At 28.7% G+C, this 288,358-nt stretch overlaps 2 protein-coding genes and 1 long non-coding RNA gene across 11 annotated transcripts; 2 read left to right on the top strand and 1 right to left on the bottom strand.

Moving 5' to 3' along the window:
* Window positions 1-78,090: 78,090 nt before the first annotated feature.
* Window positions 78,091-143,037, top strand: LOC129960111 (uncharacterized). Its single transcript, XR_008783533.1, has 4 exons — window positions 78,091-78,205; window positions 79,113-79,198; window positions 80,729-80,824; window positions 142,958-143,037. It is a non-coding gene; the product is annotated as an uncharacterized LOC129960111 (long non-coding RNA).
* LOC129960108 (poly(rC)-binding protein 3-like) lies at window positions 106,820-215,630 on the bottom strand. Of its 6 annotated transcripts, XM_056073238.1 has the most exons (14): window positions 179,127-179,524; window positions 178,839-178,944; window positions 157,513-157,536; window positions 157,197-157,229; window positions 146,815-146,931; window positions 138,642-138,770; window positions 138,437-138,565; window positions 136,211-136,327; window positions 136,093-136,122; window positions 134,887-134,965; window positions 132,313-132,484; window positions 131,648-131,767; window positions 111,011-111,118; window positions 106,820-110,932 (listed from the first exon to the last, which is right to left on the bottom strand). In XM_056073238.1, the coding sequence occupies exons 1-13, from the start codon at window positions 179,159-179,161 to the stop codon at window positions 111,058-111,060; spliced, it is 1,152 nt and encodes a 383-aa protein (XP_055929213.1). In that variant the 5' UTR covers window positions 179,162-179,524; the 3' UTR covers window positions 106,820-110,932; window positions 111,011-111,057. The 6 variants fall into 6 exon arrangements, with proteins under 6 accessions (XP_055929213.1, XP_055929212.1, XP_055929210.1 ...); XM_056073237.1 differs by lacking the exons at window positions 106,820-110,932; window positions 111,011-111,118; window positions 179,127-179,524 and adding exons at window positions 124,427-129,740; window positions 215,528-215,630; XM_056073235.1 differs by lacking the exons at window positions 106,820-110,932; window positions 111,011-111,118; window positions 179,127-179,524 and adding exons at window positions 124,427-129,740; window positions 194,603-194,721.
* Window positions 179,844-280,627, top strand: LOC129960109 (protein NCBP2AS2 homolog). Of its 4 annotated transcripts, none has more exons than XM_056073241.1 (6): window positions 179,844-180,158; window positions 259,328-259,427; window positions 265,106-265,139; window positions 269,359-269,431; window positions 277,127-277,239; window positions 280,481-280,627. In XM_056073241.1, the coding sequence occupies exons 2-6, from the start codon at window positions 259,405-259,407 to the stop codon at window positions 280,520-280,522; spliced, it is 285 nt and encodes a 94-aa protein (XP_055929216.1). In that variant the 5' UTR covers window positions 179,844-180,158; window positions 259,328-259,404; the 3' UTR covers window positions 280,523-280,627. The 4 variants fall into 4 exon arrangements, with proteins under 4 accessions (XP_055929216.1, XP_055929214.1, XP_055929215.1 ...); XM_056073239.1 differs by lacking the exon at window positions 179,844-180,158 and adding an exon at window positions 258,999-259,106; XM_056073240.1 differs by lacking the exon at window positions 179,844-180,158 and adding an exon at window positions 259,077-259,162.
* Window positions 280,628-288,358: the final 7,731 nt, after the last annotated feature.

Below are 288,358 nucleotides of genomic sequence, written 5' to 3'. Positions count from 1 at the left end.
CCTTCTCGTCATCTGACCAGGGTTCAAAATTACCAAGGTTCGTTCTTAAATAGCTCTAGTGATACTTTCTAATAGTACGTTGATATAACTACATTAAAGCCGGAATTTAAACCCTAGTACTAGCAAAAAGAAAATAGAACGCATCGATTTTTTTTCCTATGGTATGAAACCAAAATAATAAATTACTTCGTGAAATGATATAGTGGAGAATAAATTAATTTTCAATAACGTTTCTTAAAACATGTCCAATTAAGTTACAGGTAATTGTTAGAAATATATTAAGGTTCAAATATATCTGTGTTGCACATTAATATTCTAAATTATTTCAAAATAAATAAATGTTATTACGATTAATAATTTTTAATGGAATCGCACTCTAAATTCTAATTTTAAATTTACTCAATTGGCATAAAAATGAAGAAAACATATGGTGTTTGTTTCATTTTGTGGTTGAAAACTTCTAAAAAGCCTTCTATTTAATTCTAATATATTTTAATTTAGTGAATGTAGCACCATTTAAAATATGCGTATGTACCTGTTTTCATGTAAATGCCAGAGATCTTACCAACTTCAGGTGTGAGAATAGATTATGTATATAAAATATAATCATTCTCTTGTAAAATAGTTACAATTTATGTAAGTTACGAAATAGAAATACTAAAGTAAATTGTTGGTTGAATATTTTCTGATAGGTTTTTCTTTCAATCTTAATAACAACCTAGCATAACATATATACAGCATCTAAACCAAAATTAAATAGCCCAAAATATTATGCATAGTTTTATAAATATTAACACTTCATGAATACTATGGTACAAAATGTTTCGTTAACACAAATATTCAATTATTTTGAAAAACAAAAATATTCTTTGCTTGAAAGATTATAATTCAAGACATATAAAGTGTGTAACGCTTTTATACACTTTTATAAATAAGAAGATGCATGAACATTGCATAAATAAACCAATTTTGATTTTTTAGAAAGTTATCAGAGGGTGAAAATTTTACAATCTAGTGTATATATGCATATACAGAATTTTAGTTTTTAACATAATTTAAAAGCTTCGTTCAATATATGCAATTCATTTCTTTGAAAACTGTTTCAATTTTTTTTTACCAGTTGTAATAGTCTTTACTTTCTTGCATATGAAGTATATAAAAAGAAAGCATCATGATAGTCAAAAAATTGAAAATAGAGATTTATGACGAATCTCCACATTTCAGACCTCCCAAAGTTCGAAAAAAATATATATATGGAAATATGTCTCTCTGTAACGGGATAACCCAAAAGCTCTTTGAGCTAAATGGATGAAATTTGGTATATGTTGTATACTCAAAATATATAGATTTCTAACAAATTTTGAACAAAATCCACCACGAGAAAGTCTGTCTGTCTGACTGTATGAGTATAAATGAACGGGTTAACTATAAAACATAAATAGCTAGATAAATAAAATTTAGTACAAAGATTTAGCGTCCATAATATGTACTTACCAAATTTAGAACCAAATCCTTCGAGGAGTCTGTACTTTTACATGCACGCGAAAGCAATAATTCAAAAACGATACAGTTTAGATAAATAAAAATTTGGCTCGCATTTTTGAAGTCTAAAGTGTAGATTCTTATCAAAGTTTGAATCAAATCTTTCAAAATATTGACTGACTGTTGATCTGTTCACTCGCATGCATGTCAAATCATTAAATCAAAAACATAAAGACTTAAATAAATAAAATTTGATATGTGATCTTGTAAAAAGGCAGTTTTTATTCCAAATTTTGTTTTGAATCGGGTGGGGGGGGGAAATTGTCCAAAATCTATATTTGATTTTCCGATATTAATTTATTAACTGCATGCCAACGAGTAATCGACAAAAAACATTGTCAAAAATCGCATACCAGATTCTCACCAACGATCGATACTTTGTAACTATTGTTTGCCAATGCCATGCAATTAACAGACAAACGCTGGTTTTCTTTACTATATTAAGAAACACATTACTCTTAGGTATGGAATTTTAAAAATGAAAATCTGAGCATTCGTGACATTTACAGACTTGACCAAGGTTTACAATTTCATGCGGGGGGGGGATGGGATGACACATTTATAAGAGAGTATGCGAGAAAGTTTTGGGGAGACCATTCCCTCTGGTTTCAGTAGCGCATTTATTGATTTCAACAACATAAAATATAATAGGCACTCTGTGCATGGTGAATCTAATAATCAAGACATAATTATTTTTCATCATTTTTTGAAACTAAATAATTATATTTTATAAAGAAATCATGCAACAATTCTGTAACATCCTGTATATATTCCTGTTTAAAAAAATAACCGATTTGCTGTTGGTAGCCAATTGTAAGTCTATTTCGACATACTTTCCACCTTATCTATATCTATACTTATAAATAAAGCTCAATGTGTGTGTGTGTATGTGTGTGTGTGTGTGTGTGTGTGTGTGTGTGTGTGTGTGTGTGTGTGTGTGTGTGTGTGTGTGTGTGTGTGTGTGTGTGTGTGTGTGTGTGTGTGTGTGTGTGTGTGTGTGTGTGTGTGTGTGTGTGTGTGTGTGTGTTGGCGCTCTACAGGCCAGGTCATTTGACTTACAGCTACCAAATTTGGTACATGTATACCTTAGAGGTCGGGAATGTGCATCTGGGGTCCCTTTTTTGAATTTTTTAATTAGAATTTTAATTATTAATCAAAAACTAACTTTCCCGTCAAAAAAAATCTTCCATTTTCCCCACCGCCAAATGAGTAAGGCTTCAGTTTTTTTCCCCCCAACAGTAATGAGGCAAGGGTTAATATTTTTCAGCCGATTATTTCAAACGATTATGTTTATTTTCTTAATATTTTATGCATTTAAAATTAAACATTGTTAATTAATCGATCTTTCAGATTCCTTCTGAAGTACTTTTGAATTAAAATAACACAGAATAAAGGAAATTAAAAATGTCTAATCTGCATAGCGTTACCCCAACTAGCGTAGAAAAATTCACGCATTTGCGTTACCGTAACTGGCGTTGAAAATTCAAGCATGCGCATTGTGTACTGATTGTTGACAATATTATCAACGGATTATTCTTGATTTAAATTATTTTTAGGTCAGTTGCATGCTTTTGTAATTAAATTGTATTTATGTTATATTATATGTTATAATATATATATATATATATATATATATATATATATATATATATATATATATATATATATATAATATATATATATATATATATATATATTGTATATGCTTATAGTTTTAAGTACATATTTTTTTAAGTAGTTTTTTTAAACCTGTTTTTGACCGATTATTTTAAACGATTCATTTTATTTTCTTAGTGTTTGATGCATTTAAAACTAAACATTGTTAATTAATCGATCTGTTCATGATGAATCTGAGAAAATTTTGTTGACAATTTCTTGAGATATTACATAAATTAAGAAAGATATTCTTTAGTGCCCATAAAGTTTAAACGCTCAGTGACTCTGTTATCAGTAATCATATTATAAAAAAATGCTTTGTTTCAGTAAAAAATATTATATTAATTGCAGATTAATTCTTTCCACTTTAATTTAAAGCATAAATTCTACGAGAGGTAATAGAAAATTAGGGAGATACATATTACGTTATGACTGAAGGCCTTTATAATATTATGAGTGAATTATATGACTATCAAAATTTGAAGTTTTAAAATATTTTGATGAAGAATCTATTAAAGTAGGAATTGCGTAAAATATTTAATTATTAAAATTTAAACGAACATTAAGATTGGTGAACCGGCTGGTCGCCAAAGGCGGCTAGTTGAAAATAAAAATAAAAACTTAAAAATAAAACCTTGATGTTCTTTTTCAAAATTATCCGAAAATATCATTTTAATAACATTTATACGATGAAGAAGGAAAAAAACTTTCTGGGAAAAGGGAGATTAGGAATTATGAAACAAAAATTTAATTCTTTTCTTTCATATTTTCCACAATGCATTTCAACAAAGAGAAATTTTGCAATAATTCTATTTTTAAATCAATTCCCAGAAAGATTAGAAAATGAGTGATAGATAGATAAGTGAAGACTAGAAACAAGCGATGTAAAAACGCAAATATCTCATTCTATTTTAGAGCTCTTTTTCTAAATCTTCCGCTGTCGATAAGTAATTTGTAGCATTAAAAAGGAAACGCCCCTGCCCACACCACCACAACACGAAATCTACTTGAAATTTTATTTTTTGGTGCTTTCCTTTTCATAAAATTATTCTTCATGTTAAAAATAAAAAAAAATAAATAAATAAATAAAAAAAAACATTACAAATTAGAATAGTTTTAATGTTCCAAAAATGAAAACGTACAGCTTAAATTAATCCCATTCTTGATGGATTAATGTTCAAATTTTATTATAATTCTCATGAAAATAGTCTATTCATATTTAAAAAAAAACTTTTTATGGCATTAAAATGGGAAAATAGACGAAATATAGTTAATTTATGAGACTAAGTAAAACAAGAACAATATGCATGACTCGCTTATTTCATTAAATATGTTTAAAAAATTCTATTAAGAATGTTTTAAAATTTAAGACACGTAATGAACACACGGAAAAAAATCTCATCATCAATATCCCTGCTTTGCTTAAGGGACTATAAGACCTTTAAACCTTTTTTTTTAATTTTATTATTATTTCATTTGATAACTGAAATCCTTCTGAACACTTTTCGGTATTGCACATGTGTGTACGTTAATTATTTTAAAAGATATAGTTAAAAAATGTGAAGGTCACTGTTGACTTCTCACTCAAAAAAGATTAGTTTTAAAGTCATTTTTTTTTCAAATACTACATTTTCAGAGCTTGCTCTCTGAACTAAGCAAAAATGATTAATCGTATCAAAATGAACTTTTCCACGTATACTTATACACACATAATAAAGAAAATCATGCAAAATCAAAGGATTATTATGTATATTTTTTCAGTGCTTGCTAATATTATGAAAAAATTTTAAAGTGTTATCACGTTTTAACAATTTAAAAAGTAAAATAACTCCAGTAAATCTATTAAAATATTTATCACTTTGCCTAATTATGAAATTATGTTCTTTGGTAATAAATGGAGGTAACATTTGTTAATATAAATTGCTTATTTTCTGGAAAACTTTCCGAGCAACTAAATTCTGTCTCCAATAGTTTATATGGGACATGTTTTATAACATGTATTTTAATTAATGAAAATTATTTTTCTGACTTAAAAATTCATAATTCTAAGATTAAATGTCTAATAAAACTGTGATAAAAATTCTATTAAGTATTTTTTCTTAAGTTAGGGAAAGTCGCATTTGACCAACTTTTGGGGTCTGTTTTACCTGTTAAAGGTCCTATAGCCTCTTAAACACCCGCGATTTAATTGAATGACTGATCATCGAGGCAAAAAGAGGGGGAGGGGGTAGCTGCAGCTGGAGTACTAAAGGGAATGAAGAGACATGGTTCAACCTATCATGTAGGAAGTACGCCCTTAACCTGGAGTTAAGGTAATTTGAAATCTCAAAATTAAAATGTCAGCAAGGAAAACGAGATTAGCATCAACGAACACGCGACTTCTCATTAACGGACTCGTGGTGCCTCCAGTGGGGAATATGTGCACAGTAATCATGTCGGAATTTAAGTACCCGGGGTAGTTGAATGATCGTAATGGAGACAGTATTGAGGTAGGAGCTAAAGTTCAATCCATGTTGTTATCACAGACCATGATGCAATTTTTCCCATAGTAAGTATGCCCCATCTTCGAAATGGAATTTTCTCGACCACATACTATTATTATACCCCTGAGAGAAGCGAGAAACAACTATTATGCAGGAAACTTCTCCTTAAGTGAGCATTCGAAGAGTAAATGGAACTAGAGAGCCAAGTGAATTACTTTTTGCAAGCAAATAAATCTGTCAAAGCAGCATTAATAAACCAAAATATTCACTCATGTATGTAAAAAAAAAAGAAAAAAACTTTTGTCCATTGAGAAAATTAGGATTTACCTGGAAAAAGTATTCTTATGATTGTCACATTTCCTCAGAAATGTACCAGTAGAATATTCAAAGTAGAAGATTTGATAAATTTTCATCAAATTATCTATTTATGAGTTAGTAAAAGCCACATTAAATTACATCGGATAATCGAATTTGTGATATTGCTATATGATTCCGGAAAAGAACAAGAAGTTTAGTTTAATGGTATTACATTAAAATCCCGTTTTGAAGCAATACTAGGATTATTTTGGAAAAGACTTCACAATTCTGAATTATTGACAGTTGACTAGGACGTCTCCTGAGCTGACACTCTCTTCTGCAAGCTTCTGTAACATACCAGCGGAAAAAAATTTAGATCTTATAGATTTAGTAAGTACTGAGACCGCTTAAATAATGTTTCTTCGATGGATCGAGCCTGGAACCCTCCGACCACTTTCAACTCTCTAGGCCTTGTGGGGCCTGAGGTGCTCCTGTTCCACCCAACATCCGAAGAGATTGCAGACATTGAAACTGACTCCGAGAGTTTAACGTCCTGTAACTCGAATGGTCATGAGAGAATTGTTTGTTGTGTGGTTCATGAGTATTAGTTCCATTACCTGGCCAAGATGAAAATTTAAAAGTACATCCAGAAAGTACTCTCAAGTACTTTCATTTTACTTTAAAATAGAATATTTATATACAGAAATTAAAATAAATATGTAGGTTTAGTGGGGTGGGAAATCTGAAGATGAGTCTATCAATGAATCAATGGTATTTGCCTTTCATATATGAGACAAATATATTTTTATATTATATATCTTTAGAAATATCTCATAGATATGCAAGTCGCATCGAAATCATGTTGCTTGTTCTTGGATCTAAGGATTTTATGTCGAAATTAAAAAAATATGTATATAATCATATTTAAAAATTTGTTTTGGTTCGCATAATTTCATTCTAATTATATAAAATTTTGATCTGAAAATGAATTTAGATTTTAAGTTAAATACGTTTTGTTATTCACATGATTTTATTTATATTTTTAATATTAAATTCTCATACAGTTTCTTATACTGCATTTTTATTACTAAATATTTCCACATTTTCTAAAAAAATAACTTTTATATGCCACCTTTCCAATTTAATTTTTAAACAACTTTGACATAAATGCTTTTTATCTTTGAAATCCGTGGCTTTTATCTATCGCATGCTCATTCGGTGGCAGAATGAAAAACTATAAGCCACATGTACTCTCATCACATCTTCATATTTCAGAGTAATATGCGTTACATCTTTTCTTCCATTGTGTGTTCCCACATTCGTATCAACTCATAGAAGTTACCAACATTCAGCAATTTTTAAAATGTTATGAGTTCATATCATATAGTATGTATAATTAAAAGTCGCATTATTAAAATAATTATTGCGGATATAATATAAAATGTCAATATTATAGATTATATCTATTCATGTTCTAAATTGTGCTAAAATTACATAACTTACCAACATCGTATAAATTAATTTACGCATTACATAATTGTGTACAAGTACTACATAATTGTGGATATAATATAAAATGTCAATATTATAGATTACATCCATTCACGTTCTAAATTGGGCTAAAATTACATAACTCAAAAATTCTCTCAAATTTAGAGCCACAAGAATATACATACAATACACAAAAGAATATATATTATATTCCATATACAATAAAACAATTATTGTTAATGAAGTATTCAATGAATAAATTATTTAATTACTTTACAGACGAAGAATATTCTGGATCACACAAATCGATTGCGAAGAGTTGTACACATTTCATGATAAAATAAAATGGATAAATTACTCTTATTCCCAAGAGAAGAAAAAAGCTTCTTTACATCATTCTCAGATTATCGATTTTATCGTTACATCATCGAAAGAAAGCTCCCATGCTGATTATTAAGAAACCAACCAAATAAATTTGATACAGCAAAAAATCCCACTTAAAATAATTAACTGTATCTACTTCCTGAAGTTAATATTTAATATTAATAGTGTCTATATTTTTAAACACACCAATTTTGAGATTCAAACGTAATTTATAATTTTATTAAAGTTCGAGATGATAATATCACATATCCATAGAAACATTTTTCGAATTTTTATAGCCATCCGGCGAAATTCTGCTGTTATATTAAACACCCTTAATTTATACTGCAATACATTTTTGTAATGGTTGATAACAAATACAAAACCTTTTGCGTAACTTACTTATTTCGGATACCTGTTGTAAAAAAGTTTCTAAATATCTTGCTTATGTGAGTCAAGTAAACAATTTGGTAAGAAATATGGATTAGAAAATTGATATTTTTAATCAATAAGTAAATTGTTTACTAAATAGTAGTGAATTAAGGAGATTTTTTTTATACTCATCGGATCATATTTTCGCTATTTTTATGATCTTCCTCCATATATTCTATTAATGAAATAAAAAGTATTTAATAACTTTTTTCAACATTTACCTGACTTTCTCTTGTACCATTTTCGAGTACAATTAAATTGTATGTTATAATTAAACTTAAGAGTAATACCGATGAAATAGATAATAGCTTATATGTTTTCTTTATTTCTTTACCTTGTAAGGAAAACAGATAACGCCCACATTATGAGACAGATGACAGTGTTTTGTAATGAAAAATATAAAAAATGAATATGAAATTTGCATTTTTATATTTTATTCGTATGCAACAAAGGCATTTTCTTAGTCTGGTGCATTAAAATGTATCCAGGTCTTATTACTATTATTATTATTATTTTCTCCTTTTTGTTTCCTTTACTCTTGAAAATTCTTGGAATTACCAAGAATAAAAGATCTCTTTTCGGAGAATTCGTAAAAATGTGATAATAGCATGGTTTTTATACTATGTAAAATAAATCATTTATTTGATATAAAGCTATGATGTCTCGAATAATGAGATAGGATATGAAAACGTAAGCAAAGCAAATAAAACGCATTATGTTTCTTTGATCCCGAAAAGTATCAGTAGCCTAATCAGAATATAAAATCCTTCGAGTCTAGATGATTTTTTGTACCAAAAATGCTTTGCATATTCCCTATAGATCGAGATTTAAATCTTCATTCGCGGAATAGAAGAAAAATAGAAAGGAGAAAAAAAAAAAACGTTAACAGCAAAAAGAAGGAAAACGGAAGGGAAATTCTGTTTTCTTTTTTTGCATCTTTAATTCAAATCTGTCCAGCTGTCAGCTTCATCATTTGCATCGCTTTTTACATCGTCTGTTCTGACAACGATGGGAAGGATGCCTGAAAACTATCTTTTTCCTATTAGGGTGGTTTGGGCTATGAGTTACGCCACAAGCATCTCCTGCCTATTTTTCTCTCTCTTCCTCTTTCTTTCTCCTTCATTTTTTTTTTATCATTTCCTTGTTTGTTTTTCTCCTTTCCAGAGTGTTCGCAACGAAAACTGCAGCAGAAAGAATATTCAAGTTGAAGAACTATTTTCGAAGATGTAATAAAAATACCAAGAAACCTATCTCGGCACATATTTTCTGTCTCGCATTCGGAGTGATACATATTTTAACAAGGTTGAAGCAGATGCATAAAAAACAGCCGCAGTGGAATGCGTAAAAATTTGTGACGAAAACCATTTTCGATTTCCTTCTCATTTCAATGATTCTTCTCTAATTTCTGGACGCCGAAAGTTTGGAAATGGGTAGAATGAAGGATGTGGTTATTCGCATATTCTTCATTCTGTTTTTATTCGGTCTTTTCAGGCGAGATTACGTATTCTTTTAAATTACACATGAAAGGCTCATGTTAGGGTTTTGTAATTCATCTTCATCTGTAAACATATTCAGAAAAGAATCTTTGTTGCGATGTGACACGAGATAAATTACATAGAAACTAATGCAATATGTATAAGATTCCTAAAAATCTTGAAAAGAAATCGAATAATTTCTTATATTTTCAGTAAGAAAGGCAATAGCCCATTTCAGTCTGTTTTCCATATTTCCATAATTTCAGTTTTCCATAAAAATAGTCCATAGTTCCCTATTTTCTTAGCCGAAAATATTGATTTTTGTTTTAATTTCATGTTATATATTTCTGAACAGTTTGCTTTATTAAGCTGTTCCAATTTTGTTTCTACATTCATTGTTCGGAGACGTATATTTTTATATTTGCTTCATTTACGTTTTAATGCGATTTTACATCTTTAAATGTTATTTTTTCGAATTCTAGATTTTGGTAAAAGCTTCTTAGGAAGCATCGTATAAAGTAAAATTTAATATACAATTTTTTGTTCAAATTTGATACAATAATTTTTCAGCGTGTTTTACAAGTCATGAACTACAGAAAAAAAAATCTGTTAATTACAAAATATTTTATAGCCTTTTTAATACTTCAAAATGATAAAAAAAATTCAAAACGTTCTACTATTATTTATTTGAACGTCAGTATTTAAGAATGGAAAAGAAATATTAAATAATGAATTTCTAAAGTTGTCGGCAAAATATTGAACAAATCAAGCTTCTAATTTAAAAAATTCTTGAGTTACGTTTCTTCTTTCGCCACACAAAAAAAGAAATTATTTTTTTTTTCAATTTTATAAATATTTTTATATTTTAACAGATATATTTTGTTTCATAAGTTTTTTTTTCATGTTATCTTTTGCAGAAATTAAAAAATATGAGTATTTATAACTCTCTTCAAAAAATTCATCCCACACATACTATCATCCCACTATTCATCCCACACATACTATCATCCCACTATTCATCCCACATATAACTTCTATTTATGTATATCCTGCAAAACCCAATACAAACTTTTTATAAACACCCCACAAATATAAACAAAAAAGAAGAAAGCAAAAACTAAAGAAAGAAGTATCTATCCGTACATTTTGTTAAATGTACGATGTTATCGCCATTTGTTATATTTTTTTGTTGTTATTATGAAAATAACTTTTTATTTTATGCAATTATTTATAATTGTATGTACGTATTATGCGCGAGAGTATGAGTATGTATGTTCATGCGCGTACGTATGATAAAACTTCCGGTAAATCGAACAGAGAGGAGTTCTCTTTAGCTCACTCCAGTATTCTTTATAATTAATCTAAAAGTTCTTTCATTATGTGATCCTTATGTATTTAAATGAGATCGTTTCAAAAAGAAACGATCTCATTTAAATATATGAGGAATTGCAAAAAAAAAAGAATCTCCCAGATTTTCAATGATATTTTGCAAGATCTGAAGATTTCTGGAATTTGAAAAGCATAAAAATGTATAAAAATTAGAGACTTTTTTTCAAAGTGTTTATTTTTATTTCCTTAAAATTTTCCTTTAAATCAATTCGATTAATTTTCAAAGTAATCTATCAATTTGATTTAAATCAGATCCTCAATCAAATTTTTCATTAAAATTACTAATTTGCATTTTAAACATATTATGTTTTCCTTTCACGATATATAGATATAACATCAGATAAAATTACTAAAAGTTAATTTATTGCATATATATGTAAACATATATTTTTAAAGCAGAGTCGTGGCCGAAGACAGGGAGCACACTTTGAATTTTTAACTTTGTTTATTTTCCCCATCCCGGGAGGCATGATTTATGTACAAGCATAAGCATCAACACAGGATGACACAGAAGGAAAATGAGAAAAAGCTGATGAAAATTTTATCCCTGTAAATATATACTGTGAGATTTTGGTAGGGATTTACTACACGTGTCGAATTTAGGCATAGGGATCTTTTAAAAGAATTTGTTTAGGTTAGCAATTTTTTATGCCTTCACTCGGAGCGCGGGAACCACTTACTACAGTACTTTTACAGAGCTTTCTGTTGCGTTAATTAAATAGAAAAAGTGGAATGGGTTGAGAAAATAAGAGAATATTTTAGAATGAAGTTAATATGGGCTGAATTAAAACAAAACTGTTGGAAATTAATTAGAATTGAAATTATATTTTAAAATATCATTACATATACATATGATATAATATATAACAATGCAAATCCGTAATGAAATTCTACCTTTATTTGCTGCAAAAAATGGACCTATAAGTTTCAGAAAATTATTCATATATCATTACTTTATCAAGTGACTTATTTACTAATTGTTATTCTGTAAACCTTTCTACGATATAATATTAATCCAAACGAAATAAAACTTTTTCTGTTACACTATTTGAATTGATACAAAAATAAAGTCAGTCTGCATCAAAATTTTTTAAATATATTGGAATATATTCACATTTTCTTACTCTGCAATGTACAAAAAATAAATAAATAGGATAAAATAACATAAAAGTTTGATTTCCTGTAGAAATTCTTTTGCTTTGAAAACATTTAAATTTTTTTTACACATTTTACTCGAAGACAAAGATAGAGAAATAAAAAAATATATATTAAAGCTGAAATATATGTTTTAAGGTTAGTAATTTTTTTCTCGTGAATTTTGTTACTCTTTTTTTTCTTCTATTTATTAGAAATGCTGTATATGTGCTATTGCTATGATAATGATTAAAAAAAACTCAATATGTTAATAGATTTTTTATAAGAGTATAAAACACCATTAAGTCAAAGAAAAAAATGAAGGGCGAAATTAAGTGACTTTCCAATGTTAACTCATGAGTAGGAAAATGAATGTGCTAACATAAAATATTTCATCATTGCAAATTACAAAAGAACATCAAAATCATTGCGCAAAATGCATGCAAAAATAAATTAATTTGAACAAGACATGTTCCCGTGCGTGATAAACTTTTATGATTACTTGATGCTGGGAATTATTTTGCCGACATCAGAAAAAACTTTAAAAAATGCTGAAAAGAGTTTACATTCTACATTTATCCTTTCCCTTTTTAAAATTTCTAGACTGGCTATGGATTTAAAACAGAATGATTGAAAACTTACTTTGGGGAAATGCATTGTAGGAAATCCAAATAAAATATTTGGTATTGCAAAATTCTCATTCGTTAAAGAGAAGAAATAGCTTTTTCCTGGAAGTAACTTGAGATTTTCTGGAAATTTACATTTCATTTCACTTATTTCGAATTATATTTTGGAGGAAGTTATTAAAAAGTTATTTTCACATGATTTCAGAAAGCTCGGTTTTAATCTTTATTTCTAAACTGGCTTAAAAATTCGTTGAATTCAGAATAAAACAGGATCCGTGAATCATTTTTGTTTATTTATGGTATTATGTTATAACTTTTTATAAAAACAGTATTTCTTTTTTTAAAGCATAAATTAAAATGGGCAGTTCCTGAGTTTCCGAGAGTAACAGTGAAAGTGTGATAAAATGCACATTATAACATATAAGTGCAAAGTATGTTAAAAGAAGATAAAAATCTAAATCCCATCCTATATATTTATAACATATAAGTGCAAAGTATGTTAAAAGAAGATAAAAATCTAAATCCCATCCTATATATTTATAACATATAAGTGCAAAGTATGTTAAAAGAAGATAAAAATCTAAATCCCATCCTATATATTTAAAGAAAGAAAAGCTTCTTGACTTTCAATCCCTTTATAACGAGTAACAGGACAGTTTTAGAACATCGCTTAATTCTTGCATTCGCTGATACAAATTTTATTCAAAATTTTGTCTTTTAAGTTAGTCTCGTTAAAGTACTTGAAAAAAAAGTAACCTTCTTGTTTCCATTTGGAATCCATTAAGAGGATTTTTCTTCCAATCATTAGATTCTTTGAAGAGAGCATTAGCTTGTACTCTAATTTCTTGTTTTATGAGAAAATAAATTTGAGAATTATTTTTTAAAAATAAATACAAAATAGGAAATATTTTATTAATTGTATAAAACAATAAGATGTATTAGAAGTACATTTTTATTAAACTTGACCTATATCGTGCTTGTTAAGATAGAATTTTTTACACTTATTTCCTAAAATACTAGATTTTGAAATTTTATACACTTATGTGTTCTCTTACTGACAAAATATTATTTTAATATTTTCAGAACTTGATTATTAACTGATCGATAAATTTTATTAAACTTTTATTTCATATTAGTGGAGCTACTATCTTTCGAAATTCTATAATATTTATAATAAGGAATTATAAATTAAAGAATAAAGTAGAAAATATTTAATAATTTTAAAAATCTACTTTTTTATACATTTATAAAAGAGTGTTTTTAAAAACTATTTATTTATGATTTAAATATTAATATTAAAAAGAGCAGAGATTTTAATTCGAAGTTCTGAGTTTTAAAACTTCATCTATTGAAGATACCTGACCATTTTTCGAAATTATGCAGTCCGTATATTATAATTAGGGATTGATTGCTTCAAACCGAGAATTAATTTAGCAAATGAATTTTACAGTCCGGGAATATGTGATAATTTTTTAAGCAGAGTGTTGTAGGATATGCCTAAAGAAAAAAAAAATTTTTTTTTCGTATCGTTACACCAAGGAAAAGTTGCGAATTGGTGAGAAACAAAATTAGGGGGAAAAGTAATAAAATTGATTGATATCTCCCACTCCCGCGTAGGTCTTAACTGTCGTAAAAACTGATATTTTTTCATTCGTTTTTTTTTTAATTTCTTTTTACTGTTTATAAAAGCATTAGCTGTTAAGTAGTCAACTTCTTAAAAGTAAGTTTTAAATTAATGAGTATCATTCAATCAAGCATTTCTGTTAAATTTGTCAAAAAAATATTTGAAATTAAATCGGTAAGGAATTATTAGTTACTGATCATCATCATGAACTCTACAAATTATCTTATGAATGAATTGCAATAAGTTCATATATATGAATTGTAAAAGTCTTTCAAACTCAAAAATATATAAACTTCATTTATTGTTTATGATAAGAAATTGCAAAAATTTAACTCCAAAATTACAGTATTATTTTCAGTTTAGAGCGACAGGCTTTGGGGAGTATATGCGACCGGAAACTAAAAACCTATTTTGAATTTAAAAAACGTTACATTTAAGAATTTGAGAACTTGCTATATAAGATTATAATTAATATAGGAAGAAAATTTCAGTTTTATAAATTTACTGCAATTTTCTAATTTTTTTAAGACTTTCAAGGTCCACGCGGCAATGGAAGACATCAATCAATTCTTAATTTCTTGTTTGCTTCATTTCTCAAAGATATAATGACATGAAATTAAAATTTGGTCTTTTTCGGCCTTTTCTAATGCATTGGTGTAATATAAACACTAACACACAGTTACCATGAATGAAAAAATTACTTTATCAAAAAATTCATTTTATATTAGTCAGTTTACTGTATCTGAGGACTAAGCGACAATATTGCTTAATTATTAATATTGAAAAAATAAATATTCTTGCATAAACTTTTATTTCTAGACAACCAATCAAACATTGTCAATTTTTTATAATGTTAATTGGGTATAATAAGTTTAAGGACAAGTCTGTCATGTCAAGGTCTATACAGTCACAATCAATACCACTGTGAATCTATCAATGTAAATAAATACATTAAAATTTAAAAAAAACATTCAGTAATCTTGAGTCAGTTCTTATCCACGTAGTTATAGGGTTAATTCAAGTTTTAGCAACGTTGTGAAAGGATATTTAAGTAGAAATCATCTCATCCAACAAGAATTTAAAACACAACCTAAATAAAAAAGAAAATAAGAAATCCAAATTCCATCCAAAATAAGTTAATACCTGTAAACACATCACTTAACCTTCAGAAGCCACCCGTTGTTTCTTTTTTTTTTTCAGGTTAACTTCCTTTCAAGTCAATGTTATTGCGTTGATAGTTATCATTCGTTCAACAAAAAAGTAATTAATGCGCATCTATAGCATGTTCTGTCCTGCTTTCCTTTTTAAACGTTTCCTCAAATTCTTTAAAGGTATTTTAGGATGCCCATAGAATTGGGTATAATTAATTTAAAACAAAATTTTTACATTTTTATAAATTATCTTTCGTTACTCATTGTTTTGTAATGTGTACATTTATTGAAAGGGGTTTCAGGCTTTCATAAAACATATTAAAATTTTCTTCATTTTCATGTAAGACAACATCCAAGTATTAAAAAATACTCTTTATTGATGACTTAATGAAACGTAAACAGGTTTATGAGACACCTGGTCTACTGATCAAGGAAAAAATTTACTTATAAGCAAAATGAATTAATGTTAAGGTCATTAACTCTTAATTAAGCAAATATTTTCGAGAGTGATGCATATGCGAAGTCTTTCATTTTTCCCAACAAACTAGCTTATCATCAAGTTAACGAAGTTTCAGAAAATGGATGGAAATTATATGATAATATTTTGAGTTACTCAAAAAATTTCTTAAATAAAAAAAAAAAACTAAGAACTATTTTTCAATCAAAACTACAAAACATAATGCGTCCCTTTCACTTATTCATTACAGTAAAAAATTTTCCAAAATGCAAAGTAAACTAAGAGTTTTGTTAGAAGTAGGCCGTCATTATTATTACTTGCAAACATTCATTTTTCCATCAGTTTGTTTTTTTAACATAATTGTTTTAAAGTTAAGAGACAAGGTTCTTACTTTCTTTCCCTTTGTTAGAAGTAGTATATTGGAAGAAAATTCATATAATAAATTATATTTTATTTAATCAACTTTATATATTATCTAACAAAGTTCTTTAACCTTGATCAGAGAAGACATGTACTGGCGCATTAAGAAGAGAGCTAGTCATCTCAAAAGTAAAGGTCATTGGTTTTAGTCTGTCTGTACTTTTAACTAGCACCATCTGGCAGTGGCGTAACAAAGATAAAAAAAAAAAAAAACTGAACATAGAGTTTCTTTTTCCACCCTTTGTCGTATTCGGTTTTCAAGACATGAAATAAATTCTAAAATATTGTGCCGTCGCGACACCCAAAACTGGCAAACGAGGCCTTAATACCCTATTTGACCCTGGCTCTATTATACCAACTGGATATGACGAGTGATTGTTGCAAAAATTTAATTTCATAAAAAAGCAAAAAACCCTAAATCAGTATAAGTACGCTTACATAAAAAAAAGTTAAATTAGTAAGAAAATGACCCGAACAAAACAAAGTAAATCATTTAGGGATTTTTAAGGATTTCACTTTTATTTTTGAAAAAATAAATTAAGTGTGATCTTCTCTTGTCTTTAATAGTGTCTTTGAATAGATCCTTAAAAAACATTATTCACTAATTGTCATTTTTAACGCCAAAAAGCAAAAAAAATTTTATTAATGAATAAAAAAGATGGCTCCTAAAAAAGTCTAAAAGTACTCATTCCCAAGAACATGCCTATTATGGGTTTCATAATTTACTAAACTAGCTTATATTACTACGAAATTCGACTGTACATCGCGCCATTTCAAGCGCATTTTGCCCATATAATCCAATGCTCAGCTCACCCATAAAAGAGCCCAATGAAGCATGTCAACGAAACTGAAGCTTTTATCTCATTTTAGTTATTGAACCAGCTACTGCCAATCGCCAGACCAATGAAGATAAGGTGGAACTTCGTTCTTTATCAAACTTTATGCAAAATGAATAGTACGTGGATAAGAGGGGAAGTCCAAAATGAAGAGCAAAAATTATGACGCCGCTGGAATGGAATGATGATAACCTCGGCTTGGAATGGTTTCTCCTGTGACACCCCGAGAAACTCCAGCGATTACTTGTCAGATATGGAAAGTATAACAATTTCTGACGATTTCTGGTAGCAACAATAGTATTTTTCATCGTTCGCGAATATTTGTTAATTATGAATTCCATAAATTTTGTTAATAGCGAATTTATTGATGTTTGAAATTAATGGTATTTCATTTAACTTTATTATTTTTAAAAAAATGGGGAAAAGATTGCTTTGTTAAATAAAAAATATACTTCTGAATAATGTAATATTATACTTATAATAAATAAATGCCAACAACATTCTGGATTAATTAGCGTAGCATTTCAAAGTAAAGTATTTACTAAATTTGTTTTAAATCGATGAAATTATGTTCTTTTGCTAACATTCGTCCATTTGCTTTTCTTGCATAATTCGTTTTTAATATAATTTTACGTTTTCAGCTACTAATTATGTTTAGAATCTTCTTTTATTTGAATTCATTGTTTTGGTTTATACTTTTCTTCTTTTTCGTCACAAAACCATACATAAACTGGTAGTTAGAGAGAGCATAAAATTCGTTTTACATTAAAACAAACTTTCTTAATGTGCCAGTTCCATAGAAAATGTTGGAAGCAGTTAACTTCCACCAAGTCTTATTCTTTGAATTTCTTCACAATTTGTAAGCAAAACCGGTTAAGGAAATCATCTTGATTGTAAAATATTTAAATAGAATGTATTATAAAGCCGAATAATAATTTCTTAACTGTGATTAATGAATGCTTGTTTTTAATTAAATTTTTTCCCGATTTTTGAGTAGCAAAAAATTAGACGATAATAAGTTTCGCGAAAGTTTTTTTTTTTTCATACTATAAGAACTCTCAAGACATAAAATTTCAATAAAATCTATTTTAAATTACTAAATTCTTTCCTTGTGTTATTTTAGTAGATGCCATAAGTTTACCAAATAATCTACAATTAGTGTTTTATAAAAATTCCAGGAAATAGTAGATTAGTTGTTTGTCTCAATAACTTCCCATCACTTGAATTTACTATTCAGAAGTTTTTGTATTATGTCAAATTTTGGACAGTTTTAATTTAATTTTTCGCAAAATTAACGGCAAAACATGATGTAGTCATTAGAAAAAAAAAATGTTTTTCTTAAGGTAATCAAAATTATATTGCAACAGTAATCTACAAAGATACTTCAAAATCAATAAGTGTAACTTTTCTATCAATACTTTGCCTCCCATTTTGAATAGTTAGACAATAAAGAAAAGATGCCAAATAAATTGATGCCTTTTGTAAAAGAATGTTAACGAATTTAGTTTCAACATAAAACAGAATTTTTCATATTCGTTCTTTTTTGTTACTTAGCTGCAAATTCTAAAGTGTTTAATATGCTTTGCCCTCTAAGCATGAAACTCAGTGTATGAAAGTTTTCTTACCATAACCAGGCATTTACTAACTATGCAGGCAGTAACGGAAAGAACCATTCTTTAAACATCAAATTTATCAATTATTATTCTATTTATATTAAAAGTTGTACCTTTTGAAGATGCTAGTCTCTAAAGAAAAATACATTTTAAAATTACAATTATAACAAATAAATGCTCCAAAATATAAGACAACTTATATCTTGTTCTTAAAGGTGCATTAAGCTTATATAATTTTAATACGCTATAAAATTTATTTTAAATCTTCCTGTAAGCAATCAGAAATTAATTCCTGTATCAGAAATTAATTCTTGTATTAAAAATTAATTCCTGTATCAGAAATTAATTCTTGTATTAAAAATTAATTCCTGTAAGCAATCAAATTCGATAACGATGACAATGTGCCAATATTAAAATTTCTTAAAAGTTTTACGAATTGCTACACTTTAAATCGACATTTATATAAATTTAGTAAAGATATTCATATATATTAGTAAAATATATGTAATTGAATATTTTATAAATATTTAATTTAAACTTTTAATAATAATAAAATTCAAAACAAAACAAATGGTAATTAATTATTTAAACTAACAAAAATAAGCATAAAAGATATTTTTTAAATGGAACCTATGTCGTATAAGTTTATGTTAGTCTTAAATTAATTTTGCATTAATTAAGTTAGAAAAAAAATTCATCTGCATGATTTCCAAACATATATATTGCTCCTACAAATTGGATGAATAAACCAATTTATGCATCAAATTTTTTTGAAGCTGTTTGAAAGTTACCTGACGGATTCAAGCCATTATCAAATAACGAAAAGAACATCTGAACTGGCATCTCTCTCTCCATACTTCCTTCACCAGCAGACATTTGATCCTAACTAATTAATATACAAAAACTCACGTAACCATGATAAAATACGACATGAGCTCGTAACCCTCCATAACCGAAGTCTTATGTAACGAAATTTAAAAGAAATATGATTCATTAAGTAAGAGACTTTCACTAAAAATATCTTAAAAAAACAAAACTTTTTTTTTTTTTTTTTTTTTTTTTTGCAAAACCATTAGTTATTTTTGAAAAGTCTCGAATGTTAATTCACTTTTCTAAAAATAATTTCGTTTACTGTAAGTATAAAATAGAAACTTTTCCTCAAATATTCCAGCTAAGCATTTCTTTTTATATAAATATCTAGGACTGAAGAGTTATTATTTATCTAAACGCATATAAAATATAATTAATTAAAATTGAATTGTATTTAATTGATGGATTCAAATTTTGAAAAGTAAATTTCAAAATAAAAATATGTAAGTTAAAACATAAAATAAATAACTTCTTTCTTGAAATACTGACATCAAGTCAAATTAAGGTAGTCTAAATAAGTCAGAAGAGTTTGTAGCTATAAAGAGTCGGTAGTATTTCTAACTAAATAACTTAGTTTAGCTTAAGAGGCTGTAATATTTTAAATAACTTAGTTTAGCTTAAGATGCTATAATATTTTAAATAATTTAGTTTAGCTTAAGATGCTATAATATTTTAAATAATTTAGTTTAGCTTAAGATGCTATAATATTTTAAATAATTTAGTTTAGCTTAAGATGCTATAATATTTAAACAGCTGAATATGAAACAAATCTTATTTAGATAAATAAAAATGATTTTTCACAGCTAAATTGCATTTGTCTTCTTTATATGAATTTTAGTTCAGAATCTGAAAAAAACTAGACTTTCTTTTTATTATTATGACATTTATGAGGCATTTCTCTTTATCTCTTATTTCAAAAATGCTTTACTTTCAAGAAAAGGAAGTATTTATCGTTTTTTTTATAAGTTACAAACTTTGGATAATATTTGAATCAATGTTTCTTTAATTCTGCATCGAGTTTCTTTAGTCCTTTTCTTAATTCAGTTGTTCCATTAAATATTTTTTTAACATGTTATTCTTTTTTCCAATTTCTTATGAAATATTTTGGCTTCTGTCTTTATCTTTTTGTTTTCAACTGTAGTTTAAAATCGGGAAGATAAACCTACACAATATTTTCATGAAGATATGTTTTGTAAAAAGTACAGTTTTAGAAGTACAGAAAATGAAGATAAAATGCACTTCATTTCGACCTGTATTAAAATCTGTGTGTAAATTTTTACTTACTCATCTGTAATTATATACTTACAAAAGAGGAAATAAATAAATGATAGACTAAATGGGATAGGTAATTAAGTTTATTTTATTAATAAGTTTCACCATTGTTTAACTTTTATTTAAAAAGCGAAAATTCCATTCAGTGGTGGGAGCTAAAAGGATTTTTCAAATAATACTATTTTAATATAAAGCTATACTTAGGATGCATTAAATCAATTAAAGTATTTTCAATACATTATAAAAATTTTAATCTGATTAAAATATATGCTCAACTGTACTCCAAAAATAACTCTAAAGCACCTACTCGACATAAACGGCTTAGCTCTACGTCAAACATTCAAAAGCGCAGGCATCTGAAACTATTTATATAATTCTATTATATTTTTAAATTGGAAAAAATTCCGTTCTCCCGGAAATATCAAAATCAATTTTTCAAAAATCAAAAGCATTGCCCACATATTTATATACCTCTTTTGTACTTTTCACTTTGTGTTAGATTTCACAAAACGGATAAACAATTTTTTTCGTAAATCTTCACTGAACAAAGCACTCTTTCATGTTTGATAAATTCCGCCTGTAACAATAAGCAGATTATTATCGACAAAAGTCAAAAATCCATCTTAATTTTTCTAAATATGTAAATGAATTCTCGGTTTCTATAAATAAAAAGAGTTTTTGAATATTAATAGTAAAATAAACAGATAATAAATTTATGCTATAAGAGATATTTATTCGAAATTAATGCTGTATTAAAATCATATTGTAGTAAATTTCACAAATGTTTCGATCGATTATTTCATTCTAGGGAAATAAATCAGATTTTTCAGCTTTTTTCAATAAAAACTAAAAATTATCTAATATTTTTACTATCTAAAACTCAAAATATTCATTATCTTGGTCTTTTCCTAAACTGAGAATGGATTCAATGTCCCTGTGTTGTAGAAGAAAAACCAAAATATAACATTAATAAATATTGAAAACATACCGAGATTACTTTAAAAATATTTTTTTAAGATTTTATGCAATAAAATAATATTTTATTTAGTAGAACTAACAATTCGTATCAATCGGGCATTCCCTTTTTATCAAACGTTCACAATTTTTATTTTTATTACCATGACCTTAATTGAAATACTGCAATTCTTCCTCCTTGCTAAACTTTACCGAGGGATATTTTTAAAATCCTACAGCAACAACAAAATGATAAGTAAAATAATATTTTATTTATAAATCAAGGCGAATTTCATTTCAACTCGAAGACTGTATGAGGACAAGAATTACAGAGTTAATAAAACTTGTAACGTTGATTATTTAGGAGTAGCAGTGAAGTGGAAATACCCAGCTGTTTTCTTGTCAGAGACACATGTCACTCCTTTGCATTTCAGCTTCAACAAAGTCACCTGAAATGGACAACCACTCCTACCAGATACGAAAACTTATTAAAAGGATACATTTCCATTTATCCAATCGGTTGGCTGGAGTTTCCACTTGAGGAAACATTTACAACAAATTTAGCCAAGAATACGAATTCAGTATCCATTGAGTTTAATCTAAAAACACTACAAGTTGTCTTTTGATTTTAGAATTGTCATGGCAGGTGTTGGTTTCAAAGTTTCGTATTTTTCACCAGTCATAAAAGATGACACAGAGAAAGACTAAAATACCTTCCTTCCAGTTAATAATTTTTCTGGATATTAAATCAATATGAGGTGAATGAACTTAAACTGAATGTTTTTGAAATAACATTAATCAAAAGACTTTTTTAAAATCTTTTATGAATGCGAAATAAATAGACTTTTCTCAACAAACTCAGTATAATTCTTTCAGCCTTCAATAATTTTTACTTAAAAAGAATCTTTTATGAATGTGATATTATTAGATTTTTCTAAATGAACTCACTTTAATTCATTCATTAAATTTAATACTTTTTCAGTTATTTCTTTTTCATCGTTGTATTAAAATTTAATTGTATTCAAACTCATACGTTGTATTATAATTTCTAGGTATCATGTAAAACACTAAAAAAAAATGTTTTCTTCTTTTCTGAAATTTTTTTTTCTTAAGAAAACACATAACAATTTATCACTCAAATAGTTTCAGTTTAATTTATCTTTTCTGACAATTTGTTTTTCTTGCATAAATAAAAAGTAGCTCAGATCAATTTTTCCCTCTTATATCTCTAATTTATCACCAAAAATATAAATATTTGCATATAAATTATGTAACTGTTTTTCTTCTACTGAAGACTTATTGTTAAAATTTTACAATCATTTCAACACTTAGAGATTCGAATCTCATGATGCTTTTTCCTTTCATTTCTAACTTATAAATTGTTTCGATAATTCTGTTGAACTGTTTAGATTTCCTTAAACGACAGTGTTTTTAAAATTAAAATTTAACTTTAATAATAAATCAAAAACCACTTGATTAAACGTTACGAAACTTGGAAATATATATAAAAAAAAGGTTAGAATTTTTCCATGCCAAAAAAGTAATGGAAATTAGTTCGAAAAGTCATCACTTAATAGATAATGGTGCTGTGTGTTGTTTTCAGGATCAGGGATTTTGGCTTTCTGAATCCCCTTCCAACTATTTATGTAAATTCTCAAGGCCTTGTCAATGTCAAAAAAAGAAACTGACCATATTTATCATTGTTAAACCTAATATGTTTTTCTTGCTGTATAACTACGCATTTCATGCAAATCTTTCAGTTAATGAAAGCTGACAACGTCTTTATTTTAGAAAAAGCGTTCGTTTTCCTGAAATGCGATTTTTACTAGGATAACAATAGGTGTGCATTGAAACTATAGCAAAAAAATGACTGCTTCAGACGTGAAAAAAAATTAAGCCTTATAAACGTAATTAATTAGCGTCCTTTAATTAGATCCAAGTTAAGACCAGCTCAGCCAGTTAAAGACGTTTAAGTTAGCTGCTGCAAGTTTCCACAGAAGACGCTGAGTGCTTTATATGATGAATTCCACAGCGGGAAAAATATTCTATAAAATGGAATTCTTAAAGTGTATAAAGCATAAAATTATCCAAAAATGAGATTAAAAAATGCAAACGAACTTAAACTAACCAGCTCTTTTCCGGAAGAGAATTCGAAACAAAATTTTTTTGCTGGGAAATATGGAAATATACATTAGGAACAATGGGATGAAACCCGTAAAACAAAGGAAGGATTTCTTGCTAAGAAAACATAGAACTTTTGCAATGTAGCATCCATTGGGAGTATGGTAAAATATGTGATTGTTTCTAAAGCTGAAGGTAGTGTAACAAAATATCCGGCCATACTACGGACAAATGAATAAAAATCAGTTTGAGGCATGTATCCGTCATATTCAACCCTAGATCATCCGAACTTGACATTTATATATGGAACATCTGAGACAAATTAATAAATATTGATTTCGCAATGGCATTGACTTATTCAACAAATTATTATAAAAGTATGTAAATTCCCATCAATTCCATTAAAATATTTCCGATTTCAGTAACATTTGGTTCAAAAGCTTTCATTTCGCATCGATTTTAAAATGAACTTTAAATATGAGAACCTTATAATAAGACAGTTACATAAATATGTTAACTTTTGACTGCAATATGCAATTGTTTTCCACGCTTGGGTTAATAATTTTGAAAAAAATATTCACAAAACTTTTAGATGTAATAAACTCACATGTCCAATCTATACTTATAAATAAAGATCAATGTGTGTGTGTGTGTGTGTTGGCGCTCTACAGGCCAGGTCATTTGACCTACAGCTACCACATTTGGTACATGTATACCTTGGAGGTCGGGAATGTGCACCTGGGGTCCCTTTTTTTGAATTTTTAATTAGAATTTTAATTATTAATCAAAAACTAACTTTCCCGCCAAAAAAACTTCAATTTTCCCCATCGCCCAATGAGTAAGGATTCAGTTTTTTTTTCCAACAGTAATGAGGCTAGGGTTAACGTTTTTCGGCCGATTATTTCAAACGATTATGTTTATTTTCTTAATGTTTTATGCATTTAAAATTAAACATTGTTAATTAATCGATCTTTCAGATTCATTCTGAAGTACTTTTGAATTAAAATAACGCAGAATAAAGGAAATTAAAAATGTTTCATCTGCATAGCGTTACCCCAACTGGCGTAGAAAAATGCACGCATTTGCGTTACCGTACTGGCGTTGAAAATTCACGCATGCGCATTGTGTACTGATTGTTGACAATATTATCAATGGATGATTCTTGATTTAAATTATTTTTAGGTTAGTTGCATGCTTTTGTAATCAAATTGTATTTATGCTAGTTATATATTTTTTGTATATGCTTATAGTTTTAAGTAAATCGTTTTTTAAGTAGTTTTTTTAAACCTGTTTTCGATCGAATATTTTAAACGATTCATTTTATTTTCTTAGTGTTTGATGCATTTAAAACTAAACATTGTTAATTAATCGATCTGTTCATGATGAATCTGAGAAAATTTTGTTGACAATTTCTTGAGATATTACATAAATTAAGAAAGATATTCTTTAGTGCCCATAAAGTTTAAACGCTCAGTGACTCTGTTATCAGTAATCATATTATTAAAAAAATGCTTTGTTTCAGTAAAAAATATTATTATATTAATTGCGGATTAATTCTTTCCACTTTAATTTAAAGCATAAATTCTACGAGAGCTAACAGAAAATTAGAGAGATGCATATTACGTTATGACTGAAGGCCTCTATAATATTATGAGTGAATTATATGACTATCAAAATTTGAAGTTTTAAAATATTTTGATGAAGAATCTATTAAAGTAGGAATTGCGTAAAATATTTAATTATTAAAATTTAAACGAACATTAAGATTGGCAAACCAGCTGGTCGCCAAAGGCGGCTAGTATGTAATAAACTCACATGTCCAATTTAAAATATAATAAAGGACGTTGAAAATAAAAATTATATTCCGTTTTAATTTTAACATTTGTTATATTTAACGCGATTAGGAATTAGTTTTATAATATCTCATTCAATTCAGGTTCAAATTCCTTATATAGTTTTATATTAAACGTCATTATTAATTTATTCGCATTAAATTCGCACATAAGACGCTTCATTAATTATAAAACTACTTTAAACTCTTACGAATTCTCAAAAAGCAATATCTTTTTCCATAAAAAAATGAAAGACGTTAATACTTTGAAGCAAATTATTGTGCTTTCAATACTATCGTGAAATGATAATGGTTTTTGGAGAAATAAGAGTTGTTCCTGCTTTGATATTATCAAAACCACACGCAATCCACTGGATTGTCAGAAATACAATAGTTTATTCAGACAAACAAACAAATAAATCCAAGCGAAATCCCATCTGGCAAATAAAAAAAAGTTTCACATGATTTCTCCTTTCTTTCGTTTAGTGACAACGGTTTGCTTTTACTTATTGAAAATAACTTTATTGTGTAAATATTCCGTACTTGGATTGGAATTGGAATATTTCAGTTTCTTCTAATGCTAATAAATCAATGCAAAATATTTCTTTGAAAAATAATGGAACATTAATAATTTCCCAAATAAACATAGCATGATTATCACCTTAAGTCTACATGGTGTTCGAAATCATGCAATGTAATTGAATTAGGTGACGTGACATCACTATCACATGATGAAATTATTGCTCGTCTTTTCTTTGTACTTTATCTTATAGTATCTCTTATGCTTCTTATAAATTGCTCAAAGTATTCGAAAAATAAATTTGCGTGACAAATTTCTTGTGGATTAATTGCCTCCATGTGGCAATTAATTAATTATGAGACTAGCTCATAATTAATTATGTTTATCATGAAATAAATAATGTCTACATTTTAAGTAATTAAGTAAAGTTTATGCAAAGTTTTAAAATTTGAAAATAATTTACATAAAAAAATTTATTAAACTGCTTGTAAAAAATATTTTTTTTAAATGCACTACTTTTTCAAAATAAAGGTTTCATATGGCTCATAATTTTTCTAATCTGTAAATTAATAATTCCAATTTTAATATCGGGTATTATTCATTTCATCCGTATTTACTGGTGCTTTCTACAATTTTATTTAAGAATTTCAACAGGTGAAAGATTATACCATCATGTTTCCTGGACACTTCAATCCTTAAACATCATTTTCTATTCATCCATGTATTCTAATTATTAAATGAGAGAAATTGGAAGTATTATTTTGTTGAAGCAAAAAAGAAATATATTCATTGATTTCGTTAATGAAGAAATGAAAAATAAATTGCCATATCCGATAAAAATCTGATTTTATTCTTATTTTCATTATGTCCATTGCTATTGCAGCTTTAAATAAAAAATGTATGTAAAATTACCTTTAACAAAAGTTCAGTTTGATCACATAAATATCTTTTTGCATGATTCATTGATAAATGCATAGAAACAAAACTTTCTTTTCATACTGTCTTATATTCCTCAACAATACCAATTATTCTATAAGAACTGACATTTACGAAGTGATAGAGAGGGCCGCGGTGGCCTGGTGGTAAGGTCTAGGCTCGTGAGGCGTAGGGTTTCAGGCTCGAGAACTGATTCCACCGAGAACCGTCGTATAAGGGGGTCTGTTGTACGTTAAATCCGTCAAAGCCAAACGTCCTCCCGTTGGTGTGGTGTGTTGTGAAGAGGGAGGTGCCAGCTCAGGTGTCGTCATCGTCATCTGACCGCGGTTCAAAATCACGAGGTCCGTCCCAAAGAAGCCTTTGCAACGGGACGTTAATATAAATAAGTTTAGTTATATTAACGTCCCGTTTGAAGCAGCACTAGGGCTATTTTGGGACGGACTTCGTAATTTTGAACCCTGGTCAGATGACGAGGACGACACCTGAGCTGGCACCCCCCTCTCCACACCACACCTCACCAGCGGGAGGACGTTTGGTCATGACGGATTTAACGTGCAACAGACCCCCTTACACGACGGTTCTTCGTTGGAATCGGATCTCGAAACTGAAACCCTCCGGTTCCTAAGCCGAGACCTTCCCACCAGGCCACCACGGCCCTTAATATAAATAAATTAAACTAAAACGAAGTGATAGAGAAAGAACCTCAACTTCAAGTTAGTTAAGTTTTATTAACATCCCTTTTTGAAGCAATGCTAGGGTTATTATGGGACGGATCTAGTAATTTTGAACCGCGATCAGATAACGTGAATTATTACCTGAGCTGGTAGTGCCTTTCCAACTTACCGCACCACATTAACGGGAACACGATCTAAATTTCAAAATCAGAGAAGAATAATGAAATTGATAATACAGTAGGTTATACAGATTAATATTTCCAAAAACTTCAATGGACAATCAATTTGAATCTGTTTTTCATTAAATTGGAAAAAAACTGTTGTTATTTCGTTCCAATTTAGCAATACAGAAGTTCCTTGTATTATTATTTGTTCTTTTTCTGTCTTTATCAAAATTGTTAAAACATTACAGATTTTAACATTAAATTTTTAAAAGAAATTTGTCTCATTTTTTTAAATTTTATTGACTAACAATGAATGCTTTTCAAACCCTCCAGATCATAGTTTATACTGTTATTCTGTTTGATATTGATCTCATTTCTGAAAATAAAAACTCCATATATATATATATATATATATATATATATATATATATATATATTATTTTCAAGATTTTATAATTGAATCTTTTATTCCTTTATGCTTATCTTGATAAATCTAAATTAGCTCAAAAAATATAAAAAGATTTTATTTAACATTCGTCATTTTTTTCTTATTTGCTTCATTAAAAATATGCGACAGAAAACGAAAACAATTGGGGTAATTTTCTAATTATTTTCGAATGTTTTTGAATTGCCTTTGCGTCTGTTTACAGTTAAGACTCAAATATTTCTAAAAGAATATTTGGATTAATTGTTTAATTTTGATTTTTTCTCAAATCAAATACTCTTCTTAACACAAATTTTCAAAAGCAATTCCAATGAATATTTATCTTCCTATGATTAATTTTTTCCGTTTTTCAATCTAATTCTAACGCACCTAAGAATTAACTCCTTTCTTTGTCTTCATTTTGTTTTTCAGTTAGAGAATTCAACAGATCACAAAATAAATTTAGATTAAGAATTCATTCTGACAAATAGCATGCAGTGAGCGAAAGCTTTCTTGAATCAAATCTTTTTCAACTAATTGCAAAATTTCCTTCTTTGATAAATTAAACTCAACAAAACTTTATGCGTCATAATAAATAAGAATAATTGAATTTCAAACCAGTTGTTTACGGCGATAAAATCTTCTAATTTGAGTAAACAAAAAAAAGCATTTCCCCCATCTTTATGATTAACTTATGGATGTCAGCGTAACATAGATGATTATACAGTTTTAAAAAATTGTAATAAATGTAAAATCTTAGTTTCTCGCTTAAAAAATAATCACATAATCTTTATATAGGCATTCTTATATGCTGAGTATCAAAAAAAAAAGGATATGTGATTTGAATAACTTTAAAAAAATAAATCAAAATATCAAAAATTAAACAATATTATATTAATTTCGATCAGAATTAATATTTTAATTAATTTGAGCGCTTAATTTATAGCAGATATTTCCAGGAATAATTCTTGTGAAACAGGATCATGGCGAAAAGCCAACATGGTCCCCACCGCCATGAACATTCATTCTTAAGATCTTCCTTCCGATGGGTATAATTTTTGAGTAAAACTGAAAAATAATGTTTATTGTTCAAGACCAACCACAATCTCGATTTGAAAGCAGGCATTGAAAGCAATGAATGAACACATTATAAAAGCAGATATTTGTGAATTTAAATTTCAATTGATGTATTTATATCAATTGATATATTTAGTAACGTTTGCAATTCCACCATTCGGCGTCATCAGCAACATCTTTATTATATCAATCATTGGCGGTATCAGAGATTCTAAATTTATGCTAACTAAAATACATTCAGGAAACGTCGATTCAGGTTTTATTTTTAATTCCTCATGTATTTTACATGAGGAACTAAAAAACTAAAGGTCCCGGGTTTCGGCACCAAAATGTGTGGGTTTGCCGGTATCAAATTAGACTGAAAGTATCAAAACATATTACTTTATTCTTCTCAAACACAACTAACTATTTACAGCTGTTGCCAACTACGCAATAGAAATATCTGATATAATCTCGTTTCCTAAAGACATTTTGGGATACCTTGCATTAATAAAAATATTAAATTCCGAATCAAATCTGGGAATATTGATGTTTAGTCAGAGATTTCATAGCATAATGACAGTCTACCAAAATGTTAAATTTTCGTTCTAAAATTAAATGAAAAGACATAGAAATGCAAGAATGCGGAAAATTCTTTTTTAAATAGCGATGTCGATTTCAATTTTTTCGAAATCTTATCACTTTTGAATAAATCTAATATAATTTATGACATAAACATTCAGAAAATAAATTCATTTCTATAAAAACGTTGCTGATTTATTAATTAGTCTAGTATTTTCTTTCTGTGCAGATGAATTCCAGATCTTAAGGTAAATATTAATAGCTTATTGCTTCAATTAAATATTCTTAATGAAAACCATTTTATTTTACATTTTATTTGAAAAGCAAAAGTTACAAATCAGAAAATATTTTATTATCTGCTTGGACAAATAATGTCGTACTATATAATAACCAAAAAGAAGGATTTATTGATTCTTACTACATTGATAGCATAAAAAAAGGATTAAAACTTTTGTTACAAAACTTGCTAAACTATTGTGTATATAACACATAACAGAATTATCAGTATATGACAATTCTGAAAGTGGATTGACACTAAGAAATATGAAATATAGTGTCATACAATTTCCCATAGTTCTTACAGTGATGATTTGCATGTTAATAATAACATTGTTTCAGTTTTCTACACAAGACCTGGTTAAGTGTAGATAAAAAATATTTATCTCCCTAAAGACTTTTTGTGAAATTAAGATTTAAATCTAATTCGATATAAAATAAACACTTACTTCTGCAAATTCCAATTTATCTTGTTGACCTTCAAGAAGTGTTTTCTCGTCATGTAGTACTTAGGATTATATTTCGTATTTCCAAGTTCACAAGGTAAATTTCTAGTCAGACTAGCTATTCTATGAATTGCCAATACCCAGTTTCAATTCGTATGTAAGATTCAGCATCTAAAAGCGGTGCCGGTTCTTTCTCGAATATTAAGCAATTCTTCGAAAAATGAAATTTTTAGCATGATTTACTTATATTAAACCATCTTCGCATTTTACTAAAACTTGAATTGTTCTTTAAAATTTATATAATTTTAACATAAAATTAAATTCCAAATAACAATCTGAAACTCTGAATATGATATCAATAAAACAAGTCATTTTTCTTAAATTAAATTTCCAAACGTTACTTACTGAAATCAATGGAAGTGTTTATTTAACATATGTATTCGAATATTTCGACTACAGAATATCACGCTTGCCAAGCTCATTGAAGCTAACTAAGCTTTCACACTTATTTTTAATTTTTAAAAATATCAGTTTTGTATTTCAATATTTTTTATCTTTTCCAGTTGAAATAGATTAGTTTTTATATATTGTAACATTTATTGCTTTTAATGACTTCAAAAATGTATAGTTTCTTAATGTTGTATAGGAGGGAGGGCTCTAGAATTTTTCGAATCAGGATGATTTTATTAGAATTTTTTGCAGTAACTTTAAGAAAAAAAAATAAAGGAGCTTTGAATTAAATTTCTTTATCAAAGCTTTCTTGATCCCAATTCTTTTTTCTATGAGATTATCCTCAGGTTTTTAACCCTTTCTAGGGCCATGGGAAGTATGCTTCCTTCCAAATTCACCAATCTTTATATGAAGTTAAGTGGGTTGACATAAGTTCTGACAAATTTTTTAATGAGACAGAATCTGAGATGCTTCAGTTCCTTATATCATGCAAAATGTTGTTTCTTGATTTGTTACTTAATCATTAATTAAGCAAATTAAATTCACCTAATAAGCTAAATGAATCACTTTTCTTAAGCCAATATTAATCCTAAAAGTATTTTAATATACCATGATTAGAAAAAATTGGCCTTTTAAAGAGTTAACCTAATTTAAAAAAAAAAAAAAAATGCCTTAATTTATAGTAAATCACCACAATTATGTATCCGCGTTTAAAACTGTACTATTCAATTAAAATCATTCAAACTAATGAATTAGTTAATTTTTGCAAAACTTAAAAGTAATTTTCAATGAACGTACTATGAAACAAAAAAATCCTGAATTGATGAATCATATATAACTAACATCTTATTAGTTATAAACCCAGATTAGTTTTACGCTAAAAATGAAATCCCGAATAAAGATCTAAAATCCTTGCCAAGACATAACAAGCCAAACCATTTTCCCTAAATTAAATCGAAGTGACTGCCAATGTTCAACACTTGCAGTTGAACATTCCGACTGCACACCAAACTTGTCTAACTTGTCTAAAGATCGAGAGGTGCGGCGAAATATCTTGCGGGAGATTTGATTTCTTCGCATGTGACGTCGATACAACTTCGTGATGATCCCGAGTTGCACGAGCGCTGATGGCCCGCTTGTTGCATCTGGGCAACTCTCACGCAGACCCCAGAGGGAACTTAACTCCGGAAAACTGTCCCGAATCAATGACAAATGGAAAATTATTTGCTTAGCTTCACCCAGATTTGCGTGTCTGGAGCTGCATGCCTTCGAGGAGGAAGGTACAAATTTACAATGGAGTCTTGATATTTGTTTTTGTTATAAAGATGTTTTGGAAGAAAAGGATGGAGACATAGGATGTTTGAAGTTTAAGAGCGTGTTGGTTAAATTCGCTCTCCATGTTTGCGAGATGTTTTACCAGAAGTTTTGTGTGAAAGAGGATTTGTTTTCCCTTTTTCTATTGGTTCTTATATTCAAAGGATTTATTGATTTTAGTTTTTATAAAAGTAGACAGTTATCCAACTAAACTTTCGATTAAAAATTTAATAAGAAACACTGTAAACTAATAATTTCCCATTTTTTAATTTACTTTTTTCATTTTCCTATGTATAACAATAATATTTATATCCATCTGATTTTAACTTTTCTTGCTATTGGTTAAGACTTTGTACCAGTAGAATATTTTCTAATTTCAGATTAGAAGTTAATTCAATCCATTGCTTTTCAGTATATCGAAATTTAATCATCACAATAGACAATAAACTTCACAAAACTACGGTTTTCATTTCCCCATGTATTATTCTGCATTTATTTATTTTCTCTGTGTATAGTTGTGACTTATGGCACTTTACAAGCCCGCTGACAGCTATCTGTCTGCCAGTTAAGCCAAGTGAGCATATCTTGCTTTTAAGTAGCGCCAACTAGAGCCAAGAGTACGACTTAGCTACTTCATGTGTCACATTCGCTTACATAGCCCCTTTTTACAGGGGGGGGGGCACATTCACACACCTCACAGATAGAACACAGAAGAAAAACAACCATGCCTCAACCGCGACTCGAACCCGGGAAGCCCAGATGACGGGGAAGACGCGCTGCCCCTATGCAGGACGCCAGCATTTATTTTCTTCTTGTGCAAAGAATTTACACCGATAAAATTTGTTTCCTTTCCTTAAGTATTATAAGTTAATTCTATTTTAATATAATAATTACTGTCTAATACATTGGAATAATATTCAGGATTATTTAACTAGATATTATATCACATAACAGTCTCTGCACTGGCGACTTGGGTTTAACCATTAATGAACAGCTCTTTCCTGGAAGTGAAGTTTTATTAGCAACTAATTTTTATATCTCTGATCGTCTAAAACCGTTTTTCTTAATGTCATTTGTAGTGACTTTGAGATATTGACTACAGCCTTACCGAGACTAGTATCGCTTTGGATTGTGCGTTATTTCCTTAGATGTGATAATTGTATCGCCCATTCATCATTGATCATTTATTGTTGAGAGAAATATTGGAAATGACGGAGATCATTACTTTGTCATTTTTTTCTTAGTGTCATTAATTTTTAAAAAAGAGCACCTATTGATTTTATAAATAAATAAAAATGAAGAATTGTCTAAGCATAAATAGCAATTTAGAAAAATGTTTTTATTATTAATTCATTCAAAATGAATCTTAATGTATACGAAATAGTATTTCTATTTCCACTTTAGTATAAACATTTATATACTATATAGAATGTTTCCAAAATTAGTAGCCATTCTTTTAAAAAAAATCGATTCCCAAAAGGAAAGAATATAGAAAGATATTATTTGCACAGAAAGGATAATTTTCTTTATTTCGAAAACAAAATGCATAGCTTACAGTTTAAACTACCAAATGGCTCTGCAATTGCAGGTTGTTATTACTGGTTGTAATGGTTTTGAGAGTTCAAATTTGATAGTGCTGCTCGAAAATAGAGGAACTTACAACTATTTCTTTATAATATATAGAAAAGAAATAAATGAACAAACATTCAAATTTCAACTAAAATAAAACACTAAACATAAAGACTAAAAATATCTAAGATAGAATTATAAACTGGAGATAACAATTTAAAAACACTGACAATAATTTTTTCACAACTTTAAAATTAAACATGGTTTAATATTTAACAAAGCACTGTTTAAATCTAAACAAATGAGCAACAATTCCATCAACGTCTGTATTTGGATAGCAGGATAATGTGAAAAATGCTTATTCATTCTATTGGGCAATAATGTTCGGTTCATAGATGATTTATCGTGCCCGTGTTTGAAGTTTGGTGTGCATTTTTTAAATGATAATTTTCTTTTAGCACTACTTTTTGCAATTGTCGGAAGGATGCATTGAATAGGATGAGACAATGAATAGTTATACCAAGTTATAAATGTTCAGTGTATCGTCTTTCATTCAGGAGTACAATAATTTCACTAGAAACTACACTTTCTGCAGTATTAAGCAACATTTATGATAGTAGGGCAAGGCATGGGCAACAGAAAGTTGCTGCAAAAAAATCTATCTCTCTGCTGTCAAATGAAATTGGAAAGTAAAATAGCTTATTAAACATTTTTTAGTCATTACCAACCATTAGCTTATCCTAAGTAACACATGCTGTTTCAGACACATCGGGTGCTTTAAATTGCAATTTAAGCTATCAATTATTTATAGTTCCAAGTCAAAAAAGTACAATTTTATTTCCATTATTGCTGTTCAATTTATTTGTAAATTACCGATCTCTTTAAGTTTCTCTATATTTCTGAAACACCCTGCATATAAATATTTTATAAGTTTGTTCTAATCGTTACTCGTGTGTTCCAAATTCTCAAAAATTATATCTTACTCACGTTTTTATAAAACCTGCCAAGAAATCATTCATATTTCAGTTTTATTAAAACATAATTCTAAAGTCTTGTTATTATGATAAATAATAGTGCTACATAATGTAATTTGAGTCATTAAATATCTCTTAGTATGCGTAACATAATATATTTCGTTCATGAAATCTTATACTAAACCTACCCTCTGGTCCTGATATGAGATTCGTACAATAACCTCTTCCGAGGTCTTACAAAATTTAAATAGATTCATTCCCAAAGGTTCACTTACTGTGGCCCTAGTTACCATTCTAACTCTATCCTTATATGAGCCTATTATGCAAGAGCACAATTGGTCTTTAATTTATGCTGCTGAATACTAATACCCGACTTCATAGAATTAGATGGTTATATAATATCTCCAGCGAACAGTGGACAACTTTATTAATGGACTGTCTTACAAGTTCTCCAGACTTCTATCCTATTGTTTACCTTTGGAGAATTCTAAGATACAGGAATGCTCAAGCCTGTATAGTGTATTCATTTACATATATGTAACCATTATAAATTTCATACTAATGAGCATTAAGTATGATGATAAATATTCATTCATCGTTGCTTGTGACAGATTCATTTATTTATTGTTATTTTTTTTCAAGAATTTTATTTCTTAATGTTCCAAGATTTCTGGTCGCATTACTTCATTCTAAAAGCTGTATTTTATAAAATATTTTTAAATATATTTTAAAGATAAAGTAATTACCAACTTGAGGATGCATTTTAAATAATCATTTTATTCCAACTAAAATAGATAAACGTCTTTTATTATATCTCAGAGTATAATAAAAGTTTAAAAAATAACAACCTTTTAATGTATACATTTATTTTTTTCATAATATTTTTTTTACATATGTTGTTAATTTAAGCATTTATTCTAAATTTAAAAAGAGACATTTACTAACCATTTGCTTTTCAGTCACAGACCTAACTGTCTACAACGACGGTTTTACAAGCGAATGCCACAAAGTAGTGACTATTGCTTTCCTATTTTGGTGATCTGACAGGAGATCACCAAAACAATAATAATTTTCAAAAGCAAAAACAAATATAATTTTGTTTCATTTTCCATTTAGAATTTTGTTTGATTAAATTTACGTCAACATTTTATTTTATTTGAAGGGAAATGCATAGGAAATTGAAAAGTCGTGTATTCAAAATCACTTAGAATATACGACTTTAATCACAAAAGCAGTTGTATAATCTGATTTAAATTAATTTCAAGTTCTCTGAAATTACGTACACCTACATAGCAGCGCAATTCAAAATTGTTCTAGCATCCCCGATTTCATATATAAATTTCAGAAGCAACTAAAAATATTGTTTTCCCCCATTATTTTTAACAATTTATTTTTTTTAAATACCTTCATCTTTTCTTTGAAATAATATGCCTGTTCTTGTCAGCCAGGAATTAATTTTAGGCAAATGCTATAAAATTACATAAGCTTTATACAATATAATTATGAACTGTATTAAATATAAATTACAATTGTTATCCGATTTTTTGGGCCATATCTTACTTTATAAAAACCAGTATACAAATTTTAAGCATTTTCATTTTAAGCACTAAAAATGAATAATGTACATTTAATCCAATATCCATCGAGTTTCATAGATCTATTCTGTCCGTAATAGAATTTTCTTCAAAAATTCTAAAACTATTTAACATTTAAAGAGCTTTATTCCTATTACTTAAATATATTTCCTTAAGCACCAAATTTTTGCCAAAAATAAATAAAATAAAATTCAAATTTTGCTGCTCGACGGTTTTGTAATAAAGCAACGATTAATTTAAAACAATATATAAATAATTCTAATGCAATTTTTCAAAGAAAAAAATTCACATTTTTTAATGAAATTATTTTCAGAATTTCAAAGTTATTTTCGAAAAAAAATCGACACAAAATATTTGCTAAAATATTTTACATTGTGTTGCGGAATACCCTATTAAAGCGACGTCTAACATCAAAAGAAAGATGACAGGGACAGCTCAAAGACCATCCTTTTGATGACCCTCCTTTGAGAAAAGCTGCACAGTCCCTCTGATACGGAGATTTGATAATGGATTTGCGAAAGAAAAATATTTTATCCGACTTTAAGCCGCAAAACGGCATATTTTCGAAAATTTCCGAACCCAAAAATATTACTGGTTAGCTAATGCGCTCTGATACGATTATCGGCAGGAAACCCGCTGTTGGCTATGAAATACGCATTTGGAAAGTTTCGTTTGCATAATGTCCGCCACTGTTCTGGTTCCTTGGGCTGAAGGATAATGGATTCCTATCCCTCCTGAAGAACAGGTTGCTTTATGTATTCAGTTCGATCTTCCCCCCGGCCCATCGATTGATAAGCAGATGGAACAAAACATTCAAGAGAAAAGTGCAATTCACAAGCTCGGTATCCGAATCGCAGCGAGGATAACAACAGGATAGAAGTCAAAGGGACCTCTGAAGTTTTCCGTTGATGTTGAATTGAAGGAATGAAAGAAAGAAATTAAAAACTATTCTAGTTTTACTTCCTTCAATAAATCAATTACAGAAAAAAAATACAATTGTTAATACGAAACGAATATAGGTACAGAAAAAAAAGAGAGAGCTATTTAAAAAGAAATCTTATTTTCGAAAAGCATCGTATGTGGTCTATGTCTGAAAAATTATGTGTAATTAAATATTCTTTTTGGATCATTAAACTTTGTAATCAATTATAAATAAGTATATGTTTTTTTCTGTCTTTAATAAATGTTATCTTTCAAAATGTCCTTTTTTTAAATCGCTGTTTAGATACAATGCTTACAAGGAAGATTTTTTTAAACGAAGCTAACCGTTTCTTATATCATGCTCTATATTAGCTAAACCAAGGAAATCTAAGATACAGGTACGAGATCTTTCTAGTTTTAAATATGCTCTGTCGTTTGTAAAATAATAGTATTGTTGCTCTTTGGATAAATCACCGGTGACAGGCCGTCGTTCTGTATGAGGGTCAGCGCATATGCTACTCGTAATGAGGGCTAATATGTGTCGGTCACTGTGACCAATGTTATGTGTCGAAGTGATTCGGTCATTCATTTCATCCCCGATGCCAAGGCAGGACAAGGCTAGTTCTTTGTTGTACCTTATAATACCATAATACTATCAATACTGTAATAGTAAAAGATAAATGCATTAGTTCGCCAAAATCGAGAGATGCAGCAGAATATATTGAATTCCATTTCGTAAAAATAGCCGGATAAGCACTTGGAGGATTAAAACATTTCTGTTACGATTGCAGGCATTTAGGTTTTTAGTATTGTTAAAATAGATTAGCATCGCTTTTTAAAGCTATATGAAAGGTATTTTGATATAGTCCTTAAAATTTTGAACTACTTGAATCTCGAATTGGCATCCTCTTCTCCAAAGATTGGTTTGATAACCGTATGAAACAATGTATGCAAGAGATCCAAAATATATAACCGGGCAATAACAGATGAGAAATCAAATTATCGCTGAATTTTTCTGTTTTAAACCGCAAAATGAAACTATACTAAAACCCCGTTTTGAAGAAATGCCGTTTGTTTTAAAATGGACCTCATAATTTTGAATCCGGTCAAATGATGAAGAAACTTGAATTGGTACCCCTTCTACAAACTTCTGTACCACACAACAGAAAGACATTTTTACCCAACAGATTTAATGTACACCGGACCCGTTTACACACCGTTCCTACTGTCGAATCGGGTTGCGAACTTGAAACCCTCAAGCCTCAATAAAGTTGTGGAAATGTGAAAAGGAAATTTTAAAATATTATTTTGCTCCCTTCAATAAATACATTTGAGTGTTACCAAATAAGCCGATTTAAAAGAAATTTTTTAAAAAATTGTATATCTTGTTTTAAATAAATTTTATGAAGCACTTGTAAAATATAAGACCTAACAATTCATTCTTCTATTCATTTAGAGAAAGATGGAACAAAAATAACTTCAAATAGTAAATTAATGTTTTTTTTTACAAAAAAAATTTAAACACATCTATCAAAAGCAGAAATATGCAACATTTTTGCGTTTATAATATTATTGTATTACTTACAATGCTTTCTTCCGATAAACAAAATAAATTTATATTAAGTACATTTATTATACATGATATAATTAATGATGTTTTTAAGACAGGTTAAAAACTTCAATGTTTATAACAGTATAATTTGCGATGACTATTAATGATAGGTAATTACTGTACAACAACTTATAATCTTAATATATATAAATTACGTGTCACGTTGTTTGTCCGCGATGGACTCCTAAACTACTTAACTGATTTTAATCAAATTTGCACACCGTGTGCAGTTTGATCTAACTTAAAAGATAGGATAGCCCTTTTTTTGAATTTTTAATTAGAATTTTAATTATTAATTAAAAACTAACTTTCCCGCCATAAAAATCTTTTCATTTTCCCCACCGCCAAATGAGTACGGCTTCAGTTTTTTTTTCCAACAGTCATGAGGCTAGGCTTAAGATTTTTCGGCTGATTATTTGAAACGATTCTATTTATTTTCTTAATGTTTGATGCATTTAAAATTAAACATTGTTAATTAATCGATATTTCAGATTCATTCTTAAGTACTTTTGAATTAAAATAAAACAGAATAAAGGAAATTAAAAATTTCTAATCTGCATAGCGTTACCCCAACTGGCGTAGAAAAACTTACGCATTTGCGTTACCGTAACTGGCGTTGAAAATTCACGCATGCGCATTGTGTTCTGATTGTTGACATGACAACCATTATCAACGGCTGATTTAAATTATTTTTAGGTTAGTTGCATGTTTTTGTAATTAAATTGTATTTATGTTAGTTATATATTTTTTGTATACGCTTATAGTTTTAAGTACATCGTTTTTTTAACCTGTTTTCAACCGGTTATTTTAAACGATACGTTTTATTTTCTTAGTGTTTGATGCATTTAAAATCAAACATTGTTAATCAATTGGTCTGGTCATAATGAATCTGAGAATATTTTGTTGACAAATTCTGGAAATATTACATAAATTAGGATAGATATTCTTTAGTGCCCATAAAGTTTAAACGCTCAGTGATTGTTTTCAGTAATCATATTATAAAAAAATACTTTGTTTCAGTAAAAAATATTATTATATTAATTGCAGATTAATTCTTTTCCACTTTAATTTATAGTATAAATTCTACGGGAACTAACAGAAAATTAGAGAGATACATATTACGTTATGACTGAAGGCGTTTATAATATTATGAGAGAATTATATGACTATCAAAATTTGAAGTTTTAAAATATTTTGATGCAGAAGCTATTAAAGTAGGAATTGCATAAAAATATTTAATTATTAAAATTTTAACGAACATTAAGATTGGCGAACCGGCTGGTCGCCAAAGGCGGCTAGTAATATATATAATTTGATATAACATGCTTATAATTTCAGCTTAGTTTATAATTACAATCAATAATTGGTAAGTATTATACTTGCCACAGGCACTAGGATACAAGGATATAAGTAAGGAAGCAAGTGAGTTAACAATATCAAATAGTTGTCATTGAAATAGAGAAAGTATATTTTAATAAAAGTTTTATAACACTATTCAGAGAGTTGATTTCATATTGTAAATTCCTGCGTCATAATTAACAATATTGTTTATAATATTTGCAATTTTAAAATAAATACGCTGAATTTTTTTTTTTTTTTTTTTTTTTTTTTTTTTTTTTACACATTTTGGATAAAAATAGCTGTTAAAGCAGCTACGATTCTTTTTTTAAAGAAGAGTGTTGCATGTTACAAAAAAAAAATGAATAAACGAAACATAAAGTCTGAAACTACTAACGGACTAAATTCACTTTTCTGCATTAGGATCAGCAAAAAAACTGAATTTTGCTATTTATTTAGCTGTTGTTTAGAATCATTCCGAATTCTTATTTTTCAGTCTCCTAAAATAGAATGCGTAATTTCCTGTTCATTACTGGATAATTTATTCTTCGTTGCAGTAAAGTCACCGTTAGGAAAACGCTTATTTTGCAACGTCTATATCTGTTAATGATTTTTTTTTTCGCTTTATAAGTTGTTTTTCTTATCATCTTTGAATAAACTTCCTCTTTCTTTTGATTCATTTTCTTTGTTTTCCCTTTCACCCCAACGATGCAAATTCGAAACTTTCTCTTACACATCGCAGTTTTATCAACTGTATTATTGCTCCCTCAAATCAATGAACATTTCTAGTAATAAAAGATTTCCATTTGTATTATCTATTTTTTCATTTCAATAAACAAACACAAAAGACATCATCATTACTAATTAGCATTCTGCTTCTATTTTTCAATAACAGAATATTCTGTATATTCACATCATATTCACTCGTTTAAACTGTTTTGTTTTCAATTATGTATTATTATTATATATTATTTCAATTATGTATTATGTATTTGTATTAATTATATATTATGTATTTGTATTAATTATATATTATGTATTTGTATTAATTATGCATTTAATTATGCATTACGTATTAATTATCTTGTATCCATTAAAAGCTGCCCCATAAGTCATGTTACAAACTTTTAAAGTAAGGAGTAGGTGGAATTACTAACCAAATTGCTCAAAGCAAATGGAAGAGGTCTTGGTGGCTGGTGGAAATGTTTCGGATTTAACACCAGTGTTCTAAATTCGAAACTCGATTCCACCGAAGAACGTCCGCATATGAGAACCTGGTGCACGCCAAATCCTTCAATACCAAACATTCTCCCTCTCGTATACCATAGAATTTTGAAGAAGAGGACAGCAGGTGTCATCCCCGTCATCTGAGAATCATGAAATCTGTCCTAAACTAGTGACCGGCAGTGTTTTAAAAAATAAATTGGATCGAAATTTGTGAAACATAAAATAAATTAAAATAAAAGTTGAAAATTCCATCTCTTTAGCATGAAACAATACATATTTTGGATCCTTATTATATTGTTCCTTGGATTCAAGACCCGATTCAACGAATACATCTTGCGTATACTGATACAGTACTTGCGTACAGACTGTATATACATATTTTATGTACAATCTTGGTTCATATTAATGGCACCGCCATGTATCAAACATTCTCATGATGGTGCAGCAAGAAAATTTAGGTACTATGGGAATTATATATGCCGTTACTCTCATTACCCAGAACAAACAATATTTCGCTTTAGATAACAATGTTGATTCAGTAATATTTTGTGGAGTTGTTGTTTTTTAGTTGTTTGCATCAAAACTAAAAACTTTAATGGATTTTATTAAAAGTTATATGTATTATAATAATATAACAGCAACTCATAAATATTCTAGTAGCTGGAAGAAAATGTTTCCCGGTTGTCATTATCGAACGTGAAAACAGTTACTTTACCTTGTTTTTGCAAAACATTCCTTTACATTTTCCTGTCTATCTCATTTCGTCATTGTTATGTTTGAATAATTTTAGTTAGACAAAATAGAACCAAATTCTATGTATATTTTATTAGAATATGTATAATATTACTTATTTTTGCTTTATAGATAAATTATCATAAAACCAATGAATTCATTATTATTAAAGAATCGAGTACTAATATGCTAATTTTAGTACTAATCGAGTATCGAAACAGATATATTAGAAATGAATATGTATTAGAATCGAGTGATCGAAATATAGCATATTAGTACTAATCGAGTACTAATATGCTATATTTTGCTTTTGCACAAATATTAACTCATTTATTGCCATTTACAAGATATCTCGTAGTGAACTGCTGTGAAATTAAGCGTCTGCAAACTTCTCTGGTAGAGAATGGGTTAAATTCGCAATCAACGGAATCATTAAAATCATTTCAAATTAGTTTTATTAAGAAACTTATAATTGGTAAAACAAACTATATGGAAGAAGCTAAATGTCAATTTTTTTTTTCAGAAACTTGTATAGCATTAATGTTTTAAAAAAAGGAAATATTTTATTAGGAAATATTTTATTTCTTTTGAAAAGAATATTGATTTTAAATAAAGTATTCGGTTTTAAAGTAATTCAATAAATTTGGATAAAGTAAAATAAAATATTCAAATAATGTATTACCGAATCCATTATAGTCACAAAAAAATGTCTTGAGAATAGAAAAGTAAGAAGGACAAAGGCTTTTATGTTGGCCGAGGAGGGGGGGGGGCACACATTTTTCGCACATCATTTACCCCGCATTTACAAAGCCTGCTATGAACTGCAAAATTAATTCTGTAGCTACTAATCACTTACATCAAATTAATGCAAGATTTTAAAAAAATTTGTGCTGGGCAAAAGTTTCTTCTCATTATTAAATAGTTCTAAGCCTTTTTCATCAGATCCAGGCTGGTATGGTATTGAAATTTAGACAGGAAATGCCAGTCCAAGTGTCATCTTAATCATTTAACTTCTGTTCAAAATTATGAGCTTTACCCCAAAATAGCCCTTCGGTTGCTTCAAAATACGACATTAACTCAACTTCACTGCATCAAATCCAGATTAGGCTGATACTAGTTTATCCATAACAGGTCAAAGTGTTTGATTTTCTGGGGGGATCTGAAATAGGATGTTATGATTTATCTGTAGTAAATCTCATCAAGCAGGTGTCCTTAACAAAAACTAATTGTTGGCGAACGCAGATTTGTATTTAAATAATCCTGTTAATTTCCAACCATCTAAACAGCTGTATATCTCTGAATCTCCATTTAAATGGGAAGTACTATTTTTTTTTATCAAAAAAACTAGTGACGAAAGAATACGGTTTCATGAATATTTGATTGTTGATTCGACCAATAACAATGTCTTTTCGAAATCAAGAAACATTGGGAACCGTCCTTGCAAAGTTTGAATCCTGGTCAGCTGACCAGGAGACACCCTAGCCGCAACTCCATTCTCTAAATTTCTACAATGAACAAACCTGAAGACAATTCACCCAAAATAATATGTTTAGCAACATGCATTAGGAATTTTCGGTAGAAATGGATGTCGAACACATGATCGTTTGATAATCACATCTGGAACGAACCCACGAATGAAGGGGTTTTTTTATGTTACCTTGTTGTACTTTATTCGTTGTTTTTTTTTATTCATCTGTAAATGAAAATTGTGTCTCCGTCCCTTCACGAATCGCAATTGCCTAGTAGTAAGCCCTACAGCGTCGAGCTTGGAAGACTTCCGTCAAGTTAGAAACCTACTTCCATTAGAAACTCCACCATACATGCCAGCCTAGAACGAGCTAAATTTAACGTCCTGGGCTCTAGTCGTTGTTCTGGACGCCATCCCATTGATGTGGAGCGGAAATATGGTGTATTAGCTGGGGTTTCGTCCTCATCATCAGACTCGAGTTCGATTTCAGGCCCAAAATGGCCCTAATGATTTTTTCAAACGGAAGGTGATATAACTAAACTAAACTCCTTTTTTTCTACCGATTGATATCTCGTCCGTATTTTGATTCAATTTTGAATATAAATTGTTTAAACAATGCGGAATAGACAATGCTTTAACCCTTTCGTCTCTATTGACTCTTATGTATATTGTCAGCATTTCAAAATACTCCAGACGAAAATAATCCCGTGACAAAGCATTGTAAAATGCTGCACTGAAGGAATGGGTGGAGTAGTGTGTAAACCACAAAAATTTTTATATGATTTACAGTAAAATGATTTATTCTGTCCATAGTTCTCATGTGTCATTTTACACAAGTGCTAAAAATACGTGTTTCAAATGTTTTCGAATAAATTTAACAAAAATTAGTAAACGAGAAAAATTTTAACCAAATATCTTATAACCATCACCAAATTTAAAATCAAATATTGAATCGATAATCTATAATAGTTTTTTCAATTTTGACTACATCCGTCCGTTAATTTGAAATACTGAGAACTAGAATTAAAATTTATTAAGTAACAAGGATTTTTCCAAAAACTTTATCGATTTAGTGAGATATCCTTTTGCAGTTTACTTCTTAAAGCACAGAACTTCTTACCACACATAATACTTAAACCTATCGAGTCCCGTATTATAAATTTTATAGATTAATATATCATTAAAATATAGGGGACCGCTGTGGCCAGGTGGTAAGATCTCGACTTCGGAACCGGGGGGTTTCAGGTTCGAGACCCGATTCCATCGAAGAACCGTCGTGTAAGGAGGTCTATTGTACGTTAAATCCGTCCTGACCAAACGTCCTCGTCATCTGACCGCGGTTCAAAATTACGAGGTCCGTCCCAAAATAGCCCTAGTGTTGCTTCGAACGGGACGTTAATGTAACTCATTAAAAAATAATATCTGTAATATTTTAAAACTGAGTCTGAAATACTATCGTTGAAACTGGCTTCAAACATAAATATGAATCGAAGCACTAAAATAACACAGTCCTGAAAATCAGAAATTATAAGAATACAAATGGAAAAAAAAATCAAGTACTAAATGGATTATATTTCTTAAATTGAAAGTTAACATACTATTACATCTTTAATAAACAATAACCATAAAAAGTTATGAAATATTCTTGTATTATTCCTTTCCACCTGGAAAAGCAATTCGATGTACAATTTTTTCACACAAAGATTTTTTTTATTGCTCCAAAAAATGAATATAGATACAGTGGATGAAACAATTAAGGATATACTCCGTGCACAAATTAGACTTTATATGGTGAATAATGCTCAAAAAATCTCATAATACAACTCTTTATATAGGCATTAAATTATGAACATTTTACTTTGCACCGTCTCACAAAAAATAATTTCATTAAAAGTTATTCTTTATACAGCTTTAAAACTTTATTAGGGAACTTTTGCGATTAAAAAAAATTGAGAACATACTTATGAAAAATATGTTTAATTACCACTAAACATTTTCTGCTTGCCAACTATTTTAATCCAATTTTGCGTATCTTATCTTAAACCCTTTTAACCCATTTTTTTTCTAGTCATATTATGTTAAAATATTTTTAGGCTTGAAATTAGAATAAGAAAAGGGATTCATTTAGCTTATTAGATAAATTTAATATGATTAATTAATTAATTTGGTTAATTAATAATTTAATAACAAATCAAAACACATCATTTCGTCTGAGATAAAGAACTGAAGCTTCCAAGTTTCTGACTTACTAAAAAAATTTGTCAGAACTTATGCCAACCTACATAATTCCATACAAAGATTGATAAATTTGGTGGGAAGCATACTTCCCACGGCCCTAGAAAGGGTTAAACCCTTTTCATTTTCATTTTTGTGTGATGAAGTTTGTTAAGTTAAAGCCAAACTTTTAAATGGAAAAGGGCTTGAAGAGAAACCTTTATTAATATCAGGAAATTTGTATTAAGATTATTTTAAAAAGAACAATCATAACGAGAAATAGCTAGACTTGTTGTACAAGTCACACGTGCACCCAGAAAATCATTAACAGATTTAAAAGTGACGAATTGACTGGAAATAAAAATGGAAGAGAAAGAACTCTCAGTGATGCCGGAAAAAAAATTTTTTAAAAAATTCAAGACTAATCTTAAGTGAGTTAAACTTGCAGCTGAAACTTCTCAAATCATTGGCAGAAGTGCTGAAGCTGTAATTAAACAAGCTATATTTAAAAGTCGAAATGCTAAAAAGAAACTGTTTATCAGCTTCAGAAAAAACTTTAAAAATTTGTAAAACCTTATCCTTTGAAGACCAATAACTTTTGGAAGAGAGTAATATTTAAAAGGTTTAAACATACAGTTCCTTCTAATATTTTAAATTCTTACTCTTGTTCTTAACAAAAAACAGCTCCTACTATCTCATTTTTCCAAATTTTTGAAAAGAAATAAAAGATAATCCTCTCTGCAAGTTGGAAGGCAAAAATAGATTCCTTTACATCTGAGTTACTCTCTGGTAACCTAAATTGTTGATGTTAAAAACAGTCAAAATTAGGGAGTGAAAATCACTCTTCAGTCCCAAACTTCTAAGGTACTGCAGTTATTGGAAAACTTTAAATTCAAAAGTTGTTCGTCTTATTCCTCTGACTGCGTAATTTTTTAAATCACTATTTAGATGCGATATATGCAAATAACTTCAAATATTTTTCAAATAAAATGAACCGATACTATATGTTACACAGTAATAATATGATATAATGAAAATCTGTAATCGTAAAAATAAACACTCTAAACTGCGAAAATCGCTGGATTCAATAGAAAATGGACTGATTGCCAACCCGCGGAAATCTCGGGATAAGCAGCTGGAAGGTTAATGAGGCGCTAATTCGGGTAATTGGATTTATTTTTCTATCTTCAATATTAAGAAAATTATTGAGAATTGAAAATTTCAACCTCCATCATCCCCCCCCCCCTCTTTAAGCTAGATGGGCCCTTTACGAACTCGTCCGAAGTTTGTTTTTTTACATTTCTAACAACATATTCCAAGCCAATTGAAATCCAAACAAAATTTTACTCTTGTTATCTTATCCACAACCTAACACGGGCAAAGCCTTATACGCATATAAATGTTTGAATAAAGGGTGAATTTGGGCTCTAGGGACTATGGTAAAGAACTGAAGAAATTTTCGCGAAGTCTTGTCATGAGAACCATTCCAAATGTAGTCCTCCTATAGGAATCTTCCTAAAACACTGAAGTGTTCACTACCAAAAACAAATAATTCCGATTTCTTTTTCACCTTCGATATAAAGACGGTACTATATGTTCATATCAGGCTTGAAAAAAATATTTATAATCGGATGCAAAAAAATTCAATTATCTTCATGTTGTAAAAATTTGGAAAATCGAGATAAGTGATATTATTTGTTAAGTGACGATATATGTTATAGAATAGCAAAAAGTTTATCTAATACCTCTCAAAGAATATCTTCCTTTAAGGTCAGTCTTTATATTTACATAAATTCTCTGCCAGCGATACTCCTATTCGAAATAAATGGCTGTCCTCCTGTAGAGATGAAACAGCCGCCAAAGATCCACAACACGAAACTAAAAATAAAAAAGCCGAGTCGCACAAACAACACTTCATCACGTTTCAATGCAGAACAACATTTGGGAAAGGCAGCGGCAAGAATTCAGTAACGCGCAGACACAAAAGCACACTTAACGCCTTTCTTGACCCTACCAACACGAGGCGCTATTAATATTCGCAATTAATTTCCACTCAGTCGAAAAATGCAAATTAATTGCACTTCGAAAGAGTGGCTGCTTTAACGGTCTTCGAAAAGCGAGAAATTCCGACTACAGTACAACAAACGATCAAGAATAAAAAAGCAAGAAAACGAAAAACCCATCCGAAACGGAAAGTCTTAGTCGAGGGAGAAAGTCCCCCTTAATCAGGAAGTCCTCCGGGTTCGAACCTCATTGCATCCTTGAGTGCTCTTGACAGCATTTTGAAAAGAGTGCCCGAAATAACTCATAATTAAGTTGGAGTTATTCTGTCAGGAGACAACTTATTGCTGAATTGCACTTTAATTAGGATTCCGTATACTTGCTAATAAGGTGCAGAAAAGCCTGCTTCAAGTTCTATCCAGTGACAAATACTTCTGCTCGGGCAAAAATAAGTGACCAGTTCTTCATGCGCCGCGGGAAGGTATTACCCACACCCGAATACTTTCGTTAATATCTACTGATGGTTTTCTGATACGCTGTCATTTGGGGATGGATATTATTTGTTTATGGAGACAGATGGGATGTATCCAAATGTCGACAAGATTGTTTTGACTTTTTGAAACAGGTCGAATGATTTCTTTACACCCAACTCAGGAGAGATAGTAATTAAAGTAATTTACACGCATTTGCTTTTAAGGAAATAAGGAACTCTTCGTCATTTTTATATACTTTCTAGAATATGAAGTACTATATAAAAAGAATGTATTGCAATAGTCAAAAATTTCAACCTCGAGATTTTGCTGTATCTCCATGTTTTCGACATATCAGAATCGAAAAAGATTTTAGAAGAAATTTCTTATATCTATGAACGTAATAAATCAAAAACTCAAAAACTAAATGGATGAAATTTGTCATGCAGTCTCTTCATACATATTGTACGTATATATCATATTTTCAATCAAAGCCATCTAAATTTAATTCAGCTAAATTTATGCCCTATTTTGAAGTAACATTAAAGGAGTTTGAATTTTTAATGATGGTCAGATAACAAGGATGACTCCTGTGACAGCATCTCCTTCTCCCAGTTGTTACGCAAACGCAGATGGCAGGCGTTTGGTTTCTATGGATTTTGCGTGCACCAGATTGGTTTATACTTCTTCAATGGAATCGAATTTCGGGCTTGAAATCCACCGGTCCCGAAATCCGTTCTTCGGCGAGAATGATTTATATTAACATAAACATTCAAACTATGCAACAAATCAGGAAGAGGAAAATAGTCATATGGATTTATTGCTAGCAATGAAAATCAAGATTGTACTCAACATCATTCAACAATTAGGCAGTTTGTTGATTTCGGATTTCGAGCTTATGTAATCAAGGTAACTCAAAACACAGTGAGCTAGATGAGTGAATTTTATTAAAGTAAAAAAAAGCTTTATTAATGAATTTTCGATCATTGCACAAAAATTAATTCTAAATTATAACTTGATATAAATTTTACTAGAACATGTAGTAGAAAATGTAAATAAAGACATGGCTATACGCCGTGGTACAAAAAAAAATTTATAGCAAAATCACAGAGGAGATGAAAAAATCCAATATTAAATTGCAATTCCCATTGTTAAATTGAAATTAGATAAATCTATTTATTAGATTTAAATATCAGTTGAAAAATATATTCTGAATCTATTTGATTATTGAGAAATAAACGAATAAACCAGAAGTGAAATGTAATAATACAAATGACCTTAAATAATAAGTAAAGCCTAAATTATAATATATCGTAGAATTTACTGTAATTACCTTTTTCTTAATTTTGATTATTGATGATTTTATCTTACACTATTCGATTATTTATTTTTAAGCCAAAAGTAAAGGAGTGTGAGAAAAATATTTTTGCACAAGAAAAGTATCTTTTTTTTTAAAATTAACATCGAATTCATTTTTATGATTATAATTAACTAGTAAAAATATCTAAGCTTTATTTAAAATTGATTTATTAAAATTTGTCCCACTTCAAATCAAAATTACAATAAGTAAATTATTTTATCAGCTAGTTGCTGAATCCATCAAAGTTAATGTTTAACCCCTTAACTGTTTTATTTTCTTTATTATCTAATAAGATTACACCTTCTAATTTGGGAATATTTTCTTATTTTGATTCAAATGGAAACCCATTGAATACTTGACTTATTTATGTATTCGAAATAATTTTAATATTGGATTATAATTGTAATGAATGGTTTATTTTTTGCTTACACTATCAAAATTCGATATATTGATGCACGTATGGCACTCGGGCAAAACAGTTAAGCGGTTAAATATAAAAATATATAAATTATTTAAATATGCACTACTACGTAGTATAGGTGATTATGTACAGTGACCATGAGTATTAATAAATCGCACTGATGATATTAATATGTATTGCTTTAAAGAAAAATGTAAGGTGCTACACTATATCCATTCTAAATATGTTTACGATTTAAGATAAAAATTCACCGGGCGTAAGTAACGACACAACTAACTTCAGTTTCCAAAGAACAAGTTAATAATGTTCTTCTCTCTGGTGTGTCATGGCCATTATATTGTACAAAGCTACAGTCACGGGATTGGAATTGTTTGACAGATAGTAGGTTCCATTTCCTTTGAACTTATTGCGATTTGAATTAAATGTTTCGTCAAAAAGAAAGAAAGGAAGACTTCAGAATTATTCTCACATTGTAAATGCTCTGAGATTTGGGCACAAAAATGTGAACACCATCAGTTTGAGAGAGAAGATTCTATCATTGGGCTATCTCAAAAGAATTTGTTTTTACTCCACATAGTTCTTCAAATCACCATGAAAAAATATTTACACAGCACTTTTTATTAGCTCTATCAATTCACGGATATAATGACATGCACTTAACGAATTGTATTTGGCTTGTTGTAGATTTCGCTGAAGAAGAAATAAAAATAACTTCACTATTATTAACCCTTCTTAAAAGTAAAAAATAACATATTCATGTCTTTTCTAACTAACATTATTTAATTACAAACAAAACTGATTAAGATAATATTACTCTTGTTACAAAGCAAAAGCATCTTCCAACAGTATCTCCTTTTTGAATTCTAAGTAATCTTGCTTTCCTGTGCCTAGGAACACGACGTTTCTTTAGTGAGTGTTTCTTCAAACAATTTTTACCTTGTCATAAAACTATTTGGCATTATAGCACCCATTTTTCTTTTCCTTATAATTCCATAAAACATCATGGCTTTAGAAAGAAGAAGAAAAATTCTTAGAATGTTAAATTAAGGAGTTAAAAATTATTTAAGGCAAAACGCTCATTAAAAGAATCTTAGAAATATACAGTCTGTCAAAAATGTATTGGGACAGGCTACAAGTTCACAGATTTTTATCATAATATTTTACTTAAATGTAAAAATGAAACCAAAACAAAGAAATGAATATTTTTTATGTATGCTAATCATAATAATTCAAACAAAACTCTCATATCAATGTAATTATGGTTATAATTAAAAATAGAAAAAATGAAGTAAAAAACCATGTTCAAAAAAGTATTGGGACACTTCCCAGTAAAATAAGAAAAACAATGCAAACTGAAACGTTTATATCTTGTTGAGCCACCTTTGCTTATTATGATCTCTTATAATCTATTTGGCATGGATTCGACCAATGTTTTGTAAAATGATCCTCGATTTTGGCCCACTCTTCACCAAATGTTTTCTTAAATCCTGCTTGTTTCAAATTTGATATTCATACAATTTTTGCTGCAAATAATGTCACGCATGTTCAATGGGATTAAAGTCTGAGCTTTGTACAGGTGTCTTAATAACACTAGGGACCCATAACTTGCAAATATGAGCAGCAGGTTTCGGGTCATTACCTTGGTATGATTTAAATCTTGAAATTAATGTACAGTTTATGTCTCGAAATTCCCAGCTTGCTCACACTTTAATTTAAATTTTGCTTGATAATATCAAGATAAACACCTTTATTCATTGTATCCGCAATAAAATGCAAGTTCCCGACACCAGTGCTTACCATACAACCCCAAACTATTTGGTTGCCACCTCCATATTTGATAGTAGGACGTACATTTTTGACATGCATTGCTGCATTTGGTTTGCGCCAAACTTTTTGTTTGCCATCCGATCAGAAAATGTTGTATTTGCTTTCATCAATAAAAATTACACTTTTCTGAAATTCTTTTGGCTGTTTTACATACATTTGATTTTCTTAGCTTGTCAATTTACTTTGCTGATGTAGGGCTTTCTTTGAGATACTATACCATGATATTTATGTTTTCTTAGGTGTACGTACACACTAAAAGATTTTTTAAAGTTTTAACTTTAAAAATCCAGTTTTTTCATAGTAGGTCATTAATATATGTTTAAACTCATTTCAGTGAGAAAAAACCATATTACACTAATTATTAATTAATTAAATAATATTTAATGAGCAAATTAGTATATTTTTTGAAACATGCTATCTTAAATTCTAATTTGCATAGACACACAATTCTAGTTGGAAATTATGCCTAATATTAGTCTTCATGTTGTCTGTCTCAATCAAGTTATAAAAATGTATAGTTTTTTAACAATTTTTTCATCAACAATGAATAGAAAAAGCGAGATTTTTTCTTTAATTTTAACTTTTAAATAGCTATTAAAAATTTATTTCTAAAAATATAACTTTGATTGGAGCACAAAATATCCGCTGTTTTATACAGATTATTTTGATATATAAATAATTGTATTTGGTTAATTTCTTGTTGAGTTATGATTGTTTGAATGAAGCAACATAGTGGAAAAATATCATTCTTCATAAAATGAGTTTAAAAAAAAACAGTAACTAGAGTTTTCAATGAAAGTACCTCAAAAAAAAAATATAACTCGAGAAATATTTTGCATATTTACAACATCTTGGTATCGTTTGAAAGCTAAAGAATCAGAGAACATTAATAAGCAATTAAAAAATATTCGATATTTTGAACGATTTTCGTAGTTTCAAGTTTGTACGTACACCTTAAAACATTTCTAACAGTTTCAGGTTTTATAGATTTTCCGAACTTAATTTTACTTTGCAGAGTCAATTTTACTGCACTAATTTTTGAATTAAAGGAAACTTGTTTCACAATCCACCTCTCCTCACTTTCACTAAATGTCCTTGGACGCCCTGATCTTTGCCTCTTTTCAATACTATTTCTTTTCTTGAACGTGTGAGTAATGTTAATAACAGTAGACTTATTCAATTTCAAGATATATTCTATACAGCCTAACTGATTTTCCATTTTTCCAATGACTTATTACAATATTTTGTACATCAACCGATATATCTTTGTTTCTCGCTATTTTTTTCTGTAAAAAATCTTATCTATTGAAATTTTTATGTTTAAAATTATAGTATAAAAAAGTGGTAGTAAATTCAGTTCCATTGATGTGCTATATGTTTGTTGAATTTCTTATTTCAAAATTGTCCCAATATTTTTTTGACTCCCATTTGCCTTTGAATTATAGTTGAAAAGCTAGATCAAATTATAATTTTAAAATACCAATAACATTTTCCTTGCAAATTGTACACCAAATGTTAAAATATTTCTTCATTCATTTTGTTTTTATTTTAAAGTAATAAATAGTTTTCTAAATAGCTTTGTAGTTATTTATGCCAAGTATCCCAATACTTTCTTGAGTTACAATATTTGGATATTGTAGCAATAGAAAAGTAAAAAACAAATTTCCATTTCGCTGAGTTAAGGTACTAAAATTATTTTGAGGTGAAATGAGCTTTAAGTGAATCGTAGAAATAATTTTAAATACTGAAAAAACAAAAAAAAAAAAAAAATGTGAAATATAACTTCGATTTCGTTGCGTAATTGCCGTGTGTGTGTGTGTGTGTGTGTGTGTGTGTGTGTGTGTGTGTGTGTGTGTGTGTGTGTGTGTGTGTGTGTGTGTGTGTGTCATAATCTTAAACATAAGGATGAATTATTGCTAATTCTTTTAATCTATCCACTCACCTATTAAATCAAGAAAGGTCGGTAAATATGACAAAAGTTTTGATTTTTCGCCTCCAAATTGTTGTAGTTTTAATGCTATTTTTAATTATGCATGCTTTATGTGTATATGGGCTTTTGAATGTTTTCAGCCGTTTTTACTTATTTATTTCTAAAATTAATTATTTTTTGCACTTTTTTTATTTTTCGTGTTTCTCTTAATTGGTTTTTCCTTTAGCTTTTACATTATTTTATTTTTTAATTATCTTCTAACTATTTTAATTATTTTTGTCTTTGTTGTTAAAAATATTTCCGACGAATTCCTGAATACCTCTTTTGATAATGAATTAATCACTAATCAGACAAACCTTGTGATGGTTTAGGTAAGATAAAACGCCGTGTATAGTGAAAGTTTAAACGATTTGATTATGTAATTCTGTGAATACTTGATTCCCCTTTTTTTTTCTCCTTATTTTCTCTTTTTTTTTCCTCTCTCTCTCTCTTTATTTTTCCTCTCTTTTTATATTTATTTTATATTTCCTTTTGTAAACAGCATTTATCCTCATCTTACAACTTGCCCATTTTCTGTTTTTATTTTGTGATTGTTTTTTGTCATGCCCATTTCTGTTTTCATATTTCTTGCAACGAACATGCTTCTATCAAACTTAATTATTTCAGATATAAAAGCAAAGATACGAAGATATTTCTTATATTAAGCAATTGAATTTTGGCGTTGGTAAGCTTGTGAGAATCAAAAGAAATCATTTTCCTCAAAAGGCATCAAAAACTGACTATTCCGACCAGTCCGAAGGCATACGGATAAAACTGAATGACCGGAGCACCTCGACAGGAAGGCTGACGGGAACTGTGGTTGAATCCTATGGACCATCACCGGCCACGGTACAACACTTCCCTTGGGAAGTACGTCTCGTTATCGAGGGGAGGTAGCCAAACCTCATCTCTTTCAGTACCCATCAAGGCGGCGAGAACCAATCACCATACCGGAAGCTTCCCATCCTCATTTTTGAGATGCCTCCAGCGGAAGACCCTCAAAAGGTATGATTTGTCTTCCATTTCATGTCCCCGACACTACTTAAATAAATTTATAGTTGTAGGGCTTGGAGTGGTGTTATACTATGTGATATATATTACATATCAGCGTACAGTCATTTATTTTAGCAATGATGATATAGGTAACTTCTGAAATGCGTAGTTTAGGATTTTCTTTTTTATTGTATCTAATCGAATATTTTTTTAACTATATATGTATTATGTAAAGTTACAAAATCTATGGCTGTCTAGAAACCAATCTTTCTCATATGTTTTTATTTTTAAGACACTTAATATTATAATTAAATTATTTTTTTAAATTAAAATAAAATCTGTATATTAAAATCCAAGACACTGTTAAATCAGCGGAGAAGTCCGGCTACAGCTCATTTAATCCGCTGGAAAAGACGTTTCTGATAATTGTTTCATTTCACTCCTTATATGCCTGTTCCATATTTGTTCAATCTGAATTTAATGCATTTTAAAATCAGCAGGGATTGGTTTCACCAAATCTTTCTCGCTTATACTCTAATTAAGGTATTTACCTCCTTCTCTTCATAACATTGTGGAATTTGGTTAAGACTGTAAATACCTTGCATGATATTAGCGAACAGTAATTATGAAGCATTGATTTTTGGCTTGAATTTAGCATTTTTACTAAATCTATCGAGCAGTTATAGGCGATTTTTAGGCGGTAATTCCCTAATAATTATGGCATGCTGTTAATACCAGAAAATCGAATTTGCATTTTGGACGTCTTTTATTCCACCGATTGAAACCGAAATTTGTCATTAAACTCTAATTGTAGTCACAAGGTCATTGCGGTTTTGAGTTATTTCATTAGCACATTATTACTGCGAAAATACTGATGTTCAACTCTTTGATAGATTTGGATCCAAATTTGGAAAGAGTCTACATTTTAGATGTTTGCCCTGTATAATAAATTTCATTTATCTAGCTCTTTACGTTTTGTAATTATCGTCTTCATTTATACTCGGACAATCGGACAAACCAACTCCCTCAGAATGACTTTCGTTCAAAATTTGAAAGAAATCTACAAATGTGTAAAGTTCTATATACCAATTTTCCTTCATCTAGCTCAAAGCAGTTTTCAGCTATCGAGTTCGCAGACATACAGGCGTAATTCAAAAAATGTGTTTTACGAACTCAGTGAGGATTGAAACGTGGAAATTCGTCAAAATCGCGAATTCAAATTTTCCGAGAATTACAATTCTTTGATTACTTCATATACGAGAAAGTAAAAATTAATGGAAAACTTAAAGCAATGGTTTGTCTTATATTTAAATTACAGCCAGTGATTTTCAATTAATGCCAATCACATAAATTTCCCCTGCCAATTTTTTCCCGAAAAAAAGTGCGGGAAAAAAAGCTGAAAGAAGTTCGTTAGAATCCTCCCTATTCGAAAACGATCGGAGCTCGCGATCGTCCGTGACGTGAGTTCCGAAGGCCAGTTTCCTCAGCCTCTGGCATTTTTATTGCGGTTCATGAAAAAAAAAAAGCTCCCCCCTCCAATCTCTCACGTTTCAAAGTACTCAACTCAAGGAAATTAGATTGTCCATAACTCCCATTCCGAGAGACATTTACATGCGCACTTTACAGCGCTTTGCCCATTTCGCCGCGCCGAAGAACCTGATGAATAGATCGCACGTCGTTTGCGTAAAATTCCAGTGTCGTTATATACCCTTCCTATCGAGCCGGAGTGTTATCTATACCCTTTACCGGCTAGCATTACGGGTGCATAAATTTCGATATGGCAAAACACGAATGAAACTATTTTATCGTCTTTCGAATTTTCTACAGGATATAGATTTTGAGTACTTTTACGCGCTTACAGCCATCTGTCACTTCGTAGACGATACGTATTTTAATTTCGATTCACTGCCCCTAATAAGAGTTTTGGTTCGCGGCGCAATAAAATTATGGAGTTCGAGAAATGTGACTGCCTTGCTTGGCAAAGGTTGAAAATTTTAATGCTTTCCCCATTTTATGAGTTGAAGATTACGCATGCTGTTGGGCTAACAGCCACAAATGAGCTGTCCTCTCTTAATCTCTCTTTAGGTAGTATACAGGGCGAACGTCCAAGGGGGTGGAATGTCTGAGTTTCTTTGGCGGGCAACTGAAGACGCGATAGTTATGAATTAAATACTGCGCCTCTTGTTAAATTTATCTTGTAATTGGTGAATCACTTTTAATGGTCTTTGCATTAAGCAATACAAAAATATAGAAAAGGGAGCCACTTATATAAAAGTATAAATAATGTTTTTTTTTTCTTTTTATCATTATTTTTTTTTTCCTAGATTATTATCATCAATATTACTAGATTATTTCATAAACCTATTTCATTTTCTAAAACCACATAGTGTTTGTTTCTCATGCTACTAATGTCATAGCACCTGTTGATTTCATGGAAACAAAATAAGTGATATCGTTTTCTTTGTTCTCTCATTTTTTTCCATTTTCTTTCTTTCTTTTTTATTTTCTTTTTCTTTGAAAAATAGCCCTAGTGTTGCTTTCAAACGAAACATTAATATAAATAAACCAAACCTTTTCCTTTGAAACCTGCAGATAAACGTCATTTTTACCTTCTATGAAATTACATTTTATGTACTTAAGACATTAATTCATGTATTTCCGAATATCAGCCTGAAGTTCTTATATGAGTGAAAAAAAAATGATTATTTGTAATCTGTTAAGAAGCAGTTTCGTGCATTCAACCAAAGCAAGAAATGCAGTGTATTTTAAGCAATTTGTCCTTTCAGAAGCTGTCTGCTTATGTGTATTGTATAACCAGACAATTGTATTCCCGTTTTCTCAGCTGGCAAGCGGCAAAATGTGTTTCATATTGAACCACCCTCTCCTCAATATTTTTATCTTCCCAGCTGACCGTAGATGCTATGCAAAAAACGTTTTTGACAAAGTGTTCGTGCTTAGCCTAAGCAATTGGTCATATCCTTATCTATTTTATTAACTCATGTTCTTTCTCTATCTCATCGATCACGTGATTTTTCGAAGCGGCCCAGTATTCCTGGCTTTCCACTCCACCGTACATGCGATGTAACAAATGTTTGTTTAATGTGAGTAAGTGATTCATGTTTCATTTTGTCATCTCACAGAGGAGCAACGGCTGGAGGGAGAGACGGGAAAGTGGCATATATGCCCCAGAGGCTATTCTTGAGGGACACCACGTAGATAAAACGTTATTGCGTTTGTGTTATATTTAAACTCAAATGTGATTAAAGGGTTAAAAAATGATACTATAAATGATAACTACAATACATTTACATTTTTTTTAAGCTACTGGTGACTTTTGAGGATGAAAAACTAAATTATACTTCGAGCGCCACTGATCTCCGTTATGTCACTAATATACAGAGTGTTTATAAAGTCCCGGACCCATTTTGATGTTTAATAACTCATAAAATAATAAAGATATAAACACACTTATGACATTTATTGATGGAATAACTCATATATTTTCCTTTTCAGGTTTGAATATTTTTACTTTTGTAAATATCGTCTGCGCGTGTGGTTAATTTCAGATAATTTTATTTTCCAGTCTAAATATCTGTACTTTTCTAAATATTGTCTGCTTATTAATTGCATTTTTCTGTCTTTTGTTTTTGTCAACTATTGCAATGTTATGTTTACTTTTGATGTGTTTGTTCTATGTAGTACTTTTGTATGTGATGTTTTATTCGAGCGGATATTAAGGAGAATGCATACACCACAAGAGAAAGCACAGATTTTATGGTGGTTCATAGAAATGAAATCGATAGTGTAAGCACAGAGAAATTTCAGAAGAATTTACCAAAAAGATCCTCCATCCAAAAACAGCACCTTGCGGTGGAAAAAGAATTTTCTAGAAATTGGAAGTATCGAAGATAAGAAACGTTCCAGACGTCCTTGCACAAGTGATTTTGATGTTGAGCGTGTCAGAGAGACATTTTTACACAATCCTAGAATATCTGTGAGATCAGCGGCAACAGAATTGGATATGCCAATTTCGACGGTGTACAAGGTTATTAAGAAAAAATTAAGACTGCATGCATACAAAGTTCAAATTGTTCAAGTTTTGGAACCGAACGATAGACCTAGGAGGATGGCCTTTGCAACAGATATGCTAAGGAGGATAGAAGATGCTGCTGATTTTCTGAAGAGCATAATGTTCTCCGATGAAGCATCCTTTCATGTTTCTGGCATTGTTAATCGCCATAAAGTGCGCAAATGGCTCTGTGGATGCCGACATGCTTGTCGCTACCTGGCGTGAAATTGACTATCGACTTGATATTCTCCGTGCGACGAAGGGGGCACACGTGGAAGTTCATTGACAAGGGTCATGAAACTTTTTGAGTCTATTTAACCATTTATGTTATTAATTTAAATCTATCTTTATTATTTTATGAGTTATTAAACATCAAAATGGGTCCGGGACTTTATAAACACCCTGTATATATATATACTTACTAGATGTCTTTGTCGATCATCTGGTTCACCAGGATTAATGCTTGCTAAAATTTCCAATTAAATATTTCATTTAACTTGGTCGTCTAATTGATTCTCAAGTAAAATAATTTTAAGCTTTAAATGCTGATAATTATATAACCCATACTGTTATAGAAGCATTACGTCGTTCTGTTCATTGTAGTATGTCTAGTTCTGTTTTGTCAGCTCCCGTAAAATTTCAACTTAAGATTGAATCGGAACTGATAAGACTTCAATAAATACAAAAACCTGTTTGCTGAAACCAAATATTTTTTCAAAAATATGAGTACAGAAAAAATAATCGTTCAGCAATGAAATGCTATTTGCACAACAGAATATATTTTTATAAATTATGCAATTTGTCAAAGAATTTTTCAATAAAAAAATCTCTGATTTGTCACAAAATTTAATTTTTAGTTTTACTTTCAAATGGATTTAAATGGCGTAAGTAATATTTTATTTTATTTCAGTGTACTTCTGAAACAACTATGGGATCTTAATTTTAAGTCCTTCGAAAGTATGAATTATATTCAGTAAAATAATCTTTACAATCTTACGTTTCAATCCTCTGGAATCAAATATAACTGAGTTGCAAAGTTTTGAATAACGTTTATTTTGGTAAAGTTAGCAATATCATTATTTTAGGAAAAAAAACCTTGGAAAAGTCCGTGCACTGATTGGTGTATTTTCTGTTGTATTTCTACTCTAATTAATGTATCACCAATTAGTCAATGGGAAGGTCTAAAATCGAGCATTTATAGAATAATGATATTGAAATTTTCAAAACTCAAATCAATTTTAGTCGCAAAAGAGTGAAACCTTTTGATTTAAAATGTCAATAACTCAAAAATATATTATTAAATATACTCAGACAGAAGATCTGCATACAAATTTAAAATTCATAATTCATCAGAACATTTATTGACTCAAACTGTATAAAATTGGCGTTTTTTTACTATATTTATACCGTTTTTCCAATTAGATATAAATACCTTACACTAAATGTTTAAAAATTAGCTACTGGGTCCTGATTGGAGTGGGCATCCTCTGCATATTAAACTATTTTCGCATTAAATAAAACTGAATTGTTCAATTAATAGTGTAGATATTTTTAAAGGCCACAGAAAACTTTTTATTACATTTATATATTTTATGAAATATCATATTTCATATTTATTTCATTTCATACATACAGGTGCTGAAAATTTCACTTTTATAGGTTTAGTTACAGTCATATTTAACTTAATCTTTTAATTTACACTTTTATCAACGTGATGTCAATACGTAGATAAAAGCTAATTTTTCCGTTCAAGCGTAATGTGCCCGTGAAGATTAAATTTTCTTTTTGGGAAATAAATTGTTAGAAAATGTGGTTAAAATATTATTTTTAAATTCTTTAATAATAGAAACTTGCTATTAAAATATTGGTATCACTAAAAAGATAATTTTTTTGTAATTTAAAATGTTATATATAAATAATTTACGTGCTGTAATATCTTCGGCAATTATCCTGGAAAAACGCCAAAATTTCACCTAATTTTTAATTAATTAAAATTCTAACTAAAATTTCAAAACATCTCTCCTAGGCGCATATTTTTACTCTCTAAAATATATATGTGCCAAGTTTGGTAGCTCTATATCAAACAGTTTGACCTGTGGAGAGCCAACACACACATACAAGTAGACACAAACACGTATTCATCTTCATTATAAGTTTGGTAGCTCTAGATCAAACAGTTTGACCTCTAGAGAGCCAACACACACATACAAGTCATCTTCATTATAAGTAAAGATAAAGATTTTATTATAGGTTAAGAGCACTAATCTGCATAGAAGTGAATTTGAGCCTTCAATTATTTAAGCGTATGGTTTGTTTTCATTCTCTATTCAGTGGCATCTACGTAAAATATTTATTTCGAAACAATGTATGCATATGCCACTAGGGAACATTTCAAATACGGAAATGCCTTGAATGTTTACTCACAAGTCGTAACTAAAATAAAATATCATTTTAAAAGTTTTTATTTCTATGCTGCGCGTTTTCTTTCAAATCTAAGCTCCCGAAAAAAAATTTATCAGCACAATGCAAGAATCCTCATAATATAAACACAAAATTATGAATAGTAAACGCCAGTAAATGCAGTACTGAGATTTGAAATTCAACGGTATTTCCTTGAAACAAATTGTGATTTTTTTTCTTTTGAAGGCAAGTATTATACACACAACTAAAGATTTTATTTATTATGCTAAGCATAGTGTAAATATTCTTATCATTCACGCAGATTTTAAAATATAATCTGGGACGTAAAGTAGAACATACTTCTGCAAAAGAAGAGGATTTACTTAAATAATGCAGATTTATACTTTGTCCCAAAAGTATATAGACTCTAGTAAAATATGCATTTTAACAAAACAGAAGGGCATGCAAAAGCCAATTACAAATATATTTATTCAAAGTTTATAAAATATATGCTATTTCAACAAAAGCTGCCCCAACACAATGATCTTAATAGTTTAAAATCTTTCCACATTTAAGTATAACAACGTATACACGTCGATAAAAATAAGGTTTGTAAAATCGCCCTGACTCCAAGTTGTACCATGCATTTTCAATGGCTGCTTTCAAGGCATTCGTTAAATAAAAGTGTCCTCCATTCTCATATCTCTTCTGAGACATAACGTTTTACACATTCTCAACAGGTTTAGACCAGGGCTCATCGATAGCCATTTACTGATTTTTTTTTAATTTAAATAATTTTTCGTAACATTGGAAATATGTACTGGGAGCATTATCATGCTGATAATCCCTATTACGTCCTCTAATATTTTCTGCAAATGGCATGAAATGATTTTTCTATCGTTTCTATGAATTTAGCAGAATTCTGTCGGACATCCAAAAAGTTCAAACCCAAGATTGTTCAGATAGAAAGCCGCCCACACCATCACAGATCCACCACTACTTTGTTTACTAAAAAAACTACTGGCCTCTTTTCATAAATGATGCTTATATTTTATATTCCTGTCAAGTCCATGGAGGCACCCTTCGTTTTCATTAATCGAAAGACCATCCATCCATTAATCACCATTTGACATATCGTTACGAGTTCATTCTAATCTCTAATTAATAAGAAGCTTTAAAAGTAATAATCTACGAACCGTTTTTGTGTGGATCATAAAATCAGATTCTATAATTTGTCTATGAACGATTTTTTTAACATTTGCAACCAGGAAGCCCTAGTAATATTTTGAACCGACATTTTCTGATTCGAGGCTATTTTCTGTATCCGTCCATCACTGCGAATTTTCATCACACGAGGTCTTTCATTACGAGGATTTGGCTCATATGGTATCTTATGAATTAATACACGATAAATCATAATTTCAGAACGATTTAAATTTTTCGAAATTTCCTTAACAGCCTTACCGAGTAATTTCAAATTTACTCACTTCTTCATTAGAGATCTGTGAAGCTCTAGGGAACTTAAAATGCACTACAAATCACTGCTTTCCTTTTCTTACAACTTATTTATTCGGCTCCGAATAGACTTCATGATTAACCATACCATATTTGCATAAAAATGCATTTGCATATAAATATTTGGAACAGTTTATTTCTGCTTACTCTACGATTTAAAAATTACCATTAAATATATGGGTAACTGCTTTTTATTCAATATAATAAACATGTCCGTATAAAAGATATATAATTGCATCGAAATGCATTATATATAATAAAAAATATACAGGAGGTAAAAAATATACAGGAGCATTATATATAATAAAAAATATACTAGCAAAATAAAGGAGTCTCTAAACTTTTGGGACAGATTGTAGTATTTTTATTTGGTCTTCAAAATCGAAAACGCGTTCCTTTTACATTCCCCACAAGTAGCTGTTATGTGGTATAACAATGAGAGAAGAGAACGGCTATGAGAGTTCAATGAGAATAAAAATTATTGTTCCTGAACATTTCCTTGTAGTATCTAAAAATCAGAGAGTCCACAGTATACCACAAGACTGTTCTAAACTTGATATCAATAGAAAACATAAATTTGTTTCTCCGTGTTTTATTAAATATCTCCTGGAGCTGCTTTGTTGCCTTTTCCAAACTTAGCTCGCTAACTCGACAACTTTGATATGTGCAGAAATAAAACCGTTTAATTATTCTTGCTCTGGGAGTCTTATTTCCAAAAGCAATTACACAATGCAACCTTCTGTTGAACTGCTTGAATTATTGCAAAGTGTGTACCTTGTCGACAAGTGCACATGCACTTCTAGATGTGTTAATTTCAGTATTGTATATTTTTACAATGTATTTTTCGTTACGAAAGTTTTAATCTGAAACTGCAATTATAATAGAGTTCTTAAACTGTTTGAGAACAATGTTTTCATGTTTAGTTGCTGGTAATAATGTACGTGAGTCACAAATGAAAAAAATGAAGCTTTATATTATTAGATTTCTTATTCGAAAATATCCTTTAATCCAAACTTTTCTTTTTATTAAAATATCATTTAAGGTACTAATCCGAATTTCCAGTATTTTCAAATGAATATGTTCCTTAAAGTTATTTTTTCATGTTTTTGTGAGGGAGGTGGGGTTATCTCTCCACCTGGAAGAGAAGAATTTTAATGATTATGCGCTCGAAACTCTAAACAGATGATAAGAACAACTCTTGACACAACTCAACACAGTCGCCAAACATTCTTAACAAACCACCAGGAGAATATTCGGAACCTAATTCACTGACCTGAAATAGAGACTCATACTAATTGTGGAATTTTATTACCGTATAATTAAAATGATAAATGACTTCTTAAGTGTTGATGTTTTGCTTTTCTTTGAAATTGATTTATTACTAAAAAAGATTTTAAATCCTCCACGAACCCTTGTAAGTTATGAAATTTTTTTTTTTAATTATTCTCTTATAATTGCTAAGTTCACGAAATTTCGCCCTGTTCCATTCCTTAATAATAATTTTCAAAAGTTCAATTATACTTATATGTGGAGCCATCTGGTGAAATCCTTCCTCCCAACATAATCTTCCTCTCTACATAAACACATCACAATAATGATCTCTGTATAAATGCGCATAAAAAAAATCTTTTGATCACGCTCCGTTTAATTTTTTTTTAAATGATAATTTCTGAAGGGGGAAAAAAACCGGATGTCTTATCTTACTACTAGAGTTTTAAAAAAGAAAAGAAAGAATTTCTGATTGTAGTACACGTAACTACTTAAAATCCATAACGTGGCGCCATCTGGTAGGTGCAAATTAGACCATATTTGAAACACATTGAAAGGTCTCTCAACTAGGAGTACTTATCTTCCTTTTAGTGTATTCTCACAAACAGTTAATGAATGCACCCGTCACTTTCACTAGACTTCCAATATCTGGTTTATGTCGAATTTTTAAAATTTTCCTTATGGCACAATAAACACATTGCGATATTCAATAAATTCGGAACAGCAAGAGTCCCTGTTAATTGGATTCTGACTGATGTTGATTGTAGGATCAGAGCCGGATTATCAAATAGGCAAAGTAGGCAATTTCCTAGAGGTCTTGAACATAAACTGACTAGAATAAAATCAAGCATCTTTGAATTTTAAGTCATTAATGTAATATATTAATTAATTATCTTTTCAAAGTTTTGCATTCATTAAAAAAAAACTGCTAAAATGTTGTTTCATAACTTTAAATAATGCCTGGTTCCTATAATTAAATGGTATTTACATTGTGTTCAAAAGTTATGCTATTTTGTTTGGAATTGCTTTTAAGTTTGCATTTTGATAATTTTTTATATACGAAATATTGAACCCAACTCTCTCAAAGGGGAACCATAGTTAAATATTTGGTCAATTTATCAATTTACTACATAAAACTTCTTGTACAGAAAATTAAAATCTATTTTTAAAAAATTGGTGTACGAAGTTAAATAGAGAAAAGAGGGGAGAACGAAATTTGCAACGCCTAAAAGCACATAGAAGGCTTAATCTGCCCCTATGTGTGACACGAATACAGATGGTGTTTACTATTATTGAGAAATTTCCCTATAAAAAATGAATTTTCCTATAATAAATGGAATAAATATTTAAATGAATAGCATATTGAATCCCTGAAATGAACTAAGAATAAATGAGTTTGATCCTTAGGAAATAACTTTTGCATTACAACGAATATAATATATTTATTTTAATGTTGATGTGATTTTCTTTTCATAAATCATATACGTAATAATTCACTACCCTCTCATACGTACATGCATTTTATTTTTCGACTTACGTTGAAGAGAAAAATTGTTTCAGAATTATTTGTGTAGATGGCAGCAGGAGACAGATTTCCGTTCTTAAACTAGAGTTTTCAGACGACAGCGGCTCTTTGGCGCGACTTTAATGTCGCGATGGGTAAAACCGTTCATATTGAGATTCCGGAGCCTTGTTTCCAGCAGCGGTTCTGGAACCACTGACTGTTTACAAAGTCCGGAACATGAACTCAAATTGAATTATTGCTCAAAATTACTGTAATACTAAAGTTTTTAATATTAAACTATAATAAATTTCAAATGAATAATTTAATAAACTATTATTAATAACAATATAATTTTCATAAGGTTAATTTTAATAATATTTTTATTAATTAATTCCATTTGTTAAGTTAATTAAAATTGATAAAAAATATCAATTAAAAATTTTCTTAAAAATAATAATCCCGTATTTCTGATTATGAATATATCTTACTGGACACATTTTTCAGTACTTCGAAGAAGACACGCGATTCATATGAATTGCATGATTTAAAATGCAGTTTTTCTACAAATTTGTTTTTATTTTCAAAGACAATTTATTCACTATATTATTCAGTTATGAAATTGCATTTCAAATTTCTAATCAATTCAATTCATGAAATTTCTAATTTAATCTGCCTAATTTTGTACTTTACAAAGTATCTTATTCATCATCAAGAATCTTCTGCCAATATCCAAAAGTATAAATTTGTTAATAACCATATAAATAAAATTTCATTTTCATTGACTTACTTATCAATTTAACTATCACTAAAATTTAAACAATATGTAAAAGTAATTTTAATATGTCTTAACGTTGTGTCCTTTAAGCGCACACGACATGCTTGGGAGAGAGCAGGTATTCAAGTGTCACAGATACACCAAATTTCCAACCCTAGCGTTGCTGTTTCGAGCCTTGCTGCCTCATGCGATTTTATCATTTTACTTTTCTTCTTATTGATAGTATAATTAATGTTTATAAGAGTTTAAATTTCAAATAATCTTTTAAAGTTTACTCATAAAATACATTTTATTCAGTTTTACTCTTGTTTAGAAATTCAGAATATTATTAAAAAATATAACTTAATTCCTATACTAATTTAGATCTCCCACTCTTAAAAAAAATATTCTAAAACAAATAGTATAAATAATAGTTTTGTTACATCTAAATGAAGAAATATTAAATGGAACAGAATGTAGAATATATGCAAATAAAGTTTGGTAAAAATCTACATTACGAGCAAATAATGCTATCCTTTAATTACTTTTTGCCAATACCATTTTTTGTACTTCTTTCTATACAAATTAAAAAAATTAACTGATTTTCTGCATCTTTACAATATTTTTAGCTTATACGAAAAAATATTTTATTACTTAGAAAATGCGTACTCGCTATTTTACCTAAATACATTAATGTTAATTTTATTTCCTCAAATCTATGAATTTTATTTTTTCAAGATTCTAATGCATGAAAAAATTATGTTTGTAATTTTCAATTAAGAAAAAAATAACAACAAAACTATTATTTTGCTGCATATTTCCCTTTCACTCAAGCATGCTTCTAGTTTTCTAATTTTTAAGACAGAGAGACTGTACTTTTTTCTTTTTTCAACAAAGTGCTTTTCTTAACTGATTTTTCTCCCAAAAGAAGAAAATTAGTTTGAGTTTTAGACTATTCCATTTAATATGTTTGTTAAAAAAGAGAGAGAGAGAGAGAGAGAGAGAGAGAACGAAACAGGAGCAAACATTGTGATTTGAGGAATGAAACAAGAATTAACAGCAATCTTTAAATGAGAACCAACCTTTATTTGAACATTAATTAAATTTTAAATATAATTTGAAAAATTATTCAACCATTTAACATTTTATCAGATTTGCAGATGGTCAAGCAACATATAATATCTTGAAATGACGATATTTAATCAACTTTAAATGATAGGCAGAATTTTAAAGAAGTAGCAACAAGCTGTTTACGTAACTAATCAAAACCTTTCTCTTTAGATAGAAAATAATAAAAAAAAAAATTTCGAACAAATTACCAACTTGGAATTCTCATAATTTCAGTCGCAAGATAAAAATCTATTATGAGTAGTTTAAGAAACTAGCTTCTAATTGAGAGCTGCAAATGAGGAAAATTTCATAGCTGTGCATTATTAGGAATTCTTGCTATTTCCAAACAAGCAACGGCACAGAGGGGTATTATAGGCTTTTTACAACGATAGGTATGAAGGATATGTATGAGAAATTGCGATTTTTACATTTCCCAAGGAAAATGATGAGGTTGAGTACCAGAGGTGATCAACACACAAAATAACAACAATACATGCACAAAATAAAGCTCAAAGCAAATTCCAAAATTTCCTCGTTTCTCCTTCTCCCAAATATGGTGATCATTCTATAAACACAATTATATTACTTCTATTCAAATTTTCAGCAAAACCTATTTAGGTTTCTAAGAGTAATTCCAGAACTTGTCCGAACAAAAGTGGGTTCTGGACCTTGAAATGAATTTCTTATAACAAAATAATATTTTATAGAAAATTCTGCTATTTATTACATTGCACAAACTGTTTTAGTTAGGAGTTCGGGATACAGGAAGATGATAAATAAATTATTTTATCAAATTCACATTTTAGTCACAGATATTAATCAATTAAAAAATAAAATAGCAAAAGTAATTATTTTAGAAATTTATATTCATTCCCTTTGATATACGACTTATAGGAATAAAGTAACAACAGGGATGTTTGTTTTATTTTCTTACATGCTTTATTCATTTCAAATCTTTGATAATATCGTCATAATTTTTTTAGGAGGAGGTTAAAAAAATTTCGGATTGGTAGATAAAAGAAGTAAAGCTTTCTTGATTAATGTTGAATTTCAAGAGATTTTTCATTATCATTATCTTCAATTTGTGAAAGAGCCTTCTGAAAATGCGACGGTAATCGGCAAGGTTTATGGAATTATTAGAACAGTTACAAAATTTGGATAAAGCTAAAATAATTTTTTTCATAAATGTTATTATATTGTTATCCTAAATTGCAAAACTCAACAACAAATATTGATTTCATTGAATAAATCACCGCAATCAGTATCGTCTTGCAAAGTCTTATTTAAGTCTTTGAAGCATTAAAGAATATTTCTTTAGTCAATGTGCAAATATTTTTCTAGTTACATCAAAATTCGAAAACCACATAAAATCTCATGTTCGTGAGAAATTTCTAATCTTTTTTTAAAAGAAATAATGGGATTATTACTAGAAAATATTGAATTCTGAAATATTTTTTACTAAGAGAAATCGGCTTCGACTGGTCGTTTCTTTCAAAACGATTTTTTCCTCCACCCCTTAACCTGCTTTCCGTCTAATTCTTTTATTTTTAAATTCAAGTATCACTTGAGCTGTTTCCTTTGCAGTTATTAAAAGGGATGTACCTATTCATTATATTTTTCAAAAAAAATAATATTATTTCTAATCTTTCCTTGCAACATAAATTCATTCGATTTTTAGAATAAATAGGGTTAACTATAGCTTTTGATATTATAATTGTATTTCTGAGGCAGTAATAAATTATTGTTTGAATACTTCCTCTCATGTAAATTCACCATGTTCTCAGAATCAAAGTTTTAAATAAATCGTTAGACTTTTCTCTCAATCATGGACCTATCGCTCTCAATAATTAATATCAAATTCGTAAAAAAAATCAAGTTTTTTTTTTCGTGTTGTCAAAGTAGTAATAATACTTTGGATTTCTATTAAAAATTTTCTATCAAAAATAGTAAATCCATTTTCATACAGATTTAAAATAAAAATTCCTTTAACAGAATCATCTATTTGTGAAATAATGCAATACTCTGTGCAAAAATGTTTTCTTAATAAAATGCTTCTAATAAAGTTTTCTTGTAAGTGCAAAACTATTAAGCACTGCTTCTCATTCTACGTTATATATTCTGACATCCCATCTAGTATAATTTGGTATAATAATTAATTGCTTAAAAAAGGCACATTACCTTGTTATAACCAAAGACAAAAGTAAAGTTTTTAATAAATTGTTTTATGTTTAAATACAAATTATATCTGTTAGGGTCGGAATCCATATAACACAACAATTGCAAAATCTGATATTGGCAAATGCCTGGATAGTTTTGTTTTAATTTCGGATTGAACTATAGCTATTTTAAAATGGACCTCGTAATTTTAATCAGTGGTCAGATGGAAAGAAGGAAATTTGAGGCGGCACCCCTTTTTCAGATTTCCACGTTACACCACGGAAGACGTTTAATGACAAGTATTTTTCACAAAATTTGATGATTAATTTTATAAAAGTCATTTATCAATTTAAAAAAAATCATTTTTAATTGAAGAGCATATGCAGTTGAGTTTACAAATAAGCAATTTTTTTATATATAATTGATACATAATTAATATATAATTCCAAGATCTGAATATACAGATTAAAAATTTCACAAGGTAGAATTGGTGATATATTAAAACGGAGAAAAGTTTAATAGATATGTTCTGGTGAGTTAACTTAGTTTGATAAGCAATCAAGATTTTTCATGTTTTTTTTTTTTTTAAATTTATAAAATATGTGCCACATATTCATATTCCTGATATGTATAAAAATACCACTAAAACAAAATGAATATTTAATCAGAAAATTAAATATTCATTAAGAGGAGAATCCTTCCATATGAAATTCCTGCTACCCATCCTCCAAATTTGCTACCTGCTTCCCACTCTCCCGTGTTAGTGTCTGTAAAAACAAAGAATTTGTTTCTCCAGATATAGATATAACTCTTAGAGAAAGTAAACATGACAATGAACTATCTATGGAATCTTTCATTATTTATTAATACTCTTTCCAATTTTCAAAAAAAAAATTCTCTTGAAAATAAATAAAGACTATTTCTTCATTTACACAGAAAGAAAGAAAAATAATTGTGATGGAAATAAAATAATAAATAGTTAAATTACAATTTATATAAAAATAAATTCGGGGAAATTTTCTAAAAATAATTAGGTTAAACACATGAAAATAATATATCCTATATTGAAACGAAGATTATATTGAATATAATCTTCATTTTTTTAGAAGAACATTTAACATTTAAATTTTGCTTCACAATACGTAAAAAATAGCGATGGACTAAAACGAATATTATATTGACCATTTTACATAAGAAATGCCAGCTCCCCACTCTAAAATTCTTTAACACAATACTTTGAACATCATTAAATAATCAGTTGAATCTTTTACTAGCTGTTTTGTACGTTGAATCATGAGAATAAAATCATCATTCCCAATTGGCAACAATGGGGGAAGATGAAGAGTATAGAATTTTCGTAAGTCCAAACTGAGTAAGAAAGTAAAAAGCAAATATAAAGCTTTCCAACTTCTCATCATGCATTTAGAGCGAAAATGATTAGGATCTTCGAATATTTAAATGAATTAGATTTTAAATGGAGGTTAATCATAAAAATTCTAAATAAGTACCAAACAATTGAGAGGAAAAGAGGTTTTGTGAATAATTTTGTAAGATGCTATCAAATCAAATGGAATGAAGGGGTTACCTGTAAATGATTTAAAGTTCATATATGATTTAAAATGAGAAGCAATCAATAAGATATGTTGGAACAACTTTCAAACAAGAAATCATAGCCTGTTGTACAAAATCAGTTTATTTGTCACAGTTTAAATGCAAAATAAAAAAAGGCCAAAAGTAAATGCAGAAAATTAATAAATTGAAGAATATTCTAAAAAAAGGTACTTCTTTTTTTTTTTTAACATTTACAAAAAGTAGCCTGAATGAGAGATTTTAGGGATATAAAAATTAAATAAAATTAGGTTATAAATATTGTGTGGTTTCTGATTCATTAGTAGAAAAATGAAAGATATTGTCATTTGAATTAGCTTTTAACCTAGCAGAAATAAAAAAAATAAAAAAATCCATAAAAATTAAAATAGTACAAAAATAATAAATTCTTGTTATTATTTACTTCATATAATAACAATAATTTGCTTTTGAGGCTTTCTTAGTGCTTTTTTTTTTCTTGCGTAATATCAAAACCACACACGCGCGTGCACACACTCACACAGCCTTTAGTCCATTTAGAATAATTGGACAAAATCAATAGCTGCACTGATTTCTTTGATCTTTGAACAGGTGTTTGCCTGCATCAGAATTACTTTCATTCTAAAAGAACAAATGGTTAGCGAAACTCCTCCTCCAGAAGAAGCTTATCGGCAGCCTTTATAAAAAAAATATGACAGCCGATTCGACGAGACACGATGCCTATTCCCTTCCCTTCCTCCTCGAAGAACAACAGTGGGTCATGCAACAACACGTCTGATTCATCTTTTCTCTCGTCCAATACCAGTACTGCACCAGCAAAGACATTCCATTTTTTTTTCATTCATTCAATGGATCCGACTAATCGGACCCGCTCCGACTAGTTGATTCCGAAATCGATTAGTCGGTTCAGGAAAAACGATTCTTTTTTACGATGCCGGAATCGCACCCAGTGACCAAATCTCGCCAAATCTAACTACTGCTATTCTTCGCACGGCTCTCTCTGGTAAACCCTGCGTGTAGCTGTATGCGCAGTAACGAATTTTTAAGGCGTTCCGATACGTGTATTCGTAACGGGATGTATCACTACGCAGTACGAACAGATAGGCGATTTTTACCTTAGAAGTGCTTTTCGCTTCTGTTTCTAAAACTAACTGTCTACCTAAGTGGCAATAAAAATGGCTTGAAAAAATGTTTGGAACAAGAAATAATGTTTAGCAAATATAAATTAATAGATTGAAATAAATCAAGTTGGAAGAGCATTTCGCATGCCCGATTTACTTATAACATTAATGCTTTTTTTTACTTGCAATTTTGAGTGAAAGTATGAAATTATAAGATGAATAGTGAAAATAAATTGATAACTGAAAAATATAAAGAAACGGAAAAAGGTTATGTTCGAAATTGTATTAATAATTAATGAAAAATTTGATTAAAAATTATCAACAAAGAATGTAAGAGATTAAAAAAGCGTTACTATTCTAAAGCTTTAGTGTAGTAATTAATTAATTACAAGGTTTAAGAATATTAAAGGATCGAGTATAAAAATTCGAAAACTTTTAAACGAAGAATATATTTTTTGCTTTTTTTTACAAACAAACAGAACGAAGTAATGGAGATAGAGCCACGAGTACTGGAGCTAGTATAATGTAGTATTAAAATTATATTTAAATAAAATATTGTAATACACATAATTCTCTTACAGCCTGCAGCTTTATGTTTCTTAAAATGAAAACATCAGTTTTACTAAATAATTTTCAAATTTTGTAGCTGCTCAAAAAGTTACAGACTGGGCCAAATGATTTTTAAAAAAATGCATATTATTTTTTTAAAAAATATCAATGAAAAGATTTTCACCTATTATTTTCTAAACAAAATTAAATGAGTTTTGCTTGATTACATCTTATTCCATAAATTAACCTCCTAACCTTCACTTTACTCTCAATGAGAAGCAGATGTTTAGATTTTTAAAATTATGGTTTGAAATCAAGTCATCCATAGATGTTTAATTCGACGTTAAAAAACAGAATCCATAGACAACACAAGAAGACCAAACTATTCTAGGAAGACATTCTATTAATTTTGATTTCATTGAAAGCTGCAACAAATGTCCGAAGGAGAAGGTTTCATGTAATTAGACTATGAAGAAAACGTAATATCTTGTATCCGAGGTATTTCCATTTATCGAGTAAGTTTAATTAGATGAATATCCGATTTTGAAATTCGCCCAATATGATGACTGTTTTAAGATTGATCTTGTAATTTTCAATTGTAGTCAAATGATGAGGACGACAACTGAACCAGCACTCCTGTTCAAATTTCTACACCACACTAATGAAATAATTTAGCAAATCTAAATAAAAAGAAGCATCCTTAATGTGTATTCTACGATTTTTCTTAAGAGGAATGAAATGTTTATTTCAAAGCAGCAAAAATCATAAAAACAAATACGCTAAAATGTTGATGAGATCCTTTATTAATATTTTATGCCCACTGATTCAAACCTGAAAAATTTCATCTATATGTATTATTTTTTTCTCACAATATAGTTTCCTGCCATTTTCCAAACAATATTTTCTCCCTATTTATCCATTTTTTCCATTGAATAATCCAAAAAATTTAATTTTCTCGTATACCACAGACAGGAATAGCAGAGTAAAGCCTTTTACATTTATGGGATTTGATGTTTAAATTTTTTCTGTAAAAAAATTGAATATATTTTTATGATAAATTCTTTTTTAGTTTATTTATCATTTTTTTTTCATGAAGGATGAAACTTTATATGATATACCAAAACTCTTACAAAATTAACCTTTCAGAATTATAGATTTTTAAAAACAGTTCTGAATTAATTAGCTTTATTTGACATTCAGCACATATTGATGTACAATATTTACCTCTAAAATATGTTCACTTCGAGACTTAAAATTTTGATAATATTAATCAGTCGGTAACAATAAATGAATTCAGTAAAATCAATATATTTTTATCAGATCAAAAGAAAAGGGGCAATAATGCCTCAGGAATATTAAGAATTTATTTCAAAATTAACAGTTAAAGATTCATTAATTGTTACTTATTAACAATTATTCCTAAATAGTTCTCTCGTATAAAGTTCGCACTTGTATTGTTTTTTTAAAACTTATTGACTGATGTTGCACACATAATTTCAAAATATCAAATGCTTGACTAGTTTCATTTTTTGTTGGAGAGCTTTCTTCAATACTGTTATCTTCGTTGGAATCATTTACTTTTATTGCTTGGTCTTGCTCATAGGAAAAATCACGATTTTTCAAAATTTTAAAAAGAGGCTTTGAAAATTTCAACTGCACCATAAATTATTTCAGGTAAACTTTCATACCCGTTAGGGATTTCAATTTCATCTTTAACATTCAAATAAGTTATTTTAAATTCATTTTCTTTTGTAATTCAGTTGCAGTAAATAGTGTAGTCAGTAGGTTTTTGCAATCTAGAACGCTTTTGTCCAGACAAAGAAATGTGAATTCCCATTGAATATGGAAAATGATTCCAAATATTTCTTTACAAGAGGAGCAAAAAATTCCACAAATGTCAGTCTCTTGTTACAAATGACAGATCGTTAAACTTTTTACTTCAAAAAATTCAAAAACTTTTTACTTCACCCTAAATGGAAATTTTTGTCTACATTCTAATACATCATTTCATTGATTTTTATAACCCCAGTAACACACATATATTGTACAATATTGGATGATATTAAACAATATGCAAAATATTGTATAATATTGTTGAATATTAAATAATATAGTATAATTTAGCGCAATATTGTGTAGCATTTTGTGCTACTTGGGATTACAAAGTGAATGTTAAATTAGGCCGGATCACATTAAGAAACTTTCATTGCGTAATTTTTTGGGAAAAGAAATTAATCAAAAGGATTTATTTGAATTTTATTGTTAAATTAATGTTTTAAAAACACTAAAAAGTGCAAGAGAACTTCCTTTTATTCAGAAATTAACAATTGTGTGTCTAATCGTTTTTCTTCTTATTATTAGAGGAACTTCTTTTATGTATTATAAAAATTCTCTATCATTTACTTTTACTAATTTGGAATTTATAGATTTTCTGAAAAATTTTCAAACTGAAATAGCTTGTGGATCAACTGTGCCAATTCAACACAATCTAATACTTTACATTTCTTATGAGTTGAGATGGAATATTCTCTTATATAAGATTATTAAAAAGATACTCTGAAACAGGGGCAAAAGAAAGTACTTAAAACAACTATCGATGCAATGCCTGTAAATCACTTACAAAATTTGGAGAAATATTTTCAATCTGTTAAATTAAAAAAATATATATGTTAACCATTAACGAAAGTAAATTAACCTAACAATGGAGAAATAGGTAAAGCAATTAGACTTATTATTTACCCTTTTCGCTACATTCCTCGTCGTATAGTGGGACTAATTTTCTGGAACTTTCTCAGAAGAATATACCATTGTTACCTAGTTTGTTAGTTTCAGAATTTTATTTCAAAAAACTCTTTCAGTCAGAAATCTCCTTGCATCTTTTCAAAAACTTTAAAAATTGTAGAAAAGTTACTTTAATTCTACAAGACGAGTTTTTTAAAAAATTTTATTAATATAGAACTTAACACTTATAGGTTTGTTTTTCTTTCCTCCAACTTACTGTTGCATCTCACTCTTACACGAAATTACATAAAAAATGAGCTGTACCGCTTTGAAGCGGGCTTGATTTTATTTAAGTTTTTTGTAAGAAAACTTTTCATTTATTGATTACGTGACAGTAAAGAAGGGAATTTAAATGAAAACTATGAAATATCCATACTTTTTTAAGCTATACGAAGTTTATTTTTGGAGATTCACTGAATTTTTATAAACAACATGGAACAGAAACTGTTCAAATCCATTGATTTTAAAAATAGCTCTTGCTTATTAATAATAGTTACATATTTCACTATATAATAAAAGTATTTCTAATTTTGAATTTTTAAAAAATGTAATTTTTTACATTTTGAGTTAACAAGAATTATAAATGCTCTTGGATCCAATTTCTGGTAAAAAAAAAAAAATTGTATCACCAGATTTAATCAAACAAATATTTGTAGACGATCCTGTAAAAATGCCACACTTAATACTTCTTTTTAATTAGTATATAAACTCTAGCAATATGCATAAAATGTTAATGATACTGATAAAATTAAATTATAAATTTATTTAAATTCTAAATTTAAATTATAAAATTAAATTATTTTGACAAAAGAACTTCATCTAGGTTTTTTTTTTCATAACATAATCAAAAGATAAGAAAAAAAAAATGTTTCTGCTGATTCTATGCAAATTTTTGGCTGCCCCCATTTATGCAAGTATTTTAGCCTAACTTCCGAAAAAAAAAAAAAACACGCAAAAAATATTAATAAAATGAATAAAGGAAGCCAAAAGATTAAAATAGGTATAACTAAAACAGGGGTAATATAAGCACATTCATAAAATTTTGCATTTTCTTTTTGTTATTTTTACAGCATTTTATTCAGACAATAATTTTTTTAAACTGTTATTTATTTATAAACATTGACGTCAGTTTTATACCGAAACTCGAGTTGAAAGGAAGAGAAAATATTAATTTTTATGAAAGAAAGTTTGAAAATAATGCAGGGAATAATTATTCAATAGAACTTAAGGAATAGAAAGCGATGAAACTAACCGATACTAAATATTTAAAATAGAGTAAAAAAATTATTCATATCATTAAAAAATAATAAAATATATTTGAACAATATAATTATTACTGTAGGAGTAAGTTATTTTTTAAAAGGTATGTTTAATTACATAAGTAATTAATTTACTAATTAGCATATAATTGAACTTTATTATTCATTTTTATTAATAGTCTTTTTCAATAATATGATTACAAAATGGAACTTTATGCCAAAGCAGAAGAACAAAATCGCATTGCAGTGAGGGCAAATAAATAAATAAATTAAGAACTATTTGCTCAAGGAGATGCACCAGAACCGCTTCACAACTAACAGATGAACGAATCATAACTAACCCACACATATGAACCGATTTCGGCGAGCTATCGCTCGCTTTATTTACTACTTGGCGACCATCTACAGTAAGGGAAGAACCCCCGCCCAAGTTTCAGATGTTCGAGAATTTTAACAGCTGATGAATTTAGTAGAGGATTGGTAGTTCAAATATTTTATAATCGGATAATTTGTAATGTTATTATCACAATTGATGAATTCCATTTGAAAAGGAACAACAAGTAGTGTATTATGTGTAATTAATCTAGTATATATAGTGTGATTGCTCAAAAACAATTTTATGCTGTTTTATAAGATCGAAGCAAAATCCCCATTCTGGTTGTAGATGAAATATGGGGTGGGGTCACTTCCTGAGGAGATTGTTTGAAATTTCATTAAATGATCTTGTGAAAATTATGCATATTATCAGACCTCTCATTTTTTTGTTTTAAGATTTTATTTTATTAACTTAATCTCCTTGTATTGTGTATATTTTATACCTTTAAAAACTGGTATATTAAAAAATAACTCTCTTTTTAATTCTAATCTCTTAAGTTATGTTAATTATAATGATGATAAATAATTCAAATTCTATTTTTTGGGGGGTGGTTAGTTTCTACTATCAAAGAAAAGTTGCAAAAAGTTATATATGATTTTGGGAATCTATGCATTTTATTATTCATATTAGCCTTCCTGATTCAGTATGTGAGATAAATGAAGAATTATATGAATTATGTACTTAATTAGGTTTTGCATATTTTTTGTCTGAAAAAGAAATTATTGAAAAACATTATTTGTTGCCAACTGATTTATATATTTTGCATATTCATAAAATTCTGTCATGGTATAGCTGAATTCTCTAATAATGATAAAGATGAATGTATATAGAAAATCTGTAAAACAGACGTTTGAACTTAGAGTTACAAAATATGCTATAGATATATTTTGATGAATGGGATTGTGCATCTTGAAGCTGTTTTTCTTTGTTTGAAATTTTAACTCAAATTCTAATTAATTAAATTTTTTTTGATGAATTTCAGCCAGAAATATTGCATAGCAATTATTTTAAAGCCATTTTAAAATGCAAACATTTATCTTTCTAATAATACTAGTTCGAGTGTGATTCAATATTTTATCTTATTTTTATAGTTATCCTGATCTACAATTCAGGAGGAAAGCTTTACTTGCTTCCCATGCAAGACAAAAACTAGAGAAGTAATAGAGGAGTGCAGTAGGTATGTAGAGAGGAAGTCTTGTAGTTCACATATTTCATTTCCAGGAAATTTGTTTGCATTTTTCCTATGGAAATTAAATACTTTTTTTATGAATCTGTCTATTGATATTAAAATTCATAACATGGGGCTTTTTGCGATATTTTATATCCAATCTCTATTTTTGTTTCATTTTATAAGCTGAACCAATCCTTCAACAAATTTAATTAGGAATCCACAATTAGAGGGAAATAAATAACATTTATAGTGTCTACATCTGGCAGTAACATATTACCTTCAAAAATTTCAACTATTCTTCTAAACACAGGGCACAGGTTGTCTGATTTTGTTCAAGGCATTTCTATTTGTCTTCTGTAAAATGAATTGATAATTAAATGTAATATGTTGAACAGAATTAACTTAATATATCTTATGTGAATGATACAATCCAAAATTAATGAAATGAACAACAATAAAAATAAAAAATATCTGTATATGCTAGGAAGTACAACTATATCTGTAAGAAAGATCTAAGAAGGGTCACATTAAATTTCAAATGTATGCTTTCTCAGGCAATTTAATTTTAACCATTCAGGGTTTCAAATCAGAGCTAATATGATTTAAGAATGCATTTTTGTAAGCTTTATGAAAAATTATTAGATATAACACAATGTTGAAGTTATTTGGGCAGCCAAAAGTCTAAGTTCATATAGCTCTTTATATTATGAATAGGTTTTGTTTATGCGACTTTTCCATGAGTAAGTTTTTTAATATGATTTTGATTTTATTTTTCTCCTTGACCTTTCTGAGCATACTCACAAATGATTATATCAGTATTATCATCTCAGCAAGGCTTAGTTTTTTTTTTCCGAAAGCAAAGAATTTCTTCTTTTTTATATAAATTTTGTTCTACACACATCAGTTACAAATTTAACCTCGAAAATTCCTTATCCTGTTATATATAAAAGTACTGAACTTATTTTTCTCTATCCACTAGGAGTAAAACTTATTGAACTTCTGACTACTTTTTTCTGCTTAGTAACTAAAATAACTTTTGTTAAACTTTTCTTTTCTTTTTTTTTAATGTAAGAAACATATTTTAGTTTGGAATTAGCATTGTTGGATTTAGTATGCATTTATGTCATTTATTATGTTCGTCTAAAAAAATGTACTTTTGTTAGATTGATAAATCATTTCTTAAAATTTAGGAAACATATCTTGAGATTAGTATTTATTTGAAAATGTTTGTAGCAATATTGACTTTTTGTTCCATGAAGTATTCAACAGCAAAATAGCGTAAAAAGAAAGAACAAATTCCAATTATTATAATTGTCTTGTGTAAAATATTTTTGATTATTTTTTTAGCAAAATGTCTTTTTAAAAATAATTATAAATGCCTAATTTTTTTATTCAAAATGCTCTATTTAATATTATTTTTGCACTTTAAAAATTTCTTTTCTAAATGTTATTGTAAATTCACTATGCCTTTTTGTAGAATGTTTATTTTAATATTATTTCATTAGATAACATTAATGTCATTTCTGTCTTTCTTAGATTGTCTTCCAAACATATTTATGCTTTTGAATTTCCTGACTCTGTTTTATCACGAAAATATTGTCAACTTGTTCGTGAAAATTTGAGAGCCATCAGGTAAATCAATTCTTTAAAATATTGTCAACTTGTTTGTGAAAACTTGAGAGCCATCAGGTAAATCAATTCTTTAAAAATGTAATTGTAATATTTTGTTACTAAAAGAATGCATTTCTTTATTTTTCTCAGTTCTGAGAAGTCCTTCATATAAAGTGAAAAATTTTATGAGAAATAAGATAATATTTGTGTAAGTTTTTTCCAGATCCTTCAATTTTTATCATAGATATGCTTAGAATGTGTTGTAAAGCTTGGAGTGCAGTACATCTCAGGCTCTCATACAAGAAATATGCTTGTTCTTTTAGAAGTACAGTTGAACTTTTATATATCAAACTTTAAGATTCCTGGAAACATTTCTACATATAGAAATTTCCATGCACAGAAATATATATTGCAATTTTTTTAAAAATTATTTTCTAAATAGTTTCTATAGTTAAAGAGGGCTTTAAAACATTAAACTATAATTTACATATAAAAGCCTGAGAATTTTTTTTATAAATAAAAAGTTTTTTAAAGTTCTCTGTACTTATAGATTTTTTTTTTTTTTGCTATGTCCTTGCTTTTTATCTAACTTTTAACATCCTTTATGAAACTGGACTTCTTTTTCACATTTAGAAATTTATTTAGAGTTTTACATTAAAATAAGGTAAGGCAAGAATCAATGGACAAGAATTAATAGAAGGACAAGAATAGGTAGGTAGGATAAGAATTAATAGAACAGAAACAAAGAATAACATATAACTCACCAAGAAATCAAGCTTTTCATAAATAACATCTGCTCATTTCAGTCTTTTTGTTACAGTAAGAATCAGTGCAAAGTTTTTCCACTATTATTCATTTTTCTTTCTTCTTATAAATGAAATCAATGGTCACTTCTTGAGTGTAATAGGTGTACATATTTTTTTTATGGAAAAGCTTGTATATAGTGTTTGTATTCTATATGCATAAATTCTTTTTTATTGAAAATCCAAAATTATAAAACATAAAAACAAGTATAATAAAATATAAATGTTGGAATTAAGGGATTAGATTCTCATTTTACTGATATATTTTATTAACTTCAGGACATGCTCACACATTCATAAATATATTATAAACAGCAATAACTCATAAGAAAATGCATATTATTGAGCATTTAACCTGTTATTTAATAAGTTAAAACAGTGTTATGAACTCTTAGTTATTATAAACGTAGCCATACTTAGTATAAACTTGATATAAAAATGATAAAGGCCAATAAAAATAACCAATTACTATTTCCACATCTCATAAAATGCCTGTGTGTAAACAGTACAGACAAAAGTTGTGTTACTAATTCAAGTAAGTAGTGTAAGTAAGAAATTGAAATAGCCAAACCAACAATTGGAATTTTAATAACTTGAATGACTCTTGAGGCTGAGGATTCTTATATTCTAATATATTACATGAAAACTCATTTATTTTTCTTTCAGAAATTTGTATTTTTAATGATTCTAAGATATTTAGTTTGAAATAGTTTTTCTTTCTTTTGTTTCCTAAATCTTAATATAATAAAATCTATATGCACAGTTCTTTATTCTTGATGAAAAGAGCTTGTAAAGTTACATGTACATCAGTTTTGCAAAAATATATTAATATTTTCTGTTGTATACTATAAGATCTATGGATATACTTATTAATATTGTCAGTGTATAGAAATAATTTTCCATGTAGTCTAGACTTGTAGGAATTTTTTAAAAAAGAGCACCACATACTACTATTAAAACTTTAATGATTTTATTTATTTCCAGTAGTATCCGATAGATCTTTAATTGAGTCAAAGTCACATTCCTTGTTAAGCCTTTGAAATCTGCTGCATTTTAAACCAAGATCTTTTTTGGAAAAAAACCAAGATCTTTTTTTCAAAGAAGTTATTGAATAAGAAATTCAATAACTTTTAATCAATTATAAAGAGAAGAGCAACCTTAAAAAATGTGTATCTGTTACTATTATTTTAATCAAAAGTTATGTAATTTTTTTGCATTCATCGATCATTTGAAGATTTAATAACAATTGAAAGGTTTTATAAAAAATAACTTTTGAAGTAGCAACTGCTTATTGCCATACTTTTGTGTTAAGAATGTCTTGAAAGATTTAAATACTATATTTTCGTTTATTACAATAATGAAAGTTTACATATTAAGTGTGTGGATGCTCATTTTGTTGACGGGTATATTTGGTGAGTATTATTTTAATTTTAATCTTGTATGTGAAGGGTCACTACATTAAAATACTAACTGAAATGCATTCTATCATATTGAGGGGCATGTATGGAATTTTTGTAATTACCTCTTTATTCATTTCCCATCATCTATTCCTCCTTTACAGCTAATTAGTATTAAAACAAATCATCTCCATCAATGCATGCAATAAATTCATTTCTTATATTTACTTGAAAATTTTAGAAAAATGTTTATTAATATTGTTTTAGAAAATGCTTTTACGGCTGTCATAATTTTGTCTGAAAAATTCTCTGTCAGCAATGAAATTAAATATCTTTTAACTGTATGTTTATTTAATCTGTGTTTGTGTTATCTCATCAGTGTTTATATTTTAAAAGCTGTTGCCTCTTATGTGTTATGAGGCAGCTAAATTTGCCTGTAGTAACATTTAACAATTTAAGTTAGCAAAATATATTTTGAAAAATGTTAAAAATTCAATTTTTAAGACATGTTTTTACTTTCAAGTTTGCAGAGTATTATTATCGTCAAAAAATTATAATTTCAGATTTTTACGAATCTCACATTTTAAATATCGACCAACAGATTTTTAGCATTATATTTGTCTATCAGTAAACTAGATAACTGAAAAATGCTTTTAGTTGAACTAATAAAGTTTGAATAGGGTTCTATCAAATTTTAAATGAAATCTATTTACAGGAAAAGTTGCTAGACTTATTGTTCTATTACAAATGAACTCGATAATTACAAAATGCAAAGAGCTAGGTTTTATAAAATTTCATATACAGGCTTAGCATCTAAAATATAGATTCTAATAAAAGTTTTAATCAAATCTGTTAAAGGGTTGACCTTCTGTTGATTTGTATTTTCCCATGCATCTAAGCACAATAACTCAGAAACTGATTGAGTTGAATCAGTTAAATTCTGTATATTATCTTGTGGCTACAACTGTAGTTCCACATCAAATTTTAGTTTCATTCGGTCAGCTATAAGACCGTCAAAATGCATATTCACACAATATATTTAGAAGAAAAAAAAAAATGTTACATTCACGCCAAAGATCTATAGTGTGGAACTATTTGCTGTTGCCTTTCAAGATATTTGTGACTTTACCACTTTACCTATGGTCCATAATTTTATGCAGATGGGAGGGGGGGGGGGAGAAGACCTTAATTGGAGAGTATGCGAAAAATTTTTGGGAGACCACTCTTGCTGCATCAATTCCGTTTACATAGTTTCTGATAGGATTTTGTTATGTGATATTTAATAAAGTTTTAATGTTGGATAAAGTTTCTTATTTTTATAGCTTCCTAATTATTTGAATTGGCTTTTTTTAAAGTTAGGAGTATATAAAGTCAAAGAACATACAAAACGACTCAAAACTTGTTTCTAATTACCTGATTTTATTATAGATAGTCAAGTCCACTCAGATTTAAATAGTTAAATTTGTGTTTACTTAGAGTTTCAAATCAAACCTCATCAGTTTTTTGTTATTGACTGTAAAGCATTGATTCAAAATCAAAAGTATAATAGGCTTTTAATGATATTTTCATTGATAAATAATATTTCATTTAATTATGATTTCTAATAAAGTTTCTACCTCAAAATATTAGGTTGTCTTCTGTTAGTAGGAAGTGGGTTTCACACCTTTCATTTAAGATTTGTGTGTTATCAGAAAAAAATTCTCATTCTTATCCAACTTTTTGAATCATTTTGCCTTATATTTTAATGAAATATTTACCTTTTATACTAGGGTTTAATTTTGAATTTTTTTCCTATGTTATATTATCTATGTTCCTTAGTTCCCTATGTTATGTTATCTATGTTCCTTAGTTCCCTATGTTATGTTATCTATGTTTCTTAGTTCCCTATGTTATGTTATCTATGTTCCTTAGTTCCCTATGTTAGCAATCTTAGAAAGCATCACTTTTAATACTATTTATTAATTTAGAGAAATTACTAAAGTGATTATTAGATCCTTGTGTTTTTAAACACTGGGCAACTCTCAGTATTAATTAATTTGTTGCTATGTCTCCATTTTTAAAATCAAACATATAAATCTTCGTAAAAAGTTTATTGCTAGGTGTATATAATATCTTGTTATTACAACTGATGTCATATCTATTAAATGAAAATTTTAATTCAATATATATTTTTTTTACGCCATTTATAATATATGGTGGGGATATTCTTAAAGCTCCAAAAATTACACTTATTGAATGAATGCTGTTGTTTTTATTAAAATTAAATAAATGATATGAGAATTAATCGTCGTTGAATCTCCAGTATCAACCAAAACATATAAGCATATTATTCGTACTTATTTGTGTTAAACTGCTATGTACAAATTATAAAGCCTTAAAAAAAATCTAAAATTTTTCGAATATCATTCACTTTGATGGGATTTAAGATAAATGTTGCTATTGATTGTGATTGCTTCAATCCATTTTGTCCTTTTTACTCTGATTTTTCGTCTTTATTGTCACTTTCAAATTAGCATTGATCGATTTTTCTTTATAAAAAAAAAAATGAGAATCTTTTTTTTTCTTTTTTTGTGGCAATTTTTATTGAAGATGATGATACTATATTCAGCTAATTCTATTTGATATTTTATAAAGAGTTTCTGTCTCTATGTATTGGAGCTTCCAGTGAAGGCAACTATATTTTAATTGAATAAAATTCATCTTATGCAATTCATTCCAAGTTCCATCTCGGAGCAATGTAGGACAAGCAACGGTTATTTCATATAGTAAACAGATCTGGTCACTTTTCAGTCATTTTTATTTTAAGGTATTTCTTAGAAATTCAAAAAACATTTTTTTTTTAAGTTGTAATTTAGACTTTTGTAAACATTATCATTGTGGAGATTGGAATACATTTTAAAAAGACTGGTTTGATTTATTTTAAAGTTTAAAAATTCGTCGTCATTAACAAAACTGCAATTTCTACTTCATGTGAAGAAGTTATGGAAACGGCATAAACTATAATTTATAATAATAAATATGTTAAAAAATGTGAAAGTCAATTTAACATATTTTAATATATATATCTACCAATGAAACCGATATTATCTCGTCCGTTTTGTTTAGCAGAATCTTCTTTTTTCGGAGAAAATATTTAGATACGTATCACTTACTGAATATGAATATATACTTAAATATGAATATTTTACAATCTTTCTTACATATGAACTGGTCATTTTAATTTTTAAAAAATCATGATGCAATTAGTTTAACATGTAATTCGGAACAATCTGCCATATTACAGTATTCATTTTACAATTTATCTGTGATTGCTTATATTTCTGAACTTACACACAGTTTTACCATGGTGAAATTGGGTCCGAGATAACGCTATCTGACATTGTCAGCATGCGATCTGATAAAAAAAAGGCTCCAATAGTTATAAGAAAATGTTATAGCCGTTTCCGACATACAAGAAATAAATAAATTTATATATATACAAGAATTGTTCGTTTAAAGTTATAAGATTTTTACTGAAGCTCGGAACTTCGGTATGTTTAGATTTTGCTTTGATTGGTGGCGCCATCTCTTGGATTCTAATAGTTATAATTTTTTTTATTGTGTGTGTGTGTGTATGCAAATTCGTGTTTTTTCAGGAAAGACAGCTATATAGATAAACTTAAAATGCAAAACCTTATCTAAATATGAAATTTGATCCAAATCGTTAGAGCCGTTTCCGAGATACACGAATTAAATATATATGCAAGAACTGCTCGTTTAAAGATATTAGATATATTAATTCGTGTATATTTCCTAAATAAAATTATATTCTTTATTTTTTAGCTTCTGTGTTATTCAGAAATCGTGAGTTATATATGTTTATTATACTAAGGTAGGTGTAGATATTTGGTTATTCAGGTGTATTTATCTTAATTAGTAAAAGAAACAAGTAAGTGGCATTTATTTCTAATTTAACTCTTTGGCCACAATTATATTAAAAGTGTCCTGGTTACTTCATACGCCGATACATATAGTGGAACATTTTTTTTATCGGCTTCCAAATATTGTTGTAGCTGCATACACATAGGTTTATATTTATTCTTACCTACATGAAGAAGCTGGTAATACCAACAACAAATGTTAAAAATGTGTTCGCTTGTGTTGGTAAGTTTCAGTATGTCAGTTCATGTTCATCAACTGTTGCAAGAGGAGGTTTTTATTGAAACAGCCTCCTTTTCTCTCTCTCTCTCCTGGCTTTGCGGGAAAAATCATAAAAGTAAGTTTATTTTTAGAATAAATTAGTTTTATATAAGCAGGCGAAGAGTTTTATAAAAAAATTAATGGTTTTACTTTATATATATATATATAAAGTATTTTGGGATTTTATTTGTCCCATAACGCAACTTGTGGAGTAATACAAAAAAAATATTTATTGTTTATGTTTTAATGTTCTTAAAGCTGTAATTGTACTTGATACTTCCTGATTTGTGATCCTTCAGATTCAAAATGAGCAAAAAACATCCATCAAGTTCTTGTTATAAAATTTCTAACCTCAAATTACTTAGAGACGAAAACTAATATGACCTGGATTTTGAAGAATTACCTTCAAATGAAAATTCTTGCCTTGATTCTGAAAGTGACGACGATGAATCAATTATTCGTTTCACGAAAAAAGGAAGTACGCCTACTTTTTTTTCTAAAAATTACATATGACGCGTCTGAAAGTCTGAATATGAAAGTGTCTAAAAATGATATTCCGTAGAAGAAATTACATATATACCAGTTCAACATAAAAAAAGGTAGTTAAGAAGATTATAAAATGTACGCGTAACGGAAGCATAATTCCAGTTGAAGTATTTTCTTCACATTTTGGTCCGACTCGTTATATCACAGATCTGACAAATTCAATTCCATATGACGCGTGCTGTAAATTGTAAAAATCATTATTGATTCCATCGTTTTTAAAACGAATTTGTATTCAGAAATGGCAAAGTAATAGATACATTGCAGTTAATGAGCTAGAAATTCGAGTACTCATAGGTATAAATTCTGTAATTGGAATCAAATTTATAGAGATGCCTGGTGCATTATCCCTTTTAGTTATGAATATATCTTTCAATTAATATTTGTAAATATTTTAGGTGTTCCTAATTCATATTAGTTAAATGATAATATTTTAACCCTTTACATTCTGAAAAGTAATTCTATGCATAATTATTCACTTAATATAAGGGTTTGTTTATTGCTCCAAAAATATATATATAATTGTTTTAAGTTGAATTTCCCCGAAAAATTAATCAACGTCTTTTTGCCATTTTGTAAGTATTTTTAACATTTAAAATTAAAAAATAAATAAATGAAACTTCCAAATGATGCACCGTCTTCAATGGTGAGTAAGAGGCAATATTCGTGTGCAAAGAGTTAAATCCAGAAAAAGAAAGTACCAGTTATAACAAGCTTTATAAAATTAGTCCATTCAAGGGCAAGATACAAGAAAATTTCGAGAAAAATTTTAGTCCTTGTTCTCAGTGTAGCAATCGATGATAAAATTTAAAGGGTATTCAATGAAGTAATAACTTCCGATAAAATCAATGAAAAGAAGAATGAGTATTAGCAGATAAATCGGGATACTGCTATAAATTTGATATATATACTTGAAAAACTTGCCATTCTAGTGACAAAAAATGTTCTTGAGAAAGTTGTGCATCCTCTTGATTCAGAGTGAGATGAAATTAAATTTATTTTCACAGTTATTTTACCAGCCTAAATTTATTGAAAAACTTGAAATCTAAACATTTTAATTTTTCTGGTGCCTGTTCGTTTTAATAAAACGAGCAGGCTTACTCGTTTACTTGCTCGTTAAAAATACTTGCTCGTTTTAATAAAACGAGCAAGTATTTACCAGTTTTCAGTAAAGATATCAAAAATTGAGGAGGACATGAATAATTTGTAAGTGATGCGAAATTTTTACAACGACGTGGGTGGACAATAAGGGAGTCCTCATTCTTTTACATTTTTATAATCAATATCAGTATTCCATAGTACACAGAAAAAAAATTATAAGGGAGTTAGAATGCCAATTACTTGCCCTTTGATTGCGGATTATAATGATAACATGAATACAATGGATGAGAAATTAATGTTTAGTTATAGCCTTGCTCGTCGCAGTAGGAAATGGAGGCGCTGCATGCTGTTTTATTTTCTTGACTCCATTGCTGTTAGTGCCTATATATGCAGTTTATAGAAACAGTTGGGTAAAGAAATAGCATTTAAATTATTCGAAGCTCAATGGATTTATTTCTCAAACGCTGATGAATGAAAACGTACCAATTCTATATAAGTCACTAAGTTCGAAGAAAGCAAATTCGAAACTAGCATTTTATCTATAATTTTAATATAGATGAATGTGTGTGTTGGCGCTCTACAGACCAGAGCGTCTTACAGCTACCAAATTTTATATATATAATATTGGAGGGCGAGAATGTGCTCTTCGGGGCGATTTTTTTTAATTTTTAATCAGAATTTTAATTAATTAAAAATTAAGAGAAATGTTGGCGATTTTCCGCTATAACTTCCGAAAATATTGCAGCACAAAACTGATTTTTTTCTTCATATTAAAGTTCAACAAATAATATTTTTAATGATACTAATGTTTTAGCCTATAAATTGAATTTCTATTTTTAATGAATTTTTAAAAAAATATTTTAATTATGTTTTTTAACAATTTATTTCGCACAAAATGAATACAAAATTTAACTCGCACGAGCATGTTATGAGAGCGTGGGAAGAATTTATTATCTTAGAGCATTACTCCTGGCTAACCATCTGGTCGCCCAAGGCGACTAGTTAGAAATATAAGAAAGCGATGTTTAAAGCATCAATCGGAGCATTCGTTTCGTTTACGATGTCCACTTTTGTATTGCCACAAAAATGAAGTTCGGACATTGTGGTCTTGTATTATATGCAAAACGCTTTTGTACCTTAGGAAAATAATGTGTTTTTTAGTAAGTACCATTTATGAACCCATTTGAGTCCCTTCCTTTACAAGAATTTAAAAATTTATTATAATTTTTTATTATGTGATTTTTTTATTTAAAAATTTAACCAATATTATTTAATCTAAAAAGAAATAAAATTTCTTTGCAACACGAGTTTATTTTATTTTCTAAAATAGCGTATCTCAAAGAGTTAAATAATTGAAAATAATTTTTTTTTATAGTAATATTTTTCTTTTTCAGTTTATATAATTTTTAACTTCTGAACAAACTTCGCCTTTAAAATACAGTCGTTCCTTTTCGCTCTTTAAATAATGAATACTTTTCAGATTTTTTTTTTTTTTTATATTTCTCATGTCATATGTATTTGAATAGTTTTTTTTTCCAGAGAATTATTCAAGCAAACGCTAAATCGTCTGATTCAAAGGTTGACTAATTTTTTGACTTCCAGTTTAATGAGATTTTTTAGTATGTGTGTGTTATCTATAACAGATTTAGCGAACAGGAATAAAAGAACTCAGTGTGCTTGCTGTTAAGCGTAGAAATACTCTAAAGGTAATCCTGACTTTGTGATGAACATGTCAGGCTTATAAAAGAAAGGTAAGTATGGTGTAAATATAGGTGATTTAAAAGGAATATGTAAGTGTATGAAATTGAAATACACAACCACGAGATGAAATTTAGATTCAATTAATTTAGAATAATAAGGTGTTTTAAATAAAAATTAAATGTGTTAAAATTAAATTCTGAATTTTTTAAAAATGTTTCTTGATAAATTCTCACCAGTTGTAGCTCTTGCTTTCTGTAAACGCTGGATCAAGTATTTTTGAAAACATGCAACAAAAGAAACAAACTCTGAGTTCAGTATGAGTTCCAATCTAAAAGTATATAGTTCAAATGTGTAATATCAGCTGTATCTACAGGACGTCCTGCATGAATGGAACAAGCGTTTATTTCCTTAAATATACAAATAGACATATATTTTTTAATTGTAAATCTATGTTATTTTTAAATTGTGTAAAGATGAATTTTTAGTTCATTTTTATTTGTTTTAACTTTGTAGATATATTGAATAAGTAATTATTTACAACTCCTAAGTACGAAGTCGAATTAATTTGTTAAAACCAAATGTAAGATACGTTTTCAGAATTCAATTCATCTTCGATTTTCAAAATTTAGCTTAGAGTCAAAATTCCTCTATATGATTGAAGCAATTTAAAATAAGTGCTGCTGATTTATTTAGATGCCTGTTTCTTATTTTAACAATAATGCATTGCGTGTCTGAACATAAAGGAACTCAATAAAAGTTTTTAAGTAAATTTTCAGAATCAGAATGCTTTAATGTTATTTTTAATTTTTAAAAGCTCCAGAATGCTTTTGACTAGTTGCTCAGTAAAAGAATGAAAATTTGCACTCTTTTTTAGGAGGTTATTCAAAAGAAAAATACCTGAAATCCAACGTGCCTTTGTTATTCTAATTATTTTTATTCTTATTATTATTTTCTTTAGTGTGAATTGTAGGAACTATGAATAATAGCTACAATAGTAGTAATTAATTGCTATAAGTAATTATTCTAGACAATTTCTACATTCCTTTTATATATTTCTTTTCTTAGTCTGGAGAATTCAGATTTTTTTGGTTGTTTTTATTCTTGCTAAGAAATATTTTTTTTTTTAAATTAAATATCGTATGCTAAAAAGCGTTACTTTCCTTCAGTTTTTGACGGTTGACCCAGTTTTCATTAGCAATTACGTCTTTTTAATTCAAGATATGTTGAATATATGCATAAATGAAGTCGTCTAAGTGATTTCATTTTATTATAATGTATTTTGAAATGACATGTGTGCTCAAATGCGGTTGTTTATTATTAAAATTATTTTTCACGTATGAATTTTCGCTATTTGTTTTTATTATCAAAATTTTCTGTTTGTCCACTTCCATTACTTTTTTTCTAGAGATTTACGAGGAAGTGGAGTGTCTATGTGACAGCTTCTGAACCAGTAAATTGCGAGCAAATATACGATGTGTACGCGGGCCTAGCTCTGGTTAAATTCTTCGGGAATCAAACTTCCTCACGCGGGTGTAGTCTTTAAGTTTAAAAAAAGGAATGTCGGTTCATATATCTTCCTCATCATCTAAACACAGCTCAGAATAAAAGAAGCTCTCCTTGTAACTGCAGATAAAACTAAAACTGAAAATCATTGTTTCATAAAACTTTTGTTTCGTGAAACCGTTAATAGAATCAGGCTTTGGCAGAAGGATATAAAACAAAACTTTTATTTTCCCACTTACCGCTTTAATTAAAAAACCCCGTTTCATTCTTTTTTTTTTTTTAAGTATCATCACTTTTCATCTTAGATTAGGTATCTTTTTAGAACTTTGTAAATCTCAAAGATTTATATTTGATTTTTAGTAACATTCTTGTTAAAACATTGTTGAATGACTTTTCTCCAATTTATTTGCCATTCTGAGTTGAAATATTTTTGGGAATTATATAAGCAATAAGATTCTCAATTTTTATAATTATAAACTGACAACAGATTTTTAGGAAGAGATCCGCGCCAAGCTTAATCGGTGTCAGCGTGCAAATGTTCCAATGAGCGCTTTTACGCTTATGTTTAACATTTGAAATGAAATTTTAATGACATAAAAAAATAAGAAAAATAAAGGCGTTTTTGATTCGGCATCGTCACGTGGCACACAACCTTGCTCATATTTATGGCGCGGGCTTGTATAGGATTTAATGCGAATGAGTACAATATTGATATGCCTCAATCGTAGTTCGAAACTGCGAGAAATGTATGCATTCTTGAAGCAGTATACCCAGTAATTGTTATTTTTCGGGGGGGGGGTAACCTATTCTTCGGAATCTTTCATAAGAGGTCATTGATTACTTGTGGTGAAACTTCCACTTTTCATATCATAACTATTAAAATAAAATATGAAGCAAAATTTATTAAAAATCAGGCTGGAAAAACTACTTTTGTGATTTTGTCTATAATGAGTGATTTATTGGTTTTCCACTTGTTGATTTTTCATTTATTTCTGAGAGTTTTAATTCTTTAAGATCATTCAAATTAAAAAGGTCGTTTATTTAATGAGAAATTTCGCAAAAAAGATAAATAATAATCTGTATACTAAGGTGACAAAAGTCATGGGATACCTCTTAATAACATGTCGAACTTAATTTTGCTCTTCGAAATGCAGCGGCTCGACGTGGTATGGACTCAATAAGTTGTTGGAAGTCCCCTACAGAAATATTGTACCCTTCTGCGTCTATAGGTGTCCATAATTGTGAAAATGTTACCGGTGCCGGATTTTGTGCACGAACTAACCTCTCGATTATGTCATATAAATGTTCAAACGGATTTATGTAGGGCGATCTAGGTGACCTCATCTGTCGTTGGAATTGTCCAAATTGTTCTTCCTTCAAAGCAGTTGCGAACAGTTGTGGCTTGGTGACATAGCGCATGATCATTCATAAAAATTCCATTGATGTTTGGTACATGAAATCCATGAATGGCTGCAAGTGATTTCCAGCATAATCGTTCACAGTCAGATTAACCGTTTACAATTTTTCAATGGATCAGAGGAACCTAATCCGTTCCATGTATATTATGGTGCCATCACCAGCTTGCACGGTGCCTTGTTGACAACTTCAGGTTTTTGTGGAGTCTGCGCCACTCTGGAATCCTACCATCAGCTCTTACCAACTGAAATCGTGACTCATCTGACCAAACCACGGTTATCCACCGGTATGGCCTTGAGTCCATGAGATTCAATGTCGTGCTGTTAGTAAAGGCATTCGAGTCGGTCTTCTATTACCGTAGCCCCTTAAAGCCAAATTTCATCGCACTGCACGAACAGACTCGTTCGTCGTACGTCCCATATTGATTCCTGCGATTATTTCACGTAGTGTTGCTTCTCTATTAACATTGACAATTCTACACACATGTTGGTCATTAAGTGCTGGCGGTTGGCTACTGCGTTTTCCATGGTGGGAGGTTATTACTGGAAATCAGGTATTCTTATCATACTTTCGACTCTATGGATCTCAGAGTGATGAATTCCCTAATGATTTCCTAGATGGAATGTCCCATGTATCTAGCTCCAATTTCCATTCCGCGTTCAATGTCTGTTAATTTCCGTCGTGCGGCCATAATCACGTCAGAAATCTATTCGCATGAATACAAATGAAAGCCCTACCAATACACTGCTTATTTATATATTTTGTACGCGGTATTACTGCTACCTGTGTACTTGCATATTGTTGTCCTATGACTTCTGTCACCTCAGTGTATATCATTGTTGTTAACTTAGAAAACCAAATAAATTGTGGTTAAGAAGATATTTTTTTAAAAATCCCAGAAACATTCGTATTTTTTAGCATAGAAAGTATGACCTTCAGACTAGGTTTCAGTAAGACCGTCCTTGTCTTAAAACGGTTAAATGCATCAGTCTGCTTCTGCTAAAGTTTATATCTAAGCTTTTATTTCTTCACATTTTCTCAGTAGGGATTCTGCACTGCTACTTTTGGAGGAGAATGGACTGTTAACTAGTTTTTCTTGTGAAAGAGATAACATTCTGTGAATTTATTTATCTAGTTTCTTTCTCCTTGCGATTTTTATGTGTCTGGCGTTTTTTTAATTAAAAAGAACGGTAGATTTTTACATTATTTGTCTTAGTATTGTATTACTTTCTTGTGTAGCAGCAGTATATATTTGAAATGGAAGTATTTCGAATGAAACAATGTCACGAAAGTCGCATTTTCCTGAAGTTAATACTTCTATTCAATGCACTTCTTTTTTATGAGTTGAAAGTAGTTCTTTTATGATGGTAGTAAATGCAAGACTATAGCCTTTAAGAGCGGAAAGAATTGAATACCGGATAAATGTAAAAATATGTAGGATAGAAAAAAAAAAAAAAAAAAAAACCTGCTTATCTTCAAATGCAAATCATATGTGTGAATATAGGCACATATATTCATACACATGTCATCTCTTATAAATGCTGTTAACATACAACTTCTGTGTTTTTTTTCAGGAAGATTTATGTTATATTTTAAAGTTTGAATGTTTAAAAGGACTTTCTTTTTTCATGATTTCTTTTTCTGAAATCGTGTGGAATTATGGCGTTTATTTTATATCTTGCATGAATCCTTTGTGATATCTGAATGCAGTCTCCAACATAAATAAAGAATGGCATTAAAAGCGCTAGTTGTATTCATGGAAATGAAATTAAAAAAAAAAAAAAAAAACCTAGCGTGCATGCAAAAGTAATGCTGTTTACGTAAAAAAAAAAAAAAAAAAAAAAAATCAAAATGAAGTTTGAGTAAACTGCTTTTCTTCTATTACTTCAGATGTATACTTACTTTAAACTCATGTGTCATTTTAAAACAGAAAAACAGTTACTGAAAGAAAAAAAAATCATTTTTTTTTTCTTTCGAGTTGTTTTAAAAATAACAGTTTACCACTTTTCATTCTTTATTCAAGAGCAGACATTTGACATATTCGTCAAACATTTATATTTCTTAAAATAACAGATAATATAAATATTTATAGTCCAGAAAGTCAACTTTTTTACGGATGAGATGTTTAAATATCTGTCAATGAGTTTCTTGTTATAAGTGTTATCATTCAAATGGAGAGACCGGGTTTGGTATAGAAATTTTTGGAAAAATGCTTATATTTTTAAATGTATTTATGATTTTTTTATTATTACTATTTTTTATAGCTTTAATATTCATTCGCCACTTGCATTAAAAATATTTCAATGCTTTTGTTAAATTTAACACCAGAAATATTTTTTCAAACCTTGTCGGTTGTTACAATTTCCACCGAATAATGAGACAAACGTAACGATAAAAAAAAATTCTTTTTATCATCATTTTATTGATTAAAATGCACGAGACATTTGGTAATTATTTTCAATTGAGGTATTGATAATAAATGGTATCGCGCGATTTATAGTGACATAAAGATAAAAATTATTTAACCTATCAGCGTAAAAGTCAGCCTGTATTAGAATTGCAGTTAACTCAAACAAATAAAAGACTGCTTCTTACCACTCGTATTTTGTACCCACATTTTGCAAATAAAGCGTTGAATCCATTTTCCTTCATGAATTTGAATGTCGAAGTGGATTATTTTTAATGTCTTGACTCTTGTCCTCTATGTAAGTGGGTTTAGTGTGTGCTAAATCTTTCGGGTACATAGGTACCTCTGGTCTGGCGCGGAAGATTAGGGAAGGAGTGCCAGCTAAGGTGCTATCCTCATCCTCTGAATGCTGCTCAAATTTACGTGGTCTGTCCAAAAATAACTCTAGCTTTGCTTCAAAAAGGGATGTTAGTTTAATATACTATAACACAATATATCGTGAGATTTGCTGTAAGCTAAAGCAGAACCATGTTTCCCCCCCACATCTGTATGCTAGCTCAAAATCCTCATCTTTACCCCTTTTTTTCTTTTATTTTATCTTTTGAAATTTTTTTCTTAAACTTTTTATTTTCCCTTATCCCTTTTTTTTTTTCATTTATTATTAATTATGTCGCCATATTCTCTTTCAGATGGGTAGGTTTGGCAGATTATTATTATTAAGTTTGTTTGACACTTTCCGGAGCGAATTCTTAAGGAAAGATCTGATCTTTTAAGCGTACACTAATATTTAAAGCAGAAAATCGAACTACGTGAGTCAAACACAAATCAAGATAAATGTCGCAAGTTGTAATATGTTACATCTTGCCTCGTCGAATAGTTTCCAATATTTTTGTTGGTTAATTAAAACATATACTGCGAGTGGAAAAAAATGAAAGCTGCTTCGTAAAATTTAAAACTTAGGCAAAATAAATTAGTAAACATATTTTTGAAAAGAGCAACTTACTTATTTTAAATGAAAGTTTATGAAATACTTTTTTCCCATGAAATTGTTAAAACTGTGTAACAACCTCTTACTCGGTCGGGTACTAATTGTACTTATGTAATAGAGCCTGTCATAAGAATCATATTTAGCGAAAATTATGATTAAAAAATTTAAAAACCTCTGCTTTAAATACGTTCTACAACTTGACAATGTTATAACTACTTTACAATCAGAATGAAATAAGTCTTTACTGTCATATCAATAGATACATTAAATTATTTGACAGTAAAGTTATTTCATGGATCACAGCAATTTTTGTTCTTTTCTTTTTGAAATATGCTTGCATTTTAAGAAGAAATATTTGAAGAGTGGTATTGAATTTCGAGAAAAACAGTTAAAGAAATTATTATAATAAATAGAAAAAAAGTTAACTATCTATCCTACAGCATTTAATAGTACACAAAGAAATGGTTTTTTTTGCATTTTATGTGAAATAGGAGAAATGGGTATGTTATCAAGATTTTGTAAATTTTTCACTTCATATATAATTTTTTGATAGAGTAAATGATTTACTACGAATCTTTACGGAAATCATATATTTCTCGTTCTATTTTTGTTTGATATTTTAATCCATGGTTATTTGAGGGAAACATTATTTATTTTATTTTTCTGCAGGAACCCTTGAAAAGTACTCGATTCAAATCTGGATTTGATTTCAGATAATTCAGGTTATTAATATATATATATATATATATATATATATATATATATATATATATATATATATATATATAATATGCATACGCTCATATTTTCAAACAATTTTTTAATGAAGTACGCAGAAAATAAAATGAAAAAATATATTTTATGATTCACTACATCATTTCATGGACTTCATAATTGCTTACCTAATTGGTTTTCATCATTTAAAAATAATAATTGCTAGGTTTTTATTCAGAGGGAGAGATATTTAAGTTTATTCTTTCACATTTTTCTTTGCAAATAATTGAAAAACCAGTAAAATATTTTGTTTTAGACAATCTTACTCTTTAAGAGTTAGCTTTCGGCCTGAAGTATGCGTATTAGTATAAATGTTGAAGTTTAGAACTTCTGATAGAGAAACAGTGATTCATGAAATGTAAAATATTTAGATAAGCTGCCTAGTCATGCAGTAAATAATCCCTAAAATCTTTACCAACCAGTAGCGTATTCCAAGGATTTTCTGATAATCTTCTACAAGAAGTTTGCTCTCTCAGTGTTTCTCTATAGTGTTATTCAGTCTAATAAAAATTTCAAATATAATTCTGAATTCAAATAAAATTTCTGAATAGTATATTCGCCCCAAAGCAAATTTTTAAAGAAAAATAAAAAGAATAGAATATAACGAATCTAGAGTTTGTGAATATGAAAATTTCGGATTCAAAAAAGTAAAAACTTCGTATTTGAGGCTATATCTGTAGTAGAATCGTCTGCATTCAGTAATTCATCTTTCAAAAACCTAATAGTTAAGAAATCCATTCAGAGTGCTTAGGTAAGGCTTTTAAGTTTTTCTAAGTAAAGGTTATTTTACTTTAAAGCTGATTCATACTTTTTCTCAGAAATCAATGATGCCAGTCTATCGAACCAAAAAGTTAATGAGATGTCCAATACTGAATTTGAATAGGTTGATCGTTACAATAAATCAAAAATCACTGACGTTAAATGTTGCCGAATTGAAATGCTAATGAAATGCATTTTATCGAATTTGAATTGGATCGATTATTGCTATTAAGAATCCTATTTAATAAGGTGGAGGAAATTTTAGTGCTGGCTTGCATTTTAGAATGAAATATCAATAACTATTTTCAATTTCCTAACTAGATTTGATCTTTTATCTTAGAATTTTTCATTTATTGTAATATCATAATGGTTTTATCGATTAATTTGGCTTGTATAATTTTAAAATAGATCTATCGTAGGAAATTAAAAGCAACCTTTTGTATTTATATGAATTTATAATTTTTATTTAAAAATCAATAGACCATCCTTTTTTTTTTTTTTTGCGCTTTTTCTTTTAAAGTTATTGACTTTTGCTGAATGATTAAATTATTTATCTCGGGAAACTAAATTTTTATATTTTTATTTTTAAAATTTCACTCAATGTTTTTTTAATGTGTATTTTAAAAAAATCATATTATTTATTTATTTAAACATGTGGAATAAAATCAATTGAAAAATCTTATAATTAGATATTGTTTTAAAAACAGATACAAAATGAATTTTACATCCTTCGATATTTTTTTCACTTAAAATGTAGTTCTGTCATTATTTCTAGAGCATCATTGCGATTAGGTATATTGCTTTTAGGGAGTCTGTTCATTGCAAAGACTTTTATGACCTAACTTTCAGAAGAGTTGTGTATATCTTTTGCGATTGAATCCTTGAACTGGCAAGGATTTTAGAGAGGGGGTAAAAGTCATGCACAAGTTCGTAGATTTATCCTCCAACTCAAAGAGAGGAAATGGTAGGAGCTGTAATTTAAAATTAATCAGAAAATAATTGACTCATTATTAGGAACAACTTTTGCACTAACCCGTTCCAGACGAATTTCACGCAACGTATGTAATAAATATCATTGCAATTCAATATCTCAAAAAAAAAAAAAAAAAAAAGGCTCCGTCTCGAATAGGTCAAAAGTTTTTTTTTTTTTTCAATTTTATTTGTTTTTGTATGTGTGTGTAACTGCCATGTTTTAGATATTAAGAACCCTTCTCGTGCATAAATATATCACAATATGCACTTACGTTTGGTTTTACTTAGCCGAAGATGTGGTGACCTCATTGTAAAATATCAGCATCGTAATTAAAGAATTACACGTTCGAAATTCTATTCTACCATCTTGTATACGGATAGTATTTTCTGCACTTAATCTAGACAAAAATCTTTATCGTTTCCTCTTAAAAATTGATTTGTAAACAACTTAAATTTAACACTGCGATTGTACTTTGTTTTATTTATCTGTACAAATGCTCTTTCAATTTGCTTTAGCATTTTTATAATGAATATATTGTTTTGCAAATATTTCAAGGGGCAAGGGAGCATTGACGTTTTAAAATCCAGTCTTTGAAGGTGCTTTAGAAATAAAGCATTAATTTGTTATTTTTTCAAAGCTAAATGTGATAAATAGGCGAAAAATTAATATAATGCTCCAGGTTCCATGTATACTTTTTCAGTCAGAAATAACAATTTTAGGGAAGGGGATTACATTATGCTCTGAGTACCATTTACCCTTGCATCATCTTTGGCTAGGTTTCCTCAGAATTTGAAATTCATATACATCCCAGTTCATCCAGAACTTTTCATTCTTCAATGCGATTAAAGAAAAACGCGTTGAGAACTTAAATCAAATTGCTGTCACTAATGCACTGTCTTTTAGTGCTGTTAGTTCAAAATTTCTTCTAAAGTTCAATTACTGGCATTTTCTATTAGTTTGCTATTTTAAATAAATGCATTTCTGACTCAAATTTTCTTGTTCGTGCTGGAATTTTACATTCTACTTGTAATATCCAGCCTGACTTTGTTGTATAGTAGTGATGAAAGAATTCGACTCAAACTGAAATACTGTAATATAATTTTGCTTTATTAAATCGATGTTTTGATATCAATATCAATTTGTGTCTAAAGTCTGTCGATATCGAATTCGCAAATATTTCAGAATGAACTGATTCTTATCTAATCATAAATGACTTGCAATTGATGGATTCAGGGTAATGTCATTCTATCGAACACTATATCAAAACAACAAATATAAGGTTATTTTTTATACTACAGAATTTTTTTTGATTTGCAGCTGTGGAGAATATTTCTGAACTGCCGCCAAGGTTTAATTTTTTTAAATGGTTGACGCCACTTTAACTTTTGGCATCAAATATGATGACATTTTCAAGCTGGAACTACTTCAGAAACGATAAGAACCAATTTGATGGAAAACTGATTCATCATTATCAGCCAAACAAACGGAAATGTCTCTGTTTACTCACTCTGAGGTTGGCACGTTATGTAAAAATTCTAGTCTTACTATTGGAACCGCTTCCGCCTAGAAGATAACTGTTCTTATCTCAGTTGCTGGGAATTTAATATATGAGAGTGTATGCTAATCATGGACTTTGGTATTTACGTGACTAGGATTATTTAATTCTAGCACATATTTTATGATGCAATGCTCTTTAAGCAAGAAGCAAACAGTATTATCCACGAACAATTAATGATATGACTAGTTGAACTTGTAGCCTGTGAAATAGTCATGTAACTATATTAAATAATTGCTGAATTCAAGCGGGGGAAAATCATTTGAAAGAATGGCATCCGATGAAAAAATTATCTTTTTAGATTTGAAATTATCTTTTTAGAATGAAAAAAAAAGCAAAATGTCTAGGAAAAGGCGAGAACAACATATATTTGCTTCATGACTAACTAGATTGTTTTATACATTCTTTGCCAATTTAAGTGCAGACGATAAGACTTTCGACCTTCAAAATCAAATCGGTAATAATAATTGCATTTTCAAACAAATTTATCTCTTTCATTTGCTGTTTTTAATTCTTTCCAGATTAAACGTTCATTAAAAAATGAAATCTCAAAATAACAAGTAAACTAAACACAGCTTGCAATTCAACGAAGAATTGTGGAGTTGAGAGTAAGTATTCGTGTTAGGTTTCTCATATGCGTGAACATCTGCATGCGGCGATTAGTAACGCCACTAAAGTGTCCTCGGCCAATAGCTTACATTTACATTACACATTGATATACATTTTCTACAATGTCCTGCGCTTTTTGGGCAACAAAAAGTTACCCGTGAAGTTACTTCTTCAGATGACGGATGACAACTGGTTACTCAATTGCACTACTAATCATTATCGACTAAAAGTTTTCATTGAATTTAATGCCCCACGAAACACCGAAACGAATGATTGTACAGCTAATTGCATACAATTAATTGCGGTTTTATGTCCTTTGTAAAATACTACATGCAGTGACAACTCAAGTTGAAAGTATTAAGACAGCCTTGAACGACTGCATTACATATGGATACTATAAGTAATGCAAACTTTTATCATTCATGGTGAGGTAGAAAGAAACATGACATGAAGCTATGCAAAACAGAACTTCATTAAGTTGTACAGTAAAGCTTCATAAAGCTATACATTTTTTTTTAAATTTTAGATATGGAACTTCAGTAATAGTTGGGAAAAAGTATATACTTAATTCAGTTAAAATATACAGAGTTGCTACTGGGAAAATCGGAAAGACTCGGGTAATTTATAAGTCATCTATAAAACAGAGAAAATTTTGAAATTTCTCTGTTTTATGTACCTTCCTTTCCGGAAAAGTACATAAAATTTAAATTTTTAATCTTAAAAATGTCGATGTTTTTAAACATTGCGAGAATGGGGAATCTCTCAGAAACACACAAAAGTTCTTTATAAGACAGCTGAGAGAATGCTTGCTCGTAGTTCCTCAGAGTGGTGTATAAACTTAACATACAGAATGAAGAGGAAATTCTCTTCCATTCTGAGATCATTTCTTCTAAACTATACTCTTTTAAACTATCATAAACTATACTCGGCATTCCATCCCTGCACATGCAGTTACAGTTCGAAGCCAAACTTCAATATATCGTCTAAGAATTCCTCTTGCGCATAACCTAACAATGATTCAACCATAAGAGCTAGAAAAGAAAGCATCTGCCTGGTCTACTCACCCTTTACAAAATCTTAAGCCCAATCAAATCTCATTGGAAGATGAAGGAGTAAATATATCTCAAATGAACACCGCCAATATCTTCACAGGTGGCTCAAAAACAGAACAAGTAGTAGGAGCTGCGTTCTGTGTCCTGCTCAATGACACCTGGTCCTATTACGGGTCTGCCAAATTAAATGACAAAAATATTGTTTTTCAAGCTGAATTCACCGCACTTCATGAAGCAGTTAAATATTTATTTCAGTTTCCAAATATCAGCACTTTTAAAATACATGTCGACAATATAGCAAGTATCATGGTATCCTCTCATTTAAAGAGTACAAACCAAGTAGCAAGAAAAATTCTTAGCATCCTCCTTCCAAATCCAACAGTAAAAGTCTCATGGGTAAAAGTGCATGCAGGCAACATATGTAATGAAAAAGCAGACCAACTGGCAAAGGACGCAACGCGAAATGGACAATATTATATGCAAACAAATCTTGAACCGCATATAAAAGCCCTCCTCCTGAAAAAAATGCTAGTGGAGTGGCAAAGATATTGGAGCAATGGTGATACAGGCAGAAAATTTTTTAATATCATGCCCTCAGTTAACCTTCATCCCACTAATTGAATCAGAGAGGATATTATTTCCTTCTCAAGACACAGCCTTTTCCCTACGTACCTTCAAAGGTTCAATATATCAGAGAGTGATCGGTGCATTTGTGGTGGAATTGGCACGGCACTTCATTATGCTGCAGAATGCATCCTCACAATCTCTCGGCATATGAAAAGAAAATCATCATCAAGCCTTGAACAAGAATGGCTGAAAAGACTTGCCAGAAACTTCCTCTTCTGGCAAAAAAATCCATAGAACAATTAAATTTATCGGTGAAAATAAAGATATTTTTTTGCCTCCCTAGCCTTCAACATTAAGTGTGATACACACAAGGACTTAGGGAAAAAAGAAGAAAAGGGAGAAAAAAGCACCACAGTGTCTTCACGTAGATATGCATTCAAAAATATTTTTCAAATAGAGATTTTGTTTGTTACCATTAACCAAATTATTTTATATTGGATTTTGTTTAACTGCATCCTCATATGTTATGATAACGTGTAATAATCACAGAATTCATGTGTTTTTTTCATACATATCTTTCTGCATATTATTATTCCAAATAATTTTTCTATAATATTTCAAAATAAAATACCATTCTAAACGTTTTCATATTATTATCATTTATTATATGTTTGTAAATTCTGTACATAGTTATTTTTGTTTTTTCTTCTGTAAATATTCTGATATTTAATAAAATTTCTGTAATATGCCCATCAAATCGTTAAATGACCATAACGTTTACGGATACGGGGGTATGAGACGGCGTTCTGTTCTGTCACTATAGTTCTTAAAAACTAAACAATACCGTTCTTGGAATCTCATCCCTTTTCTTCTGTACAGATCATTCCAAGACCGAGAAAAAATACTGACATTGGAATAATGACTACAGCTACTTGAATATTAGTGGAACTACTGAAAGTGAACAAGGATACTTTTTAACAGTGTTTTATATACGTGTAGAATACTACAAAAAAGTATTTTTAATGCATGTCCAAAAAAATTTGCTATTTAAAAAGCTGTATTTGAAATTTTCCTGAAAAAACTGATAAGTGAATACAAAGGACAACTTCATTCAATGAAGAAATTCATTTAGGTGATTTCTATTCTACTGTTTGAAGTCCAAAGAATTTTCTGACTTTTGGGAAGTCCTAAAAATAATTCTTGTATTGTCACATGGCACTGCAACTGTAGGAAGGAAATTAAGTATCGACAAGATTATGCTTAATGAAACTGAAAGAGAATTCTTTAATTGGTCTAAGAACTATATAGGATGCCATAAATTTTTATGAAGGTGTCTTAAATATTCCGATCTCAAGAGAATTCCTACAGTTTGCAAAATTAGTGCATATGAGATATTATGAAGCTTTAAAAAAAGCAGAAAAAAGTTCAGATAAAAAAAAAAGAATTCAACAAAAGCAAAATGGCTTTGCAAATTGAATTGTTGCAAAAGAAGAAAAATGAAATCGATGACTGAAAAATTTGCAGAAGTTGCAGACATTGATGTTCACATGTATGAATTGGCCAAAAATAAATTAATTAAAAAAAAGAAAATCTTAGTAATGTTTTTTGTTAGATAATCATTAAATGGTTTGTATCGTGATCGCAAGAATGTTATTTTGTATTTTATTTCTCCCGAATCCTTAATTTTGCATTACTTTAAATTATAGAGCATGAAGTAAATGATCAATATCTTTTGTTTTTCTCCTTAACATGTGAGTTTTTCTTCAAAATTCTAGACAACAGTAACGAAAAATTGTTTTTTTTAATCTATATGTAAATATAAACATTCATTTAATATACTATTATTTTAGGTAAATGTTTAATTTCTGCTTACTTTCCTTTTCTTTTCCCGCTGATGGAAACTAGGAGGTTATTATTATTTTTATTGTAACATGTGAGGGTTATTCGCGCGCTACCTATAATAATGCAGGAAAAATATATGAAATTTTTTTTCTAGATTTGAGTAGAAAACCTGAACTATCAATTACTTTGAATAAATTCTATTCATATTGATAGCGATTGAATCATGCATAGTTATACATCATGTAGCTTTTCTCTTTTTAATTTTAAGATAATTATATTTTGTACTCCCGAACATTCTTCTGAGCTTCTAATTGCCAAAATTTGTCTGCCTTCGAAAACAGATCAAATTGATAAGGGAAATAATTGAAGATTTTTTTTTCAAAAGAATGAGACTGAAATATTTCATTGATAAAAATAATTACTTAATAAATAAAAACTTTGTCAGTATTTTCCTCGTTTTTGCCGATTTGTTGTTTTACCACATTCTTAATTGCATTTTGAAAGATATATGGTTTTTCGAATGGAAATAGTACATTATATTTTCCAGCAAATTGCTGTGTGTTACATGTTCCATCGACATATTTCATAATGTAATTTAATCTCTTTAAAATTTGAAGTAGCTTTGCCTGAATCTGATCACGAATTATTGATTTAAATCCCAATTTTTTTCTTTGTAATTTCCTAAGAAGATTAATTATTTTATGCTAATTTATAAGAAATAATGTGTTATACCTTTTCTCTAATATTATTTATCTTGATACTTTGTTTTTTTGGGTAGTCTTCGCGAATGTCCTTTATGGTTTTGTTTAGTTGACGTTCATTTTTCTTTTGTCCATATGGACTGAAACTTAGCATTATTCCTATTTTTTAATATTAAAAGTAATTTTATACTCCAATATTTAAATTTTGGTGTTATCGTTTTGCAGAAATCATTCTTTCTGAAAATAAATCAATTTTTTGAATGCTGTTTGCATAGAAAACTGAGCAAAGTTATAGTGGCCATCTTGATTCACAGTGCAGAGTTTTTTTCTTATAAGTAGATGCCTAATTTGTAAAGGATAAAACGAGTTATAAATCGTCATCAAGTGATCTAAAAATCAGATTTTAATACATAATAAAACTTAGCTTTAATCATGTTTTGCATTTTTGGGGAATACTGCAGTTTTTCTGAAATGTGTTTATCCGAAAGGTAAGACAACACGTGTTTTATGTTCTATGTAATACTTTCATTATCACCGTAGAATTCCATATATACGCTCGCTTAATACGTATCTGTTAATGTACTTATGCTAAAAATAAAGTAAAAATACGTCAGATAATTTTTATATCTAAAGATTTATTTTTTTGTAAATTAGAGAATTTTCAAATGAAAGCTTATACACTAAATATTAAAATTTTCTTTCATTTAAAAAGTTTGTTGCTGTGATATATTTGATTGCTTAATAGCTTATCAGGCATTATTATGTCTTCGGCAACTAAAATATTGAGAATTATTTTTGATTTCTTTTTCACTTCACTGAAATGTCTTTTTACTTATTCGAGATACAAGCATTGCATTGAGGTTTATTTTAAATGATCCTCTTTCGCCCAATATTTACTATTAATTACAATTTGTATTACAAATGTTTTCATGTTTTTAAATTTTAAGAATTCTTATTGTTTGCCTTATGTTAAGGTCCATTATGTAATATTTGTATTAATTTCTGATATAATTTTAATTATTATGATTTCTATGTAAATTCTACACAGATAGCAAATTTTTAAATTAATGTTGTCGGTGTTGCATGTTATTGAGGTTTGATTATATAGTGAATATGTTTGGAGTGTCAAAGTAAAGATAAACTGTCAAAACTTCACAACAGTTTTATTATTAGTCACCATACAGAATACGGGGCATTCCTGTACAGTCATCGAAAAAAATTAGCAATACTGTTTAGGTTACACGTAGAATAGTTGTGCTCATTATATCGCCATAGAATAATTGTGCTAACCAGAAAACAATTTGACTCGAAGCATCTTATCTCCTCCGCTTCACAAGACATACAAGTGTCGAAATGGAATACTGTGAGAAACACAAAATCTCAACACATTTTACAGTCACTTCTAAACATTTCACGAGAGTGTTGAGTAAAAAATGTCAAAGTGGAATATGATACGGTTTCATGACTAAAGAATGACGATCTCATGACTTTTCGCCTCAATAAGAAGTTGCCTTTTAAATTTTTTTTTATATATTTTTTTACATTTTTATATTTTTTATTTTATTTTATTTTTTTATTATTTGAGGAGGAACACAATTCTATTCACAGTCTTACTTTTACTATTTCAAGAAGAACGAAGCGGTTTTGAAGAGGTTTCTCCCATACAATACTTTATTTGCGTAGTCATGATATGAAGAGAGATCAACCTTTCATTGATATGCCTTTACTGGATGGAAAATTAATTTTAAAATCATATTTGATATGTGGCCACATAACTAGGAAATTTCTTTGGTTGTTCTTTTAAAACACAATTAAAAAAAAAGTGTATTTGCATAGGTTTTATACGGCGTGTTGAAAATAAGTATCAAATATCTCCTACACACAGACACAATCAAAGACAGTTAAACTTGCATAGAATATATTAGGAGTGGTGAAAATAAGTATTAAATGTCTCTTCCTCAACTGATATAAACAGTTTATGGGAACGTTTCTTTGGTCATGCCTTTAAAACACACTCCGAGAAAGAGTAACTTGCATAGTATTTGTAAGGCATGATGAAAATAGAGTTAAAATATCTCCTACACCTAGACACAATCAAAGAAGGTGTAATTTGCATATAACTTATTAGGCGTGGTGAAAATAGATATAAAATATCATCATCTCAACTGATACAAACTGTTTATGGGATATATCTTCTTTCTTTAAGACACAATCAAAGAAAGAGTTATTTGCATAGGGTATATAAGGCATGGTGAAAATAGAGATAAAATATCCTTTACAACCAGATACAGTAAAGAAAAAAATGTTTAATTTGCATAGAACTTATTAAGCTTGGTGAAAATAGATATTAAAAATCTCTTCCTCACCTGATGTAAACAGTTCATGGGATCGTTTCTTTGATCGTGCCTTTAAAACACACTCGTAAAAAGTGTAACTTACATAGAACTTATTAAATATGGTGAAAATAGATATGAAATATCTCCTCCTCAACTGATATAAACAGCTTATGGGAACATATAATTGCGTAGAAAATTCAGTTATTTTCATTGTTTAACTTTTTTCACTTCATTAACACTCATATATATTATTTTACAAATTGTGTAAATAATTCCTTTGTCGCAATAACAAACTTGCTGACAAAACTGAGCAGTCAATTTTTGTCTCGCTGCCGCAGTCAAATACTACAAAATCAACGACATGTAATACAACAAACAACTTTAAAATGAAAGCCACATCAATTTCAAAGCATTGCATATTGCTTTTGTAAAACCACACTAGTAAAATTTAAAACGCAGGAAGAACTTTCTCCGTCAGTTAACAGAACAAACTATACTCGTGAGCCCTGAAAATATTGACACTCATAAGCTCGTTGATTTTTGAGTCATCAATCGAGGAAATTGTGAAAGAAGTGCTCGAGATTGAAAAGATTGTCCGGTGTTACACAGAATAATGGTGACTAGAACTACAAAGCGTTAAACACAGGTGCTGTAAAGATCGGAAAGCAACGATTGGGCGCCAAAAACTCTTCATGTCTAATTGAGCTCTATGAAGGGACCATTGCATTACTTCTTGATGGCAGTTCTTCCATTGGAGGTGAAAAAACGGGTAACAATTTTCCATTTGAGCACTATTTAGGGACTACTGTGTAACTTCTTGATGACACATTTTTTTCTTTCTTTACTCATTTTTTCTTTTTTTTTTGTTTTGTTGTCAAAGGTGAAAATTTAGGAAACAATTTTCTTTTGAGCACTATTAAGGAACTCTTGAATTTCCGTCTCTTAACAGTAGTCTCTTCCGGTTGGAGATAAAAAGATTGGAAACAAATTTTTGGTAAGAAAAGAATTTCGAGAAGATCGCTTCGAGGCTACTTCTACCAGTTTGAAAATCGAGCTTTTTTAGAAAATGAGTACGAAAAGATGAGTTGGTCCCGTTTCTGTACATTCGTACAATTTCTTGGTAAAAAATACCCTTTTCAGAACCAGTGCTTAGCAGAGCTGATGGCACCCGCCCGTTTTCTGGTTTTTTACCAAAACTTTCGGAATCTAAGTGCATTAAAGAGAAAATTCTCAATAAATAGACACGAGCGGAAAAATCATTCGGTGATATGTTTCGTCTTTTTTTCGTTTTGGCATTCAAGTATCTGGAATTTAGTCCTTTTTGTTTGGAAGACTATTTTGATCAAAATTAAAAAGAACAAATTTAAAGAAATTGTGAGCTGCAAACTGCTCTCTGGTTTTAGAAGAACAGTTCAAAAAGAGACTAGCTTTCTGACGCACGGACTTTCCCACTCTTTCTCTCTTTGTTTTTCTTTTGGCACATGAATTTGGGCAGTGACTTTCCCTAACTAAGAAATAAAGTCAAATGACAATCTTTCTTCGAAAATAAAATTATGGAAATTTCATCTCGGCTCATCACACAAGAAAACGCGCAGCGTGCAGCTCACCCGAATAATGCTGACGCAGCCCAAAAAGTTGAGTGCTATCACTGTTTTGGCCGTAATTTCTCCTTCATCTGATTTTAAAAAGTTGGCGGCACAAAATTATTTTTTTCCTTTAATCAATCAGAATTTGATAACAAGATTGGTTATCGATGCAGTATGACAACACTACGGAGGCCTAATGCCCGGCTGATGCATTTGTATAATATACAATAACAACTACATCTAGAAATAGTGCATATACAATGTCTCAAAAAATGTGATATGTAATGGAGAACTCCGGTTCTCCTTCCACCTGTCTGTTTTTGTACTTGGATCTTTTACTTTTTTCATCAGCTTGGGCGTAAGCAACTCTTTCCTTCATGTTACGGCTATGGGGACCTGTTTCTCAATCAAAAGTTGCATCTCGGGCGTCAACTAACGGTACAGTTCAAGAGTGTTTGGCATGCAACGATGGTGGAAAGGGATTCATCGTGAGAATGAACTGAGTTTAAAAAAGAAAACACATATGTACAGCATCACGTCACCACAGAAAAAATAATAATAGAAACAGAGATCCTTTCAGAGATCAACCGTTACAACATCGAGAACTAATTACAATCCGACTCTTTTTCCGTCCACACATAAAGCAAAATCTACTTCGTATACTATTTATATATTAAACATACCAGTACTCTATTGTGTGTTTGAAAATTTAGCATCCGCTCTTTATGGGTTTGAGTTAAAGAATAATGCCTTTCTGCTGGAGAGGGGTTATCCAAATGCCTTCCACGACTTAGTCAAAGGGTTGCTTTGGCACGTTCAGAATAGATTTATAGGGAGAGAGAGGTTATTTCGATCTTAAAAATTTTCAATTCAATCCAATAATAGGGAATAGGATATGTTGCTGAAAATGGGATCGAGTTGCCTACACTGACTTCCACCTTCGGCAGCAGGCACTTAGTTCCTAGCAACTTTGTAAAACTCTGTTTAACAGATACAATTTTTTTTTTTTTTAGCTTTTTACAATTTTACCCTGAAAACAGGCTTGATATGTTTCCGTTAGGCTTCAATAGCTTTTGGTTCTTTGTATATATATATAAGTATATATATGTATGTATATATAAGCGTAAATAGTAAATAAAAGTTTCGATTGTCCAAAGGTCCGTTAGTCGATAAAGAAAGGATTTCCTGTCAGGAGCCTAGGGATGAATTCTTATTGCCAGATACAGGTAGCGGGATCGACATCAGGAGATTCGAGTAATCAGGTGCTGGACTCTTTACCAAGGAGGGAGAATAGGAGGTCTTCCAGGAGTCAAGGAAATACTAGTCTAAAAGAGAAGCTGCAAAGATAGTAAATGAGCAGAAATTTGAAGAAGAAAGACAGAAGACAGGTCAGCGTGACAGGAAGAAAAACTCACCAGAAACCGACAAGACTAAGGTGCAGTAAATGGAGAAAGAGAGCGGATTACTTGAGTGGGGCAGTTGGCACGTTCTTCCACAGCAGTGGTAACTGAGCACTATGAATACTGCAAGAAAGCAAAAACAGCACTCAAAATAACTCATAAGCATACAGAGGAGAGGGTTATTCTGCACTAAAGATATACTGCTGATGGGTTAAAGAAAACACGATTGGCTATAAAATATTCGCACTAGATGGTTGTCAGCAAAACCATCAGAGGAAAAAAAATGTAGGGTTAAAAATACACCATATATCCAAATATTGCAATTTAAACTTCAGTTTAACGGAATCTATTTCAATAATTTATATTCCCATATTTTTTTACCTGACTTTTTTTTCTCCTTGATGTATATTTCAGTAGGTTAAATAATTATCTAATAATTTAAAAAAAAGTTAAATGCATTTATTTTTAAAATGAAAAATCAGATCGTTTTAAATCTTTTTGACGCGCTTTCGAAATTAAAAACATGTTTTTTATTATATTGTAAATAACACAATTTTTTCTTTCTTTGGAAATTGTCTGATTTGGTTTTCTTTTTTGGATATCCTTTGGAGTGAAACATTTTTTTAGAAATATGTACTTTCCTTACTCTTCTGTCTTTGAACCTTAGTTTTTTTTTTTCTTTGTAACTACTTGTCATTTATATCGATAGTTTATATTATATATCATTATTGAATTATAAAAGATCTTTTTAGTTCGTGTTTCCTTAAACAAATCATAAATACAAAATTGTGAATTTTATTTTAGCACTAGATGATATCTTCTTCTACTTCTTTTTCGTATATTCTGGGAAATCAGATAACTGAACAGAATCTTATATTTAGAAGTTTTTATTCAGTAGAAAAGTTTACTCTCTTCACTAATCTAAAGCGATGAATGATCCTCAGAGATGTTCATTAAATATATTGAAGAAAATCCTATTTTTGTAAATAAATTCTTTACACCTTTATCATTCAACATTTCAAAGGAGAATATCTCCTTTCAGATCTAAAACGATGAATGTCTCTCTCAGATACTTATTAAATGTATCATAAAAAATTATATTTTTGTAAAGTAAATTCTTCTCATCATTCACGTCTTTTAGCATTTCAATAAAGGAAATATCTTCAATTATTTTATAAATTGTGGAAGGTGCATGTTGCTTATTTTACTATACATTCTTCCGCAGTTGGAAGAAAAGAAAAAAAAAAATAAGTCGAGAACTTGAGGTGAAATGAATGCATGTCATTCGCTCCACATCAGTTTTAAATTTTAATGCGCTTTTTACAGAAAAAGAAAGATGTTACTGCTACACATAAGACAACGTACAGTGAGATGGCATGCATGCGGACTTGTATCACATGACTGTAACTTAATTGAAATCGATTTTATTATACTAATAATATAAGTATCAACATTAAATTATAATTCTTCAATGTTTTCTTTATTATAAAATGCAAAAATTAATGTCGGTTTCACTGCAATTTAGCATATTATGACAGAGTAATTATTTATATGCTTTCCAGTTAAATAGTATGTTTTGTGACTATGGCATCATTTGAGTTGACTCTATTACTCTCAAAATGTATAATTAGTTAAGTCCAGAATAAAATAAAAATGTTTCAAAATTTGGGTAACTTTTAAATCTAAAACATTTATATTATTCTCATATCGAAATTTGGCGTATGCTTAAATATTAATTAGAAACTAAGACTTAGCCTCCTTTATAAACTAAGCCTTTTCTTTTTTTCTATTTGCTCTGAAGCCCATTATTCTCTTTACTTTATTTCAGCGGTAGCAAGTTTAGAAAAATTCTATCCCTTAAATTAACGCATAACAAATGCTTTCTTGATGGAATTAAAAAAAAAAGCAAAGGGATTTAAAATATATCACTATAATTCCGAATCCTGCGTATTGGTTAATGGGACTGAATATTCTGATATTCTGAGACATTATTCTAGAATAATCTTAAATCTAATGTAGTTTAACGGAAGGTGATTTATTCCACACATAAAATTTATCGCCAAATGCAGTTTATCCGTTCAGATCTTTACTAAATTTCCCCGTTTACCATAATTTTATGGAAATAGCTCCATTTTGGTTTTACGAAATGTCATAAATATGTCATAAAGAGCAGTTGGCGTTTTATCTGAGAGGCACGCGATCAAGATAAAGTATTTCAGCTTTTAACTTTTCTTTTGTTCTGGCTGTAACTTCGCTACGTATGTCACTTATATATAATTGACTGGAATTATCAGATCCATATTAAGATCATAATGATAAGGATTTGAAATAATTTCAGAAAATAATAATAATAATATTTTTATTTTTTTATTTTTTTGGTTTTGAATCTTTGACTGGGAATTTGCCTTCGATTCAAAAGTCTTTAGTTTATTTATATTCTTTTTATTCTTGCTAATAAAAGAAGCGTGATAAAGCTGCTTATTATAGTTAAACATGAATAAAATGTTATTGACAAATTAGAGATACTTACCAAATGCTGATCTTATTTTTCACTTTTAAGATAGTTATATCTTGTATAACAAAAATTATATTCTAATAGTGAAAATAATAATTTCATGAATGTTCACAATTCTTTCAATAACGAATTGATTTTTGTATTCAATTTTAGATTCTAATTTTTGTCTTTGATTTCATATATTTTTGAGGAGAGAATTTGACTTTTAACGTATCTGAAGATTGTTAATAATCAGAAGTTAAAATAGGATATTAGATTTTATGTTATTCAAATTTTATTTCCGCATTACTAAAATCTTTACTATTGGATTCTGAAGAAATTGGAAAGTAGAATTAGTAGATATAATAAGTAGAATGTGAAAGATATATAAATAAAGTAAATTATATAAAATAAAGTAGAATGTAATACGGAAGGTAGATTAACTGCTTTTGTGAATTAAGAGAACTAGGAACATTTGTACCTTCAAAAGAATCGAAATTTGAATTTTAGTGTCATAAAATATGGTGCATTTCAATGATTATAGAAATGTAGAATGTATATAGGTTTAAAAAAATTGGAAGCACCTAAATTAATTTTTTAAAAAGCTAATAGGATCCCTTATGAGGGAAAGATGAAATTTTTTTGCTTTTTTCAAGAAGCATTTTTTTTTTTCAAATTTAAAAAAGCTAATAGGATCTCCTATGAGGGTAAAGACGAAATTTTTTTGCTTTTTTCGAGAAGCATTTTTTTTTTTTTCAAATTTAAAAAAGCTAATAGGATCCCCTATGAGGGAAAGATGATTTTTTTTTTGCTTTTTTCGAGAAGCATTTTTTTTTAATTTAAAAAAGCTAATAGGATTCCCTATGAGGGAAAGATGAAATTTTTTTGCCTTTTTCGAGAAGCATTTTTTTTTTTCAAATTTCGGTACACATAAAAGCATTCATTCAATTGAAACCATATAAAATTTCATACTACAATATTTACAAATCTTGTATGTCTGTTAAACCTATTTTTATTTATTAATGTGAATAATAACGGTAAGAAGCTATTTATAATGAAAAATATCAGATATTTTTTAAATTTTCGCATTACATGTTATTCTATATTTAATTTTTTTTATTGTGTGTATATTAAAAGGAAAATATTTTAATTATAATTAATTAACCTATATCTACATATTATATTAATTTTGGAATGATTTCATTCAAAAATATTTTTGCTGCGCTTGCCGAATTGAGGTTATCGCATCATGACAATTATTCATTTTGCTTGTACAAAACGGATACTTTATGAAGCAAATATTCTTCTAAAGTTTTATAATAAAAACTGATAATTCTTTTTATTTATTCTAAATTTTAAATCAGATATAAGATTTACTTACAAAAAAATCTATATTTACAAATGAAAATTCGGCAGTTTATTTTGTTATTTATTTATTTGTGCCGAGAACAACCCAATTCCTTTAAATGAGGATAAAATTCTAATTCTGAATCGCAAGCACCGAGTCAACTGCGTGTGTTTTGTTATGTAACCTGTAGAAATTTTTCATTATATTTTTTTTCTTTCTTGATAATGAACTTTTTATGAATTGGAAGGTATGTTTAAACTTTAATGAATTGAAAGGTATGTTTAAACTTTAGTTTTAATAAATATTCTGGGAAATTGTATTTAAAATTAGGTAACTTTTTTTCATTGCTCGTGAAAAAGTTTTTTTTTTTTTTTTTTTTTCTGTTGTCGTTTTAAGTTCTCCTGCCAATAGTACACAGGGTGCTTACGCTTCACCCAGTGAAGTTTAACAAATAATTTCTTCGTGTGGCTCAGTGCCATGTGTCTGGCATATAACCAACGATTTCTTTGTGGCTGTAGGATTGAGAAAGAAATTCGAAAATAATGCTCTTTTTTTACAGTTCTTTCACCTGTAATAGACCAACAACCAAAACTAACACGCACTTACATCAATCACTTCTATGCTACTTTTTTTTTTTTAAAGAGAAAGATTAACATAAATCTTCAGGATTTCAAGGTCAATGCTGAATGCAATTTGACATCTTCCTATCCCCCTATAAAAACTATTCTAATAAAAATAAGCTTTAAGTGATACTGAAAAGTTCTGTTAGTGTACTTCTCCAATACCTCTCTGCAATTTATTATATATATTGCCTTCAATGTATGAAAACAGTCATTCCATAGAAGACGATGGCATTTTATAGAATGCCGAAAACTGACTGGTAATGTATGAAACGACTAAAAATTTCATACATTTCCTAGACATTCTATAGAAGGCCAAATGTCAAATTGGCAAAGTATGAAAGCCATCTCAAATGCAAAAAAAAAAAAAAAAGAGCCTGTTTTAAAAACAAACAAACGATGAGATTATATTCTATGGTAGATTAAACCAACATGATGATGAAATAATTACCGAAGAAATTTCCGTTTCTGCTACTGTTCTGCCTGTTTAAAGGAAACCAGTAATGTACTAAGTGTGCTCAAAAAATTGTGCTTTCTGCGGTCATGTTTGTAATGATGATGAAAATTATATTTTTTTCATTCTTTGTTTCTAAACTAATAAACTGTTTAAATAATAGCGTTCTCATGGTCCTTTTTTTCATACTTCACCTAAATAGCATTTATCATTCCATAGAATGCCTAGGGAAAGTTTATAATAATTCGCATATTTCATACTTTACCTACATATGCTCGATATTCTAAAAAGTGCCGAGGTAATCTATAGAATACAGTAGTTGTATAAATTGCCGGTATCATAAAACTTGATGAGCTGTTATTGTTAATAACTAATAGATACTGTAAGTTAATGTCTATAAGATTGTTTCTGCTTTTAGCTGTTAACGATATCATAAATCATGGAACTCTAAAAATTCATTCCTAGTTTCTTTAAATATTTTAAATTCTGACATTTGAAGAGAAATAATTAACTATTGGGATGAAAACATCCAGAGAACGAGGGGTGGAGCGGATGAGTAACGAGAGCCAGATTTGGCCATCTTTTTTCAATCACGTGGGTGGAGAGCAAGGTTTGAAGGTTATGACATTAAATACTAGGGTTTTCAGTCATGTAACCCCATTGATGCAAATGAATCAATGTTATTCAATGACCAAACGAATTTGCTCCTTTTATAGCAAATTTGTTATATAAAACGTTATAATGGAATTCACTGAACAACGAGTTAATTCCAGTATTCCTTAATAGCTTATATTACATAGTTCCTTATCTTGGTGTAAAAACAAGTAAGAATTTATTCACTCTTTTCTCGATGTGGGCAATTGAAGACTCCAGTTTTAATGCCAAGTAACATAAGATGATTCGGGAATTACAACTTCAAATGTTGTGCAAGTTCATCAAATTTAACGAAACTTTTGGAATTCCAGATCACTGTGGAATTCGCAGTGCCTTATTTTGTAATTGCTCAATCTAATGTAATTTTTAAAACATATACAAATCTCAAAGACTTTAAACATATGTATCGAATTAATAATTAATTTTTGATTACTTTTCCGTTGGAAGTTTGGGTCTAATTTAAGTGTGTTAAGTGGATTTAATTGTAATTAATCTTGAATGTCGTTTTTAGTCGCTTTTTATTAAATGATTCTTCTGCTTATATATCGTTTGACTTATTTTAATCTTAAAAAATTTAACTGCCTCCCATCTTTATACAAGCAATCATGGTAATAGTAAATTTATTGTATTTATTTCTCCATTCATAAATGACACCGCAAATTTAACTATTGCATTAATATATATATATTAAAATCTAATTTAAACGCAATTAATTTTCTAATTTTAATCTTTATTTAGCCCATATTAACTTCATTCTAAAATGTTTTTTTATTTCCTGATCCCATTGCGCCTTTTTCATTTCATTAATGCGCCAGAAGCTCTGTAAAAATGCTTAAATCAGCGGTTCTCACGCTCCGAGTGAAGGGATAAAAATCTGCAAACCTAAACCTAAACCTAACCTATTTAAAATATACCTATTTTCCCCTTACCTAAAACGACACGTGTAAAGAAATCCCTATCAGAATCTCGTGGTGTATAATGACCGGGGGAAAATATTTCGTTTCTCTTTTACGCTGTTCTGTTTTTGTATCGCCAGTGCACCGACGTCAGTTTTGTTCACGCTTCATTTACATAAATTATATCTCCTGGGATGGAATAAAAGTTTTAAACTTTTCTAAGTATCTTCTTTCTGTTCAAAAATGTGTGTTTTTACATTATATATATATATATATATATATATATATATATATATATATATATATATATATATAACGGATTTACTATGGTGAGGATTTAATACTCCATCCAGAAATTACTACTTTCTTTAATACGTAAAGGTTTTTCCCATCCAATGATCCGTCCAATTCATTTAGAGCAAATTTATAATAAATACCTCGTCTAATATCAAACGTGATCATTTTTTATGCCCCTGGGTAGTAGCGTAGAGAGAACAAATTATATCTAGGTCTCCTTGCCCCATACTTAACGCATTTGTTTGATGTACCCGCAATAAAGAAAAATTATTTTGACTTCGAATCACGTCTCATGCCAACTTTTCCCACCTCCCCAGAGAACATTGATACCTCTTTATCTTCTTTTTATACGCATCTGCCTTATTGTGCTTTGCTAAATTATGATTGTCATCAACAGCAAAGCTCCCCATTTCGAAGAAAACTATCACACATTAAAAAAAATTCTTTTCTCGATAGTATTCTTTACAGATTCCTTCTCTCAATGATAGCTAATATTTAGTATTTGAAATTAGTTTGGGAAGACGTACGCAATTCCTTAAAGTACAGGATATTTATAGAGGAATACCCCGGCTTTGCAAAAGTACAAAGAAAAGTACTGTTAAAAGAAAACAAAGTACAGCCTTGTTCATCGAAAAAAAAAACATTTGAAAGTTTGAATTCAACACAGATATAAGTGTTCAATATAAGCCCCTTCAGAGATATGAAGGATATCCAAGCAATATGATAACTCATTCCATTATTTTTTCTGCATACGTGGTGTAAAACTTTGAAAATATACAGATATACGAATTAGTCGATAATATATATTTTTTTTCTGGGGATACAGCAAACAGCAGGTGTTAGTTACATCGCTAACAACTGACATTGACGAACTTTGGACATGATTATCTGCAGGCTTTCAAAGCATCACGTCAGAGAAGCTGAAAAAGAAAGAGATGACTTATCGTATCGCTTGGATATCGTTTGTATTTTTGGAGGGAATCACAACGAATTCTTATAACTGTGTAGAATTTGTTATTTGTGATTTCCGGCACGCAACAAGCTTGTATTTAGTTTTCCTTTCTGAAAAGTTGGAATATTCATGTATAAACATCCTGTACTTTTGCGAAAATGACAGCCATTATAAAACCTGTATATTTAAAAGATTTAATGAAATTTTGCGATTCTTAAACCTCAAAAACTACAACAAATTATTTCAAAATTTTTATCGTTTGCCTGAGTATCACCGAAAATTGTGATGTGAACTTTTCTAGAATCTACAGAAACCCAATGAGCTACTTTAGCAAAAAAAAAAAAAAAAAAAAAAAAAAAACGAATAGGGTCTTTCAAACAAGTTTGGTTTAAATTTTTCGATCCGAGAGTACATTTTTTAATGGAATTCATCTAATTTTTAAATAATAATTCCCTATCTTTCTCACAATAAAAATTCAATATTTAAAAGTTTTCATTTCGCTTTTCTTTTGATCAGGCATTTAAATGCTACTTCTTTTCAGATGCTTCTTTCTTTAATAATAAATAATTAAATATTAAATAGAAAATTTTTTTTCCGCATATTAGGAATTTTTTATTTGAATTTTATTAAGTAAATATTACAAAATAAATTCCTTCTACTTCTTGAAATCCTTTTTTATAGTTTCAAAGCATAAAATCTTCTCAGAAAAATGTGCAGATTTTTAATTGAAGTAATTTTTTTTTTAATTTTGTTTTCGGCATGCCTAATTTGCTGGTTCATATTAGAGCAAAATGCTAATTTTTTTCATTTTAAACAGCAAACGTATATTTATAGTGTTCACGGATCTCAAAAGGAACAGTAACCATTACAGTACAATACCATCGAAATTTAAAAGTCATTTATTAACCAGATTTTAATTCTTTTCTTACAATTCATGTACTTCATATTGCATTTTTTCTTTTATTTGATTGGTTGAGCTTCACTGATGCTCTATAGTTGGAATTACTTTTTAGATATTGGTCATGTATCCGTAACAAAACAATTCACTTGTTACTTATATAACTGTTGGAAGCCTCTCGAAAAGTGAATATAAAATTTGTTAAAGGAGTTTATAGGAAAAGCGCCATTTGATTTTATCTTCAGTTTTTCTCCTAAACATGATGCTCTTTAAAATGAGTTGAAGAATTGCTGACATATGTCTTTTGTTAATATGGTTTCAATAATTGCATATTTTTTAAAAGTTTTATCTCCCTTGTATTTCTCCTTTTTTTCATTTTTTTAATAATAAAATTATGAAACGAGACAATAATTGTTCATTTCCTTGTTAAGAATCTACTTCGAAAAAATAGAAAATGACCAAACCATTCCAAAAATCCTTTTTCATGTATAGAAATCTAAGCACTTAAAGAAAATAATCATATCCTCAAATGTACGTATATATTTTACTAATACTCAGCACAGTGCAAGTGACCTGCCTTAATACATGTAGAAAGTCTGTTTAACGTATATTGTTTTGATGGCATTTTGTGATCATATGGAAGCATTTTACTAAAACCATCAAATAACTTTCTGAAACAATTTATGTTTGAATATTTAAATCTTAAAGAATAAGAGATCGAACAGACATGAATTCGTCAGAGGCATAGCTACTGATAAATGTAATAATAAAAAAATCTTAGTTTTTAGTTTAAATTTTAAAAAAATTATAAACAGTGTAAATAAACAAATTTATAAAATAGATATCATTATAATAAAACAGAATTAGAAAATTAAGTTACCTTTTACGTGACTGCGACATCATATTGCCTTTTGAGATTTTCTGTAATTTTCGGTGCTATGTAGTGATTCCACTTCACAGCACACTATTCATGTAGATATATGAATGTCCGTGTTCTGACAAAAAGGACAATAACAGCGACACCACAACTACCAGTTAAGCCCATCACTTACATGAATTTAAGTCGATGCATCATTAACAATAATAGGATATGACTTTCTAGTATACGCCCAGTTAGCTCGAAATTTAAACTGGAGATAAATCTTTAAAACCATAGATCTTAAATATATACGCAAATATGCAATTCATGCATATTTGCGTTTTTAGATAGGTTTCATTAACTCCTGAAAGACAGCATTCAAAGCACTGAGTTACAAAAGTCATTTTTAAAAAACATTTTCTTATTTAATTGTCGTTTTCTGTTGCATAAAAACAAACAGAAGAGTTTTCCTTTTGATTTTCTCGTGTACTTGTTCAGTATGGCTTACTGGGTGTTTAGTTTCGTCATATTGAGAAAAGAAAGGTGTTTTATGTTACAGCACCTCTTTCCGTTTGCCTATTCGGTGTAATACCAAATTTAATGCGCTTAACTTGTTGGAATTTTGCAATCACCATGTCTATATATACTCGAAAAATCTTCCTTTTGACGAATTTCTCTCAAAATTATAAAAAGAAAAAAAAACATAAATCTAATGTTTTGACTACAACTCAAATTTAATTAACTATCTCCTTCAGTATTTTCCCAAAGGGATTGAAATTTAGACAGATAACATTCCAAAACAGAATTTTTTAAATAAAAAAATCCCGAGAGCAAACTTTCTGTTATAAAACTTCAAGAAAGTATTAATTAAAAATGTATTGTATAGTAGCTTTCTTGCAAATTTGTATTTGTTCTGCCGCTTAATATGCTAAACGACGTTTCTGTAATTAAAAATAATCTTTTAACAATTCATTTTGGGTTGAAATCGTTTTTAAAGATATTTTTCAATGTATATTCTTTTGATATTTAGATAAAGTTTTATGGACTAAAAATTTCAATAAAATGTTGGAACGCAGGGCGAGAGTTATGCCAGAACTTTGTTTTAACTAACGAAAACGAATACAGATCAGCATCGACGTCGTATTCAGTTTTATTTCTAAGTGGCGACAGAAAAGAGTTCTTTCTTAATTATCGCATTAGTGAAGAAAGGCAGAATACGTCTAATGATAAGGTCTTAGCTTCAGGATCTGAGATCTGATGTCTGTGTTGGCTTGGCGCATGTTAAATCTGATATTGAAGATCAAACGTCATCCTGCTGATACAGCATGGGAGGTGCAATTTCAGATGTCATTTTCTTCATCTGACTATTGGTCAAAATGATGCAATTCGTTCTCAATTCGGTTCTCATATTGTTTCATAATGGGGCATTAATGATAACTAAATGAAATGAAATTTATCGTTAAATCTGACGAAATTTTTTTTACCCAAATTGCTTCGTCTTACATCAGTGAATGGCTATAATTTATTACATTGATCAAAATATTAAGGTCATAGTTTCGATTTAACCTTAAAATTTTGACAATCCTTTTCTAAATGGCTGGTATAAATTAGCTTTGAAAGCAAACGAGAAGACTAAAATTGATTACCACACAAGAAATTATTTGCAATTTTGCTAGCGTCAGTGTGATTTCGGCTCATTAGATTATATATATATATATATATATATATATATATATATATATATATATATATATATATATATATATATATATATATATATATATATATATATATATATATATACACACTAGTGCTCAAAAAATAAGCAACAAACACGAAAAGACGAGGTACACATACAAAAGGTGAATCGGTGAATTAAAACACAATTAACATGTGAGATAGAGGTTGCATCGCCGAATGCAAATGGGTTATTTAATTTAGCATAAATCGCAGTCACGCCGTGACAACTTAAAAAGGGCTTACTGGACGTATGCTTCAGTTCCCACACAGCGATAATTCCGCGAAATCCGAGATAGCCAACGCGGGAATCATGAGTATAAGAAACCATTTGCACGATCAGATGTGTTGGAGGGCTGTCGGTATGTTGCAAGCTAGTCAAGACAATCTGCTGTTGCCAGAGTGCTGAATATGCCTTGTAGTACCATCCATAGACTGAAACCACTATCAGATGCATCAAAATGCCAGTATAAGACTTGGGTCTGGATGCCTGAGAATCACCATATCGTCAGACGATCGTGAGCTGCTGCTATGTGCCAAACGCCGGAGGACACTAACAGCTCGACAGCTGGCATTGCAGCTCTCAGATGCTGCCGGTAGGCCCATATCTCGCCAAATTGTGTCGCACAGACTGCATAAAGTCGGAATCTCTTTGTCCCCAACGCATGTCAGAGAGCGATTGAATTGGGCCCGTGAATATCGCAATTGGATACTAGAGGAGTTAAGGGAACGCACTTTTTCTCCATTGTCGAAAGGGACCATTAGAGAGATAGTGGTTTACTTGTCTGGGCAGGCATAGCAATAAACGCCCGACCACGTGTTCGCTGGGATTCAGTCACAGTTGTCCAATACCGCGAGGAATTCCTACACTCTCTTGTGCGCCCTTTTATCTCTGCAATTGGTACTGACGCAATATTTATATATGATATCGCCCACCCGCAGAGAGCACGATTGCTGTGATCTGGACAGTGAAACCATTCCACAGATAGCGTGGCCTTCTAGATCACCGGATCTGAATCCCATAGATCATTTGTGGGACATGCTGGGAAGACAGATTGGAGGTCGCATTATGCATTAAGGTACCGTCCACGAGACCCAACAAGCCTTATTACAGGAATGGGCATAACTGCCACAACAAGCAATCAACGGCATTATTGCCAACATGCCTCGCCGTTGTCAAGGGTGCATTTCAGTTAGCTGTTATTAGCGTGGAGTTCCTATTTCACATTCTGCCTACCAGTTTAGGCTGTCGCGCCGCGACGACCATAAAATATGTATTTTTGTTTCTCTTTACTTTATTGTTTGATATGTGGTCTAGTAATGCTACACCTACCTCGCGTACAACTTCCACACTTATCCATTAAATAGTTTTTGTTTTATTGCGAGTTTTGCATTTGTTGCTTATTTTTTGAGCAGGAGTGTATTTTCATTAACAAAGAAACCCAACTGCCAGTTGTAAATGAGTACTGTTTTCATATTAAAGTTCAAGGACATTCAGAAGTTTGGAGCAACTTTAAAAATTAATAATTCGCAATGAAAAATAGAAGTATGCTGTTTTCACAAAAACGATGGAAATTAAATCGTTTTCCCCCCACGAAATTGAAATTCACTACGTCATTATGCAGTTTTTAACAATTAGATGGGTTTGCGATCGGTGGTTATATATGAAAGACAATGAAAAGAGTAATGGCTGGCAAATGATCACTAAGTTACCTTCTAATTACAAACGCATTTGTTAAGCAAGGAACCGTATTCATCGCAACAGTAAGCACCATTTGTGATGTTATCACAGAACAGGAACTGCAGCAGTATGCAACATATCTGTTGCATACTGCAGCAGGAAGTCTGAATAGAATGTGACACATTGGACATTTATAACATTTGACATTTGTTATTTTTGGTCATCTGACTCTTATCCATATATAACACACTGTTCCTTTAGTTAGAGAATCACTCAGCAGTTTAAATATAAACTATTCTACCAAGTAATTCATGTTCCATGGTTTAAAAAAAGTCCAGTTTTATGTCCTTTTTTTCCATTCAATTATAACCTTCCTTCTTCACAGAATTATTATTTTTTTAAAATTGCTCCATATTTCTGAAACATCCTGTAGATAGTTTTTGTCCATTCATATCAGTATTTCAAGGTACATATTTAAGAATGATAAATGTTTTGTGAATCAAGTGAATAAAACACTTAAACTGTAAATAAATTTGAAGTATTACATTAGAGGAAGAAAATTTAATTTCATTTTAATAAATTGTACATAAAAGATTATATTACAATAGCACATACGTGAACATTGAAGGAAAATATATTTTAAGAAATAAATATATTGCGCGATCACATAGTATATCATTTAATACTGCATCGAGCTGATATTTATTGCATAGTCACCATCCTATTAGGGCAGTTCAGACACAGTATTCAAGTTTTCTGAATTATTGCATAAGTATTTATCATCATTCTCATATTTTACACACTATATGGGGATAGTTTTCAGTTAGGAAAAACAAATAAATTGAAATGTAATTGATTATAAATCGGTAAAATATTTCTCCGTTTTTCGAAAGGGAAATTTTAAAACATTTGGAAGTGAATTTTAACTATGAAACAGTTACAACAAATAAAGTAATATATGTTTTGAATTAAATGAAAGATGAATATTATTTTATTTAATAAAATTCTAAGACATTTTGATAAATATTGAACTAGTCTGAAGTTTCAATTTCACAGTAATTGTGTTTATGGACGAGTTTTCAAACCACGATTTTCAAACACCGTCGCTACTTCCAATGCTGTTACCTACCGATTTCAGCAATCGCCTAATACAGATGGCTAGTGCTTCGGCTCCAAGCTTAAATTAAATATACGACTCAAAGCGCAGAAATTGTCTTTCTTTTGCCTACTTGTTTTCGTCTAGCTGAATGAATAATATCAAAGTGACTAAAAAGATAATCAATACTTCTTAGCTTAGGTTTATATATCGTCAAAAAGAGCTATAATAAAGTAATTATGGCAGCCATTCTGTAAAAACAGGCTCAAAGTTATAAGGTACTCCGGATAAATATCCACAGTTACAGAAATACAGACATCACATTTAGTACTTTCAAAGCATACTTGAGACATAACAATCTATGAAAAATTTAAATATTCATTGAATATATATATATATATATAATTATTCGTTATATAATGGATATTTAAATATAATGAATAGTTAAATATTCTTTTTAAATACAGTGCTGAAAATGTAAATATCATTAAAGCATTGCAAAGAAGTCGACCTGGTATGCCACTGCTTGTTCAATAATGAAACAAAAAAAAACAACAACAAAAAAAAAAAAAAAACTCGTCCACAACTTCGAAAGTATTTAAATCTTATTACCATTAAATACATATTTAAGTGAAGTAGCGACTATTTGCTGATTGCTACTTCATAAGTGGTTTAACGTTCTGTCAAAAGGACAAACGTCTCCAACTTGTAGGTGATTATAAATATATAAAATGTACTTTGTCAGCTTTATATGCAAAATCTATTCTATATATTTTTGTTCTTTCTTATATATTGAACAAATAATTTGATTAAAAGTTTATTGGGAACGCATAATGTGCGTAAATTATTTTTGAAAAAAATTGTTTGAGCACTCAGCAATATTACTAGATGACACAGACGCACTCTAATAAAAACAATTTGAAAAACCAAAAAAACAAAAAATGATTATTCTCAATTTTTACGCACTAAAATCTAAAATTCCGTATTTACAAATGAAATTTCCTTCAGAAATGTAATAATTTTTTGCTGAAAATTTTCTTATTACAAACAGAAATTTTACTTCTATAATTTCTCACATTTTTGCTGCTGTATAAATATTATTACTAGATGTATTGTAAATTTGAAAGCCTGTATTGCTTTAGATTTGCGTCGGGTACTTCAACACCTAATGTTTGCGAAGCATTTGCTACTAATACCAAAAGTAAAATCATAATTAAAATGTTTTTCTTTTATTCTTTTTCATCGAAATATTATTGAATAAAATATATATTGAACATCTACCTTCTGATACGACGGTGATATCTTCTTTTATTATAGAAAAATTTCCAAAAGCTTTAGAATAAATTTTAAAAAAATTAATGCCTCTAAAATGAAATATTGTTATTTACTTTATTATGAAAATGTTATTAGCTTTTCTAACCTTCAAACCGAGGCGCTCTAAATATTGAAAATAGAAAATGAAGTCATGGTATAGGAAAGAACTATAAATGCACTGAGTAAGAATTACTTCTCAACATAAATTTCTGCTTTTTTTTATTCTGCTGTTTATTTTATTAGTAGATAAGTAACAATTTAGTCAATAGTAGTTTTTAAACGGCGTTTTAATTCTAAAAAAAAGCGTCTTTATTTTTGAAAGTTATAGATTATCCTATTAAAAAATAAAGATTTGAATAGGAATTTATATATTCAATGAATGTAAAGAAAAAACAGAACTTTAAACAACCATGGGATTCATAAATTTATATTATCGATTGCTTTAAAAAGATAATACACCACATATTTTACACATTTTTTAAAATAAGATTGTGCGTTATATGTTTCAATAGTTTTTTTTCAAACTATGCATTCTTAGTAGATTCAAGATATAAGAAATAAACACATAATTTTCAAAATTTTCTAAAATATTCCATTTATTCGTTCGGCAAATCACAAAGATATATGTTTATAAAAATAACTTTCTCTCGCATTTCGCGTTAAAAGATATGCTTTGTTTATGCTAAATGAATAAAATGTAAAAATAGAGAAAGTAACAAAAGTTCGGTTCGCAGTTAAAATATCATTTTGATCATAAAAAAATATTTAAACAAAAATAAAACAGAGGTTTATTGAGTGCTCATATTTAACAAGTGCAATAGGTTTTATACGGAAAGACTTTCTTTTTCAATCTATTAAAAAGAGTGTGTCTGTGTCATCTTAATAAGACAATAATACCTTTTACAAATAGCCTTGCGAAAAGTAAATTTATTTTAATTTGCTATAAAAGAATGGGAAATTTTAAAAGCCTATTTTAAACGAATAGATTAGTAGAGTATTTGCTTTGCATTGCCCTAAGCTATGGAAACTTTTATTCACATCCAACTCTTAAGGAAACTAGTATCGAAGACTTGACACATTGGCTGCCACGTGACTCGCTTGTGATTCACACAAGCTATTTAATTAGTTCACATCTATTATCTAATTAAATTCCCCTTTCTCTACTACAGTTATGATCAAAGAAGTCATTTAATTAGATAGATGGTCCAAATTGCAAGCGTAAATCATGGCAGCGAACGTGTTAAAAATAAAAGAAGGGGGAAATAAAGAGAAAAGCACAATCTTTCTTTACTTTATGAGATATCTGAAGGTAGAAGATCAGTTATAAATGCTTGAAATGCTTCCTATAATCGGTCACATATATTTTAAACTATGGTACAACTACTTCACCCTGTTTATCCTTTCATCCAACATTTAATTTCATCAGCAAGTTTTTCTATGCAGAAGTTATTTTTTTCAAATATATTCTTTTTTTTAATCAATGAAAAAAAAGCTTGGAAATAACTTATTTAGAGATAATGTCACATACAAGAAGATATTATGCTATATAATATGGAAAAAGTCTTCACATAAAAATAGCATCACAATTTTATGAAACTTCACTTATGTTAACACATAAAACTGTGGTCCATCATCAATACTTATAGGCAAATGTAGCTTTTGTTATTCAGTTTTTTCTTAATAGATGCATAAACCATCTCTTTATTTCAAATGCCATAACGAAACAAACTCGTTTGTGATGGTTTATTTTTTTATGAATACAGTTCTTATCTTTATTTAAAATATAAAAGGAACTATGAAAATTGCATAGCTGCTATTTTTCAGTTCTTATCTTTGTTTATATTATAAAAGGAACTATGAAGATTGCATAGGTGTTATTTTTCAGTTCTTATCTTCATTTGAAATCTAAAAGGAACTATGAAATTTGCATAGCTATTATTTTTCAGTTCTTATCTTTATTTAAAATATAAAAAGAACTATAAAACTTGCATAGCTGTTATTTCTGAGTTTTTATCTTCATTTAAAATATAAAAGGAACTATGAAATTTTCATTATTATTTTTTTACTCACCTTTTGAGTAATATGTGTATTTTTTGCATACCATAAAAATAATAAATGTTTTAAGTGCATAGAATGTGTATGCTGATACTAGCCCTCTGATTCCAGTCTTTGGGACAACAAACTTATTTTTCTCTAAAAAGTTTTAACCAAAAGACATTTCTTTAGAAAACTGGTTTACTACACCAATCCTCACCACATCTCTACGGGGAAAATGTATTAAGGTATCTCTGGTGAGAAATGGTATAGATAATAGCGATCGAAATAAGAAATGCAAAAACATTCTTTCTTTTTACTACAGATCTATTAGTTGGAGAAAATGATCTTGGTCCCAGGGTAAATCTTCTGATTGGCGTCAATACATGTAAAAAACTGTTACGGTGGGAAACAAAGAGAAGCTAGATTTTCAGTTCATGAAATTGTTCTTGATATGACATATTTCAACTCAGACATCTGTACTCTTCATATTGCTCCAACAACAGTGTCCGATGCTTCAGAGCAGGAAGATTCAATCCGATATCAGAAGTTAATAAATATTTACTGACACACATAAACACTTTGACTGGAAGGTGTTTTTTGAAAGAGAGAAATAAATGCCTAAGTGTATATTGCATTCCTTCGAAAGGCGGACTAGAAGACACGAAATCCTAATCATGATAAGGCATCCTTAGAAATTCTAGCTGCTATGTAAAAAAGCTATCCCTGGTGTGGTTGCAAAAAATCTCTTGACTGACTAGGAAGGCTATATCAGGAAAACAATATAAGTCTATTTACATCGATAGAAGCATCACATGAATCCACCTTCTGAGTTCCTTTGTTCTGACTAGCTACTTTGTTTTACAGTCAGGAACATTTCCTGTTACATCATTGGTGGAAAATTCCTAACCATTCTCTTTTACAAGAGCTCACAAATATAATACTGGTTCTATATAAAGTTAAACTGGAACACTCCTTTGGCGCCACATTCCTTTGATAGGGACTGAACGTAGAACTTTTGGCGCTGTTTTTCGTTTAAAAAGGAACAAACGAATTCCTCTGTCTTTGCCATCCCATACTTTTATTAGATCGTTTGGCTGTTTGTTTTTAGTAAGGGCTGAATTTATTGCGTTCCGTTTTCTTATTGCCGTTGTGTGTTGCCGTGGCCCTCAATTTGGTAGTGAGGGATTTTCTATTTGAGATCGTAGTTTGTAGATCAAAGATTGTGGTTTGGTTGGCAGCAGCGGCAGCAGCAGCGGCGGCAGCGGCTGAACTGAGGCCGAGGGTGAGAGGACTGGCCTTCACCAGTTGGTTGATGGGAATAGCCAAGGGGGTGTTGGTGATCGACATGGTGTTGGCAGAGGTCGAGGAAGGGTTGGAGGTCAGGTCAAGGTTCTTATGCAAATCCATGCTGCATCGGTGATTGGTGGAAACATGGGGAGAGAAGAAAAACAAGACAAACGATATAGATTAGAATGAGTTGGGTAAGGAAAGGGAGTATCAAACAAAAAAACCATTGATTTATTGGATAAAGCTAACAGCTTTCGATGGGTTCTGAACAAAAGAGGATAAAGCTGTCGAATCAAAGGGTTCAAAGGGGAAACAAACAAAGCTAAGCAATCAAAAGGCTTTTGTGACAGAGAAAGATTCATTACCATTTGGCAAAATAAACTTCCACAAGGAAAACATGCCGAACCCTGTATTTTCAGACTTCAAGTTGGTTCAGGGATTCATGAATGGTACTTTACATCATTACAAAAATATGTTTTTGATACTGATGTGGAGTTAGGGCTTGAGCAAAAGCTCATTTCCTGACCTGTAGTTGGAGTATGTAGATACTACAGGGCAGAAGTCTACAAAAGCTGTTAGCTTCCAAATAATTCTCCGTCGAGACGGATGTTAAAATAAATAAATAAAAATGAATATAATAATCTAAAGCAAGGTTCACACTGCAAAGACAAGTGTGCGTTACAAACACAGGGACAAAACAAGTAGGTAGTTACCTGTAGTGCTATAAAACTCTTTCTCAAGGCAATTCAAGTTTGATAAAATTAAAAAAAGCATTGGCATGCATTGATTTTTAATAGCTCTATACTGCAATCTTTTATCAACACGCTGTACAGTTCATTTTGTGCTAATGAAGTAGTCAAAAAGATATTTTAATTGACAGCAGTGCATTTAGCTTTAAAATCAAAACCAAGTACTGCAAGCCTAATTAAACGTGCTTGTAAACTACTAATTTGTTTTGTCTTTATTAAAAAGTAATGCAATAATATAGAATAATTAGTAGGCATGTGATTGCTTCAAAATGATATAAAAAGTGTATAGGATTCTCATATGAAAAAAGATTTACAAAACTGTAAAAAAGCGCATGATTAATATTTTTCTTTACGTTATGAAGCTTTTCACAACGTGCATAGGTTTCGTGTGTTGGGAAGTAAATAAATAGAAGGGGGAGATATAGGTATAGGTGATTGGGAATAAGGGAAAAGGATAATTTGGCAAATAGCCGAAGCAAGATGTCCTTTTCTTTATCTGTTGAATAATGTGAGACCTTTTCTTTCGTTGATAGGATTTCTTTATATGAATCATCCTAAAATTCCTGATTCTATAAAAAGTACATAAAAGCTTCTCTTAGTTGTTTCTTCTGAATTAAACTTGTGAAAATGAGCGCTCCTTATCTGGAATCAAAATCTCTGAAGCTACTGTAGACATGCTGAAAATATAGTGATAGCATACAAAACATATATATTTTTTTTTCTCTTTTGGTTGCCTTGAGCTTCAATTTTAACTGATGTTAATCTGCAGGTGATCTCAAAGTAATCACATTTTTTCCTGAATATAAATTTTATTTACTGTTGGGCATTCTATCACAATAAATTTTGTCACTAAAATCCATGAATTCCATTTTTATTTCTGTGCATATAACAATGAGATCTTGTGTTTATCGTCTTTGCAAATATTCAGTGTATCTATGTGTCTTTAGCCATTTTGTGAATTTGTTTTTGTCTATCATTTACACTATATATATATTAAGGAATGGTTTATACTGAATATGCAATTTAATTTTCATAGCTTCACAAATTCCCTTTATAATTATGGCCATGAAAATTATGTAAATTATTGCATTTCCTACTTCAGATATATGAAATTCCTATGTATTGAAATAACAGAAAGTATTCAATCTTATCTTACTAACGTTTGTAACAGAACATACTTTAAAAAATAAGTTTATAAATAAATTGATTAATTTTTCCTTACAGATGTTCTGTAATTTAAAATGAAAAGGTGTGTTTCTTGAAATAGAAAATATTGTACCTGGTATTAATGAGGTACTGGGCAAGATTGATAGCCTCTGGAGTTCCCGAAATCGCAACGGTTCTGTCTTTGGATCCTTCTTCAGAATTGGAAATTTTAATGGTTGCCCCTGAGAGTTGCCTGAAAAATAAAATGATAAAAATATAATATGGATTAAATAAAATTTTAAATTTTCAAATTAAATTTGTGATAAAAAATTATCTATATCTGTATAAAGTAAGACACGGTTTCTTACATGATCTATAAGCAATTTGCTATTAAAAAAACTCAATAACCATAGTAAATTGTTCAGATTTCTCAGTCTTAAGTGCTACTTGTACGTGCAATTTTAAACACTTCAAGTCCTGAAGACTGAGATTTTGGAATAAAGAAAAGTAACTGATATATTGTATATTTGAAAGTGTACCCAACCAAAAATATTAGTGCCGATTTTGAAGTTCAAACAATGTGTGTGCTTCAAGATCCTTTACAAAAACTGATAATTTTTGATGAATGGCGTTACTGTAATTATTGTATAAATATCTTCTATTAATTGTCTTTTGTCATATCATTTTCGAAGTAAATTTCAAACTAGCACCATATATATGTATCTCCTTGAAGAGAGATCATAGATAAGCTTCTGGTGTTAGGAAGGTTAAATTATAAATACATGTGTTAAAGCATACCTAATTTCATTTATCTTGGCCCCTCCTTTGCCGATAACGCACCCAATCAGATCATTGGGGATATTCATTTCGGTTGTAGTAGTTGTGACACTTGCCAAAGCCGTGGCCGCAGTTCCAGGCCTTAAACTGTTGGTGGCTGCCAAAGTCGCCAAAGCGGGAATGCACAAAGATCCTATTTAAAATAATAATTAGTTATTAAACCATCAAAAGATTTGCTAACAGTAAGAAATGTTTAGAAAGAAATAATGAAACTTAATATGTTTAGTCAAAAGCATAGTAAAAGTATTACTTATGAATTAGTAATTACTTTGCACTATTTAAAATTGGAATAAGTTGTAATATACGAAGATGGATCCGAAAAAAAAATTACAAGGATAATAACAAATGTTTATTGAAAATACATAGAAAATGCATATTAGAATTAAGAGGCATACTTGCAGATCATTTCCCCACATAATCATAAAACTTATTCAAAGATTTATCGAAATGCAAGACCAGCTTGTTGAACCATCATAGCAGAAATCACGTTCCTGTCTATTGAGTCAATTCTCGGCACTTGTTTTCACTTCACTGCCTGAAGAGAACCTTGTTCCAGATAAGCTTTCTTTCAATTTTGGAAACAGCTAAATCTGGATTATATGAAGGAGGTGCCTTCAGATTTCCCACTTGACGTTTTGCAACAATGCTTGAATTTTGCGAACACTATGGGACATGGCATAATTATGGAGCGTATTGCAAGAGGATAACATCCTCACTTAGCTTTAGCGTGACATCTCACGTTCATGTCAGATGGCTTCACGTAACTTTGTCATTGTGGCACAATAGCGATCGACTTCTCTCGTATAACCAGGCTTGATATACTTGATCAGGATAACATTGCATTCATTCCAAATATGATTGTCATAACTTTACAGCGGAAGGTATATCCTTAAACTTCTTCTTCGTTGGTGATCCTGGGTGTCTCCACTATATAGTGCCTCTTTTGGTTGTGGGAATGAAATAATGAAGCCAAGTATCGTCCTCAATAATGATATGATCGATGTAGAGTTGTCCCTCAGAATGATAACGCCTTAAAGACGCGAGATTGCACAATATTCGTGTGGCTTTCTGCTCCTTAGGTAACAAAGTGGTACCCAGTGGGCACAAACTTTGGATATTGCAGCACATCAGAAACAATGTAATGCACGGTACCATTGCTGAGACCCAGCTCTGCCCCGATTGAACGTACTTGTCGGTCATTCTGAATCATTTTTTTTTCAGCTGGTACCGCTGGTATCTGTCATTTACGAACATGGACAGTTCCTAGCTGTCCTATTATAGTTTTCCAAATTCTCTTTTCCCGACTAAAAACAACGTCTCCGTTTCGCTACATGCTGTCTACTCATTGTTTCTTCACCATAAAATCCCTCAATTTAACTGTGAATTTCAAGAAAATAACTACTGCTCGTACTTCCACGCTATACTACTTTGAATTCTACATTCTTCTCAATGAATCTGATACATCTTCGAAATAATACTAGCAACTAGAGCCATCTGTCTCCACCCGGAGGAAATACATTTGTTCCACAATAATTATTTTTAAACGCTGTTGTTTTCAATTTTTTTCTATTTCTTTTTTGGATCCATTCTCGTATGTATTTTTTCATTTTATATGATTTTTAAAATCAATCTTCCTTAATACACATGATATTTACTATAATCACAGGCCAAGTTTCTTAATCGTTAGATACAGGCATATACTTCTAGTTGAAAAACTGTTCTTAATGGCATAAATAATTATAATTTATACATTTAAGTCAATAGATGTACCGCGAAAAAATTACAAAACCTAAATTGTTATATAGGCCTTATTTTATTAGACATATTTATTAAAATTATTCTTGACTCACTAACTTTTTGTAATCCCATTTTTTAGGATTTAAGTTGAACGTCTTACGAAACTTTGGATATCACTCTATTGTAAAGTATTTTGAACCATTCCATCAGTTACCTCAAGGGAAATAGGCTAATTAACGGTGCCACTTAACTAAATGGCCTTTTGAATAGTTTAAAACAAAAAAATTCAAAGACTAAATTTGACTTATAGGACAGGGGGACTGTCTAAAAGTTTAGATTTCGTAATTTATTCGGAAACATATTTATCGACTGGAACAAATATATAATTTTTTATATAATTTAAAGCGATTTTCCACTCGGAAATGTATTCCTGTCTCTAATGGCTAAGAAATTAACTCGTGGCCCATGATTGAAGTTGATATCTATATATTTTCAACACTTTTGTAATATATTTGCTGTTTTAATATGTTATTGCACATTGTTGTTTAGTATAATCCCGTTTAGAAACTTCATCTCAGTTTTTAAAATAATCTTTTCTTTTTAATAATACATTTATAATTACCTTAATACACATCTGTTGTCATTATCTGTTACATATCATGCAACCTTTTAAAAACATATTTTGGTCTAAAATGTATTATCTTATTGCAATAATATTTTCTATAATCAAGGTTTAAAAATAATATTAAAAAAAAACCAAAAGAAAAAAAAAGGAAATGAGAAAAAGCATCTAATTACCTTGTGGGCTAAGTGTTCCTACGCTGTGACCCGGTAGCAACGGAGCATGCTGTAAAGCCAATTGATGAAGCTTGGTCAGCTTAGACGAGAAAATTGAAAATTAAATTTTAAAAATTTTTAAACAGTTTCTACGTGCAAAGAAGTTGAAACTGCTACTGCTATTGGCTGCTATTGGAGGTGCTGTTAGTCAGGACAGGCAGGCAGTGGAAAAATAATTTGGGTATTAAAGGAGAAAGCACATCATTCCAACATGCACATTGAAAGTAATTTTTGTGCACCAGTTTCTTTGAATCACGTAGCTTACGAGATTACTTATAAATTACTCGTATGAGATAGACACGAAAGCGTTTCTTTACTGCCTGGAGAATTCAGTTCTCAAACTTCCTTATATGCATGATAAAACTCGGTGAATATTAAGTTAACTGTATAGACAAAGAGGTGAGCGACCGGATAGAGTTATAATACATTTAATAACGATTGATAGCTTTTAAAACTCTTATTTTCGAAAATAACTGTTGCTTTCAAAGATACGTGCTTTCTTTTTGAGTTGTGATAGATAATTATCGGAAATCATTCTAAAAAGAATGTTTATCTACTAAGAGGTTTTGAAAGGAAAATACAAACGACAATAATTGAAAACAACTTTAAAACTAGCAATGTGGGAGCATTCAATTATCGGAATTACGCGTATTCTTATTCATTTTTTAACTTAATAATTGCTGCTATTAATTTTGATTTCTACTTAAAGCACATTGCTTGAAGATGATTTTTATAAAAAAAGAATTTATTTAGAAATAATCTAAGTATTTTGTTTATTTAATTGCATTTATTCGTATAAGAAATATAATAAGTTCAATTGCAAATGAATAATGAACGGCCAAAATGAGTAAGATTATTTGCGACGTAGAAGTAATAAGGAAAAGCCATTTGCTCATAGACTTGTGCGCTCAAACTAAGCTTTTTCTTTCACCATCCTTTTATTTCAAATTGAAAAAAGTCGGATCTTAGAATGCAGTAACAGTCTATTAAGATGGCAATGGTGCAAACTAAGAATTTTGTTTTTTCATTTGTCCATTTTAAATAGTAACTTTGAAGTACGATATTAAATTATAAAAAAGAAATAATAATTATTTAATTCCATAATTACCATGAGGTTAGTCGTAAGGGTGCTACTGTTAGTATTTGAATCATATACGACTTACGTACCTGTGGGTTCATAAGTTCCACCCCTTGGCACTGTAAAAGAAAGAATAAAAATTAAACTTTATCGAAATTTGAAAAGAATGAAACTCTAATGCAGACACCAATACTAGACAATACTTACATCTGGATGTGGAATTGCATACTGCCCTTGAACTGTGTACGCTTGTCCTCCGGCAAAGATGACAGGGGGCATGGCTGGCTTTGGACGGTAAGGTATTGTCGCTCCTTTCGGCGGGGACTAGAAGAAAATAAATACTTAATTAATCATCAGTATGAGAAAAAACAAGAAAATACATATCATCATCATTATTATTCATCCATTGCGAATAGTGAATATTTTCAGAATTCACTATTTTCAATGGATCATTTTATGTATCGATAAGACAATCTCCAAAATCGCCTTTCTTGGGATTTCCATCAGTCAAAAATCACCATATCTTTTTCAACCTACGAGAAGTAGTAGAGATGGTAAGCAGCGGGAGGGGTTAGAAGAGAAAGCGATATATGTTTTATACTGAACTGTTATGCTAAGTAGTGAACTTATCATACCATATATTAATAAGCACAAAATGAATTATTTCTTTCTTTTTCATCGTTTTGCTTCCTTAGCACAAAATATTCATCTTCATTAAATTGCAATACTAACTGATTTTTTACTATTCAGTCTAAGTATATTGCAATCTTAGGTAATTGAAGGATTACCAATATTCTGTTTTCTATTATTAGAATTATTCATTTTTAATGTGACATCTAAGCATGATTTTTCAAAATATAGGTATCATATTTTTGTTTATGAAACGTAATAGAGAATTTACATTTACAGAAATATTATGTAGAATATTTGTAGAAATATTATGTAGACTGTAGGTTTCATTATAACATTAACTTTTAACTCTGATAAATTAATTTTGAAATTAGAAATTAAGAGTTAAATAATTTCAAATTCTTAATGTGCACGTCATAATAGTAAGACATTGTTATTATTCTTACGTTGTTGAAAGAACAGTAGCAATGTATCGAGTATTCTTGCAATAAATAATACGTAATAATTCAAATTTTTTTTTTTTCAAATGAAGTAATATAAGCCAGTTTCAAATTTATTGCATCACAGAAATGACGACGAAAGTGTATTTGTTGAAAATAGGAATTTCAGTATTTTTCAAAAATTTCAATATATTGGAGTATTATAACGATCAAGATCCAATAATTTAATTATCGGCAGCTCGAATTATAAAATAAAAAACGTCAGAAGAATGCTTGGAATATTCAACTGGGGGAGGGAAGCAAATAAAAAAAGGAGCAAGAAAATGTTCCCCTAAAATCTGATGTATATTTTTTTACGTTATTTCTAAAATTTTACGTTACCTTTTTATGCATATTAGTCTTATTATTGTTTGATAAAAAAGTTGTTGTTGAGTTTAATAAAAACCAGCGGGAATGATCTCCTCCAAACTTTCTCGCATACTTTCTAATATCCCTCTCCCCCCCCCCTCTATAAAACGGTGAATCTTGGGAGGGTACCTTGTATGATACTGTTGAACGATAATTGCAAAATATAGATCTTTGGCATGAATGTAGCATATTTACTAAATCTATCTTGAGAATATATATTTTGGACACTGTTTTGCCGACCGGATGACACAAAATTTGACACGGAATTACGGTTATGATCACAAGCCATATTTCATTGATTTAAGTCATTGCATTTATGAATTATTCCGTTTAAATGCATGCGAAAGTTTTGACCAACAGACTGTGAACCATTTGACAGATTTTGTTCAAAATTTGATATCTATATTTTAAAAGCTAAATCTGCATATCAAATTTTATATACCTTTCCCTTTCCAGTTTATAGTTCTCGAGTTCACTTGCACTGAAATAGCCAGACAGACTTACTAAGGGATTTCGTTTTAAAATTGACAGAAATCTACAAATTTGGTCACAAGTCCATATACCAAATTTCAACCGTCTAACTCAAAGCGCTTTTGAGTTATCTTGTTCATATACAGACATAATGCCAAAAATGTTTTTATCGGACTATGAAGTCTAAAACGGGGACATGAGTTAAAATCTCGAGTTCGACTTTTTTGACTTCCTGTATTCTTTATGTACGGGAAAGCTATTCCGCGTAGAGAGCTTCCTTCATTTCTTGAATAAAATAATACTTAAACTCAAGTGTAACGAGGTCGATTTTCACGTTGGGAATTATAATTTAATAAATATGAAATCCCGAATTTTAACTGTTTCGTTATTGCTTATTGGTATTTCTTTCTTCTTTCGAAATATCATAAATTATTTCAAACACTATACGTTTTTGAAAGAAAATTGAATGAAGCTTTGTTATTACCTCCATCATAACGCAGCATATCTGATATATGCATTTGCTGATAGCATCCGCCGTACCCGAAAGTGTGACAGCTCGTTCCGTCGAATTAGGCAGCATCTCGCTGGCTACTTGGATTGAAGCTCCGGTGACCTGAAAAACAAGCAGAACAATTTGTATAGAGGAAACTTAACAGAGAAACTCAAGAAACTTATTGACCAGATTTTACCTCTCTTATTTCCTTTATTTTGGAGCCTCCTTTTCCGATAAGGGAACCACACTGACTAGCAGGGACGATGAGTCGTAAAGTGACTGGAGGTTTTGGAACATTGATTCCAGCTGTAGTATTCTGTAAATCCTGAAATCAAATAATTAGAATGACCTTAAATCGAACATGAAAAATAATTTCAATAAAATTAAAATATCACACAGCTCTTGATTTTAAACGTCATTTAACTTCTGAAGAAGAAAAGATTCAAAATCAAGTAGCAGAAGATATAAAAATGTTTAAAGATTGTGTGCAATTGAAGCATGTTATTATTTCTTTTATAAAATTTAAAAAACTATAAACAGTCAATCCAAATTTATGTTTCACAGTATAAAACAAAATATTTTCGTTACTTTTCATTATATTTTTAGTTGGAAATTTATTGGTTAGTCGACAAGTTATGGCTGATTTGTAATTGATAAATCCTTGATAATCTTGACAAATTTTTTTCTACATACCCATTGATCATTCTTTTTAATTCTGAGTACCCCTTAATGTTATGTAGCCCCCCCCGCCTCTTCCCAATTATCCCTCTGAATCAAGAACTTATTACTAATAATGTTAAAAGGTTTGATTAAGGTCCAAACGATTTGAACTAACTTATTAGCATTTGACGGATATTTGTTTGATGGAATTTTGGTTTTAAATATTATTGCATTCTTATAATAGTATTAAAAAATGAAAACAGTATTGAAATAATTTCTCATTAACTTATGATAAAATCTAACAATTATTTCTTATTATAATCTACTATAAAAATGGAAGACAATTTCATTGTGATCCTTGAAATTATTTCATGGAGTTAAATTCCAGAAATTTTTATTCAGTGGAGCTAAATACAATCTCATATCTGTAGCTGCCTTAAACTCATTGCGATGTTTCTTTCTGGTTTTCCATTCCTCTTTACTCACGAAGTCGGAGAAACAATATGTTATAACTTTTCTTTTCATTTTAATTTCTTATGCTTCATTTTTTCATTATTACCAATATTAATTATGCGCACCCTCCCAGGGTACATGCACCACAATTTGGATTATCTAAGTCCTCTGATTCAAACTATAACAAGGGTGAATCATAGATTTCCGATTCAACGTGAGTTTTTGCGTGATACGACTAATTTCAAAATTCATTTACCTACTGTGTTCAAAATTTGAAGAGAATTTACAATTTTGATGTTTTGAACACATTAACTTTTCATGAATCAAAACTCGTTTTCCTTTGTTGAGTTTTTATTTATTGCTTTCACATGCACACGAATACATAGAACGACGGAATAGGCAGTGTTTGGGCAGATTGCTGTCTAATTAATGCAGATATGTATTTTTAGTATAAAATTACATATCAAATTTCATTCGTCTAGCTCTGTCAATATTTGAGCCATCTAAATTCAAAAATGTTTCTTTTTTGGTCTCAAGTAGATCTAAAATGCGGGGTGCCAAGAGGTTTCAAAGTCAAATCCTGTCACGATTAAAATATTTTGTATATCTCGTATACGAGCCAGTTAAAAAAATGAATAGCCTGTAACATAATGCAACATATGTTGTTAAATAGTATTTGCATTCTGAAATATGGGCCGAATTCTGAATAAAATACAGCTTCTTTAAGAATCGGGAATTGTTTTGATACAAATAATTTATGGTAATATTTGAGAATGTAAGCGAAAAGATAATGGCCATTTTCATTCACATGATATATCTTCACCGTATCTGCATAATGTGTAGGAAATCCCTACGCAAATAATATGATTAATTAATTGCTGTGACATACTAAGCTATATACATTTTTCTGTACCAGCCAAAATGTTTAGAATCAACCGGTTATTTGAGAATGTGTTTAACTAATTTAATTATGTAGATATATTCTCATTATATAAATTTTATAAAATATCCCATAGATCTTCTGAAAAATGTGATATTTTTAATATGTCATTAGATGTTTCTAAATCAAATGTTTACAACTTTTAGATTCTTAATAATATCTTAAAGCATTTTTTTTATTTTATACATTTTTTAATAGCTTAAAAAATCTTTTTATGATTCACTACCTACAGCCGTTTTCGAGGGTTTTTTTATGTTCATTTTGTAATGTAATCTGTAAATGGATTTTTTTCTATAGTATGATTTTCCTTAAAAAAAATATAATTAATTAATTTAAGGGTATGTAAAAATTGCGTTGCTTGAATATTGATACTGTGAATGTAAAAATAAAATATTATTTCCTAAATAGTGCCAAATATGTAAATATATATAACTGCTATTTTGTGCTTTATTGGTAGCTTTGTTCCATTTATTCTAAACTTTTTATAAAAATTCGTGGGTTAATGCTAATATACTCATGCACTTCTTAATTTTTAAAAATATTTAATTACTTGCAAATAAAATTTTAATTATATGCAAACGTCTTGATTTAGAATAATATTTTATCACTGATTGTAGTGCAAAGCAGTCAACATAAAAACATATGAAAAAAGTAACACAATAAAAATACTAAATTAACTCTTGCATCATTTAAGAAAGAAAAACTATCTTGCCAGATAAATGTACCTTAAAATACGATGTAGCAAGGAAATTAAATCACGGGGAAATGTTAAATTGCACAGTTCTTCAAAAATTAATGAGACGACATTAAAACGTTAATTGAAGAGATGGCACAATGTCAAAACTGATAAGAATCAAAAGCCTTTCACGGAGATAATTTAAGTTACACTTTTGAGATTTTCTATACGTTGCGAAACATTTCAGCGTAATCTTACTAGAACTCTTACTTCTTATTATAATAATATTTAAGAAAGAAACATGGGCAAGAATTAAATTGTTCTCTTCATAAATATTTTTTAAAGCTATGTGATTTCTATAAAAAAATTGGAAAATAATACATGAAAATAATTAAACAATACTGTATTCTTTTTAATCGGGGAGATTTTTTTTTTGTGTGTGTGTGTGTGTATTTTACTAGCGCAAGAGCCATATTTGGCCATACTGTGCCATCGGGGAGAAAAAGTACAGAAGGTCATCATTATTGTTGTATTTAAATGTTGTAGGTGAAATAAGCCCGGACATTTTATTCTAGTAAGCATTTTGCATTGGTAAATTGCATCTGCTCTCATGTTAAATTGCATGCTCTCATGTGATATGCAATTGCTGGGTATTATTACAAAGTGTATTATGTCGCTAGTGGTTCCAGTTTTTACATTAAACTACGTTAAGTTTTATTGTGTGTGGTTTTTGACATACGACATTTTGATATAACAGAGAAGGCATATATTTGCTATTAGAAACTGGGTTTAATAAGAACAGAAAATAATATTCTCAGAAAGGATTAATTATATAACTGGGTTTAATAAGAACAGAAAACAATATTCTCAGAAAAGATTAATTATATAATTTTGATTAGAATGAAAACGAAGAGGTGTTCATTACCATCTATTACTATCTATTATTGAACTTAAAAATAATGATGTGTATAATTTTTTGAATAATTATTTATTTAGTCGAAAAATTGTGAAATATTTTATATGTGATAATGAATTATAAATCATCTATTTTGAAAAAAGATATCATAATAATAGAGTGCTCTTTTACCCATGTTTTCTCCTTAATTCTTAAGGTAAGGTGTAAGGTAATGTAGGTTTCGCTTCTATAGTGCCTTATTCTTTTATCCCCTAAACGTCATACAATTTTCAGCCGTTTTTTACATGCAAGATTGTGAATAAATTCTTATACATTTGCAACGAAATAAATCTATCTTTATATTTCTTGCTATAAAAAGATAAAGGGTTTAAATAGTATAACATAATATATTCCTGAATTTACCTTTAAATTTACATATCCGAAAATAGTTCACCTTAAAAATGATTAGACTTAGTTCTTTAAAAGATTAATTAAAAATTACTTTTAATTTCTTAATTTTTTTTCAATACCTGTAAAGAAACAATACATCCCAAAATTCGCCGGAAATGTTCCAATTCTCGCCTTTTTGTTTCAGAATGAGAAATCCTGAAACAAATTTAAACATTCCGGATTGTTCCAATTTTTACTTATCAAATAGTAGGCGGGTTTTATTGAAATAAGTTTTTTTAATTTAAAATTTAAAATATAAGTTTCTATCTTTCGTAACTTTATATGATCAGCTTCATATAATCAATATAGATGAATCAATCCCAAGTAAAAATAGAAAAATTAATATCAAAATGTATTATTCATGATTCTGTAATTCTTCTTGTTTTTCTCAACTGGTGAACTAATTTACTGCTTTGATTTTATATTCCATATTTTTAGATTTTGTTCTACATCTTCTTTTTGGCAGCATCCCGGATTGCGAGCTCATGTTCTAGAGTGTTCCAGATTGAAGTTCTGAAAATCTAGTTCTTTTAGTATAATCTGAAAATAATCTCTACAGATTGGAATCAACTTATATTTTACTTTAAAAGAATTGTATAAGTATTTTCCTGTCACAAAAAAATAGAAATTGAATCAGCAGTATGGATAATTGTTATTTTATATTGATTGTTTACCTTATGTTCATTGTTAATTATTTTCTTTTCTATATCATTAATAAGATGATTTAAATAATTGATTTATTTGGATGTTTTCGTTTCTTTTCTATATGCAACAGTGAGCAACTATAAATAAACCTAATTCTTTCATTATAACCTGAAAATAATCTCTACGGATTGGAATTAACTTTAGGTTTTTTTTGACAAGACACAAACGCGATAGAAGTCTCAGAACTTTACTTTTAGTGCATAAAGTTATATGAAGTTGAGAACCATAGGTTGCCTTATCAAAACTGAATTGAAATTTGTATACTTGTCGAACTGTGATCTTTATATTTTACTTTACAAGAATTGTATAACCTTTTTCCTGTCACAAAAAAAAATTAGAAATTGAATCAGCAGTATGGATAATTGTTATTTTATATTGATTGTTTACCTTATGTTCATTGTTAATTATTTTCTTTTCTATATTATTAATAAGATGATTTAAATAATTGATTTATTTGGATTTTTTCGTTTTTTTCTATATGCAACAGTGAGCAACTATAAATAAACCTAATTCTTTCATTATAACCTGAAAATAATCTCTACGGATTGGAATTAACTTTTGATTTCTTTTGACAAGAAACAAACGTGATAGAAGTCTCTGAACTTAACTTTTAATTCATAAAGTTATACGAAGTTGAGAACCATAGATTGCCTTATCAAAACTGATTTGAAATTTGTATACTTTTCGAACTGTGATCTTTATATTTTACTTTAGAAGAATTTTATAAGAATTTTCCTATCAGGAAAAATAGAAATTGAATCTGCAGTATGGATAATTGTTATTTTGCATTTATTGTTTTCCTTATGTTCTTTGTTAATTATTTTATTTTCTATATTATTTATAAGATGATTTAAATAATTGGTTTATTTGGATGTTTTTGTTTCTTTTCTATATGCAACAGTGAGCAAACTAAAAATAAACCTAGTTCTTTCAGTATAATCTGAAAATAATCTCTCCAGATTGGAATTAACTTTTGATCGTAAAACACATTGACAAGAAACAAACACGATAGAAGTCTCTGAATTTTTTTTTTTTGTGTGTGTGTGTATGAAGTTTTGCGAAGTGCAGAACTATAGGTTGCCTTATAAACACTGAATTGAAATTCTATATTCTGTATACTTGTCGAAGTGTAATATTTATATTTTACTTTAGACGAATTGTATAAGCATTTTCCTGTTGGAAAAAGTAGAAATTAAATCAGCAGTATGGAGAATTGGTATTTTATATGTATTATTATGTTTATGTTCATTGTTATTTTTTTCTTTACCAAATTTTAAATAATATGATTTAAATAATTAGTTTATTTAGAGGTTTTCATGTTTATTAGATGTTTTTATGTTTATTAGATGTTTTCAGCCGTATGAAGAATTATTGTTTTATATTTACTATTATATTTAACAGGGTTGCCACGCCACCGGGAGAACCGGGAAAACACAGGAAATTTTAAAATCGTCTTTGAAAATTGGGGAAATGTAGGGTAATTAAAAAAATTTCATAAAAGCATGGAAAACAGGGAATTTTAAGTTTTTCTGAGATATTTTTTCCCACCTATAAAATGCCGATCTCTAAAGACTGCAAAAATAAAAGATCGTAGTCATAGCTTCTAAAATGAAACAATACCATTCGTGGTTGTGTAATACGGAAACTCACCCCTTTTCTCTCTCCCCCTTTTTTTCTGTATAAACATTCCAGTTTCGATTTGCGATGTAGTTGTTCTTTTTTCATAAGATTCCCGAATTACATCTAATGAGCATGGGCGAAATTTCTGTAACTGTGTGGAGGAATATAATACATTTCTCAAGTGGTTAACAATATTTAATCTGCGGAAGCAGCGCGGTGGTGCTTAGTCAACCATACTTGAGCTTACTGAATAGTTTGTTTATTATTTGTGAAACTGTGAGCTCATTCCAAGTAGATTAGATAATTTTTGTAAAACAATGATCTGCTGAAAATCTATATTTAATATGAATTGGACGGATAAAAAATTCAATCCTGATTTTGCTGAATGGGTTCGAGAAGTTCCACAAAATTCATTTATTGGGTACTGCTTGATTTGTAAGAAAATAAATCTAAGTGATATGGGAAAACAGGCACTTACTAGTCATGCCAAAGAGGAAAACATACAAGACTACCTGTCAGTTCAAAAAAGTCATAATTGATGTCGGACTTGGTATCTAAAAGTAATACAGGAAACAACGACATGTCAAATTCGAAAACGTCAAATTTAATGTTCGAAAATAAACCGATTTTGAACTTTTTACTGTGAAATAGCTAAAAAATGTATGTTAGGCCGTACAGAAATGTCGTACTTTATTTGTTACGGATTAGGTCCATTAGCTCCATGAAACTGATGGCTGAAATATCTGCAGAAACTGATGCTCAGATATTTGAATTGAAAAAATTGAATAAATAAAAAAGTCATCTTGCTTTGTAATATTTTTTTGTTAAATAATCATTAAATGATTTGTATTATGATAACAAAAATGTTTTATTTTATTTCTTCCGGGTCTTTAATTTTGTGTGACTTACAGTTAAAGACCATGAGAGACAATATATCCACCCCCCCCCTTAATTTATAAATTTTGTCTTGCTAAATTCTAGATAACTAAATATAATTATTTTTACGTATGCTAATATAAAACTTCTTTCATTATGTTATTCCGAATAACGTTAAATTATTGCTTCCTTTCCTGGCTTTTTCCACTCCTTAAAACCACATTTGATTAAAACTAGTACATCAGTACCTTTTGCGCATTTCCTCATATCTTGAATATTCGTACAATGAAAACATAGGGAATATGTTTTTTTTTCTAAATTTGAGTGGCAACCCTGATTTATATTCATGGTTATTTTTTTCTCTTTATCAAATTTTAAATAATATGTTATAAATAATTATTTAGATGTTTACATTCCTTTTTCATATCTAACTATGAGCAACTATGTATAACTTAAATTGGGTGCAAAATAAAAAGGGAAAAAAGCTTTTGGTGTTTGTTCCTTTCATGAAACTCCCGTGTCAATTGCAAATATCACTGTTTTACGTAATTTACGCTCATCACAAAAAAAATAATTATATATCTTACATTTTATATCTTTATCTCTAAGTTAATGAGTCGAATTCGAAACATACAAATACTTAGTTAATATAAATAAAAAACAAGTGAATAATGATTAGTGAGTCGATCAAGTGCTAAAAATTTGGCTGAACATGCATAATCAAATAATGCATTGTTCGTGTGGCTGTATTTTTTTTATGGCCCTTAAACACATTCTTCCATTTGTAATACAATACCATAAAAAAAAACAACCCTGAATTGATGCTGCCTAGTTTATTCCGCGAATAGATTTGTTCCGACTTTCACAAGAGGGAAGAATAGAGCCCTGAAGTCATTTTTATGATTGTACAAGCATATTACACATCAATTGCTAAACAGAACACATCATTTGAAACTTGAAGGCAAGCATCATTCTGGCTCATAAATGCTTGGATACGTGGGCAGCGTAGCAGGGACTCGTCGAGTGGTCAAATAAAACGCTGTTCTGATGTCACGCTATACCAGAACAAAGAAACAGTAATGATGTTTGCTTACCTCTTCAAATTTCCTCGCTATGAGGGAGAAAGCCTTGAGGATGGCATCGGTACACCCGGTTACTGTAACTATACGCTCAGGACAGGATCCGTCGGATATATTGATTTTTGCACCACTCTGAAATGAAGTTATATATTCATAAGAAACAGCCATTTTGAAATCGGGGTGCATTTGTTAGTGGAGGATGACATACAACTGTTATATTGTATCGTAGGGTGCTTTGTAACTTAGATAAAAAATATGATGAAGAGAATCCATCAATTATGAAAGAAATGATATTACATGATCTGAGTGTTTGAATTATAAAATAATACATTTAAGAATACAACTATCCTTTTATTATTATATAATCTGGGAATTTAATTTGTTCTGAAAACGACTCGCTTTAGTTGTTTATTACGATGTGTTGTAATTTAGATTTTAAAAAATTGATAAAGAGAACCATGAATTATGAAAAAATGATGCTGCATGATCTGAGTGTTCTAATAATAAAAGAATACATTTAAAAATACAATTATCCTTTAATTATTATATATTCTATGTACTTATTTTGTTTTGAAAACGACTAGCTTTGGTTGTGTAATATGATACGATGCAACTTAGATAAGAAGTGAGAATCCACTAATTCTGAGGAATTGTTAAATTACACTTATATCCAACAGTTGCCTTCTTTTGCGAATCGAATATTAGCATTATACTTTATATATCGAAGAATATAAGCATTATGAAAAATCATTTTTTCTAAATAACTGGCTCTTTTTAAATAAAAATACTAATGGCCTGAAAAGAAATAAAATAAATTGCTATTTAACATGGAATTGACAGATGTAATAGGAAAAAAAACAGCAACGAAATAATGATTTATTATATGCATTTTCATGTGACTTAGAATCACCTTTAATTTCCTGTAAAAATTCCCTCCATTGATGATGAATTTTACGAAAAAAGGATAAATTAAATATCAGAAAATGCCGGTTACACTTTACAACATTTTTCATGGTACTTTTTACACTTGTAGACATCTGTAGTTATTCAGACAAATTTTAATTGTGAAAATGAGTTACCGCATGTGCTACGTGAAGAATGACTGAAACTGTTGTAATGGGAAACTAATAATTAAAATCATAGTGCTATTTGCACAGGCATGCGTTAAATGGTTCAGATTCCATAGAAAAAGAAAGTTTTTATTATTTCGAATGGATGAAAAGCTTACATTATAGTTTTTATGATTTCGAATGGATGAAAAGCTTACATTATAGTTTTTATGATTTCGAATGGATGAAAAGCTTACATTATAGTTTTTATGATTTCGAATGGATGAAAAGCTTACATTATAGTTTTTATGATTTCGAAGGGATGAAAAGTTTACATTATAGCAAATCATGCATTTTCAAAGCTAATTTATATGATTAAGAAAGATTCATGAAACTATTATTTAATCATTCGTTTATTGTTCTGTTACAGACAATGCTTTCTGAATTTCGAACATCTTTATGAAAAATCGAATTGTATTATGTTTAATTTATCATTTTATGGCATAATTAACTGGCATAACTGACAAATTTTAGTTTTATTTTACTGAAAAGAGTACCTTTTTTTATTCTAAATATATGGAAAAATTTAAGGAATTACCACATCGTTTCTACATCGAATAACATTTTTTTGGTTTATAAATGTAAGTATTAAAATATTTGGACTTTTAAATAATTATGTCATCTAGATAGATTTGTAACTTCTGTCATATTTGAGATATCACAACCTTTCTACTTTATACACAGGATACAGAGCTCTCATATTTTATTTTTCAATACCCTTTTCAACAATACCCAATATAATTCGTGCGGGTTCATAGGCCGTCTTATAAAAATTGAATTGAAATTCTCATATTTTGCAATATATTGAATTGCAATATTTATATCTTTTTTTAGAAGAGATGTATAAACATTTTCCTGCCCATAAGAATGGAAATTTAATCGATTTCTATTCAAACTTAAAATGTTTGTTTCGCATTTTTATTGCCTTGATCAGACGTGTAGAAAGTATAAATGGTGCTCGAAGTTTGAGATGTCTTTTTCCCCTTCGCCACAATTAAATTTTAAAAAAAAGTTAGCTTACTAATGTTTTGCCTGCGCTTCACCTCATAAGATTGCCACATATATAATACGTTTGATGTTGCTTAGCCAATATTGGCTTTTTCATGAATAAATTCATCAATCAATCATTAAATGAATCAGTCAAGGCAAACTGAATGGCATGAATGCTATCTTTAACTCCTACCTCGCCAGTGCACAAAGAAACGCGTCTCTAAGCGTAGAAAAATATTGGAGGATACAAGTCTTCCTGAGTTTCATTTTCCCAGTCCATTATTGTTTCTCAATTTCATTATTTATTAAAAATTGAAGAAAAAAAGAAAGCCTGTTTCACCAGAAAACATTTCTAATATCTTATTTTACCAAAAGAAATTCAAAAACTTTTTCATTGGTTAAATATGCTGTTAAGTCAAATAGTAAATCATTTATTTATACCCTAATTGAATTTTTTTTAAATTATTAAAAAATTATGCAATATATTAAACATATGATTACAAATTTTTTAAAAAATGTAAGAAAAATATACTTATTTAAATAAACTAATTACGGCTCGAGATAGGAATTTTCTTTCTTAATTAACTATTCGTTTGCTATTTTGACATTAAAATCAATTTTAGGCAATATTAACTCAAAGTTCTTTTGAATGCTTTTGTACAATATATACAGTGTCTCTGCTGGCATTCTATTAGCAAGTGATTGGTCCTTCTCAGTATGATATGCAGTAAGTGTAAGGTCTTTTTTATAGAAATTCAACAAAACGCGCTTTGTCAAAAAGATAATGTAACAATTTCCTGGTTAGTTAATATTTAAAATGACAAAGTGGTGGTGAATTGTGTATGCGAAATAAAGCCATATCTTAAGCTAAGCTAAAGCTAAGAGTAACAGTTTTTTTTCCTCCCTAAGTCAGTTTGATTAATAAATACAATAAGTAAGTAACAATACAATAAGTAATCATTAAGTACAATATTTTTAATGATAAATCAACTTTCAATCTTAAAGTCTATACGTTTCAATTTCCTTCGTTTAATGAATTTCAGAGCTTTACAGATCTTCTTGAGAATCTTGTATTAAGTCGTAGATGAAATCCAATATCTTCCGCTCTTGGCACTGATACTGCTAGAGGGCTAGCTTACATGAATCATTGCTGTATTGTCTTATGTTATACGTTTTATCTCCATGATTTTTTGTACTTTATTTTTGGAGCGTGGTTAACCGCAGATGATTATTTCATTGCAAACACGCATTGTTATTTTTCAACATTTCCTTTAGATCAAGATAAGAATATGAATATGTGGCAGTAAATTTAGTTGACGAAGCTGTGTGACTTGGTACCTAATTATTTGCTAATGGCTGTTCACTTCTTAACTTGTAGGGAGTGCTAAATTTATTGTTTGAAAACTAATTTTCTAGAAGCTGCAATCACTTATTAGAAAACTTAAAAAATATGAAACGCAAAGAAATGCAAACCATTAAAATATACGCAAAAATTTCCGATGAAATTGTCATTTAATGAAAAACTTATGATTAAAATTTTCATTTAGCTTTCATGTACATATATATCTATCTATGCAAAATGCGTGATTTTTACGATTTTTTTTTCTGAATTGACTTTTTAGTTATATTTTATTTTTCTTTTATATTGTATAAATAACTAAAGAAAAATATTTTTATACAACTGCCTGCTTCTTCACCCACTTATTCCATATGCTTATTATTACCCACTAGACTCTTGAAAACCTATTTATATGGAGCATACTATTGTCTGCGTGTTAATATTAGATAATCTAAGTATTAATTTAACTTCCTAATTAGATGACACATCCTATTTGGGAAATTTATTCTTGTTTCAATCCATATAAGAGCATAAAGAGCACCTAAGATACTTAAAAGCTTCTAAATGACTTTTATCTTTTAAGGTAATTGCTTCTTTGGTTTTATTAGATTTAAATATTACAAATTCTGTAACTTGACTCACCAGTCAGACACATCTCTTCAAGTAAAGGGATCAAATTTGGAAAACGAGGAAAAAACGTCCTCCATACTTGTTAAATGAAACATGAGGAATTTATAAAGTTAGACAAACAAATGTTTGGTTTCAAAATCTTTTAAAACATTAAGCGTGGAGGGATATACAATTAATACTTCACCAGCTAAATGACAGAATTAAAATTAATTCAGTATTCAAAGTGCTAAACATTAATTAAAATGTCCCAAAGAAATAGTTGTATTAATGATTTTTATAAAAAAGCATACTATTTTATTCGTGATTTTTTTATATCAGTATGTACTTAAGATCTCAAATAAACATACTATTTTTAAAAATCAAATTAATCACGCACTTTTAATCATTTGGAAAAAAATCAAAACATATACCAAATTTGGTCCGATATCAAACCTCAAAAAATAATTTTAGGCTAACATCTGAAATTATAGAATTTATTGCTTTAAGAAGGCAAATCGAATTTAAAATTATTGTATTTATTCATTCAGTCTTAAAGTTTTGACATAACTGAGATAGTAATAAGAAATAAGGCAAATAGAATTTAATAATCAAACATAGATGATTATCATTGATGCTGATTCGCTACTCCCAAATATATAAATTAAGTGGAAAAAAATTTCAGAGTCATTTTGCTATTAAGTTGAGAAGAAATATATAATTTAATCAGCAGGTCGGGTAGGCTGGATACGGGAAATCTATTTTATGTATGAACTTGATTCGCAAATTTTCTTTTGGAAATCTAGATTATAAGTATATATGAGAGAGAAAGAAAGAAATAGTGAGTTAGTTTATCACACACTTTTATTTAACTTGACTTATTTCATTTTCGTATACTTAATTTTATAATTTTTCACTCGCCTCCTAATGTATTAAAATGCTAGAATTTTATACATTTAAGTATTTTCGATTTTTTTTTTGGATTTTTTTGGATTTTATTGGCACAAGAGCCATGGTATTGACTAAGCTGCGCCAATTTTAATTAAGTATTTTCGAAGAGAATTTCAATATTTTTAGAGACTATTTTAATAATTTAAAAGCTTGATTATAAACTAATACGTTTTTTTTCTAAACAAGTGGCGCCCCCTGGTAATTTAGTTTGAGAAAAGAATGTTTTGAAGATTTTATAACTCCTGAATATAAATTAAAAATAAAAAAGTAGAGAATAATTAAATATTTAAAAATCTTTTTAGTGTAGAAATATAAATAAATACTTATGTAAAAATTGTTTTTATTTCTTTTAATAACTTTTTATGTTAATATAAATCAGTATTCGCAGTGAATAGCACATGCCTCGAGCAAATTTAGATGTCCGTAGTTTTTTATTTAATAGATGTATCTGTAATTTTTAACTCTCTAAGAATTCACAAACATCTTTTTATATGTGGACATAAATATAAAAGTGCTTAAAATTAGAATTCTAAATATAAACATGAACAATAGATAATTTATTGTTTCCAAGCATCAGTCTTGTTACATGTTATTGAATATCTTTTAAGAATGAAAGCCAAAATTTCAATTAAATTCGAAGAATTCTCTTGTCAAGTTAGAAGTTCAATCGTACGCGCCTAAGGGAATACAAATCAGTCCAAACTTGAAAATGTTAAAAGACCGCAAGTGTGAAATAAGCCGGAAAGTTATAAGAAGTTGAAAGAAAGTGTCAATGAAAAGTCAAGAACAGAATTAGCGCCTAAGGAAAAATTGTGAGCTACTGACAACAGCTGAAACGTGTTACCATCACAACTGTTACACTGAAACAGAAATGAAAAGCGAATGGAACTGTAGAATAGTTATCTATCTCCTTTGTACTTTTTCACTCATCGTAACTTTGAAGCAGAAGTGAAAACTGCCCGCGGTAACTACATTTGTCTACTTCGAAATGAAAAGCAGAATTCCCTTTTTAAAATTTTCAAGCAAAAGAAACTTAACTTAAGAAAAGTTTAACTTATAATAGCGTAAGTCATTATTATTATTTTTTCTTTTTGAAATAATGTTAAGCTTAAAATTGTAACCAAAGCGCAATTTCAATTCAGTTCTATCCAGTCCAATCTTTATATTAAATTTAAGTTCCATATACCCTAAATTTATAGCATTACAACATTTTTATTCCCAAGTAATCCGTTAATGATAAATTTGTTTTTGAAAAACAAAGAAAATCGGTCTTAGACCACTTTAACGCTAATACGTTCAATTAAGAAAATTAACCATTTAGATGTTCTTGTAATTAATAAAAATATTAATTTTCTTATGAAAGGTATTTTCGAAAATACTTGTTTTTATTTTCACATAAAAAAGCATTTTCGAAAGCAAAACAATTCTTTTTTCCACCAAATACTTGTTGTTAATACCATTTAATGCCAAACACCAATTGTTAACATACTTAGTTTTTATTGAACGTTCTAATTTTTTTAATTGCTATTATTTTGGGCGAGAGAAAAATTCTTGTATTTTTTATCATATTTTTTTCTGCATTTTTTTTTTTTTTTTTTTTTTTGTATTACTGAGATTAATTTCTTGAACAAAAATATTATCGTACACTTTTCTATGAAATTCTAGTGATTTTCTCCATTATCTTTATGATTTCCAGATTTTCAATATTCTTTTTCAATTGAATTTTTTCAGTACATTACATCGTTGATAAAACACTAATTTATGCGCCAAATATACTATGAATTCTTATAAATTTAGAAAAAGGAATAAATATAAAAAGTAGTGAAGTTCAATAGATAAGTTTTTAATTTCTTACTATTTATCAAAATACAACGCAACTAAGTATTTATACTGTTTGAAATTTTACACTTTTAAATTTATTATTAAGTTATGCATTTGCATTCAAATGCTTAGCATACATCATTTGAATCCGAAACTGATATCACTGTCATTATTGGTGATTGACATATTTCTTTGTTGAATTTTTTAAACTAGCATTATGATTCGTAATGGAGGCGGTAAATGGCAATCGCTAAAACTTTACTGTGGTTGCGATTCAGTTAAGTGATTCATAATGTTATATTGGCTGGTTGTATGATGAATCTGTTATACATCATTGATTTAGGATCTTACTTATTTTCAAATAAAAAATAAAACAATATTTCTAAGAATAAGGTTATTATAGAAATTGGACTGAATCTCATTTGAGTAAGAATAGTGTCCAGTTTTCGGATATGCAAACTAAATAAACAAGCAGCAATACCTGTAAGTTTAATAGAAATGAAACATGGTTGCAGTCCTTAAAATCCTATTGAATTGGCTTTTTAGAATAACGAATTACTGTGACATACTCTTTAAAATTAGCTAAAAAATTAGACATTTACAAACAACATAAAAGAAACAACTAGCTGCGGACTTCGAACTTGTCATCTAGCTCATTTCTAGTTCACTATTTGTGATAGGCCAAAGTTTAAAGCGAGGACGTTGCTTTTTAAGGTGTTCGTATGATCTCGTTCTTACATTACTAAGTTCTTATTATAAATTCACATATTCCTACTGATTCCTAAACATAAAATTCACATATTCCTACTGATTCCTAAACACAAAATTCACATATTCCTACTGATTCCTAAACACAAAATTCACACATTCCTACTTTAAATTCATATATTCATTATTCATATAAAGAACTCCTACGCTCTTTATGAGGTATAAATTTTTGAAATATTTCTGAGATATCCTCAGATATTATTCGTAATTTCAACATAAAATCAATTTCTCATTGTCATGCATTACATTCGTTTGGTAAAAGTGTTTTTATCTTACATTATATATTTCCAAATCTGCTACGGGTAATTTTTTCGGACCTTTTTAAATTTGAACAAACTGAAAATATGCTTGTTCATTACAAATCGATAAGAATAGTGATTACTTGAATTATTATGGTATGTTATTGCATTGTTAGAACGATTTATTATTGTCATGCATAATGAAATGCAGGACATTACGTTAAAGACTCATCAGAAAATTTTTAATATCAAACTATAAAGTGAATGTTGAAGGAATTAAAACTCATTCCTTGAGTTGGTCAAGCGATAGAGCTATCAGAACATTCATTTTGAAATAATAAACTATGTAAGAAGGTTAATTTTATACTGAAATTCATAAATAAAATTAACTGTAAATTCAAGATTCACTTTCTTTCTTTCAAGGCATCTGAAGCTAACAATGAAAGAAATTAAATGCCATATGCTTATTGTGGAAGGCAGGTGGAAGAAAATCCTCCCCAAAATTTGAAGATGAAATACCGTATATATCGATTATCGTAAGATAAACACATTCAAAATATAATCCAAATGCCGATAAAACGAAAACAAAAAATGTCTGTGAATATCATACGACACGTGATTCATTATGGTAAGTGCATTTTTGATCGCTCGAGTATAAATGGAAAAAAAAAATCCACTTTCCTTACATTGGTTGTAATTATTGATTTGAATGTTTTCGTTCCACCATCGTCCCTAAGGGTGACTTTTTTTTGCTGAAGTTTTTTTCCCCATTTCGTTCAATCCATTCATTAATTCTAGAGATGTCTCCAAGCATTGAAAGTTACTTTATGACCACCCTGTATCTAGGCGGGAAATGGATCTTATACTGATATTCAGTTTCACTTATCTCTGAGATTTACGCCTAGTCCTGAAACTATACGAGGGTCATTGAAAACTCATATCATAAGTTTAAACCATTGTTTGTGACTTCTACACTGCATTAACATTAAAAGTTAGTATCACAAGCACTTATTCCGAATCCAAGATCGGTTTTAGACGAAATTCACTTTCAAAACTGATATCATCTGATCCAGAAACCTATGATCAATCTTCACGCTTCTCTGGCATTTTTAATGAAGTTAGGAGTTTATCTACAATATCAAGCATTATAGGTTAACATTATTCAAGTATTCTATGCTTTATTGACATTATTTTTTCATATAACAGTGGATTATTCTCGTTTTGCAAATTTACAGTTTTGATATTTGCTTTTTAAGAATTTTTTTACTGAATATAATTTCAATTTAATTTTGGTTTCATACATAATTTTACTGTATTAATGCATATAAAAGCATAATTGAAATGTCATCTTCCGTATACAGCAGATAGGATAAAAAAGAGGCACAGATTATGAATGTATAGTTAAAATTTTCTTTCAAATTGTGGGTCATGGCATCTGATGGCTAGTTCTGACTTCATAGTTGGATGATCATAGACTTGACACCCGATTCCACCAAAAGAACCATCATATATATATACCTATTTCACGAATAAACCTGTCGTTGTACATCCAGCTTCTTCCACTCGTGTGACATGGAAGTTTGGAAAGTAGCATGCTGGTTCAGAGTCGTTCTCAGTACTTGACAGTTCGAAATTACGATATCCGCCCTAAAATAGCCCTCGTCTAATTTTAAAAAAGTGCCTCATAGTAACTAAATTGTAAATTAATTAAATATATCCATTTGTGTCAGTTGAAATTTCGAATTCATTGTAACCTCTTAAAGATTTCAATATAATATGGGTGACGGGATATAATATAGGGGATATCAAATTCTATTTTTAGAAGATTTATTTGAGTAGATTTATTGAGAGATTTCGTCAAATAATTCATTCTAATAATTAGTTTGGTTGATGTCTGATATAAAAAAAATCCCTAAAATTTAGAACTTTATTTATAGAAATCATTATCTTCCGAACTTACCTATTACTTAAGTGTTCAACTTTTTAGTTTAATAAGGTTGTAATAGTTCAGTTTCTGTCAGTAAAAACTTTACTCATCAAACAAGTAATTTTTCTAAATTTTGGTACTATTGAAATTATTCTTTCTTTATTCCAGTTTATTTTTCGTTTCTGGATAACCATTATTTTTTCATTTCTCTCTTACTTAAAAAAATGTTTTCTAGAATAATTGTCCAGCAATATTTTTAATTTACGTAATGTTATAAAATATTCTTTAAAAACTACATAACATTTGTCTAAGGCTTCATGAAGTTTTTAACTTGATTTCAAATAGATTGTTTGAAACAATTGTATCATTACTTATATCCTTTTACATCAATATTTTACAGCATTAAAGGATATTTTTCTTTAAAAGAATGCTTTGCAACAAAGTTAGTAGTTGTAGTTGTTTACGGAATATTTAATGACGTCTCTAAATTTATATGAAGGATTACATTCTCCCTCTTATGAAAGGATAATTGTATTTTCACTAGTATTCCTAGTATTCTTTTACATCAACTATGTTATTGCTAGAAATATTATTTAAAATGGTGAATTATGAACAAAAGAAGACAAATAAAATTTGATTTCTCTCACCTCTTCTCGGAATTTTTTGATATTATCGCCTTTCTGCAATGGAAAAAAAATATGTATATTAAAAAAAAATTCTTAATTATATTTTATATATAAAATTCAAATCTTATTAACAAATTTTAAAATATCATTATAAAATTTATATCACTCCTTTAATTTTGTTATTATGATGAATAAACAATAAAAAAAATTGAATTCACATATACTGATTTTCAAGTACATTTTTTTTAAATTATCAATTTCTTATATTTAAAAGAATTTATCTAAGCGCATAAGAATATATTTATTAAATAAAGGAATTTTATATAATGAAACTTACTTTTCCAATGATACTCCCAACTTCCTGAAAAAGAAAGAAAAAAAGGAGATATTATTTTCTGAAACACGACAAAGGATAATATGATAATGATTACATTCTAAAGAATTCTAGATTAATTGCATTAGTACAAAAATAGTGAAAAATATAGTTAACTATCACAGTTTTCAAGATATTTGTAATTTGTTTACTATAATTTATATTTATTAACATAAATTTATAGTTATTTAATAATATTTATTATTTATTGTAAAAATCAAACATTTATCATTTCATTATAATCTTAATACTTATAACAAAAAAGATAAAAATAATATTTTGATATATAGAGTGACAGAGAAAATAAAAGTAAAAATTTATGAAATAAAAAATAAAAGTCTGAAAAAGGATTCATAATACGTTCGAGATCTAAAATTCAAAAAATTGCATTTTAAAAATTTTATTACGTTTTTTCGCAATTTCAAAATTTAAGAATTTCAAAATTTCAAAATTAAGAATGAATCTACTTCCTTCCTGGATTTTATTTGAGATCATATCGTTTTTAAAAATAAGGCAGCATCTAATGTATTAAATTGCAAACAAATTTTTTTAAAATACATTTGCACCTGGAAATAAAATAAAATAACTTGTCTAAAAATTTTTCATTTTTGAAAACCTTTTGTTGGGAATTTTTTTTAGAAGAATAATAATAAAAAAAAAAAAAAAAAAAAAAAATTGAAACTAAATCTCATTTTTTTTTTGGAAAGTAAAGTAAAGTAAAGTAACTTTGTCATTTTTCAATACCGAATTGTGGATATTTTGTTTAAAATAATCTCACGAAGTTTCGTTTCTTACATAGTTCGTATGCTATTTAATTAACTTACAGTAATATCCTAAATAATATATGAGATATATAAAGCAATATTTTGGATGAAAAGCTGATAATCGAATTTAAAATAAAATTTACCTGAGATATTTTCCATAAAATTTAATAATAATGACAATAATAGAAAAGTAATAATGTATTTAATATTACAATATTGGTTGTATTATAACAGAGATGATAATGGAAGTAATGACTCAATTATAAAAAAATGCCCTGGTTCATGAGAGGCATTTTATTTTGTTTTGCTATTTAATATGTCATTTACTATAAATCGATTCCCTAATTGGCAGTTACTGAACCAACCAATGAATAACGGCGAAAGCCCATCCGGATGTTAAAGTAATGAGCGGCATGCTGGCCTCTCATATAAACTAACCCACCCACGTTCCGGCCGACGGTTTCTCCCCAAGGACCAAACCCCATGGATATTGCTTCCTTTGTTTCGATCCCCGGTCTCGACAATCATCTCTCAAAAGTGGAGGAAAAAACCCGACAAAAATGGCACTGAAACACAACATTTATAATATACGAGAGTATGATTACGCTGAAATATTTTACACGTTTGTATTTTAAAAGGCATAATGCAAGCAGGTGATTTGAAATCTACTTTTCTAGCTATCGTCTTATGAGATGCAAAATGAATAGATAGATTAATAAAAATAAATAAATAAATAAAGTAGACTCGAGATTCTAGTTCGAAACATTGTAGATCTGTAATGTTTAGGTCTTAAATCGTCTATTTTCATTTTATTTTTAAAACTTATTTTTATAGCAAAGATAATGTATTCACAAAAGTGTGTTTTTATATCACCACAGCAAGCGTTTGCATAAATTTAGTAACTAAAGCAACGAAAAATATTATTATAAAATACACTAAATATGTGTTTAAAACTTAATTAAAATTAAAGAATAAAATTGGTATAACTAAAAAGCCTATTTTTTTAATTTTAAATTGATGTAAAAACGGTCTTACCTAAGTTATTGAGGCATACATCTAAGTTATTGAAGAAAGACTTTGGAAATATGATAGATTTTTAATTGAAGAAGAAACCATTTCTTAATTTCCATCAACAACCCAAGAAGTAGCTACTTCCTAAATTTAGTTGTTCTATATTTAGGGGCCTGCCCTAAAGCATTTTGAAAGATTTTTGCATCATGCATGCAGCATGACGCAATTTGCGCATACATGCCGTTCTATAAGCATTATTATGTCATAATTTTTGTTCCCTATTAAATGATAAATGGTGTACTTAAACACTTTAAAGTAAACATAATATAGCGATTTCCTGGAAGCTTAAAAGCATTCACGATTCATAAAATTTAAAAATTCATAAGAAAAAATCATGGATATCTTCCAGGAGATTTATATTCATAATTCCACACTGTCAATAATTATCTTTAACATCATTCTTTAAAAGAATAAAGGTCAAACATATCTAGTATTTTAAGTCGATATATCGCTAATCTGAATTTTAATAACTAGGAACTCAAGACTTTAATACAGGACAAAATCAGGATCGCCGCGTTTTTTTATTCACAGAATAATTTCTACTAAAAAACCAATAGCATTGCAGTAGAAAATTAATACTAAGAAGTGGAATACTTCATGTTCCTTTTCTTGATGTAATTGAAAATAGCTTAATACTTGTATTTTCTTCTGGATTGGCCTGATTAATATTTTTTCATCAGACGGGACTGATGATTTCATTTTTTGTTTCATTTAATGTACTGTGTGTTTTTATGATTTTTTTTATTGCTTAACATAATTAATCAATATTAACTATATATTGGTTTCCATTATGATCCAATCATTTTGATGTTATCAAGTTGTGTTTCAAGTAATGGGAAATGGTTTTAGATCAGGAGTTTGGTAATTGAATTTTATCAAGAGGTATAACTTTGTTTTTTACTAAAAATTTAAAATGATTTCATTCCCTTATTTCATTTGAAAATCACAACTATAATGTTTTATTAATTTGAGCGTATTCCATAATATAAGCATTTTATTTATAGATTTTACAGAAAAGTGTAAGCTAAGAAATCCTTTTATTATTAAAACGAAATAACAATAATAATAATTATTATAATATTTCAAATAAAAGTAAACAACAAATATATCAATACAATTATCTGAACAAAAACAATAGGAATAATAAATTAAATTAAATTTTCCCCATTGTTCTCCTTTAGACTAAATTAAGAATTTTAAGTTAGATAATTTCATAAGGTTGATTTTCGTATTTTTATTAATAATTCATTTATAGTCTTTAACTCTTAAATTCATTGAATAGATGGATAATGTTGTGTGGAAGAGTAAATCAAGAAATAATGCGCATTTCTTAATTAAAATTGTAAATTAATAACACTGAAACAAATATATTTGGAATTTATAGAGTTCATAATGTTAATAAGAATTATTTATCTTTCAGTTTAAATTGTTTGATATTTTGGGATACCAAATGGCTGAAATTTTTCAATATAAAATTGTTTCTTCAAACATCAGAATATGAGATAAAATACATTTTATAAATTCAAAGAGCAGCATTCAACATTATTTAAATATCCTGTTGGTAAGAATTTTTATCCTAGTTAGAAATTTTTAATGCAAATTTTTTAAAGAAAATTATTCTTTTTTTCAAGCAACATTCGTTTTAGATAAAATATAAATCGTGATAAATTCATTGCGATTTTAAAACCGTTGTTATCTTTACTAAATACTTCTCATTATTCGCAAGAAGTTTTGTTGCAGTATGTTTACTTGCAGCTTATGCGATTCCTATCATAGGATTATACTACAGGTCATACATAGGATCCATATATGTTATTCTGATTTTTAATATTTATTAACAAAAATACAATATTTTTACAAAAGATCTGGGAGGAATTTTCTATATTTCTCATAAAAACTAAAAAAGATTCTTCAAAACTAATGAGAAGTTTTAAATTTCTATTCTCCCGGACTAGTGTATAATTTTATCCGTTTCATAATAAATTATGGTATATAATATATGGTATATGGTATATAAAGTAATATGGTAATATAAAGTATATAAAGTAATATGGTATATAAAGTATGGTATATCAAAAAATAATAACCTCCAAATCAGATCGCATCTGATTATTCATATGCATATATGAAAGTATATGTAAATAACATAACATATAAGAAAGCAATATATATAATTAATTTCATATCCAATCCAATCAATTATAGTGACTTAATTTTGTTTCTTTAGATAACGTAGAAGGCGTATCTTCATAATTCCCTACAATTTGATATTTTAATATACTGTCAAATGTAAATTACGATAAAAAGAACACATGTTTTGATACAGAAAAAATAAAAAATGACTTGTGTTTAGAGGAATCTGATTTGCTGGGCTAATTTCATATTTCTAGAAACCTCATAGTTTTAGTAAAAGGCATTTTTTTTTTTTAAATCGTAGCCAAGCGGAGAACTTCAGTTGGAAAGTTAATTGATATATGATCGTATTGGGTACTCTGTGCTTTTAAATCCGGCCATTTAAAAAAGCTGCTCTTAAAATATGCCGCAGATCATGCCGGTTCAGGTGTCGTCCTCATTATCTGTCTGCTCCCAAAGTAACCCAAAAGGTATTTCAAAATGGGATCCTCCAGCCAAATGCGCAGTGAATTCCAAAATGAAATCGTTGTAACGTATTTCACTTGTGTTACACGTTATTAGTTGACTCTATCATTAACAATTCCTTAAACAAATAAATAAAACTTGGTCCCTGGATTGGGTTTCTTGGCATTAATTGAGATTGGCAATATATTAACACAGATGAAAAAAAAATAATTGCATGTCGTAAATAATTTGGAAAAATATAAAACATAGGGTGTCAATAAAGTGACAGGATCTGGTAAGATCTTTTAAATGTTGTTTTTCCTGAATATTAATTCAGTCTTTAACTGAGTAAATTATTTAAAACTGCGCGTCTATCAATTATACTCATTAAATAATCATAAATTTACTTTCACACAAGAATTACTTAGAGCCGTTTAAAAAAATTCTACTATTTTCAAAAGATTTCCAGTAAAAATAATTTTAATACTTATTGAATTTGAAATAGGGCCGACTGAAAATGAAATTTTTAATTTTCTTTTTCGAAGAAATTGGTTAATGGAGCAATTAGTAATTTTATGAAAACCATAAATTACTTTGATGAATTATAAGGGAATAATTAATTGTCAGAACATCGAAACAAGTGTTGTGAGACATATTTCAATTTCACCTTTTGAATGTATCGCATTTTCGCGAGATAAAAATGCCTTTTGATGCTTAGCCAGTTTGGGTAGAAGCCAAACGCATACTGATAAAAAAAAATATATATTTATATATTCAGCGAGCGTGGAGTACAATGCGCTTCAAACTAAACAAAAGGCTGAGTGATATTAAGGGGGTCGTGTTCTGACCTAAATAATCTTCTGGGAAAGGTGCGACTAGCACTTGATTAAAATTATCTACTCTCAAGCACCACAGGACGATTATTCTAGTATTTAAGTAACAAAATGCTTTTAACTCAAACATTTTTCTTGTTGCCGGTTTACCGGAAACACTGATACGAAAAGCTTGCAAGTTTTTTACTGAAAAATCAGGAAAAGTTGTAAGTCATGTTGTAAGAAGTAAAATGTTTTGCAATCTGAAGAGTATATCTGATATGAAACTTAAATAATGCTTTGCAACGTATTAACTTATTTTCTTTAATTACCAATAAATAACTATTAAAAATCATTCTTGTATCGTAGGATTAATTGAAAATAAGAAAATAAGAGATACATAAATTAAACGATCTATTATTGTGTATTTTATTTATATACGATGGAACAAATTATCGGAGTAGGTTATATTAAAACATAATTTTTTAAATCAACTTTCTTCTTTCACATTGTTTAATGTTTAAAGTAAGCATTACGGCTTTTTAGAAATTCCTTTTAATTTAATTTAGTTAATGATTAATTGAAGTAAATTAGAAACGATTCAGGAGTACGCGAATGTCTGGTATTTGAATAAAGTGATTTACCGTGCCTTTGTAATCATATATTTTAACATTCTGAACAAATAACGTATCTGAACAAATAACGCATAGTTCTACACAGGGTATTTAAATATTTTAATAAATCACCTTCGATGCTTGGAAAAAAATTATCCTTTGTACATTCCTTTTCATTATACTTTTTTAAAAGATAAAATATTAATAGTAAAAATGGTTACTTTTAATAAAACTGTATAGCAAAAACCTCAAGAATATATTTTTCAAATTGCACTAAAAAACTTACAATTATTCAGGATATTTTGAAATAACAAGAATGTATAAAATTGCTATGTTATGTTAGGAATTAAATCTTATCTGTTTCCCCAAATATTCAGATTTAGTTGAACAGAGAGCCTATAGCAAAAATAAAATAAATATAATAATAAATAATTGGTTATATTTTACCACGAAATAACAGACATGAAGTCTTGTTTCATATCATATGTGCGTATAAGTGCGAGACAAAAAAAAATTATACATTGTAAATAATAACAGATGTTTGTTTAATTAGTTAACTTAAAAAAAGTTAACATTTTATCACAAAATTCTTGAGTTCTATTGGAAAAAAAAACTGTAGAATGTTCAAGAAAGATGCAAAGATTTCCAAGTTACTCATTAGTTAAAATGTAGTTTCTGCAAGAGAAATATTTCAAGAAAGATAGATAAAAAATAAATTAAAAGATAATTAAGTTTAACGAAAAATAAATCATTGATTAAAATTAGAAATTTTTCAACTGATTTATTGCATTTCATGCAAAGTATTACTAATAAAAGAAAATGTTGATTAATTTAGAAAATTGTTGAAATAATCCACTAATAGTAAAAGAATAGTATTTCGAATTTAAGAATTGTGTATCATTGCTTACAATTTCACCGTTTTCATTAGATGAAATAAAATAACTCAAGAGCAAAAAAGGAAAAAAAAAAAAAAAAAAAAATCGCGTCTTCACTATAGAGCATCTGCTTCGGCCATCCCTAAACTCACTGGCAGAGTGCCAAAAATTATTGATTTGTCTTTCAAGATGTCTGGTTAATAGTGCTATGTTAAAAAAAAATGCGCGAATTTATAGTTCCATAAGAATTTTTTACTGTTAATTCTTCTATTATAGTTAAAAAATTATTTAGAGCAAATTTAATAAGAATTCTTGTGTCGTAAAGTTTTTAAAAAAAATTGCATACATTTCTTCTTATTATTAGTAATTATTTAAAATTACAAAGCGAAATGCCGAAAAATAATGCTATTTATCTTAAATATATTGTTTTAAATGACTTATATGTTATTAAGCAAAGCATGATTTTTGTACACATTTAAAATTTCATAAATGTTTCTTCGGCGTTTATTTTCGAATTTTTTTAAAGGGGCGATGCATTTTAATCGAAATCCTTTCTAATAGTTATTGCTACAAATTTTACTAATATCCGCCGATTTTTAATTTTAAATGTGAGTTAGTACTTATAATCATTAATGAAAACCAAACTGTTTTTAGAAGCACTATAATGCGCATTTGGATTTGGCGTCTGAATGTTCTGGTTTTGCATAAATACTATAAAACAATTTAATAAGTAACAATTAAGAAATATATTTAAAATCTCCTTTGAATCAGTCATTATATTTTAAAATACATACTAAGCTACATTGTAATTTTTTTTTGAAATTACAAATATGCAAAGTATTTCTGTATTTTATTTGTGAAAAAAAGCAAAGGATATTGCTATTAAATAAAAAAAGAATAGTTAGGAAGAAGTTTCAAAAGATGTCATGCACTTTGTAAATTATAATGTCATATCCTGTTCAGACATTTAAATAGTCTTTTGTTCCCTTTCTGAAACCCCAAAACTCTGCCTCCATAAATCAAAAAACATTTGTCTTATAAACTCAGGCGCAGAAGTTTAGGTGTCTTAAAGGTTCCTAACATAGCGAAACTAGAATTGGTAATTTATAAGCAAATTCTGATGTCTAAAAATGTCTACAATAAAATCATACCATTGTGTTGCTCAGATTATCAAACTTTCATGATTCTATAAATTTACTTTGAATTTCATATCCGTTTTGTGATGTGAAAAATTATTTGTTTTATGTGTGATATGATTGTGATAAAATTTAAGAAACTACATGAGTTGTTCCCAAAGAGTGAGCACACATTCATGAAGAATCTTATTTCCAGTTGTATGAATGAAGGCACTTTTAAATATAGAGATGACACATTCCATTGAAAGTTTCACGGCTCTTCCTATACGATTTGAAAGTTTATTTTTTGGAATTATGTAACTCTGTATAGGAATTAATGCAGCTTGAATTGAATGCGACTGCTGAAATTATTTCTATGAAATGTTTGATGATGTTCTTGATGATGGTTATGAATTATGATGATTTTTATGAGAGATAAGTTTAAATGATGATGACAGACAGAGCTCTGCTGTGAAAAGGAAGGAAAGGGTGACTGAGATCAAAATTATAACTGTACCATCAAACGGAAGAGGAAAAATTGGAACCGTTTGAAAAAAGCAAGAAATATTCTTGGCTAGATTCTCTTTCACACGTCCACATAAACAAGAAAAAAAATGAAGGTAAAAAAAAATAAGCAGTGGTTACTGGCACTTAATGTTCCTGAAATGTATTCTGAATATATTAAAGCAGAGCTGTTTTATGATAATCCTTCTTGTGGATAAAATGCTTAAACAATATACCGCATAGTCAGAATTTATCAGTCTACTAGTATTTTGTGCATTAATATTTACATGATAAAAGAATTTAGATAGAAATATTCTTGCATAGATTCTCTTTCACACGTACATATAAACAGAAAAAAAAGTAAGACAACAGAAAATAAGCAACGGATATTGGCACCTAAGCAAAGGTTAAATGCTTATGTTTTGAATATATTAAAGCAGAGTTGTTTCATGCTAAACCTCCTATCGGATAAAGTCGTTAAAAGCATTCTGCCTAGACAGAATTTATCAATCTATTAATAATTGGTATTTCCAATAATACTGCTATTTAATTCATTACTATTTATGTATAGGTACTAGTATTTAGCACATTACTGTTCATAAATATGTATTAATATTTGGTACATTATTATTTATCTATATGTATTAACATAAATATATTCCGTTTTTAAAATATAGACGATAGCTAGGATTTATTTATTTTTTAATTTTAAGAAAATATACCATTTTTATATAATTATAGAGAATAAATATAAGGAAATATTTTTAAAATTAATTTTAAATTTCAATTATTAATCGTTCAATTATAATTTAAAATTAATAATATTTCAGTTCAATTTTAAAATTAATTTTAATAATTTAAAGATTACTTAACGCTTTTGAGTAATCTTTGATTCCGGTGCAAAAAATCTAAAAAACAAATATTTATTTTAAAAAAATAACTTTTGCTATTTAAAATAAGCTTACAAGAACTCAAATGTAATTCATGTTAATAGGTATTACTACAGAATATATGTTTAAGTTTAAAGTTTGAAATTATATTTAATAGCATTTCTTAATTTTATTTTATCATAATTTTGCCTTTCTGAATTAAATGAATGATTATTACTGATATTTAATTGTCTTAAAACAGCATTTCACAGCTTGGTAGAATATTTCCGTATGCTATAATTACTAATTTAAATTTACAGTACAAAACAGCAGTTGAAAATAATAATGATTCAAGGATTTTTATTTCGAAATCTTTCGGAGTAGTTTAATATTTTATTTTTCAAATAAATATTTTGGTACTGGCATCTTTTGAAGATTTACGTGGTAACACAGATGCTTACAAATAATGGGGGAAAGTGAGATGGAAGAAACCAAGTTTCTAAAATAAATTATCTTTCCTTAAAATGGAAAAAAAGAGATTTTATTACTCTTTTCGAATAAAGTGTATTTCAATTCATTATAAAACAATTTTATGCATTGATAATAAATTATTTACTTCTGGGAGACCTTTGGATTATATTAAACTTTTAACGTTAAACAATAATTACAAATTTGACTAAATTTTCGTAGTCGTTTTGATAAAGTAGACTATCTTGATTCCATTGCTAAACAGAGGTGCATTAACAAACACTTCCTATGCCAAAATGAATATAAAATGCCTTTAAAATGTATTCAAGATTGTTGACATTCTTATCTCGTACTTTAACACTTGAAAATGAAATAACTGTTCACAGTTCTGGCACATGAGAACTAATCACATTTTTTTTTTTTAATGAGATGTAAGAAATTTTACATTTAGATAATTTTCAACAAGAAATAAATTTAGATTAAGCTTTAAATGAAAGACAAAGATAAATAAATAAGAATAAAATGTATCTTATTCCACCAGAAATTTGTAGTCTTTAAATTCTGAATATCTGGAAGAAATATCTCAGATAAAATTGCACGTAATTTTCCTAATTTGTGACGAATTTTAAACTTTTTATTCAAAAAAATATATGTATATTTGGTGTAGTAAATAATTTATCGAAACATAAAGAGCTAATGCTCAAAAAAATAAAATACAAAATTTTTCTAACGAATGTACTATTTTTTCCCTAACATTCTTTTCCAAATAACCACTTAACTAGTTTATTTCATCTGCTTCTAATTAAAGGACACCTTCTGTTTTAAGACGGCTTTATTAATGTGATTCAAATGAGAATCCTTAAAATATTTGAGTTATTTAAGTATCCTATATAATTTTTGCATTGAATTATAACGATTATAAATTGCTTATTTATTTCTTAAGAATGCAAAAACAGTTAAAAAGTTTAAATTAAAAAATACAGGTTGAACGGCCAAGCTTTTTAAGGTGTAAAGTATAAAATAAAACAAAATGCCTTCTTCATATATAATAATAGTATATCAGATTAGAAAATTTATGTTGCATTCTCTTCCAAATACTCAGATTACTAGGTGCGTTACAGAACTATGTTACGTTACAGGAAAATGTTTAAAATTATTCAAAGATTAATAAGAAATTGACTTATTACGCACAAGGTCTGTCATAAAGAAAAAAATCTTCATGAAAATATTCTTTAAATGATAAAATTCGCTGGAATAATAACAGAAAATAATTATGATAATGATGACATAGAATCCATAACGTTGTGACGGTTCTTTAAGGCATTCATAAAGAATTAATTATTTATGTATTATGAGAGAATAAATAAAAGAACTGAATGATGAAAATAATTTTTATCTTTAAAACAATATTCATTTTTTCCCGTTATGTTAGGAATATACAGTGAGAAAAGGAATAAGATAAAAGAGTAAATGAACAAAAGTTAAGCTGAAAAAAATATTTTCAAATATGAATATTTCTTACTCATAAAAACTTTTAAATCCTAACTTTTTAAAAATTTAGTTTATATTCCATTACATTCAAATTTTCTTTTTTTGTTTGAAATTGGGCATAAATAATGTATTGTAGCTTTTAATTGTTTTACGAAAAGGCAAGCAGTTCATTTTTTCAAACAAAAATCTATTGAAATCTGTGTCTTCATAATGTCTATAAAAGGCTGGTATAAAAATCTGATAAAATAGTTTAAGATCGATTTTACTTGACAGTAAATGCGATATTAAATTATTTTATCAGATTTATTTATGTAGAACTAACATCAGATTTTATTTATGCGCAGGTGCGCATATTTTAAATAACTGCACAAAATTTATATACGTATATAATTTATCGCACCCATATTTTCATTTCTAATTGATATTATTTAAAAGTATTGTATTTTTTAAAAGTACAAAAAAAAAATCTTTTTTCGACTAAATACGTATTAAAATTTAGCACCATATGTTTCCATAAAACTCAGGCACAAATCTGTAATAGTATAATTTTCTACCAATACTCCAATTTTACTGCATACAGATTTCAGACACTGGCCTTAAACCTATCTACCATCAAACTAAATATAAAATCTAGCGTGAAAAATTCTCCCCCAGCAAATTCAAACTTATTTATACATCAATGTGAAGAAAAGAATTTAATTCAATGCGAATTTTCCAGCGATGAATAGTAACCTAAACAAAACAACCCATTACTACCATCCGGGCTGAAAGCTAGCCGCGAGTCGTAACGCATTAAGGGAGAAATATGGGGCAGACAAATCGGCCCGTGACAGACATGACTGCATTTTTATTGAAATGATCTCAGTTTAAATAAATTGAAGCTATCGATTTTTCTGTTGGCGAGTAGGATTCCTTTGGTAGTAGAATGTGTCTAGAGGCAGAATGTGAGAGTTATTTCCAGACTGTTTGGGCGTCCAGCCAAGAAATCTACAATGAGCAACACAAAAGCCCAGCTATAAAAACCATTCCGATATATTTAGACAGCTAGGGTAAGCCTTCTATTGCCAGATTTCAAAAGTTTTTTTTCTCAAAACAATATAACATCTTTTTCTTTTTTTTTTCATTTGGTAAGGGAAAATTAAAATTGTTGCTTGGAGTTTATCTGCCTTAGGGTCTTATCTGCAGAAGAGTTTTAGAATTGTTGGCAATCTGTGTTCCTTTCAAAATTTTATTTGACCCGAGGAAGTTACTTGGATGAACAGAGACTGAAATTCTTCCTTTTTTTTATTTCGTAATGTGCCGGTAGCAATGTTATTCTTCTCCGGGGAAGTTTTCTTATGTAGCTTTTAGTTGCTCGTTGGCGAAATGAGTTCTTTTAATAAGAAAAAAAAATAGTTGTGTCATTAGAACCATATTAGTATGTATTTTACTAATTTTTTTATAGCGCTTTAATATTAACTCAAGGATATCTCAAAATTTTGCATAAGAAATAAAGACTCAACAATTTTTTTTAACAATCAATCCGAACTTATTTGAGTTATTAAAGTCATAGAAAATATTTACTTAAATATTGATAAAATAATTGAAAATGAAAGGCATATTTTTTATTACTGATTCAAACAATCTTTTCTTTGTTCCTGAAATAAAAGAAAATTGAAAGCCTCTAAAATAGGTCTTAGTTTTCAGAGGATACTCTTCGCAAAATAAAAATGTTTCATCAAATACTACATCATTAATATTATATATATATATATATATATTACACATTTAAACTCGTTTTTCTTATTAAAATTTTTTACTTTTTTGAATCAAGTTATAAGTTGTTCAAGTTATAAGAATCAAATTTGAAGTGAAGTTATTATTCTATATATTTTTATTTATGTTGTTTTTATGTTAAGCTCCCAGAAAATAGTATATAATTGAAAACAGGAATTTAGAAGTATAGTTTGTGTCTGAAAAGCGTTAGTTATGGTGTCATAATTTCAGTCATCACAATCTTGGTATTGTCTATCCGAATATACTAGAATCGTCGTCGATCCAGAAAGAGGGAGATAAAGTTGTATCTCGCATTCCGAAAATCGTGATATTTGTCACACGTTGATCATGGAAACTCGTGCCTTGTAAGCACTAAAATTGGTCGAAGTGTGGAATTTTCGAGAAAAAAAATATTTTGAAGAAAAAAGGGCAAATGTACCGATAATCAACTTTACTGGAATGATAAACACAAGGTAAAAAATAAACATTGATTACCAGTCTTAATTTCTTGCATTGAATTTTATCTCAGTAAATTTCTTTTATCTCAAGATTACCAAGCAGGGCCAATATTAAAAAAAAAACTAAATTAAACACGTTCATTTGTTTTTAAAGAATAATATTAATCTTGCGACACTTATTTTTCTGCTTAAAAAATGGAAGAATAGATTGAATTTTTAGAATTTTTGCAAATGTTATATTGTCCTTGGTATACCGACAGCATTTGTTGAGCTAAAACATAAAAAGGTCATTCTAATTTAAAACTAAAGGTTTACTTCCATTATACTTATAACTTAACCTTTGGCTCCAAATTTGCTTAATCTTCTAATAAGCTGACACATATATTTCGAAGATTTAATGTTATTTTAATCCATTTAAAAGGATGAATGGTATTTGAAAAACTTAAGCAAGACTAATGATTTTTTTTTCTGTTAAATTAATCGCTATTTTGACTTGATTACATATTTAACTATTAGAAATTCTGAAATTCAATCCACGAATTGGACAAATATTTCCTTTTACGTGAATAGATTAATTACAAAATATTTTTAAAACTTTCGAATGCTTTAAATCTAAATTTTAGTTAAATTAATTAAAAATTATTCATTATGTTCCCTGATTATAGAATGTTTTTCCCTTCATAGATCTTTTTTATATAGAATTTTATGTTAATTGCGCAAGCTGAAGGCAAAATTTTTATGTTTACTGATTATTTTTTTCCTTTCATAGATCTTTTTTATGTGACATATTTTGTTAATTATAAAAGCTGAAGACAAAATATTTATTCTATGCATTGCTACAAAAATTTTCTTAATGGAACCTATGAATACCAGATTAATACAATAGCATATTGTACTCTGAAAGTTGCAAAACAGATATTCTAGGTGCATCCTGATACAGAAGTGTAATATCATGAATGTAGAAGGTAATTATTAAGTGGCATCTTATTATATATTTGACTGAACATACGGAACTTCCAACTTCATGCTTGAGTTCACTCATCGACGAGTGAAAGCGAAACAGATCCACATAAAGTTATAATTTTTTGGTGAAGAACCTTCTGATGCATTTGCTAAGTTCCAAACTTTGGAATAAAGGTAATATTACTTTTATTCGAGAACTGTATTTCACATAATGTTATCACTATGAAAAATATACTATTTCATTTAACTAAATTTTGAAAGATTCTGTTTCTATAAATCAAAGCTTGATAGTTTTTCCTGTCGTATTTACGAGCAATTTATCATCTCAGTCAGAAATATTTAGAGTTTTCAAGAATGTTCCTAAAGGAATATCAACTAGTCGAAGTTATCCCATTTAAAAATGTGCTTCTTACAATATATGGCGATATAAAAATAAAATTATTAAAAAATTACTAATCATTGCTTCTAATTTCTAAATAGTTCTATTAAATCCCTTAAATTTAAATCCAAAGCTATTATAGAGTATAATTATAATGTGTCAAAATTGCAATTGAAATAAACAACTTTCACAAATTTGCAACTAGCAATAATTCACGAACACGCACAGAATGAAATCGATTTCGAACCGATCAATAACGTAATAGAGAAAAGTGGAAATTTTGTTCTCCTTTAGTATTTTTGGATCCCGTTATTGTTAACACTTTGTATCATTTAAGAATCTTGCTTGTTAATGGAGAGAGAAATTAAAGAGGAAGTTTTCTAAATATTACCGAGACATTGTAAATTTAAACAGCTTAAAAACTTTGAATGATGTATGTTATTAAAAATAAACTTTTAAATATTTAAGAATTTACTGTTACTTTTTAAAGGCTTTATTCTGATAATTAAAAAAATCCTTTATTCGGAGAGTAAATATGAATGATGAATGTTGAAGACAGCATTGTTTACGTTTTACAGTTTTTCTGATTCTTTGATAAGTACTATTTGCATCGTCTTAACGAAGAAAGTACAAATATTCATGTACTAATAACAAATAAACAACACTATATGCCGGTATATATAAAAATTAAATTTTTAGTTTGAGAATAACAATGTTGTAACGAATTTATAAAACTGTAATTTTCAGCTATAATTCATATATTATATTTCTTACTAATATAATATATGAATTATAGCTGAAAATTACAGTATTGAATCTTGCAATACGTAATTATTATCATTCGCTTGTTGGATTATTATTTATTTATCGATGTTAGGTTATTTAACTAAGAAGCCATTTTCTTTGGTGAGGAAATCCTTTTTAATCTGTTCCTTTTTAAAAAATACATTTTTATGACCGAATTAAAAAGAGAGGGATTTATTTTAATTCTCTTCAGTTTTTTAGTCTCTAATTTATAATATATTTTTATAAACATTGTGGAATATTTAACACAACGTTTCTTAAATTTAACGAAAGATGACGCCACTGATATGGAACAAAAAATTAATTCAGTTAATCGATTAACTGATAATTAAATTTATAAAACTTTAAAATAGCATATTGATATCGAGAACGCACAAGTCTACAAAATGTCAAAACCAAAGGACATAAGGAAGTGAATGAAAGATTGATTTAAAAATTCAACCAATTTTTTCAAGTATGAAACATGCTAAATGAAACAAAAGTACTTAAAAAGCCATAAGTTAAATCTCACATATATTTATTTATAAAAGAGATTTGCTATTTTTCTTTCAAATAAGCCAACTACATATACTGATATGATAAATTTTGCAAAAATGGGAAAGAAGTAAATATCTTATACGGCTATTTTATCTGGAAATATTTTTTCTTCATTACTGATTTGAATTCTGTACATAGAAAAAAAGACTGATTTAGGCAGAATTACTTCAACTCCGATGCTTGCAATCGCATGAAAGTTATGCATGGAACGACTTAAAAATAATATTGATGATGATGTCAGTGTGTTCCTATGAGAATTTAAATAATCAATATGATTTTTTTTTTTGAAAATTCTATTTGCAATAAATGTCATTTCGTGAACAAATGTCAGTGATTTTGAAATTAGGAATCATTTCATGTAGGCTTATCTTGTTGAGTTAAAATATTTTATCGCAAACTTTCGAAATATTTATATCATTCGGAAATGATATCAAGATTGAAGCAACTAAGCAAAAGTAAGAAATTGATACACATTATATTTTTCTTTTAATAACACATACCAAATATAAATCTGGCTTTATTATTTGAATAATTAATTTTCTTTCATAACCAACTTCATTTGCAGAATCGTATAGTTATGAATTAAGTCGGAGAAAAATTATAACTTTTTAATATAAATGAATTCCAATTTGTGGAAGCATTTATGCCAGCTTTTTTAGAAAAATTCATATCAATATTATTAATTATTAGCATTGATATACTATTTAAGAAGAATCAAGTTTCACGTTTTTTTCTCCTGTACTTTCAAGATTTAGCCACTCTTTCAATAATGACTTGATATTTAAGAAATTAAATCACTATATCATTCTTACATCTTCTTCGTAATTAAAAATTTGGAACTTAAATGTCCACACTTCAGTATAAATATTATTTCATGAATTTAAATATTATTTCATGAACTTTTGGTATCAAAACATCATCGATAAAATATTTTAGAAAAATACATTAATTTTTTTGAAATTTATTGCAAGTAATATTAGATCCTAAATTGAAAAAAAAATACTTTCATCATTATTTATTAATAAGAAAACATTTATTTTCGTTTGAATGTTTATTTTTATTCAAATTGAAAAGACAAATACGAAGCGTAATTAAATACAATTCCTTTAGCTAAAAATAAAGCAGCTACGAGTCTAACACGCATTGTATCAATATAAAATTATCACTTAATATATTAACGAATATCATATTTCCGGTTAAATTAAATATTTTCGAATATTCTCAAAAATATTTCCAAGGGCAATAATTTCGGCAGAAAGCTAAAGGAGAGAAACGGAATAAATTTTATTACTCCTTTCAGGGGCTCCAATTACCAAGTGGCAATTCCCGAAAGGTAATTAGATTTTGTTTCTAATTACTGCCTCGTAATAGCTAATTAAAACCCTTTTATAATTAGGAATTATGACAAAATAAAATACATTTAGTATTTCATGCTTGTTAAGAGATTTATTTTATTCTAAAGATAAACTGAAAAGCGATTATTTGAACTGAATTCCTGACAAAACATTTCTTTAAAAGGAAACGCGGCTTCTATTTTCATTAGACCTTTTCTAATTAGACGAAATTTGAAATTAATAATTCTAATTGTTATTGCACTTAAACTTCAAAGCTCTCACAAATGTTTGTAAAACACTCTCAGCTTCAAATATGCTGTTAGTTTATATTTCTGAGAATATATTTTACGAATAAAAGTCATCATATAATTTTAAAATGTTTTTAAATCAGGTCTTCTTAAATTATGATAAAGGTGCCACTAGAGAAATATTATACTGTTTTTGATCGCGGCGTAAATTTTGCACAAAAGACTTAAATGAAGATAAATGGCGACCTTTAAAGCGCTTTTTATTATTAATTATTATTCATATTTTATATATATATATATATATATATATATATATATATATATATATATGAAGAATGTTTGACGTAGTGAAGTTTATTTCTATAAAATAGGTTGATTCATCACATTATTATCTGCTATTGTATATTATAATATACTATTTATCACGATATAATTTTATTCTAATGAAATTTCATAGACAAACATATTTGAATTATGTAAATTTAAACTATTTTATTCTTTGACTGCAAAATCTTCATTTGAAGTGCATTAGTGTATAGTCGAGAAACTTTTTTATGATGGTACTTACATTTTTCATTCCTATTTGTGTTATACAACATTTTTTTTTTAAATTTAGAAAACCCCTGCTTAAATATTTACATATCAAAGCAGAAGAGTTAGCTCAATTCCATAAAGTTTGTAGCGTCATATTTACAATCAGTTATTCTCTTGGAATATTGACGTCGTTCTCGAAACAGAATTTTTAAAAAAATAAGTACAAAACTCCATTCTAAACTTGCTTGTGTAAAAGTAGTTTCCTTTCTGTTTACATTTAGTCTCACTTTCCGGTGCAATTTTTGAAGTTCGTGTTAGAGTTAAAACAGCACTGAAAAGGAGATATCATCAATTACGAAGTTTACCGGAAGTTAAATTGCATCTGCTTTTGCTGCTCGTTTTACTGGGAACAATCAATAGGTGCCGGAAACTATTATTAATTTTTCGTTTAGTGCCTTAAAAATTAAATCTCTTTTTATTTCATGGATATTATTTAGGTCTTAAAGTAATGTTAATACTCTTCTGTGTTAAATATTTTTTGACATTTGAACAATTTTGCATTTCGAATGAAATTATCTGTGATAAATCTTTTCAAGTTTATTTGAACAAATATCTAAAGCTAGTCATCTTAAAACACTGAGAATGCTTTAAATTATCATTTATAAAGTATTTAAACTTTTTGCTTTGATATTCCGTTTTTCGTTATAAACATTCATTAATTTTCTTATTAATTCTGGATCATGTTTTAGTGATGATAAGATTCAAATGAGACTTGAAAAAAAATCTTACTTTTTTGTAAATTTCAACGAGCTTAAAGTGAACGTTATCACATGTCTTTTTCAGTTGGGAAGGCAGCTTTGAATAAATTTCAAAATTAAATTTTCATAAAAGAAAGATAATAGTCTCTCAACTCATTTCTATTTGTCTTTTAAATCTGATTAAGTAGTATTTCTTAATACAGTGTCTAAGATCATATCTCAGATTTCATCATGTTTCCTCACTGTAGACCCATTAAACAGATTTTACGGATCTAAAAATGCAACTCAACATATCGAAATCCATAGTTTCCTAATGATTTTAGGTAACCTGCACTTAGATCCTCTTACAAATATCAACTATCAGTAATTAAGATCAAAGTATAATTGACTCCTTATTTCTAAATCTAATAATTATTCCTAAATATAATGATTAAACGAATTACATAAGAGGCCTGTTGTTTAAAATAATATTTTTTCAAAAAATTGTCTTGAAATAAAAAAATAAAAAAAATCTGTCGAGATTTCGAACATAAAATATCCTCCTATAATATTTTTACAAAGTGTCTTTATTTTATTTAAAATATTTATATATCTGTAAATTATAATGAAACAGAATGTGCTGAAATGAATTTCAAGATTCCATCAAGATTTCTTGCTATATCCAAGACTATCAAGATTTTTAAACTAACATTAATAAACTCCTTTTAAAAACATGATTTTTTAAATTTCAGATTAACCGTGTTTAATGAGTTAGGAAGACATTTTGTTCTAAGCGTGTTTATAAATAGAAAGTACATCGCATTAACCTAAATTTACGCGTATTCGTAGGGTTTGAAGGAATAGCATTCTTTCATTTTTACTTCGTATTATTATAAAATATCTCAAGAATCAAGTATTTTAATGATCATTTTCTAAACTGACATGCACTTATGAGAAACAAATTTTATTGTATTTAACAGCGTAGAAAAATTCTTATCAAAATATATTTATTTATTTGCAGATTTTATGCTTTCTAAGGTTTTAATAATGAAGCATGATTTAAAATATTTTTTTTAATTTTATAGTAATTAAATATTTCTATAATCTTGAAGTTTAATGATATTTTAAAAATATATATATAAATTTCTCAGTAACAACCTTTGTTGAATTAAAAAAGATCGTCATAAAACTATCGTTTTAATAAATAAATCAACTAACAGAAAATCTTAAACAGCATACTTCAGCTTTTATCTTTTTTTAAAAATTGAAGGAAATATAGAATTCTTTCACATGCTCATAAAAAATATAAATGTGTAATAAATATCACTATAACTAAAATTATATTATAAAACTTTTTAATTTAAATTATAAAACTCCTGTAATTTAAAATATAATCATTTATTTAATTTCAGAAAATGACTGGAAATTAATTTTTTAGTTTTAATTTTAAATCAGAGAAAAAATTTTGTTTCTGTATTTAACTGCAATATCATTTTTACAAAAAACTCTAATTCTGACATTTTGGAAATTTTTCTCCTAAACTCTATCTGTATGTATTAGCCACGTTCAATTAATAAAAGCGAATTTGTTAATTTTATTTAGATTTACATGTTAATAAATCTAGCTGATAATCTGGTCAATTGTTAATTTTTTTTCATAATTCTTGATACGAAAATACGGACAGTTAATTTGTTACCGAAAAAGTAAAGCCGACGTAACGTATACATGTTTTATTTTATTTGCTTGAGAATCTACTACAATAGAGAATTTTTTCGCTTTTAAAGTATTAAAATCAGGTGCGATTATTGGATATAAAAGTTAGATGGAACATGGAATCTGATAGTAGTTAAGTTTCATTTCTAAATATCCAATAACAATTTTTAAAAATTAAAAATATATAAATTATATGTTTGAATTCTGATCAAATAAAAAATATTTGTCGACTGAAAAGAAATCGAATCTGATTAGCAGTTTAAAAAACAATTAGAATTTCCGGAAATTGCTTCTTCGGAAGCTGTGCAAGTGATTATTTAAAATAATTTAAGCATTTGTCGGAAATGCCAGAATAATACGTAAAAAACCTTTTTATGAATCCTTATCACAATTTAATAAATAGTTTTTAAAAAATACTAGATAGCACAATAAAAGGGATGAATTTCTAAAAAAATATATAAAAAGATTTTTAAAAAATGGAGAAATTTTAAGAATAAAATTTTAAAAACGAATTATAAAGATGAGGAGCAAAAGAAGAATCTTAAATAAATGCATAAAAAGTTAATGAAGATAAAAAAATTTATAAAGTACATATAAAGGCGAGTAATAAAGAAATACATTTTTAACAAATGTATAAAAACAGATTGAATAAAGAAATTTTTTCTTACCTTTCCCTGCATGATGAGTCGGATGGTAAGGGTGACGGATGGGCCATCTGCAGGCAAGGGATCTACAGCAGCCATGGTTGGGGGTGGTCGAGGGAGGACCTGGGGGCTAGAAGAGGATCTCAATCAGTCGTTTGTCTTTTGTAAAAAAAATGTTGTCTTAAGACTACACAAAAATACTTGAAAGTTGCGATCGTGATTAGGTGATATAGTCGATCTTACTTCACAAAATAATATTAATACAATTGACCCGCCACGTGGTCAGAATGTAATTAATAGAAAGAACCTTACTGATAACCGGGGTATTCCAGAAGAAATGGAAACATTTTTTCCAAGTGATTAATTTTTCCAGCAAACGTTGTTATAATCCTTTATGATAAGAATATTCCATTAAAGGCCTTTTAAAAAATGCACTCGTTTTCACAGGTATCCTGCAGATGGGAAAGATTATTTCTTAACTTTTATCCATCACATATTTAAATACACTATCACAATTATCACAAGTATTTTAAATTTCTCATCCAGTTTTCCGCTTCGTTTTCGTATGTTAAGAAATTTCCATATACTTCTTTAAATTACAGCGGCACTTTTCCAAAATTAAGCGCGAAGTTGGAAAATGCTATCTCCTGACAAAGCTTTGAATATTCCTCTTAAAAGTAATTCCTGATCAAATCCAAAATGAAAACTCAACTCACACTTGCAAGAGAGTCCCAAGTCGTTTGAAAAAAGTACGACTCCAAGCAAAAAGATGTGGGCAGGTAAACAGAGTGGAGGGAGTAGAATGTGGGGCTTCTTAATCCAATTATAGAGGCTCTGACGTAGAGCAATCAACAATAGCGACAGTTTCTTTTCTCTTGTTTCTTGGCTTCATTGTCTTGGCTGCAATTGCTTAGGAACATGACCAATCAATGAGGCGAATGATTATCTCGCGGGAAAAAAGTTTCGGCTAAAAATGGTCCCACATTAATCTTAAAAGTAATCGCTTACCTCGAAGTTTTTCTTATGAAAAGTTACCTGTTGAATACACTTGTTACATTTGTTATTGATTAAAAATCTTCAAATGAAATATCAACATTTTCTTTAACGGTTGAAAACGAAATACGATTGTTACAATTCTCTAAAAGACCAGTTTAGACATAACTTTAATCCTCAGAAATCAGATTTAGAATTATATAATTTGTGTTTCTTTAAAGTTAAAGGATCTCTATAACAGAAAAAATTTTTTAACACAGTGATTTTTAAGAAAATATGGGAATAAATATGAAACAGACACTTTGGAATTGAACAAGAAGAATGAAGATAGCTAGTTTGGCCCTTTGTTGGGTAAGTTATTAAATCTAAAAGGATAGATTTATAATCATAATTCATTTAATAAGTTGATATTTAATATTTGCAGGGAAATATTCTCTAGAAATTAATTATGTAACAAGAAATTATGTCTTTAGAATACGAATAATTTATAATATCTTGCTTCTATTTAACCATGAATTAATTCTTCTTAAAAAATTACAACTCAAAAGAATAAAAATATTCTAAAAACTTTTATAAAAGGTTAAGTTCAAATTGAGGTATTTTTTTTCTGGCTCTAGAATATATACATAGATGTATAATGTTACTCGCCTCAAACCAACTGACTGAAAATTCATTAAGTTTTTGCTGTACAACAAATAAGGAAACTAAATTCTTCTTCTGAGATTAATTTAATTATTTTTATTTTGTCTAACATTTGTACATGATTGTATGGACGAAATTAAATCTTTCTGAAATTAGTTATATTTATCATAGTTTGAGGCCAGATACATATTCAAGTTACCAAATTACATTAGAAATATCTTTAAAGTAATATATTATTAACAATTACTATAAATAAAAATAATTATCATTAATACAATACGGTTACAATGCTTTAATTTGACATTGAAAGTAGTTTATGAGATAACCATAATCGCACTTATCAATTTCTGGCGACTCTTAATCTGTTTTCTAATTTTTACTAGATACAGAATTCTATTTTTGTTACTTATATTTTGTTCTATATTTTTTAATGGCTACTCCTCTTGGGAGTTATGTATTATTATTATATAATCTTGAATATTTGAATCCTACAAGTATTAAACATACTACAACAAGTAATGGGTTCTATAAACAGATAATTGTCCTAACAGCTAATAAATTCTATAAGAAATAACGCTCCACTGACATCGCATGCAGTTCAGTTTCAAGGCTATAAAAGAACTCACTCCATCACTCCATCCATCACTCACCACAATGTACATCATATAGTGATTTAAACACTTTCCCAGGGCAATCATTTTGCTATTTTATATGCTTATCATCAGCTCGCTAGAACTGATAAGCAATGAGTCAGTTTGCTGTCCTGATAATTGATTACTGTTAATTAAGTAAATGAATTTTTAACTTTAATTAACTAGTGAAAACATTTGGAAATCATATTGAATTATTTCAAGGATCACTCAATATTAATTCAAATCAAATTTAAAATGAAGTGCAATGAAAAACTCCATAAAATGCAAATTAGACTCAAATTAGACATAAATGCTCACATAGACTCCATAAAATGCAAATTCATTCAAATTTTTGAAATGAACCTGCTAATATTAAGGTTTTATCCCTGATTTTGAATGTCTTTTGCTGATTCACATAAGTTTTGGCATTGTTATATAATTTAATAACTTTACGGATTTTTAAGATGCTTAAGCAATTAAAAACTTTGGTAATATCTTCAAAAGAAATTGTTTAAAAATTGAAAAACTGTGCATTAGTGCAATACGAATTAACATTAAAGAAGAATAGTTAATACACAAAACCATAAGTTACAGAACGCAGAAATATATAAATGCTTTCTATTAAGAAACTGTTTGAATATCGGTAACTAATTTAGCTTTCGAATCGAAAGATGTACAATTTTCATTTTGATTTTGGAATGAAACAATGCAAAACACATTTCTTATATTATCAAAATAAAGTTGAGATTATATTGTTTAAAAATAAGTTTATAAGTTAAATTAAATCATATTTATCATAAATTACCTATACAAGGGAACTTTCAATTTTTGCCTATACAAATGTATTTCTTTCATTCTGTTTAACCTTACTGCAAATTATAGTTATTACAACCCAATAACTTTAAGATTTAAAGTTCTGATAGAAAACATAATTTGCTTCTATCAACTTGATTCGCAGTGGCCTGACAGTCTCGATTTCGTGACCAATGGACTATGGATTTTATCGACCAATTGATTATCAATTCCACCGAATTTCCGCACTGTGTACGGCACTAGTGCTTATCTCAGCTGTGAAAGTGTGTTATCTCTAAATATGCTGGAAAATTACAATATTAAATACCATTCTATTTATAGGAACACTATTCCTTACTACAAGGGTTGTCCTTAACAAATCATAGTGAAGTTTATATAAGGGATATTAATTTGATATATCGAATTTTATTAGAAGCATTTTAGTTTTTAGAGAATTCAAGCTTCAGATTAAGAATATTACCTGAACAAAATGACATAATCTGATTTGAATTCCACCATCCCGTCTTTCAACGTTATTTGCAGGCGCAAAATATTTCAGTAAGATAGTTTTTTAATTAAATGAAAAATTGTTTAAAATAACTTTACATAAAAGGAGTTTAAAATATGTGGTTGCTTAAAATACACTGCAATGAATTTTTTTTTAAAATTTTTAAACCTTATGTTCCATAATTTTATAAAATTATTGATGTAAGTTAAATGGTCTTTGAAATATTATCTAAAATGGAATAAATAATTAAACCTTAAACCTAATTTTTTAGTGGCAGAATTCTTAATTTTTGGTTAACTATCCCTCATATTTTGTGCATTGTTTAACCAAAAAATGTGTAACTCTTAACTCCACAACCAATAACAAACCCTATATTCGGTTCAAGCAAAAACAACAACTCTTAATATATACTACAGTAAATAAAACTGAATAAATAGCATGTATACAGTTATTTTTTTATAAATAAATTGATAATAGGAAGAAATGAATGGTATTTATTATCCTCTAAACCATAAAAGAATTGAAAAAAATAGAAAGCTTTATAAAAGAGTCTACTAACAAAAAATAAGCTCAATTAAACACTTGGTAGAGTATTTTCTTAGCAAAGTGACAGAAAAATTAAAATACTTTGGCAGTGAACATCGTAAGTTTGTGCAGTAACTGTCATTTCTCTCATACTTGAAAATTAAAAGATCTTTCAGCTACGATTTGCGACTTTTCAAGATATTACGCCAGGAAAACGAGTATTTATTTAAAAGCAGTTCATGGGTACAACTGGTTGTTGAAAGAAGTTACGGCGCAAAATTGGTTTATCTCTAAAACAGTTTGCTTTTAAGAAGATAAATTAATTTTAGAATGACTTGACTTTAAAATCTTTTAATATGACTGACTATATATCATGTAAGACATTTACATGATATATATGTATTTCACAAAAGACAAAATATCCAGTTAAGCGAATAATATAGGTAGTTTTGATACGTTTGATTTTGATAAGATAATCACTAAAATTACAATTTAATTTTTTAAATGCGTACATTTCTGCACCGTTTCAGTTTGATTCTGCTAATTTATTGCAAAAAGTGCAATTAGATTTCTGGAATGGCAGCAATATTTTCTAATGTTTATATTTTCTTCAAATTTATCAAAAACAGTTGTAAAACGAATTGTTTATTTTTATTTGATAATAAAATATGACGATTCTCACAATAAAGTATGCTTGAAATTAACAATAAGTTCTGAAGAGCTTTAAAATGTCAGTCTCCCAACTGATTTTTATAATATTCAAAGCATCTGCATGAGGATAACTTAACAAGAATATTTTAATTTATTAATGTATAATAAATAAAATTAACTTATTAATTTTAAAGAAACTTTGTCAAATGCACAACTTTGCACATAGCTCTTGCTCATAGAATTTATTATCTGTTATATCTGATGACAACAAATTTAAAGTATTTCGAAAGCATTATTTATCGTTAACTGTTAAAATAACATAGAATTCATTGTTTTTTATTTTATTATGAACAAAAAGGGCAGGTTTTCATATACATCAAATTTCCATTTTCTAAAGATTATTTATTCAATTTTAATCTTGGAAGAATGGTAAATAAAATAAATGAAAGCGTCTGTCTTGGAAAACATAATGATTACAAGTTATTAAAGCAATTGAGTTTCTCGTTATAAATATAGAAGCTTATGATTTATTAGAATGATATTCTTTTATTTTTTGAGATAACTTCTATCTTCCTCCTTGATTTTTAACGATTGATGATTCTTGATTTTTCATACTGATAGAAGATTAGATTGATTTTATATCATGCTCCATTTTATATTTCGTAAAAGTATTAATTCCCGGTTCTTATAAGGTACATAAAAAATGCAATTTTACATTTTACTTTTTTTCGGAGACAAGTGTTTGTAATTCATATAAATAATCAATAGATTATAAAGGACCTTAAAAACAATACAACAGGTAAATAAATATATATTTTTTAATCTTTTAAAATCTTTGTGCGGGTTAAAAAAAAGATAGCGAATAAATAGGAAAGAATTATCGTAAACAAACTTCTTGAGTTTTATAATAGAAAGCAAATTGGAATGAAATTTAATTATCAGAAGAAACCAACGAAAGTATTATTCAAATTTAAAAGGCAATTATCAAATTATCATTTTTCTCGCTTTCTTAAATTTGAAAAGCATAGCTTTTCGTTTATTTAAATTGGCTCACAGCGTTTCTCTGAATTTTGACTTATATCTTTAATGAATTCTTTTTATACTTTTATGAGCAAAGTCTATCATTTTATTAGCAGAACGCAATTTCATCTAATTTACTACTAAATTGTGAGCTAGCTTTAATCACTTAAAAAACCCACTGTCTCTCTTATTTATCCTTTATTTAGCATTAGATGAATAAAGCTGGACAGTTAGTTACCAAATAATAAACGTTCCCACTTGTTGTCAGCGAAGTGCATTATCATAATTGCTTCCACCGTCGCTGTTTCAACTTACCTTCATTATGATTCTGTGCTTATGAATTCGTTATATTATTCACAGGTCTGATTTCAGAGGTGGACATTTGACATGTCTAAAAGCCAATCACCGGCATTTTTTGCATAAAAATAATACTGAGCTTTCAGTTATACATGTCAACGAATAATCGTGCACTGCAACAAAGATTGTTAAGTGCTAGTATTCTACAAGTGAAAACAATTGCTTTAAAAAAATCAACAAGATAACCTTCAAAGTGATGTTTTTCTGCACATGAAACTTTATATGGATTTTTTTTTTAAGTTTTGATTTCATAAACATTATTTCATGTGCCGTTGCTATTAATATTTAGTGGGAAATTTGAAAGATTTAAAATATGGCATGCATTCTTTATATTTTAAATCTTTATTCTTTTTTATTTAAAAAAGAAGGATGTATCATTTTGAGATAAATTACTTCCATAGCTATAATTTTCAATCATATTTTATACGCATGCTGTTATTTTTGTTAAACTATTTCTGTACAATTTGTCTGCATTAACATATTTCATAGTTTAAATCTTTTCTGCATTTTTATGAATCGGATAATCGTTTAACTGTTAATATTAAATTTTCAAAAAATGAATAATTAATTATTTTTTTATGTATTCTTTATTTAAATTCAAACGGGTTCAATAACCATTTATAAATTTTGCAACCATTTTTTGAAAGTTGATGATTAGATTACCACTTCTGCCAAGTATACACTGTTAAGTTTTTGTGCCCTTTTTTATTTCTCATGTGAATTGGTTGATTATTTAAGTTCATTTTCCTTACAAAAGGTTTGATTATTTTAAGAAAAAGTCTCGCAAATCCTTTTTATAACTAAACACGACAAATTTATTATGAAATTCAAAATACCAAACCTTTTATTGAAAAAAGAGGAATTTTCTCAGATTTCTTCTTTTACTCTGATGATTATAAATCAGAAACAAATCTGTTGTCTCAATAATCTCTTTCGAAAAGTATATCTCCACTTATAAATATGTGATTTCTTAAGGATCTAAATAACGTAGAATTTTTAGTTTAATAAATAGAACACATGAAATATAAATTTGTATGAAAGTCGAAACAAATTTACAGAATTTATAAGTTTTTTTTTTTGTTCGAAAAACGATAGAAAATAAATATTACACACGATAGAAAAAAATAAAGGCATTATAATGCATAGAAATGTACACATCTTTCTAAGAATAAACACGAATTTTTTTCCGATTCAAAAAGAGAATCATAAATCTCGCCAAAGCCTAGAATTTTTTTTATTTGAAGTGTTCTCATATTTGGTCAAGTAAATGCAAAAAGCTTATTAGAAAACTTGAATAACACCTCATCCAAAATTGAAAATATTTAAAAATTCAAAATTGCCTTGATCAGCTAAACTCATATTTGAATAAATTTTATGCACTGATAGTTTGAATAAAATAAAAAGCATAATGCAACTTTAATAACAAAGAACAAAAACCTTCATTGAAATTATTCATTGAATGTTTGTAAAAATGTGCGAAATAGACGTAATCATCTTGATTTTAAGGTTGTACTTCTTGTAAGGTGCTTCATTCCTTACTAGTCTCTAACTTCTGTTGAAACCAAAATTTTAGAATCACGTAAAAATGTTTAAGATGAAGTAGTAATACATTAAATCTTTATTGCTATCTGCGCTTTTTAAAAAAAAGAAAAAAAACTAAAAGTGATAGTAAAGTCATTGTTCGCTTTCCGAAAGTTATTCTTTCATGGTTGCACTCATAAATGCGATGTATGAAACGAATATGAAATTTTTTATTTTAAGGTTGCAATATTTTATAAATATATATTCCTTTTTGATTTCATTTAAAATTATCAAAATCCTTGAAAATCAGATTTTTAAATGAAGAAGTAAGGAACAGCTCTTATTTCTATCTGTGAAACTTACTATTAAAAGATAAAAACGCTTAAGAGATTTATATCTTTATATAGCACGCTTTCTAAAACATGCAGCAATTATCGCACATTTATTTATTTCTGAAATTGCTAAGAACTATGAAGGAAATAACTTTTACAATTGCCATAAATTCAGTTGTATTTAAAAAGTAGCTTCATTTCGAACCGTCGTAAATGGGAAAAAAATGGCTACTGGTGAGGGTAAGATCTCTGTATAACATTCTTTTTGAAAGACGGTATCACTGTGCGTTATATCTATCATTGAATGCATCGCTTACTTTCTGTTTGCAGCTGAAATTACTGAAACTCGGTGGAAAGAAGTGTTAAAAATAAGCAAATAGCGAGCAATATCCATTTCCATCTGCGCTGCTGTAAAGGGAAAAAAAAACAAAAAACTGCAGGTGGAAGTAAGAAGATCTTTGTGTAACGCGCTTTCGAAAACGCCGTATTTGAAATTGTTGCGCATCCGCGCAGCTGCAAAGCATCTCATCGATCGGGCCCCATCTTTGCCTCACCTAGAATTTCTCGTCGCAGTTTATGCTCCTTTTATCCGTATTAAAATGCACAGCTCCTTGCAAAATTTGCGACCATAAATGTGAAACGTGGTAATATAGTTTTCAAGGCTATGCATTTTATTAAAATCCTTGCGTTTCAGAATTGGTTTTAGTATTAGGCTCTCGGTTTAATATAAGGGATCTGCTTTCACTCGAATTTTTATAGCTTTCGTTGATGGCTTTTAAAGTAGATATAATATTTATAAGGACATCAAATTCTTTCATCCAGTAGGCAAAATATGATTTTTTTTCTTTAATTTTATTCAAAGCTTCCGACGTTAGTGAAGGTAAAAAATGAAAGCTCTGTGTTGTATCGGTTGTATTTAAGGATACTTATCCTGGAATCATGAAATGCAAATGGAATTTTAATTGCATTTTTTCACATATTTAGTAACTAATAATTACATTTTCGTTTTTATTTCCTTTAAAAAACTTCATTTAAAACATTGAAAGGGGTTAAAAACGGAAAAGAACGATATTTTATCTATGTAGTTCTTTATATGCGCAAAAACTGCATTATTTCGTTTAAGAGGAAGCTTGAATTATTTTTCAAATATAAATTTTATTTGTAGATAGAGTGAAGAATTATTTGTTTTGAAGTTGTTTATACTCTTGAACAAATAAATATATGACATTTAATATATCCCCGAAAATTGCCATGCTAACTTTAAAATTGTTGAAAAGTTCTAAATTATCTTGATCATCCAAATGCATTTAAATAAATTCTTCGCAATACATTTAATACTTTTAAGTATAGCAAAAAGATTAATTAAAACTCAAGTTACAGACAGAAATTCTCTTTTTTTCTAGCAATGAAAATTTATAAAGCTATACAAATATAAAGATCTACTATTTTTAACACTTTTTATCAATATATTAAATATTTATTTAAATGAGAAATGCAAACTTCATGCAGTTTTTCTGATAAACCTACGTAAACTTCATGTCTGGTTGTTTACTTTCAATAATTTAAACGTTGGGGTTTTAATTTATTATTTAAAATAGTTTGGCATGTTACACTATAGAAAGATGCGTCAAATGCTTAATATATGGTGAAAAGAAAATTGAACTTTACAGTTGTTTTTTTAAAGTAAATTCAGATTTTTTTTTGTTAGCAAGAAATTAGAATTGATTCGAATAATACTTTAATAATGGAGACTTTTTTCTTGACGTTTTAAGAAATTTCATTTGCATGATATACTGATCTAAATGTGGTCATAATAGTTTCCCAGATAAGAACTACGTCATTAAATTTGTTTTTCTAATTTAATTGTTTTCAAGTGTAAAATTACAAAATAAACCCTTCCAAAAATCAGGCTGGAAACAATTATCCAAAAATAAAGCCAATCATTGATTATATAAATTTTTATGGATTATCAATATTGGGCTCAAAGTTGCATGTAATTTGTCAAAGTCCTTTCTGAAATTGCAAACCAAACATTCATCACTTCTCCCTTGGTATAAAGATATTCGTAATAAGTCTTTGATTTCAAATTAATGCTACTGAAGAAGGATAAATACATATTTAAACTTCTGAAGGAAAAACAATCTGTTTCTAATTTCACTTCAATTGCATATTGCATGTCACCATTTTAGCAATCTTTTCTGACAATGTCAATCCAATATTCATCACCACGCTCTAAACCTGATGAAATGTGAAATAAGCTAGCAAAACTGAAACTATTGTTCCAGGAACGATGGCCATGTGCTTACACTAAGAATTCGATTCTCTGCACATAGAGCTTATTGTTTGAAGGGTACATAAAAAGAGAAATCATTCGTCGAATATTGAGTGAAAAGATTAATTTGGTCAAGGCGGTTCTATAGCACGAGGCGAATAATGATCAATGAAAACACACTTCTTCACATGCTATCCCCAGGGCTCGATCAATGATCAATTGCACAGAAATCAAGCTCTGGAACTTCATGCTATATTTTCCCCTAGAAGCAATTGGATCAATTGCATTATGTTTTTCGAGGTAACAGCTGAATTCAGAGAATGACTTATTGGTAACCTGAAATATTCTACAGAATTACTTGGCTTAGCTAAGCAAAATATATTTGTCATATTTTGAAAAGAAAAATGTTTTAATATCCAATTAAAATTTTTAATATCTTTTTTTAATTAAAAATTATTGACCAAAAAATGCTTCAAAATAGTTTAACAAGCAATTCAATTGAACTTGAAAATAAATCGGATGAGTTTTGCGAAAATAACTTGCTTCGAAATTTCCATTTTTTAAAAATTTATTATCCTGTTTGCTGCAAACTTAGGGAATATGTTAAATCAACGAGTGTAAGTTGTGTCTAATGAAATTTCAAAAACTGTTTCACAACAGGGAATTTTGAAACTGGAAATAGCGTGATTTAATAATTATCATGATAAAATAAGCATCTTGATGAATCCATCTTTTTTTATTTTTTAGGATTATAGATTTAAGAAATATTCATTATTTTCTAATGAAAGGATTCTCAATAATTGTTTTCAAAGAGAATATTTGTATTTGTATGGAAACATGAAACATTTTCATAATAAGAGTGTTTTGAACTGCAAAGACTGTAATTCTATATTTCTGGTAATATAGATTGCTTACAAAAGATGACTTTTAGAGCTTGTAAGGAATCACGGAAGCTAAGAGAGATCAGGATATTTCCCCCTTAAACACCAGTAATACAAAAAAAAAATAACTGATGCTGTGGAAACTTTTTGTTATAAAACAATACAGAACCTCGCAAAGGCAGTTACTCAGCCCACTGGCAAAGATTCAAGCCTTTTTCCATTGCAAAGAATGCTGAGTTGGGTTTTTTGAAAAAAAGAAAAAAAGACCGCAATTGTTTCTATCTTTAGATCTACTTCCCCGTCTTTAATTGGGGTGCTTGAAATGCCAAATGAAACAAAAAAAAATATCTTAGTCCATTCTGTTGAATAGTGTTTACGGACATAGGAACAAAAGATCGGAATCTTCAAGAAACGGATTAGAGAAATCTCATCAAGAAGAAGCAGCTGCGACATGAAAATAAAAATTAAAAACAAAATCTCTAAAGGAAGTAAATAGAATGTCGCCCGGTTTTATTTTAGTCACAGTCTGAAGTAGGGGAGGAGGGGGGTTTCCCTTCAGGTAAACTTTTTTCTTCTTCTTCCGATGTTTTGTGAGGAATAGTCGTCATAATAGTGCTGATGCTCACCTAAGTAATTAATGAACGGCAATTGCGTATCACTGTAAGCTCCTCTTGTGCATATTACATGAGAGAGTTTCATACAGGAGTTTTTTGGGTTATGTATTGCTATGTTTCTCTTGTTGGCGTCATAATTCGTAATAGCCTCGAAATGAAAGAAAAAGAATACTTGAAAATTGGCTGACTAAATAATTAACAGCCTCATCATTATCATTTATCAGTTTATTAATTTTTTGAATAAATAATTCGAATATTTTTCCAAAGTTTCAAATTCTATTCTGCTGCTATATTTTTGGTTATTTATCACTATGTTTCTCTTTCTGGAATCATTCGTAATAGCCTAAAAGTTACAGAAAAGGAATAATTCGAAGCTCAAAAATAACTAGATTATCTATATCATTAGTATTCTTATTATTACCAATAATCACTTAATTAAAATTGCTTTATTTTAAAAAGAATCCTTTTTGCCTTTTCTCATAAAGCTCGAATGCTTTGCTGTTAACTATATTTTCTGGTTATTCAACGGCATGTTTCTTTTGTTGCTGTCATTATTAATAGCTTCGAAATGAGAGAAAAGGAATATTTCAATATTCAAAAGCAAAGTAAATTGAATGTCTAGATCATTAGCAGCCTCATATTTTCAATTTATTAAAAGTTTTGAACCAGTCATTTGATTTCTTTTGTTGTTGTTTTTTCATAAATTCTCGATGTCTTTGTTATCAGTTGATTTTATATTTCATTATTGCGATATTTTTTGGTGTCTCAGAAATTGAGCGCAGTATTGTTGCGAGTTTCTTCATCTGTTTTATCAAGCAATTTATAAAATGTAATGATAATTTTTCATTTAATATTCTCGTGTTAAATTTTTAATATTTTATAAGACTTTGTATTTTTAAATTCGTATTTATTTAATAAGCGATCTAATTCTCATATAATTGTTCATATAATTCATAACATAAGTTCAACATAATATTCATATAATGTTCAAATGCATTTCAAACTGAATTTCTGAAGCTGAAAACATTCGATATATTTAGTTTTAAAAGAAATGGAATTGTTATTCAGTTTTAATTTGACTATGATATGGGAAATTATTAGACAACTAGCTTCATCTAAAAATTGTTAATTACTTTCTGATGCCAAAGTTAAGGTCTAATAATATACAAACATGACTTCATTCGTACTGAATGCAGATAAGATGTAGATAAAATAAGAGCTTTTGTATTTAGCCACAAGTTATTGTTTTCTTTCTTGTAGACTAATTTAAATTCATCCTACTTTATTAAAGAGTTTAATATAGAAATCATGAAGAATTCAAAAGCATATATAACGTCTCTTAAGATGAATTACTGAATTACCCTGGCATTTTAAAACCGAAGTACATTGTTTTTCCATATGAAGATGTTTTTGAAATAAAAGATTTTCGAAATAAAGAACGTTTTCTTTTTCTCGTCGTGACAGAAGCTTGGGTTGTAGAGTTCGTAACGATTTTACAGAAAAGAATCAACTTATTAATTGAAATGATTCTAAGTATTTTGGAAGGTAAGCATAAATTTGGTCTCCAAACAATGGACCGTTGAGCAGGTAGTGTTTATAACTCTTAAAAGCAACCAAGCGCAGTGATGAAGCGCCCTATTGTTTTGGACAACTTTTGTTCGTAATCTGCATTCATTTATGCACGTAAACGTTTTCAACATTTCTCAGAAATTAAATTCTACTAAAAAAATGTCTCAAAATAATTCTTGCTTAAATGGAGTTTTCTAGGTATACTCCAGTTTGAAATCGAATCTTATTTCTTTGTTGAAGTTTGTCTTTTATAAATGGATAACATTTTTCATAAGGCAAAAGCTGAATAAATAATAATTCAAAATAAGAAAAATGCAACGTTGAGAGTTGTCTGATCTTTCTCCTTTATTGAAATCATTTAAATGCCGTTATTCAAAATATTATTTGTCATCGTTTTGAATGTAGAAAGTAGACAAAACATCTCGAGTTAAATTTACAACATTGGACGGATATGTTTGGAGTTCAGGGTCACATATTTGCTGATCGTTAACATTTTTATTATTAATATAATGACCCTTTTATTTCGAATAAATTCAACTAAAACTCAATAGATATTTACATTCGAACAGTAAAAGAATACGAGTCTAGATAAAGTGCTTTCAAACAGCCTCTGAAAAATGGGGGAACAAAAAAAAGCAGAACTAATATCTGGATTTGTAAAAATTATGCTATCATATACAACATTTGTTTGTTTTTTCTGCATTATGACGTGTTTGCATCCCTCAAATTTTATTAAAAGGCATTGTTTTTACATTTAAATAAAAAATCAAAATAATTTCAAATCCGACAAATAAAGTATTTAAAAAAAGTTTGGAATGTAAAATATTCAACTATCAGATCTGGAAATAATTATCTCAAAACTGAAGGAAAAATTATTGAAAAATAAAACATTTCATTGCCTTTTAAATATCTTAAAATTTGAAATAACTTTAAAAATAATTATAAATGATAATCTTTCGGTAGGATTATTTTTAAAAAAATTTAATCTCACATGACAGAATGAATGGCCAACTTTCTGGACAGTTCATCCTCAATAAGAAGAAAAATAAAAATTGAAATTTATTGAAGTAAAGCTTCCGCCTCTCATGGCGATATAACTTTTTGGAAATAATTAGCCAACTTTATTTATAATTTTAGGGAATAACTTTTTAATCAGATAGATATGGTAATATATAAAATAATTTATGTCTTAAGAAAGAACATTCACATTTCTTGATACAACATTCTTCATTCTTCCTTCAAAAAATTTAGCAAACATAAAAATAAAAAGGGATTCAAGCTTTCTAATAAAAAATGATTATACAACAAACATGATTCAGGATGCAAGTTGCAAAAATAGTAATACACATCATTAAAATATATTTTAAATTTTTTTATAATTATATATATATATATATATTATATATATAGGAAATCAGTTTTGCTTAAAATGAGTCAAGAATATAAATTACAATTGAGTTTGCCATAACTTTCACAGAAAATAATTGATGAATGAATTTATCAGTTTAATGATAATTGATGAATGGATTTATCACTGAATCAACTATATTTCCACCTGTCATTTTGCCAAAAGCAGATAACGCTCTTATCATGCCTCGGTGCAAGAAAAAAAAAGCATTCGCATTTTTTTTATCTATCAGAAAATAAAACGTACGGGATTCAGATGCACTTTGCAGAAAATACGAGATGTTACACCTATTTTATTAATATATTTTTAATTTTTATCATATTTATGGTGAAATCAATTTTACTTAGAAGGGTTTCATGAAATAAATTAATGCCATTAATTTTTATTTCCAATTTGACACAAAATTAGCTGATAAACATACTTTCCAATTTCAACTAAGGGAAATTTCTTTCTGTCTGTCATTTTGCCAAAAGTAACGAACACAGTTATCATTCCCATCTACTAAAAGGAAAATATACTCTTTTTTTATTTCATCAGATATTCGTTTTCAGGCATAACAATATTTAAAGCTAAAAGAATTAATATTAATTATTATTACTAAACCTATACTTTTATCATACGTTATAAATTTTAACTATTCACTTTATATTAACATTTTATAATTCCTGTCAAATGCACAAAAGAAGTCTCCTTGTCATTAAAAATTTTTTTTTAATTATCAAAATTAAAATTTTTGATTGATTAACAATCGAATATGCCGTTATCTAACAGATTACAAAACCGACATTCTTTGACATCTTGAACCCCTTCTAATCCTGAAGAGAGGCGCGCAGCTCTCTGTTTATCTTCTTTCCTATCGATTATTCGCGAGAAGATTTAATTGTTCCTTACTTCCTTATCGATTTTCAGTTGCAGTTTCCGAACGAGCGTGAAAAGAAAGAAAGCAAGCGAAGAACAGAAAGTTCTGCAGAAAAATGCCATCCAAAGCAGTCAAGTGCGAGTATTGAGGGGAAGGGGGAATAAAAGAAAGCAACGAATCAATACGGTGAAAAGAGATGATGAGATCCGTACCTGCTATCTATCGCATCCGGGTCACCGAATCGGAGATTATCCAGAGGAAGACGAGGGAGCCCAGGGACTCCGCTATGAAACCTTCGCGTTCCGAGATCAGACCGATACTGACGCTGGGATGCTGGTCGCTCCTGCTGCCATCTGCCGGCTGACACCACAGCGCCCTTACCTACTTATTGATTAGCTTGAATGTCGCGCTGTCGGATGCCGCAGCATAGGCCACTGACCAGGACAGGTAGGGCAGAGGGGCCTGAACAGACAACCCCCCATGCAGATGTTAGATTCTCATGGTAGGAGTGGGGAGATTTATAAAGAAGCTAAAATTGCGCCTCATGAAATTATTTGGGATGAACAGGAATTATTGGTGCTTTGATTGCTCAGATAATATAAGGTAATTTAAAACAATTGCAAATGGCTATAACTTCATTGTAAGTAATGATAGAAAGAAAAATTTTAACATAAGACGAAAGGAAGCTTAATATTTTACTTGCTTGCATAGTTTTTTCCCTGCATAACTTCCCTTGGTCATACGGGCAACATTTATGGGATGACGCATTTCACTACAATGTGCAGCATTTCTGTTGCATCTTCATTTCTGTTGCATCACCGTTTTGCACTCAAAGGAGATGCTGAGATGCAGTTTTTGACATATCCCCATAAAATGAAGATCCATTAGTCAATTCAGAATATTTGTATTGCTATATGCAGAACAATGCAGGTGACTATCAACATGCTTTACAAAGTCTAATAAGAAATAGGCTATCGCTTGGATGTTTAATGTCCGAGCAAGGGAACGCTCAAAGGTCAATTATTATATTTCCAAACAAAATCCCTCTATCATTGTTTACAAGACAGTCAATTGAATCTGTGCAAATCTTTCGAATAACTCGATATTTTTATGCAACGAAATTTGAAGGCAAATAAGATGCAAAACTGAATCATATTTGGGATAGAAAAGTCATATCATCTTAAGACAAAATGTGATTTCAAAATAGATTGTATAATCTTATGCTTGTTTTAATTTCGAATTTCATTAATAAAAATGCCTGACAAGCTTTTTTCTAAAATTCAATCTGAAAAAAAAATGTCTGCAAAAATAGTAAGATATCAATAAATATGCGATAATATGATTAAACAAAAAATACTAAATGTGGACTTTGAAATTGCAATCCTTAATTTTGATTCTCAGTTTCTACAATTTCTATATGCTTATTGTTATCAGAAAAGATTTCTATTTAAAATCAAATGCTGACTTTTTTTTCATAATCTTTGAACAAAATATTAAAATTTCCCAAAATAGAATGGAACGAAATAAAAGCATTTAAGTCATTACTTTAGGAAGCTATTTATGATAGATTTGAATAAAAATCTTTTAAAACTTCTTTATATGCATACATTTAAACAGATGTTATTTCAGTGCATTACTAACTTGCAAGCAGAAAATGGAAGAAAAATCTTATCTTAATTTTTACTCGTACTCATCAGTACCGTCAAATTTTAAAAATCGCACTTTCTTATCATTTCTCTTTAAAATTCAGAATTTAAAAATTTGCAATCATTCATAAGCTGCTTGCAATATTTCAATTTATCATGATTGAGCATTATCAATAAATACAGCAGATTTGTCTTTTGTTTGAAAAAACTTTTAGTTTTATTTCAATTAGTTATCATAAATAATGATTTCAACATTTAATACAAAGTAATGGAATACTTTTTTCAAATTAACACATATAGATTCGTTTTCTTAGATGCGTGATGAAATCAGGAAAATATGCTCCAATTTCCAAAATATTTCCATCCATTTGAAAGCAAATGTAGTGATTGCAATGATGCATCTATAACTGGGAACCTAACTTTCTAAATCAGTTTTAATTCGTTTATTTGTTTGGAGTTCATTGGACAAGGGCTGTTTGGACTATGCTATGCTAAACATAGACCAATATAACTCTAAATTGATACCATAAAATTACGCCGGTAACAAGAATGCGGAAAACTTAATGCTAAATTTTAACGCTCTGAAATTACTTGTTGTGATAGAGTGAAATTGAACTAAATGCAAGGAAAAAAATCTAACCATATGGTCTAAATTTTAAAGTAAATTAAAATTTCTTTCAGTTTAATCGGAAGTTGTTACTAAATATGGTCAATGCAGGCGAAGTCAGGTTTAAAACAATCATAAACGCAGGACTTTAAGGCATTGGCATTTAATAAATATGGCATTAAAGGATATTACGGGTTACACTGTAAAAGATTAGAAGATGGTACTTTGAGAAAAAGATAACAGTAAGTGAATCTGATATATTCCAAATTAAATTTTGTTGGAATTGTCTCATGCCATTGGTTCAAATTTTTTGTCTATTTGTTTTCCATTTTAACAGATGTTAAGCTATTTTTCTTAAATTAAAAACTAGGAAAGAAGTCAAATAAATTTTCAAAATAAATAATTAGAGATAGAATAAATTTTCAGAATTTGTAAATAGAATGATTCAGACACTTTCAAATAGAAATAATAAAAATGCATATCCTTCGGAAGATTATAGAATTTCTGAATGTTCAATGTAACTGAACATTTTGAAGTAAATGGATCCAATTGCATTAGAAAGCATTGTAGTAAGAAAAAAAAATGCATGGCCTTTGAAGTACTTGAAAAAAATCAAAGCTTGAGCAGTAACCCATAAAACAGCTGCATAGCATAAAAAACTTCCAAATATTTGCTTTGATCATTATTTGACTGAATATTTATCAATGGACCGATATAAACAGGAAAATATAAATTTCTTTAACTATTTTTTGATATATAGATATCTTCAGAAAGCCTTTTCTGAAATTTTCGCAGGTTTTGAAATACTTTTCTGAGGTATTATTCTTGCGCAAGATCCTTTTGCATTATTATTATTTTATTTTTGGAATCTTCATATCCAATGGTACGTAGCATCTGAAAACTTTCAGTACCTTTCAAATACAAATCTGATTGGTGAACGTCTGAAATCAGTTTATACCCTTTTTGCGTCCTGGTGGAAATGGAATTGTCTCGCAGGGTATCTGTTTTTTCCCAGATTCCAAAAAAAATTTATTTTTTCCTAGAAATATTTTTTGAATTTATCTTAACGGATTTTCTATCCAGAAAAATCTGAGCTGATCTTATCGAGTATTTTTAGAATAAATTAAAAGAAACACAGAAATGCCTTATCCATCACTGGCTGTTGTAACTAAAATATCTGTGGCTTTAAAAACTGTTTGGCAAACCGTATCTGAGAAATATTAATAATAATGCATCCATAAATTTAATAAAAAATAGACTCATAAGATTAAAAAGAAAAATTAATTTTTATTGTGTTTTTTTTTTTAATATTACGATTTTACTGTTGTCAATATTGTATTTCTTATATAGTTCACAAACATATTTTTACTATATGCAAAGCACTGCAGACATCGTTTTCTGTTGAGTTGGGTGTTTTTCATCATCTCCAGTAATCACGATTCGCCTTACTGTTTCATGAATCTGTCTTGTCAGCTATTTTTCATGTAGGTGACTAAATTCCCTGAGTGCCGGGTGTTGTTAACTAGGTCATCTTCCGAAGGTCGATAAGAAATTCGACAACATCGGCATAATGGAAACTTCAAATCTTTACCAATTCCATATCAAGGGACTTAAGAGTTTGTACTTATGAGCTTTTAATAATTAATTTTTTGAAGCAGTATATCTTCGATTTAATGGATAAATTGGGATGAAAAGATTTTTCGTGAAACTGAATCTATTATATCATGAATGGTACTGTGAACATTATTTAATCTTGGATATTACTTTTGAAATTGTGGTGTATAATGTAAATGAAAACATTTCATGTAAATATCATATTGTTTATAACTGCATATTAGAAAAATAAGAAAGATGTCTCAAACTCCATTTTTTTTCCTGTTGAATATTGTTATTCATTAACCTAAGATCATAATAGCATTTCTTAAATTAGTCAAATTTTATACCGTTTAATACCAAACTATCCATCCGTTAATTCAAAATCCCTCAAAATGAGAGTTTTATGCATTTAAGTAAATACTTATAGAAGTTTTGATTGGTTTAAATTGTATTGACAAGTAAATTTTTAGTTCAAACATTCACTTACTTCTAATTTCAAACATAACCATTTAACAAAATTAAGCAGTTTATTATAATTCAATAACTTACTTGTTCAGTTCAAATAAGGTTTAATCAAAAGAACTGATGTAGTTTCTTTCAGTATTATTTTGATCAGATTCCTTATTTAATTTATACCAAAATAAATTGAAATTCAAAATAAATTGAAAGCTATTAAAATTCTGTTCTGCCTTTCGTAATAATATCGAGTGCTTCTACAGTTTTAAGATTACCTCATGACTAAGTCGGTTCATTTCTTTTTCCTTTATAAGCCTCCAATGCTCTTATCCGAGTTTGATACAACCGATTAAAATCAAATGCGAATAAAAAAGATAAGCCTGACTCATTGGAATTAAAAATATAAGATTATTTTCAGTAATGTCAAATGATAGCCATGGGCCAGTCTTTCGATGTTTCAACAAAGTATTCTTATATCTGCAATATATATATTCAAAGTATTTTTATACATTTTTCTTTATTTATTACACTCAATTATTCTTATTTTTACTATTTAATATACGAAAAAGCAATTAGACAACGAATTTTTCATGCATATAGATTCCTCAATAATTTGTTTTGATTAATATAAAGTTTTTATTTTTGAATAAGTTCCTATATAAATGTATTTTCGAATCTTAACGATTTAAGTCATAGAAAAAAATGTTAAAAAAAAAGAGTAAATGTTTTTAAGTAAATATTTTATTCTTTTAATTTTAAAGGACAATTTCCTCCTCCAAATATTAACATAACAAAGATTTTAAACAGGAAATAAGTTATAATTTGAGGAAATTTGAGACCAAGATTAAAGTTGGAATTTAATTTTGAAAATGTCATTTTTTATTTGAAAGAACGATTTTATGAAGAATTCTATTTCTTTATAAACTGACATATAAAAATTAATTTTGTTTTTATTTCCAGTTTGTATCCTGAATTAGTTTCACTGTTCATTAAACAGTTTGTGATATCACTCCGACACATTTTCAAATGATTATGCACAGTTGAAATTTAAGAGCTTTTACACAATGCATAACAAAAATGATTATGTTGCTGCAATTTTCAAGCTATAAGTCTCTGTTCATTAGTAAATAATTAGTGAGTTCTTAATTCAACTACGAAATTATAAAGATTCAGTATTGCGTAGAAATTAATGCCCACTTAGTTTAGGAAGATTAAAAATGTCTGTAGTTTAAAAAGTCTTCTGATGTTTCTTGATTTTATAATTGCATCAAATTATAAAATATTTAAATTCCATTAATGTTATGATAAAATCGTTTGACTTTAAAATAAAATGGGGTATTGCGGCAATAATACATGAGTTATTATTTTTTTTCCTACTTATGTATAACCATTTTTATTACTTTAAATAAGCAATCATTGTTTCTTTCCAATTATTAGGAATATTTTGACAATTCAGTTGTGATTATTAAACTCAAAGGTAAGTTTAAGGGAATTTGAGTTGTTGAATAATTTGGCAAATTCTATAACTGCATGTATGTAAATAACTGCAATCTATTTGTCCAAGTTCAAATTTTGGAAACATACAGGAAAATACTGATTAGAATTAAACTGTTAGTTTCTCTTGCAAAACTGCACAATAGGAACCAGAAACTGTCCATATGCTTTGAAGACTGTTAAGTTGATAGTTACGTTTGGCATGAGAGTGCGACATGGATTCATTTTATCCCATTACACATTATGAAATCCCATCTTCTTGTAGGCTTTATGAATCCAATAATTGGATTACTAATTCAAAAATTTAAATGCATTCTTTACATATTTTGAATTTTTTCAGGGTTAATTTTTTATTTATTTGCAAAGAGAAAGTGGACAAATTATTGCTTTTTTAATGCTATTTTTTTAAATTTTGCTAACATTTCTTTCAAAGGAATACACTTATTAAATTGAAGTTAATATATGTCTGTCTTTTGTGTATTTGCTTAATTTTCAAGTCGGTACATGAGAAATTAAAAAACCATCAGCAGACGTAAATATTTTTTCCTTGGTTATCTTATTTTTTTTTTTTTTTTTGTATTTTTAATTACTTACGACTCAACTATAGCCAGTAAAATGAAAGTCAGAAGTACAACTTTTATCGAAGGAAGGCTTTAGGCTTTTGATAAATTTTAGATTCGCTTTTAAACAGAAAGATGCAGAGCAAATTTTAAATAATGAAACATATACGGTTGAAATGAAACACTAAAAATAATACAAGAAAAGGTATGGCAAATATAAATTGAATTTTTATAAATAATTATACCTCATTAAAATATATTTAAATGTACCCTTCTGTAACACGGCATTCTGACATTAATTTAAATTGCAAAAATTACAACAGCTCTTTTACAAAGAATTCTGATAACACAATTGCATATGACAAGAACAAATGTTGGAGAGGTCTCCTAATGCAAAAATTGTACATTCTGAAATAGCACCGGCTTTACATAGCACTTCTAACAAACTTACACCTTCCTCTTGCGACAAGAATTCTACCATCACTCTGTTTAATTGGTATTGAATATTGAATAATGTAACCGACATAACATAAAAAGAAATAACATAGTAATCTGAGAATTAAATGTAAATTAGTACTTAAATTCAAGCTCTATATTTTTCCTTATATCATTTAACAATTATAAAGAGAATCCGACTGTCATAGTCTCATTCTTTTCAAATCTATGTATGATTTCTTTTTCTCAAAACATTGACAGAAATTTAATTTAACTTTATACATAAATCATATAAAAATCAGTATTAAATTATAAAATAAATAAACCAAAAGAATCTTTTTATTATATATCGATGAAGAAGAATTTGAAATAAAAGATCAGAAGCAAAAAAAGTTAATGAATATAAATTTAAAAAGTAATTCACTATGCATAAAATATTTCCATTTTACTTATATAAAAGAAGCAAAATTCAAAAATTTTCAGTAAAAAAATGTAAATGTTTTCATTAATTAAACTCACTCACTCGTTGAATCCATTGTGTAGAGATATGGATGCTAAAATAATTTTCATCTTCATAACAATTATTTTCACTTGCAAATAGATTGAAAATTAAATTTCTAGAAGAATCTGAGATTCTTCTGATGTGTTTGAATTCAACAGAAACTAATAAAAATCTCTGAAAATCTGGATAACATGCTTCATGGCTTCTTTCCATAGTCATAAAATTTTTATTTTCTTCTTTTTCATCTAAGCTAAAATCACGAACTCTTCAAATATCACATTCGAGCTCATTTTCAGTACCTACTACATTCGGATTACCTAACCAGCTCAAAGAATAACAGTAAAAAGTCTTTAAGCCATCGTTAAATCGCAATGACAGTGTCATTTGCAACCTAACATAACATATCAAGCCCTACATAAATCGCCTTCATGGTGCATTTCCGTTTTAGCGAAGCGGTATTTTTGTTTATGTTACGCAACGGCTTAAAAGCCCGTGACTATCTGTAAAATGTTGACAACATCCTATCATTTAAATCGTACGTATCTTTCTATATGTTTATCGTAAAAGCTAAGATAAAAACTTATTTTATTTATTTTATTTTAAATATGAGCGATGAGGTGTCGAAATTTCAAATGGATATTTTTAGCCAAATATTTTTATCGCTCAGATTTTATAAAGAAGAATTGTTTACATCTGACAGCTTATTTGAAATATCTGCCTATTAAATGATTTAATGTAAAACCTCTGTTGAATATTAATTGCATTAAAAAATAATATATTGGAAGCTATTGCTTTAAAAAAGTTATTTAACTTTTCAAATTTTAACTGTTGATTAAATGTACATTCACTTTAAACATAGACATCTGCTTTTAATGAATTTTAAAGATAAATTCAAGTTCGTTAATAACCAAATTAATATAAATCAGTAATCAAATGAGTAATTTATAAAAATTCGTAAATTTACTTTAAATTATTCATGAATGATGATTTTAATAGCATGCTTCTGATTTTATTATGGTGTGTATGCAAATGAAAGAATTAAAAAAATTTCTATTTTCATAAAAATGGTAAGAATGTTTAATAAAGAATAACTTCCAATTTGATATGATTAAAGAATTATCTGCAGAATTATAAATGTTTAAGACTGTTATTTGATCGTAGTCAAAATAAAATGTTAATAGAAACTCCATCTCAAATATATACTATATTGAAAGCAAATTATTAAATCATTACAAAGCTGTAACGAGTTTATGTTGCATAAAATATCAAATCAAAGATAATTCTGTACAAGTATATATTTTCAATGATTATAGACGATTATTGAGCATTTGTAAAGAAATATTTTTTGACTCATATAGCATAAATTATTATGGTAAATACTAATAGAGTTTCAATAAATATTTTTCAGTTTCACGATGCACATACTGAAAATTTTCAAAATAATGAATATAAATGTCAATATAAGGAAATGAAAAAAAAAGTAAGATTTTATGCACTTTAAAAAAATTAATATAAAATTTTATATAAAGTAAAAAATCCTCAAATCCATATTAAAAGTACATTTGAAATTACAATTAACATAGAACTATATTTTCAAATAATCATGCAAAGGCATATCCGGCGCATCATGCTTAGTACTGGAATCATTTGAAAATTTTGTAGGATAAAAGGAGGACGTAGTATTTATTACAGCACAAAGTTAAATAGAACATGCATAGAGTGTATGTACAACATGCAGTTAAATATTAGATCTAATGAGCAGTTAAGTCCGCCATGTGACACAGATTGAATTATTTTCATCTTAATCTCCCCCTCCCTTAAGTCCTTTCGGCAGTCAGGTTACTAATTTGGTAATACTGTTTCTGATTTCATCGACTAAATTATAACAGTGATCATTATTAAAACGCTTTGTTTCGCAAAAATATTGCAAAATTGAACTATATTGATATACCAAAGATATGTATAAGAAAAGAAAAAATGCAAAGGTATATATAAAAAAAGAAAGATGCATTTGGTATAAACGTCCTTTTCATTTTCTTTATTTAGAAATCCATATATTTTTTTTCCTTTTGAAAAGTTCGAATAATTACAGTTAGAATAAGTCATTTCGTCGTGCAAGAGATTCATTAGCGAAGTCTGATCTTTCAAATTTAAAAGGGGACAATTCATCCAGGAAAATAAGAGAGACGTCTTTTTAAACGACTTCCGCACACGCTTCAATTAAGACTTGCTGCCGCTGTTACGAATCATAAGTTGAAAGAGAAGAAGCAACAAAAGATAGAAAAATCTTTGAAGTACGCAACATTAAGCTTTCTTGATGCAAGACTTAAAAGCTGATTGCTACCTCAAAAACTTAATTTTCAGTTTTTATTTGAAGCATTTATCATTTAAATAGGAACAAAGAGGGGAGCTACCATAAGTCAATCTGATGAATGAGATATTTAAAAGACAATTAGAAACAAAAGATAGCAAAATTATAAGTTATTATGAATATCTGCAATAATAAGCTTCTCTTATGGAATAAATGTAGATTCAAAATAAATTTAACTTATCGATTTAATTTGCTATTTAACTGAATTTTTAATAGCAGTTATTATATAAATAATCCATCTAGAACAAGCAGATGAACTAAAATTTAAAGTCAAAAATTTCTTAATGAATTTTATTTCAAAGATAACAAGAGACAAAGTTTTCAGGAGTATGCAATGTCTAAATTTTAGTTACTGATTTGTTTAATTTAAAAGCTATATATTAATTAAATATAATTTACTGTTATAGTTCATGAATCAATTTATTTTTATGATGGAAGATTCAGAGCGATTATTCAATAATTTGTATGTAAATCAGATATAGAAAATGAAGCAATGATAATACAGGAACATGGAGACACAAACATGACGTATGAAGGACACTGAGGTTTCTATGACAGTGAAATAACAAAGAGAATGAGATACCATACTACAGCGAATATATTTCAGTAGATACTTCTGGCAAAATCTTCTTCAAGAATATACGATAGGTTTACCCTATCGAGCTATTTGAGCAATATGTGTGGACCTGTAGAATAATACCTCATGTCATCAGTCGAAGCATCGATACTTAAGTATTTTGCATAGAGTTACCTCATTATTCGTGGTTTCATTTTTCTCTTCGAGCAAGTTTTAAGAACTCAGATTGGAAAATCACTTTGCAATATGTCTTCTTGCTTCTTTGTCACCATGATCCTCCTATCAATCGTACATTGCATTTGAGGGGTATTTTATTGTAGTTTGGTTCTGAATTCCCGATCTTTTCATATTATTGAACAATTGCTCAAAATCAACTTTTATGCATTTGTTACTTGAAAGATTCATATAGCTCAAGGTGAAATTTTTTAATAATCATGTATCTGAAAGAATGGAAGCGACAAAAAGTAAGAAAACAACAGAAGTTTAAAAATAAGATTCCCAAATCCTTGATATAAATGCTGGATGATAGGCAAAAATAAATTTTATTTATTGTTATCTTAGGTAGTATTTATTTTACTAATTATCCTCCTTAAATAAAGAAGAAACCCCGAAAATTCGTTAGTAAAAATTTTCATTAAGATTTCCTAAGATTAATTTCCGTCTATTTTCAAAATAGTAAAATAAATGTAGATTCCAAAAATATCTACCCCAATTTAATACCATTTTGAAAAAGGCTGGGTCCAATTAGAATATGAGCATAGCATGCAAATGAAAACAATCTTCAGAGTATTTGCTTTTCATTGTACCGAAATATTGATTATGAAATGGGTGGAACTAATAGCAACGGAATTTATAACAATTATTTTTAGAACTAATTACCGATTTCGTGATCCTAATGCTAAGTAGTCACAAAATGGCTCGCTACAAATCACTCAAGCTATTCTGAGTTTGGTAATACAATTGCGCATCATGAAAAAGAAATGCTACAGCATTACGAAGATATATATATTTAAAAATATTTAAAAAAATCTTTTCTGGATAAATTTTAGATATCCTCAGTATTTAGTAATTATATCTATTTCAACTTGGGGATATTATCGAAAAGTAATTTTTAATGGAAGACATTTTCTAGTTAAAGGGGTGAAAATAATGTATTTGGGATTTTAGCTTTGAGTCATATCTTATTATCTGTCAGTTTTCTTCAAATGTGTTCGGTGGCAATTTTAAGGTCGAAATTCGGGCAATATATTAGAAAAGACTTTATAATAAATCACTTTTACATAATTTCTTTACTCTTTGTTTAAGGCAGCAGCATAATTTTAGTATTTCTTTTTTTTTCTCGAATTTTATTTACTGAAGATGACATAATTTATTAACAAAATTTTTAATAACAAAAAAAAAATTAAGGAAAAAAACTCTTTATTAACTTTGTTTTCTTACTGAAACCTACTTCTTTCCATTATGTTAACCAAACTAGTGTGTTTTTAATCTTTAAGATGTGTAATGAAAACTAATTTATGAATTTTTATGCATAAATATCGAAATATAATAAATAATAAACATGATTTTATTATTTTTGTGTATTATATTGCATTAGAATTATTTATTGCAATAAATCATTATTTTTAACCTTTTAATGTTTTCAGTGTTACGGAAAAATACTATCATTATTAACTTTAAAAATTGCTTTTGTTCAACTAAATTTTAGAAGTTTACATTCTATTTTATATTTTACAGAAGATGCTGGATATAGCGGCTATTGGTGACCTGGAGTTTTTTCATTAACGAAAAAAGTCGTGAAATGACAAAAAGAGCTTTCAATAAATAAATCGAAATTCACTATGATGAAATTCATATTTGAGTTTATTTCAATGATTTAGCAGTTCTATAGATTTTAGAAATCCCTGGACCTTTGTTATATTTTGAAATTTATCATATTAAAAAATAATATACTTTTGTTAAACCGCGTATTTTTGGTGAACTGGCAGTTAAAAATTGTTTGCAAATTAGACCAAAAAATAAATATGGAAAAATGAATTAATGTATGAGAACATTTACATCAAAATAAATATCATCCACCTTATTTACGAAGGCTTTAATAAAATGATTGCAGCTGTATGTCAGTCATTTAGTCAAAACATTTTCAGTTTAAAATTATACTTTGATTTGTGTATATATATCAGCTAATGAACAGCTGCCAGTTTCAGTGAAGCGTCCTTTGTTGTGGATAATCTTACATCAAACAAACCAAATCCCATTGCGAAAGAAAAATGTTGACCATTTCGTCATTTCCTAGAAGACAAAACATAAATAGCATCTTTGCTATCCCCAAAAATTAGACCAGACAGTTTTGCAAATACTAGCTGAGAAAAGACAGGTGATAATGTGCTGGAAAACAATGGCAGCCTTAATACTTTAAGTACTATCTCAGACAGATTACCTACGAAATACACAAAATTCCTTTTAAAAGCAATTCTCACCACAAAAGCTGTCTAGAATTTTGTTCTGTTCAAAGAATTTTGACGCCCTAGATAAAAAACATTTTCTAAAATGGGAATCAAAATGTTTTCAGAAAAGTTTATACTCAAAAATCCAGTAATTTCTGTGAAAATCTGAAATCTTTTTTTGTGAAATCTTTCTTTGCGTCTAAATTCCATGTAAAGCAAAACGAGGAGAATGGTTTATTTCCTTTCGTCAGAAATTTCTGTTTAGATATATTAAAAATTGTTTCTGAGTTGTTAATTTTTCTAATAAGAATGTATTTTAATTTAAAAGGATTATTATTTTATTGAGAAAAGTAAATATTAAAGTATTGATGCAAATTATTTTTTCGGACTTTTTTCAAAAATGCGGCAAAGATATCTTTGTTAAAGTAACGTTCTTACTAAGAAAATATTTAAGGAGTTATTTTTTAATTCTTTTTTTTTTATTTGAAAAATTTTTATATACATTTTTTAAAAAAAAATTATTTAATTAAAATTTTTTTTTTAATTTTATAAAAAAGGAATAATAAACTATATATATTTAATCAATAAATATGATTAAATATTAATTTGAATTAGAGCTCTTCATAAATGAGATAATGATAAATAATTACATAACTCACAAAAAAATAATAGATTGATTTTAAAATTTTAAATCAAATCGAGATACACTGTTCTAACATTTTAAATCTAAAAAATGTGTTATTATTTAATAGTTACTTTTTAATGATTGCATGAAAATATTATTCATCTAAATTTATAGAAAATATAAAATTTAGATGCTTCCTTATTTGAAAACTACACGCATTACCAAATATTTAGTTTAGCAAAAACTAAGTCTTTTTTTTTTTTTTTTTTGAAAAATATAAGCGAATAAGAAGTTGAATTTAATGGTAGCCAATTTTTATATTTATATTATTGCATACAAGAAAATATATTCAAGACTAAAATCCTTAAAAATTTTCAGATAAACGCTATTCATACTATTATGAGACTTCAACTGGTTTAAGTCGGGGAACTTGGATAACTTCCTATCTAACCAGAAAAATGCACATTACTTTTACGAAGAAATCACATGTTTAAAAATTCCAGAATACATCTTTGGCCAATTTATTTTTCATATATTAATCTCTCTGAGTCACGCGACATCCGTAATAGTTCCAAACATTGCAATAGCATCGAAAACGAGATTAACCTTTGGCATTATGTGCTTCATTTAGGTTTGTTCCCTTTTCTTATCGGATGCATAACCACATACTTAAATATTTATTTTTTCTCTTTTTGCCAAAAGATGAGAATGGCGAATCTCCATAAATCTCAAGAAAAAGATGTCTGAGAGAATTGGAAAGCTGCCAAGTGCTCAGATATCGATAAAATAAATCTGATCTTGGCATCACAACGTTTAATCCAAACTTCACATCATTGAGGTAAGGAATGTATTTTTAAAAGAGCGTTCGTTCGTTTTGATAAAATGATCTATCATTTCTTTGAATTTTATTCATATCTTTCAAACGCAGCTCTCAAATCATTTTCATCTCTCAAATGAAAAGTATAAATGATCGACTTCATGACAAATAGGGATGCTTCAGAGAATTTTTTTTTTCATGACTTTTTTTCAAAAGGAGGATTCTGCTAAGATAAGATCAGTTTAAAAGCAGTTTTTCATCAATTGTAGAGATATATTTTGGAAATGTCTGACGTCTTAAAGGAGACTTTTGAAAAAAAAAATCAATTTATCAATGTTTTCATAGTCAATGACTACAGACGTAATTTAAAATTTATTCTCTTAACAATAGCTTTGTTTTTCCCGATTAATATAGAAGAAGTTTCGAAATATTTATTAAATTATTGAAGTGTTTTTAGTGCTAAGTTAAAATTTGTGCTACTTTAATATTTAAAAATTTTCATGGCAAAATTAATAAATAATTTTATTTTAAAATAAAGTATCAGTAAAAATAATTTCGTATTAATTGGAAATGTCGTTAAAATGAACAAATGAGCACTGAATAGCTTGTTGGATATAGTGAATTAGTTATGAATAATTTTACACTCATAAATTTAAATATTTTCAAAGAAATTTTAAAATCAATAAGATTTTCTTCTACTTTATACTTTTATATCTGCTACCACTTTTTATTCATTTACATTTTATACATACATGGGGGTACAGTAGTCTATAGAAATGGAATACCTCTCAGTTATCATGAAACAACTGAGAAAAATTGAGTAAGCAGATACATTTAAAGAATAATAAATATTTTTTTACATATTTTTATTCAGCAGTTAGAAAATTTGATCATATAGTTTGAATTGTTTTATATTTCCAACAAGTTCACAATCACACAAATGTAAGAAGAAACTTTCAGAAAGAAGAAAATATTCATGAGAAATTTTAAAACTATCGATAAAAATGCTAAGGCGCTGGAGAAAAATGTACTTTATCTGGCGGAAAAAAATATATCTTCTGTATGTTCATCACAAATCACAAAAGAAACTTCATCGAATTAAGAGAATATCTTCTTTAGTTTGTGTCATTTCAATTTTTATTACTGATGATTTCATAGATTAATAGATTTCTCCAGTAGGACATTTTAGAGTAATTTTTCTGTTTGCCAATTCCTCTTCAAATAAGCTTTCCTTAGTCGCAAAATTCGGACAGTTGATTAGTTGAAAGTTTAAATGAAGTAAGAATTAAATTTGGCTATATGACGCCAAATACGTAATGAAAATTTGAAACAGTCACCAATGAATAAACTATGGAGATTCACTAAAGTCTGAGTTAAAAATTTTCACCTGGATAATTTAAATCCATAAAGAAATAAGAAATTTTGGATTAAGCTTTAAAATGATCCAATGCAGAGAAAATGAATCACAGATTTCACAATATTCAAGGAGAGGCAAAATTGCCGAAAAAGAAATATTGAGAAATTTACAAAAACCCTGAAAGTATGTTGTGTACAAAATTGATAGTTCTTGAAGTTAAAGAAAATCTTACAAAATAACTTTGATTTTAAAAGCCATTTGAATAAACATGTGAAAGAAAATGGCCATAAATTAATGATTTTTGTTTGAAAATAATTTCTTTAGTCTATTATTTTTCTCAGAAACTCATATATTTGAAGTGATAATGAATTAATTCTTACAAAAAACTTCGTAGCAAAAGATTCAACTAATCCCGAAACACATTTAATTTTTCTACTATCTAATTCGATAACACCATATGTTATATGAATGCGTTGTCGTACTGATTCAACTAAGCGTCTCCACCGTCATATTATTATTCCATATAAGTTTTATGATAAAATTATAACGCTTACGGATGAATTAATTTTATTTTATAAGTTTAATTATATAATAATTTAATGCACTTTCGACATACGAGTAGCGTAGTTAAAAAAAGACTATTTAGGAAATTTTGCGCTGTAGTCTTCGTTATTCTGTTCAGTAATTTAGAGGCAGTAAGAAGTAATAAATACTCCAAATGGCAAACTTTCAATGAAAGTATATGGAAGAGAGTATTGTTATCAATATTCGCGATGGTTTACTGCATAAATTATGAGTTATAAAATTTCTGCTGCTTCTTTTATTACGAAAGAGCTGTTGAAAATTTTGTAATTTCTTTTATAAAAAGAGTATATTTTTACCTATATAACTATTTGAAAAGTAGCTAATTAAACGGAGACTATTCAGTTCACGTAACAATTACATGACAAACATATCTGAGCATGGCGTCTATCACCATATTGCATGCTGCATTGCCATGTGCTGTAATGCTATTTCCTCTTTCTTGCCATGTGCTGTAATGCTATCTCCTCTTTCTTGCCATGTGCTGTAATGCTATCTCCTCTTTCATCGGCATTTGCCGTAATGTCATCCTCTCTTCGCCACGTGCTGTAATGTTATCTCATCTTTCCTTGGCACGTGATGCGATGACCTCTTCTTTCCTTATTTTACATCATTATATATTCTTTATTTGATATTCTTTATTAATTGGAATATGCAAGTAAATTCTTCTTTCTTTATTTTACATCATTATATATTCTTTATTTGATATTCTTTATTAATTGGAATATGCAAGTAAATATGAAATTAAAAGATAATCTTGAAAGTGATTATATTCTATTAACAAGCTACAAGATTTCTCATTTTAATGAAAGTACTACAACAAATGTTTGTTGAAAGACCGAAAGAATTAATAAAGAAATAATTTATCATAAAATTGAAAAATCAAAAATAGAGATCTCACAACTTCTTTGAAAATCTCAAATGATTAAATCACTCACTGAGTTTAAACAGACATTGAAATCTAATCTTAAAATTCTTTACAGTGAATGAAAACCAAAATTTTATTTATTAATAAAAGGAAACATGGAATGATGCTTTATCAATAAAGATAGTAATATTTCATGGTAAATGGAAAGGAAATCATCAGTTCAATATATATATATATATATATATATAGATAGATAGATAGATATATATTTGAATGCAAGTCTTATACATTTTCCCAACTAATTTAACAAACCTTTCTTCAAAGCAGTTTTTATTTAACATAAATTACATATTTCATTTCTCATACTTCAAATTCAAATTTATATTAGCATCTCACATTATAACAAAGAGTTTACTTGAAAATAAACGTTGAAAAAAGAAATTCACTCAAATGTTTTACATAAAAGATCTCAAGAGTCTTACTTTTGTATTCTAAAATAATAACAAATTAAAAGAAGAGGTCAATTTTAATACTTTTTATTTCCAAGGAGTATTTAATTACTTTTTATAGAAATTTCAAAACTGTCTTTGTTTGATAGTTTTCATTTCATTCTATTTCATTATTTACTTTTTATAGAAATTTCAAAACTATCTTTGTTTGATATTTTTTATTTTATTCTAGTTTTGGAGGAAAATGCACTGGTTAAAAGCTAACTATGTATAATTTTTTTAGGAATGACCACATTCAGTAATACCTATGATAATGTAAAATCCCAGAAGTTTTACAATAATATAATTAAATAGTATCAAAATAACTGGAGATACCATAATATGAATTAATACAATCTGATTTTAGAATATTTTATGCTATATGCTTTCATAAAAATATCCGTTTCATTTTTAATGTATAATTTATTATTAAAACAAATTATTTACACATTGTGCTGAACTGGAAGTTACTCTAAATGATTTAAGAAAGAAATGATCTAAAATGATTTAAGAAAGAAATTGAAAACACATTTGAAAAATCGTAAAAGATACCCAAAAATAATTTTTGACATTTGTGCTTAACCAGAATAACTGTATTAAGTTTGACAATGATTTATTGTATTTTTCTATATATGGATTTAGGTTTAAAATTTTTATCAAATACATTCAAAACTTTTAATAATGCAAATAATATTTTTCGCAATTGCTTCAATCTCAATTTATATATGAAAGCCAGGACAACGAACATGACAGTAAAAATACAGAAACGCTTAAATTCACATCAATCCATTAGGCAATTACATCATTTAACGATATTGTATATAAACAGAATTTTTAATAGTTCAAATAAATTTTTCTTTAATTATTTCACACTCATTTTATTTAAGAAAAATTGTAAAAGTGCAATTAATAGAAAAAAATAAAGACAATGAACAAAAACAAAAAATAGAGAAGTATAAATCACACCAATCATGCAATTACATGCAGGATATTATTTATGTAAAAAAGGGATGCAGTATCACTTTTATCCAAAGGAATCGTGTTTCCCAATTTTAATTTCACAAAATAATTCTTAGTATGATTCAAGTGAATTACTGTTATGAGAAATTGATTTGACGATTTTTAAATATCTATCAAAACTTTCTCTAAAACAATACACAAACTATTTACTTTAAAACTACAACGTCGAAATAAAAACTTTGTTATTATTATTCAAAAGTTATTATTCAAAATTAACTGAAGTCAGTTATTATTATTCAAAATTAACTGAAATTGTTTTAACTAGCATTTCATTCTTGACATTCAAATGGAGACTTTGTGTCTCATTGCACTATTTGGATGAATTTAGAGAAAATTATTGAGATTCATTACTGATTTGAATTTATGATTTTTGAAAAAAACGGGTTTATAAGATTGTCAAAGATTTCAATAATTTCTTTTGTTAAAGCAATCTGTAGTAATCTTTAAAATAGATGAATTTATTATTTTTTTAAATTTCAGTTCCCTTTCTGTTAAACGGAATATCTCCTGAAATTAAATTAATTCTATTGCTTTTTTTTTAGATTAAAAAACCTGGAAACAACTGAAGTTAAATCATTGCTTACTTAAGTTGCAAATCTCATATTATGACATTTTTTTATATCTATGATTTCAAATTATGGCTACTGATTTTTTAATTTAATTTTGAAGTGATTGATATTTTTAGTGACATTTAAAAATGTTATTTTTTCATATGAATTAAAAAATCTATTGTTAAAGTCTTTAAAAATAAATAATTAAAATAAATCACTTGAAGAAATGATGTAATCTTAATTTGTTACAGAATGTTACAGAATTTACAAGAACGTTAAAAAAAAAAACCCTGATTCTGTAGATAACAATTTAAAAATTTTGAAAAGACAACGATCAAATCAATTGGAATACGTTTTCAAAAATTTTGAATTTTTTTTATTTTTATATTCCGTTTTTAATTCCTTCAAGATAATTTCAAGAGTTCTAATTTTGTTTGTAAATTTTATTCAATAAATTTGAAATCTGTATTGCAGGATTGACTATAAAATGCTCCTGCCATAAATAATACCACAGAACACATTCATTACTTATTCTTTCAACGCATTACTTATTGAGGAAGAAGTTCTTTATTAATTCCAATTAGAAGTTATTTTACTAATCGTTACTATTATTAATTGTTATCTATTAGAGCTAAAAGTTGTTAATAGGAATTTCGCATGTATACTGCAAAGCATATATATGTGAAATTCCTAGTGAACATAATGAATGACTTCATCAAACAGATTCTAATCGTTCTAAATTTAAATTATTTATTGGAATGCATTAACCTTATACATTAACATATAGAGGAATTAACAGTAAAGATCAATAAAGAAAGGATTTGTTAGGTACAATGATTATGTTACTTCTCTCTTTTGAAAAGAGATTCCTACAATAAAATTTTAATTCACATGTTACATAATCTGAGTTTTACCACTTATTTATTTATTAAATGTTACAGAATTTACAATAACGTTAAAAAAAATTCTGAACAATAGAAAGAAAGAAATATATAAAGCATTTAAAATTTTCCTTTAAAGTAGTTGAGTAAAATCGTTAAAATTATGCTTTTAGATCTGATTGCAAATCTGAAGAATTCAAACCTTCACCTCAATCGTGAGTAATATAGAAATATTACATTTTTGAAATTTATTAATAGATTCTTTTTATTTGAAAGGTTTTTTCACTGATCATCTCGCATTAAAACGTAGTGTGCTTAGAGTTTAAGAAAAAATCAAATACCCATCAATACCGAAATACTTCACTCTTATCCGTGGCACCTACGTTGCGAGTATCTTTCCTCACCTTTAAACCTACAAAATTACTTGGACTCGTCTCAACTACTCCAACAGGTGAAAACAGGTGGCATTCAAGCAATATGCAGTTAATTCCTGAGGAGCTGTCATCCTCGACAAACTAAATGCAGTATTCAAATCATATAATACAGTTAAAAAGTCGCATTTAAATTCTTTTAAAAATATGAAGTTAGTGAATTTCCTAATTTTTATCTTATGAAAATGCATTGTTTGATTTTTAATAAGCATGAAGACAAAAACTGAAAGATGTGAAAAAGCATCGCAAGGAAAAAAAATGCTCATAACGGCATCTTTCCCACTTTTTTTTTCTCATTTAATTCCCATCCCCCTCAGGCAATTTATTATCTTCCCCTTTAAACGAGAGACGCGATCATAGTAACATGAGCATACGGAGCAAGAATTCATCAACAGCGAAAGCACGCAGGCTTTTTTTTTCTTTCCAAAATGAACCCGCTGGTGCAGCCCGGCGTATCGAAACCCATTAAATCTGACAGCAACAAAAGAGCTGCAGAAGCATTTGTCTCTAATAAGGCCTGCTTTCATCCAGGAGTAGGTGAAAGATTCGAGCGACATTCAGCTCTTGCGTCCTTCTCCCTTCCCATCTCCATCCCCCACCACCTCCCCATCCTCAACGGACTTCAGAAGACCCAGTGGCATTTAAAGATGTGATGGATCAAAGAGATGCGAGTGTTAGTTTGAGATGTAAACACTAGAGCTGTCTCCGTTACATGGGGTTGTAAAAAAAAAAGAGTGTGGGAAATACCGGGAACGAAAAGTAGAAACGAAGAAAGACGAGTTGAGAAAGAGAGAGAGAGAGGAAAAATGGGAAGTGGGACACATACCTCACTGTCGGATCTCAAGATAGGACTAGCAGCAGCAAGGATAGGCTTCAGAGAGTAGTGCAAGATGGCTAGCAGGCGCGAGGGTTGCCCTGTGTTACTAACCACACAGCGCAGGCGCGTCAGCTTTGGCGTTCCTCACCTCTTACAGCGTCTTTCTCCTCTCGGGATGAATATTAATTTAACTACAATTAAAATCCCGCAATCCACACTTGTCACTTTCGCGTAGATATCTTGATAGAGAGAGAAAAGTAACCTTCAGTTATGTTACTAATTAATGTTAATGCAGAATCTTTATCGGCGATTTTTTCTTGTTTGCTAACAGGACCGAACCGGCATATGAGGGGAAGAGAAGATCGAAGGATGAGGAAGAGAAATGATTCAGAGGTTCATTGTAGGTTACTGTTCTGGAATTCGCCAAGAACGCAAGGATCGCCAATCCCGGCAAACGCGGTAGATATTCGATCGTCTTCAGAGCACTGCATTTCATTGATCAATCACTAAGCCCCAGAATTTGAACCTCGGAACAAACAGGGTAAATATGGAGGAGAAACTCCACCTGTGGGGTCCATTATTGAAGTATCGTGGAGAGGCAGCGTTTTTCCTCTTTGCATCTCTTTCTCCCTCTCTCGTTGAGATGATGCGTAGGGAGATAGTGCACGCATTCGTTTTATCAGCTTTCAACAGGAAGACTTTGATTTTATTAGCTCCAGTTTCGTTATTACTCACTGAATTCATTTGCATTTCGTTAAATGAGTTGATTTTTATGAGGTAGTTTCAGTCTTCACGAAAATTTTTATTTTTTTGGGTCAATTCATTAAGATAAAGGCAACAACAAAAATTTAAAATGATTATAATGCTCAATATTAGCTGAAAGTTGCATAATAATTGTAAATTTATATATCAGACAGATAAATTAAAACATTTATTTGAGATTGTCAAAACATTTACAACTATGACGGACGAGATTAAAATTCCTTTTCAAAATTTTTTCATAGAAATCACATTAAAGTTCGACCACAAATTTTGTATGATGTAATTACCTCTCTAAGTATTTCTTATCCATTTATTTTCCGATTTGCCAATCAAACCAGATTTTAGCCGTAAGCTTAAACTTCCTATAATTTATATGTGTTTAATGATCTTGAAATTCTTTCTGTGTTTGGAAAAAGCGAATTTAAAATACATTTATAAGGATAATTTAATTTAACATTTCATCCATATGAAAAGTTTACATTGAGAAAATAATATCATTTTGTCATTCTTTACTCAACAGCTTTTAAATAAAACTTAGCTTGAATTTCATTTGGTATAGTTCAGGAAGCATTCACGAATTATTCCATTGTTACTTTTCAAATATATAAGAACCTTATGCATATATAATCAATAATCACATTTCTTCCTCTTTTTCAAACTGATGAATATTAGAAAAAATGAAAGCTGGCCCAAGAAATTTAGAATTAAACATAACAAATTCTTAACCAATTAACTGTTTCGACCTCTTCGGACGTATCTAAATTGCGTCCCAAAAATTTAGCGATTATGAGCATACTCGTCAAACACAGAGTATGCTTTGTATGAAATTATGTTGTAATGAAATGACTTTTATATTTTTATTTCAATAATCACATTTATTTATTTACTTAAACTAACATACATTTTTTGCATATGAAAAAAAAGAACATGCAAATAATGCTACTTATTACTCCTAACAGCATAATACAAAAGGTTGTACTTTTTTCCATGACCAGTATATTCGTCAAAACCAGTTAACTGGTTAATAACTCCACGTATAAAATTCTTTAAACAAAAATAATTGATGAAATTTCATCCAAAACGAAGATAAATGTTGAATTAAGAAGAGTTAGTCAAAAAGAAAGAGCGTTCTGTTTCATACGTAGCATGACTGATTTCAAAATGCATGGCACAATTTTCATGACAAGCAGTTAATTATCTCCGGGAAAACTGCAAGCTTAGAAAAATGTGACGTAATAAATGTTACATTATCGCAATACATCTTCTCCCCTTACTCCGTCATAAATCTTTGGAACTGTCAATGTTGCAGGAGTGTCATGACTTACAACAGCTTTCTCCCCTTTCATTTAACATTTCCCTTTGCTTATATGAAAAAAGTCTTTAAGCATTAGCATTTGAATTAAAATTTGACCAATGCAATTCATATTGCTTAGTCAATGTGGCTCATAAGTGATGAAAAATCATCAATATTATTCTTTGTAAACCAATTGGAAAGCTATAAGCTTTACAGTCCTCTGTATTGTGAATAAGCTCATAACAACAACAAAAAAAAAAAAAAATCACTGCAATTATTTCTTGTAGTATAATTGGGCTAAAAGGAAAATAAAGAAAAATCTGAACATGAAAATTTGAAAAACCATGAAATATATAATAACCTGATAATTATCGATACATGACATTATTATCTTAAAAGAAGTCGGATTAAAAGCAGTCGAACGAAACTTCAGCTTTTTCCATTTATCAATATATTAAAAAAAATTCTCATAATATGAGTTTATTTTGTAGAATCAGTTTAATTTTTTCCCTTGTAGTATAACTGGGCTCAAAGGATAATGAAAAAAAAATTTGAAAAACTATTAAATATGTAATAACCTGATAATTATCGATATATGACATTTTTATCTTAAAAAAGAAAGCAGTCCAAAGAAATTTCAGATTTCACCATTTATCAATATACTTACAAAAAATTCTCATAATCTGAGTATATTTTGCAGTATCATTTTAAGTTAATTTTTTAATAAGATTGATTATTACATCCATAAATCAATCAATTATTTATTAATTTGGCAATAATAATTTACTTATAAAAATATCAATAACTGGAGACTGCAAATTCTAATATTAGTTACACAAATAATCTGAATAAAATTTACAAAAAAAAATTTAATATAAAAAAGCAAAGATACAAATTCAACACAGGAGTTAACAAATAATGAAACTTACCACAAAAATAAACTTTGAAAAAAGGAATAAGTATTATATTAACACTTGAATTGCCAAGCACGCGTGATCATGTGATAGATATTTAAAGTACATAAATCCTATGTACATAATAATAAAAGTATATAAATAATATATCAACTTGTTTTGAACACAATGAAAACTAAATAAAAATATACAAAAAATTTGATCATCACACGAAATTACAATTTTCAACTTAGCAATTAACATGTTAATTTCTGTTACAAATCATCCAATAACTCAGAAGATTCTACATTTGCATTACCCTATTATACCAATAACTATCTTATTATTTGTTCATTTATTAATACCGAATAATATTTCACGAAATTTCATTTTCAGACAACTAGCGCATTTTAAAATTTATCTGCAATTACGATTTGCTCTCTCTCGTCATAAATCCTAGATTCCTCCATACTACGCATTTTGGTTATTTAAATAATAAAAAGCAACTAGTGTGAGCCGGTTACATTAGAAACTCCAGTTTCTAAAAGCCAATTAATCTCAATAGTTCCCGGAATCAAAGGAAGCCTTCTTCAGTGCCAAATAGCTGTCACTCCTAGCAACTTGGGACATTTCGCTTTCTTGAGTCACTTTGAATGTTTTGATGAACAAAGCTCTTCCCATTTTCCCTTCGTCTTAAATCCGTGCATTCGTAAAAACAATCTGTAAATGAGTGGACAAGTGCGTATATAATATAACTTAGAAAAATGGTTGCAATGTTTAAGAAAAGAAACTTCTTTTAATACTTATGCTCAAGTTTTTAATAGTAGTTATTGCAGAAATTGAATTAAAAATATCGAACAGGTTTACTAGACTATATCAGAATCAAAAATTCATCCCATGAAAAAAGTTTTGAAAACTCAAATGTGAAATCTACACGTGGTCATTATATGCAATTATCGTTGAAGAACTAATGAATTCGTCACAAAAATTTAAAGAAATCGAATATAAGTAGAAATATCCAATTTCTTTTTAGATACATTGTGACACATTCTCGTTCAATTCAACTAACTGCTCAGACACTGAAGTAAAAATGTTTCAGTTTTCTGTTCTACCGAATGCAATTGCTGAATTGTTTCTATTTCTTACCTGAATCTCTAGTCGAAATTCGATTTAGTCTTTTTCTTTAGGTAGAAACATTAAGTGATATTTGAAGCTTTTCTTTAGGTAGAAACATTAGTAGATCATTGAATACGTGGCTATCAGACGAAAAAGAAGAGTATAAGTTTGCTAATTTCAAAATTCTTGTGTTACATTCTTTTTTTTAATAGAAATTAATTCTTTGAACATTTTACCAAATTTTTGAAGAACCTTGAATAATGTCAACATACTAGTTTCGATTTAATTCATTTGTTAACCGTCTTAATACCTGGGAAAACTTTATTAGAAATCAAAGAATGAATTAAATTACAAGCGTCCAACTATGCTCAAGTGTCTCTTAAATATTTGAAGCAACATTTTGCTTATTTAAACTAATATGTAATATAGTAAATTACATTTATGCTAAAACCTAATAAATGACACAACAAACTTCATGACTTAAATATATTTGATGGAACTTGCAATTTGTGTTTAAGTGGCAGATGTTTCAATCGTAGCTGAAAGCTGTTCCCAAGAGTTAATCCCTTTGAGAAGCTTGCATCGTTGCACGAATTAAGAATTCATCTATATGCTACCTAGAGCTATTTTCCATTAATGTTTAAGCTGCACTGTGCGCAACATCTTAATAGGACCATAAATTCTATTTATTTGCTGAACGACCACATATACTGCAACTTCCAACAAGATATCTTGCTGGAATTTTTTTTTAGATGCTTCTCCAGTGCGATGGAACCTCAATTCATTTCAGCAGGAAAGTCAAGATTTATCTGGATGCTACGTACTACCTACATTGATTGCACAGAGTGAACAGTTTTTTTTTTCTTTTTGCCATCACAATTATCAAATTTGAGACGTATGAATTTCTCCGAGGAGCATATTAATAATATGATTTAAGATAGTCCCCCCGAGGTCGATGAAACTCTTGTGAAACTATTTTTTGCTTCTAGGAATCCCTGTAACATGCCAGACATGTTTATTTGTATACTGCAATCCTTGCTCTGACGTTTTGAATCTTGTAATACTATTGGTTGTTGCTCTTTTAAGCACCTCTTATTGAAAATTTGATAATTAAACGTTTTTTCTTTGAACTTACCAGTCATTTTTACTTATCTATAGTTTACATCTTCCTTACGAGTTGGCACTTATAAGTGTTATTTCCGCACACAATATCCATAACAAAATCTGCTTATTTCGTTCTCTATTAATTTCCTTTTCATTTTCCCAAAATATTTTAAAGACACCTTGTGTAATCATCTAATCATGGCAGGAGGTTGAACCAAAAGGTTTGTCAAATCTCAAAATACATGCAAATCATATAATTTTATTGTATTTTGATTCGTTCAGTTTTCAGCATTATGAATAAAATATCTCTTGAAGAATTTTAGTTATAGATTTTTAAAAAATTTCTTTGAAAGATCCATTTCCAAAAAAATGATTTCTAAATTTATGCTTTTAGCATATCCTAAGAAAAAACACTCTTCTTCAGCACGTTCCAAACTTAATGGTTGTCCTACGTTCTTTGCTAATTTAATTTATATTGAATATTTTCATTTCTTGCGAATTTTGTCCTTCGTGCTTTCTTAACCTAATGACTCTTTATTATGATCTGCTATTCAATTGTCATAGGCAGATTCGAATATTTCTTCAGTCATCTAACTTAAGGATGTCTGTTAGCTGATCAGGAGATTAAAGTTTTCCCTAAGGGCCATTTAAATTCTTTCCAGGTATTTTGTGAATCAAAAAATACAGCAAAAAGTTCTGAACAGAACTGCTTTATTGAAAGAATTGTTAAGAATTCAGTTAACCACGTGGTCTTCCTGGGCGGAGCTAGCTGCCAATCATGTAAATATCACATGGTCTCACTGTTGAAGTAAGTATATATTTTTTTTCCAGTAGAAGGGAACTTGACTCCTGTACTTTTTGTTGCGTACAGCCGACCACCCCACCTCACTGAACGTATAGGATCACTTGATTCCTGTACTAGGGGGAGTGTGATCTCGTCTCTCTCTCCTGAGAAATTTTATGTGCATTTCCCTAGGCCTACTACACTATGGCGTAATCATGTGCCTTTTGTTGTTGATGTTACCAATAAACCACATAAAACACAACATGTGTCTTCAAGTCATTTCACCCATGCAAAAATCTTTACTATCAAATAAATTATTGTGTAATCATGAAATGCAATAGTTTTTAGAATCTTATGACTTTTGCAAATAATATTAAATGCGATTTGTTATTACACTGATGAGATATAAAATAATCTTTAAACAAATATATTTCATATTTTTTTATAATTTCCTGTTATTTTTTTTTCATTACTCGTGGCAAAAGTCAGATATTTTAAAATTAATGTTAATTTCAATTCCTACATTCATTTCTGCAATATTCATTCAAAAATATCTGTAATTATAAACTGTAATTTAAAATGAAAATTTTAAAATCTGATATGATTTTGCTAACATGTCTTCGACAAATTTTGCAAAAGAACCGTAAATGGATTTGTGATAATTATGATAAAATATAAAACAATCTTTAAATAAATTTATTTAATGCTTGCATACACCTGCGCATTGCATTGAATAAATGATGCATATATATTTTGGTGAATTGTTCAGTAAAATTATACATAATATCTTCCTGATCTGAAATAGTTTGATTCAGATATGAAACTGCGGAAAATGTTTCAATTATTTCTAAAACTTGGTCGATATTAAAGTATTAAGAAAATAAGTATGTCATTAGTGAATTTATACTACTACTCCAAACAGATTAAATATTCCTTTCTTATTTTAGAAATCTTTGTAGCATTTAAGGAAAAAAATTTGCTTGAAAATCCATAACAATACTGAAAAACCTTTTGAACATTTACCGAAAAACTATACAAAAATTGACATCTAAGTTCAAAATCTTTCCAGATTCTTTAATAATACTTATTTATTGAAACAAGATCTTACCATCGATACTTCCAGTTGAAACTTGCGATACATACGTAATTTTTAAGATATTTAAATTATGTTAAGGCCAGTTCACGTAACATCATAGTCAAAACACAAGCGAAATGGGTCGTTTCATATAATATCTAATTGTTTGTTGTGCTACGCTATGCTATGCCATTTTAATCTATTTCTTATATAGGATGGGCACAGGATTCTTAAATTATATTAATGTAACGCAATTATTAAACATGACGTAAATCTGAATGAACTACTTTAAATTTATAGAAACATTTTATCTGCATTTTCAATTTTGCATATGATTAAATGTTCAAATCAAAACATTGCTTTCACTATGTTGTCTATCACTTGTAAAACAAGGCACACATGATGACGTAGATTCCTCGTATTAAAGAAATTTAATTTACAGCGAAAAGTAAAAATTTAAATAAGTGTACTTATATAATTCAAGAACAGCACGGATTTTAACTATATAATAGCTCGAAACTCGTAGAGCTCATTGGGCATCGCCGCGTTGAATTAAATCTACTCTGCAATTGAACTCCAGAACTCTTGTCCATTATTTTATAGTCTGGTGAGACGAGGGGTCGAACTTTCAGGAAATCGCCACGAATCCCCTGGGCTGTGTTTCACTAAGTCTCGAAACTTTGCATTTTTAAAGACGAGATCTCTCAAACAAGCATTTGACGCGAAATTTGGTCGCCAACTCGCCAAATCAAAAAACCGCCGCCGCAGTATATTTTAATGTCTATATTTAAAAATATATAAAAAAATTTAAATTATCTAGAAAACAGTTATCAACTGATTAAATTAACAAAACAGGTTTAATATCACAGTTACGCATCTGAATGAAATCAGATCTCATCTGACTGTTATAATTTCAAAGATTTTCTTCCTTTAAAGAATTACTTAAGGAAATAAAGCTTTTCATAGAAAGAACATTTTTAAGCAACTATTATATCCAAAAAAAATCAAACTGAATGCATATAAACTTAAATATCTCATTAGAAATCTAGATTGAAAAAAGAAAAAAGATTTAATTTAGTCCATGTGATAAGAGGTGTAGCGTCTGTTTAATTATCCGTCTTCATCTCGGATTTCACTTAATTTCCATTTAATTAAAATCTGAGCTTTCTCATACTTTTGGAAACTACTTAAGAGTCGTTAGCGATGATATTTAAGATTTTTCTCCTCTTCTTCAAATCCCTTTTCTAGACTTACTCTTTTCTATTTACAAAAGTTCGCCTTCCCTTCTAACTCCGGTTAACACCCCCTTTTTTCATGCGCATTGTCTGAATTCCTTCGTGCGGAGTTTAGCAATTTGTTCTCGCTTCTATTCAGTCTGACAACTCCAGCGTCGTATATTCGAATAATTTTCCTGTCCCAAGTCTAAAAATTTTAAACGTTCCTCCGTTTTCTTTCGGTCGTTTGTTTCTTATAGTTGGTTCTGACTCCTAGTATGTAATTAGTGATTTTTCCGCTTGTAAAAGAAGAATATTTTTTCTTTGGAGAGGTATTTTTATTTTAAGATTTCACTCTTGGCTTCATAAGTTGAATCGATTTAATCTTCAGAAGAATTTTTTGGGGAAACTTATGCTTCGTTTTATAATAAATACCTATTTTTAGCTGCTTTTTTTAATATCTATATTTAACCACTTAACTGTTTTATTTTCTTTACAATATAATAAGATGACATCTTCTATTTTGGGAATATTTTCTTATTTTAATTCAAATGGAAATCCATTGAATACTTATCTATGTATTCGAAGTAATTTTAATACTGAATTATAATCGTTATGAATGGCTTATTTTTTGCTTATAACTATCAAAATTCGATAAATCGATGCAGGTATGGCATTCGATCAAACCAATTAAGCGGTTAAGAGCTTGAATATGTATACGAAAAGAGATTTCACGAAGCAATTCAATAATTTTATTAATTAAAATTATAGTAAGCCTTGTATAGTCATTTACAGTTTAGTTTAAATAACGATACTTTTAAAACTTTTAAAAAATTAATTTGGGACGGTTGCATAATAATCTAAGTCGTATGATCTCATATATCGTCATATATCACAAGTCATATGATGAAGATATCATCTGAGAAGGTGCTCCCATTCTGAAGTTCCACACTAGCCTAAGGGAATTCGATACCGATGGATTTAATGAGCAGCAGGATCATATAAATAGCAAATATTCAATGAAATCAGATCTCGCTCTCACATCTCTGCCATCAGCGGATACGTGAAGACTGCATACATCTCAAATTCAATTAAAAAAAAACGTCCGATATCAATCCTTATGGATTATTTTGTATTTTACTGCGAGAAGTACATTTCATAAATGATTTAAAATGCAAGCGTATTCTACTTGCTTGTTATTCATATCGGGGGTTTTCATTCTAATTTAAAAAATCATTTGAAGGACTACAGTTTCCATTATCGCTGAAGCATCCAAACAATCCTTCAGTGTATATCAACGTCATTTAAAAATCCGATTAATTACATATGCCGATTGCATTTTACTTGAGAGCAACTATGACTAAAAGAATAGAGAGAATAAACACACGGACATAAGATATATAAATAAATATATACATAATTCTTGCAATAGCTTTAATATGAAGCTGAATAAGTCATCTGATACCGACATGAAACAAAAGTAAAGCGTTTCATCACCTCTACCACATGGGGTATGTCAAAATATCAACATTTCAATAAAGTCAATTCATGCTCACAGGATGCACATTAAATGTGTTCAGTTTAATTTTGAAAGGACGCGATGCCACAGTGTAAAGCATGATTGCAAGGAATTGTTCACTAGATAATATACCTGTCACATGAGTGTGACGACATAGGAATTGACGTCATTGCGGTGTCATACTCAGCACTACGAATTCGGGACGAATTTATATCTCGCTAAAAAAATCCCTATTTTACATTCCATCACAACACTAGTATTTTTATTAAATAACTGGTCATAATGCAATGGCTTTGAATATATTACTAAATAATTCTGAAAGAAATATTCTAGATTATATAATGCAGCTTTTTAAACGAAAGAAAATAATACACTGAAAAGAGCATTGTTTGCCTGTCAGGTACACAAGTTACCTTTTAACATAAAGTTTATAGAAACGACGAGCAAAAAGAAATATTAACCAAAAATGCAAAAGATGAAGAAAATCCAATGAAAGAGAGCAAATACGAAAAAGAATTTTTAACAAAAATAAGAACACTTGAAAAGGGAGAAGTTTATAAAAGACATATTTTCCCTACAATCTGTCAGGCACAAAGGTTTTTTATACAAAGAAGAGATTCACCTCAATGTTGGGCATATATTTTATTTAAAGAATATGAAGAATAGAAATTTAAACGGGAAATATTCGACAAAAGAACCAAGCAGGAACGACAGAAATAAACGGCATAAGGGTTATATTTAGTACTGAACAATGAATCAAAATGAATTGTGCTCAAAGAAAAGATGAAAGTTGATTGATCTATGAGATTGACATCTCAATCTGAGATCTCAGCCAGAGAATATAAGAAAGATCTTATAAATGGAAGAGTTTTATTACAAGTTTTAAAGTGAAAACATTCTAAATCAGCAGGAGTGGCCTCTTCAAAAGTTTCTCACATACTCTCCTGGAATGGTCTTATTCCCTTTCTGTTCAGAAAAAATTGGGTAAGGTCGCAAATTACTTGCTTAACATTGGTGAACAATTATTACGAAAAATAGATCTTTGGAGTGAATGTATACAGGAATATGTAATTTGGGGCCTTTTTGCTGACCTATTGGGACCAAAATTAGGAACAACAATTTTAATCACAGTTCAGTCTAGTTCAGTTATTTTAACATCCCGTTTTAAAACAACACTAGGACTATTTTGGGACGGTTCTCGTATTTTAAGCCGCAGTCAGATGACGAGGACGACACCCGAGCTGCCCTCCCATCACCAAACTTCCGCACCATACCAGTGGAAGGACTTTTGGCCACGACGAATTTAACGTGCACCAGACCCTCTTACATGACGCTTTTTCGGTGGCGTCGGGTCTTTTAATCATAAGATCACATATCGAGTTTCAGTGATTTATGTTAGTGCGCTTATAATTTATTGCGTTTACATTCGTGCGAAAATACAGACCAACAAACGGTCAATTGCTTGACAGATTTGTCTCAAAATCTGTTAAGTATATATATATTTGATCTTAAACCTGTGATAAGCTTAAAAGTTAGATAAATAGAATTTTAGATACCAAATTTCATTTATGTAGCTTTTTGCCCCTTTGAGTTACCGATTTCACTTCTACTCGAACTCCAGACAGACAAACTTACTATAAATATATTTCATTCAAAATTTGATAAAACTCTACAAATTTAGTTGTCATTTCATATACCAAATTTTAGCCATCTAGCTCAAAGCGTTTTTGAGTTATTATGTTCTCAGACTAACAAATAAACATAATGGCAAAAATGTATTTTTCTGATTCTGGGAGGTTTGAAAAGTGGAGATTCTTCAAAATCTCGAATACGATTTTTTTTTTGGCAATACAATACTTTATTCTTCTTTACTTTACAATACTTTACAATACTTTATTCTTCTTTACTTTACAATACTTTATTCTTCTTTACTTTACAATACTTTATTCTTCTTTACTTTACAATACTTTATTCTTCTTTACTTTACAATACTTTATTCTTCTTTATTATTATACTTTATAATACTTTATTCTTCTTTACTTTACAATACTTTATACTTCTTTATTCTTCTTTACTTTACAATGCTTTATACTTCTTTATTATTATACTTTACAATACTTTATTCTTCGTTATTATTATACTTTACAATACTTTGTTCTTCTTTATTATTATACTTTACAATACTTTATTCTTCTTTATTATTATACTTTACAATACTTTATTCTTCTTTATTATTATACTTTACAATACTTTATTCTTCTTTATTATTATACTTTATTGCTTATAAAGTAAAAAAGTAACCTCTCCTTAATCAGCACTGAATTGGTAGAATTGGTTTGTCCTTTGATTGGCTGCTGTGGTGTTTTAAACCAAACGGAGACGGATAAAAGGCAAAAACATGCAGTCAGAAATTTTTTGTACGGCGAATCTGCCTGGTCAGGAAAAGTTTCGTTTCTTTTTATTTAGGAGCACCTGTCAGAGGAAGTCGTTCTTCTGTCTCACATATACCAACCCAAGCCTTATCCGAGAACCCAAAATGGGTCCTTTAACTTATGTTCACCGCCTTAATAACAGGTGAGCGATTTATCTTTTATTTATTTAGTTCATGTTTAATCTTCTGAATCATTTTTTTTTCTAAAATGAGTATCAAGTATCAAAGATAAACTATTGTAATAGTCAAAACACTTTATCTAGATATTATAATAAATTTTCACATTTTGGAATTTATTTTTATAATTTGGAAAACATTTTAGAACTCTTTTTATTTGTGAACATGATAACTCAAAAGTATCGAAAAGTATCCGAATTTCATCAATGTAATAGATGAAATTCGGTATGCGGATTTTGAACTAAAACTGTATATTTCTATCAAATTTTAAGCTAAAGCTTTTATTAGTCTCGGCATACGGGAAGTCTGTGTGCATGAGAACACGATAATTAGAAAATGCAACACGTTAGATGAATAAAATTTGGCGTATGATTTTATCGCTAGGCTTGTATATCTGTGTTAAATTTAGGACAAAATCTATCCACGAGTCGACTGTCTGTCCATCTACTTAAGTATGCGAACTTGGTCATTCGGTAAACACAACAAGACATCTTATGTGTTTTTTGCATCGAAATTGAAATTTTGGATGCATCTGGTTAAAAGAACGATTATAAACGATTTTTTATATTAAATATAAAAATTAGCAAACAGAAATGCTCTACTTTATTTAAGAAGATGAGAAAATAGATTTATTTAAGTAGATGAAAAAGTCTAATTTTATCACACTTCCTCTAATTCGTATTGGCAAATAGTACTTATTATCGAAAAGAAGTTGATTAACACAATTCATGGTTTCTTAAAAAAAAAAAAAAATTTAGGGGGAAACTTTAGTATGAGTCAACTGAAAAACTGTATCCTTTTTTTAAACTCAAGAACCCGATAAAGAATTCAGAAACTAATTTATTAAGAAATCAGATTTAAAAAAATATTTGAGATTTTTAGTTGTTTTGCTGAGCGCAAATGTGAGTATTCTTACCTGAAAAATTGCGCTCATTTTTACTTTCTCATTTACGAAGTTGAGGAAGTATTGTAATCATAAAAAATTCAAACTCCAAATTTTGATGTATTTCTAGGTTTCAGACCTCCCTAAGTTTGAAAACCACATTTAGGACATGATGTTTGTACGTCAATCTATCTGTCTGTCTGTGAACACGATGAGTCAAAAATGCGCTAAGCAAGGTTACTGAAATTTGGTATATAGAATTACTGCCAAATATGCAGATTTCTATCAAATTTTGAACGAAATCTGTTTACAGGAAGTCTGTCCGACTGTTCGAGTACAAGTAAATTCGATAACTATAAAACGCAAAGAGCTATGTTTATGAAATTTGTTGCACAGATTTAAAGTCTAAAACCAGGTACTTATCGAATTTTGAACCAAATCGGTCAAACTGTTAATCATTTATTGGTCTGTAATTTTACATGCATGTAAACGCAGTGACTTAAATAAATAAAATTCGTTATGTTATGTTGTGAGTATAACTATTGTTTTGAATCAAATTTTGGTATAAATAGACCAGCCAAAAAAGTGACCAAAACACGTTTTCGTGATAGATCCAGTAAAAATGTTAGATTCGTGCCAAAGATTTATATTTCGTAACTATCGTTCACCAATGCCATGTAAGGTATTCGCGTATTACTCAAAATCCACAATTTTATGCGGATGAATGAGTGTAAGATCTTTATCGAGAGTATGCGAGAAAGTTTCGGAGAAACCACTCCCACTCATTTTTCTGGCTGAACTGCAAGCAAAGAAATTGCATTGTGCTTCCACACTCAATTACCTCAAGACTCACTGAAATTTTATAGCACAATCAATTATTCACACATCTTGCAAAAAAATTGCATTGTGCTTCCACACTCAATTACCTCAAGACTCACTGAAATTTTATAGCACAATCAATTATTCACACATCTTGCAAAAATGAAACTCTTTACAAGAAGTAAAAGGATCTTCGAAAGATTACTTGAAGAGAGCAGCTGAACCTCCAAGATATACGAGTGAATTTTCAAGAGCTTTTAATTGCTTTAATTTTAATATGCGGGAAATAAAAAGTTATTTTGGAAATTCGAATCTATCGGCTAAAATGAAAATTCAATATTATGGCTCAAGCAAAATAATTAAGCAAAATATTGCATATTTTGTAATTTTATCTGCAAGCAAACAAGCTAATTAAAATATCAGTTTCACCTCTTTTCGCGGATACGGGTAGCGAGGAAAGTTACTAATTGCTATCTGACATTTGAGACAACGAAGTGAATTTCTTTTTCTTTCCAGAAGTTGATTGATTATAAATTATTAGCCAAGATGATTAACTTGAATCTTCAAGAAGATGCATTTCCCCGAGGATTTTTGTTGTTATTGTTGCTGGAAATTATAATAAAGTATCCAATTATAATTTAATAATTATGTAAGTTAATTTATTGTTGCGAAGGAGCTTGTTAAATATTTTAGTTAAATACTATGTTTGGCAATTATGCACTTCTGCTTAAGAAATATGATATGATTCGCATGATATTTTAAGGAAGATTAATTAAAATGAATTAATTTAATTTAAGGAAGAATTATCTTATGGATGCCATTTTTTTCTTCATAATGCAAGTAGTTTTCATTGAGATCGGGAGAGATTTTAAATATTTGTTTGGAATTTCAGTGTTAGCTTATCAGAGAATGACCTGTTTTTCTCATCATTTTTTTAAACTGTGATTGCTATTTAGTGATGCTGTTAGTAGTTTGTGATTGCTATTTAGTGATGCTGTTAGTAGTTTGTGATTGCTATTTAATGATGCTGTAAGTAGTTAGTGATTGCTATTTAATGATGCTGTTTAGCAGTTAATGTAGTTAGTAATAAAATGTGACCCTTTTCACATTATTACAAAATATAGTTTTTCACAATCTGTTTTAAAAGGAAAGTTTTCCTTTTTAGAAGAACGCTGATACGGCAAGCTTTTTCATCTACAAAAAGTCTGGCGCTACTGTTGTATCATTGGTTCGTTAGAATTCAAACCTTGCGCAGTTATTCAGTAAGATTTCTAATCATCCTGTGGATAATTTTTCTCTTCTACCCCGTTGTTTAACAAAATATGTCATAGTTGGATTGGTTGCAAACGATTGAAGATAAGAGTGAGAATTATAAAAGTGGATGAAAGAGACTACAGGTGCAATTTTCCAACATCTAAAAACTAGCAACATCTAAAACTTTTTGCCAAAATGTGCACCTTTAAAGCCTTTAAAGGATGTTTGAGATTTCACCTAACTGAAACCTATATGTTAATATTTGCATTTTGATTCCTATTATTTTGGATTCATTAGCGTTATAATCCAATGCGAAATTTATAGATTGACACTTACGACAAAACTAAACTAATTTTTCATACTATACAAGCATTTTTCTCCTTTAGTGCGCCCATTCTGTACCGGAGGGGCACATCGAGTACGAAGATAGTCATATATGTTGGCAAATTCTTTGTTACACTTTCAAGACAAAAATCCTTATTGTGACTAGGTATCATAGCTCATCGTCGATGATGGGACTTAAACTGCTTGAGGAACGCCGCACGAATGTTAAGTTCATAAAAAAACCTATAATGTGTGATTCATGCTTCTGTATTCTTTTCTGTATCGACCCAGTTATTCAAGTACACCGCATATCAATCTTCATGCTCATTAATCCTTCGCTTCTAGGATATCTGACGAAAATATATTTTTGCAAATTTACAATAGTAAATTTGCAAAAATACTATTTACAATAATAAATTTTCAAAAATACTATTTACAATAATAAATTTGCAAAAATACTATTTACAATAATAAATTTGAAAAAATATTATTTACAATAATAAATTTGCAATAGTAAATTTGCAAAAATACTATTTACAATAATAAATTTGCAAAATTATATTTTCGTCAGATATCTTAGAAGCGAAGGATTAATGAGCATGAAGATTGATATGTGGTGTACTTGAATAACTGGGTCGCTACAGAAAAGAATACAGAAGTATGAATCACACATTATAATCATAAGTTTATAAAAATATATCATTATTTATAAATCTGAGGTACATGGAATAACAATGGTAGCAAAAAGATTAATTTCGTTTTTGCTTTTAGTGCCCAGTCACATTAAAACGGTACTAAGCATTTCATCGAATATACACTGGCATGTTTTCTTATCCTGTGTTGTGACGTCGCATGTTTTCGTTCCTGCAAGATCGTTATGGATTCCAAAATTAAATTCACCAGATGTATTTATTATGCATCATAAGAGAAATAACTGAATCCATTATAAGATCTAGTATCCGGATGAATGCTGCCCTTTTTTCAAATTTTGGAATTAAAATGGATACGCATAAATTCATTAATAAATTTATTCTGATATGACAGCATAGTCAAATAGCTTTATTTGAATTGATTCAATATTATTTTATTGAATCAATATAATTTTTTTCGCGGAATCGTCCAAAATTAAATTGTCTAGGTGCATTTAACCCTTTCTAGGGCCGTGGGAAGTATGCTTCTTACCAAATTTATCAATTTTTGTATGAAATTATGTAGGTTGGCATAAGTTCTGACAAATTTTTTTAGAAATTCAGAAACTTAGATGCTTCAGTTCTTTATCTCAGACAAAATTATGTGTCTTGATTTGTTACTTAATTATTAATTAACAAAATTAATTAATTAATCAAATAAAATTTATCTAATAAGCTAAATTAATACCTTTTCTTATTCTAATTTCAAGCCTAAAAATATTTTAACATAATATGACTAGAAAAAAATGGCCCTTTAAAGGGTTAAAGTACATCATGAGAGGAATAGTTGAATCCATCATTAAATTTAGTATCCTGATAATTGTTGATATTTTTCAAATTTTAGAATCAAAATGGATACACCTAAATTTATTACTAATAGATGCTGATATGATAATATGGTTAGAAACATTTGTTTGAAATAAAAGTGAAAGCATTATTATCTTTCCAGCAGAATCATCCAAGATTAAATAACCAAGTGCATTTAACATGCATCCTGTTAGCAATAATTGAATCTATTATAATTCGTATCCTAATAAATTTTGCGATTTTCTTTACTTTTAGAATCAAAATGGATGTGCATGAATTCATTAATTGTTATTAATACAAACTAATATGAAAATAGAGACAAAAAACTTTTGAATCGAAATTGAATTCATATTAATTCTTTTTATCAAACTCTTATCAAAGGAATCGGAAAGTTCGATTTTAGGTCGAAAAATTTAGAAATGAAGTAAATAAATCGAATCCATGGTTAAGCTACGTGATTCAGAAAAATATTATGAAATATCCATTTTAAAAAAATATATTTTTAATAAAAAAGCATCTTTTAGTGTGTGATTAATTAGAAAAGATTAGGATATAATCAGGGCGATGTAATAGAAGATGAATATTTATTTCACTTCATCATCCTGAAGATTCTTCAAAATAGCATATCATGCTTATTTTGAGAGCAACGATCTATTAAAATCGAGAGAAAAATCAGTTAATTTTTGCATACGATTAAACGAAGTCCGTTATTTTGCACTGTTAAAAATTAATGATTTAGAGATGCAACCTGATTTACCCGACAATGAGTTTGCGCAGGCGCGTTGGCATTTACCAGTAAGAGGAATTTTTAATGAGTTAAACGAAAGTAACTGAGCAACTTGAGTCTGGGAAGAAATTAGCTTCCACTGAAGGAACAAATCGATGTTTTAAAGGGGCTAGATAATGAAGCTTGGAGGAAAATTAGGATAATTCTTTATGCTGCATTATCCGTCAATGGTTTCTTCGTTTGGGTGCATTTCTTTCATGCCAATGTGCACATGGAAGATGAAATTTACTCCTTATTCTGCTTTTATATTATTGCTATCATTTTTCATTTTATCTTCGGATATTTTTGAATCTATGTTAGTATATTTGCATATTTTTTTTAATATTTTGTTTTATAAAACAATAAGCGGTGCTGACGAAAAAGATTTCTTCAGATAAAAGCAATTGTTGCAATGGTTAGGATGAAGGGCGGACGAAGTTTACAGCCTTAGAGTCTATCCAGCCGAAAAAAATTGCAGAAACAAGCTTGTAAGAGTGATATGCTAGTAGATGTTTTGGATTGAAATAATGAGATGCCATGCAAGATAAATTAAGAGACATAATGAGCTGTTATATTTGCCTTGCATGGATATAAGGAAACCAAGACTTTTAAGAAAATTTGTAATAACATTCCTAACCATAAGTTGTGGTTTATGCACAAATGCATAAATGCATTTGTGTATTATTAACCACATGCCCTTGACGAACAAAAGAGCGAAAAAAGGGCCTATTAACATGCAATCTTTGGGTATTGTTTTGACGATTGATCGCTGAGATATGGTTAATATACAATGACCAGAATACCAAATGTGTTTGATGCCTTTTTTTTTTTCGTCCAACTGAAACCAAAATTTGAATTATTGCGTTTACATTTTTATGAAAGTACAAACCGATATCAGTCGATCTCTTGATAAATTTGGCTGCAAATTTGATAAATATCTGCAAATTTGATGTTAAATCTGTGCATTAAATTTTATCCGTCTAGCTCCCTTCGTTTTGAAGTTACCGTGTTAAGTCTTAATCAGACAACTGGACGGACAGACAGGCTCCCTTCAAATGGATTTTGTTTAAAATTTACTAGAAATCTACAAATATAGTGTTAAGCCCAGATACCGAATTTCATTTGTCTAGCTCAAAATGTTTTCGAGTCATCTTATTCACAGACACCCAGATGGACAGAAAGACAGACATGATTCCAAAAAGGTGTTTTTTGGACTCGGGATGTCTGAAATCTGGAGATTCGTCAAAATTTCAAGTTCAATTTTTTTTTTTTTTTACGATTACAGTATTTTCTGTTGTATATTTTGCATACGAGAGAGTAGAAAAAGTGATGCAACAGCTGAATTTTAATAAGGGGAAAACATAATTAAAAAAAATTAATTACTGCACTGGAAAACAAATTTTTTATTTTAATTATTTTCTGTCTTTAATAATTCATTGTTATAAATAATATGAAATCATGCAATAAAATTCTCAAATTCATTACAAAATATCCCTATTCATATAAAATTTAATTTAATTTAATTAATTAACTTATTGATAAATACATTCTTAAAATATTTAAATAGTATATAGTCATCCAGATAGCACATGTATTCAAATTTCAAAACTTTAATACTAAGTGAGTGGAAAATTGACTACAAAATTCCATCTTTACAAACAGGATACAAGTCCAGTTAAATAAAATTATGTTAAAAGAATCTTATCTTTTAAACTTAATTTTAAATAATCGGACCAGTAGATGAATTCTTATGATCTTATCACTGAAGACTAAAACACAGGAATGAAACTATCTAATAGAAGAACTGGGATAAAATTTTATCTCTATAGATTCATTTCAATGACTTTCTTTATATTAGGTTCATGTTTCGAAAACAGTTTCCCAAACTGTTTTGTACGGTTTTTGAAAATTTAAACATTGTTATGGAATGGAAAACACCCATTTCCTGAAATTTCTACACCATATTAACATAGAATTGCTTAAGTCACGCTTGACGAAATGTGATGTGCATCCCCCGTTTCCATCCACAATGAATTTTTCAGTTATAAGAAAGCCAGATGACAGACTTTGGCACTAAGCTATCTTAGCTATTGGGGAAATATAAAAGAAAGTAACAAATTAATTTTAAATTTGATGGATGCGATAAATGTCTATCAATAGAATTTTTTTCTTATTTTCTGGTAAACGATTATATTAGTAACTCATTAAGTTTTGCTACCCCCAGGAACAAATCTGAAGAAGACTATAATCATTCTGTAGATAATTCTACTCCCACGCTGCTATCATAGCACAACATGTGTGTTTAGCTAAAAAAATATAATAGATTGATAGCTAATGAGGAAAGGCAACAATTAATTACTTGACGATCGATCGAAAAGAACTGTATCTCTTCCATTATCGTGAATAGAAATATTTTTAAACATGTTTTTATAAGGGTATTAGAATTTTTTACTTTAATTAATTTCTACTTGTTAGTCTTAATTTTTCATTCATTATTAAAAATATTATGGACTGTAGAAATATATTTTCCTCGAATTCTGTGCCAAGTCGTGCCACTCGTATGGGATCAGAATTTAATTAAATTATTAAATTAGGTGAAAAAAGAATTTCTGAAAGTATTGAAAAATTTTATAACCATCGAAAGTACATGGTGCAGAAAGTTTCTCAGTTCTAGTGCATAAAGAAGTAAGTGAAAAGTAGATTAATTAGTTAAAAGTAGATCAAAATTCTATCCTCGAAATCATGAAACAGGTTAAGTTAAATAAAAGAAGTGTGAAAAAAGGAAAATAACATTCTTGTTTTCCTTAAAAAATCTATTTTTTTAACAGGATTAATTTGAAATTATATTCACTCTCAAAAGTTTAAATTATCGTCCCACTATGAAGATGAACGACGACACCGATGTCAAAAGTTAGAATTTGATCCATTCTGACTTTATTCTCTCAATTTTTACACCATACCAAAGTAAGGCTGTTGTTTCAAGTTTCACTACAGTTTTTAACCACTAGATTTAATGACTATAGGTTAAGGATTCATAAAAATCCTGGAATGATTCTGTCAAATCCAAGACTCTTAAGCTAGATAATCGTATCTTGTTTGGGAGCTTTAGAAAAAAAGTAATAAAATTCATCAACATTTTATTAACCTTTTACATTCTACAAATGAAATGCATTATTATATATATGTGAATATGGGGATTCGTTTTAATGCGTACAAATCTAAAAAATAGTTGTAGAGTTGTTGCAATTTCTAAAAATGAATGCGAAAGTTTTTGCAATTGTACGGCTTTTATAATAATCATTATCCAACACGAATGTGAAAACGATGCATCTTGCACAATGACAATCAGGCTTGGCATAGGAGAAGCATAGGAGAATAAAAGTTTAAATATGAATGAGTATCTTTACACTGAAAACAAACTTTCTAAAGCTATTTGTTTTGATTTATAAATGTTTGTTTTAGTTGATTCAAAGATATTGATTTGAAATACAATGAAGTGGAAAGATTTCGTAATATTTTCTACGGACTGATTGAAATGAAAAGAACAGTAATGAGCATTTGAAATTGTGACGACAATAAACACGATTCTCGTGAAGGGCGCAATTTAAATGATTTTGATTATTATAAAAGTATTTTCAGTTTTTTTTTTTTCATTTGAAATAGCAGAATAATTCGAGATTTTCTTACGGTAATTACAAAATGAACACTTCGTTTACCTAAATAATGTTACTCAGTTAAACAAAAAGATGCTACTATCTCTGTGTGTAGTAAGTATTGTGGTTTATTTAAAACATTATTCTTTCATTTATAATCCATTGCCGGACGGTCAATATTTTTGTGGTCTATTTTCGGCTAGAAAAATATTCCATTTAAAAGGAAAGAAATATGCAAAAGAATATACAAATAGTAATTAAAATAAAATGTAATAAAAGATAGTTATTTAGAATATTTACTAAAATGCATGATGTTAAAATGGTTACCTTAATGTTTACGAGATCACAATAGCAGAGTATATGCTTCGGAATCAGAAGGTCCTGAGTTCGACATCCTATTTCAGAGATGATCCACTGTATTTAAAAACATTTTGTACGATAAAACAAACATCGAAACCTCTCCCACTGAAATGGCGTGCAATTCGGAAAGGCATGCTGGCCTAGATATTATTTAAGTATTACATTTAACAATATTTTAGATTTACAAAGTCCGTCCTAAAAAAAATTCATGTAGCTTCAATAGAAATATCAAAGCACAGAAAGTTAACTAAACCAAGCTTCTATAATATATTTACATGAGAATACATGATACTTCTCAGATTATTGTAACGACTTATCTGTGCTAGCTTAAAAAAGAAGTTAGCACAGAGAATTTACTCAAAAAGACAAAGCGATTAAGATATTCGTAGATTACATTACACTCGTGATCATGATAACTCCATTACAGCAATTCCTGATGTTTACATAGTGATGTGACGTGACGAACTGGCTTATGACTACCGCAAGTCACTATCATTGCAAGCGCATATCTGTACGATTGACGCTCTAGAGCTCATTTTACTACTTTTTACAGTATCGATGAATATTTCGATCAAATTGAGATCTCACCTCGTGAACTTCCTACAGTAAAACCAAGACTTTCCATCACGCAACCACAAATTCTTACAATATTTATGGCTTAAATGTAAAATATTTCTGTGAAATCCTTAAGTGAAATATTTTTTTAATAAAGCATCGGATGTTTATTGCTGCTCTAGTAACATTTTGTGATTTGGTAGTGTGGTTACATGTATGATACTAAAGCAAAAAATATATAAAATATTTGTGTGAAGTATTTTTCATAAATCATAAAACTTATCTACGAAATACGAATTCCGCTATAAAAGAAATAATGATGTTTTGAAGCAATTCGGTCATTAAGCCCATTTGCATTTCCACATACGAGCTAAAGCGTTCTTCAGAAAGCGAGATCTGCATGGACCGAATAAATAGTAATCTGAAGGAGTTGTATCTGGTGAAAAGAACGGGCAGAGGGGTCAACACATTCTAATGAAAAGATTCTATAGTTTCCTTGGTTAAGCCCTAAATACGCTTATTTTTTCTGTTATCTATTTAGATGACACCTTATGTTTCAGAAATGTTTTGTCGTTTTGATTCAAATGAGAATACTTGAGATATTTATGTATTTTACGTTTTTCATTATAAATGGCTTGATTGCTGTTTAAAAGTATAAAAGATTAAATTTATCGATATACGCACGGCATCGATATATTGCCAGAGATAGACATTGGCAAACCAGCTTAAGGGGTTAATCTTGAAACATGTGGCTAGACACTATTACATTATAAAACAACATTGTCGCATCATTCAGTGTATTCCTAACGTTTCTGTTTCAACGCTTCGTTCATATTGATTGACTGTTGCTAATCAAATTTATCTTTTATTATCTGACATGGCAACAATGATTCATAATAGATTGTGTCGTTTTGGTTCTACCAAATTATGACTTCATTGTTTTGAATATTCTGGTTCGGCACTGAAATACTTGGTTCTTCTGTAACCATTCATATCATCAAACATTTAGGGTTTTCTTAGTAAATAATTTCACACTGGAATTCATTGCAGATTTTTTTTTCTCCCGAAGCAACAGTTCACATATGGATGTTCAAAGTTCCATGTCTTAGTCTTTCAATTCATACAGTATTCATTTTCCTTGCTTTTAAAATGCATGGTTGGATAACATCTAGCAAATTACGACAGAAGTTGGCAAGGATTCTCGCCAAATATTGTTCTAATTCTTCATCTGTTGCTGTGAGTCATAAAATTATTATTTTTAAAACCACATTTTTTACAAGTTCTATTTGATGGATCGTACTTATCATAAATTTAACACTACAAATAAAGCAATTTTCTTTGTAATAATAAAATAATGAATTGAAACCTCTCTCAAATCCTATTTTAAAGCGCTAAACTCGATATGCTAATAAAGTAAAAACAATAATTCCATACATTACTGAATAGCTTTCGCTATTTAGACACATCTAACAAATATTTTAATATTATTTTAAAAGGATGCAATCATTTTTATGCACCAAGATTTTAAATCTAACATAGTGATTGGCTTATTCATTATCTAAAAACAATTATAAATGAAAAAAATCCTAAAGTTTTGAAATATCTAAAGATTAAGAATTCTCAATTAACTGCAAATCCTGCTATGTTCTAAAAATAAAAGCATTGAATCAAACATTAAAAGTTATTCCCCAAAGCCCTGTTTATTGTTTGATAAAAATATAAAAATGAATCTATGTAGAAAAGGAGACAAAATATTTTTTTTCAAATGTGTCTAATAAGTGCTAAATTCTGTTTGATCAATGCAAAGTTATGAAAATTCCTCAAAAAATCAAATAATTCTCACAAATCAAAAAACTAATTCAAAATAGATGCACGCTCTAACAACAAAAAGTCGCAATAGTGAGAAGTAAAATTTGCGCGAACGCTTGGAATTGACAAATAAATAATTTCAAAATATCTTCTGAAGAAATATTTTCAACCACAGAGCCAGAAAATACTTCGATTCCAAATTTAAAATTTACAGCAAAGAAAACAGAGTAAGAGAAATGTCTTGCATTTTTGTGAAAGCTCTCTATCCTATAAAGGTTAAAGGTTAGTTACATAAGAACAAAGCCTGCTTTATCTTTAAAATAAAATAACAGAATGAATCGTCAAAGAATTTACATTTTAATAAAATAATGAGCTTAGTTTCGTGCATTTACCGCTTATACTTTCGAGTAATATTTAACAAATCCTATAAATCAAAAAAGAAAAGAAAAGAAAAAAAAAGGTTTATTAAAATTTTTTTTTTCATTTGTGAAATCTAAGCAAATTTCCTTCAAATATTTTCGCATGTATATATTGCGTGGATAGAAAATTCCCCTTCTTTGTTGTTCTAAATAACTCTGATTTCTGACTGATTGTTTTCAATCGAAAAGTGAAATTGCATTATGTTGCGATAGACTTTTAAAAAACTCCCCCATCGCAATTCATTCTCAATTTATTCAAAAGATGGCTCTTCTGCGGTAAAACTGCTGTGATTTTCTGAATTGCGGCAATTCTGAAATGAAAGGGGAAAGAAGGAAATGATAAAATGATGTGATACTAAAGAGCACGTTAATTAGCACATTAAGTTGAAAACTATTAATATAAATGATTGGAAAGAGCCTTTTTCCTTTCTAAAAGGGAAGGCTTTTCACTTTTCCCCTGAAATTGGTATATTAGAAAGATTTGACTAAGTTTGACATTTATTTCACATTTGAAACTACATACTCAAAAACACAAGTTGTGTATTATTTAAAAAAAGTATTTATTAAAATTAATTTTATTTTTTGCATTCCATGTATGTGCGCTTTTTATTACCAGAGAGTATATTAATTAGTACATTAAGATGAAAACTATTAAAATAAATTGTTGGACTAAGCCTTTTTTTCTTCTTCTTATTTCCTTTCTAAAAGGAAATAAGAAGTATTTCCTTTTTGAAAGAACTCAAATAAGGTATTTCAGTTTCCCGCTGAAATTGGTATATTAGAAAGATTTGACTAACTTTGACAATTATTTCATTATTGAAACTACATATTCGAAAACACAAATTGTGTTTTTGATTATAAAAGTTTTTATGAAATAAATATTATTTATTGCATTCCTTTTTCATTTTTATGTAGTCTCATCCTTTCTGAAATCGCAAAATTTAATTACATATATGTTACTCCGAACATTCAATATTTGCAATTTTCCAACTTTTAACTATGATTTTTGATAGCAATCATCAAATCACAATCCTTCTTACAAATATATATGAGGTACATATAAAATGAATATTCGCCAAAGAATACTGATAGTTATTTTTTTTATTTAGTCAGATATTTATTAAATAAATGTTATGCAAGATTTTTACACGAAATTATAATCGATGCGTTGAACTTAATTATTATCTATTTTCAAGGTTTTCTAAATAAAACAAGTTAAAATCGAGTCACGCAAGCGCTTCAAATATTCTCCTGAGTTTGGAAGTCTTGATGGCTATTCATATTTCAGGTGTGTTATTACCATTTGGCTTCTTGACCTCTCAATAGATTTTCCATAACTAGAAAGTCGAAAATTCGAGATCTGATTCCATGAATGATCTACCGTTTATTCAAGGTTGATGAACGTTAAATCCGCTGGAAGCCAAGCGTCCTCCCATTGGTGTGGAGGCCGCGGTGGTCTGGTGGTAAAATCTCGGCTTGTGAGCCGTAGGGTTTCATGTTCGAGACCCGATTCCACCGAAGAACCGTCGTGTAAGGGAGTCTGTTGCACGTTAAATCCGTCATGCCAAACGTCCTCCCGATGATGTGGTGTGGAGAGGGGGGTGCCATCTCAGGTGTCGTCCTCGTCATCTGACCACGGTTCAAAATTACGAGGTCCGTCCCGAAATAGCCCTAGTATTGCTTTACAACGGGAAGTTTATATAAGTAAACTAAACTAAACCCATTGGTGTGGAGTGAAAATTGGAAGAATCTTCCTTCTCAAATCGCGGTTAAGAATAAGGAGTTACATCTGCAAATATTTCCACGTACTTTTTTCGCTTAAATAATTGATAAACTATGATATCAATAATATTATATTAGGAATTATCATGCCCTTTAATCTTTGTCCCCTTTAATCACCAGCAGATAGGTTTACTCTTTTATCTCAGAGATTTATTCTATGTGCGAAGGTTACAATGATTGTTAATAGAGGAAAGATCATTATATTAATCCCTCAGGCTGTCGAAATAGGCAAAAAAAATTTCGAATTATTCGAAAAGAACAGAAAGTTTATTTCTTATTTCCTTTTTAAAATCATTTACTTTATTTGATATTTTGTCTACCCTTTTATCTAAAAAAATTTGGTTATGAAATGGTTCAAAATAATGAAACAGTTCTTTGTAAAATGCAATAATTTCAAATATATTCTATAAAAGAAAATTTTGTATTTTAGCATTCTCTCCCTGAAAATTACGAGCAATCTTGTCATCTTACTACCGCTTTAAATTAAGAGATTTTTCCTCCAAATAACCTTAGTATAGCAGCTACAAAATGGAACATTAATCTAATTACTGGAAAATGGCGACAGGCTGCTATGGCCAAATGGAAGGGTCTTTAACCCGTAGTCGGTTCGAGTACACACTGTAGTGTATGAGGTGTGGTGAAAATAAAATCTAATAATGTAATATTAAAACTTCTGGCTTTTGGAAGCCTTAAAAGTGAATCGTCAGGGTTTTTCTTATTTGATTACAGGTTAAAATTAGGCAATTTCTTCCTCCCCATCCTCGTAATTTCGAAACAGAACACTAATCTGATAAATCTAAACGAAATAAGGACATGTTCCACTTAGTGGAACACCATGTGGTGTTCCACTTAGGCACAGAAAACATAGATTTAGCCATAAGTAACACTTAAAAATAAGTTTTAAAAACTTTTTTTTACTCAGATTTATTTATTAATGATAATTTCAGGAAAACAATACTTTTGTAAAATGTTGTCTATGCAAAAAATACAACTTGAACAGAAACCATGCATTGACTATTTAATGCTAAAAGAAGGAAATTTCTATTTTGTTACATAATGTTTAATTATATTTGTAATCAGGTTCTCATTTTCACTTCTAAAATGAAATTGATTAGTTCAGATCCATAGAATATTTCTTTCCGTAACTTTATACCTTCTACTTATTCAGCATTTTAGAAATCTGTCCTGCATTTCTTTTGGCGAAGTGAGAAAGGAGAGTATAAATCCTAATCCCTTTCTCCTCTATTTCTGAAAACTTTTATGGTTTCCATTTTTTTACCCAAAGATTCCTGAATGAAAGTGTTTAGTTTTGTTCTGTAGTATATTTCTCCTCCTTATTTTTTATCTTCTTATCCATTATTTTCGAAATCTCTCCCTTATTCTTTCTTTTGTCGGATTGCAAACCATAATCGCTTACTTTCACATTTCTGGAAAAATGTAAGTTTTTTTTTTAACACTACAAAAGACATTTTTTTAACACTACAAAAGACGGTTATTTTTCTTTAAAACCACCGGATAAATTTTAAGAAATGCAAGTTTTTACTGAAATACGGTGTCAATATTTATTAAAAGGTTGCTTCGTTTTCTCTCAAGGGCTTTATCAAAGCTTCCACTTTTATCTATCCGGAGTAAGTCTTGAGTTTTTATATAAAGTTAAATTTAATCAAAGCTACCATTGAAACTTAATTTGTACTTTTTATTATTATAATTTCAGCAATAGACGCGAGATTGAGTAAACAAGTTTTGTGCAAGACATCATATGACCAGGCTTTTATGCAAGACATCATATGACCAGGCGATGCCACTTGCGTTGTGAGATCAATGCATGCTCATTTAATACACGTCAAATTTGCTACGCCAGTTTCATTTTGGAATCCATCACATGGCCTACAAGAAATAAAAGACTGCCAGCACAACTATAAATAAGTTGGATGATAGATAACATGGGCGTTTACGTTTATCATTTGTATGCCATATCACGTGTACTGGTTTCATTATGTTTTTGCATACTCATTTATTGCACTTCTTGTTGAAGAAAAATGGTACAATAAAGAAGTGCAAATCAATTAAATGAAGTGCGATTAGATCTAGATCACATGCGTATTTATATTTGGTATGTGGTTAAGACATTGCATGAAATAGCCTGTCATTATCTTTTGGAGAACTTATTTATTAAGTTAAACTTGAACTTTCATTATTTTTTTAAAATTTAGCATAAACATTATTAAAATGCTAAGCAGTTTTAATTTACAAGCAAATTGCTCTAAATATAATTATCTTCAATTAGAAATAGATACTTCTTTTCGCCATTATTTTCATCGTTAAATTTGCTTTTACGGAAGATCTTTATTGCTGTCACCAGAGTCCTCTTCTGGTACTGAAGTGCCGATAATTGACTGGGTTTCATCGCTTCACACAAGTTAATTAAGTGTACACATGAAAGGTAAACAAATTTGTTTCTCTCCCTTGCTTATTTACTTCTTTTTCCTCTCCAGACACCCCTTTAATGGCCTGAACTGTATGCTAGATAATTAATTGCTTTTTTTTTTCGCTAAGCAATTAAATTTGGGAAGGAATTTATTGAAATAACAAAGAAATCAATTAAGACCAAGCGCTTACAAATTCCTGCTTTCAAATTATTCAACATAATTAAATTCCTTAATATAAATTTTCGAAAAAAGTTTTCTTCTTAGAGAGTTAGTTATTTTGTATCTCGGAATGCTCTCCAAGTTATATAAGTTGACTAGTTAAACATCATTATAGATACAGTGAAAACATTTTAAACTTTTCTTCGAGCACTTTCTTAATAGGATGACAGAACCCGAATAATTTGTACAGATTTTAATTTTTATTATATGTTACTAAGAAAAAGAAAGCACAGTCCTCCAACTTAATGGAAAATCTAATTTAAAAAAATACCTCATTACATTAGTATAAACTGTTTCTCTTAAAGCTAGTTGACTTACTTTAAAATATGTAAAAAAAAATTAAATAGAATCTAAACTGTTTGAATTTAAGTACTGGATTTTAAACGGTTAACGATAAATAGTTGTAAAAATACTATGAGCCCACCTTTAACGCTTCCACTAATCGAAATTATAAATTATAGAAGTTAGACTACACTGTTTGTGAAGAAATTGTACGTTCTTATGACAAACTCTGATGTATAAAATGTTATGGAATTTTACCAGAAATGCACTAAAAACAAGTTTAAGAGTCGTTTTTCTATTTATTTCTTTATTTCTTAGACACATTTCGTAGTAATTTCAAATCCAATTTGAAGGATAATTATAATAATCAGATTTGGTTTTTTTTATCATTTAAGTTTAATGTCAAAAAGGGGTAAACTTCGTAAACAATTTTTTTTGGAAGAGTAGTGATACATTTATTTTTTCGTAGAAAAAAACTGTCATTTCCTGCTAGAAAAAATAATGTATCTGCCTGGATATCATAGAATGAAATTCAACATTTTAGATGTGACTCTTAATTTTCGAATTTTTTTTTTCCATAAATTGTCGTAATGTCTACAAAGAGCACTGGACCATAAAAATTAAACAAAATAAACTTTATTCTCATAAATGTTTATATAGATCACACCTTGAATTTTTTTTAAAAATATATCATTCTGTCTAGAACACTGGAATATAAAAATTAAATAAAACGAGTTTTAATCTCAAACTAAGTATAAATAGATCAACTATACATTTTTCGAAAATGTTTGCCTTTCTATAAAAAGGATTTAACTATAGAAAATAGGGAGAGCTAATTTTTTTCCCGAAAATAAATATATCAATCAAACAAAGCTTACTCCAGCAACTAACTCATATTCACTTGACACATGTCAAGTATTTCTCACTAATTTGATTTTGAAACTCATTGCTATTATGGATGAAGAAATTTCAAAATGACATGACAAAGTGCCTTTCGGTATTAGATGGCATATTCACACATTTACCGTGATTTTATTATGATTTAATATGAAATGGCTTCAATATTGGTTGATATATTGTATGGATCATTTGTCTAACTGTTTTTTCCAAAGAAACTGATTCTAATCGCTTTCCAAATGTCAGTATTTTTTTTTTCAAATTCTGAAATTTTTTACTAATACTCAAATCTGTTTACTATTCATTCTCGGATTGGAAAACTTTCCGCGCTTTTGCGCATGCGTAGGGAGGAGTATATTTCGCAAATAAAGAGGGGTAAAAGGAAATATGAAAGATGTTCACATTTAGCAATAGGGTGAACTGAGATTATTCACGGGATTAGGAAGCGTAATAAACCGCTCATATTTCTGCATAATACCCTTTACCGAAGTACAATCATCGAAAAGTGCTAGTCTCAGGATCCTAAAACAAACAGTACATATCATCAAACAGTTTTACAAATATTCTTAAAGCTCTGAGAAAATCAAAAATATTAAGAATGCTAAAAAAAATATTTGGCGCAATATGGATAGATTTCAATATAAACAGAAAATTTCTGAAATTTGACCAGGAAAATTTATTGCAAATTTCTTGAAATCCGTCATTTGTTATGTCGTTCTACACTACTTATTGATTTCCAAAAGCTTGCAATGATTTTTTATTATTTGGGTTGGTGAAAGTTTTCTGTTTATAATTAAATCTGCTCATATTTCGTCATGGAACTTTTTTATTCTTATGGCTTTGATTGCTAAGTCTTACTTTTGAAATAAAAATGTAAATTTCTCTTGATTTGACACTTTTTAAAGTTATTACAGTTCCGCAGTTTTTCTCTTTTATGTAAGTATATAAGCTCAGTTCTTTCATAAATTCTTATAATTAAAAATTGATTTTTTTAAAAAAAAATTCTGCGAATTTGTCAATATTTGAATTTCTCAGTTTACTTTCAGTTGATATTTTAATGTAGGACCAGCATATTTCCGCTTCAACACACAACCTTAACGTTTTTCGATCAAGTTGTTATTTAACCATTTTTCCCAAATTCATAAAAGGGCAATTGTGAATTCTATATGAGATTCTATTTGAGTAAATGGTTATAGAAGGTGTTTATACATTTTAGAAAGATTTCGAGGGTTATTTAATTTTTATAATGTAAAGACTATTTTTCAATGCTCCATCGCATAGCCTTTTTTTCTGGACTATAAGTTTGCATCGTTATTTCAATGATAGAAGACCTTTTTTTCTAATTTTCTTAAAATTTAAAATGAATGGAAAATTTTCTCTTGATAGTACAAGGAGTTGATTTTAACACTTTTACTTTTCTTCATATTTTTTATTTTCCTCTATAGGAGAATCCTGTATAAACAAACCTTTTACTGAAACTTTCTTTATATTCACGGAATCAGGTTTGTACATTTTTTTTTTCTCATCGTTTTCTATACTAAATAGACCCACGCTTGTTGCGTCCATTTAGATAAATCCCCCCTTCATCAAGGGTAATAATATATTTCCATCTATTACCTAGCTAATTTTCATACGGGGTTCTACAAACTATTTTGCATTTAAGCCATATGCCTTGGTAAAATCTGAATATTATATATATATTTTTTATGTTCTAAATCTTGCGTCATTTTCTATATATTGTTGCTATAAATGTATTTAAAGACTTAGTAATTGATTTTTGAGTCGGCGGATTTTGTTTTGTTGTCAACGACTTCTCTTTAGAAATATTTGGCAGAGTTTGTACCTTTTTCGAATATTTGACTTGGAGTTTTATTTCCATTTAGAAATAATGATTGAGGATTCTTTTCCTTTCTAATTAATAATGTTGCTTATTTTGCACTTATAAATTTTAATAAGATGCGTTTTATGAAGTTTTGAGTTACGGTATGAGTATCTCTCTTTGGAAAGCACAAAAATATACATTTCAATCCACAGCTTTTATAAATTCGAGATTTTGAATGAAGAATAAATTTAAAAGTAGCAGACGATATTTATCATTTCAAATAAAAAGCTGTTGCCAGAAATTTTTATTCAGAAGCATTTGCTTATTTAATTTCATTATCAAGAAATCATTCTAAGAATGTATTAGAACGATTTCGATATTTATGTGTACATTTTCAGTGAAATTTTGTGTACCATCTGTACTTTTCAGTGAGTTGCTATATTTCATAGCAATCCGGCGACAACAATCATATTTAAAGTATTTGCAAATAAATTTCATCATATTTTTATTATGAAATTTAAAGCATCTTAGATACACAACCATTAACTTTTGAACCCAGTTGTTGTCTACCATTTATTTTTCTAATTCATATAAAGGCGATTGTAATTTCCGTACGAAATTCAAGTTGCGTGAAATGGTTACTTTTTCTGTGAGTTGCTGTATATAATAGATATCTAGTAACAACAATCATATTTAATGCATATACAAATAAACTCCACTTTAATTTCTGATTGAAAAGCTATGTGATGTCTTAAATGCTCCGCAATTTTTCAACATTCACATTTGATCAACTTCAGTCTTATTAGAATCATATCTATGAATGAAAATTTCCTATTCAATGCGCACTATTTTCTTTTGTGCCTGAGAATATCAAATTAGATTGGAAGATAATAATTGGAAGGCACAATTACTATAGAATTACCATTCCAGCAGTGACCCATCACCATTGAAATTGAAAGCTCAAATTTCTTATAAAAATATTTTTCACCAAAATAAAGAAATTTTCTTTTCTACAAAAGAAGGCGGTTTCTCTTTTTGAAACATAGACAATTCTATTTTTCTTTTCTTTTAAAATTGGAGATAACAATAAGAGAAATTTCTCCTTTAACAAAAACGCGAGGACGCTCACGTTCTCATTCAAAACATAAAAATTTAATTAATTGCAGAAAATGCACTTTTATTTATATTATTGCATCTTATGCATTATTAGTAACGTGGGCTTTTTAAACTATGTCTATCGATTTCTAGAATTTTTTATCGTTTCACAATTTTTTAAAAAAAATTTATGCTTCACACAATTTAAAATGTATAAAAGGTTAAAAGGTCTTTCTATTAATTTTTGTACATGACATATTTCTATATCAAAAATCAAACTATTTTTCAATTACAAATAACCATTTTTTTCAAACTGAATTCATTGAGGGAAAAACTATTTTATAATACATTTCTTTCATGCTCCTAATCTGAAATATTGGCCTGTAAAGTAGTTACCCAGGCAAACAATGCGAAACATCCATTGCTTCAAGAAAGAGCTATCAACTTTCCATCAGCTATCACAATTCTGAAAGTAACTGAAGTGTATACATCCAAGAAAGAGGGCAAAGCCTTACTTCACTTTGATCGATTGAAGCAAATGGCATTTATTCATCAGGCTTCCTTGCTGTTTTTGCTAAAAGGCAGAAGCCCTTGAATAAAGGGACATTCAATTCCTGCGAGACTTTCGGGATCGTTTAACGTAAATCCTATTCGATAAAAGTCATTGATTCAGCAACATCAATGGAGAATGAGGATGACCAAATAAAAATGGTGTTCATTGTTCATTGAAAGATCAATCTACGTGAAAGGTCTAAATATTCTAACCTACAACGTTCTTTCGGATGCTGTTTTCTTTACCTATTGCATTATTTATGCTTCCGTTTGCAGCTGATGTTGAACCGTTGACATCAAGGATATCATTCATAGACTGAATTGACAGAGAGAAGCAATTTAGATTGCCTCTTTCGTTTCTGTATATTTATTTCTTTGAGAAAGTTACGTAAAAACCTCTTTCGTGAATATATTTTTGTTCATATGCCATAGAATTATCAAATTTAATTCTCAAATAATAGTTAGTTATCATGAAACATTTTTTTGGATCTTCTTAAGTCTAAGAAAGCATCGATTACCATAAAGAGAAACTAATGATGTTAAAACTATAAATTATACATCTGCGATTTTCATACACTGACTTTTGTTACTTGGCTTTTACGATGGAAATGTCACATAGTATTTGTTTGATTTTGTTCCGAAATCCAATGAAATGTGTGGTTTAAAAAAATAGTTGTTTTCCAACATTAAATTTATGAGTCTTGAATCTTTCTGTAAATAAATATTTCTTAACAAGTGCAGCTGACTTTGAGATTGAAATTGCAGATTTTTCTTAAAATATTTTGTTTGGCGTATAGTGACTCGAAAAATATTTTTTAAAAGTAATTTGACTGAGATATTGGTTCGGATCCGAAAACTAGTTGGAAATGCAGGTTGCAGTAAATATAATCTATTTCATGGTTTATAGTAATATGTAATCACCTTTGGCGACCATTTAATTCTCCGAGATTAATATTTGCTAAAAATTTCAATTAAAAATTTTGTATAACTATGTCTTAATGGCTGCCTCGGAAAAATATTTTTAAATTGTGATAAACATAAATCTCATGCTATTTTAGAAGCTTTACACTATTTTGTTCATTATTTATGTCTGTTATGTATATCCCTAATTTTCTATATCTCTATATATTCAATTATATCACAAAAAAGAGCAGCAGCATTTAAAAATGAACAGGTTTTAAAAAAATCAACTATTGTTTGATCTCATTAAAAGTGTATTTTATGACTAAACCTACTCAAATAAACATAATCTTTATATCTTGATCATCAGCAATAGAAAAAAAAAGTCGGAATGAAATAGTAGTAGCAGTTATTGAAAAAGATTTGAATTCCACTTCAACAATGAAATATAGTGTTGTACAATATGCTTATTATATTTTTCACAAAATCACTGAAAGTAGAAAAACTATACGAGGAAAAATTGTTTACATTGAAAAGAATTTTCTGAATTTTAAATTGATGTAAAAATTATTTTTGTGTTATAATATTTTCGGAAATCAGCCCACAAAACAGCCAAAATTTTGCTTAATTTTTAATTAAAATTCAGCAAACTCGCCGCATTTTCCTCCAGAATATATATGTGTGAAGATTGTCCAATGCTGGTCAACAATCAAACAAACTACAGTCAAACAATCTGGGCTGTAGAGCACCAACACATGCATCATTCGTCTTTATAATTAACATTTCAATTAGTTGTAATCACTGGACATGGAGAATCATACAACCACCATTCCACAAACCCAACAAAAAGAAATCACAAAGAGTAGTGGATAAGATAACAATTCTTTGTTTTTTTAGCTGAGCGACTGGAATGCCGATGTGATTACATGCAATTAAGATAGTGTCGCAATTTAGTTATATTAACGTCCCGTTTAAAGCAACACTAGGGCTATTTTGGGACGGACCTCATAATTTTGAACCGCGGTCAGATGACGAGGACGACACCTGAGATGGCACCCCCTCTCCACACCAACGGGAGGACGTTTGGCCCTGACGGATTTATCGTGCAACAGACCCCCTTACATGGCGGTTCTTCGATGGAATGGGTCTCGAACCTGAAACCCTACGGCTCACAAGCCGAGACCTTACAACCAGGTCATAAGATAGTGTCTCATATTCAACGACTAATTTCAAAGTCCACAACTGTTATTGATAACATCGACAAATGGTAACAAGAAATGCATTACATTCATGACAGGCATGTGCCGCTCAATAATAAAAACGTATATTAGTTTTGTGTAGATAATTAGCAGTGCTTGCATTCAAAATTTGAATATTTTGTCTCTTGAAATATGAATATTTCAAATAAATGCAACTGTTACCTGCTACAATGTAAAGTTTTGAAAACCAGGCATTAGCTTTGATTCACTTAACATATCTGCCTCTTGAAAGATCAGCAAAATAGAGATTTGCAGGGAAATTCTTTTCCATTTTTTAAAGGCCTTGCTTCCGTTCTATTTTTGTTTCTAGATGCCATATTTTCACAAGATTAAGATAAATTACGTGAGAAACATTTAATTGTTATATGAATATTATATATTTCTTTGCACCACAAAAGTAACTCATATTTTACTTTTTTTAATAAAAATGACCGCTATATACCTTATCGCGAGATCTTTTTTTCAATACTGAATAACGCTATAATGAGGAAATTTAATAATGGGAAAATCAGTAGTATGCTAAAGAATTAAGGATTAGTAGCAGGTTTTGGTATTTATTGTTAAAATCCTGAAATCTTTTTTTTTTTTTCAATTCTGAATCTAAATACCTCAAGAGAGAAATATGACTTTGTAGTTACATTACCGAATTTTTCAAAAGAATAAGCCTAAAAAAGCAAGACTCGTCGTAATTTCCACAAAAGATTTTTTACCCTCATGAGCAAAAGCAATTCCTTTTCAATATTTCAAAAGGATTCCTTTTGTGTAGTTAACAAACCAGTTAAAATCTTTGATTATTTATTTATTCTCCTTCAAGCCTACTACTTTTTTCCTTTACAGGATCGATATTTCGGCTATTGTGATAGGATGGCTCCTCTATTATTAAATGAAAATTCCAAACGCTTAAGAAAACTCAATTTTTAGGTATTATTTTTCAAAATTACTACTCTTATAAAATGTATAAAAATCTCTTTGAATAAAGAAGTAAAAAAAAAAAATAGTGCAGTTCAAATATTTAAATAATTTTTAAATGCTGATATGATGAAAAAATGGAGAGCAAAAACATATTACTGAGGTTATAAAACTACTATATGTAATATCTTAGCTTAATATCTGCGATAACTAGGAGAAATTCAAGAAAATATAGTCCATGTGTGAAAAACAAAATTCTATGAAACCTGCGATTCATAGGATTATATTCCATCTTTAACAACTGAAATAAATTATTTCTCATTGAAACCGGTAAAAACATGGCTAGAAATCCTTTCCTTAGATTGTTCACTTTTAAATGTTTCAAAATTTCAAAAAATAAAGAAGGATAAATAGCTTCACCTAAACCTATTTTATTCTATTATTTACTGCTTTCTTAATCATTCCAAACGTAGTAGGTTGGAGAAAATTTTCAATAGAATTAAAAACTATAGAATTTTATAAACTGAAGACTGTTTGTAAAAAGCTTATTACAGCTTATATTATTAAAATACTTGTATGAATTCAAAGGCTACTTGCAATACGTGTGGCTTTTCGGACAAAGTTATTACATAAGAATAGAAGTTAATTCATTTATTTTTTTCTATCATTTCAACTATAACATAATTTATAATGTATCTTTTAGTTTACATATTGCTTTTTGGCTTTTTTAAAATATCAGCAAAAGATCTGTTGTTTTAGAGTTGTTTAAGCAAGGAAAAGACAGTATGAAGTCTTTCATTTGTTTAATGTGCCTCGGCAAACAGAGTCTGATGCAATCTATCGTTTCAATGAGCTTAGCAATTATGGTTCAAGTCCAGGAACTGAATTCCAGGAATGAAAACGTATGGTGAACACTTTCAATAGCTGTAAGATTATCAAAGAGCGAGTTCAATGAAATTCTAGGGTTTCCATGAGAAAGATCGCTAGTGAACTGGGAATGAGTGATTCATCAGTGCAACGAATGGCAAAAACTGAGTTTGGATTGAAGCCTCACATGTTGCAAAAAGTCCAGCTTCTCACTGAATAAAACTAACTCGTGCGGTTCCAAAGATGACGAAAACTTTTGAAGCGGGTCGTAAGTCAGAGTTGAGAGAGATTCCTTTTAAATAATGAGAAGCTCTTTACCGTCCAATAAGCTCATAATTGCTGGAACTTTAGGAACTGGTGTGTAGACGCTAGCACTTCAGCAATTGTTGAAAATCGCAAAATTCCAAAGTCGGTCATGGTCTTGGGGGGGATTTGCGCAAGCGGCAAAACAGCTATGGTTTTTATGGATGAAGACGTTAAAATAAATCCAAAAGTGTACCAGTGGGACATTCCAGAAGCTGTTGTATTTCCGTGGGCTAAAATGCACTTCGGCAATGTAAACTGGAAGCTTCAACAAGACTACACCAGCTCACAGGGCTAAAAAGACAGAAAAGTGATACAAGACTCATTTTCCGGACATGATATTATCTGGATAGTGGTCACAGTACTCGCAGAATCTCAATCCAATGATTACAGTATATGGTCCATTTTGAAGTCTAGGGTTTGCACTAATTGACATAAAAGTTTGGACTCTCTAAAGCAATGATTTCGGCAGAAATAGGATACATTAAAGGTAGAAGACTTGTAGCCCATTGCTGAAAATTTCAATGAGTGTTTGCGCCTCTGCATCCCTGCATATTGCGGCCACTTTGAAATAAATTAATTTATTAGAAATAGTCTACTCTTATTATTATTTGTTAAATTTTGTTAATTTTTTTTTAATTAAGTTATATTAAAAATGTTTGTCTGGTTTTTTTCTGCCGCAACCTGTATTCAGTTACGTTTTCCTTGCAAGTTTTTACCGACTTTTAAATAGCAAATTTAAGATAGAGAAAAAATATTTTTTTTATTTAATTGCTGTTAAACATATCTCCTATCTGACGGAAATCTTAACGGAAAACATAAATAAACTTCGCAAAAAGCAAAAGAAGGTCCTGTGTCCCTTACAGAGCTTTGAAAAACTGAATGAATGAAAACACTTCATAGCTCTAGTATTTTCAATAGTAAAGATCAAAATTATACTTTATAGACATTTCTATAGATAATATATAAGCCATTTTGTGATACTTTCATTAATGCTGTATAATTTTTATGCTTATTCCTCCGTTATCTTTTTTTTTATCTGAAAAATATTTTGTTCGAATTTATATTTTAAAGAATTAACACCTTTTCATTTCAGAAATCGCAAACATTTGATATTAATTCTTTAAAAAATTTACGAAAGTAAACATTCCATAAAAATACATCCCTTAAATATTCCCTCAGTAGATAAATTCTCTTTTGAGTTACTTTTATCACAAATTGAAAGTTTAGTGTGTAAAACAATATCATTTCGTTGAAATACTTATTTTTATTTCAATTAATGCGCGACTTCTCTTTGATCATGAAAGAGTATTATAATTTTGAGTGACTTTGAAGGTGTTATGTGACTCTTGAATGATTATATAATAAAATACGCTTAAAATATGCTTTGACGCACAAAATCACCTCCAACATAGATATAATGAAAAATTAAATTTACAACAACTCGTTACAAGCCTCGTTATTCTTAACGGTACTGAACAAAACACGAAACTCATGCAGAAGCATCCCGACTTCACATTAATGGTATGAAGAATGTGAGTGGCGTATGGTTTATGATATGAATTTTTTCTCCCTTAATATCACTAGTGCCTTAGCAGGTATAAATGATGCCCAGGAAAAGGAATTATATGTTCGTTTCTTCATAATATTTGACTATAAAAAAAAGACAAAAGTGCTGTAACCTTTTATCTCCTTAGAGCCCCTTAAGATCCCTTGTAACTTGGGATAACTATAAACCTCTTGCCCCCCCCCGGTCACTAGCCCTAACACTAGAACAATGTGAAGATATATTTTGAGCTTTCAATTATTTAATGTGCATTTATGCAGCGCGCACGTATTCTAAAGTAACAAAAAAATATACAGTCATAAAAAAAAAGAAACATTTTGGTAATTTAGTTATTTATTATCGCATATTCATAAAAGTGTGTCGATGAAAATGACTTAAAGGGACAGGTTTGTTATATAAATCCATTAACCGAGTTAATTAACTACTATCCCGAACTTTTCCATTACAAAAATCGGGAATTTTTGATAATTCAATTCAGCAGATCTTTTTATGTGTTTGTATTAAATTTATTTCTAAAATTCGCAAAAGTTCTTGAGATATACTTAATTTTGTTTGCTGAAAACTCCGCCCCCCCCCCCCCAAAAAAACGAATATATCAGCGGCCATAAATTAAGTAAATCTCAGCTTGTTAATAGAAAGAAAGAGTAGAAAAAAAAATTTTTTAAAGAAAGCAGAATTCAAATTAAAATAAAATTGTCTGATCTGAAAATGAATTTAATATTTAAGTACCTGCGATATTATAAAGGCCATTAAAGCCCATGCTGCATGAAAAGTAGATTTATAAATATAGATAAATTTAATTTATGACAGCTGTGGTATTTTTACAATTTTTGTGAATATTTCGCAAACTATTTCGGTATACCCACAATTTTTTTTACATTCTGGCATATTAGCATGTCTGCTTTGCTGACATGTAAAAGTTTTACAATTACAATTCACTTTTCCACATTCATCTTTAAAAAATGTTTGACCTAGATGGACCCTAATATATTATAGTCAAACTGGATGACTTGACTAATTTGAAGATTTTTAATTCGAATTCTTCAGCAATTCAAATTTTTCTCTGGCTCTCTAAATTTCTTATTAATACAATGTTAAAATATCGTCTGCAAAACGAATGCATCTTATTTAATTTAAACTCAAACCTGCAAATTGTAATCTTTTTTTTTAAATTCTCAATTATTTTCATTGCTTAGTTACAGCCATACTTTATATCCACTGCGATAGTGCATAAATAACTTTTTAAGGTCCTTAATTTCTTCGTGCTCTTAATGTATCCAATTAAAAAAAAGCAATACAGATTTTATAAATTTCTGAACTTTTGAAAAAATAAAGAAAATTTATTGTAATTTCTTTTATAAAATCATTAATAAATCGTGAAAAAATTAAATATCATTTCGTTATTTTTTAAGCTTTTATAGTTCATTTATTCATTATATGTAATTTATTAAAACTGATAAATTCAACGAATGAGTCGCTCTTTGCTAATTTTAATTTAAAATTAATGCTTTCTTTTTCATTTTTAGTTGAAGATTTTAGTAATTCAAATTTTTGGATAATTCGAGTTTTTGTGACAACTTCGAATTAGTCAACATTCGCCCATTCTCTTTCTTGCATTTACTTACTGACATTATTTATTTTAATAGATCGTTAAATATATATTGATATAAATTACCACTGAATGTTCCTGATAAAATAGATGAATAAAAAAAAGCAGGGAAGTTTCATAAAATATTAGAATAAGAAATAAGATTTTTTTTTTCTTTCATTCGACTGTTATAAATGAAAATTCTAGTTGAATTTCGAAGCAATTTTTATAAACGCCAAGATCATTATTTTTTGTCCTTGTTAGAAATTTTGACTGTCTGAAATATTACAATTTAACTCTTTTCTACAGAAAATTTGAATAATAGTAAGTATTTTGATTTAAATCATAGAAATATTTATTTTTAAAAATCATGCATTTGATTTACCTAATTTATTTCTCTTTCTAATATACTTTGTAATGAATCTAATGTACTCAGTGGGTGTAATTAACGGAATATCTTTCTTTGTAATTCAATTGTCACTCACTTTTTGTCATAGTAAAATTTTGAAACTGAAAACCTTAATATTCTCCATGACTATACACAATTTTAATTTTTCATATGCTACATAGCATGAATTCATCTATAAATTTACTTAAATTTTAATTACATGTAGATGATGCCATCTAATAGTGAATTTGAGGGGAAAAAAATTTTTTTTTGAGATTCCATAATGTATATAATGATAATTAATGAATAAAAAGTAAAAAAATGTAATTCTTTGTTTACGAATACGCTGTTTAAGTGTTTTTAATTAAATTTCTTTTGACGTTCTGGGTTGAAATTCGCTGGAAACGAGGTACTATAAGAAATATCTTACAATTGGGCCACGCACCTCTTAAGACCAACCTACTTCTTTCAAATATATTAACTTTTCTTTGATATAATGAATGCTTATATTAAAATTTGAATAAAATAAATGCTTTTTTTTATTTAAATATGTGATAAGGCCCTTTTAATTTTAAAAGAAATACATCTCTACAAATCTTTTAAATAGAATAGTAAAAATTTGTATGTGTATAATTGAATATCAGAAAACTATTTTACTTTTTATACTGCAGGCCTGCAAAAAGCATTGTATTATCAACTTCCACAAAAACCAAAGTGTTTTCGTTCAACTGTCTATTTAATGAAAGTTTGTGAATGGAAGTAGATGTCTGATTTCAAAAATTAAGGAACTAAACGCTTATTGCATTTTATGTAATTTTTTATAATATCCTGAATATTCAAATAACATTAAAATTCCTTTTTACTCGGTTTGGTGTTTAACGTAAAGAATATGACTAATATTCTTGCATTGTTTTTAATTTGACTAAAAGTTTGGAGAATATTTTCGCAAACAGTATGGCATGTATACTAACTATTTTATATTTACACTATACAGCTCAATTTTAAAAGTAAATACTTTTCCAAATACCTAATTCTACAATTCATTATTTATCGGACTTCCAATTTTACAGACAATTTTATTGCAATTTGGCATCAGATTTGTGGCATATCGATTTTGAGTTGACGGTTATTATTTAAGTTTCAGATTAAAAACCACCCTCTTTCTGTTTAAAATGTGCAGATTTTATATTAGCACATTGATAGAATATAAAATTATTTCATGTAGTAATGAGTCCTCGCTCATGATGTATTTCATTTCTTTCTACTTTGGAATATTTCTTAATAATACTCTCTTAGAATTCTCTGCATTGACTAATCAGTTTATAATGTGTTTATATATCTTAACTTGTGCCATAAACAATCATTATTTGTTATTTCAAAAAATTTAGAGCGACAGTTTCTGGTTAATATATTCACTTCAATTTTGGGGGTTAATATATTCACTTCAATTTGGGGGATATAATTCATCCTAATTTGGCCAATCAAAATTTAGCGAATTCGACCCTAGAAAGACATGAATTTATGAAATATATTTCTTTTGTGTTCATACTATAGATTAATGAAGATAATAACATAAAACTGACGGATTTTACACTGGACTGATATTTTGTTTAAAAAAAGTTCATTAAAGAAGGAAACGTAAAAACGTTCTATTCGATTCCATAGAACGTAAAACAAACGTTCTATGCCCCTCCCTCTTATGTGAGGACTGGGGCAACTGCCCCGTATGCCCCTACCTTTGTCAGGCTCTGAAAGTAACTGTCGCACTGGAACTATAGCTCTAGGCTATAGTTCCAGTCCAGTTATCTTTTAAAAGTGCTTAAAAAAGTAAATCCTTTGAAAATAACTTAACTTTTCCTCTCAATGGTATTTTTTTGTTCAAAATTTGAAAAAAACTAGTGAAAATTCTAAAATTTAGCGAATTCTTCTTATATAATTATTTAACTCCCGTCATATATTTATGTAACCGTTACAGTAATCAGTAACCCGATACAAATACGACATTAGGTCGATTTTTCGAAGGTAAACAAAAACAAATCTGTTTTGCGAGCGCGACAGATTTTAAAAATTTGAATGAAGTAATAAAGCATATTTAAGAATTATTATGGATTAAAATAAATCATGTATAGTTAAATCTTTAAAAATTTATTTAGCCTCATTACTTTATATTTGTTTTGATGTCTTTTTATTTTTGTGAGTTATCCTTATTTTCCTTCCTTTCATTACTTTATTTTCTTTTTTAGCTACAGTTAAGTGCTATGTGACGCAATTTTATGAAGAATAAATTTTCTATCCCTACATAACTGGGCAATAAGTTGATATGGTTTTGAGACTTCTCATTAGGTAAATATAATCTTAAAATTTTGCTCTCTTTTTGTTATTTTCTGTTTTTACCATGATAATAATTTTGCTGCTAAGTGCGTTTATCTGTATGAAGTTAACCATGCTACTAAATTTTCGTGGTTTATGTAACCAATTATTTTCCAGGAATCAAACCTATTTCCAGCAAAACCTATTCTAATATGAAGTTATATATGCATTTAATGAGCAATTTTTAAATATTTTATTGACAACTCAGGTTTACAAGCATACAAACATAGAAAGTACTAATATATTAGCTGATAAATATTCATTTTAAAATATTCAAAAGTAAATGCAGTTTTTTTTTTCTGTGGTATGATTACTAATTTTGATTATCTATTTTTTTTTAATCATGTTGTATCAAAAATTATTTGAGTACTAAAAAGGTTTGTAACGCAGGTATTTTTTTAAAATCATGTAATTATTTTAACTTCAAGTCCCCAAAAAAATGCCATTTTTCCAGTTTAAATAGTTATACATATAATGTTACATGATAATACTAATTAAAGTTGCATTATAATACTAATTGAAGTTGCATGTTAATACAAAACATATGATCATTATATAAATCAGTAAAGTGCACATTGTTAAATCTTTCTATTATATCTTATTTATTAATTGATTTACCTATTAACTGCTCAATTCTCAAATTAATATTTTCATATTTAACTTATTAATGTAACATTTTGCCTGTTTGCTTTATAGATCTTTATTTTTTCATGAGTAGAATTAATTGACCTATAATGCGTTATTACATTTTAAAAAATGGCTTCATTAATTCTAGAATTCTTGTTATGTTTATTTTGCTTGGTGTATCATTTGATTAGACAAGCTTCTTCACTTTCTTGAAACAAGAAAATAATCATATGAAATCAGAAATTGTCACTAGTAATCAGATTATTTATTGCATTATTTATTTATTATATTATTTTATTTATTATATTATTTTGGACTAATCTATATTAAAAGCAACAGGGCAGAAATAGCTGGTTCAGATTTGGGGAATGTAATTAATATTCCATAATACTGCTAAGTTGCTGTTCTTTGTCAATCATCTAATTATGGTTAGATGATTTGTTATTTAATTATCTATCTAGTGGATACAGTTAATAGTGACTTGTTACTTTATTTATGCATTGCTGATTTTTCCATAGTGCTTTGAACTGAGTACCTGTTTATTTACTTGAAATGTATGCTATAGTGTATTATGCAGTTTTATGCTAATATTACAAGGGGGTTTGGACATTGTTCGACTTTTTCTCTGAGGAATATTTGAAAATGTTTCAAAATTTCTACTAAATATATTTTATTTAATTTTATATTTAACTTTGCTGAATTTTATGAATAGTACAACTTTAACTTTTTTCAATATTGTGAATATTTATTTTATGACAAGTAAGTGACATAACAGTATTTCTACTTGAACTTTATTTTTCTGTTAAAAAGTTTATCATTTTGCAAATTTTCTTGATGAGGAGTATTATTAATAATATTTTCATTGTAGCTTGCTTAGACTCAGAGACTTATACATTTAATTTAGAGACTTTTGCTTTGATATCAGATATGTAATTATTAAATTGTTTTATGAATAAAATTAATCCAGCAAATAATAATTGCTATAAATCATGTTTCTGTTAGAATAATCTAATTTTGAAGCATTGCCTGATATCAAAAAATTTGTAAATTTTTAGAAATAAGTGTAAAGCAACAATTAATGACTGATGAATCATCACATACTTTTTAATATAAGGAATTTTATCACATGACTGCATTTTTATAGATAACCCTTTTATGAAAAATGCTTATTATTTTTAGTATTCTTTGTTTTTGATTTTATATTACATATTAAGAGAATCAAAATATAAATTTCTTTCAATATGGTTTTTAGATTATGTAAGTAATTGATTTAAAGGCATAAATGTGTATAATAATTTCCAATTAGTGTATCTATATCCTGACTGCTGAAATCAAAAGTTTAATTTCTTGTAGCTGTGTGTATATATATATATATATATATATAATATACAGTGGTGTCCAAAATTATAGACACTTTTGAAAAATCGTTATGTATTCTAACTTTGTATACTTATAGAAGATTAGAAGATGTTACATTTCACAAAATGCAAACACTTACATATAATTTTAAAGAGAATTTAATGCTGATTTCAATGCAAAAAGCAAAATTCAAATATTTTTAATACAAAAAAAGTTATTCTTACTTTAATCTGAATAACAACCACAGTGATGAAGTGGATTGTGATTTCTCACTTTCCTGGCAAATCACTGTTCTTCTTCTGGGAACCTATAAAACGTTATTAACTGTCAGCAGAAGCTGACATGTTTTAAGTCGGAATAAGTCATTATTGCGCTTTTTCTGTAGAAGGAAGATTGTTTTTTTATGTAATTAAATTGCAAGTTAGGAGTTTTGTTAAACTTTTTTATATACATTTGGAATTTTTGTAATTATTTCTAATATTTGGTCAAAAAGCAATGATATCAAATAAAAGAATATATTGTGCTTCTAGAAAGAGGACTAAGATTATTGTGTTGAAATTGCAAGACAGGTGGGTGGTTCATTGACCATATCTGGCGTTCGGAAATTTTGTTTATAATCTTGTGAGTCAAATTCAATAAAAAGCAAAGCTAGAAATGGCTGAAAAAGGTGCACCACATCTGATGATGTTACAAAAATAAAGAGACTGTCTCCAAGATAGAAGAATGCCATCAGAAGTCAATTGAATGATGCTGACATTTATGTCATTTCAAGAACAATTAGGAGAAGATTATGAGATGTTGGACTAAGAGGTAGAATTAAACGAAGAAAAAATCCATATCACAATTTACATTAGCATATAAAAAAATTACAGTGGGCAAAGGAATGCATTAATTGGACAAATGATGAGTGGCCACAAGTTATACACAGTGATGAAACTAACATATTGATATTCTGTAGTGATGCTGAAAATAGATAAGACATAGAATTGGCGAAGAGCTACATAGTGACTGCTCTCAGGCACTTATGAAGAACTCAATTAGTGTTATGATTTGGTTATGCATGTCAGTAGACAATATTGGTATCCTTCATGTTATCGATGGGACATTAAATGCAAGAAAATACATTGACACTGTTTTAGAGCCAAAACTTACACCTTCTATCAGTGATCTCTTTCCTAACAATGCGTCATTTATTTTTCAGCAGGATTCAGCTCCTTGTTACACAGCAAAAACATAGAAAGAGTAGTTTAGTACAAAGAGCATTAAATTGTTATCATGGCTAGGAAATGGTCCTGACCTCAAAATTATTGAGAACTTATGGCACTGTTTGAAAACTTTTGTACATATGAAGCGTTCATCAAATAAAAGAGAATTAATTGAGGCTATATTTGTTTACTGGCATCATGCAGTAATGAAGGAAGAGCTTAAAACTCTCGTCAGCTCAATGAAACATCAGTGTGAAGCTGTAATAAAGAAATAAAAAAAAATACTACCCTACTAATTGCCGATAAATCACTGCAATCATCAGCATCTTATGTATGTTGATAATTATTGACACTCAACTTTTTTATATTGAAAAAAATTGAATTTTGTTTTTTGTATTAAATCAATATTAAATTCCCTTTGATATTTAAGAGTTTGCATTTTCTATAAGTATACAAAGTAAGAAAACATAAAAATTTCCAAAAGTGTCTACAATTTTGGCCACCACTGTGTGTGTGTGTATGTATGTATGTATGTATATATATATATATATATATATATATATATATATATATAATACATTTTAATGGTATGCCCATACATCTGTAAAGTTTTAGTAAGCATTCATAGAATTCAGATATATTTGAAAATTATTGTTTTATGTTTCTATGTTTATTCATTGTTTTAATAGAAATTATTTTACTTGAATTATCACCTGCTCATTTATATGTTTAGATTTCAGAATTTGAAAATATATGTCAATGAACATATTTACTTGGTTTTATGCATTCATAATTTTATGAAATATAATTTCTCGTATATAGAGCACACAAAGGTTGTACTTTTGGTTTTTCTCTAGTATAATTCTTCTGTTGTATAGTATGCATACAAAATATTTTGCATGTTATAAAAAAGTTTTGAATATAGAAGTATTTTATGATTGCTGACTTGTTTAAATGCTTAATAGTAATGGTGCATCTTATTTATATGGAAATAACAATTTTTAAAATTATTTTTTATATTAAGAATATAGTGAATTTGTTAAAATTAAAATATAAAAAGTAATTATGTAAAATTGATCAGCATTTTTGTATGTCATTGATTTTGGGGACATACCATATACCTAAATGTTGCATTGGAATCTCTTTCATGACTTTAGAAATTAAAGTCTAATTTTAACCCCCCAAACCCCCTTTACTCAGGATCTGTGAATGACAAGTTATGACACTGATGATTATGCAAAAGATTCAGCATTTTTGTATGTATTTTTGAATTATTTTTTATTTTGTAGAGTTAATTATTTATAACTAAATTTCATTATTTTAGTTTGAAATGAAGTTCTGCTTCAAAAATCTATGTTACATCAACCTTCTCTCTCTGTATACATTTCTTAATACATCAGTTTCCCCTCTGCATATATACATATTATTTGATAAGATAATCTGAAAAGTTATATGTAGTATATACCAAGTCTAGCTCTATTATATACCTCAAATACATGAGTGTAATAATCTTTGAAATGTCAAAATTGAATCTTACTTTTTTATCACAACAATTACTCTTCTTATGAAATTCATGTTTTACATAAAAAGTTGCTACAAAAGTCATTTGACTACTTTTTTTATTCTGTCATGTTACGTATGTCACACATAGTCTTAAATAATGGATATGATTAATGAGAAATAGAAATTTGTTTTTGATAATCTTCAAAGATTAAATTTTAATAAGTTTTGTTTTTGTCATTGCTAATTATCTTAAAAAATATTTATCATCCAAAATTGTTTATTTTGTATATATTTTAAATTTTGTTGATCCTGGTTTCTTTACTTCATTTCATGAAAAAGGAGTAGCTCTTAGAATTAGACAAACTGTTTTTAATGATGTTTTTGATAGCTTATTCTATAAGATTACAAATGTAATAATTGGTCATGCCTTGATGTTAGAGAAATGAAGAAACTTCCTTACAGTAAAATTTAAGAGTAACTTTTTTTTCTCATTATAAGTGGAATATCTTGTGACAACCCATGAATACATAATGCATGAAGTTTAAATCTCAACTTTCTTTTCATTACAATTATGACAAAAATTTTAAGGCTGTTTTATATCAAAGGCACTTTTTGACCACATTATCTAAAGCAGCAAGTGTAGTAAAATATAGATAACAATATATATACATATAGAGGTAATTTGTGGATCAGAAATTCATTATTTGTATAGGTCATCAGTTTAGTTATTGAGTTTTAAACTGACAGTGGAAGTTTTAGCTGTCATTAATTATTCCTATATTGGGATTCATTTGTTAAATGTACATATTACACCTGATAATTGTAATTTAGGTTTATAAATGACATAAAAATTCCTTCTTTGTTCATTCGATAATTTTCAAATGTATCTGAGTAATTTGAACTTGTAAAATTTTATTTTCTAATGATATTATTAATATAAAATCTATCTGTTTTCAGGTATTTGGCCAATAATGAGAAGCTGATACAAATGGTAAGTTGATCCATAAATTTTAGTTTTTATCGAATGTGTTCCTTATTAAATAATTTTATATAAAGTGATGAATAAACGGTTTTGCTTTGCTTATAAACTGATTAAGGTGTCGTGGAAAGAAAATGTAAAAAATGCCTGGTCAAAATATATCCATTATGCAAAGTTATATTGTGTGTAGTATGTTTGCCTCAATTGTACAAGAAAATCATATGAATAGTAGCATGAATGGGAAATAAAGCCTAGTGTTAGAAATTAAATTTGCTACTAACCTAAATGATCTAAAAAAAATTCTTTTGAAATACCAGATAAGTCTTTGTAGTATTACTGATGAATCTACATATTTTAACTTTTCACAAGGTTTTTGTTGTATTTATTTTTTTAATTGTATAAAGTGCATATCTGTTTTATTGAATAGGAATTTTTATATAATTTAGATAAAAAAAAACATTTGGAATTCATTACAGTATCAATATACACAAGGTAAAGTAATTGGTGAAAAAGGGAACTACAAATCAGATTATGGCAGTAAAAATTTAATTTGCAATAAAACAATTTTTTAAGGACATATTGATATACCCATATGTTTATTTTCAGATGCAAATTAACTTCATATTTTTGCACATATGCTGATCTGCTTTGATTTCATCAAAATTGCGAGTGAGAGGATGCATGCTGGAGATGTTTATTTTTTTTTACTAAGTAATACAAACATCACAAAATTTCGAATTAAAATAAAATGTTACGCTTCATTGAAAGGTAATACAGTACATTAAATAATTAATAGGAAATTGAAAATCAGTATAGAAAGAGAATAATGAAAAAAAAAAAAAAAGTGCCTAACAAATAGCTCCAGGAAAGTGCTTTCCCTACTGATTCTTTGCTGAGCAAAATCGTCCGAAAGTAAATGTGTGGGATTCTGAAATGGAACAGTATAAGAAAAATTCTTTATTATTCTGTTTTATTTATACAAGATTACCTTTGAAATATTTTGTGGGATTAATATCTCACCAAAATCTCTTTAACAATTGAATGTCATTTATTTTCCCAATTACAATATTATTGTAAAAAGAACGTTAAAATTATAATTTATAAGTATATATTTAATATTTACAAGGTTTAAGAACTCAACTCCCGCTCATTATTTAAGAGATGCCTCATGAAAGGGGCCAATTAAATTGTGAAATATTATTAGCATCCTAAAGGTCGGGAATGTCTTGCCCGCCCCCTTCTCTGATTGTTAACTTCTGTTGGTATGCTGTGTTAAATGTTATTTCCTTGGAATTTTGTAAGGTGTTGTTCCCCTCGATTTTCGCTTTTCTTTGAATTCTGTTATTATATTCATGAAGTTTTTATGTTGATATGAAGCCTTACAAAAAGAATCATGTGCTTTTCTTATTGCTTCTCTAATATTTTGATGTTAGCATTTTAAATTCTGTCCACCGATTTTTAAGATTTCCTTCTCTTTCCTTCATCTTTATCTAGTGCTCCTCACTTGTTTCATGATGTATGGCATGCAAAAAGTCACTCAGCTGATGACGCAACTGCTTCTTCTAGCAAATATTTTAATTATTAAACTGTTGTTTTTGCTGGTTTCAAATCTGTATTTGGTAACATCAGCATAGTATCAACTCGAGATTGCTAATTTTGAAATTGTGCCTTTAGTGAATTCAGCAAGCGATATTATTATTGGAAATAATATGCTAAATCTAAAAAATGCTATTCATCTTAAATTTTTATTTTTCACTTTCTAAGACTATCCAGTGAGGCTTATCTGACTAAATTATACATGAAAATAATCTTTTTCATAACCAAAATGCCTTGAACAGTAAGATGTTAAATATTATGTGAACAATGACTTATAACAGATAAGTAAAAAGAAGACATCCAGTCCCTTCATTGGTAAATATAACATGCTAACTAAGATGAGCTACAAATGAAGTGAATATACTTTAGAAAGGATATTTAAGTGCGTGTAATGTCTGTGAATTGTTTCTTCAGCATTGAATGAAGACATTTTATCTGTTTTAGCATGTCTTGCGTGTTAAGAACAAGAAAATAAATGTCCAACAACAGATTTTAAAGTTTTCCAAAATATATAGTTCTGTATGTCGCTAGTCAGTAAGCAAAAACTCTTATAGAGATAATATTCTTTTAATAGACCTTGCAGGATGTGATTTATAATTATCTTGACTTTCAGATTTTTTTAAAAATAAATTCCTTTTCTTGTAACTTCTTTTAGGTTCATGTTGCGGTTAACAGAATTAAATATGATATCCGCCCCTAAATATCGAAAAGAATAATAATTATTTAGGAGGACGGCTGTTCCGAATACAAATGAATGATGTGAAGTTTTATACTGTCTTGTATTTCATATGCACTTTCACTACATTCAACTATTGAATCAGAACCTAAGTCAAGATAGATTTTTGCCATTTTATAAGCCTTAATAATGTTTGAAAACAGTTGGAACAAAATAATTACTTACAGAGATTCAAGAAGCACTGTGGAAGCTTCTGTTTAATATTGTAACGAAGATGTAAAGAACTACAAGTTTAAAGAAACAATTAGATTTATTAGAATTAATTTAACGCACAACAACATGGGACTAAGAACTTACCCATTACTGATTGGGCTAATCTTTTATACATATATAGAATATTTGAAAAAAATCCAATTTTAATTTGTAAGAAAGATCTAGAACCTACCAGATTTTAGATAAATAATAGATAACATCTTAAATAAAAGAATTCCAGTCTTTGGATAAAATATCGTGGCTGGGATTCGAAGCATGAACCTACCAATCAGGAATGAAATGCTTTGCCGATTGAGCCATGGCGATTGCTGGTTATTCTGATTTTTTTCAGCAATATTTGTTGTTCAAATAAAGCTGCTGGTGTAAAAACTGATTTAGTACTCTTCGATAAAAGAGTGAGGATGCTATATTGTACTTTGCAACTTTTTAAGCCTTATTCGTATGTTCAGAAATGAAAACAGTGGCAGCAGAAAAGATCAGAGATGGGGGGGGGGAGAAAAAAAACTGTTTTGTCCTATTATCTTATAGCGATCAAATTTAAATATTATTAGTTAATTATGTATGGCAGAATGTTTGAACAGCCTGAATGATTATAAATTACATTTTGTTTTTCGATTCGTTAAAAGATTTTCATTTGACTAATTTTAGCTGAAAAAGTGTTGCAAAACTTAAAAGAGTATGTAATGGTCACATTAGTTTTAAATGCAAATATTAACTGGAAGGAAAATTACTGCTTATGTACCAAACATTCAAAGCCATTTTAACTGAAATGCATCTTTTAGGTGACTGCTCGAATTTTATTTCTTTCAGTCTCGGTGTTTTTTGGAAACAGAATCCTCACTCGAAAAATCTTTTTGCAAACTCTTCTTACACTATAAAAAAAAGAAAACCATGCCTTCTAAACTTGGTATTTTATTTAAGATGATTCAATAAGTAGTTTATTTCTTATGCGCAGAATTGGGGCTAGATTCGTAAAGAGCAGTTGTACAGTCAACAATAAAAACAATATCAAATTTCTTCTGATATATATATATATATTCTTTTGGGGAATATTTTGTGACATTTCTAAATAAGCACTATTATAAGAAGCAATTACATCATGTTTGAATTCAAGATATCATGATTCTTCATGCTCTTTCCCATGTATCCTACAATTTAACTTAATTAAAATCTTATTTTACATTTAAATAGTAATATGTAGTATGCTAAAATCTCATGATTGTGATGCTATTACATTTTACAATTTTATTTAGTTTTCAAGTACCTCAAGCACCCCCTTTTACCCTTAATTGTACACTTATTGAAAAAAAAAAAGCATTAATGTAACTAAAGTACTCCATATATTTTTATTGCACTGACATTAACTTTACTTGGGAAAGTTTTCTCTTTCCTTAATATTAAGCTTGCTCAACAATATTAAGCTCAATACATATAAGCTTGTTTGTTTTTATTTAGTAAAACACAGTTATTTGAAAAACTGTCATTTTTAATTTTAATTTAAGTGAAGAGTTATTTTAACGTATGTGATAACAGTGAGAATGGCATCTTGTGGAACTTTTCTGCCAGAAACACAGATAAAGAGATATATAGAAAACATCTTTATTGGAAGGAACAGTTGTTTACTTAATCATTAAAAAGCAACATATCTTTATTAAGTCTAAGAATGTGTTTCTTGTATTCTTATAGCTTGCTGATTCCTATCCAATACGGAAAGCTGCTCGCTTTGCTGCTGGTCTCATTATCAGATCCAAAATTTACCGTAAGTAGTTTTGGAACTTTTCAGAAGCATCTTGATAGAATTTTTTTGAACTTTTAAGAAATCTTGACATCTATTTTCATTAGCTTTTTTGTGTGCAATTGTCATGTTTGCTTTTGTACATTTCAAAGGTTATTTATCATTCATAGATTACTAAATCAGATTTGTAAATCAAATGTCGATTTAATTTTTTACTTTCTTAATTTCCCATTGTGGATTTTAAACTTAAAAAGAATTTAAAATTATAATATATACCTCTGAATTATATATTATCAGAATAAAATTATATATTTTCAGATTTGTAATTAATTGAATTTTTACCAGATATTTTAAAAGAAAAAGACATTCCTTTTATTTGATCAGAGAAATGTTGTACCTTGAAATGAAATCAAGTTTAAATAATAAACGGATTTGATTGGGGCTCTCTGAGAAAATATTTATTGATAACATATATAACACCATTCTGAAAGTAATATGGAGCATCCCACCATGGAATTGTCACAATCATCTTTAAAAGTATAAAATGTCAGATACTGTATAAGATGTCATTAGCATTTATAAGGCTTATTATAATAAAATATCTTTTCTTTTTGAGTTTGAGAATTGTATTTTTATATGTATATGTTTTGGTCTGAAAAGAATCAATCTTATTACAGTTGACTTGACTTCTTAATGTTAGTACTATGAAGTGTAGTGTTACATTTGATGTATCAGAAATAAATAAATAAAATAAAAATTGATTTTGAAAATAACCTATGTCACCTAAAAACATTTTATATTAATAAAATAAAAATTCAAAATTCTTTTGCTTCAAAAATTTGGGTACATAAATGGCATCAAATTTCAATTTATACTAGTAAGTATAGGACATCTCTTTAAATAAGTGCATGTTAATATTATGAAAAGGTGTAATTATTAAAAAAAATTGAAAAGTGTATTAAGATAATTGGAATTGAAGTCCCAATGGGTTATAAATATAATTATTTCAAGAAAATGCACCTTAATACCTGACATTAATATCATAAGTAAATGTTTATTGTAAAAAGTTAGTCCGGATTTTAATTATGAAATTTTGTTGACATTAACTAAAATCCTGATTAAATTAATTGAATCTTTTTAAGCAAAACAACAGTGAACATTTATATTAAAATAAAGTTGATGAGTATTTTGCATTTTCCTAGTCTTTTTCTTCAATAAAAAAAAAAAGGTGGTTTAAATATAAATGAATCTGAATTCTTTTATTTTTAACATTTTTTTAAACAGTAAAATTCTCTTTTCTTGAATAATGTAATCCAACAGTTTGAAGATTTTCCGATACTTTATTTGCCAATTTATTGAATTGAATAAAATGAAATGCCTATTGATTTTCATTCTTGTGGCAAGGAAAGCTGTTATTTCTAGGTATCATTTCTTAAAATTGTACTTCAATGATTTTTGTTATAACATAATACTGCATTGTTTTTGCAAATCATGTTTCTTATATTATGTGCAGTTTTTTTCAGTTTTGTATCTCAAATCATAATAGTGTTTATAATTATAGCATTTATAATGTTATCAATTTGAAACATGATTTATATTTGAGCATTTTCAATTTAATCAACTGTTAAATTGTCACTTAATTTGATTTGTCGTATCTGGATACCATATTTATGTGTCCTACAGTGCAATTTAAAGTAAAGTCAAAATACATGGCTCCAATACTACATTGGTAATGAATGAAAAAATTTGGGAGAATTATATCAGTTGAATATGGAATACCTACTCATTCTTATCAAAAAGCACAAAGGTTTTCCACTTTAGAGATGTAAATGTAAAGAAACGTGCTATCTATAGATTGCTTATGATTATAAATGCTACTGTAAATCTTTATTAAACATAAAATGCTACAGTATTAAAACATTTAATTAAGTCGTGAATGGTGGGAATAGTTTTGTGAATTTTGTAAAAAACACCATGTTACTAGTTTTTGAGATTTCTAGGTCCCAAATTCAAGTATATCGAAATGTAAGAGAAAATTCACTCTTAACTATCATTCCGGGAACTTCTAAATCAGAAGAATCGAGGCATTCCAACATGAATTAGCTCACATAAACATCGAAATCATTAATCCAAACATTCTCTTTTTAGTCATCTTTTTTATTTCTATCATCTAGACGAGGGCGCAAGTACAGATAATTATTTACAAATATTTACATATTTAATTTTACGTGCACGAATTCTTTATATAGCATACAACCATCTTTGTTTCTGTTCTTACACAGTTTATCAACCAAAACTGAACTGAAACTGGAACTATCTGTTACTATAGGGTCATGGAAATTTTTTCCTAACGTCACCATTGCGCTTGCGTGAAAGGGTTACATGATATTATGGTTAAGCCAGTAATTCCAACAACCTCCCACATTTGAGTTTTAACTACATGTAACTCAAAAACAGTTATCAAATTAATATAAAAAAAATCAAAATTATCAAATGCAAACTGACAAATATCAAAATAATTGAATTAAGAAAATGCTTATACTATCAAATATAAATCAACAAAACCTTTCGACTATCACAGTTTATTAAAGTTGTAAAAGAACTTCATATATCAAAATATATGATTGGTACAAAACTATATCTTAAGTGTTCAATTCCCAACTAAAGCTCTTAAGATATGAAGTAGATAATAAAAAATTCAAAGGATAAGAGCTTTTGTTATAAAGAAAAGTTTTGTTCTCACAATAAGAGTCTTTTTACCTTTTTTAACCTCCTGCCATACCTAGAGGTTGGTTCATCAGGCTTAGGTTTGTTCAGAAAATCACCTTCAGCTACACTGGAATTATCACAGGCACATTTTACAGATTTTTCACAATTTTGGAAAACTTCCTTGTCTTGCTCACAAACTTCCAAAGGATACAGTCTCAATGTTGGACGTATGATTTCTCCACTTCTGGTTTTTAGTTTCATAAGTCTGATGTTTCCATTTGGCGATGTGAAGACTTCGTTGACTTTGCCCAAAGACCAGTCCATTCTTTTCATATTCTCACTGTATATTAGAACAATGTCTCCGATCTTGATAGATGGCGAGCTTCTTATTTTTCTTTCGAATTGTCTGAACTGTCCCAAATATACGACGATAAACAAAGCTTTTATTCAGAGATTTACTATCCAGGAGATCGAGATCAAGCATTCCAATCTTTCTGACTTCTTGCAAGACCGTATTGGGAGTAAGAGGTTCTAGGTCACTTGAATCATCACTAGCATAAGTTAGAGGTCGTCCATTGATGACACTTTCACAGTCAAGACAGTTATTTTTGAACATGTCAGTCAAGACAGTTATTCCTCGAAATGTAGAAGATGTTTGTCCTAGAACTTAACGAAGGATTTGTTTGGCAATACCAATTAAACGTTCCCAAAAGCCACCCCACCAGGGTGCAGACGGAGGAATGAACTTCCAGTCAATTTTGTTGACAGTAATATATTTGATTACTGCCTCCCAGTTAATCTTTTTGATGAGGTTATTCGTTCCAACTAAATTTGTACCATTGTCCGAATAGACGACAGGTGGTCTACCTCGACGAGCCACGTATTTGTGGAATGACTGCAGGATACTTTCTGATGATAATGTTGTGGTCAGCTCTAGATGTACATTTCTAAATACTGCACAAGTATAAATGACAATCCAGGACTTCTGATTTCCCTTTAGATTTAGAGGTCCAATAAAATCGACTTCTATAAGTTCAAACACAGAAGTCGCTCTAAGTCAGTCGACTGGCAATGGAGCTGTTGGAATTTCTGTTGCTCGTGCATCATAACCTTTACAAGTTACACAATTCTTAACAGCTTTGTGGACAGTTTTACGATATTTCAGTATTTGTACTACGATATTTCGCTATTTGAACACCTGCATGATGTAGAGAGCAGTGTTTCCAGCTTACAAGTTTTTCAACTATCGAGTGCTCACTTGGTAACACGATAGGAAATTTAAAGTTCATTAAATAGTTCTTCAAGGACAGTATGTTCTGAATTGGGAAAGTCTATTCTCATCTTTAAATATTTGGAGTTTCTGAAGCCGCTTATCTTGTGACCCTGAAACATTCTTGCTGAGTTATTTTATTAATGACATTTCAGATCTATTTCTTTCTTCCACATTTATGTTCCAAATTTTCTTAAGTCCCTTTTCACTCTACAGTTATCTACAAATCGGTAAATCCAAGATATAACAATAAGAAGTTTAGGGTAAGAGGAGTAAATATCATAAATTTTATTTTCCTTTTCCATATTGGTGACACTAATGATTGTTTTCCTTTTTTCTGTGTTTATAATTTCTTCGTCGGTGAAAATATTGGATTTAGGCCAATTCTCGGGAGGGTTTTTTAATCAAGGAGGTCCTAACCACCAATAAGATTTGGCTAGATTTTCCAAAGTACAACCTCGAGAAGGTAGATCGGCTGCATTCAACTGTTCGGGTATATGATGCCAATCATCTGGACCACTCAGAAGACAAATTTCTTTTACACGATTGAAAACGAAAGTAGACCAGTTTTCGTTCTTTTTTATAAAATAAAAGAGCATTACTGGAATCAGACCAATATCGCGTAGCAACTTTTTCCATTCCTAGACTCTCTTTCATGTATTGACACAGTCTTGCACTTACGTTACATGCTAAAAGCTCTAGTTTTGACACTGATCGAGATTTGAGGGGAGCGACCCTTGCTCTACCTTGTATCAGTTGGCAGTCGGTCGAATTGATACCTTCATTCTTTAAGAATACACACGCAGCATACGCCTTCTCGGAAGCATCACAAAAGACGTGCAATGATATATTGTTGTTTAGACATCTAGGAACAGAAATATCATTTAAAAAATTTATTTTTGTAAATTTCCACTTTGTAAATTTCTTGGCCATCCAAGATGGCAAATTCGTATCCCAGGATAATTTTAACTTCCAGCATTCTTGTAGCAGAAATTTTGGAATCAATGTTACTGGACAGGTAAATCCAATGGGATCAAAAATTTTGTGGATAGTAGACAAAATGATCCGTTTAGTTACTGGTTGATCTTCTGTAATGGGATCTAAATCTCTCAAATCCACAGTTTAAGTTTTTTTTCCCACCCTGCCACCACAAAAACTACAAATAAAGCCTATCATCTTCATGGAGTTCTATCTGCAAAAATGCCTTTTCAATTTCGGCTGTAACTCAATATTTTCCTATTCTAAACCTATTTAAAACTGAGGGAATCAGTTCAAACAAATTGGATCTCTTTTCTAAGCAATCATTTATTGATGGTGAATTTTTTGTCTCGGGCAGATCCATCGAAGATGGGCCTGATCTTCATTGCGGAGTTTTCTTTCAAAACAGTACGATGAGGTAAGTAGTGCTCAGGTTCTGAAGTATCTACATCCTCAATAATATCCTGATCTAACCAGTCCTTAAAAATGTTTTCGTATTTCTCTATTTTTTCTTAATTTCTGTAAAGATTTGACGGAATTTACAAGTCTTTTTACAGAAATATCTCTGCAATTTGTTAAGGGGGGATGTCCTCATTGCGCTTGCGGGGAAGGGTTACATGATATTATGGTTAAGCCAGGAATTCCGACACTAGTTATGATAGTCTAAACTAAATATAAGACACTGAAAAAGAAGTCAGTGGATATTAGTAAAAGTAAAGAAAGGAAGCAAAAACTATTAACAATAATAGATAGAAATAAAATTAGAGGGAAGTTAGGCAAAATCTCTGAACAGTACTTAGAAATATGTGAAATAAAACCAGGACTTCAATGAAAGCTATTTAGGAAAAATTACATTCATATAATTTTGATAGAATTATTATTCCAAAATAAAATATAATATATTTTTAATTGGCCACTGTGAAAACGGGAATGATTCTTGAGGCAACTGAAATGTATTTATATTTATTTAAGGTGATGACAATGCGTGTTACCGAAAACAGTCATAATATGCTTTTGATTAATGTATTTTAAAATGGAATCCTTTTCTTTAATTATGAACTACAGAGATAATGTTTCAAAGGAAGAACAATGAAATATTCCATATCTTTGGGTTTCCGATTGCTTTGCTTAGAAAGAGTCAAGGATACGTCTATCTTTGAGGTAATCAAAGTGAACTTAGCAGGATCACTTTATTTGAAAAGTATTCAGTTGTGGTATACTGTGAGCTGTATTTCGTACGTGTCGCTCTGAATTAATCTTCTCACTTTTTACTTAGGCTGTATTCTCATCATTAGGAAATTCATTGCTAGAAAAGACTATTTCAACTTAACATGTAGTGACAGTTATAAAATTTTATTGGTAAAAAATGTTTCAAATTCTGGCCTGGGATCACATTAAACTGAAGACTTCTATGCACCAAATAACATGCAAGTTTATTTCCCTTTATTTTCACTTGTGGGGATTAGGCAAAAGCATGGTTCAAACGACCTGAAAAATTCTCGAATGACCTCTGTAAAATGTATGCTTATTTATGAAGGGATTGTTTTTTGCTATTGTAATTCTGCCATAAACTGACAATCGCAGCAAGCTTTTACCTTTCGTACTTCCAGTGTTCATGATGGATATTCTGTTTAGAAGAGTGACAGGTTCAGATGAGCAGTGTAAAACATTCAGATGAGCAGTGTAAAACACATGTAAAATCTGATGCTAGTACTAATAAATTCCAATACATAATTTGAAAAGACAATTCGGTCGAGAATATTTGAGTTTTTTTATTCCAACCATTTGAACAGGAATGACGCTATGAAATGAAGCTCTTCTAGTTTGATAGCAGTTGAAGAATGTTTGGGCCAATAACTGCTTTGTTGATGTGTTTGCAAGTTGAATTTGTTTTCTTTGATTCTTTTGCTAATAATTAACAGTGTAGATGGAATTTATATTCAGTTCATAGAAATAAAAGTATTCAAATCATATCGTACTCGTTTGGTAAAGTAACATCAAGTGATCCATCTGTTGCTGTAGATGTTGTCAAATCATGCATTGTTTTGGAGCTGCATAAGAGAAAAATTTATATAGATTGTGTGCATTAAATATTTAATTAAGAATGAAGTTCTCTATCTTTAATAAAGCATGAATGTTAATAAAATTTTGAAGTGCTAAATGTATATACAGAACAAGCGCTTATGATTGAATGAATGGAAAGGAAGTGTGTTGGATCAGTTGTTAGATTAATATAACAATTTGAAGGTTGGCAAAAAAAAAAAAAAAAAAAAAAAAAAAAACCCTGGATAAGGTAATATATGTTAGCTGTTGAGCTAAGTAATAAATTTACTCAAGATGGAAGGCAGATTGATACAAACTCGCTGGAATACTGTGCTACAAGTTAGTTCTTGCCATTTGATATTAGTTTAATAAAAAAATTTTCCATCTTACATGACAGTAAATATGATGTGAAAATTATGTGACATTCCAATTTATATGACAGTAAATATGTAAAAGAATTTATATTCATATATTTTAAGAGTCAATCTTGTTTGAACTGATTTCGTATATATTTTTGAAGTCAACAGTGAAATTGAAACAACTTGTGAAATTTCAACTATATTAAAGATAATTACAGCATTGTATAAATTGTTATTTGGTTTCTTTCTCTACAAATTTAAGTTTGTTATTGTGTTTTCTTTTTACATATTGAATTTGAAATAATAATCCAATGTTGCAGTAGGTATATCATATCTAATTTTGAATTTTATTTTTTACAGAAGAGAGAGCTTTAGAGAGTCTAAGGAAAGCAAAGGACTCAAGTAATATTACAGATAGTCATCAGTCTGGCACATCTGGTAGTTTTAGTCAATTTATGCAAGACAAAGTTGAAGTAATATATTCATTTTTGATGCATTAAAAACAATTATAATTTTAAATTTTTATTTTAGTCACTATTACTATAACTTTTGATTTGATTGTAAAATATCATTTTTTTAACTTATATGAACTTCTATTCATAAATATTATATCTGTTTTTTTATACAAAAATAAGCTTAATTGTGTAAAATTCAAATCTTTATATCATGTATTTACAAGATATATAAAAGATGCTAATTTCTGTGTTTCTCATAAAATCCTAAATTTCTTATTGCATTGAAGATTTTAAAATATTTAAAGTTTTAAATATTTAAATACTTTTAGACTATAAAATGTTATATAGGTAATAATTAAAGCTTGAAATATTAAAGCGGTAAAAGAAGAAATCCACCTATAATGAGTTTCATTTTTACATTTCTTTTATTGTTTTTATATGTTTAAATTTATTTAGCTTTATTTTCATGAAACTACCAACAAAGCAAAAATAAGTTTTTTTGTTTTGTTTAAAACTTTTTTTTTATTTCTGTATTTTTGTGTCCGTTTGTATTTATTCCTTTTGAATTCATGTTTTAATGCTATCTATATATCTTTAATACTAAATATTAGCCATCTATTTTCTGTGTTAAATTAACATTATAAAAATAATTTAACTCATTTGCGTGTATCGGAACATTTTTTCTTTTAAATCGATAACTTATTAGCGTGTTTTAGTTGTCTCGTGTTTGTATTTGACTAGTCAACATGTATTCCAAAATCTTACTCAGATTAAAAAATGAAATCTTTAGCTAGATTGAAAGTATCATTTGGAAGCATTTTTTCCTTTGACTTTTTTCAATGTATATATAAAGAATTTTTATATATTTTAACGTAATTTTATTTATAAAGCAGTAGTTTTTCAGTGAAAAACCATTTATTTTTTTAAACTTTTTTTATGTTTTAAAAAAATTAATGGTTTTTCACTGAAAAACTACTGCTTTATAAATAAAATTCTACGCTCATATGTTAACTGGGAAGAAGAATTTAAAATACCTATTTTCCAGCAAAATTTACTTAAAAATCTTTTCTTTGCTATGTAAAACCTGCAAAAAAGAATGATAACGATAGTTTTAAGTATTGAAATAGATCACTATTTTGTTAGGGATACTACAAGCTATGTCGGAATCACTTAATTTGATGAAAATATGATATTCCATAAATAATTGAAATATATTGAATATTTATATTGACTATAAATATTGTAAATATATTGAAAATGATATAAACAAACGAATTTTTGTAGTAGCGTTATAAATAATCATTTTTCTAAGTGGAAAATAATTAAGTGTAATCATTCTAAGTCATGAGATAACCTGTGAAAACTATAAAAGCAAATCTAAATTAAATAAGCAGAAAAAAGCTCTCAAAATTAAAAAGAAAGATATCTGTCGAAATGTAAGCTTGAAAAGGAAATAATTAGTTAGATAATGGAAACTTGACGCATAATATTACTTGCATAATATACGATTATTGCATGAATTGTTTGCAGTATAATAAACAATGAGAAAGAAAGCTTGCAAGGCGTTAACATAAATAAAAATAATCGATAGCGTAATATTAGATGTGGAAGATCATATGATTGGCAAAATTGATTTCTGACAGATGCTGATTTTATAGTACTCAGGTGAAAGTCTTGCATTTTGTTGCAAAATACAATGCAACCTTTTCCACCAAATGTTATCTCAGATTTACATATAATTATATATATATATATATTAAACATTTGAATGGTCTAAATAAATATTTGACTGCTCAATATAGATATTTTCCTCTAATTCTATTTTAAATATCAAATTTTTTTTATTAAAATATAAAGAAACAATAAATAGGATGAAGCTTGCAGATATAAATGAGAGATTTATAAAAACAACCTATTCAATGCAAACCTCTGTAAGCGTCCAGCAATAGGATAATATTTATCTCGGATTCTTGTCGTAGAAATGAAATTTTACTACCCGGTTATTTTAATCTTGAAGTTTAAACACAATTTATAAGAATTTTACTGAATTCTATGCCTTAAATTATGTTGTATGTTAACTTTTTAAAAAACATTTTACACGAATAAAATAAACTTTTATTCGTATAATGAAAGGTAGAATTTTTCAAAATTGAAATTTTCTTATTCTTTAGCCCCTAATTTATAATTACTAATAATATATATAATGGAATCTACAAGTTTTTCTCAAAATTGGCACAAGGTGACACTTTTAATATAGAATGAAAATGCAATTAAGTCAATAAGTTAATTGATAACTTTCTGAAAGTATTAAAATATTGTATTTAAATGTAATATTAATATATTTAAATATATTGCTTTACTCGTATTTTGTAATATCAAAATTGTGTATTGAGAATGCACAAGTAAACGAAATTTTTAAGCTTTCATATACATGGAAGTGACTAATGTCACAGAGAGTAAAATTTATTACATTAAATCATATACCTCTCTACGATTCAAGGTGATAAAGATATAACAAAATTTAAGATCTTTGTTGTTACCAAATACTAATATAAATCGTTCGAACGTCCCTTACTTATTCCAGTTCTTCACTATTTTGTTAAACTTGTAATATTGCTTTATCTATGAGGATTATATTTATTTCTAAAATGAAAAGTATGCATAGTACCAATGTAGTTATCTATTTTCTGATAATATTATTTATTTATTCCTAATAATAGTAATATTATTTTCAACTATCCGTTTTTAAACACATTATTTTTAAATATAATTTTTCAATTTAAAAAATAAATGAGGTATTATTTATTTGCTCATTTTACGTAAAATCCATTTGTGTAAGCAAATTTGATTATTTTCCTTCTTTTAATGACATGACATTTATCAGATTTTAACGTATTTTTCTTCCCTTCAATTTTAAATTATATATACTGAATATCCTGTAATAAAAATGATTAAAATATCGAAAATAAGACAAAAAAAAAAAAAACGCCGAGTGATGTAAAAAAAAAACTTTATTTTCAATATTGTGAATGTTTTATATTATATCCCTCTATGTTTAATTTAGAGGCATCTTGTATTTTATTAACTGAAGTATTTTTGAAATCTGACCATTGTTCAACAGCAACCAAAAAAAAATATATATATTGGAATTGTTTTTTTAGGTGCCTCCGATTTGACTTTTTGTGTGCATATGCTGATCATTGTTTTTAGTTCTTGTCATTGACCTAAATTTAATTCGACCTTTTTTTTTATTTTGCAGAAACTGAAAAAAATTCTGGAAGAGCAAAAGCGTCAAGGCTGAAAAGTACAAAAATTCAAATATGTAGGTTTTTGTTAAAATGAACACTATGTGGATAGAATGTTATTGATGTACATACATTTTTATATAAAAAAGAAATTGCTTTAATGCGGAGTCGTTTTTTTTAAGCCTTTGTATCGCAAATTATTATATGTTAGTGAAATAGTGAATATTGAGGAAAACAATTAGAAATCATGTTTAATACCATTTATTTCAGGCAGTTCAATTAATTAATTTCATCCAGATTAATTTATTAAAATTCTTAATGTATTCGGATAATGTTGCCATTTAGAAACATGATAAGTGTATGCATTTGTTGACAATATATATTAAAAGCAGATGTCACTGGATCATTAAGGATTAATGTAATATAATTTTTGTTTTTATTTCAAAATAATATGGTACAACTACACAAGTTTATATAAAATTTGTATATTACCACATTTGATTCCATAGATATTTAAGAAGAATTTTGTAAAGATAAATTCGTCTTGTGATTATTTTATGACTATGTACATAGTCGTGTTGCAATATATATCTTGAAATGCACTGATCATAAAGAGGTCTATCATTATCTTTTATTGCTCATGATTGTTTATTAATTTAATTGATCATACTCTAAGTTATATTTTACTAAGAATAAATGAATGTGTGTTTGCGTGAAAATATCACATTTACAGTGGTGGCCAAAATTGTGGACACTTTTGAAAATGTTTATTTTCTAACTTTGTATACTTATAGAAAATGTTATGTTTCACAAAATGCAAACTCTTGCATATCATTTAAAAAAGAATTTAATATCGATTTCAATACAAAAAACAAAATTCAAATATTTGCAATGTAAAAAAGTTGAGCGGCGATAATTATCGAGATACATTAGATGCTGATGATTGCAGTGAGTTATCAGTACCTAGTAGGGTAGTCTTTATTTTTTTTACTACAGCTTCACACTGATGTTTCATTGAGCTGACGAGAGTTTTAAGCTCTTCCTTCATTACTGCATGATGCCAGTAAACAAATATAGCCTCAATTAATTTTCTTTTATTTGATGAGCACTTCATATGTACAAGAGTTTTCAAACAGTACCATAAGTTCTCAATAATTTTGAGGTCAGGACTATTTCCTAGCCATGATAACAATTTAATGCTCTTTGTACTAAACCACTCTTTCTATATTTTTGCTGTGTAACAAAGAGCTGAATCCTGCTGAAAAATAAATGATGTGTTGTTAAGAAAGAGATCACTGATAGAAGGTGTAAGTTTTGGCTCTAAAACAGTGTCAATGTATTTTCTTGCATTTAATGTCCCATCGATAACATGAAGGAGGCCAATATCGTCTGCTGACATGCATAACCAAATCTTAACACTGAGTTCTTCATAGTTGCCTGAGAGCAGTCATGATGTAGCTCTTCGCCTATTCTATGTCTTATCTATTTTCAGCATCACTACATAATATGTTAGTTTCATCACTTCATATAACTTGTGGCCACTCATCATTTGTCCAATTAATGTGTTCCTTTGCCCAGTGTAATCTTTTTATGCTTTGCTGTAAATTGGGATAAGACTTTTTTTGAGGAATTCTTCCTCTTAATCCAATATTTAATAATTTTCTGATTGTTTTGGAACTGACAGAATGAAATTGACTTCTGATGGCCTCTATGCTTTCAAGATACAAGAATGTCATCAGTCTTTTTATTCTTCAGTCATCAACAGATGTGGTGCACCTTTTCACATTTTTTCCTGTTTTATTTTTTATTGAATTTGTCTCGTGATATCGTAAACAAAACTTTCAGATTCAACATGTAGTCAGTAAACCACTCATCTGTCTTGCAATTTCAACATAGGAAAGACCACATTCTTGTAACACAATAATCTTGGTTCTCTTTCTGTGTGTCCAGTCTTTTCTTTTATTTGATGTCATTGCTTTTTGTCCAAATATTTACAAAAATTCTTACTAAATATTAAAAAGTTTAACAAAATTTCTTACTTGCAATTTCATTACATAAAAAACATTCTTTCTTCTACAGAACAAAGCGCAATGACTTGTTCCAACTTTAAACATGATGTCAGCTTCTGCTGATAGTTATTAACATAACAGTGTTCCCAAGTGATTGGTTAGGAAAGTTAGAAATTACAATCTTCTTCATCATAGTTGTTTGTTTTTCAGATTAAACTAAAAATAACTTTTATTGTATTGCAAATATTTGAATTTTGCTTTTTGTATTGAATCAGTATTAAATTTTCTTTAAAATGACATGCAAGAGTTAGCATTTTGTGAAACGTAACATTTTCTATATGCATACAAAGATAGATTACATAGATAGTGGTGGCAAAATTTGCGGACACTTTTAAAAATCGATTTAAAAGTCATTATATTTTGTTATATAATTTTTTCAATTCACAATTATTGGATTTTTTCATTTCTTTATTATTTAAATTTTGTAATTAGATTATTAAATTCAAACTGCCCTAAGCACATAAAAATTAATAATTTTAAAATTCGTTCTGAAATTTGCGTATAAATATTTTAATAAGTTATTAAAAGAACTTAAAAACACATATTTTCTTTTAAATAATGGATCTTTTATCTCAAAATTACATTGGTTATTGCTATTGCATAATTATCTATTTTTTTTTTTTTTTTTTATAATATTCACTTCATGAAACTTAAAAAGAGATTAAATTTATTTTTAGGCATTCAAATATGCAGGAATATGAATGATAAAAATAAGAAATAAAATATTCACACCAATATATATATATGTCATTTCCTGTCAAAGAAATGTCTGTTACAATTCATTTTATCTCTCTCTCTCTCTCTCACACTTTTTAAAAAATTATTCGTATTATTAAGCTGAAGGTTCTTATCGTCTAAAATGTTATCTTTACATCTTCGGTTGAATGGTCTTAAATAATGCAACAGCGATGAATAGATAGAATTGTATTTTATAAATCACTCATCATTTAAAAAATGGCAATTTTCTGTATAAAAAATATTATTATATCTTAACAATTAATTCACAATTAGAATAGGGTTATGAACTTGAAAGAAAAGAAGAAATTGCATTATGAAATATAAATAATTAAGTTCAAAAACTCTACCCAATTTCATTAGTTATTTTCCTTTATGAGATTAGAAAAAATATGATAGAAAAAAGATATTTTATAGGTTTTGATATATTCCATATCTTGTTGGGCATGGTTATTAGATTTAGAATGATATAAATGTCATACATAATGACCGAAAAAATAGCTTTAACTGCTTAAAAACTAATTAGATATGTAAGAAATCTAAATTTGTTTTCCTATAAAAAAATCTCCAATTAATTTTAAGGCATCACTGTTATTTATTTCTTTTCTTTACACTTGTAGTAATGTCATGGTGATTAAGTTGTCTTCAAGATTATTTTGTGAATGGTTTTTTAAGCACTAGATTAATTGATTTTTGTAGTGTTCTTATCAATGACTCGCAATAAAGGGCTCATTTTTAAAATTTACTTTTAATTATACAAAATATATATTAGTCTATAGAATAAATAGTGTTTCATTTTGAATGAATGAACATATTTATTCCTTTTAGTTTTATAATCTGCTACTTTTTTTCCACTTATTTATATTAAATATATGTTATGGAAATCTATAAAAAGGGATATTTTGTACGGCTGTGCGTTTTCTCGCTTCATTTTGAGGACCGCTATTTCCTCCCGATGTTTGATTTTCAATATTGTGATGCTTTTGTTAAGCACCGATTATAAAAACGAATGGATATTTTAAAAAGTCGCATCTTAAATGTGCTTTCGGAGCTTTTAAAGAAATATTTTATGTACAGGGTTTTTTTTTTTTTTTTTTTTTTTGTCTGTTTACAAAATCCGTTTCTGTAAAAAAATCGTTACATAACGTATCTTAATTACAAAACTAATTAAATAGTTTTTTTAGATGAAAATTGAACATCAAAGAATGGATGAGAAAGCCATAAAAAAATTCTGCATTAAAAATATATTTTTATAGAAAGGTTTTATTCCCTTAATCTTAAAAATAATAAACATTATTTTAAATTTCCTTTGAATCCACTTTGCGTTTTTATTTCTAAAAATATGCAATTTTTAAAATAAAAGAAGTTAAAATAGAAATAAAAGTTATAACTGGCTGGTTTTTTCAAATTTAAAAAAATAATTTCTTGAAAACGTTACTTTAATTAAATGTTTTCTCCGGATCCATATCACCCGTATTCAGACACAATTACATCGTAAATATGGAAGGAAGGTGGGAAGTGAAAACGTTAATAAAATTTAAAAAAGAGAAAGAAAAAACATGAACTTAACCAAATCGCTGCTACTGGAAAGCGAACTAGGGGAATGTTTTAATCTAATTCCATAAAAAAAAGTAACAAATTAACTGAATGACAATTTTTATTAAATGAATGATTTGGCTTTGATCGTTCTTATACTAATATGTTCCACAGGCAGCAGTGATTTCCAAGAGTAGAAGAAGCACTTATGCAAAATTGGAATAATAGTTTGTTGCATTAATGATACATATAGAATAAGAAGACTGTTTTGCAGTTTATTCTGTATTAATGCTATTGTTAATGTTGCATTTGTTAGTAAACCGATTAAGTTATACGATGAATAATAATACTAAAAGAATTTCTAATTAAAACTCATCGTGGTTATGTATGTTCCACATCTCCTAAACAACTGGGCCGAATTCAATCAATTTTGTCCACTTATAATTTAAGATAAGATAGAAAGTTATTTTTCTCATTAAAAAGAAAGAGAAAGAATATTAAGAACGTTTTTAGAAATAAACCAAACTTTTGCTTTTTTTTTTATATAAACTTGGGAGGAAATTATCATTAAAAAAAAATATTTTTATATCATCTTCAAACTTTTATCTTTTCCGCGATACCAGTTTCATTTCTGCGCCATTTTTCTTTTAATTGTTATAAATTTTAAAAAATAATGCCGCCGATTTTAAAATAAGGCAAGTACTCCTCTGTTAGGCACAGGTAAGACTTAGAAATATTCGAAAGCTATATTTTAAAATTTTCTCTTTTGTTCATATCTTTTGATATTTTATTAAAAATGGCATTAGCCCTTTAATGCGCGATTTTGATTTTCTCTGTTACGAAATATATAAACAAAAAGTGTCGTAATCGTCAAACTATTCGATCTCGAGATTTTGATGAATCACTACTTTTCAAATCTTCCCGAGTCCGAAAAACACGTTTTTGGAATTATGTCTTTTTATGAACACGATAATACAAAAACGCATTGATCTAGACAGATGACATTTGGTATATGGACCGATTTTGAGGATTTCGATCAAATTTTGAACGGAGTCAATGCAGAGAATGTCTGTGCGAATATAAGTTAATACTATAACAACGAAACGAAGAAAGCTAGATAGTTAAAATTTGGTACATAGATATAACATCTGAAGTATAGATAAGTATCAAACTGATAATTAAATCTGTCTAAGGGATAGCCGTTTGTAAGTCTTTTATTTTGCATGCATATAAACGCGATAACACAAAAATGTAACAACTTAGGTAAATAAAATTTGGTTATCAGTTTTAGCAACTGAAACATAGAATTTATCAAATTTTGAATCGCAGTTGTTAAAGAGTTGACCGTCTGTTGGTTTATGCTTTCATAAGCATATGAAAACGCAATATTATAAATATATGAAATTTGGAATGTGATCTTTTGATTTTAATTATAGATCTATATCAAATTTTTGTTTCAGTCAGTTCGTAAAAAGGGCACCCGAAATACATATTAAAGTTTTATGGTCCTGGTGTATTAACCCCATCCCAGCGATTAATCCCAAAGGATTGAACTTTCTTAAGCTCCTTCATAATTTGTTCGCCAAAGACATGCAGTTAAATGTATGAGTATCATGAAGAGTATATAAGAAAGTTTCGAGGAGATCATTTTCATTTGTTTAAATCAAAATAAAAAATGTTTTTGGTGCGAGAAGTTCACATTTAACAACAGAAAAGTCCTTTTTAAAACAATTCATATTCTATTCTTCTTTCTATTAAATCTATTCTAAATTTCTATTGAAAAAAATCTAAAAAAATACTTCTGGACTAAAAACACGTATCTATTCTTTATTAACATGAAAAGTAAGTCATGAATTAATTTGATACAGTATGCAGGAATATGTTAAAATAGTTTTTAAGTAGCGCATTCGCTTAAAAGCAAGCATAAGTGAAAGCAAGAAATTAAACCTTTTGCCAATGAATGGAACTTGTTTGACCGCAGCGGACTAAGGCTAGGAAAAATTAACCAAAATTTTGCAGTTTTTCCTTAGTAATTTCGGAGGAAATTATACAAGGAAAAATAATTTTACACCGTCTTAAAATTCCAAGTTTTATCTTTTCAATAATATCAGTTTCGCTCCTGCGCTGTTTTTCCTTCAATTGTTAATTCAAAAAAAAACTTTAATGCAGATGCTTTCGAATAAGAAAATTTTAATGCGCTCCCTCGCTATAGGTAACGTTAAGACACTGAACTATTTCTACCAATATTTTTTTTAAAAAAATATTTCTCTTATTTTAATTCATTATTTTAGACAATGTTTCTAATAGTTTTAAAATAGTGCTTAAAGAACGCATAAGTATATCTGTCAAATTCAGACGAAGGCTAGGAAATTAAAACTTCCATAGCAAATGGAATATTTGTTTATTGTTGAAGAAAAGAATATATATGAAGAGATGTTGCCAGAATTTATTAGCAAAACTCTAAAAGAAGACTTTCAAAACAGTCGGTTGAAATATATCAGAATCAGTTATTAATTTTTCTTTATTTTCAAGCTTTTTATTAATGAAAAATTTACTATTTTATTTATTATTTGAAAATGTTCTTTAAAACTTTACTTATACTTCAACGTTTATGAACAACATTTGGAATCCTAATATAACAAATATTAATAAATTAAGGAGAAAATCGTCTATCTTTGATTTTTAAAAATCTTTAGATTCATTTGCTGCTCTAATTAAACAACATATCAGAGTCTAAAAGGATGTATATCATAATGTTTCAGACAAAAGTTTTTTTTTTTTTTTTTTTTACGAGAAAAACATTATCTACGAGAGTGTTTTAATCCCGAGCAATGCATAGCATATCAATTAGTTCTTAAAATAATTACTAAGAAAATAGAGGCTTATCTTCCACCTTGAATGGATATGATGGCACTGTAAGGGTAAGAGAAAGTCTTTCCCATCCTTTTACTTGCCATTAACTAATTTATCTCCCTGAATTTCCTAAGGATTTACATCAAGAATTTCTAGATCCCAATACCGGCACTCGTGACGCCATACCAAAAAATTAAAGGATAATGTTTCGACAAGTTAACTCGAACTGTTTCGTACAGAGGCTTTAAATAATATTTTATTGAATAATAGCAATGTGATTGATATTAATGGGTCAAATCTACTTTTAATTTAAATTTTAAAAAAGTCAATTTCTTTGCTTAATAGAAGTTAAAATTCTACTCTAGATATTTACATATTTAGCGAGAAATAACCTTCACACTTCAGTAGATTTTGGAGTGTGTACTAGTGTTACAAATAAACAAAGTTGTACAGTTGATATTTCAAATGATGCGCTTGGCGTTTATTGTATAAAACAAGCGCAATAATTCATCGCTAGCTAATATATAGCTGTAGCACACAAATGTTCAACATGATTATGCATTTAAATGTTCGATATGCAGCATTATAAATATTTATCATACCTCCAATCATTTTTAAGAATGTGTTCCACTGTCAGTACTATATTTTTTTTACCCCTGAACCCAGTGTATCTGCCGAAATCTTCAGAACATTGAAACA

Source organism: Argiope bruennichi, chromosome X2, assembly GCF_947563725.1.
Source record: "Argiope bruennichi chromosome X2, qqArgBrue1.1, whole genome shotgun sequence".
Taxonomy (NCBI): Eukaryota; Metazoa; Arthropoda; class Arachnida; order Araneae; family Araneidae; genus Argiope; species Argiope bruennichi.
Note: the sequence above shows the minus strand (reverse complement) of the source record. Positions and strands in the feature narration are given on the sequence as shown.

Coding starts and splice junctions, on each gene's coding strand:
- LOC129960108 (XM_056073233.1), bottom strand. CDS start 179,161: ATGTTTCCATTTCTTCTGGAATACCCCGGTTATCA. Junction 178,945..179,126: donor CTGGAATACCCCGGTTATCA/GTAAGGTTCTTT, acceptor ATCCTCTTCTAG/CCCCCAGGTCCTCCCTCGAC. Junction 138,566..138,641: donor AAATAAAGGAAATAAGAGAG/GTAAAATCTGGT, acceptor CTTGTTTTTCAG/GTCACCGGAGCTTCAATCCA.
- LOC129960109 (XM_056073241.1), top strand. CDS start 259,405: ATGGTTTTGAGACTTCTCATTAG. Junction 265,140..269,358: donor ATGAGAAGCTGATACAAATG/GTAAGTTGATCC, acceptor GTATTCTTATAG/CTTGCTGATTCCTATCCAAT. Junction 277,240..280,480: donor TTATGCAAGACAAAGTTGAA/GTAATATATTCA, acceptor TTTATTTTGCAG/AAACTGAAAAAAATTCTGGA.